The sequence below is a fragment of the Ovis canadensis genome, chromosome X (genome assembly GCF_042477335.2).
Source record: "Ovis canadensis isolate MfBH-ARS-UI-01 breed Bighorn chromosome X, ARS-UI_OviCan_v2, whole genome shotgun sequence".
Taxonomy (NCBI): domain Eukaryota; kingdom Metazoa; phylum Chordata; class Mammalia; order Artiodactyla; family Bovidae; genus Ovis; species Ovis canadensis.
Genome location: NC_091727.1, coordinates 126,158,706 through 126,447,063, shown reverse-complemented (window position 1 = coordinate 126,447,063; position 288,358 = coordinate 126,158,706). Strand labels below are relative to the sequence as shown.

General features: G+C 42.2%; 1 protein-coding gene, 1 long non-coding RNA gene and 1 other non-coding gene across 5 annotated transcripts; all 3 read right to left on the bottom strand.

Annotated features, from left to right (window-relative positions):
• Window positions 1-57,170: 57,170 nt before the first annotated feature.
• LOC138930542 (uncharacterized) lies at window positions 57,171-211,737 on the bottom strand. 3 transcript variants are annotated; one of them, XR_011446221.1, is made up of 3 exons: window positions 211,289-211,737; window positions 207,472-207,629; window positions 57,171-59,545 (listed from the first exon to the last, which is right to left on the bottom strand). It is a non-coding gene; the product is annotated as an uncharacterized lncRNA (long non-coding RNA). The 3 variants fall into 3 exon arrangements; XR_011446220.1 differs by lacking the exon at window positions 57,171-59,545 and adding an exon at window positions 103,391-105,139 and having other exon boundaries at window positions 211,289-211,731; XR_011446222.1 differs by lacking the exon at window positions 57,171-59,545 and adding an exon at window positions 205,888-206,729 and having other exon boundaries at window positions 211,289-211,724.
• TRNAW-CCA (transfer RNA tryptophan (anticodon CCA)) lies at window positions 60,619-60,690 on the bottom strand. The gene has a single exon. It is a non-coding gene; the product is annotated as a tRNA-Trp (tRNA).
• Window positions 211,738-264,347: 52,610 nt separating the features above from the next.
• Window positions 264,348-264,890, bottom strand: LOC138930850 (protein FAM209-like). Its single transcript, XM_070291241.1, has one exon. It carries the CDS (start codon window positions 264,888-264,890, stop codon window positions 264,348-264,350), a length of 543 nt encoding a protein of 180 aa, XP_070147342.1.
• Window positions 264,891-288,358: the final 23,468 nt, after the last annotated feature.

Here is a 288,358-nt window from a genome sequence, read left to right as displayed (position 1 = left end):
GCATCACTGACTCGATGGACGTGAGTCTGAGTGAACTCTGGGACTTGTTGATGGACAGGGAGGCCTGGCATGCTGCGATTCATGGGGTCGCAAAGAGTCGGCATGACTGAGTGAATGAACTGAACTGAACTGAGCCGTAATTATGGACCATCTGTGATAAGTTCATACATTTTTGTACTAAGAGGGTGAAGGCCAATATCCTGTGTTAAACCACTGGAAAAGAATATTTGAAAGAATATGCATTTATATGTGTGTATAACTGAGTCATTTTGCTGTACAGCAGAAATTAGCACAACATTGTAAATCAACTATACTTTAATAAAATTTTTTTAAACACAGGACACTTCCCTGGTGCTACAGTGGATAAAAATCTGCCTACCAATGCAGGGGACACACGTTCAATCCCTCATCCAGGAAGACTCCATATGCCACAGAGCCACTAAAGCCCATGTACCACAGCTACTGAGCTTGCATGTCACAACTGCTGAAGCCTGTGTGCCTAGAGCCTGTGCTCCACAATGGGAGAAGCCACCGCAATGAGAAGCCCACACACAGTAAAGAAGAGTGGTCCCTACTCACTGCAACTAGAGAAAACCTGTGTTGCAGCAATGATCCAGCAGAGCCCCAAATAATTTTTTTTTTTTTAAGGGAAAAGTCCATGAGTCAGGGCCTTTGTTGTTTTTTATGTTTTTTATTTTTTAGGGGCCTTTGGATAGAGTAAGTATTTCTAAAGACTCTGAGACATAGCCCCCTTCTGGTGAACAGTGAGCCGGTGACCAGGCTGAAGACATCAGGGTGCAGGGTGCAAGGGAAAATGTGTCTACTCTTTGTGTGGATGTCCATGATGACCACTGTTTTGTGGCCTGGGAATGGTGTTACTCTGTTAGAATGTCCAAGAGTGTAAATCTCAACTTATGAGCCATGGACCAGCTGTAGCAAAATCCCCTGGAGGGGGTTGTTGAACCCTACCCGGGACGCTCTGGATCTGAACGTCTGTGAGTCTGGCCCTGGGATCTGTATTTACAACTAGCACTCCAGGCCATTCAGAAGTGCAGTAAATCATGAAGCCCACTGATTTGAAGATTAAAAGCAGAAGTTCTTGCTTTAGATAGAGCTGAGCTCAACTCTGGTTCAATTCTGAGCTGTGTTGAAGCCCCCACCTCTAAAATGCATCATTGCCAACTTATTGCTTGGGCCCCTGGACTCCCCTGTTACATAGCCCTGTTCCAAATGCACATCCCCCCCCTCTTCCCAACTGTCTGGGTAGAGCAAAGCCTCCTCCTCATAAGAGCTGCCCCCTTCTCCTCCTTACTGCACATGGGCCATTAGCTCACGGGCAGCCATTTTGTCTCGTTTCCTCCCCAGGCCCCTGTCATGAAATGGCTACCAATCCCCCTCATCAAACACATTTGTTACAGTGGCTGGAATTCACTGCTGTGACCAATCAAGGGGCTGATAGTGTTTACTTGGCTATTGCTTTCTCCAGCTCATGCTCTGGTAGCAAGCTACTCAAGCACACATATACACCCAGGTGCAAAAACCTCTCTAGGTCTCAGGGTGTAAGGTGGATAACAGTAATGCTTAGTTAATGAGATTCTTGTGATTATTACATGAGATAATGTATATAAAATGCTTAGCACCATCCCTAGCTTCTATTAGTAGATCATGTCTGGGACCCCGTTTCTGGTAGGGGTGTGGTCTTTTATTATCCTCCTAGTTGATTTCCCTCTCTGGGCCTCAGTCTCCGCATCCCTAATGCCATGGCGGGAAGCCATGTGCATGATCTCTGAGGTTCCTCTTCATCCCGGCTCTTAGAATTGTCTTATGAGGGGTGATCCAAAAGACACCTAGGGATTGATTGACCCTAGGGAAGCCTCTGAGGTCAGTGTCAGGCAATAGATGCTTCAGAGTAGGGTCTTGAAAGATGAATAGGAATTGGCCTTGCTATACTGCTATCCGAGCAGTTCCTTGCCCAGCTGACTAAAAGTTGGCAGGACTTTCTTGGGCCTTGAAGCTACTTTACATCCTCCTCCCCACTACCTCTGCCTACACAGTGGCCCTTATTCTCAAGAGGAGTTATCTCAAAGGCCTTTTTCATGCAAACTATCACTACTAATGTGGACATCCCTTCTCTTTACATCTTCTGGTTGTGCCCCATCAGTGTGGTTAACTGGTGACAGGATAAACCGATGGCTTTCAACTTGACTGTGCATCAGAACTACTTGAGGACTTGTTCAATACATGGATCCTTGGGTCATACCATAGAACTTACTCAACCAGTATCTCAAGGAATAAGTTCTGAGATCACAAATACCAGGCATCACAAAGTGTAGTCGGTCCATAGAACACCTTCATTGGGACCATCTAGAGTGTTTACTTAAAACTGAGATTCCTCGTTGGGTCCCAGACCTATTGAATCCAGTTCTCAGGCTTAGGGATGATTATATGAAGGTTGGACTAGAGCAGCGGTTCTCAAAGTGTGTCCCTCGACTCCCCAGCCACAACATATCACCTGGGAACTTGTCAGAAATGCACATACTGAGGTCCTAGTCCAGACCTACTGAATCAGAAACTTTGGAGGTGGATATCAATAATGAGTGTTTTCACAAGAACTCCATGTGATTTGGATGCAGGCTCCAGGTTGAGAGCCACCATGCTGAGGTGTCACCACCTCCACGTCCCATCCCTTCAAGGCCACATCATAATGATTCTGAGCTCTCACCAGTGGCTACTGGGCTTGTGGTCTGTGTGTGCTCAGTGACCAATTCTTTGTGACCCCATGGACTGTAGCTTTCCAGTCTCTTCTGTCCATGGAATTCTCCAGGCAAGAATACTGGAGTGGCTTGCCATTTCCTCCTGCAGGGGATCTTCCTGACCTAGGGATTGAACCTACTTCTCCTATGTCTCCCACTACAGGGAGATTCTTTACCTACTGAGTTCTTGGGGCCTTCCTGGCCACTGAATGTAGTTGTCAGTTATTTCTACCTCCAGATGAAAGTCCAGCAAAGTTAGACTCAAAACATCTTCTGGGAGGATCCTTCTTAGAGATTCTCTTGAGAGAGAATGGTCAATATGGCAAAGAGTCATGGGTGAGCTGAGTCAAGATATGCAAGGAGTGCAAAGGTGAATAGCTTCAGACATAGCTGGAGTCAGAGGAAGACTCATTTCTTCTTCTAGAGATCATGTAGAGGGGTGTCTAAACTGAGAATATGGACAAGACTCCAAGTCCCCTATGAGATACCTTATAGCCCCAAAGAATCTGTTATTCCTTTGCTGATTCTGAGATCTTGCTATTTTTATATCTGAAGATGGCATGTCCAGCCTCAGCCAAACATGGCTGGAGAATTCATCTTCTTTATTTTCAAATATGCATTTTAGAAAGTATTTCATAAGTATTTATTTTATTTGTTAATTTTACTCTCTATATGGTAAGAACTATACTAAGGGCTTTGCATAGATTATCACATTGAAATTCTTACATCAGCCCTATGAGTCATGCAAGAAATTGAGGCTCAGGGCATATTAGCCAAGGTCGCACTGCTACTAAGTGGCAGAGCTGAGCTCTGAGAATGGGTTTGTCTTGTCTGTTGTTGACAGGATAGGTCCAGACTGAAGATACAAAGTTGAAGGTCAACAGTATAAGCACCGGAAGTAGAAACTACTATAATGGATCGTCTCCCCAAGAGGATGAGTGTAATTATGCCATATTGTCTTCCATGAGTTTGGTGGCCCTTCTGAAGTCACTGAGTTCAGTTCAGTTCAGTCACTCAGTCATGTCTGACTCTTTGCAACTCAAAAGACTGTAGCACACCAGGCCTCCCTGTCCATCACCAACTCCTGGAGTTTACTCAAATCTTGTCCATTGAGTCAGTGATGCCATCCAACCATCTCATCCTCTGTCATCGCTTTCTCCTTCCACCTTCAATCTTTCCCAGCATCAGGGTCTTTTCAAATGAGTCAGTTCTTCGCATCAAGTGGCCAAAGTGTTGGAGTTTCAGCTTCAACATCAGTCTTACCAATGAATATTCAGGACTGATCTCCTTTAGGATGTACTGGTTAGATCTCCTTGCAGTACAAGGGACTCTCAAGAGTCTTCTCTAACACCACAGTTGACAAAGCATCAAATCTTTGGTGCTCAGCTTTCTTTATAGTCCAACTCTCACATCCATTCATGAATACTGGAAAAACCATAGCTTTGACTAGAAGGACCTTTGTTGGAAAAGTAATGTCTCTGTTTTTAATATGCTGTCTAGGTTGGTCATAACTTTTCTTCCAAGGAGCAAGCATCTTTTAATTTCGTGGCTGCAGTCACCATCTGCAGTGATTTTGGAGCCCCCAAAATAAAGTTTGACACTGTTTCTACTGTTTCCCCATCTATTTGCTATGAAGTGATGTCACTGGATGCCATGATCTTAGTTTTCTGAATGTTGAGTTTTCGGGCCACATTTTCACTCTCCTCTTTCACTTTCATCAAGAGGCTCTTTAGTTCTTCTTTGCTTTCTGCCATAAGAGTGGTGTCATCTGCATATGTGAGGTTATTGATATTTCTCCTGGCAATCTTGATTCCAGCTTGTGCTTCTTCCAGCTCAGCGTTTCTCATGATGTACTCTGCATAGAAGTTAAATAAGCAGGGTGACAATATACAGCCTGGATGTACTCCTTTTCCTGTTTGGAACCAGTCTGTTGTTCCATGTCCAGTTCTAACTGTTGCATCCTGACCTGCATACAGGTTTCTCAAGAGGCAAGTCAGGTGGTCTGGTATTCTAATCTGTTGAAGAATTTTCCACAGTTTGTTGTGATCCACACAGTCAAAGACTTTGGCAAGGTCAATAAAACAGAAGTAGATGTTTTTCTGGAACTCTCTTGCTTTTTCGATGATCCAACAGATGTTGGCAATTTGATCTCTGGTTCCTCTGCCTTTTCTAAATCCAGCTTGAACATCTGGAAGTTCGCCATTCACGTACTGTTGAAGCCTGGCTTGGAGAATTTTGAGCATTACTCTACTAGCATGTGCGATGAGTGTAATTGTGCAGTAGTTTGACCATTCTTTGGCATTGCCTTTCTTTGGGATTGGAATGAAAACTGATCTTTTCTAGTCCTGTGACCACTGCTGAGTTTTCCAAATTTGCTGGCATATTGAGTGCAGTACTTTCACAGCATCATCTTTTAGGATTTGAAATAGCTCCACTGGAATTTCATCACATCCAGTAGCTTTGCTTGTAGTGATGCTTCCTAAGGCCCACTTGACTTCACCTTCCAGGATGTCTGGCTCTAGATGAGTGATCACACCATCGTGATTATCTGGGTCGTGAAGATCTTTTTTATATAGTTCTCAGTATTCTTGCCAATTCATCTTAATATCTTCTGCTTCTTTTAGGTCTCTACCACTTCTGTCCTTTACTGTGCCCATCTTTGCAGGAAATAGTCCCTTGGTATCTATAATTTTCTTGAAGAGTCTTTCCCATTCTATTGTTTTCCTCTATTTCTTTGCATTGATCACTGAGGAAGGCTTTGTTATCTCTCCTTGCTGTTCTTTGGAACTCTGCATTCAAATGGGTATATGTTTTCTTTTCTCCTTTGCCTTTCACTTCTCTTCTTTTCACAGCTATTTGTAAGGCCTCCTCAGACAACCATTTTGCCTTTCTTACTCTTGGGATGGTCTTGATATCTGCCTCCTGTACAATGTCACAAACCTCCGTCCATAGTTCTTCAAGCACTTTGTCTATCAGATTTAATCCCTTGAATCTATTTCTCACTTTCACTGTATAATCATAAGGGATGTGATTTAGATCATATCTTAATGGTCTAGTGGTTTCCCTTACTTTTTCAATTTAAGTCTGAATTTGGCAATAAGGAATTTATTATCTGAGCCACAGTCAGCTCCTGGTCTTGTTTTTGTAACTGTATAGAGCTTCTCCACCTTTGGCTGCAAAGAATATAATCAATCTGATTTCGATGTTGACCATCTGGTGATGTCCATGTGTAGAGTCTTCTCTTGTGTTGTTGGAAGAGGGTGTTTGCCATGACCAGTGCATTCTCTTGGCAGAACTCTATTAGCCTTTGCCCTGCTTCATTCTGTACTCCAAGGCCAAATTTGCCTGTTACTCCAGGTGTTTCTTGAATTCCTACTTTTGAATTCCAGCCCCCTAAAATGAAAAGGACATCTTTTTTGGGTGGTTAGTTCTAGAAGGTCTTGTAGGTCTTCATAGAACCATTCAACTTCAGCTTCTTCAGCATTACTGGTCTGGGCATAGACTTGGATTACTCTGATATTGGATGGTGTGCCTTGGAAACGAACAGAGATCATTCTGTCGTTTTTGAGACTGCATCCAATGCAGTCCAAAACTGCATTTCTGACTCTTTTGTTTGCTATGATGGCTACTCCATTTCTTCTAAGGGATTCTTGCCCACGGTAGTAGATATAATGGTCATCTGAGTTAAATCCATCCATTCCAGTCCATTTTAGTTCACTGATTCCTAAAATGTCGATGTCTACTCTTGCCATCTCCTGTTTGCTCACTTCCAATTTACCTTGATTCGTAGACCTAGCATTTCAATTTCCTATGCAATATTGCTCTTTACAGCATTGGACTTTGCTTCCATCACCAGTCACATCCACAAATGGGTGGTCTTGTTTCTTTGGCTTCATCTCTTCATTCTTTCTGGAGTTATTTCTCCACTGATCTCCAGTAGCGTTTGCGCACCTGGCAAGTTCACCATTCAGTGTCCTATCTTTTTGCCTTTTCATACTGTTCATGCGGTTCTCATGGCAAGAATACTGAAGTGGTTTGCCATTCCCTTCTCCAGTAGACCGTGTTTTATCAATATATTCCTGAAGAAACCGATCAATTTCAGTTTCATGGATGATGCCATTCATCAGGTGTGCATATGTCATTGGGATATTGCTTATTTCAAAGGGAATCACCAAATAATTTAATTACCTGTAAGAACGTCTGAAATTCTGCTTTAATTCATTTCCTCTTTCTTTTAGATGGTGTTGTGTGCTTCCCACTAGATTTAGGATTATGAATACTGAGTCCATTAAGTTAATCTGAAACTCTGATGTGCAGCAAAAATGGTTGTGATCCTCTGTTATCATTGTTTTGATAGTCTAAGCATTCTGACACATCCTCAGCTTTATTTTCTTCTTTTTCACAGAAGTACTAGGATCTGGGGAGGCTAGGTTAGAGAGCCACATTCAGAGGTTTACTTTAAATATTGAGAGACTTATGGTTTCTTGAATGCCATACTACCTTAGAAAGGCTGGGAAACTATAAATCAGAAAAGTACATACACCCCAATGTTCATAGAAGTACTATTTGCAATAGTCAAGACATGGAAGCAACCTAGATGTCCATCAACAGAGGAATGGATAAAGAAGCTGTGGTACATGTATATAATGTAATACTACTTAGTAATAAAAAAAAAGAAGAGAATTGTGCCATTTTCAGAGATGTGGATGGACCTAGAGACTGTCATACAAAGTGAAGTAAGTCAGAAAGAGAAAAACAAATGTATATTCACACATATATGTGAAATCTAGAAAAATGGTACAGATGAACTTATTTGCAAAGCAGAAACAGAGATACAGACATAAAATATGTACAGATACCAAGGGGAGAAAAGGGTGGAATGGATTGGGAAATTAGGACTGTTGTACATATACTACTATGTATAAAATAGGTAACTAATGAGAACCTACTGTATAACACAGAGAACTTTATTCAGTGCTCTGTAGCTACCTACATGGGAAGGAAATCCACAAAAGAGGGGATATATGTATATGCACAACTGATTCATTTTTCTGTAGAGTAGAAACTCACACAACATTGTAAAGCAACTCTACTCCAATAAAAATTAATTTAAAAACAAGTAAATGTGACTTCTGCAGGGAAAAAATGGCTGGGTATAGTATCTCATCTCCAGACAGAGGGAAGTGCTGTCATGACAAGCAGAGGACACTTCCATCCTCACCCTGAGACAGTCAGGAACATAAAAGGCCAAAGCAGACAATTCAGATGTATGGGGTGCAACGTAGGAGGTCAAGCTAAGGAAACCAAGTATGGATTTCAATCACAAAGGGTAAGAACAGAATCCAAATCAGGAAATAGTGTCCAAAGTCAGAATGGTACGACTTGAACCAAATATAATGTCCACCTCAAGTCCGCCAGGTATCACCATCTAGGTCTGTCACATTTTCTCTCCAGCCGTTAGCCATGTGGGAAAGAATACTAGACCCAATGGTAAATGTACAATATGGAAGAAAAAGTGTAAAAACTCACCATCCATTCCAGTAGTGTATGGGAACTCATTAAGTTCTTCCACTGGAGCACACACCAAGACTGTTGCTTTCAAGAGTCGTTTGTTAACAAGGTAATGAGGGTTGAAAAATGGAAATCACAACGAGGGTATCTAATGATGTCCAAGGATCACTGAATGTCTTCACTAGACAACAAAGAACCAAGAACTTTCCATTATTCAATGTATTTATACTCCCACCTTGTCAATCTCTTGAAACTATATAAGTAAACACAAATAATACATTTTGTTAAGGACTTTGATAAAGAATGCCAATATGAAGTTCTGAAGATTGGGATGAGGTGGACCCAGAGGAGGAAGTCATCACTTCTCCTTTGGGAAGACAACAGCTTCACTGAGTCTTCAACTGAGTTTTGAAAACCAAATGCGTCCTGCAGGTGAAAGCATTAGTTGCTCAGTCGTGTATGACTTTTTGTGACACTATGAACTGTAGCTTGCCAGGCTCCTCTGTCCATGGAATTGTCCAGGCAAGAATACTGGAGTGGGTTGCCATGCCCTCCTCCAAGGAAGGAGGGATCAAATCTTGTATCCAGGGATCAAACCCAGGTCTCCTTCATTGCAGGCAGATTCTTTACCATCTGAGCCACTAGGGAAGCAATGTGAGTAAAGATGAGATGGCATGGCATATGAGGGGAGCTGTGAGGAGCTTTGAAGGATTTGAGGGGCTGGAGATTGAGTTCAAACCTCATGGCATCATTTTTGACCTGCAGCTTATAACCCATTACTATTTTGTGAGGTTGATTTGGTGAGTCATGAACAACATCTTATTAAGTGATACGGACGATAGTAGAATAGAAAATATACTGTATTGCCTGCAGTAAAGATAAAAATTCTTTTGTGAAAAAATTTGTTATTTATACGCATATTTATAGCAGTGGGTATTAGGCTACAAGATAATATATATTTTGTACTGTGGGTCACAGTCAAAAAGGTTTGAAATCCACTGTCACAAAGGTACTTGTCAATCTTGGGGATATGTTTGGACACTTTTCCTGTAGGCCATGGCAACCTCTTGAAGGATTTTAAGCAAGGTAATGACATGATCCAATTTGTGTTTCATCAGAAAGTTTAACCACCTTAGATCAAATTCACCATGGAAAAGGTGTTAGAATCCAATTAAGTATGTATTGACAGCTGATCTTTTCAAAATTAAATGTTCAGGCTAATTTAATCTGCTAATTTAATCTTTAAGGAAGACACTTCAAATTTGTACACATTCCTTTATTTGAAAAATACGTTTGGAGGCATATCATGTGTCAGGCACTGTGCTAGACATGGAGGATGCAATATAATCATGAACAAATATCACAGGGAGCCCAGCCTGGCACTCTGTGATGACCTAGGGGGGGGTGGGATGGGGAGATGGGAAGGAGGAGGCTCAAGAATGAGGATGTATATATATATATATATATATATATATATATATATATATATATATATATAAAATTATGACTGACTCACATTGTTGTATGGCAGAAACCAATACAACATTGTAAAGCAATTTTCCTCCAATTAAAAGTAAAATTTTAAAAATCAGCACCATCACCTCCTTTGCAGAGTTCAGGCTAGTGAAAGAGACAGGAAATAAACAAAATCTGAATGAATGTGGTAAGCGCTGCACGGAGAAGTCCAGGATGCTATGAGAGAGAAGAGTAGAGTGGAGATATAGGAAAAGAATAGCGATTTAAGCTGTCCAGTCACAGATGGGCTCTCTGAGGAAGTCATCTTTAAGCTGAGCCCTTAAGGATGAGTAGGAGTGAGAAGCATGGGGGAAAAGAGGGTCTCAGGAAGAGGACACCCAGTGCAAAGGCCTGGAGGTAAGAAAAGAGCTGGGCATGTTCAAAAACAAAAAGGAGACCATTGTGGCTGGAGCACAATGATCAAAGAGAAAGAGTAGCGCTGGATGAGACAGGAGATACAAGGAGGGCCAGGGGAGGCCATTGTGTGAGGTTTGAAGCAGGGGAAAGGCCGGATAAAACCCAGAAGGACTGGCTTGCATTCAGACACTTGTCAGGGCCTTTGGCATAGGCATGCTGGGAGGAGTTAAAGGGATCGATGTGTAATGAGCACCACTTTTTCTCTACAGGCTTCTACTGCAGGTGGAATGAGCCATCGCTCCCTCAGAATTTGCCTAGTGGAAAGCTTTAAAGAGCTTGGGAGGATCCAGAGATTAGAATGTACCTCTGCAAACTGCAAAGGCATGCTGTGTACTGCACAATGCCAGGGGCACCATTTAGCACTTTCCTAGAGCTTTTCTTGAACCCAGCACCTTTTGCTTAATAAACACCTTTCTCAACTCAGATTGTTGGCCCTTTGTCCACTTGCTAGCAGCAGAGCAATACTCAGTGGATATGTATAGAGGAGGTTTGCTTGAACTAGAAGAACTTGGACTTGACCACCTCTGTCACCTCAGTCCCAAATGGTAATCCTCCAGATTGTAAAACAATTGAATAGAGAATAGGGTATGGTCCATTCAAATGTCCTTCCTTGTGTTTGGTACTATTTGGCATTCTTCTTCTACAAGTGTTTTATAAGGTGACAGCCGTTTTTTGCTTGTCTAAGTGAAGTTCCTAGCTCCTATAAGGATTATCTGCCTCCAGTGAAAGTGGAAAAGTAGCAGTGGAAACTGGTTACTAAGAAAGCATGTTTTGAGGGATGAGCTACAGTGATTTGAGTACATCTCTGTTGTGGTGATTTAAATAAACATTTCTCCAAAAAAGATAAACAATGGCCAAGAAACAGATGAAAAGATGCTCAGTAGCTTTAGTTATTAGGAAATTGCAAATCCCTATTGCAAATTGCAAAAGGTACTAATACAATAAAATATCATTTTACACCCACTCAGTTCAGTTCAGTTCAGTTCAGTTGCTCAGTCGTGTCCGACTCTTTTCGACCCCATGGACTACAGCACTCCAGGTCTCCCTGTCCATCACCAACTCCCAGAGTTTACTCAAACTCATGCCCATTGAGTTGGTGATGCCACCCAATCATCTCATCCTCTATCATCCCCTTCTCCTCCCACCTTCAACCTTTCCCAGCATCAGGGTCTTTTCTAATGAGTCAGCTCTTCGCATCAGGTGGCCAAAGTACAGGAGTTTCAGCTTCAATATCAGTCCTTCCAACAAATATTCAGGACTGATTTCTTTTAGGATGGACTGATTGGATCTCCTTGCAGTCCAAGGGACTATCAATAGTCTTCTCCAACACACCCACTAGGTGGTTATAATGAAAAAGTAGAAAACAAGAAGTGCTGATGAGTATGTGGAAAACTTGGAACCCTCATTCATTGCTGGTGGGAGTATAAAATGGTACAGCCACTGTGGAAACAGTTTGATTTCTTGAAATACTAAACATGGAATTATCATAAAGTAAGTAAGTGAACCGGAGAAGGCAATGGCACCCCGGTCCAGTACTCTTGCCTGGAAAATCCCATGGACAGAGGAGCCTGGTGGGCTGCAGTCCATGGGTTCGCTAAGAGTTGGACACGACTGAGTGACTTCATTTTCACTTTTCACTTTCATGCATTGGAGAAGGAAATGGCAACCCACTCCAGTGTTCTTGCCTGGAGAATCCCAGGGACGGGGGAGCCTGGTGGGCTGCTGTCTATGGGGTCGCACAGAGTCAGACACGACTGAAGTGACTTAGCAGCAGCAGCAGCAGCAGCAGCAGCAGCAAGTAAGTGAACGTGTTAGTTGCTCAATAGTGTCTGACGCTTTGCAGCTCCACAGACTGTAGTCTGCCAGTCTCCTCTGTCCATGGACTTCTCCAGGCAAGAATACTGGAGTGCGTAGCCATTCCCTTTTCCAAGGGATCTTCCCAACCCAGGGATTGAACCCAGGCCTCCTGCACTGCAGGTAGATTCTTTAGCACCTGAGCCACTAGGGAAGTCCAACAGTGGGGAAACAAGCTAAATGACTAGTAAGTGACTTATATGCATTGGTTCATATAATTTTCAGAACAACATTATGAAAGAGGTACAACTATTATCATCATTCCCATTTTACAGAGGGAAATTGAAGCAGAAACTGTCATGTAATTAATGAGAGGCAGAGTCAGGATTCAAACTCTGGTCTAATGGACCCCAAATTTCTGTGCTTAATCATCAAGGTGTATAATACCAGTTGCCTACATTCTTACAGAAAGCCTAGGTGTTTAGTTAAAAGAAGGATATAGGTACATAGGGACCTGGGTTCCAGAAGCAAATCTGTTTTCATATGGATAAATTGCTTCCCAGGTTTGTCAGCTGGGGAAAAAAACACACACAACCTAAAAGCTGAGAATTATGTTTTATTTGACAGGCTTTCTAAGGACAACAAGCCTCTCAGATCGCTCTGAAGCACTGCTCCAAACAGGTGAGTGAGGAGCCAGGATATTTAGGAGTTTTTGCAACAAAAACCGGATAGTCAGAACATCAAAAATTACCACTAATGAAAGAAAATCAGACATCTCAAGTTAATAAATTAATTGCTTTTCTATGTATGGGAAGACGCAAGAGTATGGGCTCACTGAAGTTGCTCCTTTGACGATGCCCCTCAACTATCTAGGGCCAGTATCCTGTTCTTTCGCATCCTGAGTGCCCTCTGGGTGAACCATTGGTAGTGGATGAGTGGTTTCCATCCGGAGTTCCCTCAGGCTCAATTCAGAGAGGAGGTAATGGCTGATGGCTTGATGGCCACATCCTTTGTTTGCTGAGAAAGCGGGCAACACTTCTCATCACAAGGTCTAGGAGAGACAGATACTATAGAGCCTAGGAGAAGGGTGGACCTCATACAGGGAAGAAAATGTGTTTCCAGAAAGTGCCCTAAATTTGTGGCCTTCTAGCACCAAAACCCTGAAAGACCAATGGGAAAGGTGGAAAGTGGGTAAAATGTAGTTTTTACTGTTGATCCTAAAATACATCTCAAAGTTACTATCATTCAGGGCAGGCTTCCCAGGTGGCACAGTGGTAAACCATCTGCCTGCCAATGCAGGAGATGTGGCTTTGATCCTTGGGTCAGGAAGATCCCCTGAAGGGAAATGGCAGCACTGCTCCAGTATTCTTGCCTGGAAAATGCCATAGACAGAGAGCCTGGCAGGCTCAGTATGCAAGAGCCCATACTCTTGCATCTTCCCATACATAGAAAAGCGATTAATTCATTAACTTGAGATGTCTGATTTTCTTTCATTAGTGGTAATAGGGTCACAAGGAGTTGAACATGACTGAGTGACTGAGCACACAACGTCATACAGGGACCTGGAAGTTGTATGAACTCATTTGGACATTACCACACAAGTAAGGGTGAGCTATTGAAACAGTTAAGCAGAGTTGTGTATCATCGAAAGATTAACTGTATTTGATAAAAATTGGCCATAAAGACTGTCTTGATTTGCTCCCTCACTTTCACTTTGATATGACCATCTTGTGGCTCACAGGCATTGCCATCAGGGTTGATCTATCATTGCTAGGCCTTCATAGGGTGGTTGGAGGAACAAGTCATTACTTTCAAGATAGGAGAAATAGCAGCCATGGTCTAGGTCCCTTCAGAAGATATAAACAGACAAACTGTACTATAAACACAGACACTAAACTTCAGTGGTTGCCAGCAGGAAGCCAAAGTCCCTAGTTCTAGTGGTTTCTGCAGGACAAAGTATGGTACCCACAGCCTAAGGCATGTGGTATGTGTTGTCTCATATGCCTAGGCTAGATGCTGAGGTAATAATGTTTCTCACCTATGTTTTTAGGAGGCTTTGCCTACAGCCAGTAACTGGAAGTGATAATATCTTTTTTTTTTTTTAATCTTTTGGCCACACTGCATGGCATGTGTGATCTTAGTTCTCTAACTGATGTAGGAGATAGATGGGCTCCAGGTTAGACATTTATAACTGGCTTCCTGTTTACATTTCATGTGGCACAAAGAAGTGGGCTTCAGGCTGGATACTTAAAACTGTTAGCATTTTCTGAGATAAGAGATAAGTAGGCTTCAGTTAAAACATTTACAGTCAGCCTCCTGTTTTCGCTCCAAAATGGAAGCAGCAACAGAAACAGGGTAAATAGCCAGTGTTTGTCTCTTATAAACACCTTAAGGTAAGTCATGGCAAGGACAAAGAGGGGCAAACCTTCCGTAAAGTTAAGGGTTCTCCACTCTCCCCTAAAGGAGATGCTACACATGCACAGAAAGGTTCCTTGTGGGTCAAAAGTCAGGGGATAATGCCAGACCATAATGAGTCTTGCTCTTCCCAGAAACCTTCCCTTTGATATCCATCTTGGCTGAGGGGTGCATGCACTCATAGGAGAGTGTACCAGGGTAGGTCAGGTGTGGAAAAATAAACCAGATAATTGGCCAAAGGTAAACAAAGACCCAGAAGAACTGTCCTATATAAATGACTTATATGCCTCTTTACTGCACTCCTCCTGACTAGGTGGGAAGCCCACACCCTTTCTCTCCAGCTGTGCATCTCTGCCTTGCTTCTATCTCATCTAAACAAACCGTTTCTCTTTGTGCTCTCCCACTTGTTGTGCTATGTCTTTAATAATAAACTTTGTACATGCATTTACAGTTTCTGCCTCTGTGATACCTGTATTTTTCACAGGGGACAAAGATCTAGGGAAAACTAGCTTCTAAACTCTAGCCCTTGCTGGTCTTGCGGCTAGGATTCCTAGTTTTCATCCAGGCTACCCAGGTTCAATTCTTGGACAGGGAATTAAGATCTTGTTTCTCACCACCCCTTGTTCCTGCCTCACCAAGGTCAATACCAGGGATTGAGCCCATACCCCTTGAACTGGCAGCATGGAGTCTTAACCACTGGACCACCAGGGAAGTCCCTGGAAGTGATAATATCTAGTGCTACAAGGTCACTAAACACAAATGGGTCTGGATGAAATCTAGAACCCAAGATACAAAGGGAGCCAGAAGAGGGGCCAAGACAGGTTTGCAGAGGTGGGAGAAAGGCAAACTTTGAAGCATTTTCCCTCATTCACTCAGTAGCATCCTTGTCTGCAGTGCCCATGACCTTGGGTATGATCACCCTGACTGCATTTAGAGGGAATGAAGTATTAAATGTGGCTGTAATGTCTGACTTCCCTTCTGCTGCAGACCTGGCTGGGCATGTAGCAATGACACAATATGGTTGAGAGTATAGGTTCTGAATTCAAATGCATCTGGGCTGGAACCCTAGCTTTTTGTGTCTCTGTCTACTAGTATGATTTTGACAAGTCATATAACTTTAGTGAGCCTCACATTTATCATCTATAAAATGAGAATAATGACAGTAAGTATTTCATAGGGATTTTAAAATATTAAACGAGAAAATGAACATGAAATGCTCAGCCCAATGCCTGATGCGTAGTAGTAGCTCAGTGAATGTTAACTCCCCTCTTCCTCCTTTTCTCCTTCCTCATTATGATTATTGTACTGAATGGAGTTCGGGAGAAGTTACTTGAAGAATTGTCCTAAGGAAATTCCAGGTCAGAGTCCTGAAGACAGTCCAAATTCAAGTTTCTAATCCACATAGTTTAGAGAAACAATCAAGGTATGAATTTGAGGGAGATGGGACTCGAAGGAGATCAGCGAGATAGGTTGTATACACAGAGATGGGGTGGGAAGGAAGCCTGGAGTAATGACTATGCCAGGATACAGATGACTTCTGTGGTTTTTCATCAGATGCCATGACCACCATCATAGTTCTTCTGAAAGCATCAAAATGGACAACAGTGTAGACACTATTTTCTTCCAAACTTTTTTTGGCAAGGGGTGGATACCAGGATTTTTGTGCATTGGTTTTACGAATTCCGGCCTGTTGCTGACCAGGTCGAATGCGAGGTAGAATCCTAAGACCAGGCCACTGTCTGTGACCCTCCCATCAGGCCAGGTATAGATCTAACCATACAATCAACATGAACCCTATACCTACTCTCTCTATGAAATAGTAATAATTTTATTCCTAGGTTATCTGGGAGAGCCACTGAATGCAAAATGGAAAATGAGATTTAATGGGTTAGTGTAGAGAGGAACATATCTGGAAAGCTGGTGTCAGAGAGCTACAGGGTTGATAATAGATATTCACTCTTTTTTTTTTCTTTTTTTGTTGAAGTGTAGTTGATTCACAACGTTGTGTTAATTTCTGCTGTACAGAAAAGTGGCAGTTATACACACACATATACGTATATATGTATATACATTCTTTTTATATTCTTTTTGATTGTGGTTTATCCCAGGATATTGAATATACTTCCCTATGCTATGCAGTGGGACCTTGTCATTTATCCATTGTAAATGTAGTAGCTTCATCTACTAATCCCAAACTCCAAGTCCATCCCTCCCCCACGCCCCTCCCCTTGGCAACCACAGGTCTGTTCTCTGTGTCTATGAGTCTGTTTCTGTCTTGCAGACAGGTTCATTTGTGCCATCTTTTTAGCTTCCTTGTATTAGTGATATCATATGGTATTTGTCTCTCCCCTTCTGACTTACTTCACTTAGTATGATATCTTTAGTGTTGATGATAGATATTCTTAAAAGTTTACAAGCAGGGATCCGTGAGCTTCCATGGTGCATACATGCCTAGAAATAACCCAAACATTGTGTTCCATATTGTTTCCCATCAATTCTCTACCCTCTCTTGCCCAGAACCAGTAGGTCTATCTTTGTACTGGTCTTTGGCCTGCCAGAAGGTGCCCTTTCTAGGCATCCTACAGCTCCCCAGGGTACAAACTGGCTGCAAGATGTCCCTGATACTAGAAATTAAAAAAAAATAGTGAAGGCCAGGACTCGAGTTATTATGAAAGGAGGTGCTTCCAAACCAGAAATACAGGGAGATGTTATAGGCAGCTTCTGCTGTGGTGAAGTAGGTGGATCATCTGGCTGGTAGGCGGAATAGCAGCAGAGAAATTCTTCTAGCACTGGACTGATTAAACTCTTTGACTCAGTCTGTAGGTGGATGGTATACAGATGGATGAAGCTGGGTCAGATGGCTCGAACATCCAGAGAGGAAAAGGATCTTGTAAGATAAACAAGGTGGTGGTATCCTCTGCCCACTTTTACATCTTCATTTTGTACCAGTCTCCCACTCACTCAGCATATTTCAGCATCTTCTTTCTGCTCCTGAAACCTAGGCCCTTTCTTGCCATTGGGCCTTTGCACCCACTCTTCCCTCTACTTGCATGTTCCCTGCATGGCTTGTTCATTTTCATCCTTCAGGTCTTACCTCCTCAAAAAAAAGTCTTTTTGATCACTTTGTCTAGAGCTGACTCCTGCCAATGATTTTTCCACGTCACTACATTAATTTTCTTGTTGAAATTTATCAGCCTCTACAGATTGATTGTGTATTTAACTATTTGTTTATATACTTCTTTTCTCCTCCTTTCCCTCCTTCACATATAACATCTATGTGATCAAGGACCTTACTATTCCATTTCAATACTGTTTCCACAGTACACAGAACACTTAATACACAGTTATTGAACAAATAAATGAATGCAGATGTGGATGGGAGTCAGAGTCATGATATAACATAATTATTTTTTTTTGTTAAGAAACCACTGCTATCATGAGGATGACTTTGTAGCTATGAAATATGCCAGTTTGGGAAGGAAATTGAATTTAATGGTGTCCCAGGAACATTTGGTGTCAGGAGTGGAAGAATTGGTCTTTGAGTTGCTTGGACCTATATTTGACTTTGGATATAGGTGTCAGAGTTCATGGTATTCTGGGGAGTGCCACATCAGTTGCAGAGTTTCCTGTCGGCCCTGTATTTAGGGTTGGGATGAGCCACAAACAACTGGAAGTTAGAGTAATGTCAGGAAGTGAGAACTCCTCACTTCCTAAGGCCAACTATGAGTGACCCTGAAACTCAGTGAGGTGTTTCTCCACATAGTCAACTCCTCGTGGCCCTGCTAAGCCACCTCTGCTAGTTGTGGTTGCATCTTGACAACTGCTAAATCTCTGTTACCTAAATATCCTTCGGTGAGGTTGCCTCCCATCTCATAGTACTCCAGATTCTAGGTTTGCCTAGAAAATTCTAGCTGTTTGGGATATAACAGATGAAAAACTCTAAGCACTTGAGTCATGTGGCACATAGGGGCTAGGTTAAAACCTTTAGAAGCCCTAAAGCACAACAATGTGTATGCCCTCCCTATTATGACTGAAAATACAAACAATAACAAACTATAAATAGGTGTTAGAGAAGTCCAAAAACGTGCAAACTTTTTTTGAGATACTAGTTTGGTGCTTTAAAAAATTATATAGCATTTCTTTTTCAAATAGTGCTCAGTCGTGTCCAACTCTTTGCAGCCCCATGGACAGTAGCCTGCCAGACTCCTCTGTCCATGGAATTTTCCAGGCAAGAATACTGGAGTTGGTTGCCATACCCTCCTCCAGGGGATCTTTCCCTTCCAGGGATCGAACTTGTGTCTCTGTGTCTCCTGCATTGGCAGGCAGATTCTTTATCACTAGCGCCACCTGGGGAGCCCTTTCACAGACATATTTCTTAGTTTATTGGAACCACTCCTTTACTAGTCTCTTTTTTTTTATTTTTTTATTTTTTTTTTAATTTTAAAATCTTCAATTCTTACATGCATTCCCAAACATGACCCCCCCTCCCACCTCCCTCCCCACAACAACCCTCCGGGTCATCCCCATGCAGCAGCCCCAAGCATGCTGCACCCTATGTCAGACGTGGACTGGCGATTCAATTCTTACATGATAGTTTACATGTTAGAATTCCCATTCTCCCAAATCATCCCACCCTCTCCCTCTCCCTCTGAGTCCAAAAGTCCGTTATACACATCTGTTTCTCCTTTCCTGTCTTGCATACAGGGTCGTCATTGCCATCTTCCTAAATTCCATATATATGTGTTAGTATACTGTATTGGTGTTTTTCTTTCTGGCTTACTTCACTCTGTATAATTGGCTCCAGTTTCATCCATCTCATCAGAACTGATTCAAATGAATTCTTTTCAACGGCTGAGTAATACTCCATTGTGTATATGTACCACTGCTTTCTTATCCATTCATCTGCTGATGGACATCTAGGTTGTTTCCATGTCCTGGCTATTATAAACAGTGCTGCGATGAACATTGGGGTACATGTGTCTCTTTCAATTCTGGTTTCCTCGGTGTGTATGCCCAGCAGTGGGATTGCTGGGTCATAAGGTAGTTCTATTTGCAATTTTTTAAGGAATCTCCACACTGTTCTCCATAGTGGCTGTACTAGTTTGCATTCCCACCAACAGTGTAGGAGGGTTCCCTTTTCTCCACACCCTCTCCAGCATTTATTGCTTGCAGATTTTTGGATCGCAGCCATTCTGACTGGTGTGAAGTGGTACCTCATTGTGGTTTTGATTTGCATTTCTCTAATAATGAGTGATGTTGAGCATCTTTTCATGTGTTTGTTAGCCATCCGTATGTCTTCTTTGGAGAAATGTCTATTTAGTTCTTTGGCCCATTTTTTGATTGGGTCGTTTATTTTTCTGGAATTGAGCTGCATAAGTTGCTTGTATATTTTTGAGATTAGTTGTTTGTCAGTTGCTTCATTTGCTATTACTTTCTCCCATTCAGAAGGCTGTCTTTTCACCTTGCTTATATTTTCCTTTGTTGTGCAGAAGCTTTTAATTTTAATTAGATCCCATTTGTTTATTTTTGCTTTTATTTCCAGAATTCTGGGAGGTGGATCATAGAGGATCCTGCTGTGATTTATTTCTGAGAGTGTTTTGCCTATGTTCTCCTCTAGGAGTTTTATAGTTTCTGATCTTACATTTAGATCTTTAATCCATTTTGAGTTTATTTTTGTGTACGGTGTTAGTCTCTTAAATAAATGCATTGGGTGGGCTTCCCTGGTGGCTCATAGGATAAAGAATCTGCCTGCAATGCAAGAGACCCAGGTTTGATCCCTTGGTGGGGAAGATCCCTGTGAGAACGGAATGGCAACCCACTCCAGTATTCTGCATGAAGAATTCCACGGACAGAGGAGCCTGGTGGGCTACAATCCATGGGGTCACAAAGAGTCAGACACTACTGAGCGACTAACACACAGTTTTAAGTAAATGCCTAATGTGTCTAGAGAGTCAAGCAGCAGTAAGCAGCCACTGTGTTTAAGATGCTCTGGACTTCAGTGATCTGAGTATTCTGTCACCAAACACCTGGATTCCACGAAGTAACAACATACCTCTAAGAGAGTGCTGATGGTCAGTAGCTTTCTTTTGCAAACAAAGACCTTGATGATGTTCACATAAATGTTGCAGGAGAATCAGACAGGAATGTGGGCACTAGTACTGGGATTCTGATAGAATGGCCCCATACCTTGATGCTATAAGAATCAGCTTCACCAAGTTATGGCCTAGTTTGATAGACCAGAGCCTGAACAGAGTTAGCAGAGACTTCATAGCCATAGCTATTGTCATAGATTAGAGGAACCCATTTCCCTTAGGTAAGAGGTCCCCCGTTATCCATGTCAAGGCAGAGAAGTGGGGGACCAATGCTCAGCAGTGTTTAGTGAACCTCAGACATTTATAGATATGCCTAATTGATCTAAGGGGTTATTACAGCTGAATGTTTGGCATCTAGGCTAGACAGGATTTGGTTCAAAAATTCCACCTCTGGAATCTAAAAAAGTAGAACATATAAACAAGAGAGTAGAACATTGGTTAATGGAGCTGGGGGTGTGAAAAATGCAGAGATGTTAGTCAAAGGTTACAAACTTTTAGTTATAAGAAGAATAAGTTCTGAGAATTTAATGAACAGCATGGTGACTATAGCTGATAGTACTGTACATGACCTTCCTGAAGTCCACACTGCTATATTGGAAATGGATAACCAACAGAAACCTACTGTATAGCACATGGAACTCCACTCAATGTTATGTGCCAGCCTGCATTGGAAGGGGGTTGGAGAGAGAATGGATATGTGTATATGTATGGCTGAGTCCCTTCCTTCACTACTCACCTGAAACTATCAAAACGTTGCTAATTGGCTATATTCCAATACAAAATGGTTTTGGTGTTTAAAAAAAATAGAAATTGAATTTAAAAATAGTACTGTATACTTGAAATTTTCTACTTTCTACTTCAAGTGCATAGATCTTGTGTTCCCACTACACCAAAAGAGAGGGAGAGAGAGAGAGAGAGAGATGACTATGTGAGATGATGGATGTGTGAATTAACTTGATTGTTGTAATCATCTCATAATGTATATATATATATATATTAAACCATAGTGTCATACATCTTAAATACATACAGTGTTTTTCAATTATACCTCAAAAAAACTGGAAAAAAGAATTCCACTTCTGGACTTTGACATCTGCAGTGTGAGTTCAAGGGTGATGCCACTACAGGCAGTACTGAGCCTGCCAGACGATATATTTGCTTTGTTTTATTTTGCTTTTTTCCTAAAAGCAGGTCAGTAAATAAAATGTGATGCTATCCAGATAGAGAACAGGCTGTATGTGTAGGTCATATAAGCTGTTGATCATTAAAATAATAGGTAACATTTATTGAGCACTTATTATGTCCATGTTTCTATTCTTATTCTATTCCTACTTTATAAATTATAAAACTAAGACACAGAAATCTTAGGTAACTTACTCCAAGGTGATATAGGTAGTGACTGGAAGAATTGGGATTTGAACCAAGGTAGTCTGATAATAAATGTCATAATCTGAAAAATATGGTACACCACTGTTCAATGTTGTACTCTCTTCTATTCCACTGTGTGTTAGAAGATACAGGATGCTGCTTTGGTTAAACCATATTATGGTCAATTTGCCTCAGCTAAGGTACAACTTTTATCTGTTACTTTCTAGGAAATAAAAACAACTGTAAGCCTCTAAAGGTCCAGTTTCATAATGATGACTCACGGAGCTGGTCCCAGAGATTGGCAGTCAGCATGTGCAAGTAGTGATGATCACCTCAAGGTCATTGTCATTCAGGCAAAGGTGAAACTCTTCAGTTTTCCAAATCAGAAAGAGAACTGGGGTCTCATTAAGGGAATCAAATGAATCCCTGCAGCAACTTGGTGTCTTATCCTTGGGCTCTAATGCGGAATATAAGCATTGAGCAGTGACCTAAGCCCTTGAGTCCAGGCTGAAAGGAATGGCTGTGCCCTCAGAGTAAGAGCAGTTTCTCTACCTGCTAACCCAGTCTCTCAGGGTGGACAATGTTCTGGGTGATCCAGGGCTGAGAGGACACATGAGGTGTTGGATAACTGTATTGTTTTGTTATAAATTGGAACAAAGTCTGACTTTTGAAGAAGTCTACTTCAAGGACTTCAAGCCATGAAAAGCTGAGGGCCCAGGGGGCGGGAATATCAGCCCCTGGGCACTTTCTCCCATTCACAACTTAGTGGAAGATCTCCATAGTTACTGATCCCTTCCACAGCAGTGGTGTCAATAATAACAATAATAAGATGAGAATGTAAACTGGTGTAGTGACTGGAAAACAATATGGTGATTCCTCAAAAAAAAAAAAAAAAAGAAAGAAAGAAAAAGAAAACTACCATTTATCCAGCAATTCCATACCTGGGTACATCCAAAGGAATTACTTTCAGGATCTCATAGACATACCTGCCCTCTCATGTTCATCGTAGCAATTACTGTGAGTAGTAGCCAAGTTATGGAAACAACCTGAATGTCTGTCAACAGAAGAATGGATAAACAAAGTGTGGTATGTTCACAAGGTAGAATAATATGTATCCTGAGAAAAGGACATTTTTGACATCATGGTTGGACCTGAAGGACATTATGCTAAATGAAATAAACCAGACAGAAAAACAAATACCACACAATCCTGCTTTCATAAGAAATCCAAAACAATAAAACTCAAAGAACCAGAGAGGAAACTAGTGGTTACCAGGAGCTAGAGGAGGGGAAAATAGAGAGGTGTAGGTCAAGAGTACAAAGTTTCATTTATACAAGATGAATAAGTTCTGGAGAGCTACCATACAACATGGGGTCTACAGGTAACAATATTGCAATTGCATACTTAAAATTCTGCTAAAAAGGTAGGTTGTATGTTAAATGCCCTTACTGCAAGAGAAAAGCATTTTTTTTAAATGTTAAGATAAATTTTAAAAAGTAAAGTGAGCAAAAGAAACTTGCAGGTGATGGAAATTTCATGGCCTTGATTACTGCGATGGCTTCATGAGCGTATACTTATTCCCAAGCTCATCAAGTTACACACATTACATATGTACAGCTTTCTGTGTGTTTATCTTACCTTAGTGAAGTAGCTTAAAAAATCAAATCTTAAGAAATATCAAATTTTAATAAAATAATGGTAGCAATAGGTGGCACTTATTTGTAACTTACTATGTTCCAGCCCTCTGCTAAACACTTTATATACATTATCTCACTTAAGCTTCATCATTACTTGTGATGCCAGTTCTACTTTTATCCCTAATTTATAGATAAGAAAACTTAAGCACAGAGAAATGAAATGATTTGCCAAGGGTCACAGAGCAGATGGCTGGGTCAGTACTGATTCCAAGTGGATTGAGTTCAGAAACTGCCCTCTTAACCACTACAATGGAAGCAAGCACCATTCATTCCTGAGTCAGAGTCTTCATATCTGTTATTCTTCCTGCTTGGAACAATTTCCCCTGGATTGTCCTATGGATCCCTCATCATCATCATTCAGTGTATATGCTGAGTTGCTTCAGTCATGTCTGACTCTGTGCAACCCCTTGGACTGTAGCCTGCCAGGCCCCTTGTATATGGGATTTCCCAGGCAAGAATACTGAAGTGGGAAGGTTGTCCTAAGATGGCAGAAGAATAGGACGGGGATACCACTTTCTCCCCAACAAATTCATCAAAAGAACATTTGAACGCTGAGTAAATTCCACAAAACAACTTTTGAATGCTGACAGAGGACATCAGACACCCAGAAAAGCAGCCCATTGTCTTCAAAAGTAGGTAGGAAAAAATATAAAAGAAAAAAAGAGAGGCAAAAGAGGTAGGGATGGAGCTCCTTCCTGTGAAGGGAGTCTTAAAAAAGAGAGAAGTTTCCAAACACCAGGAAACACTCTCACTGCCAACTCTGTGGCAAGCCTTGGAACCACAGAAGGTGACAAAACCAGGAGGAAAAAATAAATAAATAATTAAAACCCACAGATTACATGCCCAGTGGTAACTCCCCCAGTGGAGAAGCATAGACACCTGTATCCCCCACTAGCAAGCGGGGGCTGGGCAGTGAGGCGGGGGCTGGGCAGTGAGGTGCGGGCTGCATTGCTTAGAGTAAGGACCACACCTGAATGCCCCGAGGGCAATCTGAGGGAACTAACTTGGGCTAGCAAACCAGACTGTGGGATAGCTACCACGCGAAAAGCCCTAATCTAAGCCACCGCCAGACACGCTCACAGAACAAAGACCTGACTAGAGCTACATACACGAAAAGCCCTAACCTAAGACACCGTCAGGCCTGTTCACAGAACAAAGGACTGAGCAGAGCTAGCCAGCAGCAGACCATCCCCCTCTGCTGACAGGCAGCCAGAGCCGGAAGGGGGCAATCACAGCCCGAGAGAGGCAATATCTACCAAACTGCAAGCAGGCTTCATTGCTAACTAAGACTTCTTGGGATTCTGGATGGTCAACATCTGCCTGAGAAGGTGCGCCAGTCGTATACCCAGAAAACCGAACAGCAGGGATGGGGGAGGCGATAAGTCTCAGCGAATGCACTCACCAAACACCTGGTGACCTGAGCTGCTCAGACCTGGGAAGGGCACAAAACGCAGGCCCAACCGAGTCTTCGCCTCTGAGGACTAACCAATTATGTGAACCTAAGAGGCTTAGACCTAGGAAGTGCATACAACCCAGGGCCAATCTCAGACAGTTCCAGGCAGAGCAACCTAGAGCCTAAGCAGTGTAGACAGGGAAGGCACACACGCCGTGAGCGGGGCAAACCCAGTGTGGCCGAGTCACTTCAAGTACACACTAGTGTTATCTGTTCATAGTGTCCCTCCCTCCCCACAGCACGATGGAACAAGTGAGCCTAAAAAAGTATCCACCAACACCACTTTGTGTCAGGGCAGAAAGTAGACACTGAAGAGACCAGCAAACAGAAGAAGCTAAAACAGGGAACCTTCTTGGTCGTGACAGGTGCAATAGATTAAAACCCTGTAGTTAGTACTGAATACATAGGAAGGGGCCTATAGATCTTGAGAAATATAAGCCAGATCAAGGAACTATCCGAAACTGAAAGAACCCCACACTGCCCACAATAACACCAGAGAAAGTCCTAGATATATATTTACTATTTTTAATAAAATTCTTAATTTTTTTAGATTTTTTAAAAAATTTAAGTCCTCTATCACTCCTTTAATTTTTATTTTTATAACCTACTATTACTTTGCAAAAAAATAGAGAGACCCTATTTTTTTAAAAGCAAACTTCATATATATATATATATATTTTATAATTTTTGTGACTTTTTTTCTTTAATATTGTATTTTTGAAAATCCAACCTCTAACTCTAGATTTTTAATCTTTGCTTTTTGGTATTTGTTATCAATTTTGTACCTTTAAGAATCCAATCTTCAGTATCCATTTTTACTTGGGTGTGAGATCACTGGCCTGATTGCTCTCTCCCCCTTTGGACTCTCCTTTTTCTCCACCAGGTCGCCTCTATTTCCTCCCTCCCCCTTCTCTTCTCTACCCAACTCTGTGAATCTCTTTGTGTGTTCCAGACTGTGGAGAACACTTAGGGAACTGATTACTAGCTGGATCTGTCTCTCTCCTTTTAATTTCCCCCTTTATCCTCCTGGCCACCTCTGTCTCCTTCCTTCCTCTTCTCTTCTCTGTGTAACTCCGTGAACATCTCTGAGTGGTCCAGACTGTGGAGCACACATAAGGAAGTGATTACTAGCTAGCTTGCTCCCTCCTCATTTGATTCCACCTCATCTCATTCGAGTCACCTCTATCACCTTCCTCTCTCGTCTCTTCTCCATGTAACTCTGTGAACTTCTCTGGGTGTCCCTCACTGTGGAGAAACTTTTCATCATTAACGTAGATGTTTTGCCAATGGTGCTGTATAGATGGAGAAGACTTGAGGCTACTGTAAAAATAAGACTGAAAACCAGAAGCAGGAGGCTTAAGTCCAAATTCTGAGAACACTAGAGAACTCCTGAATCCAGGGAACATTAATCGACAGGAGCTCATCAAACACGTCCATGCCAACACTGAAACCAAGCACTACCCAAGGGCCAACAAGTTCCAGAGCAAGACATACCACACAAATTCTCCAGCAACACAGGAACACAGCCCTGAGCTTCAATATACAGGCTGCCCAAAGTCACTCCAAACCCATTGACATCTCATAACTCATTACTGGAGAAACATTGCACTCCCGAGAGAAGAAATCCAGCTCCACCCACCAGAACACCGACACAAGCTTCCCTAACCAGGAAACCTTGACAAGCCACCTGTACAACCCCACCCACAGTGAGGAAACTCCACAATAAAGAGAACTCCACAAACTGCCAGAATACAGAAAGGCCATCCCAAACACAGCAATATAAACAAGATGAAGAGACAGAGGAATACCCAGCACATAAAGGAACAGGATAAATGGCCACCAAACCAAACAAAAGAGGAAGAAATAGGGAATATACCTGCTAAAGAATTCCGAATAATGAAGGTGAAAACGACCCAAAATCTTGAAAACAATATGGAATCACATATAAACAGCCTGGAGACAAGGATTGAGAAGAAGCAAATAAAGATTAACAAGGACCTAGAAGAAATAAAATAGGGTCACTATATAATGAATAATGCAATAAATGATATCAAAAACACTCTTGAGGGAACCAACAGTAGAATAATGGAGGCAGAAGATAGGATTAGAGGGGTAGAAGATAGAATGGTAGAAATAAATGAATCAGAGAGGAAAAAAGAAAAACTAATTAAAAGAAATAAGGACAATCTCAGAGACCTCTGGGACAATGTTAAACGCCCCAACATTCGAATCATAGGAGTCCCAGAAGAACAAGAAAAAATAAAGACCATGAGAAAATACTTGAAGATATAATAATTGAAAACTTCCTTAAAATGGGGAAGGAAATAATCACCCAAATCCAAGAAACCAAGAGAATTCCAAACAGGGTAAACCCAAGGCAAAACACCCCAAGACACATATTAATGTCTTAACAAAGATCAAAGACAAAGAACAAATATTAAAGGCAGCAAGGGAAAAACAACAAATAACACACAAGGGGATTCCCATAAGGATAACAGCTGATCTTTCAATAGAAACTATTCAGGCCAGGAGGGAATGGCAGGACATACTTAAAGTGATGAAAGAAAATAACCTACAGCCCAGATTACTGTACCTAGCAAGGATCTCATTCAAAGATGAAGGAGAAATCAAAAGCTTTACAGACAAGCAAAAGCTGAGAGAATTCAGCACCACCAAACCAGCTCTCCAACAAATGCTAAAGGATCTTCTCTAGACAGGAAACACAGAAAGGGTGTATAAACTTGAACCCAAAACAATAAACTAAATGGCAATGGGATCATGCTTATCAATAATTACCTTAAATGTAAATGGGTTGAATGCCTCAACAAAAAGACAAAGAGTGGCTGAATGTACAAAAACAAGACCCCTATATATGTTGTCTACAAGAGACCAAGCTCAAAACAAGGGACACATGCAGACTGAAAGTGAAGGGCTGGAAAAAGATATTCCATGCAAATAGAGACCAAAAGAAAGGAGGAGTAGCAATACTCATATCAGATAGACTATAAAAGAAAGGCTGTGAAAAGAGACAAAGAAGGACACTACATAATGATCAAAGGATCAATCCAAGAAGAAGATATAACAATTATAAATATATATGCACCCAACATAGGAGCACCGCAATATGTAAGACAAATGCTAACAAGTATGAAAGGGGAAATTAACAGTAACACAATAATACTGGGAGACTTTAATACCCCATTCACACCTATGGATAGATCAACTAAACAGAAAATTAACAAGGAAACACAAACTTTAAATGATACAATAGACCACTTAGACTAATTGATACCTATAGGACATTTCACCCCAAAACAATGAATTTCACCTTTTTCTCAAGTGCACACAGAACTTTCTCCAGGGTAGATCACATCCTGGGCCATAAATCTAGCCTTGGCAAATTCATAAAAAATTGAAATCATTCCAAGCATCTTTTCTGACCACAATGCAGTAAGATTAGATCTCAATTACAGGAGAAAAACTCTTGAAAATGCCAACATATGAAGGCTGAACAACACGCTGCTGAATAACCAACAAATCACAGAAGAAATCAAAAAAGAAATCAAAATATGCATAGAAACCAATGAAAAGGAAAACACAACAACCCAAAACCTGTGGGACACTGTAAAAGCAGTGCTAAGGCGAAGGTTCATAGCAATACAGGCATACCTTAAGAAACGAGAAAAAAAGTCAAATAAATAACCTAACTCTACACCTAAAGCAAGTAGAAAAGGAAGAAATGAAGAATCCTAGGGTTACTAGAAGGAAAGAGATCTTAAAAAGTAGGGCAGAATTAAATGCAAAAGAAACAAAAGAGACCATAGCAAAAATTAACAAAGCCAAAAGATGGTTCTTTGAGAGGATAGAAAAAATTGACAAACCATTAGCCAGACTCATCAAGAAACAAAGGGTGAAAAATCAAATCAATAAAATTAGAAATGAAAATGGAGAGGTCACAACAGACAACACAGAAATACAAAGGATCATGAGACTACTATCAGCAATTATATGCCAATAAAATGGACAACTTGGAAGAAATGGACAAATTCTTAGAAAAGTACACCTTTCCAAAACTGAACCAGGGAGAAATAGAAAATCTTAACAGACCCATCACAAGCATGGAAATTGAAACTGTAATCAGAAATCTTTCAGCAAACAAAAGCCCAGGTCCAGACGGCTTCACAGCTGACTTCTACCAAAAATTGAGAGAAGAGCTAACAGCTATCCTACTCAAACTCTTCCAGAAAATTGCAGAGGTAGGTAAACTTCTACTTCTAGCAATCAGAATCCAACAGCACATTAAAAAGATCATACAGCATGACCAAGTGGGCTTTATCCCAGGAATGCAAGGATCCTTCAATATCCACAAATCAATCCATGTAATACACCACATTAACAAATTGAAAAATAAAAGCCATATGATTATCTCAATAGATGCAGAGAAAGCCTTTGACAAAATTCAACATCCATTTATGATACAAACTCTCCAGAAAGCAGGAATAGAAGCAACATACCTCAACATACTAAAAGCTATATATGACAAACCCACAGCAAACATTATCCTCAATGGTGAAAAGTTGAAAGCATTTCCCCTAAAGTCAGGAATAAGACAAGGGTGCCCACTTTCACCACTACTATTCAACTTAGTTTTGGAAGTTTTGGCCATAGCAATCAGACCAGAAAAATATATAAAAGGAATCCAAATTGGAAAAGAAGAAGTAAAACTCTCACTGTTTGCAGATGACATGATCCTCTACATAGAAAACCCCAAAGACTCCACTAGAAATTTACTAGAGCTAATCAATGAATATAGTAAAGTGACAGGATATAAAATCAACACACAGAAATACCTTGCATTCCTATACACTAATAATGAGAAAATAGAAAGAGAAATTAAAGAAACAATTCCATTCACCATTGCAAGGAAAAGAATAAAATACTTAGGAATATATCTACCTAAAGAAACTAAAGACCTATATATTGAAAACTATAAAACACTGGTGAAAGAAATCAAAGAGGACACTAATAGATGGAGAAATATACCGTGTTCATGGATTGGAAGAATCAATATAGTGAAAATGAGTACACTACCCAAAGCAATCTATAGATTCAATGCAATCCCTATCAAGCTACCAACGGTATTTTTCACAGAGCTAGAACAAATAATTTCACAATTTGTATGGAAATACAAAAAACCAGGAATAGCCAAAGCACTCTTGAGAAAGAAGAATAGAACTGGAGGACTCAACCTGCCTGACTTCAGGCTCTACTACAAAGCCACAGTCATCAAGACAGCATGGTACTGGCACAAAGACAGAAATATAGATCAATGGAACAAAATAGAAAGCCCAGAGATAAATCCATGCACCTATGGACACCTTATCTTTGACAAAGGAGGTGAGAATGTACAAAGGATTAAAGACAATCTCTTTAACAAATGGTGCTCGGAAAACTGGTCAACCACTTGTACAAGAATGAAACTAGAACACTTTCTAACACCATACACAGAAATAAACTCAAAATGGATTAAAGATATAAATGCAAGACCAGAAACTATAGAACTCCTAGAGGAGAACATAGGCAAAACACTCTCTGACATAAATCACAGCAGGATCCTCTATGACCCACCTCGTAGAATATTGGAAATAAAAGCAAAAATAAACAAATGGGACCTGATTAAAATTAAAACCTTCTGCACAATAAAGGAAACTATAAACAAGGTGAAAAGACAGCCTTCAGAATGGGAGAAAATAATAGCAAATGAAGCAACTGACAAGGAACTAATCTCAAAAATATACAAACAACTCCTGTAGCTCAATTCCAGAGAAATAAATGACCCAATAAAAAAAAGGGCCAAAGAACTATACAGACATTTCTCCAAAGAAGACATACAGATGGCTAACAAACACATGAAAAGATGCTCAACATCACTCATTATCAGAGAAATGCAAATGAAAACCACAATGAGGTACCATTTCACGCCAGTCAGAATGGCTGTGATCCAAAAGTCTACCAGCAATAAATACTGGAGAGGGTGTGGAGAAAAGGGAACCCTCTTACACTGTTGGTGGGAATGCAAACTAGTACAGCCACTATGGAGAACAGTGAGGAGATTCCATAAAAAACCTGGAAATAGATCTGCCATATGACCCAGCAATCCCACTGCTGGGCATACACCCCAAGGAAACCAGAATTGAAAGAGACACGTGTACCGCAATGTTCATCCAGTGCTGTTTATAATAGCCAGGACATGGAAGCAACCTAGATGTCCATCAGCAGATGAATGGATAAGACAGCTGTGGTACATATACACAATGGAGTATTACTCAGCCATTAAAAAGAATACATTTGAATCAGTCTAATAAGGTGGATGAAACTGGGGCCTATTATACAGAGTGAAGTAAGCCAGAAAGAAAAACACCAATACAGTATACTAACGCATATATATGGAATTTAGAGAGATGATAACGATAACCCTGTATTGTGAGACAGCAAAAGAGATACAGATGTATACAACAGTCTTTTGGACTCTGTGGGAGAGGGTGAGGGTGGGAAGCTTTGGGAGAATGGCATTGAAACATGTATAATATCATATGTGAAATGAATCACCAGACCAGGTTCTATTCATGATACAGGATGCTTGAGGCTGGTGCACTTGGATGACCCAGAGGGATGGTATGGAGAGGGAGGTGGGAGATGGGTTCAGGATGGGAAACACGTGTACACCTGTGGTGGATTCCATGTTGATGTATGGAAAACCAATACAATATTATAAGGCAATTAGCCTCCAATTAAAATAAATAAATTTATATTGAAAGAAGAATACTGGAGTGGGTTGCCATTTCCTTCTCCAGGGAATTTTCCTAACCCAGGGTTGGAACCTGGGTCTCCTTGACAAGTGGATTCTTTACCACTGAACCACCTGGGAAGCCCCACTATTTGACGGTTTGTTACCATTTCTGTGATCTGTCAATCAAGACTCCAGTTATGTAGTATGTCTACCATTCCCTGCAGTCTCAGAACAGTCTCATCCAAATAAAGCCAGACCACCACTAGCCATCACCAGCAATTTTCTACAGGACTTGGAGTTTTGGCAGCAAAGGCTTCCACGTGGATACTAAAATTTTCAGTTCCAATGCTGGGTTGTCACTTGGCAGAATGTCTACTACCTACACTACTGCCACAAGCCTCCTCTGGAAAATGCAAATAGAAGCCCCAAGGAGCCTAGTAGACTCTAACCCTTGTCTGGTACCTTGCCTTTGACTAGTTGCACCAGAGGGATTACTGTGGTTCTGATCAGAGGGATGTCCCTTATACTCAGGCCATGGCAGGGGAATTCCTCTTGCCCCTTGGTGTCATTGCTGCTGCTGCTAAGTTGCTTCAGTCTTGTCCGACTCTGTGCCACCCCATAGATGGCAGCCCACCAGGCTCCCCTGTCCCTGGAATTCTCCAGGCAAGAACACTGGAGTGGGTTGCCATTTCCTTCTCCAATGCACGAAACTGAAAAGTGAAAGTGAAAGTGAAGTTGTGTCTGACTCTGAGCGACCCCATGGACTGCAGCCTACCAGGCTCCTCTGTCCATGGGGTTTCCAGGCAAGAATACCGGAGTTGGGTGTCACTATGTGGAATCAAAAAGCAGTTGCCTAAAGCAACATCCTCAAAAATTGTAGGTTCAGAAAAAGGAAAGTATCTGTTCTGAAAAACAAATAGGACTTATCAAAGATGAGGTGGTAAGGTACAAGCAGGGGTTTGGTGGTCAGTGTGTAATAACTGGCTCTTTGGGTGGGAAGAAACTAGCTTGAAGTGTTTGACCATTTTTGTGGTGTAAATCCTCCTATAATGGATGATTTTACAATACTGATGTGACATCACTGAAGGCAGAGTGGGGAAGATATGTGTACACTTAGCTCTCAAGAGGCAGTGGCAAGGATTCCCCTGATGGTCCAGTGGTTAGGACTCTGTGCTTCCACTCCTGGGGCATGGGTTTGATCCCTGGTCAGGGATCTAGGATCCCACGTGCCATGTGGCCCAGCCAAAAAATAAAAATAATAAAATAAAATAAACAAGGTAGTGGTAGCTGCTTCTAGCCAATAAAAATGGGGTCTGAAAGCAGCCAAGGAGAAGAGGAGTTAGAAGTTGGTGGTGAGGTATGAAGTCTAAATTACTCATTCTCGGCCTCAAGATAGGTCACTGTGGTAACATGGACACACAAGAAGCTCTTACAGGACATGGCAACAGAACAGGCAATTACCTTCCCACAACATATACTATTTCCTGCCTTGGGTCATCAGCCCAGTTGAGGGCCAGAAGAAATAGAGTGGGGAAATATGCAGTGGAGAGACAGAGTAGACATGCTCTGTACGGTCAGTCCACTCAAGATGGCTGCTCTCTTGCTCTCTGTACATGCCCTGCTCCATCAGTGTGTTCTTCACCTACACCCACTCACAGGACTGACATTCCTACTCACTTGCTCCAGGACCCAGCTGGTGATGCTTATCAAAGGGGTGATGAGACACACGCCTCTCTGCTGTTTACTTTGAGCCCACCTTATGTCAATTCCCTCTGTAACTGGCAAACTCCCCTCGCCCCCAGGAGTGAAGACTGCCACCATGTCCTGCTCACTGTTGGCCTCACACAGTGGAGTGTCACTCCAGATCTTGCTTCGGACATGTAAGCTTCCCCTTCCATGAAACGGATGTCTCTGTCACTGACTCCAGGCTCTTTCTTAGTTTTGAAGCTGAGCAAGCATAGGGATCTAGGTCTGCAGGGTACAGGCCCACATGCTATCAAGAAGATCATGTCTTTTAGGGGCTTCAGGTAGCCACTCTTCAGCTGGGGGCAAAGGCAGGAGGACAAGCTCCCCCTGGACTAGCCAACATCCTTCTTGTTCTCATCCTAGACCCACCAGAAGGGGAGCCTAGAAGTTCTGTTGGTTGGCCTGTCTATCTTCTAAGTTCTGACCAGTCAGTGGAGTGACAGAAGTGCTAAAGAGAAAGCTGATTGCTCTGAAATGGGGCATTCCTTGTGGCAATTCAGTGACTTTCTCCATGTAACTCTTAAGTCCACTAGGTTAGGAAACATGTCCCTGCTGTGCATAGTAGGCATAGCACAGAGGGAGGCCTCCAAGAGCTCATTTAAAGGATGCATCTGACCACCCATCTGCCAATGGTGATAGGTAGATGCAAAAGTGGAGAACTTTGAATGGTACCCTCCAAAGTAGGAATACAAACATGGCTTTCTAGTGAGAGACTGGGTTGATGTCAAGTCCTTAGAGACAGAAAATTTCCTTGATGTTTTTGGTAGCAGTGGTTGGCACAGCTGGGGTACAATTGCAAAGGCAGTAATATGACACATGAATAATCGGATTCTTTACTCTTAGAATTTTTCCCTAATCCCAGTTTGATAGTGAAGTATCATGAGAAACATGGTTCCTACAGCAAAGAGGTATGAGTGGCAACTCAAGATTGGCTTGGGCTGTGTGGTCAGCTACATAAAGACTTCATTTGTAAAAGTGTCCATTAGTCAGAAGTCTACTGGGGCCCAGACATGAAGGCAGGTGCCATGGCTTGAAACTCTACAGCAGTAAAGCAGGGTGCAAGAATGGTTAAGGCTTAGGCCCAACCAATCCCAGAGGTTGATACCAGTCCTCTAGTCATTCCATATACTTGCCCATCTCTTGTCCACTGTTTTAGCAGGTGTTGTGGTACAGTAAAAAAAAGTTGGTGGGTGACAAAGTAACACCATGTAGATGTCTCTGAATTTCCAAAAGACTGAGAGTCTTGGACATAGCATCTATTCATTGTGGAGTCCACTGAGACCCTCTCGGATCTGGTCTTCTCTGAGCTATTTTTAGCCGCTTACATATGGGGCTGTTGAATGTACCTTATCTTTCACCATAGACTGAATCAGCAGATTATGGTGTTGAAAGTCTTGAGAGATGCAGAGCATTCATGTATCTCTCGGGGGTTTAGAGGAAATCCCTTTAATCCTTCCCTGAACCTTCCATTTCTAGATTGCAAGAGAGTGCAGTGACTCATTGCTTCACTTCCCCTGCAAGATGTGACTTTCTCAGGTGGTCACAAAAACCAGTAACTCCATGCACCCATCTTATATCCCCATCATCTCTAGGTGGGGATGCCATGTCAGGGAGCTTCAACTAGGCATGGGGTGGGGATGGGGTGGGTCAAACCTCACCCATGGTGAAGGGCAGTGTTTGAAATGTGAGTCATCCAACCCTTCCAAAGACTGAAACCAAAATGCTGGCACATCAGTGGTTCATCTAGGTTGTCAAGCCAGAGGAGAGCTCAGAGGGGGAGAATTCGGGTATGAAGGGAACCAGTCAAGAGTGATAGGATGCCAAGCAGATGGTGGGAGTCAGAACCTGAGAGAATTTTCCCGAGCCAAAGAAATGTGACCAGAGTAGAAAACCGATAGCTTCACATGTTGAAAAGGGGGAGCTTGTAAAGGCAACCACACTACACTGACCTCTCCCCTGCTCAGATCTCCTCTGCTGTGCAGGACATGGCAGGGTTGTGCTTCCCTATGTGCAACTGATAAAAGGCCTACCTCAATCCAGTACTTTTAGGAAACACGAGCTAGTTTCCCATGACCAGTTTTCAGTTTTCTTGGTGTTTCATTCACTCAACAGATACCTATTGAATACTTGCCACAATAAGGCACTGTAACTGGTCACAGTGTCTTTGGGATCTTTTTTTCAATCCATGACAGTAGTTTAGAAAAGGTAGCAGAGCAGGGCTTGGATGCCCCAGACCAGGCGAGGTACAGTGGAGGACAGGATGGAGGCATAGGGAAAAGAGAGGCTTAGTTGGAAAGACCATGAAGTTAATGTCAGTTACCTTAAAGATGTTCAGATAATGATCCTAAAGTTTCCAACAAAGGCACGGAATGGACATATGTTTGACAGAGATTCAGCCAGCAACTCCTACTTGGACACCTGCCTTTGGAACTTGGTACCCTTTGAAATACTCAGCCCTTTTTGTACAGCAGGACATCCTAATAGGTGATTTTAAGAGGCTCATGTTCTCACAGGTACTGCCTGGCTGCTGGGTCTCCATTGTTCTAGGAGAAGAAGACTGTACTGTTGGTAAATTGAAAAATAATGGCTGGCAGATCTTTTCAAGTACTAAGCATACTGGTCTTGTGCCTACATCACGTTTCAATGTATTCTTCGCTCATCTCCTGATGTGCTCTGTGTCACAGGTCGACCAAACTCTGCAGACTATATTTCCCAGACTTCCATATTAGTGGACTTCCAGCTAAATTCAGCTAAGGGCAAGAACTGATGTGAGATTGGAGGATGGGAAGTTAGTGCTGGGGGTGAAGACTGAGTGCATGCATGCATGATAAGTCACTTTAGTCATGTCCAACTCCTTGGGATCCCATGGATGGTAGCCCACCAGGCTCCTTTGTCCATGGGATTCTCCAGGCAAGAATACTGGAGTGGGTTGCCATTTCCTTCTGTAGTGGATCACATTTTGTCAGAACTCTTCACTGTGACTCATCCATCTTGGGTGGCCCTGAAGGGCATGGCTCATTGAGTTATGCAAGCCCCTTTGCTATAACAAAGCTGTGATCCATGATGGGGTTTTTATTGCTGTTCCATTGCAAAATATGACTTCAACACAGTGTTCAAAGCACTCCACAAACCATTCATGTTTCCCGACTTTCACTCTATGCTCCAAGGATGCTGGACTATTTGATGTTCTCTGCAAATGCTCTTTCTTCTCTATGTAGCTGCATAGGGGTTACTTTGTCTGCCTGCAGTGATCTAGTCACCTGTTCATTGGGCATATTTCTCCTTATTCTTCAGCACTTGACTGGAGTATCTGTTCTCTGAGGCCTGCTTTGCCTACTTTCCATACAGAGTGAATTATGCTTTCATTGTATCATCATTCTCAGATGTTGCATGAAATGGAGAAGACTAGATCCATAGGCCTTGATGACTGAGTGGATACTAGGATTGGTGGAGAGGTAAGAGATAAAATGGTCCTAAGTCTCTTGCTTGGGCAGTCAAGTGGATGGTATTGCCATTCTCTGACCTAGGGAACACAAATGGAAGAGCAGATTGTATCGGGGTGGGTGATGTGTTCAGCTTTGGACATGTCAGGTCTGAGGAACCTAGGATACATCCGAGTGTAGGTCCCCAGTAGTCAGCTGAACGTATTGGTGTAGAGCACAGGAGGGAGACCTAGGATACAGAATTCAGGTGGCTGTACCCATCAAGCTTATGGGTCAAATTGCTCAGAAGGACCTGTAGAGTGAGAAGAACAGAGGAACCAGGATAGAGGATGAAAAAATCAGTCACACTTAACGGGCAGAAGAAGAAGCCTTCCTACAGACCGAATCTATTAGGAGTTAAGGGATTTGCCAAAGGGAGTGTTTTGTGACTCAATCTGGGCATTATAATGAGAAATGTTTATAAGAAATGGACTCTATTATGTGTATAAAAGTCCCAAGGAAGTGATTCCACTTCTCTGAAGTTCCTAGAGTTGTCAAATTATAGACACAGAAAGAGTGGGTGACAAGGGCTGAATGGCAGGGGAAATGGGGGTACAAAGTTTCAGTTTTGTAAGATGAAAATCAATCCAGAGATTGATTGTACAATAATGGGGATCACTTAACCCAACAGAACTGAACACCTAAAAATGGTCAAGATGGTATATTTTATGTTGTGTGCATGTTACCCCAAGTTTTCAAAATCCCAAGGAAGAACGAATTTCAACCTAGATTAGGACTGGAAGAGTGTAGGGCTTTCTTCTCTTTTCCTTAATAGTTCTTTAAGCACCCGAGAATACTCTTTCCTTTCTCATCCCGCAGGACTCTATCCCACCATCCTCTAGCACTTGGGTACCTAATTCAGTGCTTAATAGAATGTATTGCTTGAAAATCCTTCCAGCTATTGACTCCAGTCTGACTCTGAAATAAAATGGCCTTCCATTTCAGTTGATTAATATAGATTTCCTCAGTGCCTGCAAATGTAGTTTCAAGATATGAACCTTGCCGTTCTCAGGAGTATTCATTTCCCTGAGGTATTCTCCTGTTTTATACACAGAGTCTGTGTTTCCTGCTACAGTGAGCACACACAGACGTGGTTGAGTTACCTGGGCCCTGATGGGCAGAGGTTCCTGTGGATGTTAGGAAAATGCCAATCACTCCAACATTCACCCCTGGGCTCAAAGAGAACAACAAAGACACTCAAATCCACTTGATCAGAGTTGGGCTGATCACAGTCTCTGTGGTTTCCAGGGAGAATTTGTGGTGAGGTGGAATGGATAAGACATAGGCAGATGTTGCTGAATGTTCATGTAGCATCATTTCTGGGGACAGACAATGTCCATTTTTGTGTGGCCCTTCCCCTACACAGACCACAATTCTGTCTCTTTCCATATTTATTAGTGACTGGTTCCTAGGCACCCAGGCCTGTGCTAGGTCTTATGAGAAGTATAGCAATAGATACCTGATCAGCCTTGCTCTCAATATATCTACTTGGGGAGTAATCCAGGGATGATTTCTTAGGGAACCATTTTCTAAAGCTCCAATACACAAGGAGTCCTTCAAAGTCAAAAGAGGAGGAGACCCTTGTAGGTTAGGGGTGGTGAGCTTGGAGCAAGGCTGCTCCAAGGCAGTAGAAGATTAAGTAGATGTCTCCTCCACTAGGGTTCTGGAGGGAAGGGAGTGGAACCTGAAATACACTCTGTAATCCCCATTTCCCAAGCTCTATGCTCTGGCTTGGGTTTGCATCAGCCCTGAGAAAGGCACACCTTTCCCTGAGTTTGTCCTAGCAGGGCTGCCTCTTTGTAATTCACCCAGTGATGGCATATGTGCTGGTGGAGACTCTGGCCTGGAGATAGATGACATTGCTCATGGCAGAAAAGTAAAAGAACAGAGCTGGGCAAATCAGGAAGCTACTCTCTGGAGGAGGGTTGGAGGCCACACATCTACATTAGCAAAGGTAACCCTTACACCACCAGCACTTCACTTTGACACAGTGAATATCAACATGTCAACAGGTTGCATTTGTTTTCCATTTAAGACAACCCAGAAAGAAGCTGAGGAATGTCCTTTTTTTTCTTCTGGGTTCAGGGGAGTACATTGTTAGCGCCAGATAGGAAGGGTACCACTGGGCTCTTTGAAAAGCATGGACGGGGGAGGGGGGGGAGAGAAAAGATGGCGGAGGAATAGGACGGGAAGACCACTTTCTCCCTCACAAATTCCTCAAAAGAACATTTCAACGCCGAGCAAACTCCACAAAACAACTTCTATAGGCTGGCAGAGGACATCAGGCAACCAGAAAAGCAGACCATTGTCTTCAAAAACAGGTAGGAAAAAATATAAAAGACGAAAAAGGAGACAAAGGAGGTGGGGAGGGAGCTCCGTCCCAGGAAGGGAAGCCCGTCCCGGGAAGGGAATTTTAAGAAGAGAGGTTTCCAAACACCAGGAAACACTCTCCCTGCCGAGTCTGTGGCGAGCCTAGGAAACACAGAGGGCAACATAACAGGAAGGAAAAATAGATAAATAATTAAAACCAACAGATTACAAGCCCAACAGTAACTCCCCCAGCGGAAAAGCAGCACAGACGCCTGCATCCGCCATTGGGAAGTGGGGGCAGGGCAGGGACGTGTGGGAGGCGTGGGCTGCAGAGCTTTGTAAGAATCGGGCAGGAACGCCCCACGCGCAACCAGAACAATCTAACTTGGGCTAGCAACCCAGACTGTGGGATAGCTACCACGTGAAAAGCTCAAACATAAGACACCGCCAGGACCGAGCACAGAACAAAGGATGGAATGGAAAAGCCGGCTGCAGACCATCCCCCGCCGGGGACAGGCAGCCAGAGCCGTAAGGACTGGAAAGGGGCAATTGCAGACCCGGAGAGACTTTACTTACCTAACTGCAAGCAGGCTCCTTTGCTAAGACTTCTGGGGGTGCTGGACAGTCACAGTCTGCCTCAGGGGTGCGCCAGCGGTCCACCCAGAGAGCTGAGCAGCAGCGGCAGAAAAGGTGACAAGCCGCGGCGATCGCGCTCGCCAAACTCCTGAGCTACTCGGACCTGGGAAGGGCACAAAGCACAGTCCCAGCCGAATTTGTGCCTCTGAGGGCTGCCTGAGCGGCAAACCTGAGCAGCTTGGACCGGGGAAGTGCACGCAGCCTAGGGCCGGCCCCAGATGGTTCCCGGCTGAGCATCCTAGAGCCGGAGCGGTTTGTGCACCGCGAGAAAGGGCAGGTCAAGCGGGGCAGAGATACTGTGTGCACACGACAGTGCTATTTGTTTGCAGCATCCCCCCTCCCCACAGCACGACTGAACTAGTGAGCCTAAAAAACCAGGAAACAGAAGAAGTTAAACAGAGGGAACCGCCTTGGAAGTGATCCCACACGGCCCATAACACCAGAGAAGGGCAAGATATATTTTTACTATTTTTAAAATCACTCCTTTTTTTTTTTTTTTTTTGCTTTTTTGTTTTTTGGTTTTTTTTCTTTTTTCTAACTTTTTTTAATTGTTAAGTCTTCTATTTCTCCTCTAATTTTTATTTCTATAACCTATTATTACTATTTAAAAAAAAAGACTTATTTTTTTTAATTAAGGCAAACACCATATATAGTCTTTGGATGGTTGTTGGTGGTTTTTTGTTTGTTTGTTTGTTTGTTTGTTTTTTAATAATTCTTTTTTTTCTTTCTTCCTTTTTCCTTCTGCTTTTCTTTAATATTGTATCTTTGAAAATCCAACCTCTACTCTAGATTTTTAATCTTTGCTCTTAGGTTTTTGTTGTCAATTTTGTACATTTAAAAACCCAAACTTCACTACCCAAGTTTACCTGAGAGCGAGATTACTGGCTTGACCACTCTCTCCTCCTCTGGACTCTCCTTTTTCTCCACCAGGTGGCCTCTGTCTCTTTTCTCCCCCATCTCTTCTCTATCCAACTCTGTGAATCTCTGTGTGTTCCAGACGGTGGAGAACACCTAAGGAACTGGTTACTGGCAGGATTTGTCTCTCTCCTACTCATTCCTCTCTCTTATCCTCCTGGTCAGCTCTGTCTACTTCCCCCCTCTCCTCTTCCCCGTATAACTCTGTAAATACCTCTGAGCGGTCCAGACTATAGAGCGCACATAAGGAAGTGACTACTGGCTAGCTTGCTCTCTCCTCTTTTGATCTCACCGCATCTCATTCCAGTTACCTCTAACTACCCCCTCCATCTACTCTTCTCCTTGTAACTCAGTGAACCTCTCTGAGTGTCCCTCAATGTGGAGAAACTTTTCATCTTTAACCTAGATGTTTTATCATCGGTGCTGTATAGATGGAGAAGTCTAGAGGCTACTGTAAAAATAAAACTGAAAACCAGAAGCAGGAGGCTTAAATCCAAAGCCTGAAAACATTGGAGAACTCTTGAATTCAGGGAACATTAAGCAATAGGAGCCATCAAATGCCTTCATACCTACACCGAAACCAAGCTCCACCCAAGGGCCAACAAGTTCCAAAACAAGACATACCACGCAAATTCTCCAGCAACACAGGAACACTCCCCTGAGCTTTAATATTCAGGCAGCTCAAAATTATCCCAAAACTTTGATGTCTCATAACCCATTACGGGTCACTCCACTGCACTCCAGAGAGAAGAAACCCAGCTCCACCCACCAAAACTCCAACACAAGCCTCCCTAACCAGGAAACCTTGACAAGCCACTGATAGAACCCCACCCAAAGTGAGGAAGCTCCATAATAAAGAGAACTCCACAAATTACCAGAATATAAAAAGGCCACCCCAAACGCAGCAATATAACCAAGATGAAGAGACAGAGGAATACTCAGCAGGTGAAGGAACAGGAGAGTTGCCCACCAAACCAAACAAAAGAGGAAGAAGTAGGGAATCTACCAGAGAAGGAATTCCGAATATTGATAGTGAAAATGATCCAAAATCTTGAAATCAAAATGGAATCACAGATAAATAGCCTAGAGACAAGGATTGAGAAGATGGAAGAAAGGTTTAACAAGGACCTAGAAGAAATAAAAAAGAGTCAAAATATAATGAATAACGCAATAAATGAAATCAGAAACACTCTGGAGGCAACAAATAGTAGAATAACGGAGGCAGAAGATAGGATTAATGAAATAGAAGATAGAATGGTAGAAATAAATGAATCAGAGAGGAAACAAGAAAAACGAATTAAAAGAAACGAGGACAATCTCAGAGACCTCCAGGACAATATGAAACGCTCCAACATTCGAATTATAGGAGTCCCAGAAGAAGAAGACAGAAAGAAAGATCATGAGAAAATCCTTGAGGAGATAATAGTTGAAAACTTCCCTAAAATGGGGAAGGAAATAATCACCCAAGTCCAAGAAACACAGAGAGTTCCAAATAGGATAAACCCAAGGCGAAACACCCCAAGACACATATTAATCAAATTAACAAAGATCAAACACAAAGAACAAATATTAAAAGCAGCAAGGGAAAAACAACAAATAACACACAAGGGGATTCCCATAAGGATAACAGCTGATCTTTCAATAGAAACTCTTCAGGCCAGGAGGGAATGGCAAGACATACTTAAAGTGATGAAAGACAATAACCTACAGCCCAGATTACTGTACCCAGCAAAGATCTCATTCAAATACGAAGGAGAAATCAAAAGCTTTACAGACAAGCAAAAGCTGAGAGAATTCAGCACCACCAAACCAGCTCTCAAACAAATTCTAAAGGATATTCTCTAGACAGGAAACACGAAAAGGGTGTATAAACCCGAACCCAAAACAATAAAGTAAATGGTAATGGGATTATACTTATCAATAATTACCTTAAACGTAAATGGGTTGAATGCCCCAACCAAAAGACAAAGACTGGCCGAATGGATACAAAAACAAGACCCCTCTATATGCTGCTTACAAGAGACCCACCTCAAAACAAGGGACACATACAGACTGAAAGTAAAGGGCAGGAAAAAGATATCCCACGCAAATAGAGACCAAAAGAAAGCAGGAGTGGCAATACTCATATCTGATAAAATAGACTTTAAAACAAAGGCTGTGAGAAGAGACAAAGAAGGCCACTACATAATGATCAAAGGAACAATCCAAGAAGAAGATATAACAATTATAAATATATATGTACCCAATATAGGAGCACTGCAATATGTAAGACAAATGCTAACAAGTATGAAAGGGGAAATCAACAATAACACAATAATAGTGGGAGACTTTAATACACCACTCACACCTATGGACAGATCAACTAAACAGAAAATTAACAAAGAAACACAAACTTTAAATGATACATTAGATCGGTTAGACCTAATTGATATCTATAGGACATTTCACCCCAAAACAATGAATTTCACCTTTTTTTCAAGTGCTCATGGAACCTTCTCCAGGATAGATCACATCCTGGGCCATAAGTCTAAACTTGATAAATTCAAAAAAATCAAAATCATTCCAAGCATCTTTTCTGACCATAATGCATTAAGATTAGATCTCAATTACAGGAGAAAAACTATTAAAAATTCCAACATATGGAGGTTGAACAACACACTTCTGAATAACCAACAAATCACAGAAGAAATCAAAAAAGAAATCAAAACATGCATAGAAACTAATGAAAATGAAAACACAACAACCCAAAACCTGTGGGACACTATAAAAGCAGTGCTAAGAGGAAAGTTCATAGCAATACAGGCATACCTCAAGAAACAAGAAAAAAGTCAAATAAATAACCTAACTCTACAACTAAAGCAACTAGAAAAGGAAGAATTGGAGAACCCCAGAGTTAGTAGAAGGAAAGAAATCTTAAAAATTAGGGCAGAAATAAATGCAAAAGAAACAAAAGAGACCATAGCAAAAATCAACAAAGCCAAAAGCTGGTTCTTTGAAAGGATAAATAAAATTGACAAACCATTAGCCAGACTCATCAATAAGCAAAGAGAGAAAAAATCAAATCCAAAAAATTAGAAATGAAAATGGAGAGATCACAACAGACAACACAGAAATACAAAGGATCATTAGAGACTACTATCAGCAGTTGTATGCCAATAAAATGGACAACGTGGAAGAAATGGACAAATTCTTAGAAAAGTACAATTTTCCAAAACTGAACCAGGAAGAAATAGAAAATCTTAACAGACCCATCACAAGCACGGAAATTGAAACTGTAATCAGAAATCTTCCAGCAAACAAAAGCCCAGGTCCAGACGGCTTCATAGCTGAATTCTACCAAAAATTTCGAGAAGAGCTAACACCTATCCTCCTCAAACTCTTCCAGAAAATTGCAGAGGAAGGTAAACTTCCAAACTCATTCTATGAGGCCACCATCACACTAATACCAAAACCTGACAAAGATGTCACAAAAAAAGAAAACTACAGGCCAATATCACTGATGAACATAGATGCAAAAATCCTTAACAAAATTCTAGCAATCAGAATCCAACACATTAAAAAGATCATACACCATGACCAAGTGGGCTTTATCCCAGGGATGCAAGGATTCTTCAATATCTGCAAATCAATCAATGTAATTCACCACATTAACAAACTGAAAAATAAAAACCATATGATTATCTCAATAGATGCAGAAAAGGCCTTTGACAAAATTCAACATCCATTTATGATAAAAACTCTCCAGAAAGCAGGAATAGAAGGAACATACCTCAACATAATAAAAGCTATATATGACAAACCCACAGCAAACATTATCCTCAACGGTGAAAAATTGAAAGCATTTCCCCTAAAGTCAGGAACAAGACAAGGGTGTCCACTTTCACCGCTACTATTCAACATAGTTCTGGACGTTTTGGCCACAGCAATCAGAGCAGAAAAAGAAATAAAAGGAATCCAAGTTGGAAAAGAAGAAGTAAAGCTCTCACTGTTTCTAGATGACATGATCCTCTACATGGAAAACCCTAAAGACTCCACCAGAAAATTACTAGAGCTAATCAATGAATATAGTAAAGTTGCAGGATATAAAATCAACACACAGAAATCCCTTGCATTCCTATACACTAATAATGAGAAAGTAGAAAAAGAAATTAAGGAAACAATTCCATTCACCATTGCAACGAAAAGAATAAAATACTTAGGAATATATCTACCTAAAGAAACTAAAGACATGTATATAGAAAACTATAAAACACTGATGAAAGAAATCAAAGAGGACACTAATAGATGGAGAAATATACCATGTTCATGGATTGGAAGAATCAATATAGTGAAAATGAGTATACTACCCAAAGCAATTTACAAATTCAATGCAATCCCTATCAAGCTACCAGCCACATTTTTCACAGAACTAGAACAAATAATTTCAAGATTTGTATGGAAATACAAAAAACCTCGAATAGCCAAAGCAATCTTGAGAAAGAAGAATGGAACTGGAGGAATCAACTTGCCTGACTTCAGGCTCTACTACAAAGCCACAGTCATCAAGACAGTATGGTACTGGCACAAAGACAGACATATAGATCAATGGAACAAAATAGAAAGCCCAGAGATAAATCCACACACATATGGACACCTTATCTTTGACAAAGGAGGCAAGAATATACAATGGAGTAAAGACAATCTCTTTGACAAGTGGTGCTGGGAAAACTGGTCAACCACTTGTAAAAGAATGAAACTAGATCACTTTCTAACACCGCACACAAAAATAAACTCAAAATGGATTAAAGATCTAAATGTAAGATCAGAAACTATAAAACTCCTAGAGGAGAACATAGGCAAAACACTCTCAGACATAAATCACAGCAGGATCCTCTATGATCCACCTCCCAGAATACTGGAAATAAAAGCAAAAATAAACAAGTGGGATCTAATTAAAATTAAAAGCTTCTGCACAACAAAGGAAACTATAAGCAAGGTGAAAAGACAGCCTTCTGAATGGGAGAAAATAATAGCAAATGAAGCAACTGACAAACAACTAATCTCAAAAATATACAAGCAACTTATGCAGCTCAATTCCAGAAAAATAAACGACCCAATCAAAAAATGGGCCAAAGAACTAAATAGACATTTCTCCAAAGAAGACATACAGATGGCTAACAAACACATGAAAAGATGCTCAACATCACTCATTATTAGAGAAATGCAAATCAAAACCACAATGAGGTACCACTTCACACCAGTCAGAATGGCTGCGATCCAAAAATCTGCAAGCAATAAATGCTGGAGAGGGTGTGGAGAAAAGGGAACCCTCCTACACTGTTGGTGGGAATGCAAACTAGTACAGCCACTATGGAGAACAGTGTGGAGATTCCTTAAAAAATTGCAAATAGAACTACCTTATGACCCAGCAATCCCACTGCTGGGCATACACACCAAGGAAACCAGAATTGAAAGAGACACATGTACCCCAATGTTCATCGCAGCACTGTTTATAATAGCTAGGACATGGAAGCAACCTAGATGTCCATCAGCAGATGAATGGATAAGAAAGCAGTGGTACATATACACAATGGAGTATTACTCAGCCGTTAAAAAGAATTCATTTGAATCAGTTCTGATGAGATGGACGAAACTGGAGCCAATTATACAGAGTGAAGTAAGCCAGAAAGAAAAACACCAATACAGTATACTAACACATATATATGGAATTTAGGAAGATGGCAATGACGACCCTGTATGCAAGACAGGAAAGGAGAAACAGATGTGTATAACGGACTTTTGGACTCAGAGGGAGAGGGAGAGGGTGGGATGATTTGGGAGAATGGGAATTCTAACATGTATACTATCATGTAAGAATTGAATCGCCAGTCTATGTCTGATGCAGGGTGCAGCATGCTTGGGGCTGGTGCATGGGGATGACCCAGAGAGATGTTGTGGGGAGGGAGGTGGGAGGGGGGTTCATGTTTGGGAACGCATGTAAGAATTAAAGATTTTAAAATTTTAAAAATAAAAAACTAAAATAAATAAATAAATAAATAAAAAGAAAAGCATGGACAAAAGAGGCCCCAGGGATTACATGATGGGGAAGGTCAGCACAGTAGTGATGTGCTAGACTCTAGGGTCAAACTGGCCAGTAGTCAAATTCCACAGCAAACAAACTTAGGTAGCTTTACCACCCTCCCTCTGCCAAGCCTCATTGTCCTCTTCTGTAAAATGGATATAGTATCTCCCAGGGTTGTTGTGAGGACTCAAGAAGACAATATATAAGGTATCTGGCATGTAATAAGCAATTGATAAATGTTGTAGAAGTGTTTTCTGCTCAGTCGTGTCTGATTCTTTGTGACCCCATGGACTATAGCCCATCAGGCTCCTCTATCCATGGAATTTCCCAGGCAAGAATACTGGAGTGGGTTACCATTTCCTTCTCCATGATAAATGTTAGGTATTGTTATTTCCTTGCAATTTCTTCTAACATTACACAATAAGGCACTGCCAATTTTACAATAAATTGTAAAATGTATCTTCATCCCAGGGGAACCCAGGAGCTGACAGGCAGAGGCTATGTTATGTCCAAGTCGCGAAACCTCCCAATGACCACAAGAGAGGTGATATCCGATGCAAAAGCAAGAAAGTTTTTATTACCAAGCTCGAGCAAGGCTCCCACTGATACCAACACAGCGGCTATAGGGAGGAGCCCCAGGTTTTGGATTACTTTGCTTATATAGGGAGTATACATGGAAAAAAAAGGATTTCTAGGTAGGGGAACGTCTGATTGGTCACTTTCTTTCAAAGCGTTGTGTGTTGGTTCTTGATTGGTCCCTATTGTCTAGGTAGACCACAAGTTCCTGAGTGTTAAGTCAGGAGATTTTGGTCTGGGGTCCAATTGGCTCGTGGGCGGTGGGGTGAGGTCAGGGGATTTCCAAAGGCTCTTTTCCCAGAAACTTACAAAATGGAGTTTTTCTGTTAACAAAATGGAATAGCTTAGATTCTTCAGCTACAGAGAACTCTCTGTGTCACCTTCTCAGATGGGACTGTCTCTCACTCCAGTGGTTTGATTGCAGCCTTCTTGCCCCCACAGGAATTGATGCACAACTCTTAGCCGGCTTGGCAGAAACGTCATTCTCCTTTCTAGTGGGGATCTCCTTGCTTGATAGGTATTTACTCTAGCAAAGAAAGGGTGACAAGCTGACTACCAGATGCTCTCATAGGTTGGATATGAATCACACGTGGATCTTATTTCAGCAGCACGGTCAGCTAACTCTGGAGAGTTGAGGATTTTTTTTTATTTTCACTCTTCAGAAAAGCATTTTTTGCTTAAATAAAATAAAAGAAAAGAAAAAAAGAGAAAGCTCTGTATTTGTATCAACAGGGCCAGCTTTCAACAAAGCTGAGAGTTGTTTGAGAAGTGTGTCATTGACGGGTTTTCATTCTCCCTTTCCATTTCTCTCCTCTCTCCCTCATTCCAGAATCCCATGGTTTATTCCCACACATCCTTCATCTTTGTTCACTTTTTTTTAAACCTAATATTCAGGCTTATACATTTTAATATGTGGTCCCTATAAGACATGCTTTCCCAAATAGCTTGGCAGCTGATGGGGGAAATCCGAGATAGGAATTGTGCCCACTATGGGAGCTCCTGGGGCTTCCCTGGTGACTCAGATGGTAAAGAATTCACCTCTAATTCGGGAGACCTGGATTCAGTCCCTGGGTTGCGAAGATCCCCTGGAAGAGTGCATGGCAATCCACTCCAGTATTCTTGTCTGGAGAATCCTCATGGACAGAGGAGCCTGGCAGGCTAAAGGCCATGTGGTCGCAAAAAAGAATTGGACACGACTGAGTGAATAAGCACAGAACAGCACAGCAGGGAGCCCCTGGGTCTGGGAGGTCCCTCATATAACCTCATGTGTTGCCCACTCAGCCAAAACAATGTGAGTTTTGGACTCCCAAAGCAAATCTCATCCTAAGCCCTCCAGCTTCAATCCCTGGCTCCACCTCACTTCTTTTCTTTTCAATCCAAGTGCAATGTGTAGAATGAAACCAGAAGAATAAAATAAATCACCTACTGTTAGGCCTGAGAGGAGAATAAAGAAGGGCAGGGTGGACATTGTTTGTTAATTAGCATTTCCTGAGAGAATACTATGAAACTGGAAATGCTCTTGGCACTTTCTCACTCCCTACCTTATTTAACCCTTCAGCATTCCTAGGAGGTGAGTACTTTCATCCTGATTTTCCTGATGGGGGAACTGAGGCTCAAAGCAGTTATGAAGTGGCAGAGCCAGTGTCTGCAGGCCAAATCCATACCCTGGGCCACCGGACATACCTGCTTCAGTGTATCTTACAAAATGCCTGCCAATCTTACAACTCATCTGTATCTCTTGAACAGTCCTCTATGCCAAATGCTGTGCTGGGACTGGGTCTATTACCAGAATAACTTGAATCAGCCCCAGGTAATCAAGCATCCCCGTTTTCTCAAGATGTAGGGTGTTGAGTGCTAAAACTTTCACTGCTAAGAACAGAGCTCTGCCTTCAAATCCTTTGCAGTAACATTCCTTCCCGACTCTGGTTCAATGCCATCATGTATTAATAGATAACTAAAATCGGCTATGGTCCAATGTCATCGTGTATTAATAGATAACTAAAATCAGCTATGGTCAGAGGATTTATTCCACAGAAATCACTAAGCTCTACAAATTAGGGCCTTGTTTTCTTTCCCAAGAGAACTCATTGTTAAGCGTTTATTGGCACACCATCACCTACAGTCTAGTAGGAAATACATCTGAGTGGATATGTGGAATCTATATCTAGCACAGTACCTGATGCACTGTAATAACAGGAGCTAATGTGTATTGAGAGTTTACAAAGCACTGTTCTGAGTGCTTTAGCTAGATTAACTTCTTTAATCCAGTTTTTACAACAACCATATGAAGTCAGAACTATTGTTATCCCTGTTTTACAGATGAGGAAACTGAGGCACAGAAAGCTTAATTAAGTTGCCCAGAGTCATACAGCTACTAGGGCTTCCCAGGTGGCGCTAGTGGAAAAGAATCCACCTGCCAATGCAGGAGACGCAGGTTCAATCCCTGGGTCAGGAAGATCCACTGGAGGAGGGCATGAAAACCCACTCTGGTATTCTTGCCCAGAGAATGCCATGGACAGAGGAGCCTGGCAGGCTACAGTCCATGTGGGCACAAAGAGTCAGACACAACTGTGCAACTGAACACATACAGCTACTAAATGAGCAAAGCCCCAACTCAAACACAAGTATGCCTGGTTGTAAATCTGTACTGAAGTTAGCCTGTGAAGACAGAAGATCCAGGATGAATAGAGTAAAGGTGTCGGATCCAGGTAGGCCCTTGAGACAGAGACAATGAGCCAGTTTTGTGAGATGGTGTTGAAAGACACACATATACACCCATTACTTAAAACAGTGCATGGGGCATTCTAAGTGCGATATCAAGTATTTGGGTTATTTATTATTGTTGTTGTGTCGGGGTCTGAAGAGGAAGGGAGCTCAGAGTTGAAGTCCATGGTAACAGTGACACAGGGCACGCGGATCTCTTCCTACTGGAGCATAGTTGTTGCTGCAAGAACATGTTGAAGACTGCTAGCTTGGAGTGAGGACAAAAAAAGGTCATGCAGGTTGTGTTTTGGGCATTGAATGAGCTACAGAGATCTACTGGAGTAGCTTCTTGGGCCTGAGTTTGTATCTCTTTGATACGACAATATTAAAATCTCTTGAACCCATTAAAACCCAAAGTCCTCTTTCATCCTAAGAACTCCACAGCCATTCCTCAAAGCTCTGGACCTGCTGGGTATACCATATTATTTCCAGTAACTAGCCTCAAATGTCTTAGGCCAGTAACTAGCCTCAAATGTCCTAGGCCAGAGGTTTTGACTCCCTGCTAATTCAGCTTCTCAGAGAGAACTCCCTTTGGCCCTTTACTTCTGCTGGCCGGAACACCATATTTCATCTCCTTTCATTATGAAAATGCATATTCTTCCCTTTACTTCTCTATTCTGCAGCCAGGGTTGTTTGTACCCCCTGGGACCTAACTCATTTGTCACCTAAATACTTGGGACCTGAGGTGTTTGGGAAGGATAAGTGCTGCCTTCTCATGAATGTGATGAGAGATCACCCCAGTACTCAGGACTCATTTGTCTGTCAGGCATGTAACTCTTAGAACCCAATACCCAGGCTGTGTGAATGTCTGCAGCAGCCAGTGTGTGGGAGGGTTTCACCCAGCCTCCTAATGCCTACAAAAGCTCTGCTGCTCCTTGTGAGAAAGGAAACAGGCTAAGTCATCTCTGCCAGGATTCCTGCTGCTGTAGTACACTTACTCCTCTGATTGTTGACCTCTCAGAGCGTGGACTGCCCTTACGGAGTCCTATGACTTGGACGGAAAGAGCAAGAGGTGGAGCCAGACTTTCCTTCACCAATCTAGAACCTTGACTAGTTTGAAAGTTTTGTTCAGCTCTTGCGCCTGTGTGATGCCTGATCCATTGTTTATATAGCCCAACAATTGACAGTTTGGGTTCCAGAGGTAGACTGTGGATTCAAATCCTGGCTCCACCACACCCTGGCTTTGCGTCTTTGGGTCGGTTATGTAACTTTTCTGTGGTTCCATTGTAACAGGGATAAAATGAACATAATCAGAATAATGGCAAATAGGAATACAGTGAGAAATAAATGTGATCATCCATGTAAACATCTTAGAGTGATGCCTGAGTATATAATAAGTACTCAATAAATATTAACTAGCATTGTTTATTATTGTTTTTATTATCTTACCCAGGGGATAGAAAACTTTTTCTTCTGTGAAGGGCCAGATAGGAAATACTTTAGACTTTGCAGGCCAAGAGAAAATGAAAGAATATTATTATCTAGCTTCATCATAAGCATCATAAGCACTTGTGATGTACTTTCATCATAAGAAAGTAAAATGATTCCCACAAATTTTTATTGAAAAAACTCTAAATACAATAATGATTGGGTGTGATTTTTGATAATATGTGCAAAGTCACTTCAGTTGTATCTGACTCTTTGCAACCTTATATACTGTAGCCCACCAGGCTCCTCTGTCCTTGGGATTTCCCAAGTAAGAACACTGGAATGGGTTGCCATTCCCTTCTCCAGGGGGTCTTCCTGACCCAGGGATTGAACCTGAGTCTTTTGTGTCTCCTTCATTGGCAAGTGGGTTCTTTACCACTAGCACCACCTGGGAAGCCCATTTTGATAATATAAACCAGCTAATGAGAAAAATGGAAAACTTTTTTAAAAATAACATTTCACTTAATTTGGTTTTGAGTTAGCATTCCTGCTGCTACTGCTAAGTCGCTTCAGTCGTGTCCAACTCTGTGCCACCCCATAGATGGCAGTCAACCAGGCTCTGTTATCCCTGGGATTCTCCAGACAAGAATACTGGAGCGGGCTGCCATTGCCTTCTCCAACCTGCCATTAAATCAATTGCAAATGCTTATCTGTAAAAACGAATTTTAGGGAATTCCCTGGCAGTCTAGTATTAGGACTGGGTGCTTTCATTGGAGTGGGCCCAGGCTCAATCCCTGATTGGGGAACTAAGATCCCACAAGCAACCCGGCATGGCCAAAGTGGGGGGGGGGCTATTCTTAGTTCATGGGCTAAAGAAAACCAAAGAGTGGCTTGATTTTGACTCATGAGTCTTAGTTTGCTTACTTTGGATATTATAAACCTCATCAACAGAATGTTTGTTATCTACCTGGAGGATATCCCTAATTTATTACCATGATCTGACCTTGAAAGAATCCAAAGTCTGGACAGTTCTGGGTCATCTAAAGTAGCACCACCTGAGAAGACCTTGAAAAACCCAGAGGTGACTTTCTTAAACGAAGGCCTAGACACCCCAGTCATTTACATAGTGCCTGACAAAGTGCCAGCCCCACCAGATTGGGACCCTCAGGTCATTCAAAGTGGTCTATTGATATCTGAAGTTGATGGAGAATTGCTATTGCCTCTACCCCATTTTACTACACTCACTGGCCTCCAGGTTAACTTTCTCAAAAGAGGAAAATGTTTATCTCGTTCTCATCATTGCCCTAGTTCTCTAGTAGTTGGAGCCACTTTTCATCTCTGACCTCATGCAGGCCTCCTAGACATAACTATTCCCACACTATCCCAACCAATATCATAAAAACAACAATCAATGCCTATCTAACTTAGAACCCTGGCTGCATCACTGTCATTGTGTGTGTGTGTGTGTCTGTGTGTGTGCACTCAGCTGCTCAGTTGTGTCTGACTCTGCTACCCCATGGACTGTAGCCCTCCAAGGCTCTTCTGTCCATGAGATTTCCCAGGCAAGAATACTGGAATAGGTTGCCATCTCCTCTAGGGGATCTTCCTGACCCAGGGATCGATTCCGTGTCTCTTACATCTCCTGCATTGGCAGATGGGTTCTTCACCATTAGTGCCATCTGGGAAGCCCGTTGTGGATATAGTGGTTCACATTTTGAACTGTTACTGACTGTCATTGTATATCAAGCCTTTAGGACAGCTTGGAGGACACCCCATCTAAGTCAATGTCCTTACTAACTCCTTCGGCTCATACTGTGGTCAAAGGCATCCTAGAAATCTTGTTTGTGTGTGTGAGCCACAGCTTGGGGAATTTTCCCAGGCTTTTATTCTGCACTCTGTTTAACAGCAACAACTAACATTCATTGCAAACTTACTGTGTGCCAAACACTATATATGACATGTACTTTGTAGAGACTGCCATTTTTAATTCTCACAAATATGGTATGACTTATGTATCCTTTTTAATCTCTATTTTCACAGATGAGGAAACTGTAGAACTGTAGAAAGGTAAGAAATTCATCCAAGGCCAACTGCTAAGGAAATGGCAAACTCAGAATATAAAGCAAGTTTGATTTAGATGCTCAAGGCCATTCAACTTGTCTGTGGTGAAACTGAGTAATAACCAAGCCCTCTCTGGCTTTTAGGTAATTTCTCCCCTCTCTACTCTGTTACCTACATCACAGCTTCTCCTACCCAGCCTATTTGGCCTGATATTTAGATTTGACTATTTGCCTGGCCTTCATTTCAATTTTTCTCCATAATGTTGCCGCTTGGATGAGCCAACTCTGTTCTATCTTCTGCAGACTGCATTCCAGCCCAGCACTATCCCTGTGGGCAATACAAGTTCCAGTGACAGCACATGCATGCTAAGTCACTCGCTCGTATCCAATTCTTTGTGATATGATGGACCATAGCCTGGCAGGCTCCTCTGTCCATGGAATTCTCCAGGTCAGAATACTGGAGTGGATTGCTATTTCATCGTCAAAGGGATTTTCCTGACCCAGAGATTGAACATGTGTCCCTTATGTCTCCTGCATTGGCAGGTGAGTTCTTTACCACTAGCACCACCTGGGAAGCCCAATGACAGCACACTCCGGTCTAAATCCAGTTGCTCCAGAGCTCTACTTATCTGGAAGGAGAAATCCAACATTACTTCAGAAAAAAATGGAGTAAGAGGGAGAAATGGAGGCAGCCTCACCCTGGTAGGTTCTTCCACAGACTTTGGTTATCCAGACCCAAGAAAAATAATAACTGATGGTAATCCCATCCTCCAAGCACTGGGATAAATGCTTTGCACAAATTATTTCATTTAAATCCTCATGGATGTTCACTGAATGTATTGTGGTAACCGTTTCATGGAGTAAGCAAGACACTATGCTGTACCCTTTAAACTTATACAGTGCTGCAGGTCAATTATATCTCTACAAAACTGGTAGAATATATAAAAGTCCTCATAACAGTCCTTTATGTTTTAGTACTATTGTCATTCACATCTTTAAAGATGTGGAGACTAATGTTTGAAGAAATTAAGTGACTTGTCTAATTTCAAAGAGCTAGGTTTGGGATTCAGGTCTCTTGGATTCCAAGCCCCACACCACCACACTCTACAATTAGCTTACATGATCCAGAGCAGGCTGTAGATGGATGCCTACTCATGGCTACACCTGGCTGAGATCCAACACTGATAGGCACAGAATATCGTAACTGCCTATTCTCTGAGAGGGAACAATTATATTTCCTAGCTGGAGAAGCTCACATACAAGTATTTCTCTTGTACCATGAACCAGCTCTGATGGCCACTGTGATCCATTCAAGTCAAGATCTTGAACATGATTTTTAGTAAGGCTCCATCACTGACAAGACATCTCCAACATGTCATCACTTGTGATAGCTGCTTCTAAGTCGAGGAGTAGACTAGGAGATCCAAAAGTCTTCTGCCTCCACTTCAGATCTCCAAACACCCCTAGGATCTCAAACATCTCACAGTCAGCTATTTCTAGCATATTCCCTTTTTGTAACTTCACAAAATCCTCAGAGTGGCAGATGCCCTAGGGAAAAAATCAATCATGTATTTAGCACCAGCTCCCTATCTATTTCAGCTGTGTTTATTTTGTTTATCAAAATAATCTTCTGGTTCCAAATTATCCAGCTATATGGTCTTTGGTTACTGCTGTCAATAATCATCCCAATTTTGGAGGACCCCATTCAAGGTCCTTCACGTTTGTATCTGTGAATTATTTACTGCTTGTAGATGTAGAAGTGAGGTTGAAAACATCAACCAAGTGCTATCTAAAGGAGTACCTCTGCTCTTACATCTTTTACTGGCAACATACTAGCTTCCCTCCTTACTATTCTCCAGTAACCTCAAAACTTATCACATTCATCCAGCCAGAAATACTTATTTTTGCAGTAATTATGACTTTTATATTCACTGCCTTCCTCACTCTCCCATACTATGTAGGACATAAGAAGCTGTAATTTACCAGCATTTTGAAGGTCAGGACATGAAGCATACTGGACAATTGTGGGTCCTTGAATAGAACGTCACCATGGGAGACAATCACACATACAAAAACACCACCATATGGGGGCACTCAAGGTAATGAACATTACTGACACAATAGGTTTCCAGCTAACCCCTTTATGTGAATCTATCTATCCCATTTACCCCCATTCCTTGCTATATCCCATCCACTGAAACTTCACCTCTATATCAGTGGCTGGGTCCTGAGATTCAAGGAAAGCAAAGTCAAGGACCAAGAGAGATAGGATAGTGGCCAATGGGCAGCAGTGCCCCGTGACACCCTCCTATATACTTACCTATGAGGTGATCTTGAGAGTCCTCAGAAAGATGCATTGGTGATAGTTGTTCACAGAGTGGTGACTATGGGTTAAATAGGCAACTGGGTTCATTGATCAGGGTTTGGTCTACCAAGCACTAACGGGTCCTGAGTATACCCTATCCTCAGTTAAGTGGCAGGGTACACTGGCTCCCTTTTGACAAGCTGGGCCACCATATTTCTCAGATTAGTTAGGAGGCCAAGTACTTTCTGAACTTGCAAGAAGTATAAACCTTACTCATCCACGTCTATAGGCATACAGGACATAATTTATTGTTGCTGTTCAGTTGCTCAGTCATGTCTGACTCTTTGTTACCTCATGGATGGCACCACACCAGGCTTCCCTGTCCTTCACTATCTCATGGAGCTTGCTCAAACTCATACCCATTGAGCTGGTGATGCCATCCAACCATCTCATCCTCTGTCATCCCATTCTCCTCCCACTTTCAATCTTTCCCAGCATCAGGGTCTTTTCCAATGAGTCAGCTCTTTGCATCAGGTGGCCAAAGGACTGGAGCTTCAACTTCAGGATCAGTCCTTCCAATGAATATTCAGGATTGATTTCCTTTAGGACTGACTGGTTTGATTTCCTTGCAGTCCAAGGGACTCTCAAGAGTCTTCTCAAACACCACAGTTTGAAAGCATCAATTCTTCAGTGCTCAACCTTCTTTATGGTCCAACTTTCACATCCACACATGACTACTGGAAAAACCATTAGTTCAGTTCAGTTCAGTCACTCAGTTGTGTCTGACTCTGAGACGCAAAGGACTGCAGCATGCCAGGCTTCCCTGTCCATCATCAACTCCCGGAGTTTACGCAAACTCATGTCCGTTGAGTCAGTGATGCCATCCAACCATCTCATCCTCTGTCGTCCCCTTCTCCTCCCACCTTCAATCTTTCCCAGCAGCAGGTTCTTTTCAAATGAGTCAATTCTTCGCATCAAGTGGCCAAAGTGTTGGAGTTTCAGCTTCAACATCAGTCCTTCCAATGAATATTCAGTTCTGATTCCCTTTAGAATTGACTGGTTAGATCTTCTCACAGTCCAAGGGAATAGCTTTGACTACATGGACCTTTGCAGCAAAATGATATCTCTGCTTTTTATTTAAAATTTTTTTTATTATTATCATTATTTTACTTTACAATACTGTATTGGTTTTGCCATATATCAACATGAATCCTCCACGGGTTCAGGAGTGGGAACTTACGTACATCTCTGCTTTTTAATATGCTGTCTAGGTTGGTCACAACTTTTCTTCCAAGGAGCAAGTGTCTTCTATGGCTGCAGTCACCAGCCACAGTGATTTTGGAGTGCAAAAAAATAAAGCTTGTCACTATTTTCATTGTTACACCAACTATTTGCTGTGAATGATGGGACAAGATGCCATGATCTTCATTTTTTGAAGGTTGAGTTTTAAGCCAGCTTTTTGACTCTCCTCTTTTACCTTCATCAAGAGGCTCTTTAGTTCCTCTTCACTTTCTGCCATAGGGTGATGTCATCTGCATATCTGATATGCAATATTATTGATATTTCTCCCAGCAATCTTGATTCTGTCTTGTGCTTCATCCAGCCTGGCATTTTGCATGATGTACTCTGCATAGAAGTTAAATAAGCAGGGTGACAATATACTGCCTTGACGTACTTCTTTCCCAATTTGGAACCAGTCTGTTGCTCCCTGTTTGGTTCTCACTGTTGCTACTTGACCAGCATACATGTTTCATGGGAGGCAGGTAAGGTGGTCTGGTATTCCCATCTCTTTAAGAAATTTCTACAGTTTATTGTGATCCACACAGTCAAAGGCTTTGGTGTAGTCAATGAAGCAGAAATACATGTTTTTCTGGAATTCTCTTGTTTTTTTTTTTGTTTTTTTTTTTTAAATGATCCAACAGATGTTGGTAATATGATCTCTGGTTCCTCTGCCTTGTCTAAATCCAGCTTGTATATCTGGAAGTTCTTGGTTCATATACTGTTGAAGCTTCACTTGGAGGATTTTGAACATTACCTTGCTAAATGAGAAATGAGTGCAATTGTATGGTAGTTAGAACATTCTTTGGCATTACCTTTCTTTGAGACTGGAATGAAAACTGAAACTTTTCCTATTCTGTGGCCACTGCTGAGTTTTCCAAATTTGCTGGCATATCGAGTGGAGCACTTTAACAGCATCATCTTTTAGGGTTTGCAATAGCTCAGCTGGAATTCCATCACCTCCACTAGCTTTGTTTATAGTGATGCTTCCTAAGGCCTACTTAGCTTCACAATCCAGGATGTCTGGCTCCAGGTGAGTGATCACACCATCATGGTCATCTGGATCATTAAGATCTTTTTTGTGGAGTTCTGTATATTCTTGCCACTTCTTAATCTCATCAGCTTCTGTTAGGTCCATACTATTTCTGTTCTTTATTGAAAACATGTTTGCATGAAACGGTGCATTGGTGTCTCTAATTTTCTTGAAGAGATCTCTAGTCTTTCCCATTCTATTGTTTTCCTCTAGTTCTTTACATTGATCACTTAGGAAGGCTTTCTTATCTCTCCTTGCTATTCTTTGAAACTCTATATTCAGATGGGTATATCTTTCCTTTTCTCCTTTGCCTCTGCTTCTCTTCTTTTCTCAGCTGTTTGTAAGGCTTCCTCAGACAATCATTTTGCCTTTTTGCATTTCTTTTTCTTGGGGATAGTTTTGACCACTGTGTCGCATACAATGTTATGAACCTCCATCCATAGTTCTTCAGGCACTCTATCAGATCTAATCCCTTGAATCTGTCTGTCACTTCCACTGTATATTATACAGTAAAGATTTGATTTAGGTAAAGGATTTGATTTAGGTCATACCTGAGTGACCTAAGGGCTTCCCTGATAGCTCAGTTGGTAAAGAATCCACCTGCAATGCAGGAGACCCCAGTTCAATTCCTAGGTCAGGAAGATCCACTGGAGAATGGATAGGCTACCCCACTCCAATATTCTTGGGCTTCCTTTGTGGCTCAGGTGGTAAAGAATTGTGCCTGCAATGTAGGAGACCTGGGAAGATCCCCTGGAGAAGTATTCTGGCCTGCAGAATTCCATGGACTGTATAGTCCATGGGGTCACAAAGAGTTGGACATGACTGAGTGACTTTCACTTTCATACCTGAATGGCCTGGTGGTTTTCCCTACTTTCTTCAATTCAAGAAAAGTAGCTTTCTTTGATTCTCCTGTGAAAGATGACTGAATATCTTCATATATACCAGCATTTGGAGCCCAAAGCTGGGGGCATGAATCTTTATCAAGCTAGGACATGTTCCAACACAGTGACCAAAGCTTTGTCCTAGTAGGTGGTAGGTAAGCATGCAGCCCTGTATCCGTGCCTAAAGAGAAAGTTGCCCTCTAAATACTTCCTGATGTTCTTCTCATAATGTGGAGGGTAGGAAGCAGAGCAACCTAATGAGTTCGCCCCACAAGTCATAGATGGGTAACAGGAGCTGCTTCTTCCTGAAGTTCTTGCTCATGGATCTGGAAGGAAGAAATAACAAAATTATATATAAACAAAAAAAAAACTATCTAAAATAAGTGGTGATGCAAGAGTCTTAGGAAAGCAGTGGAAGTTGAGAGGCAGTGTCAAATGGGAAGAACTAAGAAAGACAAGAGGAAAATCCTAAATTTGGCAGGTGTGGGAAAACCAAATGTGTGGTATCTGAATGACTATCAAAAGCAGGAACCAAGTAACAAAGGACACTGGGACTATACCTGTTCCAGATATCACTTGCATGAATGAGCCAGGTCCCTTTTAATGGGGTCAGATTGACTATCACATTAAAAATTTAAATAACCAACTAACTAAATAATTTTAAATGCACATACTCTCTAGTTCAGCAATTTGATTTCAGAAATTTTTCCTACCAACATATTTGCACAAAGACATAAGTATAAAGATTCCATTGTAGCATTAATTGTATTAGTAATAGACTGAAAGGAATAGAATATGCATCAATACTGCACTAGTTAAATAAATTATGGTACATTCATACAATGTTCATACAATGTAACATTACTTAACCACTAATGAGAATAATGAATCAATTAAAAACTAACCCAAAATTAACACAGACACTCAAATTAGCAAAGACATTAAAACAGTTACTTTAACTGTAGTCCATATGTGGCTCAGATGGTAAAGAATCTGCCTGCAATGCAGGAAACCCAGGTTTGACGCCCTGGGTCGGGAAGACTTCCCCTGGAGAAGGAAATTGTTCCTCACTCCAATATTCTTGCCTGGAGAATTCCATGGACAGAGGAGCCTGGTGGGCTACAATCCCTGGGGCTTCAAAGAGTTGGATATGACTGAGTGACTTACATATATTCACAGTGTCTCATAGAGACATGGAAAAAATTATAAATGACCCAAATAGAACTTTAGAGATGAAAACTATAATGTATAAGATTAAAAACATACTAAATTGGATTCCAGTAGTCATGTACGGATGTGAGAGGGTGAAGTCACTCAGGCGTGTCCAACTCTTTTTGACCCCATGGATTCTCCAGGCAAGAATACTGGAGTGGATTACCATTTCCTTCTCCAGGGGATCTTCCCGACCCAGGGATCGAACCTGGGTCTCCTGCATTGGAGGCAGATGCTTTAACCTCTGAGCCACCAGGGAAGCCCCCACAGATGTGAGAGTTGGGACCATAAAGAAGGCTGAGTGCCAAAGACTTGATGCTTTCAAATGGTGGTGCTGGCAAAGACGCTTGAGTGTCACTTGGATATCAAGGAGATCAAACTAGTCAGTCCTAAAGGAAATCAACCCTGAAAATTCACTGGAAGGACTGATGCTGAAGCTGAAGCTCCAGTCCTTTAGCCATCTGATGCAAAGAGCCAGCTACCTGGAAAAGACCCTGATGCTGAGAAAGATTAAGGACAGGAAGAAAAGGAAGCAACAGAGAATGAGATGGCTGGATGGCATCACTGACTTGATGGACATGTGTTTGAGCAAACTCTGGGGGATTAGTGAAGGACAGGGAAACCTGGTGTGCTACAGTCCATGGGGTCACAAAGACTTGGACATGACTTGGCGACTGAACAACTAAATGGGATTTATGGCAGATTAGACACTGCAGGAGAAAATATCAGTAAACTAAAAAATACAACAATTAAAAACTACCTTTGGAAAACACAGGACAGAAAGAATCAATATAATGAAAGGCACATCAGTGAGCTGTGAAACAAGTTTAGGCAGCCTAATATATGAGTAATTGGAGTCACTGAAGGAGAGCAAGAAAACGTTAGGGAAAATGCTTGAGGAAACAATAGTCAAAAATTTTCCAAACTTGATGAAAACTATAAACCCACAGATTCAGGTAGCTCAGAGACTCTCACAAGCGTGAAACCTGAAGAAAATTATATCAAATGACATCCTAATCAAATTTATCAAAGCCAATGATAAAGAGAACATCTTAAAAGCAGCCAGAGAAAAAAGACAAGTTTATGCACGGAAGATCAAAAATAAGAGTCACAGTAGCTTTTTCATGGAAAATGGTGCAAGTGAGAAGAGAATGAAAATAATATCTTTAAAGTTCTGAAAGGAAATGTGTTAACCTAGTGTTCTATACCCAGGGAAAATACCTTTTAAAAATGAAGATGACAGACAGACTTTCAGACACACAAAGCTTAAGATACTTCACACCATCAACCCCAAACTACAAGAAATATTAAAGGATGTCTTTCAAGTCGAGCAAAAATGATACTAGATGGAAATTTGTATCTATACAAAGGAATAAAAGTGCTGGAAATGATGACTACTTGGGTAAATATATATTTTTCCATAATGATTAAACCTCTTTATAGGATAGCTGATTCTTTAAACAGATAAAATAACAATGAATTGTGAGGTTTCTAAATAAGTAAATAAAGTCTTATAAATAAGACTTTCCTGGTGCCTCAGATGGTAAAGCATCTGCCTACAATGTGGGAGACCTGGGTTCAGTCCCTGGGTCGGGAAGATCTGCTGGAGGAGGAAATGGCAACCCACTTCAGTATACTTGCCTGGAAAATCCCATGGATGGAGGAGCCTGGTAGGCTACAGTCCACGGGGTTGCAAAGAGTCGGACACGACTGAGCGACTTCACTTTCACTTTAAATAAGTAAAAATACGATGTATGACAGTAGCGTAAAGTCTGGGAGGGAAGAAATGGATTTATACTGTTGTTAGGTTCTTATACTACTTGTGAATAAAGTGAAAGTGTTATTCACTCAGTCGTGTCTGACTCTTTGCGACCCCATGGACTGTAGCCTGCCAGGCTCCTCTGTGGTGAAGGGGCATAAATTCACTTGACAGTAGACTGTTAATCACTTACAAATGTTTCTGTAAATCTTGAATCAATCTGTAAAATAACAAAATCTATAGCTAATAAACCAACAAAGAGGATAAAATATGATAATTAAAAATGAAGAATAATCCCAAAAAAGGTAGAAAAAGAGGGAAAGGGAACAAAGAACAGATGAGGCAAAGAGAAAACAAATAGCAAGATGATAGAGTTAGCACCAATGGTCTAATGGTCTAATCTCCCTAATGAAAGGGCAAAGTTTGTCAGATTCAATAAAAATAGTAAGATTCAAATATTGCTGAATTTAATATACAGGTATACCTCAGAGATATTGCACACTTGACTTCATACCACTACAATAAAGCAAATATCACAATGAAGGGAATCACATTAATTTTATGGTTTCTCAGAGCATATAAAAGTTATGTTTAAACTATACTGTAGTCTATAAAGTGTGCAATAGCATTAGGTCTAAAAAAGTACTGTACATACCTTAATTTAAAAATTAAAAACAAAAATTGCAATACCAATATCGAAAATCACTGATCACAGACCACCATAACAAATATAATAATAATGAAAAAGTTTGAAATATCAGGAGAATTGTCAACATATGTTACAGAGATACAAAGTGATCAAATGCTGTTGAAAAAATGGTGCCAATGGATTTGCTCAATGCAGAGTTGCCACAAACATTCCATGTATTAAAAAATGCAATATCTGTGAAGGGCAATAAAACAAAGTACAGTAAAATGAAGTATGCTTTACATACTTTAAATATAAAGACACAAACAAGTGAAAAGTAAAAGGATGACATAAGACACACCATGCTAACCCTAGCCAAAAGAAAGTTGTCACGATTGCATTCATAACAAAGTGAATTTGAAAGAAAAAAAGTATTATCAGTGACAGAGAAGGTCATTTCATAATGATAAGGGGATCAATTCTTCACGAGGACACAACATCCCTAAATGCTTATGCTCCTAAAAAGTACATGAAGTAAAAAGTGGCAGAACAATAAGGAGACATCTGCAACTATAGTTGGTGATTTCAACAACATTCTGTCAATGATTAATAGAGTAAGTAGAGAGAGAATAAGCAATGGTATTGTAGGATTAAACAACAGTATCATCGCACTTGTTTGACACATATAGAACAGTCCACCCAACAACAGCAGATGTCACAAGTGCAGATGGAACATCTATCAAGATAGATCATACTGTTGAACAAAAGAATGTAGTATGTTAGGTGTTCAGTCATGTCCAACTCTGTGTGACCCCATGGACTGTAGCCCACCAGGCTCCTCTGTCCATGGGATTCTCCAGGCAAGAATACTGAAGTGGGTTGCCATTCCCTTCTCCAGGGGATCTTCCCAACCCAGGAATGGAACCCAGGTTGTCTGCATTGTAAGCAGATTCCTTACTGTCTGAGCTACCAGGGAAACCCCTGTTGAACAAAATATCTCAACAAATGTTAAGGTACTCGGGTGATACAATGTATATTCTTTCACCGCAATAGAATTAATTTAGAAATTAATAATAAAAGCATCTAAGAAGTGTTTAAATATATTTAAAAACTGAATAAGATGCTTTTAAATAATCCATAAGTCAAATAAGAGGTCAAAGGGAAATTAGAAAATATTTTGAACTCAGTGAAAATGAAAATATAATGTAGAGAACTTGTGGTATGTAACTAGAAGTAGTTTAGAAAGATCTCAAATCAATGATCTCAGCTTCCACCTTAAAAATTAGAAAAACAAATACAAAGTAATTAGAAGAAAATAAATAATGAAGACTAAGGTATAAATCAATAATATAGGAAATGGAAAGACAATAGAGAAAAGCAATGAAACCAAAGCCGGTTCTTTGAGAAGCAGCCAGTGCTCCTGCATAGGGGCATCTGCCTGTTGTCTGCTTCACTTGCCTCAGTTAGATGCAACTGACTATAATGGCAGTAAAATTCCTAGGTCAGAGGCTCTCTTGAGGTAGGGTCTTGGCTGCACCCAGACCAACTTGACTGGGCATGTACTCAATGGAACAGATTGGATGTGAAAAGTCTACCCCTTCTGGAATAGTGCCACTTCACCTGGCAAAACTGAGCATCCAGTTTTGCTTCGATGGTATCATAATGCATAGTCTGGTCTACATCATTATAGATGCAGAGACTCCATGCCTCAAAGGCAGCTCTAACTGCCAGCAGTTCCTGTTCCTACACCAAGTACTTAACCTAAGAGAGAGGCACATAGGTGGAAGTTCTTGGGCTGAGATCTTCTTGTTACAGGATCACTCTACCTCAATACTGAAGGTGTTAGTTTAAATTAAGTAACGCTAGGTTGGCTCAGGTTAGGCCAGGATCAAGGCAGACATTTTTTAAACTGCTTTATTGACATAATTGATATAAAATATACCACACAAAATTCAAATAATTACCATTTCTCCCCCCCCCACCACCTTTTTTTTTTTTTTTTTTTTCTCCTGTCTGACTGTACTTGCTGGAACCTCCACTGGCTGAACAAGGATTGTGCCAGGAGGCAACTTTGTCTGGTTTCTGATGTTAAAGGAAATACTTTCGAGATTTCCCTGGGATGATGTCTGCTATACTTATTGGCATAGGGCACTTTATCAGGTATAGGAAGAGCCCTTTTGTTCCTAATTAGCTAAGGGACTTTTAAAATCATGAATGAATGTTAAGTATTATTAAATGTGTTTTCCATATTGGTAAAATGATCATATGGGATTTTTTTCTTTTTAATCAGTTAATATGATGAGTTTTGTCATTTCTCCAAACTAACCTTGCATTTCTGGTGTAAACCCAACTTGGTAAATATTCATTATCTTTTTAATACATTGCTAAATTTAGTTTTTTAAGTTTTTTTTTTTTTTAGTTTTACCAGTTTATTGCTACCAACCCATTTCCCTATTACCCTCATGCATGCATGCTCAGTCACGCAACCCATGGACTGCAGCTCCTCTGTCCATGGATTTTTCCAGGCAAGAGTACTGGAGTGGGGTGCCATAAGTTTTAAAATAATTTTTACATCTCATAGCCATGAATAAGAGTGATTTGTATCATTCCTCTGTTAGGTTTAGGTACGAAAATAACTCTAGGAGTGTACTAATTTTCTTTTCTATGGAAACAATTGAGAAATATTGAATGATATTTTCCTTCAGTGGTTGGTAGAACCAACCAACCAAGCCTGTCAAGAACTGTGCGTCCAGTGTTTCCCCTCCACCCCCCTGGGTACAGTTTTATGTACTGACATTTTCTTTAGTGGTTAAAGGACTTTTTGGATTCTCTATTTCTAAATTCACTTTTAGTAAATGTATTTTTCAAAGAATAAGCTCATTTTTAAACTCAAGCTTTCAAATGTACTGATATGAAGTTCTTTGCATTATCTTATTGTTATGTTTCATCTCTGTAGCATCTGTATCTCCCACTTTTTAAATTCTAAAATGCATATATGCATCATCTGTCTTTTTCCCCATTGATTAATCTTTCTAGAGGTTTTGTATTTAATTAGTCTTTTCAAAGAAGTAATTCTTGGTTTTGTATACTTCTATCTATATATTTGCTTTATATTTCATTGACTCTTATATCTTTATTATTTCCTTCCTTCTGCTTTCATGAGGATTAGTCTGATATTCATTCTCTAATTTCTGAAATTAACATGTTTACTTTCATTTTTCACAATAAGTTCTGAGCCTTCCTTTTTCTCTAGTGAAAGCTTTTAAGTCTATTCATTTCCTTCTAAATATCATTTTAGATGATCTCACAAATTTTGATATGCAGTATTTTTCATTATGTTTCACAACTAAGTATTCAGTTCTAAATCTAATTTTCATTATAATTTTTCTTTCACCTATAAGTTATCTAATATTGTGTTTCAAGTTTCTAAACAAGTGAATTTTTCATAGTCATTTAAAAATACTGATTTATAACTTAGTTGCATTATAATTAGAGAAAGTGATCTACTACTACACCAAATCATGGAAATTTGTTGAAGCTTCTGCTGCTGCTGCTGCTGCTGCTAAGTCACTTCAGCCGTGTCTGACTCTGTGCGACCCCATAGACAGCAGCCTACCGGGCTCCCCTGTCCCTGGGATTCTCCAGGCAAGAACACTGGAGTGGGTTGCCATTTCCTTCTCCAATGCATGAAAGTGAAAAGTGAAAGTGAAGTCCCTCAGTCGTGTCCGACTCTAAGTGACCCCATGGACTGCAGCCTACCAGGCTCCTCCGTCCATGGATTTTCCAGGCAAGAGAACTGGAGTGGGGTGCCATTTCCTTCTCCATTGTTGAAGCTAGTATGTGGTTAATTTTTGAATGTGCTTCAAATATACTTGAAAGTAATGTATACTCTCTAATTGTTGAAAATTTTTACATATACATCTATTATATCCAGCTTACTAATTATGCTGTTCAAGTCTTTTACTATCTTTACTGTTTAGTTTTTGCTTGATCTATCAGTTACTATAAAAGATGTGTTAGAATCTCCCACTATGATAGTGGGTTTATCAATTTATCCTCATAGATCTGTCAATTGTTGTTTTGAAGAAAACATTGACTATGTTAACAGGGAATTACACATTTAGAAATATTATATCTTCTTAGTTGAATTGGCTTTTTCCATTATGAAGTGACTTCTTTCACCTCTAATAACACTTTGCCATACATTTAAAAGTGTTATATGAAAATAGCTACTTCATGTTTCTTTGGTGAGTTTTTGCCCAGTATATTTTTCTATCCTTTGATATATAGTTTTTCCATGTCCTTACATTGAAGTCTAAATGAAATTATTTCTCTTTTAAACAGTATATAACTGGGGTTTGTTCATTTATTTATCCTGACAATCCTTGACATTTTTATTGAGTACTTTAGCCTATTTATATTCAGAGTTACTACTGATAAATTTAGATTTATTCTTAGCTCATTATTATGTGATTTTTATTTGTCCTTTTTACTATTTCATTTTCCTCCTCCTCTTTTCTTGGCTTTATTTATTTATTTATTTATTTATTTATTTATTTATTTTTGGCCATGCCAAGCAGCTTGCAGGGTCTTAGTTCCTTGGTCAGGGATTGAACCCAAGCCCTGGAAGTGAAAGCATTGAATCCTAACCACTAGACGGCCAGGGAATTCCCTTCAGTTCAGTTCAGTTCAGTCACTCAGTTGTGTCCGACTCTTTGCGACCCCATGAATCGCAGCACGCCAGGCCTCCCTGTCCATCACCATCTCCCGGAGTTCACTCAGACTCACGTCCATCAAGTCCCTGATGCCATCCAGCCATCTCATCCTCGGTCGTCCCCTTCTCCACCTGCCCCCAATCCCTCCCAGCATCAGAGTCTTTTCCAATGAGTCAGCTCTTTGCATGAGGTGGCCAAAGTACTGGAGCTTCAGATCCAAAGAAAGCCCAGGGTTGATCTCCTTCAGAATGGACTGGTTGGATCTCTTTGCAGTCCAAGGGACTCTCAAGAGTCTTCTCCAACACCACAGTTCAAAAGCATCAATTCTTCGGCGCTCAGCCTTCTTCACAGTCCAACTCTCACATCCATACATGACCACAGGAAAAACCATAGCCTTGACTAGACGGACCTTAGTCGGCAAAGTAATGTCTCTGCTTTTGAATATACTATCTAGGTTAGTCATAACTTTTCTTCCAAGGAGTAAGCATCTTTTAATTTCATAGCTGCAGTCACCATCTGCAGTGGTTTTGGAGCCCAAGAAAATCAAGTCTGAAACTGTTTCCACTGTTTCCTCATCTATTTCCCATGAAGTGATGGGACCAGAGGCCATGATCTTCGTTTTCTGAATGTTGAGCTTTAAGCCAACTTTTTCACTCTCCTCTTTCACTTTCATCAAGAGGCTTTTTAGTTTCTCTTCACTTTCTTCCATAAGGGTGGTGTCATCTGCATATCTGAGGTTATTGATATTTCTCCTGGGAATCTTGATTCTGGCTTGTGCTTCCTCCAGCCCAGGCTTTCTCATGATGTACTCTGCATATAAGTTAAATAAACAGGGTGACAATATACAGCCTTGATGTACTCCTTTTCCTATTGGGAACCAGTCTGTTGTTCCATGTCCAGTTCTAACTGTTGCTTCCTGACCTGCGTACAGATTTCTCAAGAGGTAGGTCATGTGATCTCATATTCCCATTTCTTTCATAATTTTCCATAGTTTATTGGAAAAAAATCAGTCAACAGCTTAGATAGGAAATACTACAATAAAAAAAAAAAGAAAGTAAGACTTCATGGTGTTGGGCTTTATGGTCTATTTTTTTAAAGATGACGTTATTTTCAATCTTTTCTCTGTTTTGCGATTACAGTAATACTTTAATTAACAAGATCCTAGTAAACTGGAAACTTTCACTAACTAGATTCTTTCCTGGCACTCTATTTTAAGGAGAGTCTCATTATAATAGGGCTTCCCTCATAGGTCAGTTGGTATGGAATCTTCCTGCAATGCAGGAGCCCTGTTTCGATTCCTGGGTCAGGAAGATCTTCAGAAGAAGTGAAAGGCTACCCACTCCAGTATTCAGGCCTGGAGAATTCCATGGACTACAGCCCATGGGGTCGTAAAGAGTTGGACATGACTGAGCGATTTTCACTTTCACTTTCATTATAATATGCTCCTACCAAAGATTTATTCTAAAAATGCAAGTCTCATGGAATGACTCCTAAACAGCCAATGGACCAAAGAAGAAATCAATGGGAAATTAGAAAAAATCTTGAAACAAATGAAAAGGAAAATACAACATAGCAGAACTTATGAAATGCAGTAAATGCAGTATTAAGAGGAAAGTTTTAGCAGTAAATGCCTACATTAAAAAAAAAAACACCTCAATCAACCTAACTTTACACCTCAAGAAACTAAAAAAAGACAAAGTAAGCCCGAGTTAACAGAAGAAAATAGAAAGATCAGAGCAGAAATAGACAAACTAGAGAAAAGACACATAATAGAAAGATGAAAAAATTGACAAACTTTTAGCTAGAGTAAGAAAGAGGGAAAACTGAAATAAAGTCAGAAATAAAAGAGGAGACATAACAATTGATGTCACAAAAATAAAAAGAATTGGAACAGACTACTGAGAACAATTATATATCCATAAATTAGATAACCTAGAAGAAAAACACATATTTCTAGAAACATACAAACTACCAAGGCTGAATTAGAAAGAAACTGGAAACCTGAATAGATTTTTAACTATTAAGAAGATTGAATCAGTAATTGAAAAACTGCCAACAAAGGAAGGCCCAGGACCAGATGGCTTTACAGGTGTATTCTATGAAATAGTTAAAGGAAAATTAATGCCAATTCTTCTCAAACTATTCAAAAAATATGGAAGAGAAGGAAAAATTTCCAAACTCATTTTATGAGGCCAGCATTACCCTGATACCAAAGCCTGACAAACTAAAGAAAAGAAAGTGACAGGCCAATATCTATGATGAACATAGATGTGAAAATCCTCAACAAAATACTAGCAAACCAGAATCAAGAGCATACTAAGAGGATCACACACCATGACCAAGTGGGATTTATTCTTGAGATACAAGGATGGTTCAGCATATAAAATATCAATTCCTGTGAGGCATGAAAGATAAAAAATTACATGATCATCTCAATAAATGCAGAAAAAGCGTTTCACAAAATGCAACATCCTTTTGTAATAAAGGGCTTCCCTGGTGGCTCAGACAGTAAAGAATCTGCAATGCAAGAGACCTGGGTTTGATCCTTGGGTCGGGAAGACCCCCTGGAGAAGGGAATGGCAACCCACTGCAGTATTCTTGCCTGGAGAATCCTACTGACAGAGAAGCCTGGAGGGCTACAGTCCATGGGGTTGCAAAGAGTCAGACATGACTGAGTGACTAACACTTTCACTTCCATAATAAAATCTCTCAACACACCAGGAATAGAAGGAAATTATGTTGGTCAAAGTGCACAAAGTTTCACTTAGGCAGGATGAATAAATTCTGAGGATCTAATGTATAGCATGCTGCTGCTGCTGCTGCTGCTAAGTCGCTTCAGTCGTGTCCAACTCTGTGAGACCCCATAGACGGCAACCCACTAGGCTCCTCCATCCCTGGGATTCTCCAGGCAAGAACACTGGAGTAGGTTGCCATTTCCTTCTCCAATGCAGGAAAGTGAAAAATGAAAGTGAAGTCGTTCAGTCGAATGTACAGCATGGTGACCATAAATAATACTGTATTGTATACTTGAAATTTGCTAAAGTAGATCTTAACATTTTCTTGCCACACACACAAAGAAAGGTAAGTTTGTGAGGTGATGGATGTGTTAACTAGCTTGAATGTGGTAGTCATTTCACAGTGGACCCATAAATCAAAATATTGTACAACCTTAAATATATACAATATTAATTTGTTGATTATACCTTAATAAAGCTGGGGAAAAAAAGGAAATCACCTCAATAAAATAAAGACTATATATGAAATGCCCATAGCTAACATCATACTCAGTGGTGAAAAACTGAAGACTTTTCTTTTAAGATCAGGAACATGGCAAGGATGCCAACTCTTGCCACTTTTATACAACATAGTACTGGCAGTCCCAGTTAGAACAACTGGATGGAACAAAAAGGGATCCAAATGGGAAAGGAATCAGTAAATTTTTTTCTGTTTGCAGATAACATGATCCTCTTTGTAGAAAACCCTAAAGACTCCCCCTACATCCCTCCCAAAATTGTTAGAACTAATAAGTGAATTCAATGAAGTTACAGAATATAAAATCAACATACACAAACCAATTGCATTTCTATACACCAAGAATAAACTATTCAAAAGGGCATTTAAGGAAGCAATATCATTTACAGTAACATCAAAATAATAAATTGCTTTGGAATAAACTTAACCAAAGAGATCAAAAATTGGTACATTGACAACTACAAAACACTGGTGAGAGAAATGTGAAAAGACACAAGTAAATGGGAAGACATCTTGTATTCATAGATTTAAAGATTTAATATTGTTAAAATGTCCATATCATCCAAAGTGGCCTACAGATTCAATGCAATGCCTATCAGCACCCCAATGGGCACCAATATCCAGAGAATAGAATGGTGGTTGCCAGGTATTGGGAGGAGGGGGAATGGTTAGGGGCTATTCAATGGGTATAAAATTTCAGTGATGCAAGATGACTAAATCCCAGTGATCTTTTGTACATCGTGCCTATAGTTAACAATTTGGGGGCTTCCCAGGTGGTGCTTCCCTGGTGGCTCAGACGGTAAAGCGTCTGCCTGCAATGCAGGAGACCCGAGTTTGATTCCTGGGTCGGGAAGATCCCCTGAAGAAGGAAATGGCATTCCACTCTAGCACTCTTGCCTGGAAAATCCCATGAATGGAGGAGTCTGATAGGCTACAGTCCATGGGGTCCAAAGAGTTGGACACGATCGAGCGACTTCACTTTCAGGCAGTACTAGTGTTAAGGAGCCCGCCTGCCAATGCAGGTGACATAAGAGACTTGAGTTCAAACCTTAGGTTAGGAAAATCCCCTTGAGGAGGAAATGGCAGGTAACCCACTCCAGTAGTCTTGGCTGGAGAATCCCATGGACAGAGGAGCCTGGTGGAGTACAGTCCATGGGGTCACAAACAGTCAGACATGACTGAAGCGGCTTAGCACACACACATTGTATACTTAAACAATGTTTTTAAACGGGTAGGTCTCATATTAAACATTCTTGTCACAATAATAAATAAAAGATTCAGGGAATCACCAGGATTCTGTCCACCCTCAGTATAGTCTTATACCTCTAATATCATTTCCAGAGTTGGGTGCCTGGCATCACATAGACGATTCTACATGTCAGTGTTGTTTGAAATAGCAACTAAGAAAAATTACCTGTCAGGAGCAAGCTAAAGGAAGCAAGAAGCAAGATTGCACCTTCATTTTGGTCCTCTGTTCTTATTTTCACGTCATCCTTATGTACCCAGAGCAGTCTCAAATATCAGTCCTAAGCAATTGTTCCTGGTTTTCTTCCTGGTAGATGGAGTAAGACATTGTAGTGGAAATAGATCTGTGCCCGGAATTCAAGTCCTGACTCTCCTTCTTGGGAGCTCTGTGGTCATGGAAGAGTCACTTAACCTTTCTGAGCCTTGGTTTAATCAATACTTGTGAAACAAAGGAGTTGGGCTGGAAATAATAACTAATGCCTCTTCCTGTTCTGGGTTTCTGTTATGATGTGAATTTACATTTCCAAGGTCTTGTCTTATCCATGGAACGTCTCATACCTAAAAGGTGTGAGGGCACCCGGGGTATCTTCACCACCCTGAAAGCCTGACCTTCTTCCATTAGTGATCCATTTCATTGGGCTTAGCATTGTTTCCTCCTGCTAGTCTTCCTTTTGACAAGCATATAAAGGCACTTCATTCTACATCTAGGTCATTTTTCCTGGTTGGGAAAGTCAGGGATTTTGATGTCCAGAGATTTTAAGTGGGAAGATAAGGGTGTATGTAACACAGAGAGACCTTGAAGGGTGTCAGAGACAAATTTCACCTCCTTTACAATTTTTCTGCAGCTTGGCTCTGAGCATTGTTATGACTCAACCTCTCTGTGCTTGGCAAGGCTCGAACAAGAATAATCTCTGTTTGGTACCAAATCAGAACAGGGAGTCCCTAGCTAAATGTCAGATTCAGGTATTTCTGACAGATTCTGAACAGAGCTCTTTATTAAGTCTTTTGATAAAAGGAACTTGTTCAGAAAAGCCAAAACACCCCTCTGAGTAAACCATGTACATTGTTACAAAACTGTGAACTGGCCTACAGGCCCAATCTTAGACACCCTCTTTATCATTGTCTTCTAATCCTATTCTCTTCCATGCTGGTCCTCAGTAGTTGCTGGAAATCCCTCATCTCTCTTTGCTTATCTTGCCTATCGCCTGTCACCAGCACTTGATCTCTCCTATCCTGGAGAAAAGCAATCTCTTCTGCATGCTCTCAGTATTGAGGTACCACTAGTGATAAAGAGTTTCTGCTTTTAATGGAGAAAGACTCATTAATGTAGTTGTTGCTTTTCTCTCTCTAACAATAATACCTATCATTTATTGAGTCTTGCTATGTCTCAAGCAAGTTTGTGTGCCCAAGGCACTGAGAGACCAAACAAATATAAATATGGAATGGTCAGAGTTTGGAGCACACAGAGGTTTATTGCACAGGGAAGCAAGAAGAACCAGGGGGAGTGGTTCATGTCCCCCCAAACCTTGAATTCCCAAAGGATTTTGTGCATGCATGCTAAGTCGCTTCAGTCGTGTCCGACTCTCTGTGACCTTATGGATAGTAGCCCACCAGGCTCTTCTGTCCACAGGATTTCCCAGGCAAGAACATTGGAGTGGATTGCCACGCCCTCCTCCTGGGGATCTTCCAGACTCAGGGATCAAACCCGAGTCTCCTGTGTCTCCTGCATTGGCAGGCAGATTCTTTACCACCACACCACCGGGGAGCATTCTTTTCTTGGCCATGCCACATGGCATGCAGGATCTTAGTTCCCCAATCAGGGATTGAACCCAGGCCTGAGCAGTGAAAATGCTGAATTTCAACCACTGGAAGTTCTAACCAGGGAAGTCCCCAAGCAAAACATTTTTGAAAGCAAGATGGGGGATGAGGGTCTCAAAGAATGTGATGATCTCTGGCACAACTCTCTGGTTGATGTTGAGGCTACAGGGCAGTTAACATCCTTAGGCGCCAGTAGGTCGGTGGGGTGGCGGGGTGGTACATCCTCCTGATCATCAAGTAGTTAATTTCTTCCATTAGGTGGTGGTTTTAGCATCTGAAAAACTCAGGACATATGAATGAGATACTATTATCTGGATACTTTAGAGAGAGGCACTACAACAGAGGATATGGGGGAGAGGCCCTGTCCTGAGAAGGCCCCAGAGCATCCTGCTCAGTTACAGTATCACTCCATTTGGTTTTCACATCTCTCCACCTATTTTACAATTGGATGGCAACCCACTCCAGTATGCTTGCCTGGAGAGTCCCATGGACAGAGGAGCCTGGTGGGCTACAGTCCATGGGCTCGCAAAGAGTCGGACATGACTGAAGTGACTCAGCACGCACGCATCCATACTGAGTCATTCTCCAAGATTTTTCAGCTAGAGCTGTATGGCCCCAGAGCGCAGCTTTTGCCTCCAGCACTGCCAGCCTCTTCTGCCTGATAGCCATCTGCATACTCTTGGGACTGCCCGGGCTGCTGTGTGGGAGACAGGGTACCTCCCCTGATGACAAATGATGGTTTCTTCTCATGACTTAGAAGACAAAGACCTAGCTCATGGGCGAAATATTCAAAAGGTTATCACCCCCAGGAAATTAAAATAGATCCTGTTTCTACTGTCCTTTCTGTACCAAATTATTCTTACAGGAGATGTTGGTAGCAGAATCAAAAGAATCATTTTTGTATGCTGGTTGGGGACTGAGACCTAAAAGTTATTACCTCTTTTCTGCTTCCTAACTTGTGAGTTGCACCTGAATGCATCCACATAACTGAAATACTTTTTCAAAATCTCATTTTATTTAATTTCTATTTAGACAATGCACTAAACCATTACCTTCTAACATGGAGATCAATAGATGAATTTGAAATTTCTTTGCAAGGTGTCATTTAAAATAGGAGCTTTGGGAATTGCCTGGTGGTTCAGTGATTAGGACTCAGCGCTTTCACTCACTGCTAGGGCCAGTGTTTGATCCTTGGTCACTGGGGAACTAAGATCCCACAAGTCCCACGGTGCAGGGGGGAAAAAAAAGACAAAGGGGAAAAAATGAGCTTTGCCCTAAAAATCTGAAGACTTGAGTCCCAATTCTGGATCTGCCACTTATTAGCCTGTGTGTATGTGCTAAGTCATTTCAGCCATGTCTGACTCTTTGCCATCCTACGGACCGTAGCCCACCAGACTCCTCTGTCCATGGGATTCTCCAGGCAAGAATACTGGAGTGGGTTGACATGCCCTCCTCCAGGGAATCTTCCCAACCCAGGGATTGAACAAACATCTCTTAGTCTCTTGCATTGGCAGGCAGGTTCTTTAATACTAGCGACCCTTGAGAAGCCCTTATTAGCCTGTAATGTGTTGTGGTCCATGCGTGGGTTGGAAAAGAATTTCCAGAGATGTGGGAGAATGAAAGGAGAGTAAAGTTTATTAGAGGGGGAGATGCTGTTAGAACAGGGAGCTGGCTCAAGGAAGAGCCAACCCCTTTAAGCAGGCTAGCATTCAATCTTTATAGCCTTAAGATAGAGAAAATTCCTACTGGAATGCTGGTATTAAGTGATTGGTTAGGATGCTATGCGGTGGGTATTTTACCTAAGATGGGGTCAGGGGAACTGGCCAGTTTAGATCTGGAGGCTCATGACAACAGTTGCTATGGGGCTTGGTCAATTCCAAAGAATTTTATCCTGTGACCTTGGTACAGAGTTCCTCATAATGTTTGGGAAATACACTTAATTTTGTTAAATCTGTTTCCTTATCTGTAAAATACAAACAATTATATTTTCCTTGCTTAATTCACAGAGGTGACATGGTAGGGATACCACTATTAAGAAGTGCTTTGTTAATCTACAAGCAGAAGCCACTAGGCAAGATGAATTGGAATGCTCAAAGGTCATGAGTGGGAAGGAGACCTTCAGCAGGGCTCGAAGAAAGGGGTTCATCAAGGATTCAGTCATGGAGAAAAATTATGCATCTTTCAATTGGTTTCACTTTATCTTAGCTTGAGGAGTGCAGATCCAAATAGTCTCCAGCTGGATGCCTGATCTTCTTCAACCCTCTGACTTCCAGGAAACAGGTCTTGGTTCTCATCTAAACTGAGTGCCCCACTTCTAGAGGGAGAGTGGCATGAGGACTAAGCGACTGCTTGACACCAGTGAAACCAGGCATCTGGATAATACTGGCTGGATGAGCAGACTAAAAAGTAGAGAATTGACTGCATGCCACCTTGGTTACAGGGCTTCCCAGGTGGCGCTGGCAGTAAGGACCCCACCTGCCTAATGCAGGAGACGTAAGAGATGTGGGTTCGATCCCTGGGTTGGGAAGATCCCTTGGAGGAGGGCATGGCAACCCACTCCAGTATTCTTCCCTGGAGAATCCCACGGGCAGAGGAGTCTGGTGGGCTACGGTCCATAGGGTGGCAAAGGTTCAGACAGGGCTGAAGCGACTTAGTACCCACCTACCCTCACACCTTGGTACAAGCACAGAGATTTGGCAATGGAGTGAGAGACAGGAGAAAAGGCGGAACTCAGATCCTGTATGAAGTTATGGTGCCTCAACTCCCGAAAGTTAATCCCAAGATAGAACAGAAATTGCCTTCTGGGTAGTCCAGACAGCGCTGACATAGCCAGCAGCTCATTCAACACCATGTGATGGTGACTGTCTATTCTCCTTAGCTATAGGTTTTCCAAAGATACGTGTTAAAGGATGCAATTTATTAGTGCCCAGAAAGAAGACTGAAGGTAACGACCTGTTCATTAATGGCAGGCCTGGCACCCTAGTGCTGAGCGTCTTCTCCCCCATCTCGCTCATTTCACCTCCAAGCCCGATCTCCAGACCAGCATAATCTGGTTTGGGAGACTGAAAGGGCTTCAGTTCCGCCTGGCTGCAGGAACCATAAATTCCAGACTAGGTCGGAATTGGAATAATCGCAGTCAAAATACACCCAGATGCTCTTACACACCCAGGCGCGCGCGCATCCCCAGGCCATGGGGCGCACGTGAGCCCACGCCCCGCGCGCCCAGCCCTGCCCCTCGCCAGAGCATCCTCCGCAGCTGCCACAGAAGCCGCCGCCTCCTCCTCCTCCTCCTCGTCCACCCCCTCCTCTTCCTCCTTCTACGGCCACCGCCGCGGCTGCTGTGACTCCCATCCCCTCTTGTCCTCATTCCTCTCCTAGTACTTGCTCCTCCTCCCATCCCCGGCGCCTGCTGCCCGGAGCCAAAGGCAGAACCCTCTGCAACGGCTGCCCTCCGCTCGGGCCACGAAGAGGCTGGAACAGGTCTGTGTCGGGGGCGCTTTGTTGCAGGCTGTTGGAGCGCCAGTGGCTCCAAGAGCCGTTGGGGCGGGTGAGGGGCACGGGGCAGACGGGAGTGTAGATTATTTCTCAGGTTTTGGCCTTTTACTATGAATAGATGGGATGCGATGCGGTGGGAGGGCAGTCCCGGTCCCTTTGCCAGTTCGCCGTCGCTGTCGCTTCATGGAGAGAGAGCTCGGTAGCTGCCTGGACTCGTGACCCTGCCCACCTCTAAAGCTCTCTTTCTTTGGGCCCCCAATCCCCACATCCACTTCCCAGAGCTGAGCTTTCTCTTGTTGGGGGTTCTCATGGGTGGGGGCGGGGAGAGATGGATGGAGTGGATCCAGCGGGACGCCTGGGTGCATGAGGCTTTGTTGCCTACCACAAAACCAGTCCCCACCAGGTTCCAGTTCCAGGCTAGGCTACAGTGTGCCGGTAGAGTGGGGTGTGGATGGGGCAGTCTGGAGAAGTGAGGGAAAGTGAGGGGCACTCCCTGTGTGTGACTGGCACACAGGAAAGCAAATTTGGGAGGAAGATAGTGCAGGTTTTGCGTGGGGTTTTTGAGTGTGAATTGGAGTGGGGTGTGTATGTGTGTGTGTGTGTGTGTGTGTGTGTGTGTGTGTGTGTGTGTGTCTGCACCATGGGGCTAGGCTACTCTTGGCATTACATGTCCTTGGGTATCATCCCATGCCAAGCCAGATTGCAGCAACACACAGGCAGATCAGGTCCAACCTGTTCTGCCCACATCAGAAGGGTAATGATGGTTTCAAAGTCATGGAAATCCCCCAGCTGGGGCTGTTGCTTAGGACATTCTGGATGTGGAATCTCTAGCCAGGTTGGCCAAGTCCCACTGGACATCATTATGGTTCCCCCAAAGATGCCCAACTTTCTTAGCAGGCTTCTCTTCTCAGCCAATGAGGATACAAAGCTCTTACAGTGATCCCTGCAGTAACTCCCCCCACCCCTCTTCCTCATCCCACCCCTTTAATTAGTGAATCCTCATGTCTTTACTGCAGTGATGTTAGCGGTGGGTTAGGAGGTAGCTGTATTATGTTTGGAGAAAACGGACATGCTAAAAGCATTATGTATTAGTTGTGGATTTGGTTTAGAGGGTTTTTTGTTGGTTGATCCATAAGGTGTGAATTGGCATGGCAATTTTTTTTTTTTTACCAAAGAAAGAAGAGATCAGTAAAAATGAACAAAACTAGTAAGCCTTCTCTTGACATTTTAATTTATGATTTTAATAAAGTGTTGTTTTTCAGGGTCAAAAAATGTACAATTAAGAACAGTGATCATTTAGTCAAACAACCGACATTTATTAAACACCTGCTATGCGCCAGAGGTGTTAGGTATTGGAAGTATAGAAATGAATAAATGAATGAAACATCACCTCAGCTCTCAGGGAGTGCACAGTCTGGTAGGCAAGAGAGAAAGTGTAAACAGATAATTACCATAGAGTTTGACAAGGCCTGGGCAGGGTACTGTAAGACCATGGAAGAGGGAAGCCTGCCTGGAGGAGTGGGGAGAAGATCAAGAAAGGTTTCATGGGCGAAGTGACATTTGAATGAGTCTTGAAGAATTAATTCACCAGGTGGTTAAATTGAAGTGACAGCAAATATAAAGACAGAGGAATCCTTGGACGGGTCACTGTTACATTCTCAACAAAGTTAGGATGAATCTCCTTGGACTGGGATGGTGATTAATAGTGGATTCAAAAGGAGCCAGCATTGCAGACTGATACAGATCAGAATACACCCCCGTCTTAAGAAATGTCTAGCTCATTTATTAATATTAGTGTGTTTTGCTTTAAGCAAATCTGATATGTGTAATTATGGATTAACAAGGCAAACCAACTAGATGGGGACAGTATTCACATTGCAGAATTTGTTGTTTTACAAAAGGATTCATAATCAGATCATCTTAAATAACAGTGCCCCTGTGACCTTTACAGTGAATATTTTTACCAAAAATCGATTTATACAGAAATGTTCCCATAAACAACGGATGGATACAGAAAGGTATATTTGTATTACATTTACTTTTTGCATACAAATTTACCAATTTCAGTGGAAGCCTTTTCCCTCATGGTGTGGATGTTTAATAAACACTAAAAGAAAATGTGAAAATGGCAGGAATAAATATGAAATCCTTTGTGATCTTCTGTTATTTGAATTGTATATGCGTGCATGCTAAGTCACTTCAGTTGTGTCTGATTCTTTGAGATCCTATCGACCATAGCCCACCAGGCTCCTCTGTCCATGGGATTCTCCAGCCAACAATATTAGAGTGAGTTACCATGCCCTCCTCCAGGGGATCTTTCTGACCCGTGTCAACCATGTCAAACCCGTGTCTCTTATGTCTCCTGTATTGGCAAGTGGATTCTTTACCACTAGCGCCACCTGGGAAGCCCCGAATTGTATATAAAATACAAATTAATCAGGACAGAGTCTTCAGGGAGTTTTACATTTTAGGTACTCTTAGTAGTGTCACTGGTAATTAATAATAGCACAGTATTTCTGTGCCGTATGTTAGCTCTGAAATGGATATATGATGACCACTCTAATACTCATGCAATGAAGCCACAGCAGGGGCAGATTCTGAGTCTTCTGTTTTGTTGTGTGGGCACTGATTGCATGGACTGATGAATGGCACTAGGAATGAACCTAAGAGATGGATGATTTCTACTGTAAGTGCCTGGTGAGCACAAACTTCTGCTAGTTAAGAGTGTGGACCCTGAACGTTTGGACCAGCATCCCAGGCATTTACTCCCTTCAATGAAGACCCCAAATAGCTCTGGCTTCTATTTGAAAGGTGTGCCAGCAGAAGTAGGCAAGCTTGGATCGGCTTCCTCTCATCCGGCCAGTGCCCTGCTGCAGAGGAAATGATGCCCTAAGGTCCTTTGGGTGCATCAAGGTCCTTTGGTCACTGGCTGTCAGTATCATAAGGTATGGGGCGTTATCTCTAAGAAACATCCTCTACAGCTTGGGCTAGAATGGAATGGATCTGTTACTGTGGTGATACTCAGATTAGTCTAATGGCTAGGACAATGCTTCCTAATGCGGGTTCCAAAAAGACTAGTTCCATAGGATGGTAGTAGGTGTTACACACACACTCACACCCCCCCACACACACACCCACTCACCCACCCCCCCCCCCCACACACACACCCACTGAGTTCTGTGGTTAAATTTGAGAAAGTCTTGCTTAAACAGAAACAGTTTTGTTTATTGCAGGGCTTCTAAAAGCCGTCACTAGGCCAGTGTATATATCTTTGCCCACAGAACCTGGTGTTCCAGCAAGCATTTGGCTGAGCTGGTGTGGGGAAGAACATTCTTTGGGCAATGCCAGGCAAGAGCATTTTTGCACTGAGTTTGGAGGCTGTCATTGTCTTGCTGAGTAAACTTGGATGACTTGCTTCAGCCCTCTAGGCTTTCCTTCCCCCATGTGTAAAATGAAGTTGATAATGATCATTGCTCTCACTGACTCTGATGGTGTGATGACAACTAAGATAATATCTCTGCAAGTATTTTGAGCTCCTTAGAAGAAAGGCTCTATATAAACTCAAGGTTATTATGAAAGGGAAGTGAAGAATTAAAGCAATTATCTCGATAGTTTGGGCCCTAGTCCTGTTTTTCTGCTGCCTTATTGGGCAGTCTATCTCAGTTCTCTGCTCTGCTTTGACTGCAGAAAACCTATATCCTCATCCAACCTTGGGTGAATCAGTTCTCTGGGGTTACTTCCTTTCACATCCTGACACTTTCAGCATGGCCTTTAATTTCCTGGTCCAGAGGTATCATCAGTGCAGCCTCAAGGAAATCCCATCAATCTGAACACACCCTGCTGACCAGAGAGCCCTGGAGGTGGGAATTAAATGTAGCTGGAAAATTGCTTTTATCCTTCAGACTCATCCTCCTACAGAAGCAGTTCTAAAGGACCATCTTGGAAGCTGACTGCTACGGGCTCCTCTCCAGTGGCCCCAGTGCCCCATCTGGACCAGAGTCCTATTTGCAGGAGAGGTTTCTTGACCAGTTTCCAGGGTCCCTTTTGCCAGTAGGAAGTCATGGCCATCTTTAAGGAAATTTAAAGCAAAAAAAAAAAAAAAAAAAACCCACTCTCATGACCATTGACCCTTCCTGATTCCCTTGACTCTTTGTTAATTCCTTCCTTTCCTTACAAGTTACCTTGAAAGGATAGAGTTCTTGAGGATTAACCACTAAATAATCATTGCAGACTGGGTTTGAGGTAGAGACTGAGGTGAGGGCATTAGAGTTAGCAGTCTATGGTGCTCTGTACACAGACCAGCAATTTCCCACATGCAAGCAGCAAGCTTCCATCGCAGTAGGAGGGATTTAGGTTTAACCACAAGAGGAAACTGTGTGACTTTAAGATGTGATGCTGGAAAGTGAGAGTGAAGTCATTCTCTGTCCTGGAGAGCTTAGTGGAAATGCCTATCCGGGAGGGGAGAGTCATAGCACGGTAGAGCTGCAAGTGCCTCATGACGTTCATCTGATTCAAACGTGCTCTTTGGATGAGGCAAATGAGGTCCAGAGAAGTGCAGTAAGCCACCTAAGGTCACACAGCTACCATATGTCAGAACGGAAGTCCTCCTAAAAGCTAAAACTCAGATCTGCTGCCTCCTTACGCTCTTTACACAGCTTTATACCCAGCTGTGTTCTTGTATGGCGCCTCCTTGGTGACTAGACAGTAAAGAATCTACTTGCAATGCAGCAAACCTGGGTTTGATACCTGGGTTGGGAAGATCCCCTGGAGAAGAGACTGGCTACCCACTCCAGTATTCTTGCCTGGAGAATTCCATGTACAAAAGAGCCTGCCTGGCTCCTTGTATATTTCAGGGGAGTGTGGATTGGCTCATTCAGTGGGACTTGGAGGTCGTGTCCAAGGCTGAGTTGTGTGGGCTGTAGCAGAGGAACAGGTTTATCTGGGAGGCCTCAAAGGCCTGCTTCCTTGTATCTCCGGATCTCCATTCCTTTTGAGCGAATGGTTGTCTGATTCACCAAGCCATGCAGCTATCTGGAAACGTAAGGTCTGGGTGTCCTGCCAAGATACCCAGTGGGTGATTAAATCATCCCAGTCCCTCTACCTTGGTCATTATTAACATTGCATGGACCAAGGACCTCCTTGAAAGTCTGATGAAAACTACTGATGCACTCCCCAGAGAAGGGCCCACATCCGCTACCACAGGCATGTAATGTCAGGGTCATCTAGGTTTGTAGCTCCTGGTCTGCTGGCTGTTGGTGTTGGTACACAGCCTAGGATCACTTGTAGATGCTCGCTAAACTCTGAAGACTCCCAGAGCTGGAATTGTCAGTCTTATCTAAGAGGAAATTGGAAGTACTGGGATGAGCCTTGTGCCAAATGGACTGGGGTGGTGTAGAGGTTAGAGTGAAATTTCTTTAGGATGAAAGAATGGGATTGAATCTTGGAGTTGAAGGAAAAACAAAAAAGGAACTGAAGTGAGCTAGTCATTTCCCTTTCTCCCAACATTATGAAAGAGATCAACCCTGGGATTTCTTTGGAAGGAATGATGCTAAAGCTGAAGCTCCAGTACTTTGGCCACCTCATGCGAAGAGTTGACTCATTGGAAAAGACTCTGATGCTCAGAGGGATTGGGGGCAGGAGAAGGGGACGACCGAGGATGAGATGGCTGGATGGCATCACGGACTCGATGGACGTGAGTCTGTGTGAACTCCAGGAGATGGTGATGGACAGGGAGGCATGGTGTGCTGCGATTCATGGGATCACAAAGAGTCGGACACAACTGAGCAACTGAACTGAACTGAACTGAAGGAGAAAAGGAGGCATGGCAGAAAGAAAGGTGGGAGACTTGGAAGGATGGGAGAGGGAGATTGTTCTAGAAAGGGTGTCCATAATGACACCACTACATGAAACAAGCTCTTCTGATAAAATGCCACAACCCTTCTACCTCTTTCCAGACTTTCTCATCCTAGTTCAACTTCTAAACAGCAAAAGCTCATGTCTTTGGGAATTAGAAATTGTCTTAGATCCTGGAACACCATGTCCTTGAAGGGGACATTTTTAGAGGTTTAGAGTGGGAGCTGGAATTGTGGGGGAGTGGTACAGCTTGCCTCACTTCTTGTTTAAAAAATGCATTTTTATGATCAAAATAATACATGCTTATGGCTTGTAAAAATAGGAATATGAAGTAGAATGTTCCTGGCCTCTCCACCACTGATTACCCACTATGTTCACAGTTTGGTATGTATAGTTATGTGTGTGTTCCTGTGAATATTCATATATGTATTCATGTGCCTAAAATAGTCATAAAAGATGTGACCAAGACACCATATACTGCTCTATAGTGTGCACTTCACTGGACACTGTGTCTGGAGGTCTTTGCCTGCCAGTATACATCTAGCTAGTTCATTCTTTTTAACAGTTGCATAGTATTCTGCCATCCAGTTGTGACCTAATTTTTTAAATCCAAGCTTTATTGGTGAATTTTTACATTGTTTCAAATTTTACAAATTATTAAATACTGGTGCAGCCTACTTCCTTCTGCACGTGTCTCTCCATACTGTGGCCAGCATTTTTGCAGTGTAAATTCACAGTGGACTTTCCAGGTGGCTCAGTGATAAAGAATCTGCCCACCAATGCAGGAGACTTAGGAGACACAGGTTCAATCCCTGGGTTGGGAAGATTCCACCAAAGGAGGAAATGGCAACCCATTCCAGTATTCTTGCCTGGAAAGTTCCATGGACAGAGGAGCCCAGCAGGATACAGTCTGTTGGATCACAAAAAAGTGGGACTTGACTGAGCATCTGAATACACACACAGATTCACAGTAGTGACCTTATTGGTTCAAAGAGTTTAGTTTTCACATCTCTCTTTTCTTTTTTAGAGAGCCTGCTCATTTGCCCTCCAGGAAGTCGATGGTGACTTACCTTCTCCCCCCAAAATGGCCATTTCTCCATGCTATTCCTCACCCATTTCAGTTAGGTTGGTGGATCCTTTCAATCTCTGACAATGTGATTGCTGAAAAAGTCTCCTTTTCCTTTGGGTATTTTTTTTTTTTTTTTGAGTGCTAGTGAGGCTGAAGTATGTGTCTGGCACATCTGCATTTCTTCTTCTGCGTTGCCATTTCATATCCTTTGCTATTTTTCTACTGGGTTGTTCTTGCTCATTGTGATAACCAGAATCTCTCTATATATTTTGGGTAGTAATAATTTAGCCATGATCTATATTGCAAATACAGTAACTAGTCTATTATTTCTCTTTTGACTTTGATTTTAGTGTCTTTCATTGCACAGAAATGTTTACGATTTCAAAAAATAATCATCACCACTCTGTTCCTTTATGAGCACTTCAACAATGCCACCATGAACGTCTGTGGACTCGATTATATGCGTTTGGCTCACTATTTCCTTAAGATAAATTCCTGGGATTGGGTTTGTTCAGTTTTATATATATATATATGTTGCTAAAGTGCCTTCTAAAGTGATTTTTTTAAACCAATTTGCACTCCAACTGCAGTATATCAAAGTATACTTTGTTCCTCCTTTTGAGATCTTCTGCTAATTCAGATTTGGCACCTTAAATCAAGTGCTAGGTAGGAACTCGTGTTTGGCATCACGATGGCTGGGGCAGAAATCCCTAACTGCACGTGAAACATATATAATACACATTTCACCTTCAATTATTTAAGCAAACACGTTTTTTAATTCATCTCCAACTAGTACTGTGTCAAAAGCATTTTCCAACATCAAGTCCCTCTAAATTCACTGTGAAGTGAATGGCTATTTAGGGTCATTTCTGCTGGTGGCCGCTGCAGCTGCAGACAATGACAAATGAACTTTAGAGATGTATGTTGTAAGACACTTGGAACAAAGCTACTGCTGCATCGTCACTGAACTCAGAGGTCAGCTAGATTGGTTCCAGAATTTTCCAGAGGCTGAGGGCTGAGTGAGTCAGCTTCTCTCCAACTTGCCTTCCTGCAAAGAGGACAAGTTTGAGGCCCTCCCATGAGGAGTTATTCTAATAGAAATAAACAGTGATGTCACCCTCTGCAAAGGGAATAGTGACAAACAGGTACAGATGTAGCTTTTCTTGTCACTTTGCCTGGCTTGCTTCATCTTCTTGCATCTCTTTGCTGCCGACATCCAGGTATGGTCATGGAATTTCGGTGTTTGCTTTAGGCCACATGTAGGATTAGGAGAAGGTGGGTATCAGAGCAGTCATTTCTGTGGCTTAGGAACTGTCTTTCGCCTGAAGAGTGAGAGCAGCAGTAGCAACCTTTTAATCCTTTGGGGGTGATTGAGCATGCTGTGGGGTATGAAAGAGCAGCGATAGTTGGTACCCATTTTACAGATGGAGAAGACACATCTGGAAAGGAGAAATGCTCTGAGAGTTGGAAAAGTCTCCTGACATACCTCCAACACATGCTAGTTAAAAATCTGGCCACTTTTCTCCTCTAGGGATGGATATGTGTGTGCTAAGTAATTTGCTTCAATCGTGTCCAACTCTGCAACCCCATGGCCTGTAACCCACCAGGCTCCTCTGTCCATGGGATTCTCCAGGCAAGAATACTGGAGTGGGTTGCCATGCCCTCCTCCAAGGGATCTTCCTGACCCAGGGATCAAACCCTGGTCTCCTGCATTGTAGGCAGATGCTTTTAACTTCTGAACCACTAGGGAAGTCTGCATTTGAACTATAGCCAGTTATTATTTGTGGTTTCCCATTTCCCTCAAAATCTTGGTATTTGGAAAATGACTTTAGATCCTATCTAATATATGTGGGTTTTTTCTTTTAAAGACTTGGATCTGATGGCCAGTAATTATTGCTCTTTGCTGCTTTGAAAAAAAAATGGCTTTGGCTGCTAAGTTAATGAATGTACTGGAGCTTCCCTGGTGGCTCAACTGGTAAAGAACCCGCCAGCCAATGTAGGAGACGCAAGAGATGCAGGTTCAATCCCTGAGTCAGGAAGATCCCCTGGAGTAGGAAATGGCAACCCACTCCATTATTCTTGCCTGCAAAATCCCATGGACAGAGGAGCCTGGCCAACTACAGTCCATGGGGTCACAAAAGAGTTGGACATGACTGAACACACTCACACACACACACACACACACACACACACACACACGCTCATCTTAAAGCTAGGGTGTCCCTTCTTTGATGCTGAATTATTTGTCTGTTTATTTATTTATTTTGGCTGTGCTACATGGCTTACACAATCTTAGTTCCCTGACTAGGGACTGAACTGAGGGCCACAGCAGTGAAAGCACCTAGGCCTAACCACTGGACCACCAAGGAACTCTCCAATGCTGAATAATTTATAACTGAAACATTATAGCCACAAATATGGTCTCTACACATAAATCATGTAATGAATTTCTCCTTATGGGTGGTCATAAGGGAAAGGGCTATATTTTCCTTTCTTTTTAAAACTCTGCTTGATGCTTTTTATAGAACTGGGGATTGTCATGTTTTCTTTTCTAAGGATTATTCCCCAAAGGTAGCATTGCTGTTTAACTCATTAGAATCAGGAGGGGATATCTATTGTTCCCATACTTAAACTTGAAAGGACAATCTTATTAAGAAGCAGTCAGTCAGTTAGTGGAGCTTACAGGAAATTGGGAGGCAGAGACCTGAATCCCAGTTCTGGTTTTGTTCTAATTAGCAAGTGCTTCAATGTCTCTGAGCCTCAGATTCCTCACTCTTTGTTAGGAATAGATTATATTGTAGTGCCTTTCATCTAAGCAAAGCATATTTGTCTCCAGTCAAAACTTGCTTAGTAACAAAATCGTGTGAAAGTGAATTTGCTCAGTTGTGTCGGACTCTTTGCGACCCCATGGCCTGTAGCCTACCAGGCTTCTCGGTCCATGGGATTTTCCAGGCAAAAATACTGGAGTGGGTTACCATTTGCTTCTCCAGGAGATCTTCCTGACCCAAGGATTGAACCCAGGTTTCCCACATTGGAGGCAGACGCTTTACCATCTGAGCCACCAGGGAAGTCCAAAATCATTTGGAGGCACATTAAAAAAATATGTTGGAGTCCCCACCTCAACCAGTTGAATCAGAAACTCCAAGAGTGAACCCAGCTACACTATTTGTTATCCAGCTCCTTCGACGATTCAGAGATGGCTATAACCCCTTCCTGTGGTAACTTTCTGGAGGCAAGAACTGAGTTTTCCAGCCCGAGGGAATGAAACCCATTTTCCAAAGTGGGAAAGTCCAGGTGTCTCTATGTCTCTGGTTTAGAAACCTGTGATATGAAACCTCATTTGGGGAGGCTGGTTTGCGACCTTGTTCCCTGGGGCTAGTTTCTGCAGAAGTGAGTGGAGAGCAGACTGTTCCTTTTAATAAGAGCAAGTCTGAATGAACAAACTGACCATTTATTCAATAATGAGCATATTTCAGGCCCTTTGGCCCAAAATCTTCTGTCAAAACATTTCTGAGAAAGGCCAAAGCAGTTTCCAGAATTCAGACCTGTCTGCCCAAGCTCTCCTGTGAATCCCTTTTGAAGCTTCCTTCTATCCCTTCTTTGACTTTGTAAACTTTTCTTTCTCTTTCTTTCATTCAGCTCATGGTGTTGCTGTGGGTTCTCTTGTTTCATGGGATTTCAACCTCTGAGCTTTTTAGGCCCTCATCTCCCACCACCCCACCCCTCTTTAAACACCTTCTCCCCACCCATCACCCCTCACTTCATCACATTACTGATTTCATTTTCTTCAACCGTAGGCCCTCTCTCAATATTGTCCTGTTCTCTAGGTGCCTAAAGGAAAGGGGTCAGCATCAAGATACATGCCTTTGGGGATTTCCCAGGCAGTCCAACAGTTAGGACTCAGCACTCTCACTGCCAGACTGGGTTCAATCTCTGGTCAGGGACCTAAGATTCCACCAACTGCACTGTGGGACCAAAAAATAAAAATGTACACACCCCTTTGCTCCATTTCTTTCCTAGGGTCTCAGCCTTCAGCCCTTCACTTCATAACAGGGGAAATTGGAGCTAGAGAAATACTTCTTCAAGGCAAAGTTTCAGAGACAGCAAGTCTTCCTCTTTATCTATAGCCATCATTTACTAAGCCCAGTGCCAGGTACCATGCCACTGTCCTGGCATGCGTTATCTCACTGAATCTCTTCCACAGCTCCATCAGATAGGCATTCTTAGTATTCCCATATCCCAGAGGAGGAAACAGGCTCAGAGCCACTAAGGCACTTGTACAAGTTCAGTCAGCTGGTGAGTAGCACAGTGGATCTATCTGTCTGGTCCTAGGGCCTGCATGATTACACAGAGTATTCTGCTATTAAGGATTCCCCATGGTATATATCAGGCTTCCATGATGGCTAAAACAGTAACAAATCCGCCTGCAATGCAGGAGACACAGGAGATGCGGGTTCAATCCCTGGGTCTGGAAGATCCCCTGGAAGAGGAAATTGCAACCCACTCCAGTATTCTTGCCTGGGAAATCTCATGGACAGAGGATCCTGGCCGGCTACAGTCCATGGGGTAACAAAGAGTTGGATACAACTTAACATGCACGCGTGCATACAGTATCTACCTCCTACCTTGTGGTGTGTATCAGGCTGGGTTGTACTGGAGGCCAATCTATGCAGCAACAGATTTTCTTGGGTGTGAAGAGTCTGAGCCTGGAAGAGCCTCAGTAACTTTAAACACCAAGAAAGAAGGGGGAGTTGGTTTTAATGGCAGAATAATGTTGCCAGGGTTATTAAGTGTCATTGTAGGGGTGGGCCTGGGAACTTGGTTTTGATTCTTGAGAACTGAAACCTGAGTAAAACTGCAACTATTGGCATTGAGAAGTACATTCCTGAGACCCCTGTGACTATTGCTAGTTTCATAGACCCTGGGGATGTGAAATATACTTGGTATTTTCTTCCTCCCACTCCCTTCCAGAAGCCAGTGCCAAGAGCAGAGGTAGGGAATGACTTCCTGGATGCTCTCAGCTTAAAGGGGACTGGAAAAGGAGAGAGAGCCAGGAAAGGGGCCCAGAATAGGCTAAACAGCATTCTTGTTGGCTTGGATTCCTGGGTTTCCAGCTCACCCAAGTCCTTCTTGTCTGATTCTCATTATCAAACTTGCAACATGAGGCAAGGAATATTTGGCATCCACCAATACAGACTCATTGAATTCGTGTTGATGTGACTCAAACTCATGAGTACAACAAATCCATGCCCAGAGATTTCAAGAATATTCCCGTGGGAGCAAGTCTGTCTTGGCGCCATAACCTAAGACCCCATTTGAAGGAGCCCAAGTTTTCACTTTGACTGGAGTGCATGGATCGATTTAACATTGCTACAGAAAAACAATTCTTTTTTCTTTTTCTTAGCTCCTTCCTGGAAAGATCTTACATTGGCTATAATTTCTCTAAAATCTCTTTTGAGTTGGAGATGCCAGACAAAGACTCCCACCTCTTTTCTGGAGGGTTTGTTCTTATTATTGTCATTCAGTCATGGGAGTCAATGGGCCTAAGGGTCTCTTAAGGCCTCAGTCACTTGATCCATGTCTAATGCCTGACAAGTCATTTGGTCTCCTAGGCCTCAGTTCTCCCATCTGTAATGATCCCGACTCTCCAGTTTCCATGGGGATATTGAAGCAAGCAGATCATTGAAAACAAATGGTCCAAGATAGATGATTGTAGTTGTTTTCAGGTTTTCCCTGGTTAAAGAGCTGTTTTGGAAAAAAAGAGAGAGAGAGAAGTAGTAGAAGGTTCAAGGGCTGAGAGTTGGAATCATTTGCTTAAGTTCAAATTCCTGTTCTGTCTCCTACTAACTATGCTATCTTGGAAAGTTTCTTAACCATCTAATTGCCTTAACTCTGTACAATGGAAAGAGTAAGAATTACACCTATGTTGTAGAGCAATAGTAAGGAATCAAAGAGATAATACATAGCAAGGGTCTGCCCCATAGTTAGTGCTCAGTAAAGAGCAGCCATTTCTTTTATGATGATGAGCGCCTGAATCCAAGTCCAGCAACTTTGGGTAAGTCGCACAGCCTCCTTAAACTTAAGTTCCTTCACCTGTATAATGGGAACAATCACAGTAGTCACCTCATAGGGTTTTCTTGAGGAATAAACAAGCTCATTCTTGCAAGGTTCTCAGCATACTGCTGGGCCCGTAGAAGTGCTCAAGAAAGTATTGTCAGTTGCCAACTTAGTGGCCCTGTAGGCTCTTTGGCCCCTGGCTTCTCCATGTCTGGGCCACTTCTGAACCTAACTCCCACCCCAGCAGAGGTTTCTGATGCCTGTTGTTGAGGGTGAGCGGAGGAGACAGCCTTTCTGCCTGGAGACCTCCTGAGAGCTTCCTGCAAAAACCCTGCACCCCGGCTGTGTCACCTGAGCTGCTTCTGGACAGCAGCTGATTGATTCCTAGGACCCCAAATAGTTCACAAAGTGACAAAAATGAGGACAAGGCAGACCTTGCTTATCAGCTCCCATAGGAACCTGGCTCCAGGCAGCACCAAGTTTTGTTAGCTGCCCCTCCCTTTCCTCCCTTGGCAGCCCCACCAGGCACGTATTCCCTTCTGGCCTTCCTCCAAGACAACAGGCCAGAGGGCCCTGCGTCTCCTCCCACGTCAAGGAAGGCAAGCAGATGCTGCCATAGTGACAGTTCCTACCTGATCAATAGAGCTGGGAATTGAACCCTGGTGACAGGGCCTGCCTTGAGGGCGGCTACCTCCCAGGGCATCACCTACCTCAGCCTAGTGACCAAGCAACCTGCCCTGCCCACCACTGGCTGGGCACCAGCCTTGAAGCCTTTCTCGATACATTTATCTACACCTCTGGGGCCCCACAGTGACTGCTCATTTCAGGCATATGCTGTCTTCATTGGATTCCTCAGTGACCTTTGCCTTAGTTCACCCCTTATTATTTCTTTCCTGAACTGGTCAATATTATTGTTGCTGCTGTTGAAGCTGTTAATAACAGTAGGAATAGCTAACATTACTGAGTGCTTCCCATGTGTGAGGCACTATGCTAAGTACTTCATATGTATTTTCGTATTCCATCCTTCTAATAACCATTTCAGGTAGGAGGCAGTATTATTACTCCTAGAGATATCGGTCATCCTGGAGTGTTAAGGGTCCAGATGGGATCTTGGACACCTATAAAATATTCAGAAGGGGTTACATGACCCAAGGGTACTTTTTGATGTGTTGCTGCTGCTGCTGCTACGTCACTTCAGTCGTATCCGACTCTGTGTGACCCCAGAGACGGCAGCCCACCAGGCTCCCCTGTCCCTGGGATTCTCCAGGCAAGAACACTGGAGTGGGTTACCATTTTGTTTTCCAGTGAGTGAAAGTGAAAAGTGAAAGTGAAGTTGCTCAGTCATGTCCGACTCTTAGCGACCAAATGGACTGCAGCCTCCCAGGCTCCTCCATCCATGGGATTTTCCAGGCAAGAGTACTGGAGTGGGGTGCCATTGCCTTCTCCGTTTGATGTGTTAGGGTTAGCCAAAAAGTTCTTTCAGGCTTTTCCATAACATCTTATGGAAAAATCCAGCAAACTTTTTGGCCAACCCAATACTTGGCCAAGAAGCCCTTTTATGCCACCCCTTCCACTTTTCCACTGGTACAGCAGACATTGGTACAGTTCAGTTCAGTTCAGTCACTCAGTCGTGTCCGACTCTTTGCGACCCCATGAATCACAGCACGCCAGGCCTCCCTGTTCACCATCTCCTGGAGTTCACTCAGACTCACGTCCATCGAGTCCGTGATGCCATCCAGCCATCTCATCCTCTGTCGTCCCCTTCTCCTCCTGCCCCCAATCCCTCCCAGCATCAGAGTCTTTTCCAGTGAGTCAACTCTTCTCATGAGGTGGCCAAAGTACTTGAGTTTCAGCTTTAGCATCGTTCCTTCCAAAGAAATCCCAGGGTTGACCTCCTTCAGAATGGACTGGTTGGATCTCCTTGCAGTCCAAGGGACTCTCAAGAGTCTTCTCCAACACCACAGTTCAAAAGCATCAATTCTTCAGTGCTCAGCCTTCTTCGCATTCCAATTCTCACATCCATACATGACCACAGGAAAAACCATTGCCTTGACTAGATGGACCTTAGTTGGCAAAGTAATGTCTCTGCTTTTGAATATGCTATCTAGGTTGGTCATAACTTTTCTTCCAAGGAGTAAGTGTCTTTTAATTTCATGGCTGCCGTCACCATCTGCAGTGATTCTGGACCCCAAAAAATAAAGTCTGACACTGTTTCCACTTTTTCCCCATCTATTTCCCATGTGTACAATTGATTGACTTGGACACAGCAGATGTTGCTCATTCTGAATCCTGCTGGGCCCTTGGCCATGGCTGGAGATATGGAGCCATACCACCTCTAACTGCTTGCAGCACAGGAGGATTTTTGCATCTGACCCACCCTGGGGTTTCTTGGATACTAGCTGGGATCAGGCTAGGGTAGCCCCTTGGTAGACATGACCAAGTAAAGATTTCACTTCTTTTTTTTTTAATTTTTATTTATTTTTATTTTTATTTTTTTTTTAGTTTTTTATTTTTTAAATTTTAAATTCTTTAATTCTTACATGCATTCCCAAACATGAACCCCCCTCCCACCTCCCTCCCCATAACATCTTTCTGGGTCATCCCCATGCACCAGCCCCAAGCATGCTGCATCCTGCGTCAGACATAGACTGGCGATTAAATTCACATGATAGTATACATGTTAGAATGTCATTCTCCCAAATCATCCCACCCTCTCCCTCTCCCTCTGAGTCCAAAAGTCCGTTATACACATCTGTGTCTCTTTCCCTGTCTTGCATACAGGGTCGTCATTGCCATCTTCCTAAATTCCATATATATGTGTTAGTATACTGTATTGGTGTTTTTCTTTCTGGCTTACTTCACTCTGTATAATCGGCTCCAGTTTCATCCATCTCATCAGAACTGATTCAAATGAATTCTTTTTAACGGCTGAGTAATACTCCATTGTGTATATGTACCACAGCTTTCTTATCCATTCATCTGCTGATGGACATCTAGGTTGTTTCCATGTCCTGGCTATTATAAACAGTGCTGTGATGAACATTGGGGTACATGTGTCTCTTTCAATTCTGGTTTCCTCGGTGTGTATGCCCAGAAGTGGGATTGCTGGGTCATAAGGTAGTTCTATTTGCAATTTTTTAAGGAATCTCCACACTGTTCTCCATAGTGGCTGTACTAGTTTGCATTCCCACCAACAGTGTAGGAGGGTTCCCTTTTCTCCACACCCTCTCCAGCATTTATTGCTTGCAGATTTTTGGATCGCAGCCATTCTGACTGGTGTGAAGTGGTACCTCATTGTGGTTTTGATTTGCATTTCTCTAATAATGAGTGATGTTGAGCATCTTTTCATGTGTTTGTTAGCCATCCGTATGTCTTCTTTGGAGAAATGTCTATTTAGTTCTTTGGCCCATTTTTTGATTGGGTCGTTTATTTTTCTGGAGTTGAGCTGCATAAGTTGCTTGTATATTTTTGAGATTAGTTGTTTGTCAGTTGCTTCATTTTCTATTATTTTCTCCCATTCAGAAGGCTGTCTTTTCACCTTGCTTATATTTTCCTTTGTTGTGCAGAAGCTTTTAATTTTAATTAGATCCCATTTGTTTATTTTTGCTTTTATTTCCAGAATTCTGGGAGGTGGATCATAGTGGATCCTGCTGTGATTTATGTCTGAGAGTGTTTTGCCTATGTTCTCCTCTAGGAGTTTTATAGTTTCTGATCTTACATTTAGATCTTTAATCCATTTTGAGTTTATTTTTGTGTGTGGTGTTAGAAAGTGATCTAGTTTCATTCTTTTACAAGTGGTTGACCAGTTTTCCCAGCACCACTTGTTAAAGAGATTGTCTTTACTCCATTGTATATTCTTGCCTCCTTTGTCAAAGATAAGGTGTCCATATGTGTGTGGATTTATCTCTGGGCTTTCTATTTTGTTCCATTGATCTATATGTCTGTCTTTGTGCCAGTACCATACTGTCTTGACAGCAAACATTATCCTCAATGGTGAAAAATTGAAAGCATTTCCCCTAAAGTCAGGAACAAGACAAGGGTGCCCACTTTCACTGCTACTATTCAACATAGTTCTGGAAGTTTTGGCCACAGCAATCAGAGCAGAAAAAGAAATAAAAGGAATCCAAATTGGAAAAGAAGAAGTAAAACTCTCACTGTTTGCAGATGACATGATCCTCTACATGGAAAACCCTAAAGACTCCACCAGAAAATTACTAGAGCTAATCAATGAATATAGTAAAGTTGCAGGATATAAAATCAACACACAGAAATCCCTTGCATTCCTATACACTAATAATGAGAAAGTAGAAAAAGAAATTAAGGAAACAATTCCATTCACCATTGCAACGAAAAGAATAAAATACTTAGGAATATATCTACCTAAAGAAACTAAAGACCTATATATAGAAAACTATAAAACACTGATGAAAGAAATCAAAGAGGACACTAATAGATGGAGAAATATACCATGTTCATGGATTGGAAGAATCAATATAGTGAAAATGAGTATACTACCCAAAGCAATTTACAAATTCAATGCAATCCCTATCAAGCTACCAGCCACATTTTTCACAGAACTAGAACAAATAATTTCAAGATTTGTATGGAAATACAAAACACCTCGAATAGCCAAAGCAATCTTGAGAAAGAAGAATGGATCTGGAGGAATCAACTTGCCTGACTTCAGGCTCTACTACAAAGATTTCACTTCTTAGCCCGAAGTTTCAGACTTTCTATTATATGGGCTTCCCAGGTGGCTCAGTGGTTAAGAATCTGCCTGTAATGCAGGAGACACAGGAGGCGTGGGTTTGATCCCTGGGTAGGGAAGATCCCCTGAAGGAGGAAATGGCTACCCACTCCCATATTCTTGCCTGGAGATTCCCATGAACAGAGGATCCTGGTGGGCTACAGTTCATGGGGTCGTAAAGAGTCAGACATGACAGCACACACACACTGTATTAGTATAAATGACTATGACACACATTTCCAATAGTATTTACTTAACACAGACCCCATACTCCAGCTACACCAGGATACCCTCATCCCCAGAATACATCTTGCACATAAATACCCATATCCATGCCTCTGTTCATGGTGCTCTCCTACTGGTTCTTCTCAAGAAATCCTTCTGAGAACATCTCACTTCTTTCTTTTTTCATCTCAAGGACCCATTGAGCATCTGTTATATACTAGGTGCTGTGCTTGGCACTTAGAATGTGATTATTAACTTGCCTTCATCAGGCTCACAATTTAGTGCAGGAAACAGACATTAGGCAAACCAACAGAGACATACATAATTAGAGTTGAACCTCGAACAATATGAGGTTTGGTGCACCAACCTCTGTGTCACTGAAAAAAATGTATATAACTTATAATCAGCCCTCCATATATGTGATCCCAACCTATCTGCAATTCCCACCCATGGATTCAACCACTGATCATGTCGTAGTGTGGTATCTGTGCTCAGTCACTCCGTCATATCTGACTCTTTGCGACCCCATGGACTGTAGCCTGCCAGGCTCCTCTGGCCACAGAATTTTCCAGGCAAGAATACTGGGGTGGGTTGTCATTTGCTTCTCCAGGGAATCTTCCTGACTCAAGGATTGAACCCTTGTCTCTTGCATTACCGCTGAGCCACCTGGGAAGTCCCCCTACATCAGAAAATATCCACATGTAAGTGAACCCACACCACTCTGACCCATGTTATTCAAGGGTCAAATGTATAAGTTGTCATAAGTGCTGTAAGGGAGAAGAAAGGGTGGTTATGAGAGATGGTTACAAGGGAGACAATTTAGATGGGAGGGAATGAAGAAAGGTCTTTCTGGGGGAAGTGACATCTAAGCTGAGATTGGAAAGATGAATAAATAATAGCAAAGAATATTCCAGACTGAGGGACCAATGTGGGCAGACACTTGAGGTGGGTGCTGGCCGTATTCAGCTGACTCAAAGAGTTAGTGAACCATGGAAAAGGGGTGCTCAGTGAGACTGGAGACCACGTGGGGGCTTGCAGGCCATGGTAATGAGTTCCCTCTTTATGCTGAGTGCATTGGGAAGCCATGGATGTGTTTTCATCAGGGATCAAAATGATTAATTCATATGTTTAAAATAGTCCTCTGGCTGCTACACAAACTTGGCCTGTAGAGAGTAATGAAGGGAAAGAAGGCCAAGATTAGGTGCCTGGGATACCAGTTCAGGGAGAGATTCTGGTGGCTTGGACTAAGGGGTGGCAGTGGCCATGGAGAGAAGTGAGCAGATTTAAGATACATATTACAGCTAGAGCCAAAGGGACTTGCTGGTGGACGGGATATGCTGGCAAGGGGAGGGAGCAATCAAGGAGGACTTCCATGTGTCTGACTTGAGTGAGGAAGATGGCAGTACCACTAAGGGACATGGGGATGTAGCCTGAAGCCAGTTCAGGGTTTAGCTCTCCTGTGCCGCATTCGGTCTCTAATGGTTATGGGGCATATATACTATACTACTTTGTTTTGACGATAACTAACATGAGAGTATTTGTTGTCTCTCTGTCCCTGCATGATCAGTTGCTTCAGTCATTTCCAACTCTTTGTGACCCCGTGGACTGTAACCCACCAGGCTTCTTTGTTCATGGGATTCTCTGAAGAATAATGCAGTGAGTTGCCATGCCCTCCTCCAGAGGATCTTCCTGATCCAGGGATCAAACGCGAATCTCTTGCATTCCAGGCAGATTCCTTACCACTGAGCCACTGGGAAGCCCCGTGGTCTCCCTGCTGCTGCTGTTAAGTCACTTCAGTCATGTCTAATTCTGTGCAACCCCATAGACGGCAGCCCACCAGGCTCCCCTGTCCCTGGGATTCTCCAAGAAAGAACACAGGAGTGGGTTGCCATTTCCTTCTCCAATGCATGAAAGTGAAAAGTGAAAGTGAAGTTGCTCAGTCATGTCCAACTCTTAGTGACCCCATGGACTGCAGCCCATCAGGCTCCTCCATCCATGGGATTTTCCAGGTAGGAGTACTGGAGTGGATTGCCATTGCCTTAGGTTTTAGACCCTTTGAGGACATGGACTATGTCTTCCTCTTGTCTGTACTCCCCAAAGCACCCAAGACATCATGTATTGAAGACTGATCAATTAAGGGAAGGAACTTGTTTATTTTTTCAATTTTACTCTTCTCACTAAGGCATCAGACATGAATGGATCAAGCTTTTCTTTAAAAAAGAAAAAGATATGTTCCTGGATAGACTTTGAACTGCATTTAATCATCAATCCCCTTTTGAACAGTTGCTGCTGTGTCAGCATGATGCACAGGGCACACCTAACCTTGGTCTTCAGAACATCCTTCATCCATGCAGTAAAGCCTCTGTGTTCACAGAAGCGTGACTTCATGGGAATGTACAGGCTAGCTCAGGATGGGCAGAGCAGAAGACGAGAAGTGACCTGAGGGCCTCAGTTGCTCAGGCAGGTGTGGGTTTTCATGGCCATGGGTAAGCACATACTATGGATAGCATGCTGTGGACCTTAGAGTCCATCACAGAATAGACAAAATTTAGCGGGGTTACAGCGTCTAGACAAGATAAAATAAGGAGGTGCCCTATTGCAGTGTTTATGTGATTCTTGCAGTTCTCCAGGGAGTTGTCTGATCCTATAGTTCTGAGGTAGGAGCTCAGGAATCTGCATTTTTACAAACATCCCAGGGAATGGTGGTGCAGGTAAGCCCTGGATCACACGTTGAGATGTCCTGGCTTCAGAGATCAGCCCTGGAACTGAAAGTGTGTACAGCTTGCTCCTTGGGGACAGCCTGGCTCATCCCTGCTCCCTTCGTGGAGGAGGTCCAGAGTCATCCTCAGGAGCCCCAGGAGCTACACACACAGTTGTAGACATGCATGGGCACCCAGATGAGTGACAGAAAAAGAGACGTAACAGTCCTGATCACCAGAATGGGAAGGATCAGGAGGTCAGAATCCATAACTTTAGTAAAGAATCTGCCTGCCAGTGCACGAGACAAGGGTTTGATCCCTGGGTTGTGAAGATCCCCTGGAGAAGGGAATGACAACCCACTCCAGTATTCTTGCCTGGAAAATCCCATGGACAGAAGAGCCTGGCAGGCTATGGTTCCTGGGGTTGCAAAGAGTCAGACTCCACTGAGAAGCATGCGCACACATAGGTCCATTTTAGCGAAGGCCTTAAGGGGGTGCTAGGTGGTGGGTTAGTCTGCAGAGGCAGCACCCCTGGTTCCCACAGACTGCCAAGGTTGGTTTCCAATGAGGAACTGAACCAGGCCTTGCCCTGTATGCTAATGGGCTTCCCTCATGACTCAGATGGTAAAAAAAAAAAAAAAAAAAAAAATCTGCCTACAATGCAGAAGACCCGGGTTTGATCCCTGGGTTGTGAAGATCCCCTGGAGAATGGAAAGGCTACCTACTCTGGTACCTATTACTCTGGTAATACCCAACCAAGGGCATTGGAGGGGGATGGGTATGAATTTATCATCTCAGTGGGATTAAGGGTACCCAGCAGCTCCCTGCCTCCAGAGACCTGATCCTGGTCTAGCCAGCCCAGCTTCCTACCTAACCAAAACCTGCTTTGCATTCACCCCCTGTAGTCCAGACAGAATGGAAACCGCCTTCCTCCAACTGTCCACGGGGTTAACTCTAAGCAGCTCTGTCATCACTGCTCCCACTTGCCTTGCCTTCAACCTCTCCTGATGGAGACCCAAGACTGACCTGGTCATCATTCCCAGAACACACAGCCTATAGCAATGAACATCTAGGGGTCCACTTCACTTCCTGTTTTCCAAAGCCACCAAGAGAAACTTGCAAGCTATCATCACATCCCCACCTTTTACCCACCTTGGACCTGACTGTACCATCTGAATTCCCCAAATCTGGAACTGGCCTAGGTGGTAATCAACACCTCCCCAGCTTGTTTCAACTCTGGGACAGCTTCAGTTCAGTTCAGTTCAGTCGCTCAGGTGTGTTTGACTCTTTGTGACCCCATGAATCACAGCACGCCAGGCCTCCCTGTCCATCACCATCTCCTGGAGTTCACTCAGACTCATGTCCATCGAGTCTGTGATGCTATCCAGCCATCTCATCCTCGGTCGTCCCCTTCTCCTCCTGCCCCCAATCCCTCCCAGCATCAGGCTTCTCCAATGAGTCAACTCTTCTCATGAGGTGGCCAAAGTACTGGAATTTCAGCTTTAGCATCATTCCTTCCACAGAAATCCCAGGGCTGATCTCCTTCAGAATGGACTGGTTGGAACTCCTTGCAGTCCAAGGGACTCTCAGAGTCTTCTCCACACCACACTTCAAAAGCATCAATTCTTCGGCGCTCAGCCTTCTTCACAGTCCAACTCTCACATCCATATATCACTACTGGAAAAACCATAGTCTTGACTAGACAGACCTTAGTCGGCAAAGTAATGTCTCTGCTTTTGAATATGCTATCTAGGTTGCTCATAAATTTTCTTCCAAGTTGTAAGCGTCTTTTAATTTCATGGCTGCAATCACCATCTGCAGTGATTTTGGATCCCCCCAAAATAAAGTTTGACACTGTTTCCACTGTTTCCCCATCTATTTTCCATGAAGTGATGGGACCGGATGCCATGATCTTCGTTTTCTGAATGTTGAGCTTTAAGCCAACTTTTTCACTCTCCTCTTTCACTTTCATCAAGAGGCTTTTTAGCTCCTCTTCACTTTCTGCCATAAGGGTGGTGTCATCTGCATATCTGAGGTTATTGATATTTCTCCTGGCAATCTTGATTCTAGCTTGTGTTTCTTCCAGCCCATCGTTTCTCTTGATGTACTCTGAATATAAGTTAAATAAGCAGGGTGACAATATACAGCCTTGATGTACTCCTTTTCCTATTTGGAACCAGTCTGTTGTTCCATGTCCAGTTCTAACTGTTGCTTCCTGGCCTGCATACAGATTTCTCAAGAGGCAGGTCAGGTGGTCTGGTATTCCCATCTCTTTCAGAATTTTCCACAGCTTATTGTGATCCACTCAGTCAAAGGCTTTGGCATAGTCAATAAAGCAGAAATAGATGTTTTTCTGGACCTCTCTTGCTTTTTTCATGATCCAGTGGATGTTGGCAATTTGATCTCTGGTTCCTCTGCCTTTTCTTAAACCAGCTTGAACATCAGGAAGTTCACGGTTCATGTATTGCTGAAGTCTGGCTTGGAGAATTTTGAGCATTACTTTACTAGCGTGTGAGATGAATGCAATTGTGTGGTAGTTTGAGCATTCTTTGGCATTGCCATTCTTTCGGATTGGAATGAACAGCTTCACCCCGTGATTTTCTTCCAAAGGGAGTCAGCCCCGAATTTTGAGACCTCTTAAAGCCTCTCCATTCATGTGATCCCCTGCCACTGTCATAAATGTAAGCCCCTTTCTGCTCTTCTGGGGCTTTTCACCCCCATACATGTTTGAACTCTCTTTTCATCACCCCATCATATCTCCCATGATTTTGTCTGTGCCCTTTGAGACTCAGGTTGCACATCAACTAAGTCCCCTGACCCTTCCCTCTTGCTGTGTCATCCACCTCTGAGCATCACAGCACTGGCTACACATTAGAGTCTCCTGGGAAGCTTTTTAACAAGGACTGAAGCCTGGACTCCCTCCCTGTGAGATTCTGATTCAACTGGCCTGAAGTGGGGCCTGGGCACTTTTATTTTTTAAAGAGCCACACCCCAGGTGATGCTGATGTGCAGCCTGATTTACAAACTCCAGACACCTTCTTGCCTTAGAAAACATATCCATTCTCTTGCAGGTGCTTACTCTCTGGGGCTGCACACACCCACGTTACTGAGGAATGATGTCCACATGCTCTTATTCTCTGACACTATTTTCAGGTCTTTTGGTCCATCTTAAAAAAAAAAAGAAAACAAGCCAACAGATAATAGAATTCAATAACAACTAAAGTATTGTTCATTGTTTTAAAAAGATTGTTTATTATTATTTTTTATTTTTAATTGGAGGATAATTGCTTTACAATGTTGTGTTGGTTTTTGCTATACAACAATGTGAGCCAACTATGCCTGCATGTGTGCTCAGTTGCTCAGTCATGTCCAACTCTTTGGACTCCATGGACTGTAGCCTACCAGGCTCCTCTGTCCATGGGATTTCCTAGACAAGAATACTGGCATGGGTTCCCATTTCCTTCTCCAGAGGATCTTCCTAACCCAGGGATCGAACCCGTGCCTCTTGTGTCCCCTGCATTGGCAGGCAGATGCTTTACCCCTGAGCCACCCAGGAAGCCCCAAATCAGCTATAAATATATATTTATCCACTCCCACCACATTTTCACATCTGTCCCACCCCCCCCCATCCCAGCTCTGTAGGTCATCACAGTCTAAAAGATCAGTTGGGTTCAGTTCAGTCGCTCAGTCATGTTCGACTCTTTGGGACCCCATGAATTGCAGCATGCCAGGCCTCCCTGTCCATCACGAACTCCTGGAGTTCACTCAGACTCGCGTCCATCGAGTCAGTGATGCCATCCAGCCATCTCATCCTCAGTCGTCCTCTTCTCCACCTGCCCCCAATCCCTCCCAGCATCAAAGTCTTCTCCAGTGAGTTAACTCTTCACATGAGGTGGCCAAAGTATTGGAGTTTCAGCTTCACCATCATTCCTTCCAAAGAAATCCCAGGGCTGATCTCCTTCAGAATGGACTGGTTGGATCTCCGTGCAGTCCAAGGGACTCTCAAGAGTCTTTTCCAAAACCACAGTTCAAAAGCATGAATTCTTTGGCACTCAGCTTTCTTCACAGTCCAACTCTCACATCCATACATGACCACAGGAAAAACCATAGCCTTGACTAGGCAGGCCTTTGTTGGCAAAGTAATGTCTGTGGTTTTGAATATGGTATCTAAGTTGGTCATAACTTTTCTCCCAAGGAGTAAGCATTTTTTAATTTCATGGCTGCAATCATCATCTGCAGTGATTTTGGAGCCCCGAAAAGTAAATTTGACAGTTTCCACTGTTTCCCCTTCTATTTCCCATGGAGTGATGGGACCAGATGCCATGATCTTTGTTTTCTGAATGTTGAGCTTTAAGCCAATTTTTTCACTCTCTACTTTCACTTTCATCAAGAGGCTTTTGAGTTCCTCTTCACTTTCTGCCATAAGGGTGGTGTCATCTGCATATCTGAGGTTATTGATATTTCCCCCAGCAATCTTGATTCCAGCTTGTGTTTCTTCCAGTCCATCGATTCTCATGATGTACTCTGCATATAAGTTAAATAAGCAGGGTGACAATATACAGCCTTGATATACTCCTTTTCCTATTTGGAACCAGTCTGTTGTTCCATGTCCAGTTCTAACTGTTGCTTCCTGACCTGCATATAGGTTTCTCAAGGGGCAGGTCAGGTGGTCTGGTATTCTCATCTCTTTCAGAATTTTTCACAGTTTATTGTGAACCACACAGTCAAAGGCTTTGGCATAGTCAATAAAGCAGAAATAGCTGTTTTTCTGGACCTCTCTTGCTTTTTCCATGATCCAGCTGATGTTGGCAATTTGATCTCTGGTTCCTCTGCCTTTTCTAAAACTAGCTTGAACATCTGGGAGTTCACGGTTCATGTATTGCTAACGCCTAGCTTGGAGAATTTTACTAGCGTGTGAGATGAGTGCAATTGTGCAGTAGTTTGAGCACTCTTTGGCATTGCCTTTCCTTGGGATTGGAATGAAAACTGAGCTTTTCCAGTCCTGTGCCCACTGATGAGTTTTCCAAATTTTCTGGCATATTGAGTGCAGCACTTTCACAGCATCATCTTTCAGGCTTTGAAATAGCTCAACTGGAATTCCATCACCTCCACTAGCTTTGTTCCTAGTGATGCTTTCTAAGGCCCCCTTGACTTCACATTCCAGGATGTCTGGCTCTAGGTGAGTGATCACACCATCGTGATTATCTGGGTCATGAAGATCTGTTTTGTATAGTTCTTCCGTGTATTCTTGCCACCTCTTCTTAACATCTTCTGCTTCTGTTAGGTCCATACCATTTCTGTCCTTTATCAAGCCCATCTTTGCATGGAATGTTCCCTTGGTGTCTCTAATTTTCTTGAAGAGATCTCTAGTCTTTCCCATTCTGTTGTTTTCCTCTATTTATTTGCATTGATCTCTGTGGAAGTCTTTCTTATGTCTCCTTGCTCTTCTTTGGAACTCTGCATTCAGATGCTTATCTCTTTCCTTTTCTCCTTTGCTTTTCGCTTCTCTTCTTTTCACAGCTATTTGTAAGGCCTCCTCAGGCAGCCATTTTGTTTTTTGGATTTCTTTTCCATGGGGATGGTCTTGATCCCTGTCTCCTGTACAGGTCACGAACCTCCGTCCATAGTTCATCAGGCACTCCATCTATCAGATCTAGTCCCTTAAATCTATTTCTCACTTCCACTGTATAATCATAAGGGATTTGATTTAGGTCATACATGAATGGTCTAGTGATTTTCCCTACTTTCTTCAATTTAAGTCTGGATTTGGCAATAAAGAGTTCACGATCTTAGCCACAGTCAGCTTGTTTTTGTTGACTGTATAGAGCTTCTCCATCTTTGGTTGCAAAGAATTTAATCAATCTGATTTTGGTGTTGACCATCTGGTGATGTCCATGTGTAGAGTCTTCTCTTATGTTTTTGGAAGAGGGTGTTTGCTATGCCCAGTCCATTTTCTTGGCAAAACTCTATTAGTCTTTGCCCTGCTTCATTCTGCATTCCAAGGCCAAATTTGCCTGTTACTCCAGGTGTTTCTTGACTTCCTACTTTTGCATTCCAGTCCTCTATAATGAAAAGGACATCTTTTTTGGGTGTTAGTTCTAAAAGGTCTTGTAGCTCTTCATAGAACCGTTCAACTTCAGCTTCTTCAGCGTTACTGGTTGGGGCATAGACTTGCATTACTATGATACTGAATGTTTTGCTTTGGAAATGAACAGAGATCATTCTGTCATTTTTGAGATTGCATCCAAGTACTGCATTTCAGACTCTTTTGTTGACCATGATGGCTACTCCATTTCTTCTGAGGGATTCCTGCCCGCAGTAGTAGATATAATGGTCATCTGAGTTAAATTCACCCATTCCAGCCCATTTTAGTTTGCTGATTCCTAGAATGTCGACGTTCACCCTTGCCATCTCTTGTTTGACCACTTCCAATTTGCCTTGATTCATGGACCTGACATTCCAGGTTCCTATGCAATATTGCTCTTTACAGCATCAGACCTTGCTTCACCAGTCACATCCACAACTGGGTATTGTTTTTGCTTTGGCTCCATCCCTTCATTCTTTCTGGAGTTATTTTTCCACTGATCTCCAGTAGCATATTGGGCACCTACTGACCAGGTGAGTTCCTTTCAGTATCCTATCATTTTGCCTTTTCATACTGTTCATGGGGTTCTCAAGGCAAGAATACTGAAGTGGTTTGCCATTCCCTTTTCCAGTGGACCACATTGTGTCAGACCTCTCCACCATGCCTACCCGTCTTGTGTGGCCCCACATGGCATGGCTTAGTTTCATTGAGTTAGACAAGGCTGTGGTCCTAGTGTGATTAGAGTGACTAGTTTTCTGTGATTATAGTTTCAGTGTGTCTGCCCTCTTGCAACACCTACTGTCTTACTTGGGTTTCTCTTACCTTTGACGTGGGGAATCTCTTCACGGCTGCTTCAGCAAAGCACAGCTGCTGCTCCTTACCTGGGATGAGGGGTATCACCTCACCACTGCCCCTCCTGGCCTAGAATGTGGAATAGCTCCTCAAGGCCCTCTGGCGCCCGCGCAGCCACCGCTCCTTGGACGTGGGGTCTCTCCTCCCGGCTGCCACCCCTGGCCTTGGGCAGGGGTAGCTCCTCTAGGCTGCTCCTGCGCTGTCACAGTCTAAAAGATAGATTGTTTTAAAAATGTAATAAAGTTAAATAAATGCTCCTTTGAGGCATGTGCTGCTTATACTGTCCACTCTTCTTTTTGTCAACTCTTCCTCCTCTTTCACCCACACTTTTCCTGGACTTTTAATGCCTGGTTTATTACTTTCCTCTCAAACATGAGCCCTGCTTTTATCCTGGAAGACTTTAGTGCCCCAGTGTACAATCCATCCAGCACCTTGGATTCATGGCTTGTGCCTTTGATGAATATTTTGGAGTGTTGTGATATACTGGGCACTATCAGAGGTGTGGTGTGAAGGCTGTAGCAATGAACAAATGGACAAAAGTTCCTGTCCACAAGAACATTACCATCAGGAGGACAGGAGTAGGGGAGAGAGTTAACCCATCAGTAAACAAATAATCATGCATAGAATGTCCGTTGGTGATAAACAGATGGAAGAGAATGAAGCAGGGAAACAAGGTAGGCAATGATGAGAGAGAAGAATCACTTTTATATGTGAGAGAAGGAATTTCAACAAGGGTAGCCTTCATTGAGGAGATGATATTTGGGAAAAGACCTGGAGGAAGTTTGGGAGCTACCATGTAAATATCTTGCAGGAGAGCATTACAGGCAGAGAGAACCAAGAGTGCAGCTGTCTTAAGGCAGGAGCGTACCTGGCTGGGAAGGGGCCGATATGGCTGAAGCTGAGTTCATGAAGGGAGAGTAGAAGACAAGGTCAGGGAGCCGTAAGAGCCCAGGTCTTCTTAGGCCTTGCATGAAATTGTACGGACTATGGCTTTTACTCTGAATTGAGACGGTGAGCCTTTAGAAGGGAGGCTTCTGGCTGGAGAATGGGATAGAGTCTGACTTACATTTGAAGCTTACTTGATTTCACTTGTCTCCACTCACTTTTATCTCTACTCAACTTTGATCATGTGTCACTCTTGCCAGCTCATGTATTTTTTCATTGCCCTGAACTACTACACCTCTGAAATCTTAAACTCAAGTAGTATGATAGCAAAGCTTCTTTGCTCAGTCCTGTCTGACTCTTTCTGAGGCCATGGACTATATAGTCCTTGGAATTCTCCAGCCCAGAATACTGGAGTGGGTAGCCTTTTCCTTCTCCAGGGGATCTTCCCGACCCAAGGATCGAACCCAGGCTTCCCACATTGCAGGTGGATTCTTTACCAGCTGAGCCACAAGGGAAGCCCAGGAATACTGGAGTGGGTAGCCTATCCCTTCTCCAGCGGATCTTCCTGACCCAGGAATCGAACTGGGGTCTCATGCTTTGCAGATAGGTTCTTCACCAACTGACCTCTCAGGTAAGTTAAAGATTCTACACCCACCCCTTCATTCTAATTACGCTTTCTCTTTCACCTTAGCTAAATCTCTCATCTCTTGACTCTACTGAGTTCTTCCTAGTTATTAGTCCTTCTGGCTTCTCTTCTTTTCCTCTCCCTCCTAAACCCCATAGTGCAACTTTTTTAGCAATTGTAATATGTTAACGTTCTGGTCTGGTTAGTAGTTCAGCAAAGCCCAAACCATAGATCATTCCAGTGGATCTTGGTCCTGGCTGCACATGAGAATCACCTGGTATGCTTTAAAAGGTGCTGATGCCTGATTTCATTGGCCTAGAATGGGGCCCCTAAGTTGGTCTTTTCAAGCTCTGTCAGTGACTCTAATGAACCACCAGATTAATCAAGTGACAGGCTCTTATCCTATACTTCTGCACCTGGGCAGGAAACCAATCTCAGTTGTTCCCTAAAACTACTGGGAAATCTGACAAAGTGTGACCCTAGTAAGCTACATCTCACATTCCTCTTGATGGGCAAATTACCCTCCCCCAGCCTCCAACCCCACACCTGTCCATGTCTCTCTTAGAAGCTGGCTTCATTTTCCATTTCATAGAGAAAATAAGAGGCTTCCTTGGCCTCAAATTCCTGTCTTGCCGCCTAGATGCATCTCTTATTGTTGTTCAGCCACCCAGTTGTGTCCGACTCTTTGCCACCCCATGGACTGCAGCATGCCAGGCTTCCCGGTCCTTCACTATCTCTTGGAGTTTGCTGTAACTCATGTCCACTGAGTCAGTGACACCATCCAACCATCTCATCCTCTGTTTCCCCCTTCTTCTTCTCCACTTTTATTCAGTTGTTTCATTCACCCCTACAAAAACTTTCCTCTATCTTGAGGATCTTCAACATGTTTCTTACCATGGGCTCCCTTCAGAATATTTACAGTGTTTTATCTTTCAAGACTTTCTTTTCAATCCCATATCCTTCTTCTCTAGCTACTGCCCTATGTCTCTTCTCCCCTTCATTGCCAAGCTTCTTGAACAGTGAATCTCCTCAGCCTGTGCCATCCCCTCTGCTTCCATTTATTTCCACAGTGGAATCTGGTTTCTGTCCTCATCACTCCCCTGAAACATCTTTTGCTGTGGACACCAGTGATTTCCCAACTGACAAATCTAATGAGCATTTCTCAGTCTTTTGACTTACTTGGTGTTTCTGAATCATTAATTTTTACTGCCTGCCTTCCTGAAAATTTGTTCTCCAGTGGGTTCCATGACACTGCTCTTTCTTGATTCACCTCCCTCTTCTGTGGCTGCTCTTTGAGCTTCGCTTTCTTTTCCCAAACCCAAAATATCAGTGTTCCCAGGAAGCGCTTTCTGTTTTCCTACTGTGTGCTTGCATGCTAAGTCACTTCAGTCGTGTCTGACTCTTTGTGACTCTATGGACTCTAGCCCACCAGGTTCCTCTGTCCATGGGATTCTCCAGGCAAGAATACTGAAGTGGGTTACCATGCTCTCCCTGGGGGATCTTTCCGACCCAGGGATTGAATCCACGTCTCTTATGTCTTCTTCATCTTAGGAGGATCGTTTACCACTAGCGCCACATGGGAAGCCCTTCTTTTCCTACTCCTTTACACTTTTTCTTGGAAATTTTATCCATGTCTGCGAGTTCAGCTATCACCTACATTTTATTTTTTTAAAAATTTATTTATTTATTTATTTTTGATTTTAAAATCTTTAATTCTTACATGCGTTCCCAACCATGAACCCCCCTCCCACCTCCCTCCCCATAACATCTCTCTGGGTCATCCCCATGCACCAGCCCCAAGCATGCTGTATCCTGCGTCAGACATAGACTGGCAATTCAATTCTTACATGATAGTATACATGTTAGAATGCCATTCTCCCAAATCATCCCACCCTCTCCCTCTCCCTCTGAGTCCAAAAGTCCGTTATACACATCTGTGTCTTTTTTCCTGTCTTGCATACAGGGTCGTCATTGCCATCTTCCTAAATTCCATATATATGTGTTAGTATACTGTATTGGTGTTTTTCTTTCTGGCTTACTTCATTCTGTATAATCGGCTCCAATTTCATCCATCTCATCAGAACTGATTCAAATGAATTCTTTTTCACGGCTGAGTAATACTCCATTGTGTATATGTACCACAGCTTTCTTATCCATTCATCTGCTGATGGGCATCTAGGTTGTTTCCATGTCCTGGCTATTATAAACAGTGCTGTGATGAACATTGGGGTACATGTGTCTCTTTCAATTCTGGTTTCCTCGGTGTGTATGCCCAGCAGTGGGATTGCTGGGTCATAAGGTAGTTCTATTTGCAATTTTTTAAGGAATCTCCACACTGTTCTCCATAGTGGCTGTACTAGTTTGCATTCCCACCAACAGTGCAGGAGGGTTCCCTTTTCTCCACACTCTCTCCAGCATTTATTGCTTGCAGATTTTTGGATTGCAGCCATTCTGACTGGTGTGAAGTGGTACCTCATTGTGGTTTTGATATTTGCATTTCTCTGATAATGAGTGATGTTGAGCATCTTTTCATGTGTTTGTTAGCCATCCGTATGTCTTCTTTGGAGAAATGTCTATTTAGTTCTTTGGCCCATTTTTGGATTGGGTCGTTTATTTTTCTGGAATTGAGCTGCATAAGTTGCTTGTATATTTTTGAGATTAGTTGTTTGTCAGTTGCTTCATTTGCTATTATTTTCTCCCATTCAGAAGGCTGTCTTTTCACCTTGCTTATATTTTCCTTTGTTGTGCAGAAGCTTTTAATTTTGATTAGATCCCATTTGTTTATTTTTGCTTTTATTTCCAGAATGCTGGGAGGTGGATCATAGAGGATCCTGCTGTGATTTATGTCTGAGAGTGTTTTGCCTATGTTCTCCTCTAGGAGTTTTATAGTTTCTGATCTTACATTTAGATCTTTAATCCATTTTGAGTTTATTTTTGTGTAGGGTGTTAGAAAGTGATCTAGTTTCATTCTTTTACAAGTGGTTGACCAGTTTTCCCAGCACCACTTGTTAAAGAGATTGTCTTTACTCTATTGTATATTCTTGCCTCCTTTGTCAAAGATAAGGTGTCCATATGTGTGTGGATTTATCTCTGGGCTTTCTATTTTGTTCCATTGATCTATATGTCTGTCTTTGTGCCAGTACCATACTGTCTTGATGACTGTGGCTTTGTAGTAGAGCCTGAAGTCAGGCAAGTTGATTCCTCCAGTTCCATTCTTCTTTCTCAAGATTGCTTTGGCTATTCGAGGTGTTTTGTATTTCCATACAAATCTTGAAATTATTTGTTCTAGTTCTGTGAAAAATATGGCTGGTAGCTTGATAGGGATTGCATTGAATTTGTAAATTGCTTTGGGTAGTATACTCATTTTCACTATATTGATTCTTCTGATCCATGAACATGGTATATTTCTCCATTAGTGTCCTCTTTGATTTCTTTCATCAGTGTTTTATAGTTTTCTATATATAGGTCTTTAGTTTCTTTAGGTAGATATATTCCTAAGTATTTTATTCTTTTCATTGCAATGGTGAATGGAATTGTTTCCTTAATTTCTTTTTCTACTTTCTCATTATTAGTGTATAGGAATGCAAGGGATTTCTGTGTGTTGATTTTATATCCTGCAACTTTACTATATTCATTGATGAGCTCTAGTAATTTTCTGGTGGAGTCTTTAGGGTTTTCCATGTAGAGGATCATGTCATCTGCAAACAGTGAGAGCTTTACTTCTTCTTTTCCAACTTGGATTCCTTTTATTTGTTTTTCTGCTCTGATTGCTGTGGCCAAAACTTCCAGAACTATGTTGAATAGTAGCGGTGAAAGTGGGCACCCTTGTCTTGTTCCTGACTTTAGGGGAAATGCTTTCAGTTTTTCACCATTTAGGATAATGTTTGCTGTGGGTTTGTCATATATAGCTTTTATTATGTTGAGGTATGTTCCTTCTATTCCTGCTTTCTGGAGAGTTTTTATCATAAATGGATGTTGAATTTTGTCGAAGGCCTTCTCTGCATCTATTGAGATAATCATATTGTTTTTATTTTTCAATTTGTTAATGTGGTGAATTACATTGATTGATTTGCGGATGTTGAAGAATCCTTGCATCCCTTGGATAAAGCCCACTTGGTCATGGTGTATGATCTTTTTAATGTGTTGTTGGATTCTGATTGCCAGAATTTTGTTGAGGATTTTTGCATCTATGTTCATCAGTGATATTGGCCTGTAGTTTTCTTTTTTTGTGACATCTTTGTCAGGTTTTGGTATTAGGGTGATGGTGGCCACATAGAATGAGTTTGGAAGTTTACCTTCCTCTGCAATTTTCTGGAAGAGTTTGAGTAGGATAGGTATTAGCTCTTCTCTCAATTTTTGGTAGAATTCAGCTGTGAAGCCGTCTGGACCTGGGCTTTTGTTTGCTGGAAGATTTCTGATTACAGTTTCAATTTCCTTGCTTGTGGTGGGTCTGTTAAGATTTTCTATTTCTTCCTGGTTCAGTTTTGGAAAATTGTAGTTTTCTAAGAATTTGTCCATTTCTTCCACGTTGTCCATTTTATTGGCATACAACTGCTGATAGTAGTCTCTTATGATCCTTTGTATTTCTGTGTTGTCTGTTGTGATCTCTCCATTTTCATTTCTAATTTTATGGATTTGATTTTTCTCTCTTTTCCTTCTTGATGAGTCTGGCTAATGGTTTGTCAATTTTATTTATCCTTTCAAAGAACCAGCTTTTGGCTTTGTTGATTTTTGCTATGGTCTCTTTTGTTTCTTTTGCATTTATTTCTGCCCTAATTTTTAAGATTTCTTTCCTTCTACTCACTCTGGGGTTCTCCAATTCTTCCTTTTCTAGTTGCTTTAGTTGTAGTGTTAGGTTATTTATTTGACTTTTTCCTTGTTTCTTGAGGTATGCCTGTATTGCTATGAACTTTCCTCTTAGCACTGCTTTTATAGTGTCCCACAGGTTTTGGGTTGTTGTGTTTTCATTTTCATTAGTTTCTATGCATATTTTGATTTCTTTTTTGATTTCTTCTGTGATTGGTTGGTTATTCAGAAGTGTGTTGTTCAACCTCCATATGTTGGAATTTTTAATAGTTTTTCTCCTGTAATAGAGATCTAATCTTAATGCATTATGGTCAGAAAAGATGCTTGGAATGATTTCGATTTTTTTGAATTTATCAAATTTAGATTTATGGCCCAGGATGTGATCTATCCTGGAGAAGGTTCCATGAGCACTTGAAAAAAAGGTGAAATTCATTGTTTTGGGGTGAAATGTCCTATAGATATCAATTAGGTCTAACTGATCTAACGTATTATTTAAAGTTTGCGTTTCTTTGTTAATTTTCTGTTTAGTTGATCTGTCCATAGGTGTGAGTGGGGTATTAAAGTCTCCCACTATTATTGTGTTATTGTTGATTTCCCCTTTCATACTTGTTAGCATTTGTCTTACATATTGCGGTGCTCCTATATTGGGTGCATATATATTTATAATTGTTATATCTTCTTCTTGGATTGATCCTTTGATCATTATGTAGTGGCCTTCTTTTCTCTTTTCACAGCCTTTGTTTTAAAGTCTATTTTATCGGATATGAGTATTGCCACTCCTGCTTTCTTTTGGTCTCTATTTGCATGGTATATCTTTTTCCAGCCCTTCACTTTCAGTCTGTATGTGTCCCTTGTTTTGAGGTGGGTCTCTTGTAAGCAGCATATAGAGGGGTCTTGTTTTTGTATCCATTCGGCCAGTCTTTGCCTTTTGGTTGGGGCGTTCAACCCATTTACGTTTAAGGTAATTATTGATAAGTATGATCCCGTTACCATTTATTTTATTGTTTTGGGTTCGGGTTTATACACCCTTTTCATGTTTCCTGTCTAGAGAATATCCTTTAGAATTTGTTGGAGATCTGGTTTGGTGGTGCTGAATTCTCTCAGCTTTTGCTTGTCTGTAAAGCTTTTGATTTCTCCTTCGTATGTGAATGAGATCCTTGCTGGGTACAGTAATCTGGGCTGTAGGTTATTGTCTTTCATCACTTTAAGTATGTCTTGCCATGCCCTCCTGGCCTGAAGAGTTTCTAATGAAAGATCAGCTGTTATCCTTATGGGAATCCCCTTGTGTGTTATTTGTTGTTTTTCCCTTGCTGCTTTTAATATTTGTTCTTTGTGTTTGATCTTTGTTAATTTGATTAATATGTGTCTTGGGGTATTTCGCCTTGGGTTTATCCTATTTGGAACTCTCTGTGTTTCTTGGACTTGGGTGATTATTTCCTTCCCCATTTTAGGGAAGTTTTCAACTATTATCTAGGATTTTCTCATGATCTTTCTTTCTGGCTTCTTCTTCTGGGACTCCTATAATTCGAATGTTGGAGCGTTTCATATTGTCCTGGAGGTCTCTGAGATTGTCCTCGTTTCTTTTAATTCATTTTTCTTGTTTCCTCTCTGATTCATTTATTTCTACCATTCTATCTTCTATTTCACTAATCCTATCTTCTGCCTCCGTTATTCTACTATTTGTTGCCTCCAGAGTGTTTCTGATCTCATTTATTGCATTATTCATTATATATTGACTCTTTTTTATTTCTTCTAGGTCCTTGTTAAACCTTTCTTGCATCTTCTCAATCCTTGTCTCTAGGCTATTTATCTGTGATTCCATTTTGATTTCAAGATTTTGGATCATTTTCCTTATCAATATTCGGAATTCCTTCTCAGGTAGATTCCCTACTTCTTCCTCTTTTGTTTGGTTTGGTGGGCAACTCTCCTGTTCCTTTACCTGCTGAGTATTCCTCTGTCTCTTCATCTTGGTTATATTGCTGTGTTTGGGGTGGCCTTTTTATATTCTGGTAATTTGTGGAGTTCTCTTTATTATGGAGCTTCCTCACTGTGGGTGGGGTTCTATCAGTGGCTTGTCAAGGTTTCCTGGTTAGGGAGGCTTGTGTTGGAGTTCTGGTGGGTGGAGCTGGGTTTCTTCTCTCTGGGGTGCAGTGGAGTGACCCGTAATGGGTTATGAGACATCAGAGGTTTTGAGATAATTTTCAGCTGCCTGTATATTGAAGCTCAGGGGAGTGTTCCTGTGTTGCTGGAGAATTTGCGTGGTATGTCTTGTTTTGGAACTTGTTGGCCCTTGGGTGGAGCTTGGTTTCATCACCTACATTTTATAACTCGCAGATGTGTACCTTCATCACAGATCTCTCTCCGAGCCCTAGATCTGTTTATGAAAGTGGCTATGGGCTGTCTCTGCCTAGAAATTCCACTCAATATTCAAAACTGAATGTGACCTTTTATATACTCTGGCTCCACTAAATGAGAAATCTGAGTCGTCCAAAATTCTTTCATCTTCCTCACTTTCTACAATGACCAGTTCCTCCCAAGTCTATCTCGCAACCATCTCTCATATGTTTGTTCTTGGAATCTTGACTGCCCCTTCTTTGAATTCCCATCATCTGTCACCTGTACCATTGTAGTATCTTCCTAACTGGAGCACCTGGCTCTATAGCAACCTCCTTAAAGCTGTCTTTGGAACCCAAAGAATCCTTCTCCCACAGAAAACTTGTGTTTCTGCTCTGGTCATATGTCATCAGCGACTCCCAGAGACTCATAGCAGTGGTTTTCAAGTTTATGTTACAGGGATCCCTGTGCATGTTCTGGAGTGAAGGTGAGGGGCAGTGGGCTAAGTGGACCACTTGCCAGGGTGAAACTCTTCAATCAGGGCAACTGTGCTTTGTGTGTATTATTCTGGGCAACTGAGGACATTCTCCATTAGAGTGAAAATTCTGGAGCCAGAAGAAAAAAATTGAATGCCATTGACCTTGATCTTTACAACAGACCTTAACAAGTTCACTGTTTATCATGAATAGAAGAGTATCTCTTATATCAAAAGTATGAAAGCTTCATAGATCTTGTATTCAGGAACTTTGACCCTTCCAGATCTGTGTAGTTGGTTGCCAAGGTCCAGACCAGACTGAGGGCTCTCACAGCTTGATGTGACTTTTGGTGATTGTTCTAAGGCCCTTCCTCCTCTCTTTGAGGTGCCTGGTGCCTGTCATGGACATGAACATTGAACTCTGCCTGAAGAACACCCAGGGCCTTGATGCAGGCACCATCCCTAGTCAGTCTCAGATTTTAAATTACACCCTGTTTCATAACTTGCATTTTTTCTCCTTGGCATTATCTCTCATATCCTTCCAAATGATTAAAGAGTCTTTTTAAAACCTGTAGAAGAGCCCACTGAATCAAAGCTTGTTCCATGTTTACTTTCTCAGAACTAGGAGAACGTAAGACACCCTGTCCAGCCTCATGCTGTGATCTTAGTGAAAACTGATTCTCCATAAGCTTAGCTCTCAGGCCAGCTCATAGACCATGGCCCTGATTACACTCTTCCAAACTGGGACTGAGTTCAGGCTGGAGGCTTTTCATCTGCCTTCAGGAAAGGGGAACACGCACATCATCACTTATAAAAAGGAAATCTTGGCATTGACAAATCCGGTGGTTCCCAGTTCCATGTTGTAAAATAGTCTTAATCTGTCTAGTTCAGAGAATGTTCAGGGATGAGTCAGCTGTAGCCACACCCTGGCTTGACCTGAGCCTCTAGTGTCATTTCTCCCTAAGCCAAGTTAAAACTGCTTGATAGTATAAGCACAAAAGCAGCAACCAGATTCTAATGCTACTCACTGGACAATCAATCATTCCTTGAACAAGGAGGATGTTGGGTGAGGTCATCTCTAGGCACCCCTTCAGTTCCAATACCCCGAGTCTTCAATGCTAGGAGGCAATGAGTGTGAAAGATGCTTTGAAAAGTTCAAAATGCTATATAGTGGTGGGGTGTTCTTAATTAAACTTACTGCTTTAAGTTCCCATAACAGCAGCAGAAGAAATAAAGGGCCCTTCCTGATGAATAGACAACTGGGCAGGTCAGCATCTGACTCATCTGCAGTTGGCAGAATAGTGTTGTTTATCAGGGAGCAAAATAAGAAGAACAGCTATTATTTATTGAGACAGGATCATATGCCAGCAGTATGCTAGTGACCTTCATAAACATTTTTGTTATTTATTCTCACAATAACCCTGTCATTATTATCATTGTTGCCCTTTTACAGATGAGGAAACTGAGGCTCTGGGAAGTTAAGTGACTCAGCTGAGGTCACACACCTAGTAAGTGATGGAGCTAAGATTGGAACCATGATTTTTCTCATTTGAAAAGCTCAACCACTTTCAAATATGTGAAAAGTGGAAACTTATTTTCTACCCTAGTGCTTCTCAAATGTTGATGAGCAGCTGAATCACCACATCTTGCTAAAACCAGATTGCTGATTCAGGTTAGGGTCTGAGCTTCCACATTTCTGACAGGATCCCAGATACTATTGATAGAGCGGATCCATGAACCCCATTGAGTAGCAAGAGGCTAGAGGCCTTTCTAGAGGAAGCCCTGGGCTCCATGTGCTCCCAGGGCCGGGCCACAAAGGCTGTGCCCTGCAAAACTCCAGGGGGCACCATTTGCATTCTACTCTGTGCAGTGTGCCTCCTGGAGTCCCATGCTGGGGTAACCTCCAGTCTGGAGTGAGACCCCAAGGAACAGTGAGCAGATCAACAGACTCTTCAGCCCCTGGGATCCAGTCTGAAGAAAGGAAAGTGCTTTCCTTTTCCCCACAAATGAAAAATTGATCATCCCAGTTGAGAAAAGAAAGGCGAAGCGGGTCTGCTCACAATGAGGGTGGCCCATTTGGTGTCCAAGGATGAGTTGGGAAGGAGGGAAAAAAGGAAGCTGGAAGGCTGGCTGGTTAGCAGGCTGGCTGATGTGGCTGGCTCCATTCTTATGCTAACAAAGCTGTGATTCCAGGCTGCAGCTGCTGCTCAGAGGGGGCTTGGGCAATTCATAGCAGCTTTCTTTCTGAGTGCCAGACCCCCAGAACAGGTGCGGCCCCACTTGTTATTTTGTGCAGCCCTGACTGTCCAGACAGGGAGCTGATTATCACTGTGAATCGGGGATTACTGCTGATTTACCAGCTTCTGTCGAACAAAGGGGCCGGCCTCCAGACAGCTGTCTCTTCTAGCCAGCATGAGGCTAACTGCCCCAAAAGCCATGTGGGCCACGAGGAGGTGAGATTGAAGTGGAAACGGGACAGAGGAAAATAAAAAATCCAGGTAGCATTTTTTCTGGGACAGGTCAAAATGTCGGAGAGTCAGAGGGTTGGGAGCTTAAGCCCACAGTCTCCCAGCAGGAGATCTAAACCTAGGGATCTAGGCCCAAGAACCCCTTCTCTGACTGGGGGTTGCTGCTTTGAGCCCCATGGCCTGAGCTCTGCTGAAGTGGCCAAGGTTGTGGGAAGGCCCTCATTGTCTCACTGTCCCCTTCCTCTGCCTCACCCTCAGCGCCAGGCTTTGAGAACAAGACAGTCAGCTGCCATTCAGAGAAAGAGGAGAGACCTATTAGCCCTGCGGTTTACAAGCCCAGTTCTAAAGCAAGGCAGCTTGGAGCCGGATCTTGACTCCTTAGCAGCCTCATGAGCTTAGGCCATCGTTTGATTTCTCCAAACCCAAGTTTCTCCTAGAAAGATAACAACAGTACCTCTATCATGGAGCTACTGTGAAGATTTATTACCACTAACAATGACAGCTAACACTGGGAAGCACCTGGTATGGACCAGGGCCTCTTCTAAGCACTTCACATGTTCGCCATAACCCTGTGAAATAGGTAATCTGATTATTGCTGTTTTATAGATGCAAAACCCAAGGATAAAAAAAGTGTTAACTTGCCCAAGGTCACACAGGTAGTAAGTGGCAGCTCTCACTGTTTGCAGATGACATGATCCTCTACATAGAAAACCCTAAAGTCTCCACCAGAAAATTACTAGAGCTAATCAATGAATATAGTAAAGTGGCAGGATATAAAATCAACACACAGATATCCCTTGCATCCCTATACACTAATAATGAGAAAATAGAAAAAGAAATTAAGGAAACAATTCCATTCACCATTGCAACAAAAAGAATAAAATACTTAGGAATATATCTACCTAAAGAAACTAAAGACCTATATTTAGAAAACTATAAAACACTGGTGAAAGAAATCAAAGAGGACACTAACAGATGGAGAAATATACCATGTTCATGGATCAGAACAATCAATATAGTGAAAATGAGTACACTACCCAAAGCAATCTATAGATTCAATGCAATCCCTATCAAGCTACCAGCGGTATTTTTCACAGAGCTAGAACAAATAATTTCACAATTTGTATGGAAATACAAAAACCCTCAAATAGCCAAAGCAATCTTGAGAAAGAAGAATGGAACTGGAGGAATCAACCTGCCTGACTTCAGGCTCTACTACAAAGCCATAGTCATCAAGACAGTATGGGACTGGCACAAAGACAGAAATATAGATCAATGGAACAAAATAGAAAGCCCAGAGATAAATCCACACACGTATGGACACCTTATTTTCGAAAAAGGAGGCGAGAATATACAATGGATTAAAGACAATCTCTTTAACAAGTGGTGCTGGGAAAACTGGTCAACCACTTGTACAAGAATGGAACTAGATCACTTTCTAACACCATACACAAAAGTAAACTCAAAATGGATTAAAGATCTAAATGTAAGACCAGAAACTATAAAACTCCTAGAGGAGAATATAGGCAAAACACACTCCGACGGAAATCACAGCAGGATCCTTTATGACCCACCTCCCAGAATACTGGAAATAAAAGCAAAAATATACAAATGTGACCTAATTAAAATTAAAACCTTCTGCACAATAAAGGAAACTATAAGCAAGGTGAAAAGATAGCCTTTGGAATGGGAGAAAATAATAGCAAATGAAGCAACTGACAAGGACCTAATCTCAAAAATATACAAGCAACTTATGCAGCTCAATTCCAGAAAAATAAACGACCCAATCCAAAAATGGGCCAAAGAACTAAATAGACATTTCTCCAAAGAAGACATACAGATGGCTAACAAACACATGAAAAGATGCTCAACATCACTCATTATCAGAGAAATGCAAATCAAAACCACAATGAGGTACCATTTCATGCCAGTCCGTATGGCTGCTATCCAAAAGTCTACAAGCAATAAATTCTGGAGAACGTGTGGAGAAAAGGGAACCCTCTTACACTGTTGGTGGGAATACAAACTAGTACAGCCAATATGGAGAAGTGTGGAGAATCCTTAAAAACCTGGAAATAGAACTGCCTTATGACCCAGCAATCCCACTGCTGGGCAGACACACCAAGGAAACCAGAATTCAAAGCGAAACGTGTACCCCAATGTTCATTACAGCACTGTTTATAATAGCCAGGACATGGAAGCAACCTAGATGTCCATCAGCAGATGAATGGTTAAGAAAGCAGTGGTACATATACACAATGGAGTATTACTCAGCCATCAAAAAGAATACATTTGAATCAGTTCTAATGAGGTGGATGAAACTGGAGCCGATTATACAGAATGAAGGAAGCCAGAAAGAAAAACACCATTACAGTATACTAATGCATACATATGGAATTTAGAAAGATGGTAACAATAACCCTGTATGCAAGACAGCAAAAGAGACACAGATGTATAGAAAAGTATTTTGGACTCTGTGTGAGAGGGCGAGTGTGGGTTGATTGGGAGAATGGCATTGAAACATGTATAATATCATATAAGAAACGATTCGCTAGTCTAGGTTCAATGCACGTTGCAGGATGCTTGGGACTGGTATACTAGGATGACCCGGAGGGATGGTGCGTGGGGGGGAGGTGGGGGGGGGCTCGGGATTGGGAACACGTGTACACCCATGGCAGATTCATGTTGATGTGTGGCAAAACCAATACAATATTGGAAAGTAAATAATAAATAAATTTTAAAAAAAGAGCTGAGAATCAAACTTGGGCAGCCTGTTCCAGAGGCCACCTCTTAAGCACTATGCTTTCCTCTGCTACACATACTCATGTAGAGTGATGAGCACAGTGCCCAGCACATGTAAATATCTGGTAGATGGGGTGGTTATAATTCATTCAGGTGATGTAGCCAATGAACGACTAAATATGTGTCACCTAGAAAAGGAATATATTTTTCTTATATGAAAAATGGGTTTCCACAACTGGAGTCTCCATAATGGAAAGAACGGTGGTCTTTGTTGGCCCCAGTGCTCCAGCTCCATTCACTCACACACAAAGCGGGTGGAGGGGGGGGGGGATCAATTCATCTTTCTGCTTGGCTTAGCAGACCAGTTTTGATGTCCAGAGCAGCTTTTCACCTCTACTCACCAAACTGTCTCCTCTTCAATCTACACCTTCCATAGGCCCGCTGCTCCCCCACCCAAACCTTTATCCCTGTAAATATGATTCACTTAGTATGTCAAAGAAAGTGAGAGTAGGAAAGAGAGAGGGAAGGAAAAAAGGAGATAGAGAAGGAGTGGGGGAGAGAGAGGGAGTGAGACCCCCTCTTAGAAAAATGAGAAGGGAAGATAGTACCAACAGTCCCATTCAAATGTAAATGTTTTGTAAGAATTTTTATTGACAAAGAAATACGCTCACAGTATCTGATTGAGAAAGGCAGGCTACAAAATATATTGAGTGTGACGCTCTTTTGGAGTGTCTCAGTAAACACAGAAAAAAGACTGGAAGGAGATTCATCAATATGTTAATAGTAATTATCTGGAGGTAGTGAGGTTGCAGATTATTTTGCTCCTTTAATTTTTCTCTATAATGTCACCAGAATTCCATATGAGTATGTGTGATTTTTTAATTTAAACAAATTTTAAGGAAGAGAAAAAACTAGGGGCAAGATATGTCTTATAGTCTGTGTCAGGCATGGATTCCGCCCCCCGTCTTTGAGAGGAAGGCTTTCAAATGTCCTTTGCATGCATGCTCAGTCACTCAATCATATCCGATTATTTGTGAACCTATGAACTGTAGCCCATCAGACCCCTCTGTCCATGGGATTCTCCAGGCAAGAATACTGGAGTGGGTTGCCTTTTCCTACTTCAGGGGATCTTCCCGGCCCAGCAATTGAACCCATGTTTCCCACGTCTCCTGCATTGCACGTGGGTTCTTTTTCATGAAGCCACTGGGGAAGCCCTTTATGTCCTGCCAAAGAGCATTCCTTGTGTGCAAGGGAACGCTAAACCACTCAACAGAGCCTCAGAGAGCTTTCAGACATATGCTCAACTCTCACTTCAAGAGTATATAGTCTTCCTTCCCAGTCAGGCAGGTAGGGAAGGAGAGCCCTGACCTTAAAACACCCTGTGTCCCTGACTGTGGTTCAGGAAACCAGCAGTACAGTTAACATCCTAAAGCTTTGCCGTATTCGGCAAGAACCTGAACAGGGCTGAGGGAGTGGGGCCAAAGCAAATAAATTAGGAATTAGTGAGTGAGAGGGCTCAGAACTGATAACAGAAAGGTAAGGACTAGAGGTATCTTTCCTGAACTGGAGGCTTCTCATGCAGAGTTCCTATTTGGGGCATGGCCTTGTTAGAAATGGGTGAAAGTTCAGGCAGGCAGAGGGTTGGGGACAAAGGCATGACCAGAGGCCACAAGCTCAAATGCCTTTGGGAGGGGCAGGCCATAGCATAAACAACTACCAGGACCTCGGTGAGGACTCTGATGGCTAGAGAGAGCAATTCCCACATAAAAAAAGCCTGGCAATGTGGGCCAGGGTTTCCATGTCTTAGGACTTTTCAAGAGAAAATAGAAATACAGAAGTTTATACAAAATCTCTCAGCCTTTTTTTTAAAAGTTGAAACAAAATGCATATACAGTCCACAGTTTTTTAGACTTTTTTGAAAAAAAATTATTTTTATTACTTTTTGGCCGCACTGCAAAGCATGCTGGATCCTCGTTCCCCAGCCAGGGATCAAACCCATGCCCCTTGCAGTTGAAGTGCAGCGTCTCAAAAGTCTCAAACACTGGACCACCAAGGAAGTCCCTAGACTTTTACTTTTTAAATAATTATAGATTTACAGGAAGTTGTAAAGATGTTACAGAGGGGTCCTGTGTGCCCTCCACTTAGTTTCCTTGTGGCCTCAGGGTTATATCTTACATAACCATTGTACAGTATTAAGCCAGGAAATGAACTTTGATACAATGTGTGTGTATATATAGTTCTAGGTCAGTTTATCTCCTGTATGGTTTTATGTATCCAACACCACAGTTAAGGTACAAAATTAGTCCATTACAGCAAAGATCTCCCTCCTGCTACCTCTAATTAGTTATACCCACTTTTTTCTTCCCACCATCGCTAACCCTTGGCAACTACTAATCTATTCTCTATCTCTGTAGTTTTGTCATTTCAAATATGTTATATAATTGGAATAATATGCAGCCTTTTGAGATTGACTTTTTTACTTGGCTTGATGCCCCAGAGACCCATCCAAGTTGTTGCACATATTAATAATTCATTCCTTTTTAATGCAGACTAGTATTTCATGATATGGACAGATCAGGGTTTGTTTAATTATTCTGTTGAAGGACATTTTTGCTGTTTTCAGTTTCTGGCTATCATAAATAAAACTGCTATGAACAATTGTGTACAGGTTTTTATGTAGACAGAAGTTTTCATCTCTTGGATTAAGGTCCAGGAGGGTAATTACTGGGTCAGGTGGTGCTAGTGGTAAAGAATCTACCTGCCAATGCAGTAGACGCAAGAGATGTGGGTTTGATCCCTGAGTCTGGAAGATCCCCTGGAGAAGGGAATGGCAATCCACTCCAATATTCATACCTGTGAAATCCCATGGACAGAGGAGCCTGCCTGGTGGTCTACAGTCCATGGAGTCACAAAAAGTCAGATGCGACTTAGTGATCAAACAACAGAGGTAAATGCATGTTTAGTTTTACAATATAAGAATCTGCCAAACTGTTTTCCAGAGGGGCTGTACCATTTTACATTCTCATGAGTAATACGTGAGTAATCCAGTTTCTCTGCATCCTTGCCGACATTTGATGTTTCCACTAATTTTTAGCCCACCAGTCTCAGGTGTGTAGTGGTATCTTTTAAATTTGCATTTTTCATAGTGGCTAAAAATGTTGAACAACTTTTTAATGTGCTTATTTGCTATCTAAACATCCTCCTCAGTGAAATGCCTTTTACTGTCTTGTGCCCACTTTCGAATATAGTTCTGTGTTTTTTGCTGTTGAAGTATTGAGAATTCTTTATATATTCTAGATACTGGTCTTTTGCCAGATACATGGTTTGACAATATTTTCTCTCAGTATTTGATTTATCTTTTCACTCTTTTAACTAAGTCTTTCACAGAGCAAAGTTTTAATTTTTATGGGGTCCAATTTATTGATTTTCTTTTATAGGTTATGCTTCTGGTGTCATGTCTAAGAACTCCTCACCAGGCCTTGGGTCCCTGAGATTTTTTTCTATTTTTCTATCAGAAGTCTTCTATAAAAAATATTCTGCATTAAAACATAAACTTTTTCACAGAGATGAAAAAAAGTCTTCTGTAAACTGAACACAGTTTGTAAAAACTGTACAGAATCTGATCTACTTTGAGTCAATTTTTATATAAGATGTGAAGTTTAAGTCAAGTCTTTTTTTTTTTTTTTTTTGCCTAATGGATGTCAAATTACTCCATTATCATTTGTTGACAAGGCTATTTTTCTTCCATTGAATTGTTTTTGCATCTTTGTCAAAAATCAGTTGGGCATATTGGTGTGGGTCTATTTCTGGGTTTTCTATTCTGTTCCATTGATATCTGTGTCTATCCTCTGCCAATAACGATGCTCTCTTGATTACTGAAATGATATCGTAAGCCTTAATATTGGGTGAAGCAACTACCCTTGCTTTATTATTCTTTTTCAAAATTATTTACCTATTTTGTTTTTTGTATTTCCAAATGTATCATTGAATAATATTGCCTAAATCCACTAAAATCTTGATGGGATTTTGATAAGAATTACATTAAATGTGTGCATCAATTTTGAGAGAATTGACACTGTCACTATATGGAGTTTCCAAAACTATGAATGTGGTGTGTGTGAGTGCTAAGTCACTTCAGTCATCTGACTCTTTGCTACCCTATGGACTATAGCCCACCAGGCTCCTCTATCCATGGGATTCTCCAGGCAAGGATACTGAAGTGGGCTGTCATTTCCCTCTCCAGTATTGCTGAATAGTATGTTGCTGTTTACACATATCACGTTTTGTTTATTCATTCATTAGTTGATGGACATTTGTGCTGTTTCAACTTCTTGACTGTCATGGTTGTTTTTTATTATGGTGTAACAGTTCTTTAAATATTTTAGAGAAGTCTCTTATGATATATATGATTTGCAAATATTTTCTCCCATTCTGTGAATTGCCTTTTCACTATCTGTATTGTATTCTTTTAATTTCAATGATGTCCAGTTGCTTGTGCTTTTAGTGTTATATCTAAGAAACCATTACCTGATTCAAGACTAGAGTTTTATAGTTTTAGCTCTTACATTAGGCCTTCCCTGGTGGCTCAGTCAGTAAAGAGTCTGCCTGCAATGCGGGAGACCTAAGTTCATTCCCTGGGTCATCTTTGATCCATTTGAGTTAATTTTTTCATATGAAATGAAGAGTCCAACTTCATTCTTTTGCACATGGATATACAGTTGTCCCAGCACCATTTATTGAGGAAAATTTTTTTCCCCATTGAAATTTCATGGTATGCATGTCAAAAATCAATTATTTATAAATGTGAGGATTTATTTTTGGACTCTAAACTCTATTCCATTCTTCTATAAGTATATATGTACATATGTGTGTGTGTGTGTATCTTCCAATCCATGAACATGGGATGTGTTTCTATAAATGTAGGGTTAGGTCCCAATCTTTTAGGTCTTTGATTTCCTTCAACCATGTTTTGTATGGTAGAGATGATAAGTTTTATATTTATTTTGCTAAATTCATTTCTAGGTATTTTATTATCTTTGATGCTATTGTAAATGAAGGTAAATTATTAATTATAATTTTAGCTTGCCTATTGCTCCTATGTGGAAATGAAATTTTTTTATATTTTGTATCTTGCAATCTTGCTTTCTTTAACGTTTTATTTCATATTGGAATACAGTTGATTAACAATGTTGTGATAGCTTCAGGTGTACAGCAAAGTGATTCAGTTATACATATACATGTACCTATTTTTTTCAAATTCTTTTCCCATTTAGATTGCTACATAATATTGAACAAATAAACTTACTAGTTTTAATTTGGTTTCAGTGGATTCCTTAGAATTTTCTCGATATAGATCATGTCATCTGTGATTATTTCCTTTCCATTCAGGAGGTCTTTTATTTTCTTGCCTAATTGTTTCACCTAGAACCTCCAGTAAAATGTTGAATGGAGATGGCAACGGTTGACATCCTTGAATTCTTCCTAATTTCAGGGGGAAAGCTTTTATTCTTTCACCATTAAATATAGTATTAGCTGTGGGTTTTTCATAGATGCTGCTTACCAGATTGAGGACATTCCTTTCTATTTGTAGTTTGTTGAGTGTTTTATGATGAAGAGGTGCTGAATTGTGCCAAGTGCATTTTCTGTATCTATTGAGATAAACATGTTTTTTTTTTTGTCCTTTATTGAAGTATAATTCTATTAAATTACATTAATTGGTTTTTGGATGTTAAGCCAACTCTGCACTCCTGGAATAAATATCAATTGGTCATGGTATATAATCCTTTTTAGCTATTTCTTGATTCAGTTTGCTAGTTGTGGCAGTCTTACCTGTTTGTATTTGTATTTTTTACTTTTTTTGCAGATGTTCTTTATCATGTTAAGAAGTTCCCCTCTATTCTTGGCTTTCTGAGAGTTTCTTTTTTTTAAAATCATGGATGGGTGTTGGATTTTGTCAAATATTTTCTTGCATCAATTTTCATGGTCATACCATTTTTCTTGCATAGCCTGTTGATAGTTTGGATTTTCAGTGTAGCTTGTATTTTCATCTTCATTCCATTCTGTAGGTCAGAAGTTCTGGTAGACTTGACAGGGTTTTCTGTTCAAGATGTAAAGTGGGCTAGGCTGTTACCTAGAAGTCCTGTGGATTAATCTGCTTCCAAGTTCATTCAGATATTTTTCAGAATTCAGTTCCTTGGGGGTATATGTGTGAAGTCCCCATTTCTTGGCAGGTTGTCAGCCAGGTGTCACCCTGTGCTCCTAGATGCCACCAGCAGTTCCTTCTAACATGGCCCCCTCCATCTTCAAAGCCAGTGACCTGGCACCTTGGTCTGTCAAATCTTTCTCATACTTCAAATATCTCTGACTTCCTCTTCTGCCTACTTGCCAGAGAGAACTTCCTGCTATTCAAAGCTTCATGTGGTTTGATTAGGCCCATCCAGATAATCTCCATTTTGCCATATGTATGCTTAGTTGCTCAGCCTTGTCTGACTCTTTGTGACCCCATGGACTGTAGCCACTAGGCTCCTCTGTCCAGGCAAGAATACTGGAGTGGGTTGCCATGCCCTCCTCCAGGTGATCATCCCAACCCAGGAACTGAACCCAGGTCTCCCGCACTGCAGGCAGATTCTTTACAATCTGAGTCACCAGGGAAGCCCATATAATGTAGTATAATCACTGGAGTATTTCTCATCAAATTGATAGCTCCACCCACACTCAGGATAGGGGATTATATAAGAGCAAGGATCATTAGGGATCATATTTAGAATTTTGTCTTCCACAGAAATACAGTTTAAAAGTGAATTAATTTAAAGAAAAATGTTGGGTAAATGATATGGCCACAATTGTCAGGTGTGTATGAAAGCAGCTTGGGACCTAGATAAACAAGTAGTTCATTTTCAGATTTCTTCTATATTCTATGATTCTTTAGTTAGGAAGTTTTAGAATATTCTAATCTTCTGTCCACTGTGAGGTAAAATGTATGAATATCAGAGTCCAGTGTGTTCTTCATATATGTCATGGTCATGAATGACAAGAAAGACTGAGGAACTATTTCCAGTTAAAGGATACTAAAGAGATATGATACCTAAATTGAAGTATTCTTCCCTATTTGAGTCCTATCAGATCAGTTCAGTCACTCAGTTATGTCCGACTCTTTGCGATACCATGGACTGCAGCACACCAGGCTTCCCTGTCCATCACCAACTCCCAGAGTTTGCCCAAGTTCACCATTGAATTGGTGATGCCATCCAACCATCTCACCCTCTGTTGTCCCCTTCTCCTCTCGCCTTCAATCTTTCCCAGCATCAGGGTCTTTTCTAATAAGTCAGTTCTTTGCATCAGGTGGCCAAAAGATTGGAACTTGAGCTTCAGCATCAGTCCTTCCAATGAATATTCAGGACTGATTTCCTTTAGGATTGACTGATTGGATCTCCTTGCAGTCCAAGGGACTCTCAAGAGTCTTCTCAACACCACAGTTCAAAGCATCAATACTTCAGCATTTAGCTTTCTTTATAGTCCAACTGTCACATCCAAATTTGCTGGTACATTGAGTGCAGCACTTTCAAAGCATCATCTTTCAGGATTTGAAATAGCTCAACTGGAGTTCCACCACCTCCACTAGCTTTTTTCATAGTGATGCCTTCAAAGGCCCATTTGACTTCACATTCCATGAAGTCAGGCTCTAGGTGAGTGATTACACCATCGTGGTTATCTGGGTCATGAAGGTCTTTTTTGTATGTTTCTTCTGTGTATTGTTGCAACTTCTTAATATCTTCTGCTTCTGTTAGGTTCCTACCATTTCTGTCCTTTATTGAGCCCATGTTTGCATGAAATGTTCCCTTGGTATCTCTAATTTTCTTGAAGAGATCTCTAGTCTTTCCCATTCTATTGTTTTCCTCCATTTCTTTGCATTGATCACTGAGGAAGTCTTTCTTATCTTTCCTTGCTATTCTTTGGAACTCTGCATTTAAATGGGTATATCTTTCCCTTTCTCCTTTGCCTTTTGCTTCTCTTCTTTTCTTAGCTATTTGTAATGCCTCATCAGACAACCATTTTGCCTTTTTGCATTTCTTTTTCTTGGGGATGATCTTGTTCATGGCCTCCTGTACAATGTCATGAACCTCCATTCATAGTTCTTCAGGCACTCTGTGTATCAGATCTAATCCCTTGAATCTATTTGTCACTTCCACTGTATAATCGTAAAGGATTTGATTTAGGTCATACCTGAATGGTATAGTGGTTTTCCCCACTGTCTTCAATTTAAGTCTGAATTTGGCAATAAGGAATTCATGATCTGAGCCATAGTCAGCTACCAGTCTTATTTTTGCTGACTGTATAGAGCTTCTCCATCTTTGGCTACAAAGAATATAATCAATCTGATTTGAATAAATGTGATTTGATTTATACAGTCAGACCAGGAACTAACTGTGGCTCAGATCATGAACTCCTTATTGCCAAGTTCAGACTGAAATTGAAGAAAGTGGAGAAAACCACTAGACCATTCAGGTATGACCTAAATCAAACCCCTTATGACTATACAATGGAAGTGAGAAATAGATTTAAGGAACTAGATCTGATAGACAGAGTGCCTGAAGAACTATGGATGGAACTATAGGTTCCTGACATTGTACAGGAGACAGGGATCAAGACCATCCCCATGGAAAAGTAATGCAAAAAACAAAATGGCTGTCCGGGGAGGCCTTACAAATAGCTGTGAAAAGAAGAGAAGTGAAAAGCAAAGGAGAAAAGGAAAGAGATAAGCATCTGAATGCAGAGTTCCAAAGAATATCAAGGAGAGATAAGAAAGCATTCCTCAGTGATGAATGCAAAGAAATAGAGGAAAACAATAGAATGGGAAAGACTAGAGATCTCTTCAAGAAAATTAGAGATACCAAGGGAACATTTCATGCAAACATGGGCTCGATAAAGGACAGAAATGGTAGGGACCTAACAGAAGCAGAAGATATTAAGAAGAGGTGGCAAGAATACACTGAAGAACTGTATAAAAAAGACCTTCATGACCCAGATGATCACGATGGTGTGATGACTCACTTAAAGCCAGACATCCTGGAATGTGAAGCCAAGTGGACCTTAGGAAGCATCACTACGAACAAAGCTAGTGGAGGTGACGGAATTCCAGTTGAGCTATTTCAAATCCTGAAAGATGATGCTGTGAAAGTGTTGCACTCAATATGCCAGCAAATTTGGAAAACTCAGCAGTGGCCACAGGACTGGAAAAGCTCAGTCTTCATGCCAATCCCAAAGAAAGGCAATGCCAAAGAATGCTGAAACTAGCTCACATTTGCACTCATCTCACAGGCTAGTAAAGTAATGCTCAAAATTCTCCAAGCCAGGCTTCAGTAATAAGTGAACTGTGAACTTCCTGATGTTCGAGCTGGTTTTAGAAAAGGCAGCGGAACCAGAGATCAAATTGTCAACATCAGCTGGATCATCAAAAAAGCAAGAGAGTTCCAGAAAAACATCTATTTCTGCTTTATTGACTATGCCAAAGCCTTTGACTGTGTGGATCACAATCAACAGTGGAAAAATCTGAAAGAGATGGGAATACCAGACTACCTGACCTGCCTCTTGAGAAATCTGTATGCAGGTCAGGAACCAACAGTCAGAACTGGACATGGAAGAACAGACTGGTTCCAAATAGGAACAGGAGTACATCAAGGCTGTATATTGTCATCCTGGTTATTTAACTTATATGCAGAGTACATCATAAGAAAGGCTGGGCTGGATGAAGCACAAGCTGGAATCAAGATTGCCAGGAGAAATATCAATAACCTCAGATATGCAGATGACACCACCCTTATGGCAGAAAGTGAAGAAGAACTAAAGAGCCTCTTGATGAAAGTAAAGGGGAAGAGAGAAAAAGTTGGCTTAAAGCTCAACATTCAGAAAATAAAGATCATGGCATCTGGTCCCATCACTTCATGGCAAATAGATAGGGAAATAGTGGAAACAGTGGCTGACTATTTTTATGGGTTCCAGAATCACTGCAGATGGTGATTGCAGCCATGAAATTAAATGATGCTTGCCCCTTGGAAGGAAAATTATGACCAACCTAGACAGCACATTCGAAAGCAGAGACATTACTTTGTCAACAAAAGTCCATCTAGTCAAGGCCACAGTTTTTCCCTTAGTCATGTATGGATGTGAGAGTTGGACTATAAAGAAAGCTGAGCGCCAAAGAATTGATGCTTTTGAACTGTGGTGTTGGGGAAGACTCTTGAAAGTCCTTTGGACTGCAAGGTGATCCAACCAGTCCATCCTAAAGGAGTTCTGTCCTGGGTGTTCATTGGAAGGACTGATGTTAAAGCTGAAATTCCAATCCTTTGGCCACCTGATGCGAAGAGCTGACTCATTTGAAAAGACCCTGATGCTGGGAAAGATTGAAAGTGGGAGGAGAAGGGAACGACAGAGGACAAGATGGTTGGATGGCATCACCGACTCAATGGACATGATTTTGGGTGGACTCCGGGAGTTGGTGATGAATAGGGAGTCCTGGCGTGCTGTGGTTCATGGGGTCGCAAAGACTCGGACACGACTGAGAGACTGAACTGAACTGATCTGTTGTGTAAATTTATATTATAAATTGAGTCCTATAGCAGAAAAATTTTGGGTTTTTTTTTTAAAGGATCCTATTGGGATAATTGATGAAATTTTAAAGAAGGCTTTTGATTAGATGATAATGTTATATCAATATTAATTTCCTGATTTTAATAATTTTACTGTGGCTACATAATAGAATTAACCTTCTATTGTTTAGAAAATATACACTGAATTACTTAAGGATAAAGGGACATGATTCCTGCCACTTACTCTCAAATGCTTCAGAAAAAAATAATTGTGTATGTGAGTATAAATATTCATTAAAAGAGAAAAGAATGAAGCAAATGTTAGAAAATGTTAACATTTGAGGAATCTGAGTGAAAAGTGTATGAAAATTCTTTATATTGCGCTTTTACACTTTATATTAGTAGAACTTCAGATGAGAATTACAACCCTGCTGACACCTTTTCAGCCCAGAGCGACCCTGAGCAGAAGATCCAGGTGTACCGTGTCTGGACCTCAGACTCGTGCATGGGAACTGTGAGATTATAAATTGTGTGTCTGTGTGTGTTTTCAATTCAACCAACAGGAGGTTTCCCAGGTGGCTCAGTGGTAAAGAATCCATCTGCCAATGCCAGAGACACAGGAGATGTGGGTTTGATCCCTGGGTCAGGAAGATCCCCTGGAGAAGGGAATGGCAACCCGCTCCAGTATTCTTGCTGGAGGATCCGATGGACAGAGGAGCCTGGCAGCTTACAGTCCATGGGAGTTGCAAAGAGTTGGACATGACTGAGTAACTCAACATGCACACGTGTGTAACAAGCATTTGAAATGGAAGAAGGGGTAGACTCAAGAGTCATTATAGATAGGAGATCACCACAATTTGGTGCCTGACCACATGAGGTCAGAGAGAGTAGTTGGAGAGGATCCTGAAGGTAGGAGCCCGGGAATGGGGATTAACTGACAGAAAGAGGCAAATTGAGATGCAGAGCTGGTTGGAAGAAAAAATAAGCTTTTGGCATGTTAAGTTTGAGTAACTAGGTGACATGAGTGGAAAGGAACTATCCAGTAGAAAGGAGTTGATTAAGACTGACACCAAATAGGTCAAGGCTAGAGCCAGAGATGTGGGAGTCATCACAATGATTCTGGATACATCTCATGTGAAGGGAAGAAAGGCTGAAACAGAGGGGTGTTCCCATGTCCAGCATGGCACACTCAACTGATTATGAGTACTTGCTCTGATATCAGACAGGTATGGGTTTAAAACCCCAGCTTTGCTCACTGCTAGCTGTGGGCCCTCAAACCAGGTCCTTCATGTCTCTGAGCCTCATTTTGTTGCAACTACGAAATGGTGATATGCACCACACCTGCCTTCCTATGAGAGTTAATCTGTTTAGAGCTCTTAGCCCTGTGCTTGGCACATGGCTGGAGCTGGAGAAACCAGAGCTACAATTGTTATTGATTGATATTTCCTTTCATGTGCTTGTCCTCATTAAGTAACCCTTCTCCTCAAAAGCCTATACAGGTCAGTTCAGGTCGCTGTGGTTTGCTGACTAGAAAGAGGCAAGGGTACACCAGCCTGGTGTCTTCTGCTTATGGGAGCCAGGTCTACAACCTGTCACTGCAGAAGGCGGACTGCTTTTCTCTTCTGGTGCCGGGAGCCAGTGTGAAGAATCCCACCCATGACAAGGTCATGCAGCAGAGGCCTGATGGGCAAGGCGAGTCAAGTCTCAGGTTTTCCCCTTGGTATTTCCCAAGCATGTACCCCAAAAATAAGAATCTGCCTGACTTATTGTATTGTACTTTTCCACTCTTCTGACACTCTCTGGAAAAAGTTAATTCAGGGCTTCAGTCTCCTGCAAAAGAATGTCTCGGCTTAAAACCCCCTCTGATAGCTCTCTAACTTGCCTAACAGGTTCCCCCAGACCTCTTACAGCTTGTGAATTGCTTACAGCCCCCCAACCAGGAGAGGCACAAAGCTTAAAGCATCTTAAAGATACAGAGCCTTTTCTAAAGAGCTAAAAATCATATTGGTGAGGGATTTCACTGTTGACTCAATGGTTGCTGCCAGGCCTCCATATTCTTTATCTTTTAGGCACCTGGGAGAATGTTAATAAACATAAACGGAATATGGAAAAGGATATATAATAGTTTTGATGTTAGCAACACTAGACTTTTGAGTTAATTACTTTTCTTTTGTTATAAATCACTGTACTCCTTTTACTTGTTATAAATTGCTCTATCTTTGCCATGTAAGAATGTAACTTTACTTAGTGCTTTCTGAGAGTGGCATCAGACTTTGGGAAGGTCAACACAAATAAGTCTTCTGGTTGACAAACCCTTATCAGAAAAAAGGCTGTAAAATGTTAATTGGCCCTTTTGGCTGGAAGATGATGTAAATCACCTAAGACTTGTGTACACAACTAGGTATGCAGAGAGAGAAGCCTGGTTTTGATGAGTCTGGGCTGCTAACGCTGCATAATCTTGTATTACCCATTGATCTCTATGTACAATCTAAAAGGTATAAAAGCCCTTTCTAGACAATAGAGGCTGGGCCAGTCATTGGAAGGACTGGTTTCCCCTGTGTTTCCTCTTTACTCTGATTTCAGGCTGAATTCCCATCTGGGGCGTGGAGGCTCGCCATGTCTACTTACTTGCCCCGGCTTCTAAGATCCACGAGAGGGGGAGCCCAAGGTGGGGCACCCCCCACTATTCAGGAGGATGCCAGTGGCCTAACGTAGATGGTGCAAGTTCCTTGTCTGGAACTTTATTGGCTTTCCATGCAAACCAAGTTATTCAGCATCTTTTCTCGACTAAATTTTCCTACTACACTATTTCTTCCTAATTTAATCTTATATTAATAAATAAATAAGTTTTGTTCCTCGCCTACACTGTGCCCGCTTCGAATCACCCTGGATCCACTGGGGCTGGACCCCGGAATTCTGGAAATATGGACAAATTAAGAAAAAGGTGCAAGGGACTCTAGGAAGTAAGTGTCTGAGCTGATGGAGCAAGGACAGGCCCTGAAGACTTATCCATCAAGATGTTATGGAAAAGCACAAACGAACCTTTTGGCCAACCCAGTACTTGACTCACCATGAGTGATTTGTTCTTCAAAAGTCTTCCCTAAGCCATCTGGAGAAAGGGATATTTGGAGGAAAAGGATAGTCTGATCAAATGTGAAGGATGGGCACAGTGTGCAAGGGGGCAATTTAATGAAAGATATTTGGTGCCTACTGGTAAAGAACACACCTGTCAGTGCAGGACTTGTAAAAGATGTGGGTTTGATCCCTGGGTTGGGAAGATCCCCTGGAGGAGGGCATGGCAACCCACTCCAAGCTTCTTGCCTGGAGAACATTTTTCCCTATGGACAGAGGAGCCTGGTGATCTCCATGGAGCCAGAGGAGTCCATGGGGTGGCAAAGATTCGGACATGACTGAAATGACTTAGCAGGGAGCATAGATGACCTGATACACATCTAGGGAGGAAGTGGGTTCTAATGGAGTGTGACTGGCTCAGGAATGAAGAGATCTGCCTTCATCTACTGGCATTAATTCTCTCTATGGAAGATGTGTGGCTTTGTGACCCCATGGACTGTAGCTCGCCAGGCTCCTCTGTCCATGGGGTTTCCCAGGCAAGAATATTGGAATGGGTTGCCATTTCCTTCTCCAGGGGATCTTCCCAACCCAGGGATCAAACTCGCATCTCCTGCGTCTCCTGCACTGACAGGTGGATTCTTTATCAGCTGAGCCACTGGCTTGAAGGCTATGGAAGCTGGAACTCGGGGCATTAGACTTCTAGGTTCATTCCCCCTCCCTGCTGCTGTAACACTGATCAATCTGTACTCTTCTGCTACTAGATGTTAATGCAATCAAAGAGATCACAGTGACCTTAAGATTTCCTGATTAATCCCCCTGCCCCAGTCAACATTACTTTCTTTAATTTCTCAGTGCTCAACTCGTTTTCTCACTTGGCTCTGCTCCAAGCACCTTTCTCCTGTCACAGGGAGAGGGTTTGGGTGAAGCTGTGAAACTCTGGGTGATTTCTTGGTGGCAGCAGATGGAGAATCCTTGTCCTTGAATGAAGGTGTTTGCCCCAAAGTGGAAGGTTTTCAGGTCATGACAAAGAGTGATCAGATAAAAAGGGACATTGGGAAATGATAAGTGTGTGTGTGTGTCTGTGTGTGAGAGCATGCACGTGAGCACGTGCATGTATGTGAGAGAAAGAGAGATTAATTGAGAGGTACCAGGAGCCTGTAAATGAAGAATCTTGAAAAAACTGGTAGGAACAAACTGAAATCATTATTTCATCTTCAGCCAAAGGAGGCACAAAAAGAAACCTGCTGAGCCAAAGATGAGCAGGGATTACCAATTTTCCAAAGGCCCCTCATGCTTTGAGATCCTCAGTGGGAAGGAACTTAAGATACAGAAACTGATAGATCAGCTGCTTAGCTGGGCAGCCAGAGTCAATGCACACTGTCCAAAGCATGTCTTATAATTTTTCACCTACAATGTTCCTCTTCCTCTCAGCCACACGTAGTGTATTGATCCTTGAAACCTTCCATTTATTTCCCAGCGTTCTTAGGATGAAGATAAAACTCCTCACCTGGCCTGAAAGGCTCTGATGATCTGGACCCTGCCTTCCCCTGCAGTTTCATCTCACACCACCCTTTCCCATGCCCCAACCCTGACCCCAGCCTTACTGACTTTAGATCTCTGGATCATGAGAGCTCATCCCCGTCTCAGTCATTGTATTTCTTGTCTACATACTGTGTACCCTCTCCGACCCTTCTAGAGTGTTTACACTATGAAGCAAGGATTTTATCTTGTTCACTAGTATGTCATCACCTAGTACCATGCCCGCCATGTAATAGGTGGTCAGTATTTGCTGAATGAGTAAATAGCAGGGCAGAAACTAGAAAATGGGCAGCTTCAACCCACCTGAATGGCTCCAAGATGCACTTTAGCTCAACCTCATCGCTAGTGTGCTTTTAGATCCTCTGGTGAAATGAGAGGGCTTCCCTGGTGGATCAACTGGTAAAGAATCTGCATGCAGCGTGGGGGACCTGGGTTCAATCCCTGGGTTGGGAAGATCCCCTGGAGAAAGGAACAGCTACCCACTCCAGTATTCTGTCCTAGAGAATTCCATGGGCTATTCCATGGGGTCGCAAAGAGTCAGACACGACTGAGTGACTTTCACTCAGGTGAAATGAGATGACCAGAAAATGCTGGTTAGAGACTGGTTTGGCCAAGATAAATAATAATAGTCAGCATAACTGCAGTTATTGAGACATTAGCATGTGGTGGGGCATTGCTTTAGGCACTTTACCCATTTTACTCTCCACAATAACCTTCGGAGGTATTATTAATATTATTCCCACTTGACAATGAGCAACCTGAGACCCAGGAGATTCTGTAACTTGATTCAAATGGTGGTGGTTTGACTGAAGTGCATCTGAAGGATGAGAATATTTTTATTTCCTGTTTTTTTTAAATGCCCTGGAAGTGTTTCCCTTATGCAATCTCATCATCTTGAACCCAGCCCCAGGAAGCAGGTGGGAGAGGTGCCCATGCTGTGTTGGCAAAACCGCAGCAAGTGCAGATCTAGTTAGCATCCCCTTGGGGAAGGAGCCACCTCGGTGATTGACAATGTAAATGAAAAAGCTGAGATACTTTCTACTTTCTTGATTCTGCAATCTATAAAACCATCAAATCCTAAGCCAGCCTCCCCCAACTAAAAGGGAGTTGCAATCACAAAGCAAATTTAACACCTCTTCCAATTTTTCTGACATCAAGTGGAGTGCTTCCGTGGAGGTGAGACTGGCATTAACTTGAAGCTCTGCGTGGCTGTAACCTCAGCTATTACGGGGCCAGACTGCTCCCTGCACCTTCACCTGGGATGTGAAACTGACATGCAGGGAAGAGGCAACTGACTAGGCAGGCTTTGCAACCCTGGCCACGTGTAGAGAGAAGAAAAAGTAAAGCAAGAGACAGAAAAAAGGAGAGTGACCTTCGTTGTTAGGATGATAGCCCGATCATGGGCATGATAGAAATGTTTCTTTTTTCTTTTATCCCACCTTTTGGACCCCCTTTAACAAAAGACAACTGTTTAAGACACAATTTGAAATCAGTTTGCCCCTCCCTGCTCAGATCCTGAGTCACATTTGTGGGCTATACGTAGGGCTTTACCTACATATTTTATCCAAATCCTGGAACTAGAGAAAGGACCTAACAGACCATTTGGTTTAACTCATTGATTTTATGTGGGTTTCCCAGGTGGTGCATGGTAAAGACCCTGCCTGCCAATGCAGGCGACACAGGAAACTCAGGTTCGATCCCTGGGTCGGGAAGACTTCCTAGAGATATTCTTGTCTGGAGAATCCCATGGACAGAGGAACCTGGTGGGTTATAGTCCAGCCTGGCAGGTTACAGAGTCGAACATGACTTAGCTGCTAAACAACAACAATTGCCTTTACAGATGGGGAGACAGAGGCCAAGAGAAGGATGGCTTGCTTTTATTTTCACTAAATAGAGTGTGTATTAGATGATCCTTGGGATCTGTTAAGGGGAAAGAGGGAACAGCCTGCATTGTGAAGGGGAAGGGATGAAGAAAAATGTTAGAATCAATAAGAGCATTTGATAAAGAGCTAGTCATGGGTCACATAAATGTATACACATTGCAAACACCACCCCTTTCTGTGGCAGAAACAGAAGGGATGTTCTCAACAGAGGAAGGGTCTCAGCCAAGGAAGCTAAATGGGGGTCATTCATCCCTCCAGCCCCCTTTTGCCATCAGAGAGATTGATCCAGTCCACTGCCTTGGCTTTCCATGGGTTCACAACATTTTGCTTAGCAGTGACTTCCAAACACCGCCTCACTCTTGGCTGGTGGCATTTACCTTGTGTGGGAGGGATAATGCCTTTTCCTTTCATCCTTGAATCCATTAGTTTTCTTTGAAGCATGGTGCAGAGTTTTCTGTTTCTAAATTACATGACTAAAACAGAAATACTGCCAGTTTTCAGTACAGCCTTGTGTAGGAGGTTTGGGGCAACCTGTCCGTCAGGCAGTGTGTATACAGAGTGTGCTCATTTCAGACGTTGATAGTAAATCCTGTAAAGAGGGAGGCAGAAAGTATCAGCTCTTCTTCCTTTTCTACCTTAAAGGGAGATAGACTTGAAGTGGCATGGATCTAGAAACTCTGGAGGAAGCCAGCCCAAGAGCAGTAGTAGACCCTGCCTGGGGAAGTCAGTAGTAGACCCCGCCTGGGGAAGTCGGTAGTAGACCTTGCCTGGGATAGCTTTTCTTTGATTTGCTGTCAGACCTTGGGTAAGTCACCTTCCCTCTTTGTGTCTCTGTATTATTATTATTTTCTCCTGCTTCTTCTGCCATCCTTCCTGGTGGCTCAGATGGTAAAGAATCTGTCTGAAATGCAGGAGACCTGGTTTTGATACCTGGGGTGTGAAGATCCTCTGGAGAAGGGAATGGCTACCCACTCCAGTATTCTTACCTGGAGAATTCCATGGACAGAGGAGCCTGGCAGGCTACAGTCCATGGGGTTGCAAAGAGTCAGACACAACTGAGCAGCTAACACTTTGACTAACACTTTATGCCTCACAGGATACCTGAAAGGAATAAATGTGGAGGAAATAGACACACATATGCTTTGGAGAGTTAAAATTCAATATAAGTGCAACTCTTATTGTTTTGTTTTACACCTTCTCCTTGCCTTTGTTGGTTGGACCCCTTGGGGTATGGCCTTGAACTTGAATTGGTATAGAACATCTAGCATGGATCCAAGGTCTCTGGAACTACAGAGGGGAGACGGAGGGATCAGCAAGGGTGGGAACAGAGCCCCCATGAGTCATCGCCCCACCACGTCCTTAACCTCTCTATGTCTCTGAGCTCAGTTCCTCATCTATAAAGTGGAGGCTCTCTGAGCCTCAGTTTCCTCATCTATAAAGTGGAGTTGCTGTGAGGATATAAGTGAGTCAATGAATGGAAAGTTCTTATGCCGGCAGCACTGGCATGAAGTTTGATAGTAAGTTTTGATAGTAATGACTGTTATTGCTGTTATATGCTTCTACGTCTTGAGGAGAACTGTGATGTCTTAATGCCAGTGTATCACTGGTTCTTGGTAAAAGAAAATATAGATTCTTAGGTCTCACGCTGAAGAAATTCTGATTCTGTAGGTTTGAAAGGGAGCACAAGTATATGTATTTAACAAGGACTCCAAGGGATTCTGATGTGGCACCAGATTTGGGAAACGTTGGTCTGAAGCAGTGTTTTTCAAGCTGCCAATTATTACTCACTGCTAAGAAAATCAATTTAGTGAGTAGTGATCAAGATTTTGAAAAAAAAAAAAAGGTGGGGGGGGATGAACTGGGAAATAATGATGCACAATACACACAGTAAGGGTAAGGATTGCTTCATGATATGTTTATTGTCTATCTGCATATATATATATATATATATATATATATATATATAGTAATGTGTCCTTTATGAATGACAAACTTTTTACTGTAGATCATGATCCAAAATGCTGGGGTGTACTAATGGATACTATGTTCCATTTGGAGACACTGGTATCCAGAGAAATCACCTGTCAGGTCCCAGCCCAGACAATAAATGGCCAACAAGAGAGTGGAGTAGGATCCATTTCTCCTCTTCACGTCTCTGCCATCCTGTGCTTGGGTTGACAGAGTTGGTTGTTTTCTAATTAGAATGAGTTCTGATACCTTGTAATGGCCCTGGCCTGAGATGTAAGGGCAAGGCAGGATATTGCTACAGGTATCAGGCTAATTGTTTTGACCCCCATTAGACAGAAAATGCATCTGGGTGAATGACAGTGTTTAGTTGCTCTTGATTAGCCTACGCTTTGTAAATACAGTTCTCTCCTCTCCTTCTCTCAGACTTTGATACTTATTTTACCATTTGAAACTCTTTTGTTGCCTTTGTGAAATCAAAGAATAAGCTTAAAACTGTGTTTCAATTCACATCAGCCAAGGTCAGTGTCTTCTTACTCCACACTTGGTATGTAAAGGGTATTAGCTACATGCCCCATCTAAAGGGAGCCGAAACACCTGGACTCCAGCCCACTGGGGTCCTGGGAATAGCTTCCTTTGGCAGTAAGGCTTTCTCAGAGCAGCTTCTGTTAGCTGTAGGCCTTGCAGGATTCCCCTCCCCTACTACTTCAGAACTCCCCTATCTCCTTTATATTTTCTCTGTGCTACTTATCAAAACCTATCATATTATATTGTAAAGAATAAACAATTAACAAAAAAATCGTGTATATCCAGATATTGTTTTCTAGAAAGACTGGAAATCAAATTTTGTGTGAAGTCTTCCACTTTTTTAATGTTGCCAGGTCTTGCTATTTTTTTCTAGAAATCTGAATATTTCTACTGATCCAGTCTTTTAAGTGTTGCTTAAATCTTCTGATTTTTAAGTGTTGCTTACCATATCAAAACAATTTTAAACAGTATTTGGGCCCAAGAAAATATGTTCCTGGCCCAAATTTGGTTTGTGGATCATCAGTTCATGAAACATAGGGTCTATGAGAGGCCTTGTCATTGGACATTGACTAGTGAGGAAGGAAGTACAGCCTCAGAGAGGCTGGTTACCCTCCCTGTGGTCACACAGCTAGACTGGAGCAGAACTGGATCTTGAACCCACCTTTCTTGCTTCTTAGTGCTCTCTCTCATTCACCCCGTGCCTGCTGGACTGCCCCACTTCTGCTGAGGATTGAGTCACGCTGGCTTTGGTGGAGGACAACATTTTGTTCAGTCCCAAGTGTCCCACTCACAGGGGATATAACACAGTCATCACCGCCCATCTGATAAGCACCAGGCACTTCTTGGCAGAGTGTATGAATTTACCTGCCTTCCCAATCTCAACTGTGGATATGGCCTCTTGTCACTCTATAGCTTTTGCTCCAGTGATAGGATTAAGACAAGGTCTTTATAGGAATGTTATTAGCATTACTCCCAGCCAGCGGTACCTTCCAGTAGAATCAGTGTGTTCTAGGATAAAGAATCTGGGGCTTCGAGTCCAGAGGGCTGGGCTGAATTCTGAGATGTGTGACCTGAGACAGCTTACTTAGCCTCTCTGGCCTTCAACTTCCTTTAATGTGAAAATGAGAAAAGTAAAATCTTGTCTGTCTGCTATGAAGCAAAAGTGAGATAATATGTATGAGATAATATCTATTAGAAAAGACAATGTTTTACAGCTGTGAGGTTAGATTATCATTATGAAATCAGCAAAATAATTATTGAGCACCTACTAAGGGAAAGCTAAGAGACCATTTATTCAGGGCTTGCCAAGAAACTCAAGAGCTAGCTGCCTCTGTGAGCCCTAGTCTAACTGAGAAAAAGGGACATATGTGAGTTGAAGGAGAGCCAGCACTACAAAGCCAGAGATGACCAGGCTGAATGAAATGTACAGACCGTATAGTAAGAGAGATTGTGGTGGAAAGGGCTGATCACTGAAGGATTCCTGGAGGGAGTTGCATTTGAGCTGTGTTTGGAAAAAAAAAATTAGTAGGATTGTGGTGAAAGAGGAAAGAAGGACATTCTAGAAAGGGGCAACAGCACAGGGAAGGGCTGAAGTTATCTATGTTGGAGACCTAATCTCCATAGAGTGGAGGGTTCAAGTAGTGACTGGCAAATAATCACTTCTTCACTTGGCTGAAATGCAGAAGAGAAAGTCAAGAAAAGTATGATTCTCATGAAATCAAAGTATAGTCCAGGTGGGGCAGTGGACATGGTTGATTACATTACAGAAGGGGCTAATACTGTACAATGGTCATAATAATCGTTCCCACCTTAAGGGGCTGTTCTGAGCATTGAAGGAGGTAATGTTTTGGAAACAGTACAGAACCTTATACAAATAGATGGTAAGGAATCTGTCTGCAGTGTGAGAGACCCCGGTTCAGTCCCTGGGGTAAGAAGATCCCCTGGAGAAGGGAATGGCAAGCCACTCCATTATTGTTGCTTGGAGAATCCCATGGACAGAGGAGCCTGGAGAGCTATAGTCCATGGGGTCACAAAGAGTCAGACATGACTGAGTGACTAACACATATTATACATGATTAGGACTAAAGACATGTTACTTGTCATTACCATCGTAATCAGTTTTCATCTTACATTGATGTCAGGGGGTAATAACATGGCCTTTGAATTCTGCCTGATGTTAGTTGCATCACCTTGGGCAAGTCATATCACCTCCCTGTTTCTCAGTTTCCTGGTCTTTAAAATGGGAATAATACTAGTGCCAACTGAAAAGGCTATTGTGAGCTTAAATGAATTAATCCAAGTAAAGTGCTTATCCCCACGCCTGGCACATGGAAAGCACTCAGTAGATGTTAGCTATTATGATGATGATGGCCAGGTAATGCAATATGATTGCATAACAAAACATTGGGGAAATTGAGAAAGTGAAACAAAATCACCTGGAATCTTACTACTAAGATACAACTGCTTGTTATTATTTTGAGATCTGGTTCTTAAATCTGAAATATCTTTTATTGAGAAAATTAAACCTTCTGAAAATGATGTCAGTTTGGGATGCACTAGTCATTTTGTTCAGAGAAGGCAATGGCACCCCACTCCAGTACTCTTGCCTGGAAAATCCCATAGACAGAGGAGCCTGGTGGGCTGCAGTCCATGGGGCGGCTAAGAGTCATACACGACTGAGTGACTTCACTTTCACTTTTCACTTTCATGCATAGGAGATGGAAATGGCAACCCACTCCAGTGTTCTTGCCTGGAGAATCCCAGGGACGGGGGAGCCTAGTGGGCTGCCGTCTATGGGGTCGCACAGAGTCGGACATAACTGAAGCGACTTAGCAGCAGCAGCAGCAGCAGCAGCAGTCATTTTGTTAAATATTTACTGAGCACCTACCATCTGCTACTGATATTCCAGGGGTTGAGATTTAGCCCAAAACAGGACATACAGGATCCCTGCTTATACTTATAGCCCATTAGAGGAGGATAGGAAACAAAAATAAGTAAGTCAAATAAAAATATAAGATAAGCAGTGAGTTTTGCTCACCCAGACCTTGGATAACAATAAGCAAGAGGGGACAGCCTCAGTAGTTCCTGTCCAGCTGTCCTTACCACTATGTAGACCACAGAGAGAGGCTCATTGATCCTGGGAGGACATGGAGATCTCATAGGAGAAAGATGTAATCTTTTAGAGAGGAAAGGGCCCTGGTTACTGTGATTCTACCACTGGGTATTTGTTCACCCATCCTTGTCTTAAAATGACACTGTCTTACCAGGCTACTCAACCTCCTGCAGGGCCCTCTCAAGGTCAGGAAGCTTTTTGACAGGTTTACTGAAAAATCTGCCTCCTTGCTATCACTAGGTGGCAGTAGTTCTAGTTCTGTCACCTGAGCAACCCAGGTAGGCATGTATCTGGGAATGCTTCTGAGATTTGAAAGCAGGTGGGTTTAGGGGCTTCCCTGGTGGCTCAGACGGTAAAGCGTCTGCCTGCATTGCAGGAGACCCGGGTTGCAGAAGAAATGGCAACAGTGGGACAGGACTGAGCACCCTCTTTCACTTTCACTTCCATCCTATATGGGATGTTTCTCTTTTTTAGACCCTGTGTCTCTGGTCCCTTCAAGAGCCACTCCTGTTATGGGATGGTTTCCAGCTCCTTTGTCAATTTCATGACCATCCTCTGGAGGTGTTTCCCTTTGTTAATGATCCTCGTGCAATGTGGGGCATAGATTGGAACAGGAGACTCCGGGAGAGAACAGCAGAGACTGCAGTGTGACAATTATATTCTGGGGTCTAGAAACCATACTTGAATTAATACAACCTAAAATGTGCTCTGTTTTTAGTAGATTTACATAATTTAGTTACATTACGCTATGGGTCAACTTGAACTGCTAGATCTTTTTTGAATTGTCTGTTTTTATGTGACCTGCTGCCAAGCCATGCTTCCCTTATTCTGGCCTCACAAAATAGACGTTTACATTTTTGAGAATTTTTTTCTTTATCTTATAATTTTCACCTTATTATTTCTTTTAAATTTACCCAGTACTCCAGCCATTCTGAGCTCATTTTGAATCTCAGCTTTGTTCTTCAATAAATTTGATATCCCTGCCAGTTTTGGGTCATCTTCAGACGTGGTAAGTACGTTTTCTGTGTCATCTAAGTCAGGGGTCCCCAACCTCTGGGCCAGGGACTGGTACCTCCTGTCAGATCAGCAGCACCATTACATTAGAAATAAAGTGCACGATAAATGTTATGTGCGTGATTCATCCCGAAACTATTCACCCTGCGCCCCCCACTCCCTAGTCAATGGAAGAATGGTCTTCTGGGAAATCAGTCCCTGGTGCCAAAAAGGTTGGGGATCACTGATCTAAGCTACTAGTAAAAGTGGAAAAGCCCTGTGGCCTTTCTCTGTTGACTCTTTTCCTGTTTGCTACCTATGCTTTGTGTAAAATTTTTTGATCAATTGCCAGTCTATTTCACCTGTGTTATAACCTGCTTAATATATCACTGCCTTGTCTTAACTCATTTGTGGGAAAGTTGTAGGATATAATTTCAGATGCACTGCTGAACCTAAGATATGTTGTAGTTACAAAAGACAGGATGGATGGAAGGTGATCCAAGAAGGCTTCTTTTGTTTTGTAAAATGGAAACTATTGTACTTTTTTTCCAACGATAAAAGTAATATAAGCATGTAAAGGTCAGCAGCATTCAAAAGTATATGAATTAGAAAGTCCTTCTGTAATTCTTTGTGCTGACCAACTTCCGGATAACTGTGGTTCATGGTTTTGTGTATTCATAAACACAGATCTGTGATACAAATCAAATCATGCTGCAGAGAATGTTGTGTGACCTACTTTTTTAACTTATAAGCTTTTGGAAATGTCTTTCCTTGTCAGAATATATAGTTTCACTTCATCCTTTATAACAACACAGTGTTCTTTTCTGCGGATGCATCCTAACTTAACTCATCAATCCCGTATTGATGGAGGTTTACATCACTGGCGAATTTTTGCTGTCCTGTAAGCAGTGATGCATGATGAACTTTCTTTGCTGGCTTGAGATGTAGTGTGGGTTGCTGGGTTTTGCCTCCCCTGGATTACCTGTCCATCCGGGATCTTGTTTTCAATGTTATAAATGTCAAAGGCTGCTTCTACCGAAGAAATGAACTAAAGAAGGGTCTGCCAACTCCTTGCTCATCATGTTTTGAGTTTTAAAATCTAAACCTTATCCTTCTTTGAAGGGCAGTTAAAGATGTTTGAACTCTCTGGGGCCTTAGGAGAAGCAAGAACCAAGGTACCCCAAGATCAAGTCTGGAGTGATAGGTTCTCCCCAGCACATACCGCCAGCTCTGCCAAGTGAGGCCAGTTGCCAGTTTCTTTCCTCCTCATCTTCACACTTTCTCTCTTCCATGGAGTCTTCCTCCCTGTACACATGTACCTCCCAGACCAAGTTAGAAGCCACCTGCTCTGAACTTCCAGAACATGTTAAGAGTGTGGGCTTGAGAGTCAGACCTGTGTTGGAATAGCACAGCTGTACCTTCCCAGTTCTGTGATCTTATATAAGTCACCTATCCTTTCAGGGCCTGACTATCCTCATCTGTAGAATGGAAATACAACTACATAAGATATTTCAAAACACCTAACCCAATGCCTGGGTGATATAAAGCACTTAATAAATGATAGCTGCTATTATAGCATCATGGGTGATCATATTACCTAGTCCATCGACTTATGAATATTAAAGGAGAATGTACGTAAAACTTAACACAGTGCTTCACATAAATCGAGTGTTAAATAAATGACAATTATTTATTGTATTTCCATCTCCCTTTGGAAACTTAACCTTGATATATTTTGTGTGATTTCTGTTTGTGTTCATGTCTTGATCTCTTCCTCTAATGTATAAGCTCCCTTGTGAGCTGAGTTCTCTCTCTCCCATTCTCTCTTTCTTCTCCTCCCTACCACGTCTACCAACTAGAAAGCATAAAAGACCCAGTGCTCGGGATTAGTGGGGCTCTTTAAATTTTTGATGAATGAATGCTGCTATCACATCTTAAAATCTCTTTATCACTGTATTGTGTTCTTGTTAGAAAGCATCTTTCCCATTAACTGGTCAAGGGGGCCTTACTGATCAAGGGGGCCTTGTCTGTAGGGCAGGACATGGCATACATATTCCAACCACTGAGCCACTGGTCACAGAATTAGCAATCTATAGAATCATAGCTTTGGGAAGGTTTCCAGAAAACAATGGCCTTGAGTCTGTGTTTATCTGAGCAGAATGTATTTGTATGCTGCTCTCAGGCTTCTGTCTAAATGGAAAGGGACATCAGGCACCAGCTTAGTTTAGGTCGCCCTGAGGTTGCTTCTCTACTTTCACTCATGCCCTCCACACAGCAGCAAGAGCTATATTAGGCAACAGTAAATCAGATCACCTTGGAAGAAAAGCTATGACGAACCTAGACAGCGTATTCAAAAGCAGAGACATCACTTTGCCAACAAAGGTCCATATAGGCAAAGCTATGGTTTTTCCAATAGTCATTATGGATGTGAGAGTTGGACCATAAAGAAGACTGAGCACCGAAGAACTGATGCTTTCAAACTGTGGTGCTGGAGGATACTTTTGAGAGTCCATTGGATAGCCAGGAGATCAAACCATTCAATCTTAAAGGAAATCAACCCTGCATATTCGTTGGATAGACAGAAGCTGAAGCTGCAGCACCAATACTTTGGCCACCTGATGTAAAGAACTGACTCACTTTCAGTTAGGTGTTTTGAAATATCTTATATAGTTTTATTTCCATTCTACAGATAAGGATAATCAGGCCCTGAAAAGATAGATGACTTATATAAGATCACAGAACTGGGAAGGTACAGCTGTGATATTCCAACACAGGTCTGACTCTCAAGCCCACACTCTTAACATGTTCTGGAAGTTCAGAGCAGGTGGCTTCTAACTTAATCTGGGAGGTACATGTGTACAGGGAGGAAGATTCCATGGAAGAGGGAAAAGAGCCTGATGCTGGGAAATATTCAGGGCAGGAGGAGCAGGGGGCGACACAGGATGAGATGATTGAATGGCATCATCAACTTAATAGACATGAGTTTGAGCACACTCCAGGAGATAATGAAGGACAGGGAAGCCTGGCATGCTGCAGTCTATCATGCTGGAAAGAGTTGGGCATGACTGAGCAACTGAACAAGGAGGGGAAGGAGAGGACTTGGAGACAATGAGTATAAGCAGTTGCTTCAAGGTTTTACTATAAGGAGGAGGGCAGCAGTGGGGCAGTAGTAGTATCTGGAGGTGGGGTTAGAGTTTAAAGAGTATTTTATTAACTTTTTGGATGGGAGAAATAAATAATATGAATGATCTAGTCTCTTCAGAATGTAAGTTCCTTAAGGGCAGGGATTTTGTCTCATGTGTCTGCGCCACCTCCCACAGTGCCTAGCACAGAGTTGGCATTCCATAAATGTTGTTGAAACATAGAGACAGGCTTGTAGTTGCTGAAGGGGAGGGAGTGAGGAAGAGACACATTAGGAGTTTGGAATTAGCAGATATAAGCTCTTATATATAGGATGGGTCAACAACAAGGTCCTACTGTATAGCACAGGGAACTATATCCAATATCCTGTAATAAGTCATAATGGAAAGGAAGATGAAAAAGAACATATATATCTATATATAACTGAATCACTTTGCTGTACACCAGATACTAACACAATATTGTAAATCAACTACATACTTCAATGACAATAAAATTTTTAAATCTTATTGATTTAGTGATCAAATGTTTGAAAGAAGTAATGGAACTAGGGACTTCCCTGGTGATCCAGTGACTAAGACTCTTTGCTCCCAAATGCAGGGATCTAGGTTCGATCCCTGTTTAGGGAAATAGATCCTGCATGCCTCAGCTAAGATCCCACATGATGCAACAAAGACCCAATGCAGCCAAACAAATAGTTAAAAAAAAAAAAAGAATCAATGGAAGTAAATGTTAAAGCATTGAATAAGAAGTAACAGCAGGATAAAGTGGCAGGTGAATTGCATGGAACTTTGGCTTGAGTCTCAGTCATTCCTGCCACACTCCTGGCACACCAAGCTTATCTAAGAGGCAGACAGCCTAGGCATGGGTTGGCATGGCACAACTCCCTTTGTCAAGAGGGCATGCTGTATCTCTGCAATCCTCAATTCCATGAAGCAGACAGGCTTTGGGACTGTAAGAACTGGGTGCAGCCAGATGAGACAGCAAAGCTCAGGAGCGTGCCAGAAGAGAAACCCCTGTGCTTCATCTCCATTCTCTGGGCGTGGTCTATCTGTGGCACAGGGCACATTTGAGACATGGGCCGCAGTGCTATCCCAGTCTGCCCCTCCTGGCTGGAGGGTGATTCATAACCTCATGTTTCACAGGCCAAGGAATAGCGAAACCAGAGTCCAAGGAGGAGAAGCCGATGGCCATGCAGCCACCAGAAGCCTTGGACCTGGCTCCTCCCAGTTGCCACATTGCATAATCCTCACAGTGTATGGTGATGGTCAGCCCACTGGGGCTTCCCCCAGGGTTCTTGTGACTCAGCCATTGCTGGAAAGATGGCATGGCCCAGCATCGGACTAGCACACAGGGGGCACTTTTGAATGAATGGACCCTTTGGGACTCTGGGAACTAATACGAATGGTGAGGAATGAATGCTTCTTTATCCATGCCTTCTCTGTCATCTCACTCAGTGCCCAGACATAGTCCTGTGCAGGGATACAGCCACAGACAAGAGCATGTCCTGGGCTGGGAAGAAAGGATGTAGTTAGTTGGCAGTACCCCCAGACAGACCTTTTCCATCTCCTCACCTGGCACCTGAAGAGTCCACCATTGTGTCAGGTCTCAGGAGTCCAAAAAGTTTATTTCAACCCGCATTGACCTAACGCTTAATCTGAATCCCATCCTATGTATTCTCTCAAAGTTGTTACTATAATAATAAAACAACAACAACTAATAATAATAATAATTGCAGCTGACATACACTGAACACCTACTATGGACCAGCCACCGGACTAAGCACTTTATATACATTATCTGTTGTACTCCTTACTGCACACCCGTGAGGTGAAGGCTATTTTTAAAAATTGAACTGTAAATTGATTTACAACATTGTATTAGTTTCAAGTATACAGTAAAGTTAATCAGTTATAGAGATATATAATATATAGTCACTCTTTTCTAGATTGTTTTCTCATATAGGTTATTACAGATTATTGGGTATAGTTCCCTGTGCTATACAGGAAGTCCTTATTGGTTACTGAATTTATATACAACAGTGTGTGCATGTCAATCCCATCCTCCTAATACTATTATTATCTCTGTTACACAGGAAAAGTTCAATCTATGAAGGGAAAGAGTTGAAATTCAAGTCCAGGTCTGACTCACGACAGAATCAGCTCTGCATGGTTCTCTACTATAGCATCAAAGTGCTCTTTCAAAAGTAAATCAGATAAAATAATTCCTTGGCTTGACAGCCTCCAGTGGTTTCCCAGCACATGTAGAACCAAAGCCAACTTTCTTCCTGGGCCATCAAGGCCTGGCAGAACCCAGGCTGTATCTTCCTCCCCAGCCTCTGCCTCCTTTCCCCACCCCTGTAAGAAACTGTGCCCTAGGAACTGCATCAGTAGCTGGGCTCTGTATCAGTAGCCGTGATCTGCTATGAGTATGTTTGGTAGGCTGGCTTGGGTGCCTACTCTTGCTCACAGTGTTACCTCCCTTGGAAAATACCTCCCGTGGTTCAAACAACCATCTCAGAAGCCCTGTCGGTATAAGGTGGAAGCTGCCTGTGGTTGTCAGTATGACCACTGTTCCGTGGAGAGTTGCTGGGCTATCTGAGAATGCTTGCTCTCTCTTTCTCACTTGTGCTGGAAGGTCCTAGAAGGTTGAGAGTATCCCAGATCCTCTCCAGTACCAAGAAGAGTGTGATGCTAAGAGATAAATCTAAACAGCACTGGACTAGGAAAGGTATGACCTATATCTTACTCCAGCTTTCTCGCTCAGTAGCTTAGGAGGCCTGAGGTAAATCTTTTCAGTTTTCTAAGCCTCAATTTCTTTCTTCTTCTTTTTTTTTCCCTCTGTTGTTTTTTGTTTTTTTTTGGCCATGCCATGCAGCTCGTGGGATTGTAGTTCCCTGACCAGGGATTGAACCCTGGGTCACAGCAGTGAAAGCACTGAATTCTAACCACTGGACCCCAGGGAACTCCCTAATGCTCACTTTCTTTATTGGTCAATGAAAGTCATAATATCTGCTCTTGAGGGATTGCTTTGAATATCTAATAAGATGACTTATTGGATAGTGTTCTGGAAAGTTAAGTGCTTACTTGTTTCAGATACGGCTCTAAGCTTCTTGCTCCAAGTATCCAACCTTAATTTAACCACGAGATAACATCGGACAGGGCTTTGCAGGTGGCGCTGTGCTGTGTAGTGCTGTGTTGTGCTTAGTCGCTCAGTCGTATCCGACTCTTTGCAACCCCATGAACTGTAGCCCGCCAGGCTCCTTTGTCCACAGGGATTTTCCAGGCAAGAATACCGGAGTGGGTCAGGTGGTGCTAGTAGTAAACAACCTGCCTGTCAAGGCAAGAGACACAAGAGACATGGGTTTGATCCCTTGGTTGGGAAGATCCCCTGGAGTAGGAAAAGGCCACCCACTCCAGTATTCTTGCCTGAAAAACACCATAGACCAGAGCCTGGAGGGCTTCAGTTCATGGGGTCACAAAACATTGGACATGACTGAAGCACCTGAACACATTAAACTGCTCACCTGTATTACCTCCAGCACTCCCCAGAAAAACACTACTATGTTACTATTAATAGCAGCTCTACTTTGCAGATGAGGAAAATGAGGCACAGAGAGGTTAAGAGGTTTGTTCATCATTACCTAGCTAGTAAGTGTCAGAGCCAGGTTGTGAATCCACCAATCTGACTTCAGAACCTGTGGACTGAGCCACTTACTTTCACATGTAAGGTAATGTGTTTTGTTTGGGTGAATGTTTTATCTGTTCTGGTGGCTCTACAGAATACTGTAGAGCGAGTGGCTTATAAACAACAGAAATTTATTTTTTTGCAGTACAAAGATCAAGGTACCAGCAAATTTAGTGAGGCCACTCCTTGGTTGTGGATGACCATCTTCTCGCTATAATCTCACATGGCAGAGGGAGATGAAGGAGCTCTGTGGGCCTTTTCTTATAAGGGCACTATCCCATTTATCAGGTTTCCATCCTCATTACCTGATCACCTCCCAAAGACCCACATTCAAATACTACCACATTGGGGATTAAATTTCAACATCAATTTTGAGGGGATTCAGTCTATAGTAGGTGGGAGATTATTATTTTTTTAAAGTAACAGTACTTTTTCTATCATTTTCTCTAAGTGTTATACCATTTCTCTCTCACTGGGCCACATGCTACTTGGGTTCCTTCACCTGTTATTGTTTAGCTTTGTGGTAGGGAACCTTCTCCCTACCCAGTTTGCTTACTTTCTTCTTCCTCAAAGGTATAAGAGGTTCCCAATGAATGTGATGTTCCAAGAACATAATCGTCCCATGGTCACAAAGGAGTGCGAGTGCCTGGGGGTCTGATTCCTTTGTGGCTTCACGAGTACTGAGCACCTCCCATATGTCAGGGCCTGACCTAGTCAACTGGGGCTACCACAAGGAACAAACAATCAAAAAACCCCACCCTGCACAACTTCACTTCAGTGGTATTCTTGCTTCAAATACCCAACCTTAATTTAACCATGGAATAACATCAGTCAGGGCTTCCCAGGTGACTCTGTGGTAAAGAATCCACCTTCTAGTGCAGGGGGTGTAAGATATGCAGGTTCGATCCCTGGGTTGGGAAGATGCCCTGGAGGAGGGCATGGCAACCCACTCCAGTATTCTTGCCTGGAGAACCCCCAAGGACAGAGGACCCTGGAGGGCTACGGTCCATAGGGTCACAAAATTTTGGCGACCCTATGGGCTGTAGCCTGCCAGGCTCCACTGTCCATGGGGGTTCTCCAGGCAAGAACACTGGAGTGAGTTGCCATGCCCTCCGCCAGGGGATCTTCCCAAACCAGGGATCGAACCCAGGTCTCCCATGTTGCAGACGGATTGTTTACCATCTGAGCCACCAGGGAAGACCATGAATACTGGAGTGGATAGCCTATCCCATTTCCTGGGGATTGTCTCTACCCAGGAATCTAACTGAGGTCTCTTGCATTAAAGGTGGATTTTTTACCAGCTGAGCTACCAGGGAAGCCCACGCTCATGAAACATGACAATAAATACAATATGAGATCCCTGAATTGGATCTTGGAATTAAAAAACAGACATGAGTGGGAAAACTGGAGAAATTTGAATAAGGTCTATAGATTAGTTAACAGTGTTGTATCAATATTAATTTCCTGGTTTCGATACTATTACCATTATTATGTAAGCAGTTTAATGTGAGCGGAAGCTAGGTGAATGGTGTACAGCCACTCTGTGCTATGTTTACTATTTTCCTGTAAAGTCAAACATTATTTTAGACAGTTTGAAAGCAGGCTGGCAGGCACAGAAATGATAAATGACAAAGGATATGGGAAGGACATTGACAGTATCTGCTGTACCTCCTGAGTCACAGTGTCCTCTTCCGTGAATTAGACCCAATAATAATGTATCTCAAGGAATTTGTATGGGAACCTACTTTTGAAGTATTATAAAAATGCAAGCTACGAGTATTCACTTTTGTGATAGAAGCTCCCAAAGAAGTAAAAATATCAATACTCCATCCCCTTGAAACACTGCTTTTTACTAAAATTATTTCAAAATAAAAAGTTAAATATATTCTTGCCTTTCTGGGTCTTGCCTTTTAGTAGAGTGAATGTAGAGGAGGGAATAACTAAAGCAATTGGGAAATTAGTAATTTTTTTTGGTTTAGAAATATTATTTTATTCATTAATCAATCATCTAAAATTAATCATTCTGTTTTAAAATATTTATTACATTAAAATAAAATGAAATATGCTTAGCCTGAAGTCTCTGGACAACCCTGGCCAGGCAAGGTCCCCTGTGTTCAAACTCTTTGGCCTAAAAGGGCTTCAGTTAGAATCCTCTTGTCTTATCCTTTCTCCCTACATATGCCTTCTTGGCTGATTTGTATTATCAGGTAGAAACTGGACTCTGAAGGCTTTCACAGGGTAAGGAGAAAAACGCAGGGGATGTGAGGTAAAGTAAATATGTTGTTTATTTTGCTTTTCTTTGTTGGATGGACCACTTCTCTCCAAATCCGTTGGCCTGGTAAAGCTGTGAGTACTATCCTGACCTCTGGCATCCCAACAGAGAGGTAGACAGTACCTCTCATCTGGACAGCCAGAGCCCTTCACCAGATAGGGAAATTAGCGTTTTAGAAGGAAACAGATACTATGGATAAAGCAAGAAATGCAGATGAGGAGCAAGAGAGGGTCAGTTTTAAAATATGTTGGTTATGTCAGGCCTCCCTGAGAAGGTGACATTTGAATAAAGACTTTAAAGAAGAGAGGGAACAAGAGCCCCACAAAGTCAGTCACAGTGAATAGCAAGTGCAAAGGACCAGTTTAAGGAACAGCAGGAAGCCTAGTGTGACTAGAATAGAGCTGAACAAGGTAAGGTTGCCTCTTGCTGGGATCTTAAAGATAATGGACAGAAGGTGGCCACCGGGGAAGGCTCAGGGAAGTCAAACAATAGGCACCAAATAGGGGACCCACCAGGCTTCCCAGGTGGCACTAGTGGTAAAGAACCTGCCTGCCACTGCAGGGGACATAAGAGATGTGGATTTGACCCCTGAATCAGGAAGATCCCCTGGAGGAGGGTCTGGCAACCCACTCCAGTATTCTTGCCTAGAGAATCCCATGGACAGAGGAGCCTGGCGGGCTACAGTCCCTGGGGTTGCAAAGAGTCAGACATGACTAAAGCGACATAGCACGTATACAGAGGACCTGCCATTGACCTCTGTTTCCGCTGAGTCAGTGATGACAGAAGCATGAAGGGAAAGAAAAGAGCAGGGAAGTAAAATCACTGAAATCTAGAATCCTTATCCAGTTTCTGCTGAGGAAACAAATTAAGCACCATAATGAGTTTCTGAATCTCCTGTGCATGATTCCTCACCAATCAGCGAACTCTAATTAATGCCGTGTGGTTGTAACACCACAGCCAGAGCCATCTTCATGATTTCACGTCAATAAGTGTCACTGGCAGCATAGAAGGGTGGTCTGATTTTTCTTGGCCTGATAAGTGCAACTGAAAAAGTCCAGAGCATTGTTGTGGTTTCATTTACGTCTAGTATCAGAAGACCCGAATCATCCAATTAGCATCATTTGGATATTTGGGGCCTAGTAATGCATGCAGTATGGAGAAGGTGATGGCACCCCACTCCAGTACTCTTGCCTGGAAAATCCCATGGACTGAGGGGCCTGGTAGGCTGCAGATCATGGGGACGCGAAGAGTCGAGCATGACTGAGCGACTTCCCTTTCACTTTTCACTTTCATACAATGGAGAAGGAAATGGCAACCCGCTCCAGTGTTCTTGCCTGGAGAATCCCAGGGACAGGGGAGCCTCGTGGGCTGCCGTCTCTGGGGTCACACAGACTCGGACATGACTGAAGCGACTTAGCAGCAGCAGCGGCAGCAATGCATGCAGTAAACAGAATGCAAGCAATAATGCCACATGGGAAGCAGCCTCTAGGCCTGATGTGTACCTGAGAGAAATGGGCTGAGTACCAGATGGGGTCCCTGGAGCCTCCCCAGCTGGCAGCCATGGCCCAGGATGCTCTCTCACCCGTGCAGGAGCAGAAATCCACATAGGGAAAAGCAGCCTACTGATGGGAGGCTTGTAGACAGCAGTGTTTTCAGAACATTGCAGCTCATCCTGAGATCCACACAAATGTGGTGGCCTTGTCCTTATAGTGTGATAAAGATGGAATGAGAGGATTTAGTGGATAGTGTTCTCAAAAATGTGAAATATACATTTCTATAAGGTATTACTATGCATGCATGCTAAGTTACTTCAGTCGTGTTTGACTCTTTGCAGCCCTATGGATGGTAGCCCGCCAGGATCCTCTGTCCATGAGATTTTCCAGGCAAGAATACTGGAGTGGGTTGCCATTCCCTTCTCCAGAGGATCTTCTCAACCCAGGGATTGAACCCTGAGGGGTCGAATTCCAGCCTCTTACATGTCCTGCATTGGCAGGTGGGTTCGTTAGCACTAGCACCGCCTGGGAAGCCCTAGTGTCAGTATATATGTATTCCTATTGTTGTTATTATATACCATGGGAGGTATTAAGAAAGTAGAACACCTGCAACCATAGTGTTTTCAGCTTTCCTGCATCTCTAATGGTATAGAGGAGGCCATTATCCTCTTTTTGAGAAACAACATCTACCATGTTAAGTACTTACTATGTGCCAGGCACTATGGTAAAGGCCTTGCATACATGATCTCATTTAGTCCTCACAGCAATCCCATGAAGTAGGTACTGTTTCTCCATTTTAAAGTCAGGTACATGAGGCTCAGAGATGGTAACTAACTTACCCAAGGTAACACAGTAAGTCTTTAGCATCAGAATTTTACCATCAGGAGACTAGCTCTAGGATTCTGTATCCTTATCTCTGTGCTAAAGGGCGTTTCAAGAAGCACATGCAAGACACACATACCCCCAAGTGGTAGATGTGAATCTCTAAGAGGCAGACACCAGTTTCACCCTTTGGGCTCCATACACAGGGCTGGCTGTAGAAGGAGACCCCCAAGTAAGTGGACCACTCCAGCTGGGGGTGATTATGGACAGAAGTGGGCACTTGGATGCTTGGGGGTGGCGTGCTGTGGGGTTATCTGGCTTCCCAATTGGGAAGACTAGGCTGGGGACAAGAGTGACAGACCAAATCTGAATTTCAGAAACACCCAGAGTAGCAGTCACCAACTTCATCGCGCCCTTGTGCCTGCGAGGCAGCTACGGGCGCAGAGAGGTGCTGAGGCTTGCCTAAGGTCACACAGCTCGCTAGAGCGCAGGTGCAGTGCAGAACCTTGGTCTTCAGGCTCCAGTTCAGTGCTCTTGCTGCCACTCCACTCCCACTGGGCCCTCAGGTTCAGTGCACAGCAGTCAGAGGCAAGCCACGTCTTTGTGAGTGAAGCCATTGTCTGCAGGGTGGTTCTCAGTGTTGCCCAGAGACGTGCAGAAGTGCCAGTCTTCAAGTCTCACCCAGGCCTGACTGAGGACTGAGATCCAGCAAAATGGGACTTTGCAAGCCCTCTAGGTGACCCTGATACACACTTGAGTGTGAAAACCACCGGCCCAGACAGAAAGGCAAAGTGCCGAGTGCTGCAGCCATACACATTCATTCAGGTCATCAACTCGCACAGCACAAAGAAGGGTCGTCTTCCTAGAGAAGAAAGGAACACAGCTCTCAAGCCACACCTGCAGAGCAAGGTCACCTTCAAACACATGTAGCGGTTAAACATGCACAGATGGGGAGGAGGAGTGCAGCCAGCACTTGCTCATCCACAGGGGCATCAGAGCTAGTGTAGTTTTGCCAACTCAGCAATTCCCCAGAGATGTGCCAGTTCTGCTGCTTGTTGCCTGGGAGGTGCATCCCTGCCCTCTGGGAAATTGCCATGCAGGATCATAGAACCTCTGATCTGGGAGGGACCTTAGAGAGTACCTACCTCATTGCCCACCCCTACTGCATCACTGGTGATACCCCTGACTTTCCTTCTCCAGAGGAACCTGGCAGGCTACAGTCCATGGGGTGGCAAAGAGTCAGACAGGACTTAGCTCTGGGCACAATCATTTTTAGGAACAGTGGCAGGCCGCACAGAACACCAGTGGCTCCTAGTTTGTGGCCTCTGGCTTAATATCTTTCTTTCCCACTTGGCTCTCTGCTCCACAGGGGCACATGCCCCTGGGTCTGCTCTGCTCACCACAGTGTCTGGATTCCACAAATGGAAAAATAAAAATAGAAGATGGACCCACCCTCCCAGGAGAACACCAGGTTCAGAAAGAATACACTGGCATGGAGATGGCACTCTGTCACTCCTCGCCTCTTTTTAAGCTGCCCACTGGAAATGTCCCCATGTCCCTTTAAGCCCCACTCCCAGTTGACCCCTGCAGGCCTCCTTACCCTCTGCTCTGAAGTCATCCCATGGCCACATGGGTTCTGGTGGGGGCGGGGCCCTCTGTGACGTCACCAAGGGCCCAGCCCTGCCTGGTCCTCGGTCTCCAGGTGCCAGCGCAGACCAGCGCACCAGGAGCCACTTCGTCTCAGCTCACGATGCGGTCGCTAATATGGTTATTTTTTTGGTCTACGTTTATCTCGTTTGTCTTTGCCTATATGTTTTATGCCCTGAGAGATGAAGCCGAAGAACCCCCATGGATGGTGCCCACCGGAAGGCACTTCCGAATTCGGCAGAGTCAACCAGAGCATGCCCCAGGCTGGTTTGGGAGCAATTCGCACTGGCTGTTAATCTTCCTCATGTTTTTGGTGATCCTGAAGTTTCCCGGAGGCGATGACGAAAGTAACGTGTGCACTCCTCCTGGCCGTCAGGGCTGTTCATCTGGCCCTCCAGGAAGAAAGAAGATAAAAGCTTCCCCCTACAAAGACTCTATGTGCGGTGCCTTAACCCAGGTCAAGAAGAAACTTGTGAACCTTGTGTCCAGGATGCGGAATCTGAAACTCATTGCGGCAACCGGTGATAGACGCCAATGTCCCAATATCGAGGTTCTTGGTGATGCACAGAATAACTACGGTATATGAGTTATGGGTCACCGGAGACCCCGATGGAGTGGATTTTCACATCAAGGAAGAAGAGTAGTTGAGTGTTGGCCAACTGTATCCAAACCAATAAAAGTATTTTGAAGCAAAAGGAAAAAAAGCCTCGGCTATTTTTTATTGGCGCTCCAGTTTTACCTTTTCCAGAATGTGGTATAATTGGTATCATGCAGTGTATAACCTTTTCCAGACTGAGAGACCTGCGTTCGATCCCTGGCTTGGGAAGATCCCCTGGAGAAGGGAAAGGCTACCCACTCCAGTATTCTGGCCTGGAGAATTCCATGGACTTTCAGTCCACGGAGTCACAAAGAGTCGGACATGACTGAGCAACTTTCACAGTGTATAACCTTTCCCAGACTAGCTTATTATACTTAATAACATCATTAAGTTTCATCCATTTCTTTTTGTGATTTGATAGCCCATTTCTTTATTCTTGAATAATATTCTGTTATATTGATGTTCTGTAGTTAAACATTCAGGTAGTAAAGGACATTTTGGTTGCCTCCAATTTGTGTGTGTGTGTGTGTGTGTGTGTGAGAGAGAGAGAGAGAGAGACATAGAGTATGAGTTAAGCTTTATACAATTCGGGTGCATGTTTCTGTGTGAGCATTAGCTTTCAAATCACTTGGTGCACTATCTAGGAGCAAAATTGTGAGATCATACCATATGACAAGGTTTAGCTATGTAAGACATTGCTTCCAAAGTGACTGTACCATTTTGCATTCCCACTAACAACAAATGAGAGTTCCTGTTGTTCCTCATCTTTGCCAGTAACTGGTTTTGTCAGATTTTTGTATTTGGCCAGTCCAAAGAGACTAGATCTGATAGAGATAGTGCCTGATGAACTATGGATGGAGGTTTGTGACGTTGTCCAGCAGACAGGGATCCAGACCATCCCCATGGAAAGGAAATGCAAAAAAGGAAAATGGCTGTCTGGGGAGGCCTTTGCTTCCCAGGACAGCTGTGAAAAGAAGAGAAGCAAACAGCAAAGGAGAAAAGGAAAGATATAAGCATCTGAATGCAGAGTTCCAAAGAATATCAAGGAGAGATAAGAAAGCCTTCCACAGAGATCAATGCAAAGACATAGAGGAAAACAATAGAATGGGAAAGACTAGAGATCTCTTCAAGAAAATTAGAGACACCAAGGGAACATTTCATGTGAAGATGGACTCGATAAAGTACAGAAATGGTAGGGATCTAACAGAAGCAGAAGATACTAAGAAGAGGTGGCAAGAATACACGGAAGAACTGTACAAAAAAGATCTTCACGACCCAGATAATCACGAAGGTGTGATCACTCATCTAGAGCCAGAAATCCTGGAATGTGAAGTCAAGTGGGCCTTAGAAAGCATCGCTACAAACGAAGCTAGTGGAGGTGATGAAATTCCAGTTGAGCTATTTCAAATCCTGAAAGATGATGCTGTGAAAGTGCTGAACTCAATATGCCAGCAAATTTGGAAAACTCAGCAGTGGCCACAGGACTGGAAAAGCTGTTTTCATTCCAATCCCAAAGAAAGACAATGCCAAAGAATGCTCAAACCAGCACACAACTGCACTCATCTCACACGCTAGTAAAGTAATGCTCAAAATTCTCCAAGCCAGGCTTCAGCAATACGTGAACTGTGAAATTCTAGATGTTCAAGCTGGTTTTAGAAAAGGCAGAGGAACCAGAGATCAAATTGCCAACATCTGCGGGATCATGGAAAAAGCAAGAGAGTTCCAGAAAAACATCTATTTCTGCTTTATTGACTATGCCAAAGCCTTTGACTGTGTGGATCACAATAAACTGTGGAAAATTCTGAAAGAGATGGGAATACCAGACCACCTGACCTGCCCCTTGAGAAACCTGTATGCAGGTCAGGAAGCAACAGTCAGAACTGGTCAGACTGGTCAGAACAGTCAGAACAACAGACTGGTTCCAAACAGGAAAAGGAGGACGTCAAGGCTGTATATTGTCACCCTGCTTATTTAACTTATATGGAGAGTACATCATGAGAAATGCTGGGCTGGAAGAAGCACAGGCTGGAATCAACATTGCCGGAAGAAATATCAATAACCTCAGACATGCAGATGACACCATCCTTATGGCAGAAAGTGAAGAGGCACTAAAGAGCCTCTTGATGCAAGTGAAAGAGGAGAGTGAAAATTTTGGCTTAAAGCTCAACATTCAGAAAACAATGATTATGGCATCTGGTCCCATCACTTCATGGGAAATAGATGGGGAAACAATAGAAACAGTGTCAGACTGTATTTTGGGGGCTCCAGAATCATTGTCGATGGTGACTGCAGCCATGAAATGAAAAGACGCTTACTCCTTGGAAGGAAAGTTATGACCAACCTAGATAGCATATTCAAAAGCAGAGACGTGACTTTGCCAACAAGGGTCCATCGAATCAAGGATATGGTTTTTCCAGTGGTCATGTATGGATGTGAGAGTTGGACTATAAAGAAAGCTGAGTGCTGAAGAATTGATGCTTTTGAACTGTGGTGTTGTTGAAGACTCTTGAGAGTCCCTTGGACTGGAAGGAGATCCAACCAGTCTATTCTAAAGGAGATCAGTCCTGGGTGTTCTTTGGAAGGACTGATGCTAAAGCTGAGACTCCAGTACTTTGGCCACCTCATGCAAAGATTTGACTCATTGGAAAAGACTCTGATGCTGGGAGGGATTGGGGGCAGGAGGAGAAGGGGACAACAGAGGACGAGATGGCTGGATGGTATCACCGACTTAACGGACATGAGTTTGAGTGAACTCCGGGAGTTGGTGATGGACAGGGAGGCCTGGCGTGCTGTGATTCATGGTGACGCCAAGAGTCAGACACGACTGAGCGACTTCCCTTTCACTTTTCACTTTCATGCATTGAAGAAGGAAATGGCAAGCCACTCCAGTGTTCTTGTCTGGAGAATCCCAGGGACGGGGGAACCCTGTGGGCTGCTATCTATGGGGTCACACAGAGTCGGACACAACTGAAGTTACTTAGCAGCAGCAGCAGTGGCAGCAATGCATGCAGTAAACAGAATGCAAGCAATAATGCCACATGGGAAGCAGCCTCTAGGCCTGATGTGTACCTGAGAGAAATGGGCTGAGTACCAGATGCTGTCTATGGGTTCACACAGAGTCGGACACGACTGAAGTTACTTAGCAGCAGCAGCAGGTATCTCATTATTTTATTTTCACCAGTCTACTCTAAAAAGTTATCTTATTTCCATATTTCCATTGTAGCATTTCCATTGTGTTTTATTACCATAAATTCTTCATACATTTTATCTTTAATCTGAGGTTTAAATAGATCATCTTCTCAGGGAAGCTTCTGCTGCTGTTTACACCATCATTTATTACATTGCTAAATTAGTCCTCTAATAATTTTTTCATGAGTGTCTCATAACTTTAAATCATGTATATTGAAAAATACTTATTTTTAATTGACAATATTGACCACATTTTCTTTTCTTGAGTATTGCTTTGTCCACTAATGTTTAGTGGCTCCACACAAAAGTTTAAGTTCAGCATGAACTTCTTCCTTTGCTTTTTTTTTGAGGGGCGGTTGTTTTGATTTTCTTATATACTTGCTAGATGTTAACCAAAGTTATATTAGTACCAGTTGCAGTTACAGTACGTTTACCCTGAAGTTTTACTTACAAGCATATATGTATTTTATCAGAATATTGACTTTATCTTAGTTCTTCTTTATATGGTTTTGAAAGCTATGAGCTCATTATTCAAGTATTTTTATAGTCCGTGCCTTTTCTCCACTGAGATTCAAATGAATCCATTTATATAATGTTAGAAAGAGGAAACAATTGTGAAATATGTTGATATACTTACTAAGGGAGATATATTTTTAAAAGAACAGTAACTAAACTATTTGCTATTTGCTAGCAAGAATAATTTTCTCTCAGTGTGTTCTGTAATTATGAAAGTCCATATAGTCTATGTAATCAGAGAAGATATATTAGCAAGCACCTCAATCGAACATAGATTTATAGAAATTCTAATGTTTGGTTTTAATTAGTCTAATTCAGAGTCTTGTTATAGTTCAGTTATCAACATTCTTGTTTTTCTGTCTGTAAAGAGAATGTGCTAGTTTTCTTGGGGGGAAGACTATTTTAATCAATATTCTCCTATGCTTTTGATTTTCAAGAAAACAGACATCTTAAATAAAACACTTGTTTTCAAGGGTCTGGTACCGTGTCTAATGAATATTTCTCTAATTAATATGTTATCATTAGTAAAACGTACATTCTGTTTACTTCCAACACTGATTTAAAGTGACTTATGATAAAAGATGTATTAAATGTTTGGGATTGACATGTACACACTGCTATATTTAAAATGGATGACCATCAAAGACCTACTGTATAGCTCAGAGAACTCTGCTGAATACTCTGTAAAACTTAAATGGGAAAATAATTTGAAAAAGAATAGATATATATGTAACTGAATCACTTTTCTGGACACCTGAAGCTAATGCAAGATTGTTAACTAATTATACTCCAATATAAAATAAAAAAATTTAAAAAAGAAAATACTCCTTCATAGAAGACAAAGATAGCAATATAAACTAAAGAACATTGAGAATGAGGCAAAATATTATTTACTTCATGGTATACTAACTTTATCAATATAAATATAGTCATTATTTGAAATGGAAGGAAATTAACTCAGCACTGCTCTTTCACATAAAGGCATATAAATGCATATTCAGATATAGATACAAACAATAATGGCATTTTTATCAATCATTCATCTCCTTTTTTGTTGTTCCATTATAATAGAATCTGTGTTTGTTATCTCTCAATATAGTGGCATCCTCTTTCATACATCAGATGTTTGTTAAGCACCTACTATGTGTCAGAGTGTTTCAGGCACTGGAGATACAGTGGTAAAAAATTCTTTGTCCTCGTGGAATATATATTTTATTCTCAATTTAGATAGAGATAAGCAAGAAGCCAAATATATCATGTAATCACTAAGGGCTATGGAGATAAAACAGGCAGAGGGAAAAAGAACTCAATTAACTAAACGTACATGGAATCAGAAAGAACACTAACTTGTTCTATAGTTTTCATTTTTGTCACTAATATAAGAACTCGGAGACTCTGTGGAACTGACATTGAGAAAATCATGCCCAGAATTATATCTTTTTATTAGTCAATGCAGTGTATAAGGTGGACATGGTGAGTTTTTAGCCACATCCTCAAAATATACATTCTTTATGTATTTTACATGCAATCTTTTTTAAATTTGAAATACAGTCCATGGGGTCGGAAAGAGTTGGACATGACTGAGGGACTAAGCACAGCACATAGTTGATTTACAATGTTGTTGTTTTAACTGTTTATATGCAATCTTAACCCTGTTATAGGGCTTCCCTGGTGGCTCAGAGGATAAAGCATCTGCCTGAAATGCACGAGACCCGGGTTCGATCCCTGGGTTGGGAAGATCCCCTGGAGAAGGAAATGGCAACCCACTCCAGTATTCTTGCCTGGAGAATCCCATGGACAGAGGAGCCTGGTGGGCTACAGTCCATGGGGTTGCAAGTGTTGGACATGACTGAGCGACTTCACACACAACGCTGTTATTGATGATGGATTTGTTTTGCCCTGATGGCTATCTCTTTGTAGAATCTTAATAAGTTTGAGATTAGAAACAAAGACTTTCCTCAGATGCATGTGGTCTTAGTTCTTTTAGACATTTCTTAGTGGATGTTTTAAGTTATAGAAAAATAGCACATTAAGTTTTTGAAAATGACAACATCTTATTCAGGAATAACTCTGGAACTTCACGAAAGAAGCTTATTTTCCCACTGTGAATTTTGCATGCCAAAATGCTCATATCACTAGTCATTTCTCTGAAATATTTCCTTGTAATTTTTACCTGAACTGAGCCTATGAATTTAGTAATTTTCTAGTAGCAAATAAGATCCTATGGAAATGAGACACCAAGAAAAAGGTGGGGAGGGGGGGTTGGAGATAGTTTTGAGTATAAGTATAGGCCTAGGATTCAGGATGTTCCATGGTTCTTTACCAGCTAGCCACAAAGGAAGCCCTTGCTCATTATTCAGTTCAGTTCAGTTCAGTTCAGTCACTCAGTCGTGTCTGACTCTTTGAGACCTCACAAATCACAGCACACCAGGCCTCCCTGTCCATCACCAACTCCCGGAATTCACTCAGGCTCATGTCCATTGAGTCGGTGATACCATCCAGCCATCTCATCCTCTGTCGTCCCCTTCTCCTCCTGCCCCCAAGCCCTCCCAGCATCAGGGTCTTTTCCAGTGAGTCAGCTCTTCGCATGAGGTGGCCAAAACATTGGAGTTTCAGCTTCAGCATCAGTCCTTCCAGTGAACACCCAGGACTGATCTCCTTTAGGATGGACTGGTTGGATCTGCTTGCAGTCCAGGGGACTCTCAAGAGTCTTCTCATTATTAGAGAAATACAAATCAAACTACAGTGAGATATCACCTCACACTAGGCAGAATGACAATCATCAAAATTCTACAAACAATAAATGCTGGACAGGGTGTGGTGAAAAAGGAATGCTATTGCACTGTTGTGGGAATGTAAATTGATATAGCCACTATGGAAGATGGTATGGAAATTCCTTACAAAACTAGGAATAAAACCACCATATGACCCAGCAATTCCACTCCTAGGCATATACCCCTGCTGCTGCTACTGCTGCTAAGTTGCTTCAGTCGTGTCCAACTCTGTGTGACCCTCATAGACGGGAGGCCACTGTCTCTGGGATTCTCCAGGCAAGAACACTAGAGTGGGTTGCCATTTCCTTCTCCAATGCATGAAAGTGAAAAGTGAAAGTGAAGTCGCTCAGTCATGCCCGACTTTTAGCGACCCCATGGACTGCAGCCTACCAGGCTCCTCCATTCATGGGATTTTCCAGGCAAGAGTACTGGAGTGGGGTGCCTTTGCCTTCGGAAACCAAAATTGAAAAAGACACATGCATCCCATTGTTCACTGAAGCACTTTTTACAATAGCTAGAACATGGAAGCAATCTAGATGTCCACCGACAGATGAATGGATAAAGAAGTAGTGGTACATACACACAATGGAATATTACTCAGCCATAAAAAGGGATGTATTTGAGCCAGTTCTAATGAGGTGGATGAATGTAGAACCTATTATACAGAGTGAAGTGAGTCAGAAAGAGAAAGATAAATATCGTATTCTAATGCATACATATATATGGAATCTAGAAAAATGGTACTGAATAATTTATTTACAGGGCAGCAATGGAGAAACAGAGATAGAGAATAGATTTATGGACATAGTGAGGGGAGAGGAGAGGGTGAGATGTACGGAAAGAGTAACATGGAAACTTACATTACCATATGTAAAATAGATAGCCAACGGGAATTTGCTGTATGACTCGGGCTCAGTATCAATCTAGAGGAATGGGATGGGACAGAAGTTGGGAAGGAGGTTCAAAAAGGAGAGGATATATATATGCCTATGGCTGATTCATGTTGAAGTTTGATAGGAAACAACAAAATTCTATAAAGCAATTATCCTTCAATAAAAAATTTAAAAAAATACGTGGGAGAGAACTGTTTTGGAAGCACAAGCCTTGTGCACTTTTAAAGTTTGTTTAGTGTTGGCTCGTTTCTGGCTATGTAGTGAAAGTAAAAGTATTAGTCACTCAGTCATGTCCAACTCTTTGTGACCCCATGGACTACAGCCCACCAGGATCCTCTGTCCATGGAATTCTCCAGGCAAGGATACTGGTTGGGTTTGCCATTTACTTCTCCAGGGGATGCATACAATGTATATATTTAATATACATATTAAGTAACCAGAAAATGAAAATTCATGGTTAGAGAGAATATTAACCAAGTTTTAATAGTTCTAATGTGAAAGATAATCCCTTTGCTAGTTTGAATTAAGCTATGTGAAATATACTCTATGAAAACATTTCCCGAAGCTGGCCTTTTTGTACAAAAATTTGAGATATGTGCAATTCACACATCTTTGATCAATTTAAGCACATTCTGTCTTACTGGCAGGGACCAAAACCTGTAATCAGACAAGGAGTCCTCTGATGAGGGAGATGTTAGAAATGGCAATGACAGTGTACACGGGGTCCTAATTGAGGAATTTTCTAACAGTTATCTAGTAATACAGGGTGCCCTCCATTTGGACTCTGGCAATAAGTTGAGTATTCTTTAGTTCCCAATCAGTGAAGTGAAAATCACTCAGTTGTGTTTGACTCTTTGTGACCCCATGGACTGTACAGTCCATGGAATTCTCCAGGCCAGAATAATAGAGTGGGTAACCATTCTCCAGGGAATCTTCCAACCCAGGGATCAAACCCCGCTCTCCCTCATTGCAGGCAGATTCTTTACCAGCTGAGCCACCAGGGATTCCCAGGCAGGATGAGCACAATTCAAAATGTTCTCAAGTCCTGGGCCAGGGGGAATGATCTCATTTGGCACATTATTAAGTTCTTGTGAAAAGGAAAGACATTAACCGCTCACAAATATTTTGTCATTGACTAACTGCAAAGATGTTATCTTTAAAGCCATCCATCTGAGTAGACTAGTTCTCTCGAATAGTAAAGAATGTCAATACATCCTAAAAGCGAGTCGATTTGTCAGGCATCGACAAAACTGCTTTGAAGCCAAATGATCTGCTTTGTGCCTTCACCTTTCTTCCAGAATATACTCACCAACACATGCAAATCTGGACTCGGCCTCCTCTGATGGAGCCTTTTCAAAGAAAACTGAGTTTCTTTGGCTGCAGTGACACAGATGTTTGGGTGGGAGGAGAGGTAGAGGTGATGGTGGCCATGCTATTTCAAGGCTGGGGAAATGGGTGACCCAGCTAAGTAAATAACATGAGCTCCCTCACAGACATGCCAGGCTTCCCCTTCATCTGCTCATGGCTGGAAACAGAAGAGCTCCATTGAATCAATTAAACCAACCAGTTAGATTGACCCAAATTCTTTCAGGAAATGCAAAAGTCTGCTGGCTCCTGGGATTAGCTGGAGTTTCTCAATTGCTCCCCATCTGTACATCACCTTTGTGTCCATTCTAGCTGCAGATTGCTACATCTGCTCACCTCAGTGGCTTGTTTTCCAAACCAAGGTAATTTGAGAACCGCCTAGTTCTAATCAAGCAGTCTTTGAACTCTGGAGAAACTTTGTGGCCAGCCCAGAGAGAAATTTGGCCCTCTTCTTAATTGATTTGCTGCATCTCTGGCATTCTTTTCCACCACCTGCCCTTGCTCTTCTGTAATTCCAGGTGTTGTAGCCAACTTGTTAGATGCAGCTTTGTGGAGAACACAGCCCAGAGCAGATACCATTTGAGGCTTCATTTCTTATAAAGAAAGAAGGATGGGGCCAAGTGGCTGTAGGGGAAATAGGAGCATGGAAAAATAACTGTTTTGTTCCCATCCGGGTGGTGGCATCAGAAGAAGTGAAGAAAGGCCCAAGAACCTTATAGGCAATGACTAATGGCAGAACTCAGATTAAAAGAGACATGGGGCTTAGACAAATTATACTCAGGGCTCACTCTTTCAGCAAGGGTTCCTACCCCTGTGATCTCTAGGGACCACAGAAAATGCCTTGGCACACAGGTTCTTAAACTTGGCTGCACATCAGAATCTCCTGGAAAGCCTAAAATTGTATAACACGGGGAGCTCAGCTCAGTGCTGGGATGACCTAGATGGGTGGGATGTGGGGAGGTGGGAAGGAGGTTCTAGAGGGAGGGAATACGTATATATATATATAGCTGCTTCACATTGTTGTACAGCAGAAACTAACACAATATTATAAAGCAATTATACTCCAATGAAAATTTATTATAGGCACAAGCCCCTCCCTCAGAGAATCGTCCTTAATCGGTGTGGGGAAAGGATCATGGTATCGGCACTTTAAAAGCCCTCCAGATGAAAACCAGAATTGCCATAAAGGACATCATTGAGCTGACTGACCACATTTGAGTACGGACTGTATATTAGATCATATTGCTGCGTCAATGTTAAAACTTCTGAACTTGATAACCAGATTGTGGTTACCTAAGAGGATGTTCTTGTTCTTAGGAAATACATGCTGAAATATTTAGGAGTGAATAACATGATGTCTGCAATTTAGGTGAATGGATTAAAGGGGGAAATACCATGTAGAAACATAACAAGGGATGAATACAGCAAATATGGCAAAATGCTAACATTTGGCAAATCTGGGTGAGGGCTTACCCTGCTGGCAAGGGTTCCTTGTACTATTCTTAGAACCCTTCTGTTAGTTTAAAATGATTTCAAAAAAAAAAAATTCTTAAAAGTACCCCAGATGAAATAATGTACAACAACATTTAGAAACTACTGGATTCAGAAAAAAACAGAGAATGAGTACCTACTAAACAGAGGTTACAGTGCAAGCCTTTCTGAGTCACTGTCCTACACCAGTTCATCTCTCTCTTTAATGGTCATGTAAATCTCCTGGGAGTCTGGTTCAAAACTCTTTCTGATTCAGAAAGTCTGAGCTGAGGCCTGAGATTCTACATTTTTAATAGACTCTCTGGTGATGCCAGTATCTCTGATCCATGGGCCACACCTGGAATAGCAAAGCTCTATGACTGAATCACCCTGCCATCCACCTGTCAATCAATCAACCGTTTTTTGGAAGCATGTCCTCTGGGCTCAGCCGTGTAGGAGAATCCCAAGCTCTGGGATCTAACCCATGATGATCTGAAATGGAGCTGATGTAATAATAATAATATAAATAAACTGTATCACTAATGTAATATGTAATGTACTTGAATCATCCAGAAACTGTTCCCCCCAACCCCCAGTCCATGGAAAAAATTGTCTTCCATGAAACAGGTCCCTGGTGCCAAAAAGGTTGGGCACTGCTGCTCTAAGTGAAGTAGGGTGGGCCCGCAGAGCTCTCTGGATAGGTAGTCCATCCATCTTGACCCCTGGACTGTGGCATCACCGTGTGAGCCATGTGGCTTGGCCCTGTGAGAGTCACTCTGATCCCCAGAACAGAACGGAGCGCCCAAAGGAAGAAGCTGAAACAAAGGCTGGCAGCACATGGAAGGGGGGTATGAAACAAAACAGCCCATGGTACAGGTCACAGGGGAAATTCAGCCCCTCCTGGTGGGTGGCAGTTGGGGCTGAGCTGAGGCTCCCACAGAGAGCAGCATAATTCTGATGAGGTGTCAGGGTACAGGCTGCCTGAACCTGGCTGCCTCCTCCAGCTTGGAGACTCATTTCTTAGAATCAGATGTCCAAGGAAGATTCTCGTTTCATGCTGACTGTGGCATGCTTCCGGTTTGTTGCTTTTGCTGTAAGAGGAGCCAAAATGTCTCTCCCCTGGTTGGAGCAGATGGGGCATAGCCCCTGCCTCCATCAGAATTTTCCAGGCCTTGCCTCCCTCCTTTCCCCCATGGCAGCACCCTTCTCTGCCTGCCTGCTGTGATCATGTTTTCCATGCATTGAATTAGAGGCCAGTCTCTTATTTGTATCTCCCCTGTTTACATCCAAATCAAGGCCAACTTACATGGGTGCACAGAAGGACCCAGCTGGGCTTTACTGAGCAGGCAGCCCCAGAGAAGTTTCTGGAAGACAGTTGAGAAAGATCTAGCTGACAGGTCTGAGTTTGGATCAGAGAGTTGCCATCAAAGAGCTGTATAAACTTAAGCAACTTATTTAACATCTCTGAGCTTTAAGTTCCTCACCTGTAAAGTGGGGCTGATGATAGCATTAAATTCATAGGGCTCTGAACATCAAATGAGTTAGAGAGCTGAGCAGGAGCTTAATAGATGGAAGTGAGGCATTCCTTTGATGGGGATTTATTGAGTTTCTTCTATATATAGATATATGTGTGTGTTAGTCACTCAGTCATGTCTGACTCTTTGCGACTCCATGGACTGTAACCTACCAGGCTCCTCTGTCCATGGGATTCTCTAGGCAAGAATACTGGAGTGGGTGGCCATTTCTTTCTCCAGAAGATCTTCCTGACCCAGGCATCAAACCCAGGTCTCCTGCATTGCAGGCAGATTCTTTACTGTCTGTCCCAGGGAAGACCCATATGTATAAACATACTGTCCTGAACCTGAAAGAGTGCAGGTGTTCGGTGCAGGAAGTAGAGAGCTTCAGTGCCTGGCTTTGGGTTTGAGCCTGTACACTTCACTTAATAGGTGACTTTGTAGCAACTCCTGAACCTTTCTGGGGCTCCATTCTCTCATCTGTAAAGTGGGTATGATAATAGTCCCTACCTATGGGGATTGCTGTGAGGATTAAAGATGGGCTTAGAATGCGAGTTTAACAAGGATTAAGTGTTATTTGCGAAAATCCCTGCAGTCAAGAGTCAAGCACTCAAGTGTGTGCTTTGAGAAACCACACACACACTCAGACACACGCATACACTATCACCACATGAGTGGGCAGCCCAGAGAGGACAGGTTACAGGAGAGACACAAATAGGCATTCGTTGCCTGTTCAAGGCTCTTTGAATCCCAGGCCAGGGCCCATTTCTGCAAAAAATTCTCTCTGGGACTGTGGTGTCATGAGTCCCTGGATTCTTTTTTATATGGAAGTAAAATCCAAATAACATGTAATTAACCTTTTTTGTTTTGGCCATGCTGTGCGACCTGTGGGATCTTAGTTCCCTGACCAGGGATCGAACCCGTGCCCTCTGCATTGGGAGTGCCGTCTTAACCACCAGCACAGTTCCTGCAAGTGACCATTCGAAAGTGAACAGTTTAGTGGCATTTAGTACTGTCACAGTGTTGGCTGCCCCCTGCCCCCTGAGTTCTTTAGAGCTGGTTTCCCCTTTCAACTGGCTGTATCCAGAGGAGGCAGCATTCTTTTGTTTTTGTCAGTCTTCCTGTCACTGTACCATACCTGTCCCCATTCCCACCTGGTTCCTCCCCCTCCATTTTTCCAATGGGCCTGTCTCTCTGCACCCTTCTACCTTTTGGGGAGACAGGAGTAGGTGTCTCTGGCTGACATCTACATTTAGGGAGAGGGAGGGAGTATGTTGACCCATTGGAAAGGTGCCAGCTCTGAAGGGTGGCACCGACAGAGTTCAGGTTGGAGATGGTAAAGCCACTTTTTGATACGGATGAAAACAGGTGCAACCCATTGTCGCTTTGCCCTCCAGTGGCCCCAGGGACAGCAGACAATGCAAAAGGGATTACTACAAACTATTCAGTCCTGAATATTCATTGGGAGGACCGATGCTGAAGCTGAAATTCCAATACTTTGGCCACCTGATGTGAAGCACTGACTCCTTGGAAAAGATCCTGATGCTGGGAAAGATTGAAGGCAGGAAGAGAAGGGGACGACAGAGGATGAGATGGTTGGATGGCATCACCGACTCAATGGACATGAGTCTGAGCAAGCTCCGGGAGTTGGTGATGGACAGGGAAGCCTGGGGTGCTGCAGACCATGGCGTCTTGAAGATTCAGACACAACTGAGTGACTGAACTGAACTGAATAGCCTCTCAGATCACCTTTTGTGATCGTGTCTTCCATCTTTGGGCTCCTCTTCCTTATGAATAAATTTGCTCTGTATCAAAGCATCTATTACAAAATAACCTTGGCAGGCTCCACAGCCTCACAAAGATCTACTTTGTATTTGTACTTGTGGACAAGAGCCACATCTTGAGTATTTTAAAACAGATAAAGAATAGTTGATAGGTATGGAATTCTCCCAGGATGCAAAGCATTGTGCTAAATGCCATGAACTTTTAACTGCTCTATATGAGGCATCTCATAGGAGAGTTCTTACAATGACTCTAGGAAGTAGGCACTTTTGTTATGTATCTACATTTTATAGATGAAGAAATTCAGGCACAGAGCTGGTCAGTGACTCATCCAGGGCCACCTGGTGAATAAATATCAAAATCCATGTTTTACGCCACTGAGTAATACTGTGCCCCCATAATCCCAGCATAGATGCTACTTAGTTGGCTGAACAGAACAAAAATGTGTAGCAACCACATACAGTAGCTCCCTTCCTTCACTGCCTCCTATATTTTAGTTCTGGATCATGAATTTCCTGGCTTTATAACTTTGGCTGAGTCATGTAACCCCTCTGAAAATGTTTCCTCATCTATATAATTGGGGTAATTTTCTTGTCTGATCTCCATCAGATTTGTGACTATAAGATATACAATGATACAGGGAACGTTTTTGCAAAATGTTAAGTGCTATGTCAATGTCAGGAATTACTATCATGAATAAATGGCTTCCTGGGATTGTGTAAGAGCCGCACAGTTGCAAGTTGGGAACTAGAGCTCCTGAGGTGCTCTGCGATAACCCTGGGAAGTAGTAGCAAGTTTCTCAGGCTTAATCTAATCCCAGACAAGCCAATCCTATTTCTGCTCTTCAAGGCTGTGTGATCTTTTAAGCACTAGCCAGCTTCTCTGTATGCAGGTCAAGAAGCAACAGTTAGAACTGGACATGGAACAACAGACTGTTTCCAAATCGGGTAAGGAGTATGTCAAGGATGTATATTGTCACCCTGCTTATTTAACTTATATGCAGAGTACATCATGAGAAATGCCGGGCTGGATGAAGCACAAGCTGGAATCAAGATTGCCGGGAGAAATATCAATAAGCTCAGACATGCAGATGACACCACCCTATGGCAGAAAACAAACAAGAACTAAAGTGCCTCTTGAAAGTGAGTGAAAGAGGAGAGTGAAAAAGTTGGCTTAAAGCTCAACATTCAGAAAACTAAGATTATGGCATCTGGTCCCATCACTTCATGGCAAATAGATGGGGAAACAATGGAAACAGTGACAGACTTTATTTTGGGGGGCTCCAAAATGCTGCAGATGGTGACTGCAGCCATGAAATGAAAAGACGCTTGCTCCTTGGAAGAAAAGCTAGGACCAACTTAGACAGCATATTAATAACCAGAGACATTCCTTTACCAACAAAGGCCCATCTAGTCAAAGCTATGTTTTTTCCACTAGTCATGTATGGATGTGAGAGTTGGACTATAAAGCAAGCTGAGCCCCGAAGAATTGATGCGTTTGAACTGTGGTGTTGGAGAAGACTCTTGAGAATCCCTTGGATTGCAAGGAGATCCAGCCAGTCAATCCTAAAGGAAATCAGTCCTGAAAATTCATTGGAAGGACTGATGCTGAAACTGAAACTCCAATACACTGGCCATCTGATGCGAAGAACTGAGTCATTGGAAAAGACCCTGATCCTGGGAAAGATTGAAGGCAGGAGGAGAAGGGGACGACAGAGGATGAGATGGTTGGACGGCATCACCAACATAATAGACATGAGTTTGAGCAGGCTTCAGGAGTTGGTGATGGACAGGAAAGCCTGGGGTGCTGCAGTCCATGGCATCACAAAGAGTCAGACATGACTGAGCGACTGAACTGAGCTGAACTGAACTGAACTTCTCTGAACTCCCTTCTGTGTCTTTCATCAAGTATAGCTGGGAGAGCACTAGGGGACTCCTCAGGGTTTGGTACAGCAAAGGATTAAATAACGCCAGTTAAAGCCTTCTAAAGATGGCTCTGGCCTAGTCCATTTTCCCAAAATCACAGCCTGTCTATCACAGGGGTTGTCAAGCACATTAACTTGACATGATATGGCTGACAGTGCCTTGCATGGCGTCAGTGCTGGCCTCACAGCACATGCTCAAGGGGTGATGACTCTTTTTGTGACTTGTTTCTCTTGGAGGGAAGGCAGAATGCAAAAGGGAGAGGGAGGTAGCAGCCAGGGGCAGGCAGTTTTGGCTCTTGGGCCTCCTGGACCACAAGGTTTGCCAATTCCCCCCTTTCCTTGAAATGAAGCCGTGACTTTGAAACTCAGCTGCTTCCTTTTTAAAGAATTAATTAATTTATTGTAATTGCAGGATAATTACTTTACAATATTGTGATGCTTTTTGCCATACGTAGATATGAATCACCCATGGGTGCACATGTGTCTCCCCATCCTGAACCCCCCTCCCACATCCCTCCCCATCCCATCCCTGTGGGTTGTCCTGGAGCACCAGCTCTGAGTGCCCTATTTCAGGCATCAAACTTGCACTGGTCATCTGTTTTACATATGGTAATATACATGTTTCACTGCTATTCTCTCAAATCATCCCACCCTTGCCTTTTCCCACATAGTCCAAAAGTCTGTTCTTTACATCTGTGTCTCCTTTGCTGTCCTGCCTGAAGGATCATTGTTACCTTCTTTCTAAATTCCATATATTTGGGTTAATATACACTGTTTGGGAGAAGGCAATGGCACCCCACTCCAGTACTCTTGCCTGGAAAATCCCATGGACGGAGGAGCCTGGTGGGCTGCACTCCATGGGGCCGCTAAGAGTCGGACACGACTGAGCGACTTCACTTTCACTTTTCACTTTCATGCATTGGAGGAGGAAATGGCAACCCACTCCAGTGTTCTTGCCTGGAGAATCCCAGGGACAGGGGAGCCTGGTGGGCTGCCGTCTATGGGGTCGCACACAGTCCTACACGACAGAAGCGACTTAGCAGCAGCAGCAGCATACAGTATTTGTCTTTTTCTTTCTAACTTAATTCACTCTGTATGATAGGCTCCAGTTTCATCCACCTCGTTAGATCAGTTGCTTCCTTTTAAAATTTGTTTATTTATTTCAGTGCTTCAGGTCTTAGTTGCTGCACATAGGATCTTCTATCTTCGCTGTGGCATTTGAGCTCTTTAGATGCAGCATTTGAACTCTTAGTCACAGCATGTGGGATCTAGTTCCCGGACCCCCTGGCCCTCTGCATTGGGAGTGTGGGAGTCTTAGCTGCTGGACCACCAGGGTAGTCCCCCCAAACACAATTGATTCTTATTCACTCCAAAACTGTTTATGCACCAGGCTCTGTCTGACTTTCCGTGTAGCTTATTTCTCTTTCCCAGGAATGTTGGCAAGGGGCAAGGGGATGAGGCCTAGATAAAGCTCTCTCCATTCCCTCACCCTTCACCTTTCACCTCTCCTGGTATACAAATGCTCCAGCAGCAAAGGAGGCAAGAGTCTCCGAGCAAGAAATAACTTCTCTTGTCGAGAAACCGGGGATGCAGTGGAGGGGAGAGGAGTCCTCTAAGGCCCATGGAAAGTTTTCTTTTTTCTGAATAGGGATTGAATTCAACTTTTTCAGAAATTATAAACGTTCCACATCTTCAGGGCAACCAGTGAAACAATACACAGGCATAGGAAGCAAAATAAGCAATGTGCTCCCCTCTCCTTTTCCTCTCTACAGAATAAGTGATAGCAACAGCCTGAGTCTGAATCCTCCCACTGCCTTCCTGTGCACATGCAAAGGCATGCAGGCACAGAACCTGTGACTGGAGATTTTGGTGTTTGTACTAGAATGAGATCATGAGATATACATTGCTCTGCAGCCTGGTTTATGCACTTAGGTACATCACATATATGTGTTAGTGTGTGATATTTTTCTCTTTCTGACTTACTTCACTCTGTATGACGGGCTCTGGTTTCACTCATGTCTCCACAGTTCAGTTCAGTCGCTCAGTGGTGTCCGACTCTTTGCGACCCCATGAATCGCAGCACACCAGGCCTCCCTGTCCATCACCATCTCCCAGAGTTCACTCAGACTGACGTCCATCAAGTCAGTGATGCCATCCAGTCATCTCATCCTCTGTCGTCCTCTTCTCCTCCTGCCCCCAATCCCTCCGAGCATCAGAGTCTTTTCCAATGAGTCAACTCTTCTCATGAGGTGGCCAAAGGACTGCAGTTTCAGCTTTAGCATCATTCCTTCCAAAGAAATCCCAGGGTTGATCTCCTTCAGAATGGACTGATTGGATCTCCTCGCAGTCCAAGGGACCCTCAAGAGTCTTCTCCACACCACAGTTTAAACGCATCAATTCTTCGGCGCTCAGCCTTCTTCACAGTCCAACTCTCACATCCATACATGACCACTGGAAAAACCATAGACTTGACCAGGCGGACCTTAGTCGGCAAAGTAATGTCTCTGCTTTTGATTATACTATCTAGGTTGGTGATAACTTTTCTTCCAAGGAGTAAGCGTCTTTTAATTTCATGGCTTCAGTTACCATCTGCAGTGATTTTGGAGCCCCAAAAAATAAAGTCTGACACTGTTTCTACTGTTTCCCCATCTATTTCCCATGAAGTGATGGGACCAGATGCCATGATCTTAGTTTTCTGAATGTTGACCTTTAAGCCAACCTTTTCACTCTCCTCTTTCACTTTCATCAAGAGGATTTTTAGCTCCTCTTCACTTTCTGCCATCAGGGTGGTGTCATCTGCATATCTGAGGTTATTGATATTTCTCCTGGCAATCTTGATTCCTGCTTGTGTTTCTTCCAGTCCAGCGTTTCTCATGATGTACTCTGCATAGAAGTTAAATAAGCAGGGTGACAGTATACAGCCTTGACGTACTCCTTTTCCTGTTTGGAACCAGTCTGTTGTTCCATGTCCAGTTCTAACTGCTGCTTCCTGACTTGCATCCAGATTTCTCAAGAGGCAGGTTAGGTGGTCTGGGATTCCTATCTCTTTCAGAATTTTCCACAGTTGATTGTGATCCACACAGTCAAAGGCTTTGGCATAATCAATAAAGCAGGAATAGATGTTTTTCTGGAACTCTCTTGCTTTGTCCATGATCCAGTGGATGTTGGCAATTTGATCTCTGGTTCCTCTGCCTTTTCTAAAACCAGCTTGAACATCAGGGAGTTCACGGTTCAAGTATTGCTGAAGTCTGGCTTGGAGAATCTTGAGCATTACTTTACTAGCATGTGAGATGAGTGCAACTGTGCAGTAGTTTGACCATTCTCTGGCATTGCCTTTCTTTGGGATTGGAATGAAAACTGAGCTTTTCCAGTCCTGTGGCCACTGATGAGTTTTCCAAATTTGCTGGCATATTGAGTGCAGCACTTTCACAGCACCATCTTTCAGAATTTGAAATAGCTCAACTGGAATTCCATCATCTCCACTAGCTTTGTTCGTAGTGATGCTTTCTAAGGCCCACTTGACTTCACATTCCAAGATGTCTGGCTCTAGATTAGTGATCACATCATCATGATTATCTGGGTTGTGAAGATCTTTTTTGTACAGCTCTTCCGTGTATTCTTGCCACCTCTTCTTCATATCTTCTGCTTCTGTTAGGTCCAGACCATTTCTGTCCTTTATCATGACCATCTTTGCATGAAATGTTCCCTTGGTATCTCTAATTTTCTTGAAGAAATCTCTAGTCTTTCCCATTCTGTTGTTTTCCTCTATGTCTTTGCATCGATCGCTGAAGAAGGCTTTCTTATCTCTTCTTGTTATTCTTTGGAACTCTGCATTCAAATGCTTATACCTTTCCTTTTCTCCTTTGCTTTTTGCCTCTCTTCTTTGCACAGCTATTACTAAGGCCATCCCAGATAGCCATTTTGCTTTTTTGCATTTCTTTTCCATGGGGATGGTCTTGATCCCTGTCTCCTGTACAATGTCACGAACCTCATTCCATAGTTCATCAGGCACTCTATCTCCACAAATGACCTAATTTCATTCCTCTTTATGGTTGGGTAATATTCCATTGCACCACATCTTTATCCATTCCTATGTTGATTGATGGACATTTAGGTTGCTTCTATGTCCTGGCTGTTGTAAATAGTGCTGCAGTGAATATCTGGGTGTATGTGTCTTTTAGAATCAGAGTTGTCTCGGGGTATATATGCCTAGTAGTGGGATTGCCGGGTCATATGGTAGTTCTGTTTTTAGTGGAATCCAGGAAAATGGTACAGATGAACCTATTTGCAGGGCAGGAATAGAGATGCGGATGTAGAGAATGGATGTGTGTACATGGGGGAGGAGGGGAGGGTGGAACAAATTGGGAGAGTAGGATTGACACATATGCACACACATATACACTACCAATTGTGAAACAGGCGGCTAGTGGGGACCTCCTATATAGTTCAGGGGCTCAGCTCAGTGCTCTGTGATGACTTTAATGGGTAGGATGGGGGCTGGACGGAGGTCCAAGAGGGAGGGGATATATGTATGCATATAGCTGGTGCACTTTGTTGTACATCAGAAACTAATACAACGTTGTAAAGCAACTAGACCCTAACAAAAACAAACAACAATGACAAAAAAAAACAAACAAACAAACAAAGAAAATGAGTACATCACAGACCTCCCAGTACCCCAGTAGTCATTGATCTGGCTCATCTCTTCAAATAGCTACATAATAGTCCATAACATGATTCTACTAGGATTTATTCAGCCATTCGTCTACTGAGAAGTGCTCAAGTTGTCTAGAACTTGGTGGTCATTCCTGTGAAAAAGGTCACAATCTCTATTCATCTCAGCATATTTACCTAGGCTGGTTAAGAAGATTACTGGGTTTCATAGGGCTTTAATTTACCTATGGCGAGATTGCTTGGCTGGTTTTCATAAATAGAATTCTGATTCTCTCCTTTTATTATCAAAAATTTTATTATTCATCTGTTAAGCGGATCTCACTTGCCTTCTCAGTAATCCATGGATTGCCCCATAGTAGAGGGTGTGAATTGAAAAGGACTTTTGTAAGGAATGGGCATCCAAAGATACCATCTTCTTTTCTGTGTGATCCCAGAAAGAGGTGGATTACAATTTATCCAACTGGACCACATCTTCCTGATGCCTTCCTTCACTGATCTCGTCCAATTTTTCTCCTGCCTTTTCTAGCCATGAGCATTCTAGGCACAACCTTGATAAGCAAAGAGAAACTACACTTTGTTGGGGGCAAACACATTCTGGCTTCTCCCCCAGGTAAAGATTCCTTTGCAAGACAATGCAAAAGGGCTAGAGAGGCCACACTAGGAAGATGAGCACAAATTACAGAAAATGATGAATATCAATCTGCTTAGCTGGTTTCTTTTGCAAAACTATTGTTGGACAGTGCCTTTAAAAATCAAGGACATGGTGGGGACATGGGTGTCCACCATAAAGTTCTTTCAAACTCATGTAACAAAGTGTTAAAATATTAATATGAGGTTTGATTTATAAAAATTCTGGTCACATACCATTATCTGGGCATATAAGATCCATATCAAAATACTTTACTGTGTATATACTTGATGCTTTTTAAAGCACTTTAAAACTCAAATTCCACTTTTATAGCAGCCTTGTGTGTCAGAAATCACTCTCCTCACCGGACAACAGAGAGAATGAGGCCTGGAGAACTAACTGATTTGTTCAAAGTCTCATACATAATTGGCTTCCCTGGTGGCTCAGTTGGTAAAGAATCTGCCTGTAACGCAAGAGACCTGGGTTCGATCCCCAGGTCAGGAAGATCCCCTGGAGAAGGAAATGGCAACCCACTCCAGTATTCTTGCCTGGAGAATTCCATGGACAGAGGAACCAGGCAGGTTATAGTTCATGGGGTCGCAAAGAGTCAGACATGACTGTGTGACTTTAACTTTCATAGATACTGTTTCTTTCCTTTAGGGACTTCCCTATAGCTCAGACAGTAAAGAATCTGCCTGCAATGCAGGAGACCCAGGTTTGATCCCTGGGTCAGGAAGACCCTCTGGAGAAGGAAACCACAATCCACTCCAGTATTTTTGACTGGAAAATCCTATGGAGAGAGGAGCCTGGTGGGCTACAGCCCATGGGGTCACAAAGAGTGGGACACGACTGAACGACTAACGCTGCTACTACTCCTCCTTTCTGACTCTCACATCCTGTTAGTTAGCATACTATACTAACCATGCTCTATGAATATCCTTTGCAATGTTCTGGACATCTGTCCCTTTTCTTATCATTCCCACTGCCCCTGGCCTGATCAACTTCAACAGTTACCACAAGGTCCCAACAAGTCCCCCTACTTATTATCGATATCCTATGGTTCCCCCTGCATTCTATCAGCAGGATTCTATTTCTAAAACACCATTCTGGTTATGTCATACCCCTGGTCAAAAACCGTAGCTGGCTTTCCATTGCCTGGAGTTGCAGTTTTCAAAGTCTATTTGTTCATTTGTTCATTCTTTGGTTTCCGGTTACCAGGGGACGCTTTCTACAAGCAAAATACTAGGTAATTGAAACCCCCAAGTGAAAAGCAGATAAAAGTGACATGCTCCAAAAAATGTAGCTGTGCTTTAGTTGAAGCGAGGAGGGAGGACACAGAGCCTCCTTTTTTCCCTTGGCCTCGGGGAACACAGTGTGGAGACCACTGACTTACTCCTGAGATTCAAAGGGCTTAACTTGGTATTCAAAAATGCACTACCCTGGCCCTAACATGCATCTCCTGTTGGGGTTCCAACTTTCTCCCAAAGGAATTTACTTCAGCAGTTTGGTCTCCACACAACTGGAGCATTCTCCACATTTTTTTTTTTAACCAAAACTTTCCCTTTTTTTTTTTTTTTTAAGCCACCCTTTAAAAAATATTTATTTAGTTTTGGCTGGGCTGAATCTTCGTTGCTGTGTGTGGGCTTTCTATAGCTGTAGTGAGTAGGGCCTACTCTCCAATGGCAGTGCTCGGAATTCTCACTGTGATAGCTTCTTGTGTTGCAGAGCAGGGACTCTGGGCACCTAGGCTTCAGTAGTTGTGGCACATGGGCTCAGTAGTGGCAGCTTGTGGGCTTAGTTGCCAGGAGGCATGTAGAATCTTTCCAGACCAGGGATGAAACTGGTGTCCCTTGCATTGAAAAGTGGATTCTTTACTACTAGACCACCAGGGAAGTCCAGCATTCCCCACTTTTTACCTTTTCCTGAAATATGCATTGCTGTTCTCTCTTCCTTCATTGTATTCACCCTTCAAGAACAAGCTATTTCAAGAAAGCTTCTCTGACTACCTTGCTTCACAGACTACTCGATTCTCAGGGCTATGATGACTTTATCTTCCAAATAACAACAAAAATGGAGACAGAAGCTGTTCAGCAAAGAGATTGCCACAGAGACTGTTTTTATGTTCTCCTTCTAGCTAAAGAAGTCTTATGGTGTGAACTGTGAGGCCAAGGTTCCATGAGTTTGTGTCCCAGCTCTGCTACTTGTTAGCCATGTGACTCTACTGTGCTTCAGGTCTCTTATCTGTAAAATGAGGACAATATTAGTACTCATCTCAAAGGGTTATGTGAAGATTAATTGTGTCAAGCTCTTAGAACACTGTTTGGCACTTAGTAAACAGCTGATTGGAGAAGGAAATGGAACCCACTCCAATGTTCTTGCTTGGAAAATCCCATGGACAGAGGAGCCTGGTGGGCTACAGTCCATGGGGTCGCAAAGAGTCGGACACGGCTTAGCCACTAAACCACCACCACATGCAGCTGATAAAAGTTAACTGTTATTAGGATAGCTCAGACATGAGGTCATGAAAGTCTGAGCTAAGGCAGAGGCTGTGGGGTGTCTATCAAGGGCAGAATTGTTGGGAGATCTAAAGGTAGGGGGTTGTGGAGAGAGTAAGATAAAGAGAGGGCTTCCCCAGTGGCTCAGTGGTAAAGAATTCGCCTGCAATGAAGGAGTTGAAGGAGACGCAGGTTTGATCCCTGGGTTGTGAAGATCCCCTGGAGGAGGGTACGGCAACCCACTCCAGTATTACTGCCTGAAAAATTCCATGGACAGAGGAGCCTGGTAGGCCACAGTCCACAGGGTGGCTAAGAGTCAGATGCTACTGAAGCAACTTATCATGCATGGCATGCAAGATAAAAAGACTAGTACACAATCAGTGAACAGTGAAACGGGTTGCTCTGTCATCAGAAGAAGGAAGTGCCCTGATAGGTGGTTCCTGCCCAGGCTGCTATCAGCAAGGCTGTATTCTCATGGAGCATGTGCTCAATAAGAGAAAGATAAATATCGTATTCTAATGCACATATATGGAATCTAGTAAAATGGTACTGAAGAATTCATTTACAGGGTAGCAATGGAGAAACAGACATACAAAATAGACTTATGGACATGGGGAGAGGGGAGGAGAGGGTGAGATGTATGGAAACAGTAACATGGAAACTTACATTACCATCTGTAAAATAGATAGCCAACGGGAATTTGCTGTATGGCTCAGGAAAGTCAAACAGGGCTCTGGATCAACCTAGAGGGGTGGGATGGGGAGAGAGTTGGGAGGGAGGTTCAAAAGGGAGGGGATATATGTATACCTGTGGCTGATTCATGTTGAGGTTTGAAAGAAAACAACAAAATTCTGTAAAGCAATTATTCTTCAATTAAAAAATAAATTAATTTAAAAAATAATGAAATTGATCAACCATAAGTACCTCAGCAAAATTCTATTTTTCAGTTAACTGGAAGCTAAGAGAATAGCCGTTTGGAATCGGGCCCTAAGACAGAAGGTGCTGCAAAGGTGAAAACAGAGCATAGGGCACTGTCAGGAAGAGGCGCCTACATGGGAGCAGGTGGCAGCATTGTGCCAGATAGCATAAACTCTCTAAAATGTTAGCTGGTAGGATTAAAAGTGCACTAGCTGCCTGGGGGCAGGAAGAGACAGTGCCAGAATAACTGAATGGAGACATGGGAAATCCAAAGAGAAATTTTGATAGCTTGCCTACTTAAAAACGTGTGTGTGTCCTAGAGTGCACAGGGAGAGATCACAAGGTCCAAATTGTTTTGTTCAAGTATAATTGGGTTAACAATATCATGTTAGTTTCAAGTGTACATCATAGTGATTGGATATTTTCATACATTGCAAAATGATCACCACAGTAAGTCTAGTTACCATCTGTCACCATACAAAGTTATTACAGCATTATTGACTATACTCCTTATGCTGCACATCCCTATGACTTATTTTAGAACTGGAAATTTGTACCTCTTAATCATGCTCACCAATTTGACTCACCCCACCCCCACCCACAACCCCTTCTCCTCTGGCAACCACCATTGTGTTCTTTCTATCTCTGACAGCATTTCTGTTTCTGTTATTTTTAAAATTTTTTAAAAAACAAGTTGTTTTAATTTATTTATTTATTTTGGCCACGCCTCTCAGCTTGCAGGATCTTAGTTTCCCAACCAGGGACTGAACCCCAGCCCTCGGCGGTGAAAGTGCAGAGTCCTAACCAGTGGACCACGAGGGAATTTTCTGTTTTTGTTATTTTCATTTGTTTTATTAGATTCCACAGGTAACGGAAATCAAACAGTATTTTTCTTTCTCTGTCTGACTTATTTCACTTAGCATAATACCCTATAGGTCCATCTATATTGTTGCAAGTGGCAAGATTTCATTCTTTTTATGGCTGAGTAAAATTCCATTGTATACATGTACATATTTATCCATTTATTTCTCATTGGCCACAAATTTCTGCCATATCTTGGCTGCTGTGAATGATGCAATGACCATAAGGGTGCATGTATCTTTTCAAATTAGTGTTTATGTTTTCTTTGGAAAAATATCCAGAGGTGGAATTGCCAGATTGTATGTTAGTTCTATTTTAATTATTTGAGGAATCACCACACTGTTTTCCATAGTGGCCACACCAGTTTATATTCCCACCAACAGCACATAAGGATTCCTTTTTCTCCACATTCTCTCCAACTTTTATTATTTCTTGTCTTTTTGCTGATAGCCATGTGACAGATGTGAGGTGATATCCCATTGTGGTTTTCATTTTCATCTTCATAATAATTAGCGATGTTGATCTTTTCTTTATGTGCCTGCTGGCCTTCTGTGTGTCTTCTTTGGAAAAATGTTTATTCAGATCCGTGCGCATCTTTAGATCTGAAGTAAGTGCCATATATTAATATATACAGCATACATATGGGTCTTGTGTTTTATATCCACTCAGCCACTCTGTGTCTTTTGATTAGAGCATATAGTCCACTTACATTTAAAGTAATTGTTGATAGGTATGTACTTATTGCCATTTTGTTCATTGTTTTCTTCTTTTGATCTCCTCAGTTGTGATTTGATGACTATCTTTAGTGTTATGTTTGGATGTCTTTCTCTTTTTGTGTGTGTACCTACTACAGATTTTTGGTTTGTGGTTTCATACACACACACACACACACACACACACATGCACACAAATTGTTTTAAGTTGATGACCTCTTAAGTTTGGATGAATTCTAACAACCCTGCATTTTCACTCCCTCCCATCTTCAATGTTTGTGACATCACATTTTACATATAATTGTTTTGTGTATCCCTTTAAATATTTATTGTGGATATAGGTGATTTTACTACTTTTCTTTTTCAGCCTTTCTACTAGCTTTATAGGGTCGCAAAGAGTCGGACACGACTGAGTGACTGAACTAACTAACTAACTAGCTTTATAAATGGTTAGTCTGCTATCTTTACTGAACATGTGCCTTTACCAATTAAATTTTTCCCTTTATAATTTTTATATTTATAGTTGTGGTCTTTTCTGCTTAGGGAAGTCCCTTTAACATTTCTTATAAAGCTGGTTTAGTGGTATTGAACTCTTTTAGCTTTTGTTTGTCTGTAAAACTTTTTATCTCTCCTTCAGATCTGAATGGATTCCCTGGTGGCTCAGACTGTAAAGAGCCTGTCTGCAATGTGGGAGACCCATGTATCCCTGGATCAGGAAGATCCCCTGGAGAAGGAAATAGCAGTCCACTCCAGTATTCTTGCCTGAGAAATCCCATGAACAGAGAAGCCTGGCAGGCTACAGTCCATGGGGTCTCAAAGAGTCGGACACGACTTTCTTTCACAGATCTGAATGATAGCCTTGCCATGTAAAGTATTCTTGGTTTTAGGTTTTTTCCTTTCATTACTTGGAATATATCATACCACTCTTTGTGGCCTGCAAAATTTTCCTTAAATGTCAGCTGAATTCCTTATGGGAATTCCCTTGTGCTTGCTTTTCTCTTGTCGCTTTTGAGACTCTCTTTATCATTCATTTTTGCCAATTTAATTACAATGTGTCTAGGTGGGGACCTCTTTGGGGTTCATCTTGTTTGGGACTCTCTGCGCTTCCTATACCTCAATATCTGTTTCCTTCTCTAGGTTAGGGAAGTTTTCAGCCACTATTTCTTCAAATATGTTCTCTGCCCCTTTGTCTGTTCCTTCTGGTACCCCTATAATCCCAATGTTGGTATGCCTGGTGTAATTCTAGAGAGCTCTTCAACTACCCTCATTTGCTTAATTCATTTTTTTCTGTTCAACTTGGGTGATTTCCACTACTTTCTCTTACAGTGTGCTGATTCATTCCACTGTATCTTCTAATCTACTGTTGATTCCTTCCAATGTACTTTCAATTTCAGTTATTGTATTTTTCAGGCCCTGTTTGGTTCTTCTTTGTATTTTCTAGCTGTTAAACTTCACTGTGTTCTTCAATTCTTCTCCTGAGTTTGTTGAGCATTTTTATGATCATTACCATGAGTCTTTGTCAGGCAGATTGCCTAGCTCCACTTCATTTTGTTCTTCTCCTGAGGTTTTTTCTTGTTCCTGCCTTTGGAACATATTTCTCTATCTCCTCATTTTGCCTAATTTTTTTATTTATTTCTAAGGATGAGGTAGGTTGGTTCCACTTCCTGTTCTTGGAGAAGTGGGCTTATGCAGGAGACATTCAATAGGGCCCAGCAGCAAACTCCTCTCTGGTCACCAGAGGTATATTCTCTAGGACTGTCCCCTTTGTAGGCTACATGGGCCCTTCTCTTGTGGCAGAGCTGATGACTGTGGGCACACTTGTGGGTAGGATTGGCCCCCAATCTGGTTGGCTGCTGCCTGCTGGTGGCCTGGGTCACAGCTTGACTGGTTGCATGGTTCCAAATGTCCCAGGGCTGGTGCCAGCTGGCTGGTGGGCAGGTTGGGTCCTGGTTTGGCTGGCCGTTGTGTCAGGGGGCATCCAGAAGCTGGTGCTGACCTACTAGTGGGTGGGGTCAGGTCCCAAGTTGGCTGATTTGGGGAGCCAGCAGGGCCTGGGTCTTCTTCCAGCCTGATGTTGGGCAGGGCTAGGTCCTGGGATCCCTGGCTATGGGGCAGGATGGTGGTCTAGGACTGATGCCAGCCCGCTGGTGGGCAGATAAGACCCTGGCACTAATAGGCTAGAAGGAGGACGCGAAAATGGCACTTGCCTGTGTCCTTATGGTAAACAAGCTCCAAAAAGTGGCTGCTATCAGTATCTGTGTCCCTGGGGAGAGTCCCAGTTGCTTTCTGCCTCTCCAGGTCATTCTCTAAGATCAGCAAGCGAATCTGACCCGGGCTCCTTTCAGATTACTGCCTCTGCACTGGGACTTGAACATGTGAGGTCTTGTGCAAACTGTTAAAGAGCAGAGTCTCTGTTTTCTACGGCCCTCAGTCTCTCCTGTATGCAAGCTCTGCTGACCTTCAAAGCTGGATGTTCTGGGCACTTGTCCTGCTTGGTTAGAACCCCCAGGCTGGGGTGCCGACTGTGGGGCTTGGACCCTTCACTCCTTGGAGAGAACCTCTGCAATTTTGATTATTCTCTTGTTTGTGAGTCAGCTACCCAGGGATATGGGTCTTGACAATACTGTGTCCCAATTTTTCTTACCCATCTTATTGTGGTTTCTTTATAGCTTTAGCTGTGGAAGATAATTTTTGCTAATCTTCAGGTTCTGGTGGTAGTGATGGCCTTTTTTTCATTTCTGAAATTAGTAATTTGTGCTTTCTTTTTTAGTTAATCTGACTAGAGGTTTATCTATTTTATTGATCTTTTCAAAGCACCAGACTTTGGTTTCATTGGTTTTTCTCTTTTGTTTTCCTGGTATAACTTTCATTGACTTCTACTTAATTTTTTAAAATTTCTTTTCTTCTGCTTACTTTGGGTTTGATTTGCTCTTTTTTTTTTCTAGTTTCCTAAGGTGGAAGCTGAGACTATTGATATCAGGTCTTTTTTTCTAATACGTTAATTCTATGCTATAAATTTCCCTACAAACACTGCTTAAATTTTTTATAAATTATATTTTTATTTCATATAATCCAAAATGTGTTTAAACTTCACTTGAGACTTCTTTGGCTTATGTGCTATTTAGAAGTATATTATTTAATCTCTACATATTTTCATATTTTTACAGGTATCTTTCTGCTATTGTTATTTTGGTCTAATTCTACTATGTTCTGAGAGCATACTGATATAATTTATATTCTTATAAGTTTCGTTAAGATCTGTTTTATGACCCATGAATGTGGTCCATCTTGGTGAATGTTCCATTGAGCTGGAGAAGAATGTGTATTCTTCTGTTGTTGGATGAAATACTCTGCAGATGACAATTAGATCCCATTGACTGATGGTGCAGTTCAGCTCAACTATACCATTATTAATTTTCTGCCTGATGGATCTGTTGATTACTAATAGAGGGGTTTTAAACTTGGAAGAAAAGTTATGACCAACCTAGATAGCATATTCAAAAGCAGAGATATTACTTTGCCAACAAAGGTCCGTCTAGTCAAGGCTATGGTTTTTCCAGTGGTCATGTATGGATGTGAGAGTTGGACTGTGAAGAAAGCTGAGCACCGAAGAACTGATGCGTTTGAACTGTGGTGCTAGAGAAGACTCTTGAGAATAGACTCCCTTGGACTGCAAGGAGATCCAACCAGTCCATTCTGAAGGAGATCAGCCCTGGGATTTCTTTGGAGGGAATGATGCTGAAGCTGAAACTCCAGTACTTTGGTCACCTCATGCGAAGAGTTGACTCATTGGAAAAGACTCTGATGCTGGGAGGGATTGGGGGCAGGAGGAGAAGGGGACGACAGAGGATGAGATGGCTGGATGGCATCACCCACTCGATGGACGTGAGTCTGAGTGAACTCCGGGAGTTGGTGATAGACAGGGAGGCCTGGTGTGCTGCGATTCATGGGGTCACAAAGAGTCGGACACAACTGAGTGACTGAACTGAACTGAACTGAACTGAACTGAACTGAAACTCTCTAATTAAAATAGTGGACTTGCCTGTATCTTCTTGCAGAACTATCCATTTTTACATCATGTATTTTGATGCTCTCTTAGGTGTACATATAATTTTCCTTGCTCTGACATCTGCTTTGTCTAAAACTAAAATACTTACTCCCACTTTCATCTGATTAGTGTGTTAGCATGTTATATTTTTCTCCATCCCTTTACTTTTAAAAATTTGTTTATTTTTAATTGGAGGATATTTTTTAGCATCCTTTTACTTTTAATCTATATGTATCTTTACATTTCAAGTGTGTAGATAACATATAGTTGGGCCTTATATATATATATATATATATATATATATATATATAAAATTCACTTGGATAGTCTGTCTTTTAATTGGTGTATATAGACCGTTCACATTTAAAGTGATTATTGATACAGCTGGGTTAATACTGACAATATCTATAATTATTTTCTATTCATTTTCCTTGATTTTTTTATGTGTATGTATTCCACTCTTCCTCTGCTTTCTATGGCTTTGAGTATTTCTTATTATATTTTCTCTCTTTCTTAGTATATCAATTATACTCATCTTTTTAATTAGTAGTAGTCATAGAGTTTACAATACACATATACACAAATCTAAATCAACTTTCAAATGACACTATACTGCTTCACAGGCACTGCAAGTACTTTGTAGTAGGGTACATCCTTTATAAAATCACTGTCATTCATTTCACTTTTCCATAAACTATAATTATTCAGTACACTGTTGCTATTATTATTTTGAACAAACTTTATTCTGTTAGGTTAATAATAAAAATAAAAGATTTCACTTTATCTTCATTTAGTCCTTCTTTAATACTCTTCCCTTCTTTATATAGATCTGAGTTTCTGACATTATTTTCATTTTTCTTAAAGAATTTATTTTAACATTTCTTGTGAGGCAAGTCAATTGGTGAAAAATTCCTTCAATTTCTGTTTGTCTGAGAAAATAGTTCTCATTCACTTTTGAAGCATAGTTTTGCTGAATACAGAATTGTAGGTTGATGGATTTTTTCTTTCAACAATTTAAGTGCTTCATTCCACTCTCTTACTGCTTGCATGGTTTCTGAAGAGAAATCATATGCAATTCTTATCCTCATTCCTCTATAGGTAATGTATTTTTCCTCTTTCAAGATCTCTTTGCCTTTGGTTTTCTGCAGTTTAAATATGATATGTCTAGGTATAAATTTTCTCACATGTATCCTGCTTTGTGTTCTCTGGGCTTCTTGGATTTGTGCTTTGGTGTTTGCCATTGCTTTTGGAAAATTCTCAGCCATTATTATTTCACTCTATTTCTTTTTCCTTTCTCTCATCTCCTTCTGTCATTCCTATTACATACATGTGACACTTTTTGTAATTTTCCCACAGTTCTTGAATATTCTATTGAATTTAATCACATTTTCAGTTTGGGACATTTCTCTTGGCATATTATATTTATTTATTTATTTATTTATTTATTCATTTATTTATGGCTGTGCTAGGTCTTCGTTGCTGCCTGGGCTTTTTTCTAGTTGTGACAAGCAGGGAGCTACTCTTTGTTGCAATACGTGGTCTTATTGCTGCGGCTTCTCTCACTGCAGAGCATGGGCCCTAGGGCATGTGGGCTTCAGTAGCTGTGGCATATGAGCTCAGTAGCTGCGGTTTCCAGGCTCTGAACAGAGGCCCAATAGTTGTGACACATGGGCTTAGTTGCTTGCTCTACAGCATTTTCCCAGATGCTGGGAAAAAAATCTGTGGGATTTTCCCAGATCAGGGATTAAACCTATGTCTCCTGGATCAGCAGGCAGATTCTTTACCACTGAGCCACCAGGGAAGGCTCTTGCCATATCTTTAGATGACTTATTCTTTCTTCAATCATGTCCAGTGTGCTGATGAGTTCATCAAAAGCATTCTTCATTTTTGTTACAGTGTTTTTGATTTCTCACATTTCCTTTTGATTTTTATTTTTAATCTCTCTTTACATTGCCCATATATGCTTACATCTTGCCTCCTTTTTTCATTAGAGTTCTCAACACATTAATCTTATTTATTTTAAATTCCAAGTCTGATAATTTCAAAATATCTGCCATATCTGAGCCTGGTTCTGATGCGTGATTTGTCTCTTCAAATTGATTTTTTTTTTTTTTGCCTTTCATGCCCAGTAATTTTTTGTTGAAACTCAGACATGATGTACTGAGTAAAAGTAACTGAGGTAAATGGAGCGTTAGTGTGAGGTCTTATGTTAATCTGTCTAGGAGTTAGGCTAGTTTTACTGTTTTTTGTAGCCATGGTGTCAGAGGCTAAAATCTGCCTAGTGTCTTTGTTTATCCTCTCCATTGTTATCGAGTTTCCCTAGATTCTTCTTTTTGAACAGTGTCTAAGGCTTGCAGGTCTTTCAATCTCCTGTTATTATACAGGATCTCAATTGATGTGTAGCAAATTGTAGGGGAAGGAGAAATGTTCTATAATCATATAATTAGCTCTCAGTTTTTAGTGATCCATGTCCCTGAGTTGTGACCTTCAAAAGCACTAATTAACTACGCTACTGCCCACCAGTGTAGGTGAGACAGGAAAGCTAGTAGAGTTGGGCATATATTCCTTCTTCCAGGGTGGTTCCATTCCACTGTAGCCCACCAGGCTCCTCTGTCCATGGAATTCTCCAGGAAAGAATACTGGAGTCGGTTGCCATTTCCTTCTCCAGTAGATCTTCCTGACCCAGGGATTGAATCCACATCTCTGGCATTGCAGGCAGACTCAAACTGACTGAGCCACCAGTGAAGACATTCCAGGGTGGTTAGACCCTGATAAAACCCAAATTAGTTAGTCTAAGATAAAACCATTTCCCTTGGTTTTTTCAGTAGTCATGTATGGATGTGAGAGTTGGACTATAAAGAAAGCTGAGTGCCGAAGAATTGATGCTTTTGAACTGTGGTGTTGGAGAAGACTCTTGACTTGAACCTTGGACTGCAAGGAGATCCAACCAGTCCATCCTAAAGGAGATCGGTCGTGGGTGTTCATTGGAAGGGTTGATGTTGAAGCTGAAACTGCAATCCTTTGGCCACCTGATGTGAAGAGCTGACTCATTTGAAAAGACCCTGATGCTGGGAAAGATTGAGGGCAGGAGGAGAGAGGGTTGAGAGAGGATGAGATGGTTGGATGGCATCACCGACTCAATGGACATGAGCTTGAGTAAACTCTGGGAGTTGGTGATGGACAGGGAGGCCTGGTGTGCTGTGGTTCATGGGGTCACAGAGTCGGACATGACTGAGCAACTCAGCTGAACTGAACTGAACTGAGGCCAGGCTTTAGTTAATGAGAATAAAGAACTCTAGGCTTACTTAAAATGGTTACTTTCCCCCTCCTCTACCTATAACAATTATAAAATTTTCACCAAACCTGAGAACCTGGTGGGGGTCCTAGAGGTAAAAACTCACAAAAAGGAGTTTTTCTCTCTCAAGCTAGAGCATGCTCCTTCTCCAGCAATTAGTCGATTACCCGTTAAGTGCTCCAACCAGGATCCAGCAGTGGTGATTGTATTCGCCTGCTTTTCCAGTTTTCAAAGTAAAAACCACAAGGCAGTTTGCCCTGTGACCTCAATTTTCTGTGATTTTAAGAGGACTTGCTGATTTTCATTTCCTTAAGCCTTTGTTCTTGTGACAATAGGAGTGACAACTTCTAAGCTCTTTACATGTCAAGAAATTAGAAGCTCTTTCTAGTCTCTCTTCTGTGCATAAAGGTGTATAATGTTTTCTATTTATATAATTAACAACATATAACAAGATACATTTTATAAACTACCTCTAAAGTTAACACATTGTGCACATTTTTGTGCCATTAAATATTCTCCCTATACTACATGCCTAGTGACAGGATTTTTCATTAACACAGTTGAAACATAATTTCTTCTTTTTTTAAAATTATATAACTTAAAAAAAAATTTACTTTATTTTACTTTATAATACTCTACTAGTTTTGCCATACATCAATGTGAATCTCTCTTTTGCTGTCTCACATACAGGGTTCTTGTTACCATCTTTCTAAATTCCATATATATGCGTTAGTATACTGTATTGGTGTTTTTCTTTCTGGCTTACTTCACTCTGTATAATAGGCTCCAGTTCCATCCACCTCATTAGAACCGATTCAAATATATTCTTTTTAATGGCTGAGTAATACTCCATTGTGTATATGTACCACTGCTTTCTTATCCATTCATCTGCTGATGGACATCTAGGTTGCTTCCATGTCCTGGCTATTATAAACAGTGATGCAGTGAACATTGGGGTACACGTGTCTCTTTCAATTCTGGTTTCCTCGGGGTGTATGCCCAGCGGTGGGATTGCCGGGTCATAAGGCAGTTCTGTTTCCAGTTTTTTAAGGAATCTCCACACTGTTCTCCAAAGTGGATGTACTAGTTTGTATTCCCACCAACAGTGTAAGAGGGTTCCCTTTTCTCCACAGCCCTCCAGCATTTAATGCTTGTAGACTTTTGGATCGCAGCCATTCTGACTGGTGTGAAATGGTACCTCATTGTGGTTTTGATTTGCATTTCTCTGATAATGAGTGATGTTGGGCATCTTTTCATGTGTTTGTTAGCCATCTGTATGTCTTCTTTGGAGAAATGTCTATTTAGTTCTTTGGCCCATTTTTGGATTGGGTCATTTATTTTTCTGGAATTGACCTGCAGGAGTTGCTCGTATATTTTTGAGATAAGTTCCTTGTCAGTTGCTTCATTTGCTATTATTTTCTCCCATTCCAAAGGCTGTCTTTTCATCTTGCTTATAGTTTCCTTTGTTGTGCAGAAGCTTTTAATTTTAATTAGGTCCCATTTGTTTATTTTTGCTTTTATTTCCAGTATTCTGGGATGTGGATCATAGAGGATCCTGCTGTGATTTATGTTGGAGAGTGTTTTGCCTATGTTCTCCTCTAGGAGTTTTATAGTTTCTGGTCTTACGCTTAGATCTTTAATCCATTTTGAGTTTATTTTTGTGTATGGTGTTAGAAAGTGTTCTAGTTTCATTCTTTTACGAGTGGCTGACCAGTTTTCCCAGCACCATTTGTTAAAGAGATTGTCTTTAATCCATTGTATATTCTTGCCTCCTTTGTCAAAGATAAGGTGTCCATAGGTGTGTGGATTTATCTCTGGGCTTTCTATTTTGTTCCATTGATCTATATTTCTGTCTTTGTGCCAGTCCCATACTGTCTTGATGACTGTGGCTTTGTAGTAGAGCCTGAAGTCAGGCAGGTTGATTCCTCCAGTTCCATTCTTCTTTCTCAAGATTCCTTTGGCTATTCCAGGTTTTTTGTATTTCCATACAAATTGCGGAATTATTTGTTCTAGCTCTGTGAAAAATACCGTTGGTAGCTTGATAGGGATTGCATTGAATCTGTAGATTGCTTTACACTCATGTTGACTATATTGATTCTTCTGATTCATGAACATAGTATATTTCTCCATCTATTAGTGTCCTCTTTGATTTCTTTCACCAGTGTTTTATAGTTTTCTATGTATAGGTCTTTAGTTTCTTTAGGTAGATGTATTCCTAAGTATTTTATTCTTTTCCTTGCAATGGTGAATGGAATTGTTTCCTTAATTTCTTTTTCTACTTTCTCATTATTAGTGTATAGGAATGCAAGGGATTTCTGTGTGTTGATTTTACATCCGTCCACTTTACTATATTCATTGATTAGCACTAGTAATTTTCTGGTGGAATCTTTAGGGTTTTCTATGTAAAGGATCATGTCATCTGCAAACAGTGAGAGTTTTACTTCTTCCTTTCCAATTTGGATTCCTTTTATTTCTTTTTCTGCTCTGACTGCTGTGGCCAAAACTTCCAGAACTATGTTGAATAGTAGTGGTAAAAGTGGGCAGTCTTGTCTTGTTCTTGACTTTAGGGGAAATGCTTTCAATTTTTCACCATTGAGGATAATGTTTGCTGTGGGTTTGTCATATATAGCTTTTATTATGTTGACGTATGTTCATTCTATTCCTGCTTTCTGGAGAGTTTTTATCATAAATGCATGTTGAATTTTGTCAAAGGCTTTCTCTGCATCTATTGAGATAATCATATGGCTTTTATTTTTCAGTTTGTTAATGTGGTGAATTACATTGATTGATTTGCAGATATTGAAGAACCTTTGCATCCCTGGGATAAAGCACACTTGGTTGTGGTGTATGATCTTTTTAATGTGTTGTTAGACTCTGATTGCTAGAATTTTGTTAAGGATTTTTGCATCAATGATATTGGCCTGTAGTCTTCTTTTTTTGTGGCATCTTTGTCAGGGTTTGGTATTAGGATGATGGTGGCCTCATAGCATGAGTTTGGAAGTTTACCTTCCTCTGCAATTTTCTGGAAGAGTTAGCTCTGCTCTAAATTTTTGGTAGAATTCAGCTGTGAAGCCTTCTGGACCAAGCAAAAGACAAAGACTGGCTGAATGGATACAAAAACAAGACCCCTATATATGTTGTCTACAACAAGAGACCCAGCTCAAAACAAGGGACACATACAGACTGAAAGTCAAGGGCTGGAAAAAGATATTCCATGCAAATAGAGACCAAAAAAAGCAGGAGTAGCAATACTCATATCAGATGAAATAGACTTTAAAACAAAGGCTGTGAAAAGAGACAAAGAAGGACACTACATCATGATCAAAGGATCAATCCAAGATGAATATATTACAATTATAAATATATAGGCACCCAACTAGGAGCACCACAATATGGAAGACAAATGCTAACAAGTATGAAAGGGGAAATTAACAATAACACAATAATAGTGGGAGACTTTAATACCCCACTCACACCTATGGATCGATCAACTAAACAGAAAATTAACAAAGAAATACAAACTTTAAATGATACAATAGACCAGTTAAACTTAAATGATATCTATAGGACATTTCACCCCAAAACAATGAATTTCACATTTTTCTCAAGTGCTCACGGAACCTTCTCCAGGATAGATCACATCCTGGGCCATGAAACATTATTTCTTAACCAATCCCTTATTTGAGGGTTCAAACTGTATCCTTTTCTTTGTTTTGAAAATTTCCTTGATAAATATCCCTGTATATAGGGGCTTCTCTGGCTGTCCAGTAGTTAAGACTCCGTGCTTCTACTGCAGGAGGCAGTAGAAGATTCACGGTCGAGGAACTAATATCCCATATGCCTCTAGGTGTGGCCAAAAAATAAACAAAAAATAAATATCCTTGCATATACACTAATGTATGTAATACTGGTTATTGTCTAAATATAAATTCTTAGAGGTAGATTTATTGAGTCAAAGGTAATGAACGCTTTTAAATTTCCAATCTATATTGTCAAGCTGCCTTCCAGAAAAGCTGCAGTAATTTACTTTCCAATTGCAGTGTGTGAAAATGTCCAACACTGGATATTTTAATTGCTTAAAACTTCACAAATTTGGTGAGGGAAAATGGAAACAATATATATTTTTTTCTTTATCAGTAACTTTTAATTATTCCTTTTATGATATTACCATTATTATTGTTAATATTATTATATTAAGCTACATTCATTCTGGACTAAATGTAAGTGCTCAAGGCCATTTATTGATTAAAAGAACTCAGAAAAATAAAAATTACTTTGTAGGCAAAAGTTGTATACTTTTCACCCATGTCTCAGGAATACAATTTTATTGGTAAATACACAAATTCGACCTCTGCTCCACAGTGTTATAGAATGAAGTAGGAAATCTTTTTAACAATCCCTGCATGTTTAATTGAAGAGAGACAAATCATGAATTTCCCAAAATAAACATAAATGAAGCACCTTTTGCAAACTTCCACATACTGGTGAGAAGAGAATGTTTCTCTAAAATAAATTTGATAAATTCATAATCTTTAAAACACCTAAGTTATTTGCATTTCATATAAACAACTTCCCTAAACATTTCAGAAAAATCTGAGTATACGCTTAGAAGCAAATCCATGAAGGAGGCTATTTAGGTGGTATTATTAGGCTGGCATAAATTGCCTTCCTTGTATGGTTCTTCAATTGCTAATCCTTGGGTGGAGGTAAGCTGGAAATTACTTTGTTCATTTAAATTCACATTGCAAAGTAAGATGGAACCTGTGTACTACGTATTTGATTCGGGATTATTTTGCCAGAAATAATCAGCTCACTCAGAGGCTGACATGAGCTCTACCTACTTAAAATATGAAACTGGATGAACTTTCATTAGCAATGTAATCGGCATGGTTGGGTGATTTATTCCTTTCTGGATGATAAAGAAATGGGATAATAAAAGATAAGGACCCACCCCTGAAAGACTAGGCAAGCACCAAAATAAGGCAAGCTATCAAAATGTGGGATTCATGTGCATTTACATATTTTTAACTCATTTCCAAATTGCTAAGATTCTAACTTACAGGCAAGTCAATTTCCAAAGGAATGGTATGCACCAATGCCACACGGAGGGTATTCTTTATCTACAGCTGTGAAGCAAGTTGCTATCACCTTTCTAAAATATCTTTAAGATAGATTTCTTCACAGAAACTCTTCAGTGGATCCTTTCAATATATCTGAGCTCACCACTATTCATGACAACCACAGATGATCCAAATAACTTGTTTCAGCCAACAGATTCTGTTTGCCCCAAATTCAGCCTCTAGACAGAGTATTGTTAGACAATGTGTGAAACTGATTGATCTGAATTTGGCTGCTCCAAATTTGGCTCAAGGCTAAGGAGGTAGAAGATAAAGGTAAAAAGAGGCCAAGAAACCAGGTCCTGAAGAACACTGAGCCAGATGAGCATGATGATAACAGCATTAAGAAAAATAACAACAAAATTTGTTGAACATGTCTTATAAGCTAAAGGTTTTAAATCCATGAATTCAATAAATTCTTACCACAACCCTACAAGCTAGATCCCATTATTAGCCCCATTTTAGAGAGGAGGAATCTGAGGCACAGGGAGGTTTGGTAACTTGCCTAAGTTGACATGAGTAGTCAAGGTATGGAGCTGGGATTCAAATCTAAGAAGGCTGGCCTCAGAACCAAGAACTGAAACCACTGTAGCATTTTGCCTGTCCTGCTAAATGAGTGTAAAGTGCATGTCACCCACTTTTAGAACTTAAAAAATAAAGGGCTTCCACACATTCTTGCCTAACTTTTTCTCAAACCACCCTTCCCACCCTACCTGGAAACACAGCTTTGCTCACCTTTTAAGGAATCAGGTGTTGTCTGTAGTGAAGCCAAGTCATACTCAAATGACTATAGGAAAGGATACAACTGGAAGACTTCATTTTGCATTTTTGGTATTTATCTCAAGGACAAATTATAGAGTATGAAATAGTGCCTATGCTTCCAAGAGCTATGAAATAGAGTTGGGAAGAGAAGAGTAACCCAGCTAAAAGTTCTTTTTCATTCTCTTTATACCCATCAGCATTTTTCTCACAATACATGGCATCTACTTCACATTACAATACTACGTCAAGTTCTAAGTTGCTTCAGTCGTGTCCGACTCTGTGCGACCCTGTGGACTGTATCCCTCCAGGCTCCACTGTCCATGGGATTCTCCAGGCAAGAATACTGGAGTGGGTTGCCATGCTCTCCTCCAGGGGATCTCGCTGACCCAGGGATTGAACCTACGTCTCTTATGTCTCCTGCACTGGCAGGCAAGTTCTTTACCACTAGCGCCATACTAGTGTCTTACAAACTATGCATCTTGAGGATGAAAACATCTTACTCAAAAACTAACTATGCATCAAAACCTGACCATAAATGTAAACATAGTGGTCTTCATCAAGTACTCTGGTCCTATTACCTCAGCAACATGGGATTTGACTCATTATGCTCCAAAGAGAAATCCACAAATTCCTGGAAGGAGCAAATTCAGGAACTGAAGGCAGAGAAAAGGAGCTAAACAGTAATATCACTCGTGCTATAAAACAACACTTCTGCAATTACTGACACTGATTTCAACTACATAGCAAAAGTAAACACCATAATCTTTAAAAAAAAAAACAACTATAATCTTTAAGACATGTTTTACCATGGTTGTCCAAGATTGGGCGCTTAGCCAAATTACAGCTGATTTTTCCTTGAGTAGATGAAACAATGCTCAATTTTCAGAAACTATGACAAAGTTCATTTCAGCACATTCTTGTAAGTCTAAACTTAAAAAAAAAACTTTCATGAGTGACACAGCAACATTGACCACACCTCAAGTTCCAGTATATCATCTTGGACAAGAAGCACAAGTGAGTTCATTTTATTGCAACAGTGAAACCTCACCGACTTGAAGGAGATGCAGGCAAGCAAAGTAAACTTATCACTTGCCAGTACCTGAGTGATACCATCTGGAGACTTCAACTGCTCAGTCTCTCAGTCATGTCCAACTCTTTGTGACTCCATGGACTGTAGCCTGCTGAGTTCCTTTATCCATGGGATTTCCCAGGCAAGAATACTGGAGTGGGTTGCCATATTCCATCTCCAAGGAATCTTCCCAACCCAGGGATTGAATCCTTGTCTCCTGTGGCTCCTGCACTAGCAGATTCTTTACCACTGAGCCACCTGGGAAGTCTAGAGACTCCATGACTTCCCATTGACTCATGATTTCTGTTGAGTAGAACTTGGTCCCAAGGGAATTTCAATGAACATTTGAGATGGACCTCAACCTGTATCATCATAGCTATTTTTCAAATGGGTTCATGTGGCCCTAATTAAAAGTGGTAATCCCTGCTACTTTAAGGGCCCCTGTTAACAGAAACGATGACAAAAAGTAAACAACAAAGATGTGCTTCTATGCCATCAATGTTTTCCCCAAAAATTACTGTCTAGCACCCGGCACCAGGTCAAAAGTTTAAGAACTTCATCACCAGTCTAAAGGCAAGAAAACATTCCCATGAACAGTTTTCTATAAGATCTATTACTGTAGACACATCAGCATGTTAAGTACTACAATAATATTTATTTATAGTAAAATAAATACATACAGTCAGTGGAAAGGGAGAGATGAATCTTTGCTGTTTATTATATGAGAGGACAAATCAAGTAAACAAATTCCTTTTTGAGTATTTTTTTAAAGGCTACTATAATAGTCAAGAAAAAAATTAAAAGCATAAGTACTTCTCTTCTAACATCTATCTAACTTGAAGCAGGACGAAGGGCATGATGTAGCAGTCACTACAGAAAAAAAAATGTCCTATTTCTCTGGAAACTGGGTTTCTAGAACTGAAGTCTCACTCAGAATTCCTCAGGGCTTTAAGACTTCATTTTCAGGCTATTGAAGCCAGTGAAAGTGGAAAGCCAAGAAAAACCCAAGTCCTTCACTTTTGAGTATATAGCTTATTTCTCTTTACCTGGTAGTTAATTATCTTATTCCTACTTGTTGGATCATTTGTCCAAAATTAACTCAACTTAATATATATTGAGTGGCCTATGCACAGCCTGGGCTTGCTGCTACCTGCCTTTTCTACTAGCTTTTCTACTAGCAGGTGGGCAAACTCAATGAGAAGAAAAGGTCCATATTTTGAAGAGGTTTGAGAGTTGAGCAAGGCGACATCATTGGCTAAGTTGAGAAATGAAGATTTTCCAGGAAATTTCAATTCATTGTGCCCTTCTATCTCCCATTAACATGGATAACTGAGACTTGATGGTACTCTCAAGGCCATGGGAGATACTTTCACAGAAAGGCTGCTCAACTGGTGAAACCTGATCTGAATAATTTTTCTGGCTAAAATCATCTCTTACTTGTCATCTGGCATAGGACTTTGGGCAAAAAACTCAAAGCTCTTGTCTGAGAAAAACAAACTGTTCTTTCTATCAGCACCTCAGCTGCACAAATCTCTGCTAAAGGAGGTTTACTATTTGGTCAAGAATTTAAGTTGTGCTCTTGAACTTTTCACAATAGAATCAACTTTGTGTGCCCTACAACTGGTATCTCACATATCCAGTTTTCACTTCAGACAACATAGGCTAAATCCCCACTGCAGGTGCACTTTAGAGAATCCATGATAAATCAGTGCTTCATTTAAAAAAATTTTAATAGGAGGATAATTGCTTTACAATGCTGTGTTGATTTCTGCCATTCACCAATGTGAATCACCAATAAATATACATACATCCCCTCCTCTTGAGCCTCCCTCACAACCCTCTAAGTTGTCACAGAGCACTGGGTTGAGCTCCACATGTTATACAGCAACTTCCAACTAGCTAGCTTATTTTATGTATGGTAATGTATATATTCAACAGTATTTTATCAATGCATTCCACCCTCTCCTTCCCCTGCTGTGTCCACAAGTATGTTCTGTAAGTCTGCGTCTCTATTCCTGCCCTACAAATAGGTTCATCAGAACTATATAGTAGATTTTATACATATGCATTAATATGTGATATTTCTTTTTCTATTTCTGACTTACTTCACTCTGTGTAACAGGCTCTAGGTTCATCCACCTCACTAGAACTGAATCAAGCTTGCTCCTTTTTATGTCTGAGTAATAGTCCATTGTACATATGTACCACAACTTCTTTATCCATTCATCTAGGAATGTACATCTGTCAATGTACATCTAGGTTGATTCCATGTCCTGGCAATTGCCATTGTAAATAGTGCTGCAATGAACATTGGGGTACATGTGTCTTTTTGAATCATGGCTTATGCAGCTCAATATCAGAAAAACAAACAACCCAATCAAAAAGTGGGCAGAAGACTTAAACACATACTTCTCCAAAGAAGACACCCAGACAGCCAATAAACACACGGAAAAATGCTTAACACTGTTCATTATTAGAGAAATGCAAATCAAAACTACAGTGATGTATCATCTCACTCCAATCAGAATGGCCATCATAAAAAAAAAATCTATAAACAATAAATGCTACAGAGGATGTGGAGGAAAGGGAGCCCTCCTGTACTGTTAGTGGTAATGTAAACTGGCATAGCCACTATGGAGAACAGTATAGAGATTCTTCTCAAAACATTAGGAATAAACTACCATGTGACCCAGTAATCCCACTACGGGGCACATACCCTGCCTGAGTGCTTCATTTTTATAAAATAATATATATGTGTTGTTGTTGTCATTTAGCTGCTAAGTCACGTCCAACTCTTTTGTGATCCCCATAGACTGTAGACTGCCAGGCTCCTCTATCCATGGGATTTCCCAGGCAAGAATACTGGAGTGGGTTGCTATTTCAATTTCCAGGGGATCTTCCCAACCCAGGGATCGAACCTGGGTCTCCGGTATTGCAGGCAGATTCTTTACCATCTGAGCCACCATGGAGGCCCACATATATATGTGTGTGTGTGTGTGTGTGTGTGTGTGTGTGTGTGTGTGTGTGTGTGTGTGTGTAGTTGCATAGAAAAAAAGACTCTAAGTCTATATACCAATTAACCATGATTAACATAAATGTTGAGATTACCAATGGCTTTTGTTTCTCTAATACTTTTATTTTCCTCTGAATGTTGAAAAATGACATCTATTTTTTTTGACATCTATTTTTAAATAGAAAAAAAATCACTTTGATGTAAACTTTGCTTAGGGCATCTGATAATTGACAATGCAGTCTACTAGACATATTAAACAACCATATGTATAAAATTTCCATGTTCTAGCCTTTGATTAGCTTATATCATTCAAAGTTAAACTATCTGGACTACATTAACTTAGCACTTATAAAAAAACTTACATTGAGATATAATTTAATGTTTGCCCTATTCCTTTACAGAGGGTTAATAGAGAAATGCCAAATATGATTCTTTCTTCTATGAAACCAAGATTACAATTGGTGTCTTTGTACCACCCAAAATGTACTTTATGCAAACATCCCATCATTAATACCATTTGACTAAGTAGGAGGTAGATGAAATTGTCCATTTCTCTTGCCAACCAATGGAAAGCTTCTCTTTTTTCTTTTCAGGAAGCATACATCAACTTAGAAATGTGAATACTGTAATGTACCAACCTTTGTGCATGCTCAGTCACTCAATTGTATCTGACTCTCTGAGACAAGATGAACTGTAGCCCACCAGGACCCTCTGTCCATGGAATTTTCCAGGCAAGAACACTGGAGTGGGTTGCCATTTCCTTCTCTAAGGGATCTTCCTGACCCAGGGATGGAACCCGCATCTCTTGCACAGCCTGCATTGACAGGTGGATTCTTTACTACTGAGCCACCTGGGAAGCCCCATGATACCAAATCAGGCGTTAAAAATATCTGCCCATTCTACTTTGGTCAGATGGCCTCCATTTTTTGTTTCAGCTTTTAAAAAGTTATCTTGCAACTATTCTTTCCTATATGCTGTGATGTGCTGGGTTTAGTCACTCAGCGGTGTCCGACTCTTTGTGACCCCATGGACTGTTGCCTGCCAGGTGCCTTTGTCCATGGGGATTCTCCGGGCAAGAATATTGGAGTAGGTTCCCATGCCCTCCTCCAGGGGATCTTCCCAACCCAGGGATTGAACCCAGGTCTCTCACACTGCAGGTGGATTCTTTCCCATCTGAGTCAACAGGGAAGCCCAAGAATACTGGAGTTTGTAGCCTATCATTTCCCCAGGGGATCTTCCTGACCCAGGAATCAAACCAGGGTCTCCTGTATTGCAGGTGGGTTCCTTACCAGCTGATCTACCAGGGAATCCCATTCTTTCATATAGAACCTATATCTAATCTTTTTAGAAGTAGCAGGCTATAAATCTTAAATGAGTAAAACACTTTTTGCAAAGACCTTGTGACAACGATAAAAGTCCAGGTGTGCTCCAAATATCTAAAGACAGAGCCTTGGTTTCCCTGATGGCTCAGACACTAACGAATGTGCCTGCAATTCAGGAGACAGGTTCAATCCCTGGGTCAGAAGATTCCCCCGGAGGAGGAAATGGCAACCCACTCCAGTATTCTTGCCTGGAGAATCCCATGGACAGAAGAGCCTGGTAGACTACAGTCTATGGGGTAGCAAAGAGTTGGACATGACTGAGCGACTAACACATTCACCTTCATTTTTCTGGTTTCCCTTGCCCTCCCCCCCTGCACAACCCCTTTTTCTCCCATCCTTTAGTTTGCTGTCCAGAAGGGAAGAATTCCTCTCAGAGAGTAGAGAATCTTTAGTTCAGAGAGAGCATGAATAACTCAACCAACACCACACAGTGAGCAACAGAACTGACCAGAAGCTAGGTCTCCTGACTTAGAGCACAGTTCACTCTCCATTAGACTATGAAGGCATTCCAATCCTCCTGATAAGTCAGGGAAATCTAAGAATCACAGACATAAAGGCACATATTTTTAACCTTCCTCACAAATTTCCTCTGGCTTAGCTTATTTAGGTTCCAGAATAACTTTAGTCCTAGACTCTACCTTTTAACTCCCAAATAGTATACTGCCTGTCTTTGGAATTCTGAGTACAAAGTTCTTTATTCATTTACTCAGATCATCTCACATGTTGAGTGGCTGCCATGTGCAAAGCTGTGCATGCCATGCTAAGTCACTTCAGTTGTGTTCAACTCTTTGGGACCCCATGGACTGTATTCCATCAGGACCCTCTGTCCATGGGATTCGCCAGGGAAGAATACAGGAGTAGGTTGCTATTTCCTTCTCCACATGTGCAAAGCACTGGGCTTCTATTCAAGAGAAGGCACTGGCTTCCTCAAAGAACTGCTAGACACAAACTGGTGTTGTGAACAGAACAGCGGATCTGGAGACCTGGGTTTTCATTCTGGTGCTGCCCTGGATTTGCTGTCCAGCTTTGTACAAAGTCACTTGACCCCACTCAGTTTCAAGTTTCGCATCTGAAAATTAAGGTGATAATATCATTTGGCCTGTAGGAGAGTTACTCTAATTGCTCTGTGTGCATATGTTAGTCACTCAGTCGTGTCTGACTCTGCAACCCCATGGACTGTAGCCTGCCAGGTTCCCCTGTCCATGGAATTCTCCAAGCAAGAATACTGCAGTGGGTTGACATTCCCTTCTCCGGGGAATCTTCCTTACCCGAGGATCAAACCCGGGTCTCCTGCCCTAGAGGCAGATTCTTTACTCTCTGAGCCACCAGGGAAGCTACCACTCATTAAAAACCATGTGCCAGCCACTGTCACAAAGCCCTCTGTGTGCACGATATCATCAAGTCTTTAGATGACCATGTTTACGATCAATACACTATTACTTCCCCTACTGTACTGATAAGAGCACTAAAGCTGGAGAGATTAAGCAATATTCCCAAAGTAAGTAAGAAAGCCATGGATCTGGGGTTTGGATCAAAGTGGACTCCAGAGTTTCCATAGCCAACACCACTGGTCCCCCCCAACATAAAAAATAATTAAGAATATACCTTGAAAGGCATTAAGCTAATTTTAAAGCATTCTCATTTACTCTACTTCTACCTATCTGAACTTCTAAGATGTGAATAGGTCTATTCTTCTGCTCATTTCTTTGCCTTGTCAAATAATCAGCTCAAATGTCCAAGTGATAACCTGGAGGTAGAGGACTCAAGCCCTTCTGGTTGACTTTCACAATAAAGAGGCTCTGGGTAGGCTCCATAAGACCATGCTTCCTGTGTCTCAAAATTTCACTATCTTCTTCCTTGTCTTTAATCTTTTGGGGACTCATCCTTCCTGGGAAATTCAGAGGCCCATTTTCAGCCAGATACAAATGTTAGAAGCTTTTCTCCAAAGCAGAAAAATGAGTGAGAATCTAGTCCCTTGGAAGATCCAGCTAACCCACCTTATAAAGCAGGCACAGAAGCCATGAAATGCACCAACCATTTCTCTCCCAAGGACTTTTGCCAGCCTTGGCACAGGCTGGTTCATTTGAAATATATAATTAAATATTCTTAACAACTTAATTCTTCCATCTCACTTTGATCAATAGTTCATAACCTAAGTCAGATGTGCCAAAAGAAGCAAACTCTTCAGCTTATTTTGTCCTATATTTGCGTGAATATTATGCACTGAATGTTACGCTTCTTTGAACTTCAAAAGAACTTCCTGGCCTCTTTTGACTACAACTTTAACAATTGAGCATAATGCAGTTACAGAAAGATATTTTCCCAGCTAAAGATCTCCAACCTCGCTGCTTTTGGACAGTAACAAACTTTTACATAAGCCATAAATGGCTCATTCATCCACTGTGATGGCACTGTCCATAGTTCCTGGGTTCCTGAGCTGGTTTTCCCTCCTGTGAGAGCAAGGTAACTCTGGCTAATTAGCTACTAGCAAGTGGCAGCACCCACTTCTACTTTTCCTTGTGCAAATAGCTTTCTGCTATGAAAGCATTTCCTCCAGACCTCCTCAGATTCTACACCAGTTGAGTGAGTGTCTTTGACCATAATAGCATCGCCCTTCGTTCCATCCTGATGCCTAAAATGGGAGAGCAAACAGGCTACAGAGCATCTGCCTTGACCAACATGCTTATACTCAAACCAGCCCATGAATGAGAAAAAACCTTGGCTTCCTTGGGTAAAACAGTACCAGGCAGCAAGCAGCGGACATGAAACTCTATGATCCTTACACATTTCTTGAAGTTTTTTTGTTATTTTTTCCCCTCATTTTGCTTCTTCCAGTCCCATACCTACTCTTCTCTAGAACTCAACAGCACAATATGGGAAACCTGATTTCCTTTTACTTCAAAGGACTTTTTCCTGTTGTCAAAGTAATATTTGCCAATTGTGAAATCTTTGGAATAAATAGAAGTATAAAAATGAACAAAAATAACAGTCATGAAACTACTACCCAGAGATAAAAAATCAGTTCCCTCTTGCACACCATGTGTGTGCCTGCATGCTCAGTTGCGTCTGACTCTTTGCGACCCCATCGACTGCAGTCTGCCAGGCTGGCTCCTCTGTCCATGGGATTTTCCAGGCAAGAATACTGGAATGGGGTTGCCATGCCCTTCTCCAGGGGATATTCCCGACCCAGGGATCAAACCTTTTTCTCCTTCATTGGCAGGTGGATTCTTTACCATTGAGCCACCTGGGAAGCCCCACTGCACACCAAGCATGAATATAAATTTCAGATAGAAGAGAGAACTGTGGGTAAAACCCCAAATTATGGAAGCAGTAGATAAAAGTATAAGCATATGGAGTAGGAAAGATCTTCCTAGGAATAAGAAGAAATCCACAAGCCATAAAGGAAATAAATGACAGATCTGACTATACAAAATTTTAAAACTTCTATATGGGAAAATATGGCTTATACAAAGTTTGAATGAAATGGCAGACTGGGAAAACAATATGTGAAATACAAAAGGTCAATAACAACATTTGAAATAACAAAATGTTAATAAATAAGCTTTTGCAAATCAATAAGACAAGCAATCCAACTGAAAAAGAGCCAATTCACTGGAGAAATACAATTCAATTAGAAGTAATTGAAAGTATACTCCAGTAACAGGAAAATCTCACAGCACAACTGAAACATGATTTCCTCTAGTAAACTAGCCCATGAATACAGTGATTAATAATACTTTTAGTGAAGGAATTAGAAATGGACATGCATACATATATGGTGGAAATATAAACTGATACTTTTTTTGGAAGGACAATTTGACAGTTTTTGCCAAGATTAAAACTGAACATACACTTTGACCTGACAATTACTCACAAATACTTGCTTAAGTGCTTTCAGGGATTCATTAATGGCTTACTTATAGTAATAACAAAAACTGGAAACAATCTATCTACAAATAGGGACTATCTAAACAAACCATAGCACACTCATATACCTGGGTACTATGTAGGCATTAGAGTGAATATGGTACTGTTACACCAAAATGTTCTGACATGGAAGGATGTCCTGGACACACTGCTGAATAAAGCAAGTTATAAGGAAAAATATATATATAATATCCAATTTTCATAAAAGAAAAAATCCCTATAGATATGTATATTTTGATAACACAGAGAGAAAACAGCATGGAAGAAACAGAAAACTATTATTAAGAGAATAATAGAAAACTATTATTAATAGTATAATAGAAAACTATTATTAATAGTAACAGTCATCCCTGAGGTGTGGGAATGGGAGAGAAACAGGTTCTTTATGAAGTTCAGATACTTTCACATCATTTTGTATAGTGAGTAGTATTCATTTCATAATTTAAAAATTTCAAAATAAGCTAATATATGCATTTTCCAGGGCTATCACTTTCAATAAGGAGTGTTTGGTAGCATGAGAGTACATTACAAGGATCATTTATGCAACCATTTCCTACTGCTTCTAATGTCTTGTAGAGCTGCAATATAAATCTCTGTGCATGCAGTGTGTGTATGTGTGTGTGAGTGTGTTTGTGTGCCAAGGCAACACACCTAAGGCACAGACTTGTAGAGTTTCTTTTTGGAAGAGATAACTTGGCACATATCTTTGAGACAGTTAGCTTGGGTCAGGCCCCAAAGAATGATGCTGAGGGCTCATTTAGGGAATGACGATGACCTAAGCCTCATTATCTGACTATAAGCTGGAAACACTAGCCCAGAACTGGTCCCTTAGGCCATCTGTTACATAATCATTTTGACACCAGTTGAATATCCAAAGGGCTTGGGACAGACTCACAGGCAGTAGGAAATGTTAGAGAGTGATAGTCTGGGGTCTGTCAATCATTTTTCAATCACATTTTTTCTTTGGTTTGTCAGTTAAGCTCTAATTGTCTATTTCTATGGACAATACCACTCAGTTCTTCATTAATATGGAAGGCTTCCCAGAGAAGATGGTCTCCTAAGAGTTGCAAGCTTCCCCATGCTGCCACAAGGCCATAAGGGAAGTTTCTCCCTAAGAAACAAAGGAGTTTCAAGTCCAGCTGCTTGTGAGCTTAGCTGAGAATGGACTGGACTTTTCTCTCACATCCACTGAAACCAAGGCAAACTTCTGGAAGCCGAGGGTTCTGAGGTAGATTACGTATTCAAGCAGGAGAAGAAGGTCGGTTGAAGACTACAAGAGAAGAGGCTGATTTAAGCTCTCTTGCTCCTACTGTGTCCTGCTCAAACTTCTGTTTTTGTGTCTCGATCATATGAGAGATCACCATGGATCACTCATGTTTAAAAGCCTAATCAAAAGCCCCATTTCTCTCAGGAAGGAGACTCATTTTACTATGAAAACCACAGTGAAGCAGAACGACAGGTAAAAGATTCAGCACTGTTCTCCCTAACAGAGAGCCTCATGCCCAATATATTTAACTTAAGCTGATAAAGGAGATACGTGTTGAAGTGATGGGCTTCAGATGCTGTTTCAGCTCCTACCAGGCATATTTGCACAGTTCCTTCTCATGAATAAGTTCAGTGGAGCAGAGAATGCCATCTTGGACCAGTTCCACTTTGTGCTTCTTTTGATGCAGCCATAAAGGGGAACTAGAGAGAGGGCTTTTCCTTCAAATGCAGAGCCAGGGTCCACCTTGGAGGTGGCTGCAAATGGCCCAAAGAAGGCGAGGCTCACAGTGGGCGAAGGCAGGCAGACAGCTCCTAACAAGAGCAAAGATGTCAATGGATTTATTAAAGAGCAAAGATTTATGAGTATAAATCTCCCAAATGTGGCTGCAAGGAGGGTTAATTACCCCCCTTTTCCTGCCACTCAGCTTTCTCCAATGTGTCAGCCCATGACACGGATTGCTGACTTTCTAGAAATACTCCCTGGATTTGCAGGAATGTTCCGTTCAACAAATGGCATCCAATTTGCTCACGGTCCCTGGAATCTCAATTTCCTCAAAGGATTTTTCATCTCAATCCAGTTCGTGTGAAGGTTTTTTCCCTTCTTCATTTTTTGGCAGAAGGGAATAGACAGAGCCTGCTTAACTTTTTTTTTTTCTTTTTCTTTTCTGTGCTATTCTTTATCATAAAGTGAAAACCTTTCCAGAGGAGTCTGAAATTTGGGAAAAAATCCAGCTCATCTGTCAGATATTTCTAGAATTACGTAAAATGGAATGAGATTTGTACAGTTTAGAATAGGAAATGGAAAATAACTAATGTGTCATGTGTTCTATGAGATGAAAACTATATGATAATCAGAAAAACAGCCCCAAATTCATCGGCCTGATTCAAAGCTCTCCTTCTTTTATCAACGCACACATAAAGCAGTAACATTCACTTTCTTAGATTCGTGGCAGGGCCACATTTGGGCTAACTCGCAATCTCTTCAGATTATAAGCATATTCTCAAAGAAATGACAAGAAAGTATCTTGTTTTTTTTAAAACTCAAGACACTTACATTTTACTTGCTCTGTTCTGCTTCCTTCTAGGAAAAGAAAGAACAGCAACAAGGAGAAGATGTATCTCATGCCTCCCATGCCGCCCATCTTTCACTTTTTTCTCATTCCGGCCAGTGCAAAAGGCAGCTTGAAACTTTCAGGGCCCAGTGTACTCAAGCTGGTGGGAAGCAAGCAGACAAAAAGACTTAGAACAGATCTACTGGAACTGATGGACAGGGAGGCCTGGCGTGCTGTGATTCGTGGGGTCGCAAGGAGTTGGACACGACTGAGCGACTGAACTGAACTGAACTGGAACTGATAGAGACCTCTTATCTCAGGCTTCTAACCTACTGGAGGGTGGGAAGGGCTGGGGGAATTTACATAAGTGTAATAAGCACTGTTTTCCTGCAAAGAAAGAGAACTTTCCTCTCCTGCCTCGCAAAGACTGTGGGGGAAAATTTAAGTGGACAAACATACATTCCTATCCAACGCTAAGGCTAAATCCTTACAGGCAAGTCATAGGAAAGAAAAAATAAATTTTGAAATCCTCATTTCTAAGGGAATTAAAGTTGATTTCTCAAGAGAGTTTCTTTGGGAGAAAAGGGAAACTGGGGTTTTAAAACCGGCCATTTTGGCAAACAAGATAAAAATAATAGGCAGTGACCCAAACAATTTCTGAAACGAAAGTCAACTGATCTTAGCTTCAAGAATACCATTATTTTTAATCCTTCAAGGATGGGGCAAGCGTTGATCAGTGTTTTGTGTCTCTTATGAGATCTATAAGGATTTTCAGTGTGGCTACTTATGTTGGAAAAGAGATGTGACTAGCAAATGGATGTGATGTAAGCACCTGAATGGTTCAGACATACTCCTCTCACATGAAGTCCCTTGTGAAATGGAAATTTTAAATGGACCATTTAAGGAATATTGGGCAAACTTAAGTAGAGAATATGTTCACATTGCATCACCATGCAGAAGACCACCCCCAAAGCACCTACCATTCTTAAAAATAGGAGAACTGCATTTCCAGTCTCAGGAGTGGAAAGCTTTCTGAGGCTTAGAACACAGAAGGTTTGCTATAGATTATATCCAGCCACAGGTCATTTCCATCGACTTTAGAGCTGGCAAAACTCTTCCAATGGGGGATTTGAAAATATTTAAATAATTCAAGAAACACCATATTTCAGTCTGGGATTAACATTGGATGGGAAGTGAGTTCAACAATCTTTTCAGCAGGTCCAACCTAAATATTGAGTATAGAGAGTGGGATGGAATACAAGATGATCATTTGGGAGAACTGAATTGTCTTTGGGCCATGATGTGAATGCCACCACTCTTACTTTAAATATTATGAAGTTGGCCAGATAATTTAAAATCCATGGTTTCAAATTAAGAGTATGTAACCAAAGCAGAACTGGTCATAGAGAATAATTTATGCTATCAGCCAGGATTTGCAGCACTGGTTTGCCTCTCTACCTCCTTCCTGTTCCTTAGACGACGACTAAATTTTCCTGGGACATGTTCATAGTCTTCAAAAGACCTGGGTTCTGATGATGAGATCCCTTCTGGGAGCTTCTGGCCCTCCTTCAATCACTCAGAATGTCCAGCTCTGTCCTCTGAGAGTTACCAGGTTCCCTCAAAGCAAATCATTTCCATGAACAGCTTTAACACAGCAACTCACCCCAGTGAGGTTCTTCCCGAGCCTTCTTTAATAAGCTTATCCCCCAAGCCTCCAAAGGAGAAAGATATTTTTAAAACCACTGAAATCCAGTTTATCATAATCACATATGGCTCTCAGGGGGGATTTTTGAAGCCGTGGTTTTTGGGTCTCCCCATGCAAGAACCAACTGGATTGTTTTTCTTGTACAATGGTTGGGTGATTTGGTGAACAGTAGCATTTCCTCATAACTCAAGCTGGCAAGAAAACGGCTCTTAGGTTTTGGTTTTTGTTTGTTTGTGTTTGTTTGTTTGTTTTGCTTTTCTTGGGTCTCAACTAATGGTATGAGCAAAGAGAAAAGTTGGTGACTAGAGAGCAATTAATCTCTTTTGGCGTTCCTGTCATCTGTGTGGCCTCCCTGGCTGGGATGAAGAACATCAGAAAATGAATCTCTTTATAAATAATCACTTTTGATTTACAAGATCCTGAAGTCCTGCCTTCATGTTCTGTATGGAGCTATAAACCTAGAAGAGTTCCCTCCCCAGGTCTCTGTTCAATTTCTCTGTATCCCTTTAACTTTTTCCTTTTGGGGGAGGAGAACGGTTCAAGACATTTGTTGGGGCTGCAGCAATAAACACGAGTGAGCATTGCTCAGCAAACATGCCGACTCTTACACTTGCAAAGAGCCAAACTGTCCTTAATTTTTCAAATTATACTTTGACCCAGTTAACTGGAGTTATTTCGGCATTAACTCTCTGTCTGCTTCACACAGGCCATTGTGCCATTGAACTTGCACTGGCTCTTTTACAGGTTACTTAGAAATGTAGCCATTGACATATTTGGGGGAAAGCCAGGCCCCAACAAGAAAACAACAAAGAAAACAAAAATTCTGAGACCAACGCTGCCGAGCTGGGGAGGCTGAGTGGGCTTTACAGGAGTCTAAGACACATGTAAGACCCTAAAGAAATGTACCCATTAAGGTGCCTTTGTGAAACAAGCTTTCCCCAAGTTCATTTGCAATGAGCGAGGGGACCAAGGGCTCCTTGCCTGGCTGTGACTGCAAGGGATCTGGGCGGCCAAGTGTCAAGGCTCTGTCCGTTCTCAGAAGAGGTCTCCTGGGTAGAATAGAATCAGAGACATTCCCAAAGGAGGGCTAAAGGATGGGCAACTCAGCCAGCTCTTCATGCCCCACAGTGTTCCTTTAATCCTTCCTAGAGGCTTCACTACCCTTGTAATCTTACATTCACTATTGTCTGTGGGACAGCCCCCAGGGTAACAATTCTCTTTTGGACAAACAGTAAGAAGACACTGGAGTCGCAGGCCAGAGTCCATCAGCTAAAATCCTCTCCCCAGTCTACCACCCAACAAGAAAACTCTCCATTCACTGGCAGTGGGCTGGCCCTGAAAAATGGCAGCTTCAGGCCAGGGTGTCTCTGGTCTGAGTTGAGATGCCTCCATCTCTGCTCTGAGGGGCAAACAATGCCTGGAGTTTGGTTTGCAAAACACCGTGCTATCTATCATTTCCTTTTGATTTCCCACAACAACTCCACCTTCAAAATGGGCATCCTGGAGCCCAGAGAACTCAACTGCCCATTCTCATAAAGTTAGTGGCAGGGCCGGCAGGAACTAGAAGGCAGGCTTTCCAGGCCCTGAGTTCTGGCAATACCGCGTTGCACCCCGAGCTTAGTGGCTCCAACTCTGACCCCAGTGGTCCGGGCCAGAAAATGTGGCAGATGTCCACAAGGAGGACAGAGGAGCCTCCAGCCCCTTCTGCTCTGTTTCGTTAACTTGAGTATGTCTGAAGCACCTACTGGTCCAGGGCACTTGGGCAAGCAAGCAAAAAAGACTCAGGCGATCACTAAGGGGACCGCAGAACCTGTTAGATGGCTACCCAAGGGGCCTCCCCGCAGCTCCAGAGCCTGGAACTACTCAGGCCAAGTGGGAGTACCGAGTTCGAATCCGGAGGGAGCCGACACCCCCCCCCCCCAACCCACCCACCCACCTACCTTGGTGCAGCGCCCTGGGCCTCACCTCCAGCCCGAACAAGGGCAGCTGGAGCAGGGAGTCGGCCGGGGTGGCAGGTTCAGGGAAGTTTGGGATGCCCTGGGGGAAGACGGCCCACCTGTGCAAAGGCTGGAAAGGAAGAGAGGGAAAGCAGGCGCCCGGCACCGCTCACTGACCTGGCCACCGGCCTCCTCCGTGGTCCACGCGTGCAGCCGCTCCGAGCTCCCCGGGGCGCTCCTCCGAGGTCTGGGATTCGCAGGTTGTGGCGAGAGCTAGAGTGCGTGCGAGGGGGGAGGGGGGACTCGAAAGTGGGTGGGAGGAAAAACATCACCGCCCTCACACCACGAGGGAGCAGCGGTTCTCTCGGCTCCAGGCGGCAGAGCCAAGGCGCGGGTGCGGCGGCCCGGGGCCACCTGCCCGCCCGCCGCCCGCTCCCCACTTGGCCCGCGAGGCCGGCGCCTCGGCGCGGGCGGGAAGTCCGCGACCACGCAAGCCGCTGCAAGCCCGCACCCCCTCGCCTCCGCGACACCGCCGCTTTCTCCCCTATCCCCCGACCCGAAAGTTAAGAAATCGGGAGAAAGTGTAAGGCTCAGCCGGCGACTTTCCCGTCACGCAGCGCCCCCACGCCCCGCCCCGCTCCGCTCCTCTGGCTAAGCCAGCGTTGGGGTCTTAAAGGGACCGCACATCCCCTCTGGCCCCTCCTCCCGCTCCGCGCTGGAGACGCCTAGGAGCTCCCCGCCGCTTGCTCACGGCCTGATGACACTGGCTACCCCTCCGACTTCCCTGCTGGAAGCCCTCAGCCCCTCTCTTCTGACACCACGGCCAGACCACGGGACGCGGGATGAATTGGCCTCGAAAACGATGCCCTATAGCAGGCTGCTGATCGTTTCGGGGTGTATCCCAAATCCACATCGCGGCTCATAAAGTGACAAAACGTTGGTGCCCTTCAAGGCAGGGTGGCGATGAGTGTGTGTCTGTGGGGGGACAGGATACGACTTAGAAATCTGCTTTTGTCCACCAAGAGAGTTCCTAAGACCCAGGGAAAGGGTCTCCAGTAATCGTTAGGTGTCTTGAAGAAAACTTGGGAGTGGCTCACCAAGAACCCATCCGTGAAATCGCAATATCACTGCTGACCTTTTGGTGAACCCGAGATGGATTAGTCCAAATTTGAGTTTATTCCATGAGCAAGAGTTACAAATTATCAGAATTCTCTTAGGGCCCGAAAGTGGTGTCTTGACAGACAGTACCCATTTATATTTTGAGCTCCTAAATTTAAAGGAGAGCTGCAGGATTTTTTCAAGGTGGAACTGCCTTACATTGATACTCTTAACATCAACATGCCACTTTATGGCTAACAGAGTACTTTCCTATGCATCATCATTACTTTTTAAATTCTCACAACAAACGGAATGGTCTGTCCATGCCCTCAAGTGTTGGAGTTGGCCAGGAACTTCTGGACCATTCATCTCAACCTCTTCCTGCCACAGAAGAAACTGATGGTGGAGGGAGCCGGAGACATGATGTATGGAAGGCTGCTCTAGATAGATTTGACCTTCCAGTTAAGATTTCCTGCCTTTCAACCCACTGCTCTCTGGCTGTTATGGCCAGTCTATAGATGAGGAAGCTGATGCTCAGAGCAATTGTGCTTGCCAAAACCATATCATATATCACGAAGAGAGAACAAAGGAGAATGAAAACAAAAATAATTGTCCCTGGAAGTTAACTTTTTTTTTTTTCTTTCTTCACAAGTGTTAATATCATCCAACTAGCCCTGAATTGCTGGGGATATTTATTTCAGTGCTAACAAAGAAAACTTGGCTCTTTCTGAAATGTTGCCTTCAGGGCCCAAAATGTCTAGCTCCATCCTGCCACCTAGGTAGCCATACATTACCACATGCATTCAATTTGTGCTGTACTATATTAGTTTGAACTTGCTGATTTGTTGCCTCATAACCATTCTCATGCCATTTAAGGCACTGATGTTTTGTCTCACTGCACTGAGTTCCTCAAGGCCAAGGACTGGTTGCTTAATTTGCTTTGTATCTGCATCCCCCAACCCCCATCATCACTCCCAATGTGCTTAGAGAGTATTCAGGAAAATGGGTGTCAGGGAACAGACAGAGACAACCATAGATCCCAGTATTAAAAATCAGTAGACTCACTGAGATTTAAAAACTCATCTATTTGGCTACAACCACTGGCTCCCCTTGCTTGATGTAGTATTCTGATTACTCCATAACAAACCATCCCCAAACCTAGTGGTTTAAAAGCTTCCAATGATTTATTATGATCAAATGGTTCTTTTCAACTGGGCAGTTTTTGCTCAGGATATCTTGTACACTTGGCAACTGTATAAGGGGGTGCTGGAATGCTCTGAAGCTTCTTCATTAGTGTAAATGCTGGTGGTCCTTATATTCATTCCAGTCTTGATTTCTGAATTGGGAACTCCAATGTGGGTCTTAACCTAGACTTCATACCAGGTCTTTTTCAAGATAAACTGATGATTATCTCTATGCTTTATTTTTCTCTACTTATTAAATGGGGAATCAAGCATAGATCATCTCATAGTCATTCTTAAGAAGTTCTACTTTGAGATAATCATAGATTTATATGCAATTGTAAGAAATAATTCGCAGGGATCTCAAATTCCTTTCACTCCCAATGATAACATCATGTATATCTATAGTTGTTGTTTAGTCACTGTCGTGTCCTACTCTTTTGTTACCCCATGGACTGTATGTAGCTCAGCAGGTTCCTCTGTCAATGAGATTTCCCAGGCAAGAATACTGGAGTGGGTTGCCATTTCCTCCTCCAGGGGATCTTCCCCACCCAGGAATCGAATCCATGTCTCCTGCATTGGCAGGTGGATTCTTTACCACAGGGCCACCTGGCAGAACATATCTATAGTACAATATTACAAACAGGAAATTGACATCAATACCATCTATCCACCTTATTCCAATTTCAACAGTTCTATATGCACCCATCTGCCTGTGTGTCTAGCTCTATGAAATGTTATCACATGTAGGTTGATGTGATCACCACCATAGTCAAGATACTAAACAGTGCCAACCCCACAAGGGTCTCCACTGTTACTCATCTTGTCTCCCTCTCTTCCTGACAACCACTAAACTGTTCTCCATCTCTGTAATTTTGTCATTTAAGAATATTACATGGAATCGTACACAGGTTACCTTTGGAAGTTGGCTTTTTCCACTCAACATAATTCTCCGGAGATCTATTAAAGTTGTTCCAATATCAAGCGTTTGTTCTTTTTACTGCTGAGTAGTATTCCATGGTATGGAGGTATCACAGCTTGTTTGACCATTCATATATTGCAGGATATCTGGATTGATTCCAAATTTTGGCAATTACAAATAAAGGGGCTATGAACATTTGTCTACAGATTTTGCATAACCTAAATTTTCATTTCCCCTGAATAAATGCCCAATAGTGCAGTTCCTGGATTGTATGGCAAATGCATGTTTACTTTTGTAAGGACTGCCATATGCTTTTATAGAGTGCCTACACTATTCACATTCCCACCAGAAGTGAATGGGAGATCCAGTTTCTCTACATCCTTGTCGGCATTTGTTGTTGTCATTATTTTTCATTTTAGCCATTCTGATGGGAGTACAGGGATATATCATTGTGGTTTTAAATTGCATTTCCCTAATGCCTAATGATAGCTACTGTCTTTTCATGTGCATATTTAACATCTGTATATCCTTTTCAGTGAAATGTTTCTTCATATATCTTGGCATCTTCTAATTGAATAGTTTCTTACAGTCAAATTTTAAGAGTTTTTTATTTAGGTACTGATCCTTTGTTGCATACATGGTTTGCAAATATTTTCACCCAGATTGCATCCTCTTCCCCTAAGCGTTTATAGAACAAACACTTTTAATTTTGATGAGGTCCAATTAGTCAGTTTTTCCACTTATGGACTGTGTTTTGACAATAAGTCTAAGAATGCTTTGTTTCAGTTCAATTCAATTCAGTTGCTCAGTCCTGACTCTTTTTGTGACTCCATGGACTGCAGCACACTAGGCCTCCCTGTCCATCACCAGATCCCGGAGTTTACTCAAACTCATGTCCACTGAGTCGGTGATGTCATCCAACCATCTCACCCTATGTTGTCCCCTTCTCTTCGAGCCTTCAATCTTTCCCAGTATCAGGGTCTTTTCCAATGAGTCAGCTCTTTGCATCAGGTGGCCAAAGTATTGGAGTTTCAGCTTCAGCATCAGTCCCTCCAATGCATATTCTGGACTGATTTCCTTTAGGATGGACTGGTTGGATCTCCTTGCAGTCCACGGGACTCTCAAGAGTCTTCTTCCACACCACAGTTCAAAAGCATCAATTCTTCGGCACTCAGCTTTCTTTATAGTCCAACTCTCACATCCATACATGACCACTGGAAAAACCATAGCCTTGACTAGGCAGACCTATGTTGGCAAAGTAATGTCTCTGCTTTTTAATATGCTGTCTAGGTTCGTCATAACTTTTCTTCCAAGGAGCAAGTGTCTTTTAATTGCATGTCTATAGTCACCATCTGCAGTAATTTTGGAGCCAAAAAAATAAAGTCTGTCACTGTTTCCACTGTTTCCCCATCTATTTGCCATGAAGTGATGGGACCAGATGCCGTGATCTTAATTTTCTGAATGTTGAGTTTTAAGCCAACTTTTTCACTCTCCTCTTTCACTTTCATCAAGAGGCTCTTTAGTTCTTCTTCGCTTTCTGCCATAAGGATGGTGTCATCTGCATATCTGAGGTTATTGATATTTCTCCCAGAGATCTTGATTCCAGCTTGTGCTTCATCCAGCCCAGCATTTCTCATGATATACTCTGCATATAAGTTATGCTTTGTTTATCCCTAGATCAATTTTTCCCCTGTATTTTATAGTATTATAGTTTTAAGTTTTACATTTAAATCTGTGATTCATTGAGTTAATTTTTATATAAGGTATGAGATTTAGATTGAGGTTCACTTTTTGCCTGTGGATGTCCAGTTGCTCCAGCATCATTTTTAAAATAACTATCTTTCTTCCATTGAACTGCCTTTACACCTTGGTCAAACATCAGTTGGGTATTGTATGGGTCCGTTTCTAGTTTGTCTCTTTCCTTATATCAATTTCTATGTCTATTCCTCTATCAACAGCATTCAGTTTTTATTGTTATAGACATAGAGTAGGATTAATATCAAGTAGAGTGGTTCCCCTACTTTATTCTTCCTTTTCAAGATTGTTTTAATTATTCTGGGTCCCATACCTTTCTGTATAAATTTTAGAATAAGCTCATTTATGTCTACAAAAAACCTTTCTCAGATTTGGCTAGGAATTGCATTAAACCTGTAGATCAGTTTAGGAAGAACTGACAGCTTTCATGTGTCTTACCTTCCAATCCGTGAATACAATATGTTTCTCCATTTCTGTAGGTCTTTCTCGATTTCATATATCAATGCTTTTTATATTTCAGCATATAGATCTTGTACACATTTTGTTAGATTCATACCTACATATTTTATTTTCTTTGGAGCAATTGCAAATGTTATTGTGGCTTTAATTTTGATTTCCAGTGTTCACTGCTAGTGTATATAAATGCAATTGATTGTTGTGTGCTAATCTAGTATAAAGTGTGCTGTAGAACACATAGTCATTTTATTTTTTCCCAGCTTTATCGCAATTTAATTGACCTAGAACATTGTGTAAGTCTAAGATGTACAACATGATGATCGGACATATGTATATATTGTGAAATGATCGCCACAATAATGTTCGTTAACATGTTCATCACCTCACGTTGCCTCACATAATTACATTTTTTGGGTCTATGGTGAGAACATTTTTAAGATCTACACTCTTAGCAACTTTTAAGTATATAACAGGGTTATATTATATATTTAATTATATGCTAACTGTAGTCACCATGCTGTGCCTTAGAGTCTCAGAACTTATTTATTTTATAACTAGAAGCTTGTACCCTGTGACCAACATCTCCCCATTTCCCTCATCCTGCAGCTCTTGGCAGTCACCATTTTACTGTTTCAAAGTTTGGCTTTAAAAAAATTTATTTGGCTGCACTATATCTCAGCTGTGGTACTGGAGATCTTCATTGCCTCATGTACGATCTTTGTTGTAGCATGTGGGATCTAGTTCCCTGACCAGAGATCGAACCTTGGCCCCCTGCATTGGGAGCCAAGAATCTTAGCCACTGGACCACCAGGGAAGTCCCAAAGTTTGGCTTTTTTTTTTTCTTTTAAAGATACCACAGATAAATGAGGTCATACAGTATATGTCTTTTTCTGTCTGATTTATTTCACTTAGCATAATGCCTTCAAGGTCAATGTTGTCAAAAGTGGAAGAAGTGAATGTAAAAATGGAAGCATTATGGAATGATTAATATTGATCAATGTTCTGAGACTATAGATTTTAGCATTTTAAATCCTTCTTATCCTATCTGAACCTGAAAAATCTGGTTATTTGATTAACTTTCAAAAACTAGCAGGACACATAGAGATTAAGGAGAAGTGTATTATTGCATGGGGCTTCCCAGGTGGCACAGTGAAGAATCAGCCTTCTGATGTAGGAGACACAAGAGATGCAGGTTAGATCCCTGGGTTGGGAAGATGCCCTGAAGAAGGAAATGGCAACCCTCTTCAGTATTCTTGCCTGGAAAATTACAGGGGAGCCTGACAGGCTATAATCCAAGGGATCACAAAGGGTCGGACATGGCTGAGTGACTGAGCACAGCATACAGCAAATTATGGCATATGTTTACTTCTTTATACAGAAAATCAGACCAACCTAAAGGTTGTACTAATCAAATACTTGATTCAGTATCTAGAAGTTGGCCTTTGAGAACCCTTAAGCTGCATTTAATGTAACCCCATTTATCACTTGAATGTATTCATGTTTGTTACTGAATTTTTGTCTTTGTTATATTTTCTTCTTGCTAGTCATTTCTAAAAAGTGCTAGAACACAGAATTGGCTGTCAATAGTGTGGTTCACCTAATATTTCCATCTTTCTTTCTTTAAGGTTCATGTAGAACTTTACTCTCACCTCCTACTATGAGCACCACCATCTGATTTGTTTTGTTGTTCAGTCACTAGGTTGTGTCCAACTCTTTGTGACCTCATGGACTGTAACATGCCAAGCTTCCCTGTCCTTCACTATCTCCTAGAATTTGCTCAAACTCATGCCATTGAGTTGGTAATGCTATCTAACCATCTTATCCTCTGCTGCCCCCTTCTACTTTTGCCTTCAATCTTTCCCAGCATCAGGGTCTCTTCCAATAAGTTGGCTCTTCACATCAGGTGGCCAAAGGACTAGAGCTTCAGCATCGGTCCTTCCAATGAATATTCAGGGTTGATTTCCTTTAGGATTGACTGGTTTGATCTCTTAGCAGTCCAAGGGACTCTCAAGAGTCTTCTCGAGCACAATTTAAAAGCATCAGTTATTCAACACTCAACCTTCCTTATGTTCCAACTCTCACATCCATACATGACTACTGGGAAAACCATAGCTTGCTTTGGTCATTGAAATCTTAGGAGAAGTGATGCGTGGGAATAAAGAGTTAGTGCATGACTTGTCCCATTCCCTTCCCACTACCACAGGAATCATGAATGCATATTTGGAAATGAAGCCTGAGTTTCAGAGTGACTAAGATGAGCAAAAAAAAGATGTCCTTTTCATTATAGGGGACTGGAATGCAAAAGTAGGAAGTCAAGAAACACCTGGAGTAACAGGCAAACTTGGCCTTGGAAGGCGGAATGAAGCAGGGCAAAGACTAATAGAGTTTTGCCAAGAAAATGCACTGGTCATAGCAAACACCCTCTTCCAACAACACAAGAGAAGACTCTACACATGGACATCACCAGATGGCCAACACCAAAATCAGATTGATTATATTCTTTGCAGCCAAAGATGGAGAAGCTCTATAGAGTCAATAAAAACAAGACCAGGAGCTGACTATGGCTCAGATCATGAACTCCTTATGATCAAATTCAGACTCAAATTGAAGAAAGTAGGGAAAACTGCTAGACCATTCAGGTATGACCTAAATCAAATCCCTTATGATTATACAGTGGAAGTGAGAAATAGATTTAACAGCCTAGATCTGATAGATGGAGTGCCTGATGAACTACGGAATGAGGTTCGTGACATTGTACAGAAGACAAGGATCAAGACCATCCCCATGGAAAAGAAATGCAAAAAAGCAAAATGGCTGTCTGGGGAGGCCTTACAAATAGCTGTGAAAAGAAGAGAGGCGAAAAGCAAAGGAGAAAAGGAAAGATATAAGCATCTGAATGCAGATTTCCAGAGAATAGCAAGAAGAGATAAGAAAGCCTTCTTCAGGGATCAATGCAAATAAATAGAGGAAAAGAACAAAATAAGACTAGAGATCTCTTCATGAAAATTAGAGATACCAAGGGAACATTTCATGCAAAGATGGGCTGGATAAAGGACAGAAATGGTATGGACCTAACAGAAGCAGAAGATATTAAGAAGAGGTGGCAAGAACACACAGAAGAACTATACAAAAAAGATCTTCATGACCCAGATATTCATGACAGTGTAATCACTCATCTAGAGCCAGACATCCTGGAATGTGAAGTCAAGTGGGCCTTAGGAAGCATCACTACAAACGAAGCTAGTGGAGGTGATGGAATTCCAGTGGAGCTATTCCAAATCCTGAAAGATGATGCTGTGAAAGTGCTGCACTCAATATGCCAGCAAATTTGGAAAACTGAACAGTGGCCACAGGACTGGAAAAGTTGTTTTCATTCCAATCTCAAAGAAAGGCAATGCCAAAGAATGCTCAAACTACCACACAATTGCACTCATTTCACATGCTAGTAAAGTAATGCTCAAGATTCTCCAAGCCAGGCTTCAGCAATACATGAACCGTGAACTCCCTGATGTTCAAGTTGGTTTTAGAAAAGGCAGAGGAACCAGAGATCAGATTGCCAACATCCGCTGGATCATGGAAAAAGCAAGAGAGTTCCAGAAAAACATCTATTTCTGCTTTATTGACTATGCCAAAGCCTTTGACTGTGTGGATCACAATCAACTGTGGAAAATTCCGAAAGAGATGGGAGTACCAGACCACCTGACCTGCCTCTTGAGAAATCTGTATGCAGGTCAGGAAGCAACAGTTAGAACTGGACATGGAAGAATAGAGTGCTTTTAAATAGGAAAAGGAGTACATCAAGGCTGTATATTGTCATCCTGCTTATTTAACTTATATCCAGAACACATCATGAGAAATGCTGGACTGGAAGAAACACAAGCTGTAATCAAGATTGCTGGGAGAAATATCAATAACTTCAGACATGCAGATGACACCACCCTTATGGCAGAAAGTGAAGAGGAACTAAAAAGGCTCTTGATGAAAGTGAAAGTGGAGCATGAAAAGGTTGGCTTAAAGCTCAACATTCAGAAAACGAAGATCATGGCATCTCGTCCCATCACCTCATGGGAAATACATGTGGAAACAGTGTCAGACTTTATTTTTTGGGCTCCAAAATCACTGCAGATGGTGACTGCAGCCATGAAATTAAAAGACACTTACTCCTTGGAAGAAAAGTTATGAGCAACCTAGATAGTATATTCAAAAGCAGAGACATTACTTTGCCGACTAAGGTCCGTCTAGTCAAGGCTATGGTTTTTCCTGTGGTCATGGATGAATGTGAGAGTTGGACTGTGAAGAAAGCTGAGCGCCAAAGAATTGATGCTTTTAAAGTGTGGTGTTGGAGAAGACTCTTGAGAGTCCCTTGGACTGCAAGGAGTTCCAACCAGTCATTCTGAAGGAGATCAGCTCTGGGATTTCTTTGGAAGGAATGATGCTAAAGCTGAAACTCCAATACTTTGGCCACCTCACGCGAAGAGTTGACTCATTGGAAAAGAGTGTGATGCTGGGAGGGATTGGGGGCAGGAGGAGAAGAGGACGACAGAGGATGAGATGGCTGGATGGCATCACTGACTCAGTGGATGTGAGTCTGAGTGAACTCTGGGAGTTGGTGATGGACAGGGAGGCCTGGCATGCCGCGATTCATGGGGTCGCAAAGTGTCGGACATGACTGAGCAACTGAACTGAACTGAACTGAAGATGAGCAAAGATCCCAGCAGAATTATTTTGGAAATCAAAAGTGTGATACATGGAACTTTGTGCAGCACAGCTTCTGAGATTTGGAGGATGCTTCTTTTTACAGTGTAATCTGCCCAATTCTGACTGATACCACCAGTAAAACAATTTTGTTTCCTAGAAGTAAACAGAGCAGTTTATAGAATCCTGGAAACAGAGTTAATAGAAGTCATTACTTTTTGGTTCCATGTGTTCTTTTTAGCTAAGCTGTCATTTTCCGTTTAGCAATCCTTTCAGTTACTGTATCAAACAAACATTACCCAAGGAATTTTTTGATTTGTGCTTTGAGTTATACCTGAATAGTATTTTATAGAAATGATTTTCCTTTTAACTGACTTTAAGAGAATTTTGGGAGAAGTTTACATCATTCTCTGCCCAAAGAAGCACATCTCCAGATTTATCATAAAGCCACTGAAAAAGCACGATTTTGTTTATAGGGAATTTCAGGAACATATGTATTTTTTTAAATTTTTAAATTTTTTTAATTTTAAAATCTTTAATTCTTACATGTGTTCCCAAACATGAACCCCCCTCCCACCTCCCTCCCCATAACATCTCTGTGGGTCATCCCCATGCACCAGCCCCAAGCATGCTGAATCCTGCGTCTGACATAGACTGGCAATTCAATTCTTACATGATAGTGTACTTGTTAGAATGCCATCCTCCCAAATCATCCCACCCTCTCCCTCTCCCTCTGAGTCCAAAAGTCCGTTATACACAGCTGTGTCTTTTTTCCTGTCTTGCATACAGGGTCGTCATTGCCATCTTTCTAAATTCCATATATATGTGTTAGTATACTGTGTATTTTAAACTCATCACACCATGCAGAATTATAGTAAATATGTAAAAGATGAGAGGGAGTTTATTCCTTGATTCAAAATTATAGCATGCCCACAATCACCATGAGTGAGTCAAATGGGTAGAACATAAAATATATTCCCTTCTGGTTGAGGATTCTTCACATAGTTTAATTACATTTTCAAGCAGTCTCACCAAGATATCTAAACTTTGTTCACTAGGGATGTCATAAAAACTGAAGATCTAGTATGTCCAAGTGTTACACTGTGTATAGAAAAATGCAATCTGGTGGAATAAAAATTGCCTCCCTAGTAGCTTTATTGCTATAAAGCATTTAGTCACTTTAAATTGTCTTTGCTTAAATAGCTCACGATAGGATCTCAAGGTATCCACAGTTCTTTAGAACTGCCATGAACTGCTCACAGTATTTGTGTTTATTACAAAGCTAGGGAGCAGAAAGTCAAGTCGCTCAGTCGTGTCCAACTCTTTGTGACCCCATGGACTGTAGCCTACGAGGTTCCTCCAACCATGGAATTTTCCAGGAAAGAATAGAATGATCCACTATTATTCTTCAGTAGAACCCACAGAAGTGACTGTTTCATTGTCTTTGGTGCTCTGCGTGTTAAGTCACTTCAGTCATGTCCAACTCTTTGTGACACTGTGGACTGTGTAGCCCACCAGGATCCTCTGTCCATGGAATTCTCCAGGCAAGAATACTGGAGTGGGTTGCCATCCCCTTCTCCAGGAGATCTTTGCATGGTTTTAGAATCAAGCATTTCTGAGTTTAAGTCCCAACAAGTCATATAACATTTCTGAGTCTGTTTCCTTTTATGTAAAAAGAAGATGATAATATTGCTGCTATGGAGGTATGAGGAGGGCCTGGCACAATGCCTTACATAATGCCTGTTAGTTCTTTCCATCCCCACTTTTCCTCCCTGCCCCCATTCCTTAGGCCAAATGTGAGAGCTATTCCACACTAAGTAAAGTCCTTTATTAGCTACTTAAGATTTAGTTCCCTGTCTGTAGAAGAGAGTGGGGATAACAGCAGGAAGAATATACCAGTAATTAGTCCAATTTCCCACCTTCTTCTTATAGGCAGGGAGTGAGTTGGGGAGTAGAATGCCAACATGCCTTCAAAGTGGAATAGTCAAGAGACATGCCAAAATGGAAGTCACTCTGTCCTCACACACAGGTGCATCAGCACTGGTTATTGTCCTGGTGCTGGGAGAACATCATGAAATATTCGATGCAGATTGGGGCCTAACATCCTTTTCTCCAGCTTCATGGCACATGGACTAGAAAACAAGACACAAACTAGAGTAGAATCATGAGAAGCCACCTGGATATCCTCACATCCAAATACCCTGTTCTTCCAGTTCTCAGGGAAAGAAAGTTTGTTTCTCATTAGGAAATGATGCTGACAACTCAGCATCAGTTATCACCCAGGGAATAAGAGCAGGAAACAGAGGATCTAGAGAGCAAAGACGGCAAAATGCTGACCCAAGGGCTGATGAGAGCCTGCACACATGTTTTGTTTGGACTGAACAGGGTTTTTTTTTTTTGTTTTTGTTTTTTCAAAATTTGAATTGGTTCCAAATAATCTTTAGTGTTTATTATTAGGATATTTCACATAAAACCTTGATCTCAACTTCCTCTTGAAAATTAGAATTGCTGGCAACCATGGGACGATATCTCTGCCTAGGTACATGCTCTGGAACAGGGGAGTGGCTGCTACTTTCACATAGCGTATGTGCTCATCAACTGCCACAGTCTCTAACTATCTCTATTGTGTCCCTTTTGTTACCTTCAGGCCTGCTTTATCCATTCAGATTACGTTTCTAGTCTCTAGAGCCGTTTGGGTTTTTTAAATTTTATTTATTTATTTTTGGCTGCTTTGGGTCTTTATTGTTGCATGGGCTTTCTCTAGTTGCAGTGAGTGGGGGCTACTCTCCTTTGCAGTCTGCAGGCTTCTCATTGCAGTGGCTTCTGTCTTGATGTGGAGCACGGGCTCTAGGGCACGTGGGCTTCAGTATTTGTGGCACATGGGCCTAGTTGCTCTGCAGCATGTGGCCTCTTCCCAGACCAGGGATCAAACCTGTGTCTCCTGCATTGGCAGGCGGATTCTTAACCAATGGGCCATCAAGGAAGGCCAACAGTCATTCAAACTTGAACCATGGTGTACAGTGATAACTGTTTAACAAGTGACTCTCTAGGGAGAAAAACTGACAATTTCTGATTTCTGTTATATAAATATCCCCAATATGGCCAATTTCAAACTACCAATGTGTTGTCATTTAACACAGAGTGGTTAAGAGGTGCACACAATTTCCCCTCCCAAGCTGATAGGAGCTGGCATCAGAACACCACTGGCTCGAACTCACTCAAAAAAACTTCAGCAAAATAAGTGGGATGAGCAGGGTGTGAGCTAGGAATTCTTATTCACAGGCTAAGAGTCAGAAATCAACCATAAAAAGTCAGATTCAACACCTGACATGGAACGCATCATTAAGTCAACACTACTTCCTTGTTCCCTACCTCTTTGTAAATATCTCACAGGCAAATTATCCAGTTTGGGAGCATGGGTGATATGCAAGGGAGGTGTAGACTGTGAAGGGTTGGCACTAGCTTGATGAGGTCAGATGACAAAATACAGGCCCCCCTGACAGTGCCGCTGAGTTGTTCTTTTCAGCTGAATATTACACTGCTTTTCTCCTTATGAGAAGGAGACTAAGGGAGGGGCCAGGGAGGGCAGTGAGCTACCCATTTAGAAGCCAAGTTGGCAGTGAAATGGAAATAGGCTGTGAATTACATCCAGAAACCTCTTCTCACACCAGAACTGAAGGGCTGCTGACCTCAAATGCAGAGGTCAAAAACCACAAGTAGGGACATCCTCTTCTCACACCCCATGCTGGAAAATGACTGAGTGTGCATAGAACAGTATTCTAGAAGGTGAAAACTCTACACACCTTTGAGACAACTTAATCCAAATCTGATTAACCTACACGTGGAGAAATTGAGGCCCGGGGAAGGAGGCAGAGAGTGGGTAGGTGGCTCAGCTGGGTCTGGAAGCCTGGTTTTCTGACAACCAGGCTCAGACCTTTTTTTTTCTACCAAACACTGTCTCTCAAGGAGTTAAAAAGTGAAAGATTCAGTCCACAAATGGGTGGTGTTGCCAAACCAGCAACATGAATAATATTTTTTGACTGAATCGACTGTCTCTTTAGGCATCATGTAGACACAGTCAAACACTCATCTCCAGTTTTCCCTGTGTTTGGATGGTTTTAAAATTTAGCAGAGAAGCTGCACGTCCAGGGAGTTTTGCCAAGAAAATCTGAAAATCTAAACAGCCACTCTCACATTGGCCGTATAACCAAGTGTCCAAGTCTTTTTTTTTTTTTTTCTTTCCTTTTTCATGTTAGAGAAAATATGTTCTTGCTACAAGAGAAGAAGCATCAGAACCTGGATGGATCCTTGAACTGAGACCAGGATTCTGGGCTCCAGTCGTGATTTTGCTTTGGATGGGTCATATTCTGACCTTCCTGTGGACCTCAGTTTCCCCATCTGTTTCTTCAAGCTCTTTGATTGTAAAATCATATTCTGGGTGCCCAGTCACTTAGCCTGTTGGCCTCTTCCAACCTGTGTTTCTTGGCCACAGCGCATTCTGGAAGCCAAGTGCCAAAGATATGGCTGAGTCTCTGAAATTTTGCATGTTGGGCTTATTCTCCACAGCAGCCAATTTATACAGATCGGCCCCAAATGTCTGTACTCATGACAGACCTCTCCTCTCACTGCTTTTGAATTTTCCTGGTAACCTCTCAGTCATAAAAGCTGCCTGTAATTGAAAATACAATTCTCCAAGAATCATAGCTTTAAAAATAAAAAAGCCTAAACCCAAATGAACCTTTTACTAGATTGTGGGCTCCAGTGCTTATTCCTCAGGGGAGTCTTGTGAAATCAGAGATGAAAACTTGAGAACAATCAGACCAAGAGAAATGTCAAGCGAAGGTTTGGGTTTATTTAATTTTAGTGTTTTCAAATCCACCCTGAGTTGGGAGGGAGGGTGGAAAAAACACAGAGAAACCCCCCCTTCCAGCTGCAAAGCCCACGTGCTCAGCCATGCTTTTCTGTCATTTAGATTTCAGCTTTCCCCAATATTAATGGAACTTAAGCCAAACAAGAGTTCCTTTTATTCCTTCTTCCCCTCTGCTCCGTGCTTGCTAAGTCCTGTGCAAACTTGCCACAGTTCCTAAGCACATGGCTGTGAAATTATCAAGGCTGGACGAATGCCAGTACAAACCAACTTATTGGGGTCCTGAAATTAACTAAAACCTAGAAAGCCTGATTAATTGTGGCACAGCACAGCGAGGAGCATTCAGGGCGGGGGAAGGGAGCAGCAGGCCAGAGCACACACAGGGCCTCCATCCTGCCCCTTGATTTACAGGACACATAAAGAAGAGCTCCTTCTGTGCACAGGGTTGTGCTGCTCTTACTACTTATTCATCCCTAACCAAAATGTCACTGAGTGCAGCAGGGAAAATGGTAGTCAGTGTGTCTTAGCTACCTATGGAATCAGCCAATCCCATAATGGTAGTGCTTGGGATTAATTTAATTTAATTTGGGCTTCAGGCCCCCCATTTGGAGAGTCATCTTGGAGAGCCAGCGCTACTGTGGTTTCTTGGGACACCTTACCACATAAGAGGAGGAATAGAGTGACTCTAGGGTAAATTGTTGGGGTCAAAAAAGATATTGGGGATTTCTCTGGTGGTCCAGTGGCTAAGACTCCCACTCACAACGTGAGGAGGGGCTGTTTCGATCCCTGGTCAGGGAACTAGACCCTTCATGCCACAACTAAGAGTTTCCATGGTGCAACTAGAGACCCTGCATGCCACAGCTAGGGATCCCTCATGTCACAACTAAGACCCAGTGCAGCCAAATAAATATTAAAAATAAGAAGATATTGGTGTCCCCCACAGACCAGTACCTTCTCAGTTCCTATTCAAAACCATGCCAGACCAATGCACTGCGAAAAACAACACTCCTCATCTCCTGGGGCGGGGACAGGGATGAATTAAAAGTTAGGCATTAGCAGATACAAACTACTATATATCAAATAGATAAACAACAATGTCCTACTGTATAGCATAGTGAACTATATTCACTATCTTGTAATAAAGTACAATGGGAAAGAATCTGAATATATATACATGTGTAATAAATGTATATGTAACTGAATCACTTTGCTATACACCAGAAACTAACACAGTATTGTAAATCAACTATATTACATAAAAAATAAAACTAAAAAGACTCCTTGTCTATGGTGGGAATGTAAATTGATACAGCCACTACCGAGAACAGTATGGAGATTACTTAAAAAATTAAGAGTAAACTACCATATGACCCAGCAATCCCACTACTGGGCATATACCCTCAGAAAACCATAATTGAAAAAGCACATGTACTCCAATGTTCACTGCAGCACTATTTACAATAGTCAGAACACGAAAGCCACCTAGATGTCCATCAATAGATCAAAGAAGTTATGGTGCATATACACAATGGAATATTACTCAGGCACAAAAAGAAATGAATTTGAGTCAGTTGTAGTGAGGTGGATGTACCTAGAGCCTGTTATACAGAGTGAATTCAGCAAGAGAAAAACAAATATCATATATTAACACACACATGTATATATGTGCTGGCGACGGAATGAAACACCAACACTGCAGAGTGGTTTGAATCTTTATATTTTAACACTCGCTTCTTACAGCTGCTTTATTTTATATCCCTTGCACAACAACCTACAGGGCAAGCTGCCAAGCACTATGATTCAGAGACTATACAGTGCACAGGCGCAGGGCGAGATAACCTTTACCTTGACTTATTTACTGCAACTAAGACTTTGTTTTGGGGAACTTCCTTATCAACTTAGAATCCGTTTTGTCCCAGGGTCTGTTCCTTTTGAGGAATCAGAGAAACATCCTTGTGTGCAAGAAATGTTCTTTTCCCATGGGAACAAACAGGATTCTTAGCTGAACATCTCGTTTGCAAGAATGTTCAGCCCTGGTTGAGAGTCTCGTTTGCAAGCACTTCTCAACCTTCTTTATACCTAGTTCCCTACATATATGGAATCTAGAAAAATGGTACTGATGAACCTATCTGCAGGGAAAGAATGGAGACACAGATGTAGAAAACAGACTTGTAGACACAGCGGGGAAAGGAGAGGGTGGGATGAATTGAGAAAGTAGTATTGCCATACATACATCACCAAATGTCATATAGATAGCTAGTTGGAAGCTGCTATATATTAATAGCACAGGGAGCCCAGCCCGGTGCTCTGTGACAACCTAGTGTGGGGGTGGGATAGGGGAGTAGGAGGGAGGTTCAAGAAGGAGGGAATGTATCTATCTATCATCTATCTATCTATATAGTTATGACTGACTCGTGTGGTAGTATAGCAGAAACCAACACAACACTGTAAAGCAATTATCCTCCAGTTAAAAAAAAAGACTCCTTGTTTAAAAGTATTAAGTACAATGTCTGAAGACTCCCAAAGTGTTTCCCAGTCAACACCCTTGAAGGCAGAGACAGTGGCAGCAAGGAGACTTCTCAAGCTTGGGAACGAGGCATGGCTATAAAACGCTCAGTTGTCAGCAGGTAGGGGGTTTCCACTTCTGCTCAGCTGTCTTAGAGCCCCGGCATGGGCATAGTTGTCTAATATGGACGCTTCCAGAGTGCCAGACCCACTCTCACTGGTTTTCTTTGTCAGCTCCACATCCAGGCTGACTAAGCAGTATGTTCCTATGTAGCTGTACCATTGTTATAGCACTTCCTAGACGCTGGGTAAAGTGCAGCTATCTCAGGCTTCCCCAAGTGTCCCCTGCAGACTCCACTGCTTCTGCCCCCTCTCTGGGACTCATGAGCATTCTCTTTGATCCATAGCTAAAGGGTAAATGGCTGGCACAGCAGAAGGCCTTTAGTATCCTGTACCCATGGTTCTCTAGCATCTTTTCTGGTTGGCTGTTGCCCAAGCTGGACCAGAAGGTAAGTATTTTGGAAATCACTTGGTCCCATCACTTCATGGAAAATAGATGGTGAAACAATGGAAACAGTGACAGACTTTATTTTCTTGGGCTCCAAAATCACTGTGGATGGTGACTGCAACCATGAAATTAAAAGATGCTTGCTCCTTGGAAGAAAAGCCATGACAAACCTAGACAGCGTATTAAAAAGCAGAGACATTACTTTGCTGACAAAGGTCCATATAGTCAAAGCTATGGTTTTTCCAGTAGTCATATATGGATGTGAGAGTTGGACCATGAAGAAGGCTGAACGAGAAGAATTAATGCTTTTGAACTGTGGTGTTGGAGAAGACTCTTGAGAGTCCCTTGGACTGCAAGGAGATCCAACCAGTCCATCCTAAAGGAAATCAGTCCTGAACATTCATTAGAAGGGCTGATGCTGAAGCTGAAGCTCCAATCCCTTTGCCACCCTGATGCAAAGAACTGACTCACTGGAAAAGACCCTGATGCCGGGAAAGATTGAAGGCAGGGGGAGAAGGGGACGACAGAGGACAAGATGGTTGGATGGCATCAATGACTCAATGGGCATAAATTTAAACAAACTCCGGGAGATGGTAAACGACAGGGAAGCCTGGTGTGCTGCAGTCCATGGGGTTGCAAAGAGTCAGACACGACTTTAGCGAATGAACAACAACTAAGCATATCACAAAGTGATACCTTCATTGCTGGTGGTGATGAGGAGAAACATACTGAGGAAAGCCCCTCAGGATCTTCATGAGAAAAACAGCAAGAATCTGTTTCATTCCTCAGGGCAGCCCTGAAGCCATGAGCACTGGCATTGCTGCCAGCTCCCTGGGTAGAGAGCATGGCATCTAGTACAAGTGAGTATGCAGGAAGTGTGTATGGTAGCAGGGAATTCCAGCTGCTGAGGAAGCTGCTCTTGCCACTCTCCTCAGCCATGATTTTCCTTAAGTGTAGGCCAGCTTTGAGGGGACTGAAATATATCCCAGACAGGAATCACCTGGGCTTTTGATTGAGACCAGAATGGGGAAAGGTTGGGTGGAAGGACATAAAGGACCAAAGTGACCTAGTCATGATGCTGTCAAATTATGTATGTGCCTTGGGGTAAAATGTCTTACAGACCCACATCAGAAGACCAGAACTAGTCCTGGTGCTGTCATCAGCTGTCTGCTTCAGACATGTCCCTTCATCTCTCTGGGTCTTGGCTTCTTCATCTATATCATCAAAAGACTGAGTTAAGTGATCTCTGGGGTTCCTTCTGGCTTAGAAATTCTATGGATTAATCATCATAATTAATAATTAGGACACTCAGTCATGTCCAACTCTTTGTGACCCCATGGACTATAGCCTGCCAAGCTCCTTTATCCATGGACAAGAATACTGGAGTGGGTTGCCATTCCCTTCTCCAGGGGATCTTCCAAACCCAGGGATAGAACTCAGGTGTCCCACATTGCAGTCAGACTCTTTACCATCTGAGCCACCAGGGAAGCCTGATCAGAAGCCTACCTTCCATTTATCAGGTACTCACTGTGTGTTGGGTGTGATGCTAAGCATTGGTTGGCCAAATCTTATGGAAAAACCCAAATGAACATTTTGGCCAACTCAATACTTTTCCATGTGTTCTTTTGAATATATTCAAAATGCATTTTGAATGACTTACATGGATTCATGGGCTTCCCAGGTGGTACTAGTGGTAAAGAACTCGCCTGCAAGTGCAGGAGACATGAGACATGGGTTCAATCCCTAGGCTGGGAAGATCTCCTAGAGGAGGGCACGGCAACCCACACCAGTATTCTTGCCTGGAGAATCCCTATGGACAGAGGAGCCTGGCAGGCTACAGTCCATGCAGTCACAAAGACTCGGACATGACTGAAGCGACTTAGCCTCTGCTGCACATGGATTCATGTGCGTGTATTCTAAACGGCCTCAAAACAACCCTATGAGGTAAGTATTACTGTTGTCATCTGATTTTTTACAAATCTGGAAGGTCACCTAGGTATAGCAGGGAGTATAACCAGGACTCAAACTCACGGCTGCTGAATCTAAGACCCATGCTCTAACCTCACTTTCCCTCAGCTGTGGCTCCATGTGTCCAAGACTGCAGGCTATGTGTCTACACACGTCTTGGTTTGCACCACTGCCTCTATTTTTCTTTTCCCTACACATCCTGATAGTGAATTCTCTGGTTCTCCTATCCCAAGATTCCTCACTCACCACCTCCCCATCTTCCTGGTGTTTCACAGGCAAATAAATAGAATAGGCAGGAAACCAAAAATCATACATTGGCTCCTAAAAAATAAATAGACCCACCTTCTTTCTTTTTTAAAAAATATAGATTTACTTATTTTAATTGGAGGTTAATTACTTTACAATATTGTATTGGTTTTGCCATCCATCAAGATGAATCCACCCACGGGTATACACGTGTTCCCCATCCTGAACCCACCTCCCCTCTCCCTCCCTGTACCATCCCTCTGGGTCATCCCAGTGCACCAGCCCCAAGCATCCAGTATCATGCATCAAACCTGGACTGGCGATTCGTTTCATATATGATATTATACATGTTTCAATGCCATTCTCCCAAATCATCCCACCTTCTCCCTCTCCCACAGAGTCCAAAAGACTGTTTTATACATCTATGTCTCTTTTGCTGTCTTGCATACAGAGTTATAATTACCATTTTTCTAAATTCCATATATATGCATTAGTGTACTGTATTGGTGTTTTTCTTTCTGGCTTACTTCACTCTGTATAATCGGCTCCAGTTTCATCCACCTCATTACAACTGATTCAAATGTATTCTTTTTAATGGCTGAGTAATACTCCATTGTGTATATGTACCACTGCTTTCTTATCCATTCATCTGCTGATGGACATCTAGGTTGCTTCCATGTCCTGGCTATTATAAAAAGTGCTGCAATGAACATTGGGGTACACCTGTCTCTTTCAATTCTGGTTTCCTCAGTGTGTATGCCCAGGGGTGGGATTGCTGGGTCATAAGGCAATTCTATTTCCAGTTTTTTTAAGGGATCTCCACACTGTTCTCCATAGGGGCTATCTAGTTTGCATTCTCACCAACAGTGTAAGAGGGTTCCCTTTTCTCCACAGCCTCTCCAGTATTTATTGCTTGTAGACTATTAGATCACAGCCATTCTGACTGGCCTGAAATGGTACCTCATTGTGGTTTTGATTTGCATTTCTCTGATAATGAGTGATGTTGAGCATCTTTTCATGCGTTTGTTAGCCATCTGTATGTCTTCTTTGGAGAAATGTCTGTTTAGTTCTTTGGCCCATTTTTAGACTGGGTCGTTTATTTTTCTGGAATTGAGCTGCACAAGTTGCTTGCATATTTTTGAGATTAGTTCTTTGTCTATTGCTTCATTTGCTATTATTTTCTCCCATTCTGAAAGCTGTCTTTTCACCTTGCTTATAGTTCCCTTTGTTGTGCATAAGCTTTTAATTTTAGATTCCATTTGTTTATTTTTACTTTTATTTCCAATACCCTGGGAGATGTTCCATAGAGGATCCTGCTGTGATTTATGTCGGAGAGTGTTTTGCCTATGATCTCCTCTAGGAGTTTTACAGTTTCTGGTCTTACATTTATATCTTGAATCCATTTTGAGTTTATTTTTGTGTATGGTGTTGGAAAGTGTTCTAGTTTCATTCTTGTACAAGTGGTTGACCAGTTTTCCCAGCACCACTTGTTAAGGAGATTGTCTTTTCTCCATTGTATATTCTTCCCTCCTTTGTCAAAGATAGGTGTCCATAGGTGCATGGATTTATCTCTGGGCTTTTTATTTTGTTCCATTGATCTATATTTCTGTCTTTGTGCCAGTACCATACTGTCTTGATGACTGTGGCTTTGTTGTAGAGCCTAAAGTCAAGCAGATTGATTCCTCCAGTGCAATCCTTCTTTCTCAAAATTGCTTTGGCTATTCGAGATTTTTTGTATTTCCATACAAATTGTGAAATTATTTGCTCTAGCCCCGTGAAAAATGCCGTTAGTAGCTTGATAAGGATTGCATTGAATCTATAGATTGCTTTGGGTAGTATACTCATTTTCACTATATTGATTCTTCTGATCCATGAACATGGTATATTTCTCCACCTATTAGTGTCCTCTTTGATTTCTTTCACCAGTATTTTATAGCTTTCTATATATAGGTCTTTAGTTTCTTTAGGTAGATGTATTCCTAAATATTTTATTCTTTTTGTTGCAATGGTGAATGGGATTGTTTCCTTAATTTCACTTTCTGCTTTCTCATTATTAGTGTATAGGAGTGCAAGGGATTTCTGTGTCTTGATTTTATATCCTGCCACTTTACTATATTCATTGATTAGCTCTAGTAATTTTCTGGTGGAGTCTTTAGGGTTTTCTGTGTAGAGAATCATGTCATCTGCAAATAGTGAGTTTTACTTCTTTTCCAATTTGGATTCTTTGTATTTCTTTTTCTGCTCTGACTGCTGTGGCCAAAACTTCTAAAACTATGTTGAATAGTAGTGGTGAGACTGGGCACCCTTGTCTTGTTCCTGACTTTAGGGGAAATGCTTTCAGTTTTTCACCATTGAGGATAATGTTTGCTGTGGGTTTGTCATATACAGCTCTTATTATGTTGAGGAATGTTCCTTTTATTCCTGCTTTCTGGAGAGTTTTTTTTTTTTTTTCTCATAAATGGGTGTTGAATTTTGTCAAAGGCTTTCTCTGCATCTATTGAGATAATCATATGGCTTTTATTTTTCAATTTGTTAATGTTGTGTATTACATTGATTGATTTGCAGATATTGAAGAATATTTGCATCCCTGGGATAAAGCCCACTTGGTCATGATGTATGATCTTTTTAATGTGTTGTTGGATTCTGATTGCTAGAATTTTGTTAAAGATTTTTGCATCTATGTTCATCAGTGATATTGGCTTGTAGGTTTTTTTTGTGTGTGTGTGTGGCATCTTTGTCAGGTTTTGGTATTAGGGTGGCCTCATAGAATGAGTTTGGAAGTTTGCCTCCCTCTGCAATTTTCTAGAAGAGTTTGAGTAGGATAGGTGTTAGCTCTTCTCTAAAGTTTTGGTAGAATTCAGCTGTGAAGCCATCTGGACCTGGGCTTTTGTTTGCTGGAAGATTTCTGATTACAGTTTCAATTTCTGTGCTTGTGATGTGTCTGTTAAGATTTTCTATTTCTTCCTGGTTCAGTTTTGGAAAGTTGTACTTTTCTAAGAATTTGTCCATTTCTTCCAAGTTGTCCAATTTATTGATATATAATTGCTGATAGTAGTCTCTTATGATCCTTTGTATTTCTGTGTTGTCTGTTGTGATCTCTCCATTTTCGTTTCTAACTTTATTGATTTGATTTTTCTCTCTGTTTCTTGGTGAGTTTGGCTAATGGTTTGTCAGTTTTGTTTATCCTCTCAAAGAACCAGGTTTTGGCTTTGTTGATTTTTGCTATGATCTCTTTTGTTTCTTTTGCATTTAATTCTGCCCTACTTTTTAAGATTTCTTTCCTTCTACTAACCCTGGGCTTCTTCATTTCTTCCTTTTCTAGTTGCTTTAGGAATAGAGTTAGGTTATTTATTTGACTTTTTTTCTTGTTTGTTGAGGTATGCCTGTATTGCTATGAACCTTCTCCTTAGCACTGCTTTTACAGTGTCCCACAGGTTTTGGGTTGTTGTGTTTTCCTTTTCATTGGTTTCTATGCATATTTTGATTTCTTTTTTGATTTCTTCTATGATTTGTTGGTTATTCAGCAGCGTGTTGTTCAGCCTTCATATGGTGGCATTTTCAAGAGTTTTTCTCCTATAATTGAGATCTAATCTTACTGCATTGTGGTCAGAAAAGATGCTTTGAATGATTTCAATATTTTATGAATTTACCAAGGCTAGATTTATGGCCCAGGATGTGACCTATCCTGGAGAAGGTTCCGTGTGCGTTGGATAAAAAGGTGAAATTCATTGTTTTGGGGTGAAATGTCCTATAGATATCAATTAGGTCTAACTGGTCTATTGTATCATTTAAAGTCTGTGTTTTCTTGTTAATTTTCTGTTTAGTTGATCTATCCATAGGTGTGAGTGGGGTATTAAAGTCTCCCACTACTATTGTGTTACTGTTAATTTCCCCTTTCATACTTGTTAGCATTTGTCTTACATTTTGTGGTGCTCCTATGTTGGGTCTATATATATTTTAATTGTTATATCTTCTTCTAGAATTGATCCTTTGATCATGATATAGTGTCCTTCTTTGTCTCTTTTCACAGCCTTTGTTTTAAAGTCTATTTTATCTGATATGAGTATTGCTACTCCTGCCTTCTTTTGGTCTCTATTTGCATGGAATATCTTTTTCCAGCCCTTCAATTTCATTCTGTATGTGTCCCCTATTTTGAGGTGGGTCTCTTGTAGACAACATATATGGGGTCTTGTCTTTGTATCCATTCAGGCAGTCTTTGTCTTTTGGTTGGGGCATTCAACCCATTTATTTTTAAGGTAATTACTGATAAGTATGATCCCATTACCATTTACTTTATTGTTTTGGGTTCGAGTTTATACACCCTTTCTGTGTTTCCTGTCTAGAGAAGATCCTTTAGCATTTGTTGGAGAGCTGGTTTGGTGGTGCTGAATTCTCTCAGCTTTTGCTTGTCTGTAAAGCTTTTGATTTCTCCTTCATCTTTGAATGAGATCCTTGCTGGGTACAGTAGTCTGGGCTGTAGGTTATTTGCTTTCATCACTTTAAGTATGTCCTGCCATTCCCTCCTGGCCTGAAGAGTTTCTATTGAAAGATCAGCTGTTATCCTTATGGGAATCCCCTGTGTGTTATTTGTTGTTTTTCCCTTGCTACTTTTTAATATTTGTTCTTTGAGTTTGATCTTTGTTAATTTGATTAATATGTGTTTCGGGGTGTTTCACCTTGGGTGTATCCTGTTTGGGACTCCCTGGATTTCTTGGACTTGAGTGATTATTTCCTTCCCCATTTTAGGGAAGTTTTCAACTATTATCTCCTCAAGTATTTTCTCATGGTCTTTCTTTTTGTCTTCTTCTTCTGGGACTCCTATGATTCGAATGTCTGGGTGTTTAACATTTTCCTAAAGGTCTCTGAGATTGTCCTCATTTCTTTTAATTCGTTTTTCTTTTTTCCTCTCTGATTCATTTATTCCTAACATTCTATCTTCTATCCCTCTAATCCTATCTTCTGAGTCCATTATTCTACTATTTGTTCCCTCCAGAGTGTTTTTGATCTCATTTATTGCATTATTCATTATATATTGACTCTTTTTTAATTTCTTCTAGGTCCTTGTTAAACCTTTCTTGCATCATCTCAATCCTTGTCGCCAGGCTGTTTATCTGTGATTCCATTTTGATTTCAAGATTTTGGATCATTTTCACTATCATTATTTGGAATTCTTTATCAGGTAGAATCCCTATCTCTTCCTCTTTTGTTTGTTTTGGTGGGCATTTATCCTGTTCCTTTACCTGCTGGTATTCCTCTGTCTCTTCATCTTGTTTATATTGCTGTGTTTGGAATGGCCTTTCTGTATTCTGGCAGTTTTTGGAGTTCTTCTTATTGTGGAGTTTCCTCGGTGTAGGTGGGGTTGTATGGGTGGCTTGTCAAGGTTTCCTGGTTAGGGAAGCTTGTGTCGGTGTTCTGGTGGGTGGAGCTAGATTTCTTCTCTCTGGAGTGCAATGAAGTGTCCACTAATGGGTTATGAGATGTCACTGAGTTTGGAGTGACTTTGGGCAGCCTGTATATTGAAGCTCAGGGCTGTGTTCCTGTGTTGCTGGACAATTTGTGTGGTATGTCTTGCTCTGGAACTTGTTGGCCCTTGGGTGGTGCTTGGTTTCAGTGTAGGTATGGAGGCGTTTGATGAGCTCCTGTCGATTAATGTTCCCTGGAGTCAGGAGTTCTCTGCTGTTCTCAGGATTTGGACTTAAGCCTCCTGCTTCTGGTTTTCAGTCTTATTTTTACAGTAGCCTCAAGACTTCTCCATCTATACAGCACCAGTGATAAAACATCTAGGTTAAAGATGAAAAGTTTTCCACAGTGAGTGACACCCAGAGACGTTCATGGAGTTACATGGAGAAGAGAAGAGGGAGCAGGGCATCAGAGGTGACCCGAATGAGATGAGGTGGAATCAAAAGAGGAGAGAGCAAACTAGCCAATAATCACTTCCTTATGTTCACTCCACAGTCTGGACCACTCAGAGATGTTCACGGAGTTATACAGAGAAGAGGGAGGAAGGAGACAGGGGTCGCCAGGAGGCTAAAGGGGGGAATCAAAAGAAGAGAGACAGATCCAGCCAGTAATCAGTTCCCTAAGTGTTCTCCACCGTCTGGAACACACAAAGAGATTCACAGAGTTGGGTAGCGAAGAGAAGGGGGAGGGAGGAGATAGAGGTGACCTGGTGGAGAAAAAGGAGAGTCCAAAGGGGAAGAGAGCAGTCAAGCCAGTGACCTCGCTCCCAAGTAAAAATGGGTATGGAAGATTGGGTTCTTAAAGGTACAAAATTGATAACAAATACCAAAAAGCAAAGATTAAAAATCTAGAGGTTGGATTTTCAAAAATACAATATTAAAGAAAAGAAGAAAAAAAAAAAGAACAAAGTCACAAAAATTATTAAAAAAAATATATACATATGAAGTTTGCTTTTAAAAAGTCTTTTTTTTTTCAAAGTAATAGCAGGCTATAAAAATGAAAATTAAAGGAGTAATAGAGGACTTGCTGCTGCTGCTGCTGCTAAGTTGCTTCAGTCGTGTCCGACTCTGTGTGACCCCATAAATGGCAGCCCACCAGGCTCCCCCATCCCTGGGATTCTCCAGACAAGAACACTGGAGTGGGTTGCCATTTCCTTCTCCAATGCAGGAAAGTGAAAACTGAAAGTGAAGTCACTCAGTCATGTCCGACTCTTAGCGACCTCATGGACTGCAACCCACCAGAATCCTCCATCCACAGGATTTTCCAGGCAAGAGTACTGGAGTGGGGTGCCATTGCCTTCTCCGAATAGGGGACTTACAAATTCCAAAAAAATGTAAAAAAAGAATGATAGTAAAAATAGTAAAAATATATCTAGGACTTTCTCTGGTGTTGTTGTGGGCAGTGTGGGGTCAGTTCATTTTCGGAGAGTTCCTTGGTCCGGCTTATATTTCTCAAGAACTATAGGCCCCTTCCTATGTAGTTGGTACTAACTACAGGGTTTTAATCTATTGCTCCTGTCACTTCCAAGGAGGTTCCCTCTGTTTTAGCTTCTTCTGTTTGCTGGTCTCTTCAGTGTCTGATTTCCACCGTGACACAGGGGGCGGTGGTGGACACTTTTTTAGGCTCCCTTGTTCATTTGCGATGTGGGGAGGGAGGGACGCTGCAAACAAATAACACTGGCATGTGTTCGCAGTGTCTCAGCCACACTGGGCCTGCCCCCGCTCACGGCATGTGCGCCCTCCCTGCCCACACAGCTCAGGCTCTAGGTTGCTCTGCTGGGAACCATCCGAGGCCAGCCCTGGGCTGCATGCACCTCCCGGGTCTAAGCTGCTCAGGTTCAGGCACTTGGGTAGTCCTCAGAGGCGCAGATTCGGTTGGGCCTGCATTTTGTGCCCTTCCCAGGTCCGAGTAGCTCAGGTGACCAGGTGTTTGGCGAGCATGATCGCTGTGACTCATTGCCTCCCCCATCCCTGCCGCTTGGTTTTCTGCGTGTACAACCAGCACACCTTCTCAGGAGGATGTTGACCGTCCAGAACCCCAAGAAGTCTTAGTTAGCAAAGAAGCCTGCTTGCAGTTTGGTAGATAATGCCTCTCTGGGGCTGCGATTGCCCCCTTCCGGCTTTGGCTGCCTGTCACCGGAGCGTGATGGTCTGCAGCCAGCTAGCTCTGTTCAGTCTTTTGTTCTGTGAGCAGGCCTGACGGTGTCTTAGGTTAGGGCTTTTCGCGTAGCTCTAGTCAGTCCTTTGTTCTGTGAGTGGGCCTGGTGGTGTCTTAGGTTAGGGCTTTTTGCGTGGTAGCTATCCCACAGTCTGGTTTGCTAGCTCAAGTTAGTTCCCTCAGATTGCCCTTGGGGCATTCAGGCCTGGTCCTTACTCTAGGCAATGCAGCCTACGCCTCCCTGCCCAGCTCCTGCTTACTACTGGTGGATGCAGGCATCTGTGCTGCTACTCCGCTGGGGGAGTTACCGTTGGGCACGTAATCTGTGGGTTTTAATTATTTATTTATTTTTCCTCCCAGTTACATTGCTCTCTGTGGTTCCAAGGCTAGCCACAGCCTCGGAAGTGAGAGTGTTTCCCGGTTTTTGGAAACTTCTCTCTTTTTAAGACTCCCTTCCCAGGCCGGAGCTCCATACCTACCTCTTTTGTCTCTCTTTTTGTCTTTTATATTTTTTCCTATCTCCTTTCGAAGACAATGGGCTGCTCTTCTGGGTGCCTGATGTCCTCTGCTGGCATTCAGAAGTTGTTTTGTGGAATTTACTCAGCGTTTTAATGTTCTTTTGATGAATTTGTGGGGGAGAAAGTGATCTCCCCATCCTGTTCCTCTGCCATTTTAGGATCACCACCAAAATGTCACTTTTAAAGAAACAATCCTTGGGACTTCCCTGGAGGCCCAGTGGTTAAGACTTCACTTTTCAGTGCTGGAGGTGAGTGTGGGTTTGATTCCTGGTCGGGGAACTAAGATCCCACATGCCTCACAACCAAAAAATCAAAACACAAGACAGAAGCAATATTGCAACAAATTCAAAAAAGACTTTAAAAACATGGTCCTCATAAAAACAAAATCTTTAAAGAAAGGAACCCAGTTCATTGAATTTCTTATTCCAGTATCTGAAGACTGCTAATTGGATAGTCCATGGAATTCTCCAGGCCAGAATACTGGAATGGGTAGTCTTTCTCTTCTCCAGGGGATCTCCCCAATCCAGGGATCAAAGCCAAGTCTCCAGCATTGCAGGCTGATTCTTTACTAGCTGAGCCACCAGGGAAGCCCAATACAGAATTTTACTTTACAATAATAACAATAGGGAGCATTTGGGGAGCTCCTGCTAGGTGCTAGCCATAGTAATTTTATATGGACTTCTCTCAGCAATCTTATCAAGCAGGTATCAAAATCATCCCCAACTGATGGACAGAAAAAGACACCAAGACTTAGAGAAGTAGGTTGGCCAACCACACAAAGTTAAGAGTTCTAGTCAATTCTACAAATATTTGTTGAGTATAGGTGGCGCAGTGGTAAAGAACTCATCTGCCAGTGGTAAAGAACCCACCCGCCACCTGCAGGAGATGTGGGCTTGATCTCTAGGTCATGAAGATCCCCTGGAGAAGGAAATGGAAATCCACTCCAGCACTCTTGCCTGGGAAATCCCATGGACAGGGAAGTCTGGTTGGTTACAGTCCATGGCATTGCAAAGAGTCAGACATGACTGAGCAACTGAGCACATCTACTATATACCAAGCCAGACATGGCCCCTTGTCTTATCCATATAACTTATAATCTAGTGCGAGTCAGGTCATAATAATAACAGAGATTATAGAAAGGACTATGAAAGAAATATATATAGCTAATGTCTTAAAGAAGTCAGGAAAACAGAGAACACAGTCAATATTTGAACTCAGCCAGCCTAATTCTAGAATCTACATGCTTTTGTACTATACAGATTCATATTTTTCTTTTCAATCTTGAGTTCATTTTATGTTTTATTTTTATTTTATTGTTTTTATTTTTTTGCCACACCCCACAACATGTGGGATCTAGTTTCCTGACAAGGGATTCAACCCACATCCCCTACATTGGAAGGCAGAGTCTTAACCACTGGACTGCTAGGGAAGTCCCCAATTTCATATTTTTGAGTTTGGTTTAGGATTGAAACTTAATAAATCTAGGTCTGTGGCACATGATATATTTTCCTCTTACCACTATCCTGTATGGCCTCCCCTTTGCCTTCATTTATTCTTCTTTCCAGCATTCATTGCTTCATGCTTATTTATTTTGCTTCTTGCCTTGGATTTTCTTGGTAGAACTCTCTTGGCGGTAGGCAATCTTGTCACAGAGAGGTTCTATAAAGCAGACATGTTCAGCCTATCTTTAATAAAATAAAGTGGCCTCCCCCACCACAATGAACAATGTTGAGCATATATTGAAACCTCAAATGTCCTCAAATCCGAATCCATCCATCCTGTGTCATAAAGGCATAAGGCTGCTTTTATCATGCTGTAAAATAATAGTTGAATGATTTTCTTGGCAACTCTAAAGGCTGGGAGGGGAAATCAAGTGGTTTGGGCCCTTTGGGGATATAATTAGATCTTCCAGGACTATTTGGCTAGGTTATGCTGCCCATGGCCATGGGAGGAAAAAAAAGGTTGATATTTTCACCCACGTTGAACTCAAGCATGTGACGCACAGGTCTATGAGATTCCCCACTATATGCCAGTCTGGGGCTGCACTTTAATTACAATCAGGTTTTGCCTTTCTCTGACAATTTAATTTTATGTCATCAAAATGGTAGGTCTTAATGAAAACATCAGACTTTTTTTACATTTAGAAATAATGACACAGGAAATGAGTTGGGTGCCCCTATGTGGCAAAACAAATTAGAACAAAATCCAGCTATGAAATTCTTTCTTTCCTGGTCTCAGTTCTGCACCTGCTCAGTGCCTGGTTTCCTGGGGCCTAATGAGAAAGAAAGGCCGAGGTCCTGACTTCTCTTTTTGGAATGACCAGGCTTATCTGATTTTGTTAACAGTTTTTTTAAAAAATGAGATATGATTCACATATCATAACATGGACCCCTTTTAAAGTATACAATTTAGTGGTTTTGAGTATATTCATGGACTTGTGATAACATCACCACTATCTAATTTCAGACCACTTTCACCACCCAGGAAGCAAGCCCCATACCCACCAGCAGTCACACTCCACTCTCACCTACCACCCACCCCTGGTGGCATACTTTCTGTTTCTGTAGATTGGCCCCTTATGGATGTTTCATATAATGAAACCAGATCTCTTTTGCATCTTTCCCTTTCTCTCTCTCTGACTCCCTGCAAAGTCAGGCTCCTGGATTGCTATGATGGTCTCTAGGGTGTGGCTGAATCTGTCTGAAACAGGTTTGCTTTTCTTGTTTCCTCCGCCAGTTAGCCCATCTGCCTTTTCTTATTCTCTCCTCCCTTCATTTAAACCTGCTTTACTTTTTATTTTTTTGGCCCACTGCTTACAGGACCTTAGTTCCCCAACGAAGGGATTGAATCTGAGACCTCACCACTGAAAGTGTGGACTCCTAACCGTTGGACCATGAGGGAATACCCCAAACCTACTCTCATTTAATCCATTCTCCAATATTGATTGGACACCAAGTACAACTGTAATATATAAAACTGAGTACTTAAGAGGAGTCAAGAAAACTGTCCTAACAGCTTTAATTGCATTAACTCTTTTGATTCAACAACCAAATGAAATCAATATTATTATTATCATTCTCATTAGTCCCATTTTATGGATGCTTAAACTGGGGTGTGGAAGTAATCAGGGACCTAGAGGCAGCGAGTCAGTGCCAGAGCTGGGATGTGCACAGCAGAAGGGGGCACGAGGTGGGGTGATCAGAAAAAGACCTGGCTCCTGACCTCACCGAGTTGGGAGAGGAAATACATCACACACACACACACACACACACACACACACACACACACACGTGCACACGCACAGGCACATTATTGAAGCAATAGTATAATATGGCAGTTTTCAAGTGTTAGTGTGCCTCGGAATCACCTGGAGGCTTGTGGAAACAGAAGTGGCCAGGCCCACTCTCTAGAGTTCCTGCTTCAGGTTTGATGCCGCTGGGCCGGGGCCCTCCCCGGAGGACCGCTGTCTGGGAGCAGAGCTGTCAGAGTTAGCATCAGGAAATGCAGCCGCTCTGAGTACAAGCAGGCACATTTAGAAAAAGCAGGAACTCTGACTGGATGTTTATGTGGCATCATGAGTTACCTGAACATGCTGGCAAAGGGAAGAAAGACTTCAGCTCAGGCAGATTAGATCTCTCCCCTCTTACAAGTCTCCTGTGTGTCCTGGCCTCCTGCTCCTCATATGTCAAGTTTAAGCTGCACCCAAGGTCCCTCACAATATGGCTCCCACTGGCCTCCCCAGCCTCACAGTCCTAAGCACTTCTCAGTCCCTTTACAGTCTAACAGTCCCAAGTGGCTCTGGGTTAGCAGCCTTCCATGGTGGTTCATGTCCTGCTGTTGTTTCCTTGGGCTGAAATATTGTCGCTCATATCTCCCTCTCACTCAGGGCCTCCTGGCTCTACCAGGACCTGGCATTAACTAACCAATGACCTTGAGCAACTTGGTTACCTTCTCTGTGCCTCAGTGTCCTCATATGTGAAAGGGGATGATAAGAGGGCTATTGTAAAGATGAAATAAGGTAATGCTTATAAAACATTCAGTACAGAGACTCAGTCAGTTCACCTCAGTCGCTCAGTTGTGTCCGACTCTTTGCTACCCCATGGATTGCAGCAGGACAGTCCTCCCTGTCCATCACCAACTCCCAGAGCTTACTCAAATTCATGTCCATTGATTCAGTGATGCCATCCAACCATCTCATCATCTGTCATCACCTTCTCCTCCCACCTTCAATCTTTCCCAGCATCAGGGTCTTTTCCAATGAATCAGCTCTTTGCATCAGGTGGCCAAAGTATTGGAGTTTCAGCTTCAATATCAGTCCTTCCAATGAATATTCAGGACTGATTTCCTTTAGGATGGACTGGTTGGATCTTCTTGCAGTCCATGGGATGCTCAAGAGTCTTCTCCAAAAGCATCAATTCTTCGGTGCTCAGCTTTCTTTAGAATCCAACTCTCACATCCATACATGACTACTGGGAAAACCGTAGCCTTGAATAGATGGACCTTTGCTGGCAAAGTAATGTCTCTGTTTTTTCATATGCGATCTTGGTTGGTCATAACTTCCCTTCCAAGGAGTAAGCATCTTTTAATTTCATGGCTGAAGTCACCATTTGCAGAGATTTTAGAGACCCCAAAAATAGTCTGTCACTGTTTCCACTGTTTCCCCATCTATTTGCCATGAAGTGATGGGACCAGATGCCATGATCTTAGTTTTCTGAATGTTGAACTAAATGAAAGCAGAACAACACCCAGTTGTGGATGTGACTGGTGATGGAAGCAAAGTCCAATGCTATAAAGAGCAATGTTGCATAGAAATCTGGAATGTTAGGTCCATGAATCAAGGCAAATTGTCAGTGATCAAACAGGAGATGACAAGAGTGAACATCAACATTTTAGGAATCAGCGAACTAAAATGGAGTGGAATGGGTGGATTTAACTCAGATGACCATTATATCTACTACTGTGGGCAAGAATCCCTTAGCAGAAATGGAGTAGCCACCATAGTCAACAAAAGAGTCTGAAATGCAGTACTTGGATGCAATCTCAAAAACGACAGAATGATCTCTGTTCGTTTCCAAGGCAAACCATCCAATATCACAGTAATCCAAGTCTATGCCCTGACCAGCAATGCTAAAGAAGCTGAAGTTGAATGGTTCTATGAAGACCTAAAGACTTTCTAGAACTAACACCTCAAAAACATGTGCTTTGCATTATAGGGGTCTGGAATGCAAAAGTAGGAAGTCAAGAAACACCTTGAGTAACAGGCAAACTTGGCCTTGGAGTACAGAATGAAGCAGGGCAAAGGCTAATAGAGTTTTGCCAAGAGAATGCACTGGTCATAGCAAACACCCTCTTCCAACAACACAAGAGATGATTCTTCAGATGGTCATCACCAGATGGTCAATACCAAAATCAGATTGATTATATTCTTTGCAGCCAAAGGTGGAGAAGCTCTATACAGTCAGCGAAAAAAAAGACCAGGAGCTGACTATGGATCAGATAATGAACTCCTTATTGCCAAATTCAGACTTAAATTGAAGAAAATAGGGAAAACCACTAGACCATTCAGGTATTACCTAAATCAAATCCCTTATGATTATACAGTGGAAGTGAGAAATAGATTTAAGGGACTAGATCTGATAGAGTGCCTGATGAACTATGGATGGAGGTTCATGACATTGTACAGGAGACAGGCATCAAGACCATCCCCAAGAAAAAGAAATGCAAAAAGGTTGTCTGAGGAGGCCTTAAAAATAGCTGTGAATATAAGAGAAGTGAAAGGGAAAGGGGAAAAGGAAAGATATACCCATTTGAATTCAGAGTTCCAAAGACTAGCAAGGAGAGATAAGAAAGCCTTCCTCTGCAATCAATGCAAAGAAATAGAGGAAAACAATAGAATGGGAAAGACTAGAGATCTCTTCAAGAAAATTAGAGATACCAAGGGAACATTTCCTGCAAAGATGGGCTCACTAAAGGACAGAAATGGTAGGGACTTAACAGAAGCAGAAGATATTAAGAAGAGGTGGCAAGAATACACAGAAGAGCTATTCAAAAAAGATCTTCACTACTCAGATAATCACGATGGTGTGATCACTCACCTAGAGCCAGGCATCCTGGAATGTGAAGTCAAGTGGACCTTAGGAAGCATCACTATGAACAAAGCTAGTGGAGGTGATGGAATTCCAGTGGAGCTATTTCAAATCCTAAGATGATTCTGTAAAAGTGCTGCACTCGATATGTTAGCAAATTTGGAAAACTCAGCAGTGGTCACAGGACTGGAAAAGGTCAGTTTTCATTCCAACCCCAAAGAAAGGCAATGCCAATGAATGCTGAGATTACCGCACTATTGCACTCATCTCACATGCTAGTAGAGTAATGCTCAAAACTCTCCAAGCCAGGCTTCAACAATATGTGAACCATGAACTTCCAGATGTTCAAGCTGGATTTATAAAAGTCAGAGGAACCAGAGATCAAATTGACAACATCCGTTGCACCATCGAAAAAGCAAGAGAGTTCCAGAAAAACATCTGCTTCTGCTTTATTGACTATGCCAAAGCCTTTGAGTGTGTGGACCACAACAAACTGTGGATAATTCTGAAAGAGATGGGAATACCAGACCACCTGACCTCCTGTTGGTATATCTGTATGCAGGTCAGGAAGCAACAGTTAGAACTTGACATGGAACAACAGACTGGTTCCAAATAGGAAAAGGAGTACGTCAAGGCTGTATATTGTCACCCTGCTTATTTAACTTGTATGCAGAGTACATCATGAGAAACGCTGAGCTGGATGAAGCACAAGCTGGAATCAAGATTGCCAGGAGAATTATCAATAACTTCAGATTCGCAGATGACACCACCCTTATGGGCCTCTTGAGCCTGTTGATGAAAGTGAGAGGAGGGTGAAAATATTGGCTTAAAGGTCAACATTCAGAATACTAAGATCCTTGCATCCAGTCCCATCACTTCATGGCAAATAGATGGGGAAACAGTGGAAACAGTACAGAGCCTATGCATATTTGAAAACATTATGTGTTTTCACTACTCTATTATTATTATCCATTTCACTTAACTCATCTTGGGCATTAGCTGTGTCAGAAAGTCCCCCTTGTCACTCTCAGCCCATGCCTACTGACATTATTTGTGATTCTCTCTCTTTCCTATACCTCCTCTGTACTTAGTTCATGCTTCGATTCAAACTCCTGCTCCATCACTTGTTGGCTGTGTGATCCTGAGCAAGTCACTTAACCTCTCTGAACCTAGGTTTCCTCATCTGTAAAATGAGAATAATAATAGCCTCAAAGTATCCATCACCTAGATTATTGCATATATGGAAGAAGGCAATGCACGAAGCAGCTCTTAGCATAGTGCTCACTACTTAGTACAGGTTGAATAAATGTTTGCCAAAGTTATTTTGAGTTGCACCATGGCATTGTGAGAAATGAAGAGATTGTGCCTTCTCAAGGTAAGATTGTGATGCTCTTATCTCCAGAGGTAGTTGGGAAGAGCACATGGTTTTATGTATCAGTTCCTGGTTGTGATATCATTATTGCATTCCTAAACTTCACTTCTACCTACCCTGCACCTCATTCCATATTCTCTTATTGTTTCCATTAGCTCCCACTTGCTTCCTCAGCACACATCATGCTGTCGCAAGCTTCCTGCTCAGTCTGTTTCCTCTGTCCCAAATCCCCTTCCCCACATTCTTCCCTGGCTATTAACCGCCCTTTCTTTGCAACTCAGTTTTCAGTGTCACCTGTTCCAGAAGGACTTCCCTGAGCCTCCAGATTGATGTGGGTACCACATCTCCGCTTACTCCATCACAGTGCTTACGATATTATCATAGAAATTTTATTTCAGGGATCAATGTCCCCAATGAGATGGTGACTTTCTTCCTTTTTCTCCCCCACTGCACCATGCAGCTTGTGGGATCATAGTTCCCCAACCAGGGATCGAACCCAGGCCCCTCGGTAGTGAAGGCACTTGCAACATAGTATGTGCTCAATGAGTATTTGTACTAAAACAGAGGAGACCCAGCTGTACCAGATTACTGTTCAAATGTCAACAAGTTGCCAAAAGCAAGTTACCTTTCCAGAAACTGCAGCATGGAAAACATGTGGGCATTCTTCTAGTGGCAGAAAAGATGGTTCATTTGACCTATGACTCATGAACTGGCATTAAACGAAGCTGGACTTTTCTGTCATTCAAAGTCTGGAGAACGCTGCCATCTAGTGGTGGACCTCAGAGCTGCCTGAACATGAGCTTTGTAGTTCTCAATGGGGGTGCGAAGGCTGCACCTACACGAAGCACGATGGATGGCCCGTTTCTCTGAATAAGGCAGATATGTAACATGCATTTTCACCTGAGATGGCTTATTAATTGAGAAAAATAAAGGAGTGAGTATCTCAGTAGTCACCAAGTCCTATAAAGGTGGCTGGCTGCTGATAGGGTAGGGATTTAGGAGTCCGGATGGAACCTCTTTGGTCCCATTGCCGTATTCTGTGTCAGATAATGTACGTTATTTTTTCAAATGGAAAGTATGGTTGGCACAGAGCTACTCTCGGGCCTTATACAATCTGATTGGATACAAGAAGCAATTAAGGAATAAGACACCATTCAACTTGACTCAGATCAGTTGACTGGATATGTGAGTGTCAGGCAAACATGTTCTGGTGGTTTAGTTGCTAAGTTGTGTCCAACTCTTTTGTGACGCCATGGACTGCAGCCCATCAGGCTCATCTGTCCATGGGATTTCCCAGGCAAGAATACTGACGTGGGTTGCCGTTTCCTTCTCCAGGGGATCTTCCCGACCCAGGGATGGAACCTGCGTCTCTTGCATCTCCTGCATTGGCAGGTGGATTCTTTATCATTGAGCCATGAGGGAAGCCTCCAAGCAAACATGCCCAGATGTATACAAGAGTATTTGCCATCCTCTGAGGCTCTCTGTACTTTTTCTAGGAACCCTCAAAGATTTTGGAATACATTGCCCTTAGAATCATTCTGAGTCCGTTCTAACACTGATAAGAAGCATGACAGATAATCTACCACATACCCAGCAACTGAATGCACACTGCATTTGAAGTCAAACAGATTTGGGTTCCGACTGCAGCTCCATCACTTGCCAGCTGTGTGACTTTGGCCAATTACTTTACGTCTCTGTGACTCCGTTTCTTCATTTGCAAAATAAAAGTGCAAATAAGCCTTACCTCATTTGGCTTTTGTGAGGATTAAGTGAGATATACATACAAAGAATTTGAAACAGCTTTGGGCACTTTAGTAAGTGCTTGCCTTTTTAACAAACAATTTGCTATCCTGAAAACAAAGAATCAAGGAAACAAGGAAAGACACGGACAATGTAATATATCTAATATATACGCAATTTTATGTATTTATGTGTGTGTGTCAGAGAGAGAGAGAGAGACAGAGGGAAACACATAGAGATAGACAGACAAAGGCCTAACTGCGGTGTTAAGGAGAAATAAAAGGAAAATATTTGTAATTAATCCATCTGTAAAGGTTCAGGCCGCACCACATTAGAAGATCGAAGGAAACAGGCAGAAACTTGCACCTTTGTGTAGAAACCCCATAGGTGCAAATTATGCTACAAATACAGACCTTTACAGGGCATTGCATTAGTGACTCCCTTACCATGAGCAGCATCACTGTCAGCAACTTGATCTTCAAAAATGGTAAACAACTCTTGGGAGAGTCCTGAACTAAACAAAATTCAATTTTTCTTTCCATTTACACAGTAGTTGTATTTCTGGAAATTACAAGCAAATACTCAAACCATGCAAAAAATCTTTAATGTGTAAAGCAGAGTTATGCTTTAGGCACAGATCATTATAAATAGATTTTTTTCATCTAAGTGAATAACTGGGTAGGGGAGGTGGCATTCAAAAGTTAGGCAGAATCCAGGGCATTCTTCACTATGTAGGACTGTCCAGCAATGTTGGGGACATCCAGCCTCTGTCCACGAAATTCTAGTATACGGAACCAATCTCTACATACTCACATGCACGCAGAGCATGGAATTCAAGCATCCCTTGACACAAAATTTCAAGATAGAAACTGAGTCACAGCCCTGCTATTCATTACAGGGTGAGACTAGAAGACAGGAATCTGGGCATGGAGACTCAGTGTTGGATGGGAAATGGAAAAGGGTCTCATACACTGTAGAGTCAATTGAGTCATGGTCTGGGTGAAGCATGCACGGGAAGAGGGTAGAGTGTGGCCTTGAGGGGGATGGGGTGGTGAGAAGGCAGTTATCTAAACACTGAAGATTAAAGAAAGGCTGAGAGTCATGGAATGGTTGGCAGCCAGGGTCAGAGCCCAAGCCAAAATTAAAGTTCTAGAAAGGCAGCAAATCAGGAGGCATGAAGACAGACAATAATCAGGGTTGAAATAGCAGGCAGAACGAGGGAAGGGGGTCTGAGCATAGGCTGATTGCCTTCCATCCAACCAGTTAAAAGCCCAGACATGCAGTCAGAAGGACCTGGGTTCAAATCCGACCCTGCTACTCACTCTGTGACTTTGGGAAAGTTTCTTCAGGTCTCAGAACCTCACATTCCCTCCTCAGTAAAGTGAGCACAGTGATCAGTGTCTGCCTGCTCCCCCCATGATGCATGTGCCATGGATGCCTGCTGTTATAACTACCTTCCCTGCCCACCTGCTCTTCCTTCTGTACCCACATCTCAGTGAGTGGCAACACCATTCACCTGCCCAGTCACTCAGGCCAGAAGATGATCCTTGAAGGAGCCTCTACTTCCTCATGCCTCACAATACTGCTGATTTTTCCTTGGAAATTCCTCTTGTATCTGCTGTCTCTCCTTCTTCCCCGTGCGTGCTAAGTCCCTTTAGTCCTATCCGACTCTTTTGTGACCCTATGGACTGTATCCTGCCAGGCTCCTCTGTCCACGGGGATTCTCCAGGCAAGAATACTGGAGTGGGTTGCCATTTCCTTCTCCAGGGGATCTTCCCAACCCAGGAATAGAACTTGTGTCTCCTGAGGCTCCTGTTTGCAGGTGGATTCTTTACCGCTGATCCGACTGTAAAGTGAAAATACCTCCTGCCATATTAATCAGCAAGAAATGTCACAGCCATCAGCGATTTCTGGCCTTCAAAGGTGAATGAGGGTTCCCAAAACTGCAATCCATCGGATGCTGCCGCCCCCCACCGTGATTGCTGAGGAGCTGGGGGAATGCAAGAAGCAAGGTGAACAAGAAAACAGGATGGCCCCAGAAGGCTGCGGTGCATATGAAAGGAGTGAATTCAGCGAGCCCAGAGGCTTGCATCTTCCCATACACAGAACCCTAAATTCCTTCACCTGATACCTGATCTTTGAAGATCAGACTGCCTGCTCCCCTTGTTGCAAACTTGTATATAGCCTGACTTCCCCTCCTGCAAACTCCTCTGAGCAGTTTTTCCTGGGATGCTGTCTCCCAGGCTCGGAGTCCTAAACATTCCCACCAAATAAAATAACTCTACTTTCAGGTTGTGACTGTGTTTTTTAGTCGACAGTTTTACTGCCAGGAAAATAATGGCCAGATATGATTGCCAGTTCAGCACATCACCACCACTCACCTGTATTTGGATCCCATTCTGGGAGCTTGGCTACACCTGGTGGAGGGGAGGGACTACCAGTTCTCCTGGACGAAGCGGGACTACCAGTTCTTCGCTTGGACGGAGTCTTGGTGGGGATAGGCAGGACAATTATTCAGAACGGTTGGGAATAAATAAAACACAAGGGGGCGCTGTGGACTAGAACATAAAAGGGAAGCCAACGGTATTGTCAGAAGAGTGGCACAGAATAGTGAATAAGCCCTCAGAATGTGGAGCCAGGCTTCTTGGGTCTGAATTCTGATTCTGTCTCTTCCTAGCTGTTGAACCTCAGGTGACTGATTTTACCTCTGTGTGCCTCAGTTTCCTCATCTCTGCTAAGTCGCTTCAGTCGTGTCTGACTCTGTGCAACCCCATAGACAGCAGCCCACCAGGCTCCCCTGTCCTTGAGATTCTCCAGGCAAGAACACTGGAGTGGGTTGCCATTTCCTTCTCCAATGCATGAAAGTGAAACATGAAAGTGAAGTCGCTCAGTCATGTCTGACTCTTTGCGACCCCATGGACTGTAGCCCACCAGGCTCCTCCACCCACGGGATTTGCCAAGCAAGAGTACCGGAGTGGGATGCCATTGCCTTCTCTGTCCTCATCTCTAAACTGGAAATTAAATCATTACTTCTGCCAGAGAGTTGTGGTAAAGATAAAATGATTATATGTAAAGGGCTAAGAAAGGTGCCTGGCACACAGTCATTGTGAAAAATATTTGTTAAAATATTTAAAACTTTTAGGGACTTCTCTGGTGGTCCAGTAGATAAGAATCCACCTGCCAAAGCAGGAGACATGGGTTCGATCCCTGGTCTGGGAAGATTCTGCTTGCCACAGAGCAAATAAGCTTGTGCACCACGACTACTGAGCCTGCACACCTAGAGCCTATGATCTGCAACAAGGGAGGAAACTATAATGAAAAGCACGTGCACCGCAATAAACAGTGGCCCCTGCTTGCTGCAACTAGAGAAAGCCCACATGTAGCAAAGAAGACCCAGCACTACCAACATTCGAATTATAGGGGTCCCAGAAGAAGAGAAAAAGAAAGGGGGTATGAGAAAATGTTTGAAGAGATTATAGCGATCTTTCTCTTCCTTCAGAATTTGAACATAAGATTCATGTGGGGTTTGTTTCATAACGCATGAAACTTTTTTTTTTCTTTGTGAAAATAGGTTTCAAAGAAGAATTGCCATGTGCCAAAATGTCAGACTTGATGTCTTTGGTGATTTCAAGGAAGATGGACTTTGCCTAGACTATCACAGAAGGAACTAGAGAGTGACGAGAGAATTGGCAAAATTATTTTGTTCATCATGGCAAAAAATGTCTAATTGTGGTTAGCCTTCAAATTAATTCAGTTCAGTTCAGTCCCTCAGTCATGTCCAACTCTTTGTTACCCCATGGACTGCAGCACACCAGGCCTCCCTGTCCATCACCAACTCCTGGAGTTTACTCAAACTCATGTCCATTGAGTCTGTGATGCCATCTAACCATTTCATCCTCTGTCGTCCCCTTCTCCTTTTCCAATGAGTCAGTTCTTCGCATCAGGTGACCAAAGGATTGGAGTTTCAGCTTCAGCATCAGTCCTTCCAATGAATATTCAGGACTGATTTCCTTTAGAATGGACTGGTTAGATCTCCTTGCAGTCCAAGGGACTCTCAAGTGTCTTCTTCAACACCACAGTTTAAAAGCATCAATTCTTCGGCACTCAGCTTTCTTTATAGTCCAACTCTCACATCCATACGTGACTACCATACATAGCCTTGACTAGACGGACCTTTGTTGGCAAAGTAATGTCTCTGATTTTTAATATGCTGTCTAGGTTGGTCATAACTTTCCTTCCAAGGAGTAAGCGTCTTTTAATTTCATGGCAGCAGTCACCATTTGTAGTGATTTTGGAGCCCCCCAAAATGAAGTCTGACACTGTTTCCACTGTTTCCCCATCTATTTGCCATGAAGTGATGGGAGTGGATACCATGATCTTAGTTTTCTGAATGTTGAGTTTTAAGCCAACTTTTTCACTCTCCTCTTACCATGGCACAGGGAATGTAGTCCAGATAGACTCAACTTGAGATTGTTCTTTATCATTTGACTATTTCCTTTTCCATGTTGGGGAAAATTTCAAAATGGTGCATTTAATATTGTCCCAGAGATCTCTGAGACTATCCTCAGTTATTTTTATTCTTTTTACTTTATTCTGTTCTTCAGCAGTTATCTCCACCATTTATCGTCCAGCTCACTGATCCATTCTTCTGCTTCAGATATTCTGCTATTGAATATCTGAATATCTAAAGTATTTTTAATTTCAGTGATGGTGTTGTTCTCTGTATGTTTGTTCTTTAATTCTTCTAGGTCTTTGTTAATTGATTCTTGCATTTTCTCCATCCTGTTTTCAAGGTTTTTGATCATCTTTACTATCATTATTCTGAATTCTTTTTCAGGTAGTTTGCCTATTTCTTCTTCATTTATTTGGACTTTAGTGTTTTCAGTTTGTTCCTTCATTTATGCCATATTTCTCTGCCTTTTCATTATTTTTTTTAAACTTATTGTGATTGAGGTCTCCTTTCCCAGTCTTCAGGGTTGAATTCTTTCTACCTTTTTGTTTCTGCCCTCCTAAGTTTGGTCCAGTGGTATCCGTAAGCTTCATATAGGGAGAGATTTGTGCTGAGTATTTTTTTTTTCTCAGATGGGCAAGGCTGAGTGAGGTGGTAATCATGTCTGCTGATGATTGGGTTTGTATTTTTGTCTTATTTGTTGTTTGGATGAGGTGTCCTGTGCAGAGTCCTACTTGGTATTTGGGGGATGCTGGGTCTTGTACTCAAGTGGTTTCATTTGTGGGAGTTCTCACTAGTTGATACTCCCTAGGGTTAGGAGTTCTCTGGTAGTCTAGGGTCTTGGAGTCAGTGCTCCCACTCCAAAGGTCAGGGCTTGATCTCCGGCCAGAAATGGAGAGTCCACGGGTAGTTTGTTATGGCATTAAAAGAGATTAAAACAAATACCCAAAAATGAGAAATGAAAGATGAACCCCAGACAAATGGCAGTTACAAAATCAGGCAAATAATCATTAAAATAATGAAATATATACATATACACCCATAAGCAAAATCAAAACAGTCCAACAAAAATAAAGTACAATAGATTGACCTGGTGAATGAAGGAAACCAAAAATGATATCCACCATTTAAGATCAAAGCTAACTAAAGCACAAACTGGAAAACAAAACTAAAGCAAGGTGCCAACTGGGGAATAAAGCAATGAAAACAAAACTAACGAATATGGTGAGAGAAAGAAAGGAAAGATAGAAATAGAAATGTGGGGGTGTTCCTAAGATGGCAGAGGAATAGGACGGGGAGACCACTTTCTCCTCCACAGATTCATCAAAAGGACATTTGGATGCTGAGTAAATTCCATAAAACAACTTCTGAATGCCAGCAGAGGACATGAAGCACCCAGAAAAGCAACCCATTGTCTTCAAAAGAAGGTAGGAAAAAATATAAAAGATAAAAAGAGAGACAAAGATATAGGGATGGAGCTCCGTCCCGGGAAGGGAGTCTTAAAAAAGAGAGAAGTTTCCAAATACCAGGAAACATTCTCACTGCCAAGTCTGTGGCAAGCCTTGGAACCAGAGAGGGCAACATAACCAGGAGGAAAAATAAGTAAATAATTAAAACCCACAGATTATATGCCCAACGGTAACTCCCCCAGCGGAGAAGCAGCGCAGACACCTGCATCCACCACTAGCAAGTGGGGGTTGGGCAAGGAGGCGCAGGCTCCATTGCTTAGAGTAAGGACCGGGCCTGAATGCCCCAAGGGCAATCTGAGGGAAATAACTTGGGATAGCAAACCAGAGTGTGGGATAGCTACCACACAAAAAGCCCTAACCTAAGACACTGACAGGCCCACTCACAGAACAAAGGACTGACAAGAGCTATGCAAAAAGCCCTAACCTAAGACACTGTCAAGCCCGCTCATAGAACAAAGGACTGAGCAGAGCTAGCCCGGCCCATCCCCCTGCCTGGTGAAAGGCAGGAGAGGGCAGCCAGAGCGGGAAGAGGGCAATCGAGGCCCTAGAGAGGCAGTATCTACCAAACTGTAAGCAGGCTTCATTGCTAACCAAGACTTCTTGGGATTCTGGATGGTCAACATCAGCCTGAGAAGAGGCACTGGTTGTACACCCAGAAAAACAAGTGGCAGGGACACAGGACATGATAAGTCGCACTGACCACGCTTGCCAAACACCTGGTCACCTGAGCTGCTTGGACCTGGGAAGGGCACAAAGCGCAGACCCAACCAAGTCTGCGCCTCTGAGGACTACCTGAGTACCTGAACCTAAGCAGTTTAGACCTGGGAAGTGCATATCACCCAAGGCGGGCCTCAGACATTGCTCCCTGCAGAGCAATGTAGAGCCTAAGCAGTGTAGACAGGGAAAGCACACACGCCATGAGCGGGGGAAACCCAGTGTGGCTGAGACACTGTGAGCATGTGCCAGTGTTATTCATTTGCAGCGTCCCTCCCTCCCCATAGCACAACGGAACAAGTGAGCCTAAAAAAGTGTCCACCACCACCCCCTTGTGTCAGGGTGGAAATCAGACACTGAAGAGACCAGCAAACAGAAGCTAAAAGAGAGGGAACCTCATGGAAATGACAGGTGCAAAAGATTAAAACCCTGTAGTTAGTAACAACTACATAGGAAGGGGCCTATAGCTCTTGAGAAATATAAGCCGGATCAAGGAACTATCTGAAAATGAACTGACCCACACTGCCCACAACACCACCAGAGAAAGATCTAGATATATTTGTACTATTTTTACTATCATTGTTTAATTTTAAAAAAATTAAAAAAATTAAAATTTAAAAAAAATTTTATTTGTAAGTCCTCTACTACTCCTTTAATTTTCATTTTTATAACCTACTATTACTTTGCAAAGGAAAGAGACCCTATTTTTTAAAGCAAACTTCTTATATATATATATATATATATATATATAATAATTTTCATGACTTTGTTTTCTTTTTCTTTAATATTATATTTTTGAAAATCCAACCTCTACTCTAGATTTTTAATCTTTGCTTATTGGTATTGGTTATCAATTTTGTACCTTTAAGAACCCAATCTTCATTACCCATGTTTACTTGGGAGCGAGATCACTGGCCTGATTGCTCTCTCTCCTTTTGGACTCTCCTTTTTCTCCACCAGGTCGCCTCTATCTCCTCCCTCCCCCTTCTCTTCTCTACCCAACTCTGTGAATCTCTTTGTGTGTTCAAGACTGTGGAGAACACTTAAGGAACTGATTACTGACTGGATCTGTCTCGCTCCTTTTGATTCCCCCCTTTTATCCTCCTGGCCACCTCTGTCTCTTTCCTCCCTCTTCTCTTCTCTGTGTAACTCCATGAAGATCTCTGAGGGATCCAGACTGTGGAGAGCACATAGGGAAGTGATTACTGGCTAGCTTGCTCTCTCCTCTTTTGATTCCACCTCATCTCATCTGGGATACCTCCATCTCCCTCCTCCCTCTTCTCTTCTCCATGTAACTCTGTGTACCTCACCAGGTGTACCTCAAAGTGGAGAAAATTTTCATCATTAACCTAGATGTTTTATCAACAGTGCTCTATAGATGGAGAAGTCTTGAGACTATTGTAAAAATAAGACTGAAAACCAGAAGATGGAGGCTTAAGTCCAAATCATGAGAACACCAGTGAACTCCTGACTCCAGGGAGCATTAATTGACAGGAGCTCATCAAACATCTCCATACCTACACTGAAAACTAGCACCACCCAAGGGCCAACAAGTTCTAGAGAAAGACATACCATGCAAATTGTCCAGCAACACAGGAACACAGCCCTGATCTTCAATATGCAGGCTGCCCAAAGTCACTCCAAACCCATTGACATCTCATAACCCATTAGTGGACACTTCATTGCACTCCAGAGAGAAGAAATCCAGCTCCATTAACCAGAACACCGACACAAGCTTCCCTAACCGGGAAACCTTGACAAGCCACCCGTACAACCCTACCCACAGCAAGGAAACTCCACAATAAGAAGAAATCCACAAAATGACAGAATACAGAAAGGCCATTCCAAACACAGCAATATAAACAAAATGAAGAGACAGAGGAATACCAGCAGGTAAAGGAACAGGATAAATGCCCACCAAACCAAACAAAAGAGGAAGGGATAGGGATTCTACCTGATAAAGAATTCCAAATAATGATAGTGAAAATAGTCCAAAATCTTGAAAACAAAATGGAATCACAGACAAACAGCCTGGAGGCAAGGATTGAGAAGATGCAAGAAAGGTTTAACAAGGACCTAGAAGAAATAAAAAAGAGTCAACATATAATGAATAATGCAATAAATGATATAAAAAACACTCTTGAGCGAACCAACAGTAGGATAAGAGAAGCAGAAGATAGGATTGGTGAGGTAGAAAATAAAATGGTAGAAATAAATGAATCAGAGAGGAAAAAAGAAAAACGAATAAAAAGAAATGAGGACAATCTCAGAGACGTCTAGGAAAATGTTAAACGCTCCAACATTCGAATCATAGGAGTCCCAGAAGAAGAAGACAGAAAGAAAGTCCATGAGAAAATACTTGAGGAGATAATAGCTGAAAACTTTCCTAAAGTGGGGAAGGAAATAATCACCCAAGTCCAAGAAACCCAGAGTCCCAAACAGGATAAACCCAAGGCAAAACACACCAAGACACATATTAATCAAATTAACAAAGTTCAAACACAAAGAACACATATTAAAAGCAGCAAGGGAAAAACAACAAATAACACACAGGGGATTCTCATAAGGATAACAGCTGATCTTTCAATAGAAACTCTTCAGGCCAGGAGGGAATGGCAGGGCATACTTAAAGTGATGAAAGCAAATAACCTACAGCCCAGACTACTGTACCCAGCAAGGATCTCATTCAAAGATGAAGGAGAAATCAAAAGCTTTACAGACAAGCAAAAGCTGAGAGAATTCAGCACCACCAAACCAGCTCTCCAACAAATGCTAAAGGATCTTCTCTAGACAGGAAACACAGAAAGGGTGTATAAACTTGAACCCAAAACAATAAACTAAATGGCAATGGGATCATACTTATCAATAATTACCTTAAATGTAAATGGGTTGAATGCCCCAACCAAAAGACAAAGACTGCCTGAATGGATACAAAAAGAAGACCCCTATATATGTTGTCTACAAGAGACCCAGCTCAAAACAAGGGACACATATTGACTGAAAGTGAAGGGCTGGAAAATGATATTCCACATAAATAGAGACCAAAAGAAGGCGGGAGTAGCAATACTCATATCAGATAAAATAGACTTTAAAACAAAGGCTGTAAAAAGAGACAAAGAAGGACACTACATAATGATCAAAGGATCAATTCTAGAAGAAGATATAACAATTATAAATATATATGCACCCAACATAGGAGCACCGCAATATGTAAGACAAATGCTGACAAGTATGAAAGGGGAAATTAACAGTAACACAATAATACTGGGAGACTTTAATACCCCACACACACCTATGGATAGATCAACTAAACAGAAAATTAACAAGAAAACACAGACTTTAAATGATACAATAGACCAGTTAGACCTAATTGATATCTATAGGACATTTCACCCCAAAACAATGAATTTCACGGGTTTCTCAAGTGCATACCAAACCTTCTCCAGGATAGATCACATCCTGGGCCATAAATCTAGCCTTGGTAAATTCATAAAAGATTGAAATCATTCCAAGCATCTTTTCTGACCACAATGCAGTAAGATTAGATCTCAATTACAGGAGAAAAACTCTTGAAAATGCCACCATATGAAGGCTGAACAACACGCTGCTGAATAACCAACAAATAACAGAAGAAATCAAAAAAGAAATCAAAATATGCATAGAAACCAATGAAAAGGAAAACACAACAACCCAAAACCTGTGGGACACTGTAAAAGCAGTGCTAAGGGGAAGGTTCATAGCAATACAGGCATACCTCAACAAACAAGAAAAAAGTCAAATAAATAACCTAGCTCTACACCTAAAGCAAGTAGAAAAGGAAGAAATGAAGAAGCCCAGGGTTAGTAGAAGGAAAGAAATCTTAAAAAGTAGGGCAGAATTAAATGCAAAAGAAACAAAAGAGATCATAGCAAAAATCAACAAAGCCAAAAGCTGGTTCTTTGAAAAGATAAATAAAATTGACAAACCATTAGCCAGACTCATCCAGAAACAAAGGGTGAAAAATCAAATCAATAAAATTAGAAATGAAAATGGAGAGATCACAGCAGACAACTCAGAAATACAAAGGATCATAAGAGACTACTATCAGCAATTATATATCAATAAAATGGACAACTTGGAAGAAATGGACAAATTCTTAGAAAAGTACAACTTTCCAAAACTGAACCAGGAAGAATTAGAAAATCTTAACAGACACATCACAAGCATGGAAATTGAAACTGTAATCAGAAATCTTCCAGCAAACAAAAGCCCAGGTCCAGATGGCTTCACAGCTGACTTCTACCAAAAATTGAGAGAAGAGCTAACAGCTATCCTACTTAAACTCTTCCAGAAAATTGCAGAGGAAAGTAAACTTCCAAACTCATTCTATGTGGCCACCATCACCCTAATACCAAAACCTGACAAAGATGTCACAAAAAAAAGAAAACTACAGGCCAATATCACTGATGAACATAAATGCAAAAATCCTTAACAAAATTCTAGCAATCAGAATCCAACAACACATTAAAAAGATCATACACCATGACCAAGTGGGCTTTATCCCAGGAATGAAAGGATTCTTCAATATCCAGAAATCAATCCATGTAATACACCACATTAACAAATTGAAAAATAAAAGCCATATGATTATCTCAATAGATGCAGAGAAAGCCTTCGACAAAATTCAACATCCATTTATGATAAAAACTCTCCAGAAAGGAGGAATAGAAGAAACATACCTCAACATAATAAAAGCTATATATGACAAACCCACAGCAAACATTATCCTCAATGGTGAAAAATTGAAAGCATTTCCCCTAAAGTCAGGAATAAGACAAGTGTGCCCACTTTCACCACTACTATTCAACATAGTTTTGAAAGTTTTGGCCACAGCAATCATAGCAGAGAAAGAAATAAAAGGAATCCAAATTGGAAAAGAATAAGTAAAACTCTCATTGTTTGCAACTCTCACTGTTGACATGATCCTCTACATAGAAAACCCTAAAGACTCCACCAGAAAATTACTAGAGCTAATCAATGAATATAGTAAAGTTGCAGGATATAAAATCAACACACAGAAATCCCTTGCATTCCTATACACTAATAATGAGAAAATTGAAATTAAGGAAACAATTCCATTCACCATTGCAACGAAAAGAATAAAATACTTAGGAATATATCTACCTAAAGAAACTAAAGACATGTATATAGAAAACTATAAAACACTGATGAAAGAAATCAAAGAGGACACTAATAGATGGAGAAATATACCATGTTCATGGATTGGAAGAATCAATATAGTGAAAATGAGTATACTACCCAAAGCAATTTACAAATTCAATGCAATCCCTATCAAGCTACCAGCCACATTTTTCACAGAACTAGAACAAATAATTTCAAGATTTGTATGGAAATACAAAAAACCTCGAATAGCCAAAGCAATCTTGAGAAAGAAGAATGGAACTGGAGGAATCAACCTGCCTGACTTCAGGCTCTACTACAAAGCCACAGTCATTAAGACAGTACGGTATTGGCACAAAGACAGAAATATAATCAATGGAACAAAATAGAAAGCCCAGAGATAAACCACACACCTACAGACCCCTTATCTTTGACAAAGCAGGCAAGAATAAACAGTGGAGAAAAGACAATCTCTTTAACAAATGGTGCTGGGAAAACTGGTCAACCACTTGTAAAAGAACGAAACTAGAACACGTTCTAACATCATACACAAAAATAAACTCAAAATGGATTAAAGGTCTAAAAGTAATACCAGAAACTATAAAATTCCTAGAAGAGAACATAGGCAAAACACTCTCTGACATAAATCACAGCAGGATCCTCTGTGACCCACCTCCCAGAATATTGGAAATAAAAGCAAAAATAAACAAATGGGACCTAATTAAAATTAAAAGATTCTCCACAACAAAGGAAACTATAAGCAAGGTGAAAAGACAGCCTTCAGAATGGGAGGAAATAATAGCAAATGAAGCAATAGACAAATGATTAAATATAGAAGCAACTCCTGCAGCTCAATTCCAGAGAAATAAATGACCCAATCAAAAAATTGGCCAAAGTACTAAACAGACATTTCTCCAAAGAAGACATACAGATGGCTAACAGACACATGAAAAGATGCTCAACATCACTCATTATCAGAGAAATGCAAATCAAAACCACAATGAGGTACCATTTCACACCAGTCAGAATGGCTACAATCCAAAAATCTACAAGCAATAAATGCTGGAGAGGCTGTGGAGAAAAGGGAACCCTCTTACACTGTTGGTGGGAATGCAAACTAGTATAGCCACTATGGAGAACAGTGTGGAGATTCCTTAAAAAACTGGAAAGAGAAATGCCTTATGACCCAGCAATCCCACTGCTGGGCATACACCCCAAGGAAACCAGAACTGAAAGAGACACGTGTACCCCAATGTTCATCCAGCACTGTTTATAATAGCCAGGACATGGAAGCAACCTAGATGTCCATCAGCAGATGAATGGATAAGAAAGCAGTGGTACATATACACAATGGAGTATTACTCAGCCATTAAAAAGAATACATTTGAGTCAGTTCTAATGAGGTGGATGAAACTGGAGCCGATTATACGGAGTGAAGTAAGCCAGAAAGAAAAACACCAATACAGTATACTAACGCATATATATGGAATTTAGAAAGATGGTAATGATAACCTTATGCGAGACAGCAAAAGAGACACCGATGTATGGAACAGTCTTTTGGACTCTGTGGGAGAGGGCGAAGGTGGGATGATTTGGGAGAATGACATTGAAACATGTATAGTATCATATGTGAAACGAATCTCCAGTCCAGGTTCGATTCATGATACCGGATGCTCGGGGCTGATGCACTGGGATGATCCAAATGGATGGTATGGGGAGGGAGGTGGGAGGCGGGTTCAGGATTGGGAACACTTGTACACCCGTGGCGGATTCATGTATGGCAAAACCAATATGATATTGTAAAGTAATTAACCTCCAATTAAAATAAATAAATTTATATTTTTAAACAAAGAATTGTCAAAGTCAAGAAAAAACAGTAAAGGTGTAAGACAGTGTCTCAGACCAGAGGATCCTGAGGAGTTATGAAAACTAATCCAATACAGTACCCCGGATTACATCTCAGAGGGAAAACAGTGTATTAGTGGGGGAAAAAAAAAAACAGATGAAATCCAAATAAAATTTAAATTTTAGTTATCAAAAAAAGAGAGAAAGTATAGAAATGCAAAGTTAAATAAAGGTAGATAAAGAAGATACATATATGTTAAAGATTAACAGCAAGGGGAAAAGAACAGTAGGAAAAGCAAAGGAATAAATGTAGGGAAAAATATAGGTTTTTAAAAATTAAAAAAAGAAGGAAAAAAAAGGAAAGGAAAACTCCGCAGAACTACAAAAGGCCAATGTAGACTAGGAGATTTATAACAGCAATAAAAAGTGTGATTGAAAAAAGAAAAAAAAACACTCAAAAGCTTAATTATATTTCACAGTGCTAATAAAACCAACAACTACAACAGAGTGGGGGAAAATGGAAAACAGAAATGTCAAAAAGAAAAGAAAAAATAAAAAAAACCTACAGAACAAGTCAAAATAGAAGAATAATAAGTTTTTCTTGAGTCACTGCTGTCAGTGTCCTTTCCCTTGCTGGGAGTCACAGTTCACCTCACCTCCGTAGGTTGCCCTCCAACACTGTGTTGGTCTCTGGGCCTGCTATGAGGGCAGCTTAGACTCTAATCTGGTCCTACTCCTGTGTCTGCTTGCTTCCAATGTCCACAGTGATCAGAACTACCACATTTTCTTATGTGGGAGCTCTCAGTGTCCTTTTATATATTCTGTAGACACAGAAGCTGCCTAGTTGATTGTGTGGATTTAATTTGCAGCTTGTACAGCTGGTGGGATGGTTTTGGGTCTTCCTTAGCCACACTACCCCTGGGTTTCAACTGTGGTTTTATTTCCACCTCTGCAGGTAGGTCGTCCACTGGGCTTTACTCCTGAGGCTGCCCTGGAGGACTTGGGTCTGCCCCATTGAGGGCCAGGTATGGTGGTGGTGCAGCTGCTTTCATGGGAGTTGGCAGCTAGGACAGCGGGAAATATAGTGCTGTAGAAGGCTATGGGGAACTAGTATTGGCCAATACACTCCTGTATTCTTGCCTGGAGAACCCTACTGACAGAGGAACCTGGCAAGCCACAGTCCACAGGGTCTCAAAGAGGTGGACACGACCAAAGTGACACCGTGTGCATAGATGCAGAGTCTGTGGAAGCTCTGCCCCAGTGAGGGTTGAGCATGACGGTGATGCAGCTGCTTGGGTCACAGGGACCCTGACAGCACCAAATGTGCAGGGACACAGACTGCCTCAGCCACAGGAGTTATGGCCCTATCAGAGTATGTTTTTGTTTGTTTGTTGTTTGTTGAGCCTCTGGTAGCTAGCAATCAGAAGGCCTCTTTGGCTAGTCTTTCTCCATAGCTCTGCCAGTTCAGGCATTTAGAGGGTTCCCTTGCTGGGGTCCTTCTCTATTGTTCGGTGTCAGGCACATAGAGGACCCCCTCCCGCCCCCACTGGGGTCCTACTCTGTGGATCGGCATGTCAGGGACTTAAAGGGGTACCCTGGGTGGGGTACTACTCTGTAGTTCAGTGGGTGATAGGACAGCCTGGCTATTGTTCAGCTGAACAAGAGGAGTTCTCATTCATTGTTAATGGGGATGCAAAATGGTACAGTCATTTTGGAAGCAATGTCTTACATAGCTAAACACTATTATACCTTATGATCTAGCAATTTTGCTCCTAGATAGTTCACCAAATGATTTGAAAGCTAATGCCCACACAAAAACATACACATGAATTCTCCAGGCCAGAATACTGGAGTGGGTAGCCTTTCCCTTCTCCAGGGGATCTTCCCAAGCCAGGGATCGAACGCAGGTCTCTCAGTCTGGAAAAGGTTATACACTGCATGATACCAATTATACCACATTCTGGAAAAGGTAAAACTGGAGCGCGAATAAAAAATAGCAGAGGCTTTTTTTCCTTTTGCTTCAAAATACTTTTATTGGTTTGGATACAGTTGGTCAACACTCAACTACGCTTCTTCCTTGATGTGAAAATCCACTCCACCGGGGTCTCCGGTGTCCCGTAACTCATATACCGTAATGTTATTCTGTGCATCACCAAGAACCTCGATATTGGGACATTGGCGTCTATCACCGGTTGCCGCAATGAGTTTCAGATTCCGCATCCTGGACACAAGGTTCACAAGTTTCGTCTTGACCTGGGTTAAGGCACCGCACATAGAGTCTTTGTAGGGGGAAGCCTTTATCTTCTTTCTTCCTGGAGGGCCAGATGAACAGCCCTGACAGCCAGGAGGAGTGCACACGTTACTTTCATCATCGCCTCCGGGAAACTTCAGGATCACCAAAAACATGAGGAAGATTAACAGCCAGTGCGAATTGCTCCCAAACCAGCCTGGGGCATGCTCTGGTTGACTCTGCCGAATTCGGAAGTGCCTTCCGGTGGGCACCATCCATGGGGGTTCTTTGGCTTCATCTCTCAGGACATAAAACATATAGGCAAAGACAAACGAGATAAACGTAGACCAAAAAAATAACCATATTAGCGACCGCATCGTGAGCTGAGACAAAGTGGCTCCTGGTGCGCTGGTCTGTGCTGGCACCTGGAGACTGAGAACCAGGCAGGGCTGGGCCCTTGGTGACGTCACAGAGGGCCCCGCCCCCACCAGAACCCATGTGGCCATGGGATGACTTCAGAGCAGAGGGTAAGGAGGCCTGCAGGGGTCAACCGGGAGTGGGGCTTAAAGGGACATGGGGACATTTCCAGTGGGCAGCTGAAAAAGAGGCGAGGAGTGACAGAGTGCCATCTCCATGCCAGTGTATTCTTTCTGAACCTGGTGTTCTCCTGGGAGAGTGGGTCCATCTTCTATTTTTATTTTTCCATTTGTGGAATCCAGACACTGTGGTGAGCAGAGCAGACCCAGGGGCATGTGCCCCTGTGGAGCAGAGAGCCAAGTGGGAAAGAAAGATATTAAACCAGAGGCCGCAAACTAGGAGCCACTGATGTTTTGTGCAGCCTACCACTGTTCCTAAAAATTTCTGTGCTCAGTGCTATGTCCTGTCTGACTCTTTGCCACCCCATGGACTGTAGCCTGCCAGGTTCCTCTGGAGACGGAAAGTCAGGGGCATCACCAGTGATGCGGTAGAGGTGGGCAATGGGGTAGATACACTCTAAGGTCCCTCCCATATCAGAGGTTCTATGATCCTGCATGGCAATTTCCCAGAGGGCAGGGATGGTACCTCCCAGGCAACAAGCAGTAGAACTGGCACATCTCTGGGGAACTGCTGAGTTGGCAAAACTACACTAGCTCTGATGCCCCTGTGGATGAGCAAGTGCTGGCTGCACTCTGCCTCCCCGTCTGTGCATGTCTAACTGCTACATGTGTTTGAAGGTGACCTTGCTCTGCAGGTGTGGCTTGAGAGCTGTGTTCCTTTCTTCTCTAGGAAGACAACCCTTCTGTGTGCTGTGCGAGTTGAAGACCCGCATGCATGTGTATGGCTGCAGCACTCGGCACTTTGCCTTTCTGTCTGGGCCGGTGGTTTTCACACTTGAGTGTGTATCAGGGTCACCTAGAGGGCTTGCAAAGTCCCATTTTGCTGGATCTCAGTCCTCAGTCAGTCCTGGGTGAGACTTGAAGACTGGTACTTCTGCACGTCTCTGGGCAACACTGAGAACCACCCTGCAGACAATGGCTTCACTCACAAAGACGTGGCTTGCCTCTGACTGCTGTGCACTGAACCTGAGGGCCCAGTGGGAGTGGAGTGGCAGCAAGAGCACCGAACTGGAGCCTGAAGACCAAGGTTCTATACTGCACCTGTGCTCTAGCGAGCTGTGTGATCTTAGGCAAGCCTCAGCACCTCTCTGCACCTGTAGCTGCCTCACAGGAAGAAGGGCGCGATGAAGTTGGTGACTGCTACTCTGGGTGTTTCTGAAATTCAGAGTTGGTCTCTCACTCTTGTACCTAGCCTAGTCTTCCCCACTGGGAAGCCAGATACCCCCATAGCACCCCACCCACAAGCATCCAAGTTCCCACTTCTGTCCACAATCACCCCCAGCTGGAGTGGTCCACTTGCTTGGGGGTCTCCTTCTACAGCCAGCCCTGTGTATGGAGCCCAAAGGGTGAAACCAGTGTCTCCCTCTTAGAGATTCACATCTACCACTTGGGGTTATGTGTGTCGTGCATGTGCTATTTCAAATGCCTTTTAGCACAGAGATAAGGATACAGAATCCTAGAGCTAGTCTCCTGCTGGTAAATTCTGATGCTAAAGACTTACTGTGTTACCTTGGGTAAGTTAGTAAACATCGCTGAGTCTCACATACCCGACTTTAAAATGGAGAAACAGTACCTACTTCATGGGATTGCTGTGAGGACTAAATGAGATCATGTATGCAAGGCCTTTACTCCTGGCACATAGCAAGTGCTTAACATCGTCGCTTTTGTTTCTCAAAAAGAAGGTATTGGCCCTCTTTATAACACTAGATATTAACATTATAATATTAAACAATGGAAACAATGACAGACTTTATTTTCTTGGGCTCCAAAATCACAGTAGATGGTGACTGAAACCTTGAAATTAAAAGATGCTTGCTCCTTGGAAGAAAAGTTATGACCAACCTAGACAGCATATTAGAAAGCAGAGACATTACTTTGCCAACAAAGGTCTGTCTAGTCAAAGCTATGGTTTTTTCAGTAGTCATGTATGGATGTGATAGTTGAACTATAAAGAAAGCTGAGCACCAAAGAATTCATGCTTTTGGACTGTGATGTTGGAGAAGGCTCTTGAGAATCCCTGGGACCGCAAGGAGATCCAACCAATCAATCTAGTCCTGAATATTCACTGGAAGGACTGATGTTGAAGCTGAAACCCCAATACTTTAGCCACGTAATGCAAGGAACTGACTCATTAGAAAACACCCTGATGCTGGGAAAGATTGAAGGTGGGAGGAGAAAGGGACGACAGAGGATGAGATGGTTGGATGGTATCACCAACTCGATGGACATGAGTTTGAGCAGGCTCTGGGATTTGATGATGAACAGGGACGCCTGATGTGCTGCAGTCCATGGGGTCACAAAGAATCAGACGTGACTGAGAAACTGAACTGAACTGATTGCATTAGACATGCAGGGAAGGTGAAAACACTATGTCTACAGGTGTCTGACTTTCTTAACACCTCCTGTGGTACATAATAATAATAATGATAACACATATAGTAACACTAGGGCTTCCCAGGTGGCCCTAGTGGTAAAGAATCCACTTGCCAATGCAGGACACATAAAAGACTGGGATTTGACCCCTCAGGATTCAATCCCCGCCTCAGGAAGATCTCCTGGAGACGGGAATGGCAACCTACTCCAGTATTCTTGCCTGAAGAATCCCCATGTATAGAGGAGCCTGGCGGGCTACAGTCCATGCGGTTGCAAAGAGTCGAACACAACTGAAGCGACTTCTCCACTGGAACACATGGATTCATGTACATGTATTCTCAGTTCAGTTCAGTCACTGATAGTGGCTGGCATGGGGCAGAAGGTGCCAGTTGGCTTGAAGGCTCCAGGTTGCAACAGACTAGATGCCATTCCTGTTACCCTTCTGACTTCCATGTCTCCTAAGGGCAGTCTTTTCCAGGTTCATGTGATAGTAGGCCATGGTCTTCTCCAGGGCACTCTTCATCCCAACTAAATTGCTTTCTGGTACTTGGTGGCAATAGGATAGTATGAGTAGAAAACTGAAATAGTACCCAGTGGCCGACGGGAATTGCCATTTTCCCTTAAGGGTTCAGGGGATCCCTTTCCAGATTAGTGGATTTCTTTCTTGCCAGACTCCACACAGATGCCCTAGACAGGCAGAAAGAGGCCAAGGAGCTCTCCATTTGTCAAACATTCATTTACCAGTGTGCGTGCTGCTGTGGCAGGTCCACGGCTGCCTGAGCCAAGGATTTGATGGTGTAGAGAAGTAGTAAAGATGAAGCCTGAATACAGGGGATCTCATGAGATCTGGTTCATCAGCTGTTTGAAAAGCTGTTGTGAAAGCTGCGGGCTGTCATCAGATGCAGGAACTGTCTGAAATAGTAGAGGGTTTTGGTCACCCTCCTAGATTTGATCAGGGGTGTCAGTGACCTGGAAGTCTAACTCTGCATAACCTTGGATCCCATGGGGTTTTGTCTGGGAAGCTGGGAATTAACAAAATTGAAAGTGTTTCCATATGGTTACAGAACTGACACTGCGGACAGAGTTCTGGCAGAATTAGGTGCTTAGTGCTGCAGTTGTATCCGACTCTTTGTGACCCCATGGACTGAGGCCCACCAGTCTCCTCTGTCCATGGAGTTCTCCAGGCAAGAATACTGGAGTGAGTTGCCGTTTCCTTCTCTAGGGGATCTTCCCAACCCAGGGATCGAACTCGAGTTTCCTGCATTGGCAGGCAGATTCTTTACCACTGAGCCACCAGAGTTAGAGTTGTCGATTTTTCTTTCTACAAAGACTATTGAGTCCCTTCTGGGGAGGTAGAGGATCTGGTGAAGCTTGGCAAAAACTCATGCTGGAATGTTTGTGGAGGCAAATGTGAGCACAACCCTGAGATGTACAGGATGCAGCTGCCCTGAGGATGGTAGAAGTTTGGCTTTATAGTCAGCGGAGGTTAGGGATGGAGAGGCAGGGTGGAGCTGAGAGAGGTTTGCAAGTGACATGATATCTAGCCAGAACACTTGCATAATGCCACATGTGGACTTTTTCCTATACCTCATGGGAGAAATGACGCTTCAGTCCACCAGGCTCCTCTGTTCATGGGATTCTCCAGTCAAGAATCCTGGAGTAGGTTACCATTTCCTCCTACAGAGGATCTTCCTAACCCAGGCAATGAACCCGCATCTCCTGCTGCTCCTGCATTGCAAGCAGATTCTTTACCACTGAGCCATCGGGCAAGCCTCTTGCTATACCTCAGTGATCCTTATTTTTCTGAATCATAGAGTGGGGTTCACGCACACTGGGGCTGGCTTAAGCCATGTGAATTGGTTGGGCAGGGTCCACAGAGTTTTCCAAAACCTTTTAGTCTATCAGAAATCTGGAAGTAGTTGCCATATGTCCTGGAATGTGCCAGTGTCTGACACATTGTGACTGAGGGCATAGGGATGCTAGGTCTCAGTTGGCACCCAGAGCCGGATTCGGCTTGGTTACCCCTTTGCCAGCAGGATGGGCTGATCTTCCTGATGGACAGACTTGCGACATCAAGGGCACAAGAAAGTTCAACGTCAAAGACTGGAATTTCACAATCAGGAAATCTAGAAACGTCACTGGAAGTTTAGCAGAATCATTTACAGTTTAGTTTTGCTTTTGTTTTAAATTGCATATGAGGTAGACATCATAGTCTTTTCCATGCTTTCAAGTCTCTGAGGGTCCTAACTGGGCCTGGACAACAAGCCCAACAACTTGGGAACAGTGACTGTATTAGACTGGATTAGGACTATGAAAGCCTTTGAAGCATGGCAGCCCCTCCCGGCCACAGGCACCTACAATGGCGCCATCTGGTGGCATATGCCGTGCCATGGGGAATGAGATTGAACCTGCCACAGAGCTGCTCCAGCCTCCTGGAGGAGGGAAGATGGGCTCCTGTGGCAACGGTGAGGAGGTGAGGCCTGGCCTTGTGGTGTAGTGGTCAGCTCCACACCTGAGTTTCTCCTCTGTTCTTCCTGCAGACTTGTTCCTTTCACAGCATCCCAGCACCCATCATGAGCCCTAAGCACAGATACATCCATCTAGTTCCTGGGCCAGAGTCACACAGAATTCCTAAGAGCTGGGAGTCTGACTTTGGGGTGCCATGGAACCCTTCAGTAGACCTATGAAACTGACAGAACCTCTGTTTAGAACCATTTTTTAAAGTTTAACTTTACGGAAGTATATTTGATTTACAATGTTGTGTTAGTTTCTACTTTACAGCAGTGATTCAGTTACACACACACACATATATATGTGTGTATATACATTTTTAATATTCTTTTCCATTATGGTTTATTACAAGATATGAAGTATAGTTCCCTGTGCTATTTTGTAGGACCTTGTTGTTGATACATTCTGTGTATAATAGTTTGCATCTGCTAATCCCAAACTCCCAGTCCATCCCTCCCCCTACCCCCACCCCACCCCCACCTCCAGCAATCAAAAGTCTGTGCGTCTGTTTCTGTTTCGTAGGTAGGTTCATTTCTGGCATATTTTAGATTCCAAATATAAGTGATATTATATGCTACTTTTCTTTGTCTGACTTACTTCACTTAGTGTGATAATCTCTAGGTCCTTGTTGCTGCAGATGGCGTTATTTCATTCTTTTCTATGGATGAGTAGTAGAGTACATCATGAGAAACGCTGGACTGGAAGAAACACAAGCTGGAATCCAGATTGCCAGAAGAAATATCAATAACCTCAGATATGCAGATGACACCACCCTTAGGGCAGAAAGTGAAGAGGAACTAAAAAGCCTCTTGATGAAAGTGAAAGAGGAGAGTGAAAAAGTTGGCTTAAAGCTCAACATTCAGAAAACAAAGATCATGGCATCTGGTCCCATCACTTCATGGGAAATAGATGGGGAAACAGTGGAAACAGTGTCAGACTTTATTTTTCTCGGCTCCAAAATCACTGCAGATGGTGACTGCAGCCATGAAATTAAAAGACGCTTACTCCTTGGAGGAAAAGTTATGACCAACCTAGATAGCATATTCAAAAGCAGAGACATTACTTTGCCAACAAAGGTCCATCTAGTCAAGGCTATGGTTTTTCCTGTGGTCATGTATGGATGTGAGAGTTGGACTGTGAAGAAGGCTGAGTGCAGAAGAACTGATGCCTTTGAACTGTGGTGTTGGAGAAGACTCTTGAGAGTCCCTTGGACTGCAAGGAGATTCAACCAGTCCATTCTGAAGGAAATCAGCCCTGGGATTTCTTTGGAAGGAATGATGCTAAAGCTGAAACTCCAATACTTTGGCCACCTCATGCGAAGAGTTGACTCATTGGAAAAGACTCTGATGCTGGGAGGGATTGGGGGCAGGAGGAGAAGGGGACGACAGAGGATGAGATGGCTGGATGGCATCACGGACTTGATGGACATGAGTCTGAGTGAACTCTGGGAGTTGGTGATGGACAGGGAGGCCTGGCGTGCTGCAATTCATGGGGTCGCAAAGAGTCGGACACGACTGAGTGACTGAACTGAACTGAACTGAACTGAAGTTAGAGATTAGTAATGACAAGGATGTATTTTCTGCATCCAAATTCTCATATCCTCTGTGTGGATGAACCCCATGTCTGGAGGCCAGGTTAAGAAGTCATGCACTGGGCTTCCCTGGTGGCTCAGTGGTAAAAAAAAAAAAAAATCCTTCTGCCAATGCAGAAGACACAGGTTCGATCCCTGATCCGGGAAGATCCCAAGTGCCATGAAGCAACTAAGCCCATGTGCCACACTATTGGGCCTCTGCTCTAGAGCCAGGGAGCGGCAACTACTGAGACTAGGTGCCACAACTACTGAAGCCCATGCATCCTAGAGCAGGTGCTCTGCAACAAGAGAAGCCATCGTGATGATAAATCTGCACACAGCAACTAGAGTGTAGCCCTTGCACACCACAACTAGAGAAAAAGCCTGCACAGCAATGAAGACCCAGACAGCCCAAAATAAATAAATAAAATAAAATGATTAAAAAAAAAAAAACAAACCGAAGTTCTGTATTAGAACATCCTGGAGCCAGGAGTTGTAGATTGCAGCTCTGGCTAACCCCTCTCAGGCAAGCTCCTAGAAGAGGAGGATCTACAAATCCACAGAATGCCTTGAAAGGGAGCCAGCTGATTACTAAAGCAACACCCACCCTCTGCTTCTTATTCCCCTGTGTCCAGGCCCCTGCACAGTGGGAAAGCTGGGGCAGGGGTCCAGACGTTCCTCCAGCGTTAGATTCTCCATTTTTTTTTTTCCTGAGATCACTTCCTCTTTTCTCCAGAGGGTGGCGTAAGGGCAAGGCTGAGGTCCCTTGGTGGCTGCTCTCTGAGGCATCACCACCCACAGAGGAGAAGCTCTGGCCAATCTGTGGCCAGCTGAGCTGTCAGGAGGAAGCACCATCAAGAGAAATCGGCCTTTTTTTTTTTTTCTCTCCCCAGACAGCAGGTGACAGCTCTGCAAAGCAGCCCAGAGTTGAAGGCAACTTGTTCAAGTCCCCGTTCTATGGGACTTAGAGTCTGAGACCAGCCCACCCAGGAAGAGAGGAAAGCAGCCTAGGATTGAGGTTTGGCCCTGCGGCCCTGGACAGAGAGTGGCCATTCCTGCTAAGAAAAGCTGGACCACAAAACTTGGAGAACCACCCGGGAGGGGTTCCTTCAGAGAACAATAAAGGTGGGATACTAGAAAGACTCCATACCCAACCCAAGTTTAAGGTCCAGAGGTTGCACAAGAAGCCAATACAGGAATTGAAATGCCAGAAGGCTGTAGCAAGGCAGGGCTGGAGGAGAGCAGTCTGCAGAGCAATTCCCGTGATGCAATCTGGGTCATGCAGCTGGCCACTGAGGATCAGCAGGCATGTCAGCTGGCCTCAGAGGTTTAGCATGAGGGATTTGGGGGACACAGGAAAGCATTTGGGGGTGTCAAAGTTGCTCTGACAGAGGAGGTTCTAGCCAGGACACACCAGCAGTGGTTCTGTGTGAATTCAGCATTTATGAGGTTCAAAGCTTTAAGAGTCTTATTTATGTGCTTCATTGGTGCTAGTGGTAAAGAGCTCGCCTGTGATGCAGGAGATATAAGAGATGTAGGTTCAATCCCTGGGCTGGGAAAATCCCCTGGAGGAGGGTATGGCAACTCACTCCAGTATTCTTGCCTGGAGGATCTTGTAGACAGAGGAGCCTGGTGGCTATGGTCCATAGGGTTGCAAACAGTCATACATGGCTGAAGTGATTTAATATGACAGCATACCTTCTTAAGGAGGCCACATGCACTGTGTGTAAGCATGCCAACCCTGAAGCCACTCTGCCCAGCTTTAAATCCCAGCTTTGCTTGTTACCAGCTGTGTGATCTTGGGCAAGTTGCTTAACCTCTCTGTGCCTCTGCTTCTTTATCTACAAATGGAGATTAAAATATTAATAATACCCATCTCCACAGATTATGGGCTTCCGTGGTGGCTCAGACAGTAAAAGAATCCACCTGCAATGCAGGAGACCTGGGTTTAATCCATCGGTTGGGAAGATCCCCTGGAAGAGGGCATGGCAACCCACTCCAGTATTCTTGCCTGGAGAATCCCCATGGACAGAGGAGCCTGGCGGGCTACAGTCCATGGGGAAGCAAAGGGTCAGACACAACTGAGCAACTAAGCACAGCTCACCACAGGTTACAGTCAGTTAAAATCAGGCAAAGCATGTAACATGATTAAGATAGTGCCTGGCACATAGTGTAAGGGCTGCCCTGGTGGCTCAGTCCATAAAGAGTTTTCCTGCAATACAGGAGAGCTGTGTTTGATCCCTGGGTTGGGAAAATCCCCTGGAGAAGGAAATGGGAACCCACTCCAGTATTCTTGCCTGGAGAATTCCATGAACAGAGGAGGCCAGTGGGCTACACTCCATCGGGTCACAAAGAGTCAGACATGGCTGAGTGACTAACACTGGTACATAGTGTAAATCTGATATATATTAGCTATCATGATTTCAGCAAATCAAATTATTTATTCTCTCTTAGCCTCAGTTTACTTATCTGTAACATGGAAATAATAGTATTACCTAACCTCACAGAAAAAAGATCTTCACAACCCAGATAATCATAATGGTGTGATCACTCACCTAGAGCCAGATCCTGGAATGTGAAGTCAAGTGGGCCTTAGGAAGCATCACTACAAGCAAAGCTACTGGATGTGATGAAATTCCAGTGGAGCTATTTCAAATCATAAAGGATGATGCTGTTAAAGTGCTGCACTCAATATGTCAGCAAATTTGGAAAACTCAGCAATGGCCACAGGATTGCAAAAGGTCAGTTTTCATTCCAATCCCAAAGAAAGGCAATGCCAAAGAATGCTCAGACTACTGCACAATTGCACTCATCTCACAGGCCAGTAAAGTAATGCTCAAAATTCTCCAAGCCAGACTTCAGCAATACATGAATGGTGAAATTCCAGATGTTCAAGCTGGTCTTAGAAAAGGCAGAAGAACCAGAGATCAAATTGCTAACATGTGCTGGATCATCAAAAAACCAAGAGAGTTCTAGAAAAACATCTATTTCTCCTTTATTGACTCTGCCAAAGCCTTTGACTGTGTGGATGACAGTAAACTGTGGAAAATTCTGAAAGAGATGGGAATACCAGACCACCTGACTTGCCTCTTGAGAAACCTGTATGCAGGTCAGGAAGCAACAGTTAGAACTGGACATGGAACAACAGACTGGTTCCAAACAGGAAAAGGAGTACATCAAGGCTGTATATTGTCACCCTGCTTATTTAACTTACATGCAGAATACATCATGAGAAACGCTGGGCTGGACAAAGCACAAGCTGGAATCAAGATTGCCAGGAGAAATATCAATAACCTCACATATGCAGATGACACCACCCTTATGGCAGAAACTGAAGAATTAAAGAGCCTCTTGAAAGTGAAAGAGGGGAGTGAAAAAGTTGAATTGAAGCTCAACATTCAGAAAACTAAGATTATGGCATCTGGTCCCATCACTTCATGGGAAATAGATGGGGAAACAGTGGAAAGTAAAGTTGGCGGTGGGCTTTTTTCGGGGGGGCTCCAAACTCACTGCCGATGGTGATTGAAGCCATGAAATTAAAAGATGCTTACTCCTTGGAAGGAAAGTTATGACCAACCTAGACAGAATATTAAAAAGCAGAGACATTACTTTGTCAACAAAGGTCTGTCTAGTCAAAGCTATGGTTTTTCCAGTAGTCATGTATGGGTATGAGAGTTGGACTATAAAGAAGGCTGAGCACAGAAGAATTGATCCTTTTGAACTGTGGTGTTGGAGAAGATTCTTGAGAGTCCCTTGGACTGCAAGGAGATCCAACCAGTCCATCCTAAAGGAGATCAGTCCTGAGTGTTCATTGGAAGGACTGTTGTTGGAACTGAAACTCCAATACTTTGGCCACCTCATGCGAAGAACTGGCTCATTGGAGAAGACTGTGATGCTGGCAAAGACTGAGGGCAGGAGGAGAAGTGGATGACAGAGGATGAGATGATGGATGGCCTCACTGACTCAATGGACATGAGTTTGGGAGTTGGTGATGGACAGGGAGGCCTAGTGTACTGCAGTTCATGGGGTCGCAAAGAGTCAGACATGACTGAGTGACTGAACTGAACCTCACAGAGTTGTTCTGAGAATTAAATGAGATAATATGTATAAAGTGATTGGTGCATATGTAAAGCTCAATCGGTGTTAATTCTAATTACTGACCTATGGACATCAAACAGGTAGATCTGAAGAGTGCCCTCCAAAATCAGTACTTGATAAGGAAAAAAATATGGAAAGGCTGCATGAGATTTTATTAATGGTGGTGTCCTTTAGAGAGAATGAGTAGAAATCAAGGTGGGAGGTAAGAAAGAAGTCCAAACAATTAATTTTCTGCTCTTTTGAACTTCTTGTATTTTATTTTACGGTCTGAAATTTCAACATTCAAGAAATATTAATGGGTTATCTGGGGAGGCCTTACAAATAGATGTGAAAAGAAGAGAGGTGAAAAGCAAAGGAGAAAAGGAAAGATATAACCATCTGAATGCAGAGTTCCAAAGAATAGCAAGAAGAGATAAGAAAGCCTTCTTCAGTGACCAATGCAAAGAAATAGAAGGAAAGAACAGAATGGGAAACTAGAGATCTCTTCAAGAAAATTAGAGATACCAAAGGAACATTTCATGCAAAGATGGGTTCAATAAAGGATAGAAATGGTATGGATCTAACAGAAACAGAAGATATTAAGAAGAGGTGGCAAGAATACATGGAAGAACTGTACAAAAAAAGATCTTCACGACCCAGATAATCACGATGGTGTGATCACTCATCTAGAGCCAGACATCCTGGAATGTGAAGTCAAGTGGGCCTTAGAAAGCAACACTACAAACAAAGCTAGTGGAGGTGATGGAATGCCTATTGAGCTATTCCAAATCCTGAAAGATGATGCTATGAAAGTGCTGCACTCAATATGCCAGCAAATTTGGAAAACTCAGCAGTGGCCACAGGACTGGAAAAGATCAGTTTTCATTCCAATCCCAAAGAAAGGCAATGCCAAAGAATGCTCAAACTACCACACAATTGCACTCATCTCACACGCTAGTAAAGTAATGCTCAAAATTCTCCAAGCCAGGCTTCAGCAATATGTGAACCGTGAACTTCCTGATGTTTAAGCTCGTTTTCGAAAAGGAAGAGGAATCAAAGATCAAATTGCCAACATCTGCTGGATCATGGAGAAAGCAAGAGGGTTCCAGAAAAACATCTACTTCTGCTTTATTGACTATGCCAAAGCCTTTGACTGTGTGGATCACAAGAAACTGTGGAAAATTCTGAAAGAGATGGGAATACCAGACCACCTGACCTGCCTCTTGAGAAATCTGTGTGCAGGTCAGGAAGCAACAGTTAGAACTGGACATGGAACAACAGACTGGTTCCAAATAGGAAAAGGAGTGCATCAAGGCTGTATATTGTCACCCTGCTTATTTAACTTACATGCAGAGTACATCATGAGAAACGCTGGACTGGAAGAAACACAAGCTGGAATCAAGATTGCTGGAAGAAATATCAATAACCTCAGATATACCGATGACACCACCTTTATGACAAAAAGTGAAGAGGAACTAAAAAGCCTCTTGATGAAAGTGAAAGAAGAGAGTGAAAATTTGGCTTAAAGCTCAACATTCAGAAAAAGAAGATCATGGCATCCGGTCCCATCTCTTCATGGGAAATAGATGGGGAAACAGTGTCAGACTTTATTTTTCGGGGCTCCAAAATCACTGCAGATGGTGACTGCAGCCATGAAATTAAAAGACGCTTACTCCTTGGAAGAAAAGTTATGACCAACCTAGAGAGAATATTGAAAAGCAGAGACATTACTTTGCCAACAAAGGCCCGTCTAGTCAAGGCTATGGTTTTTCCTGTGGTCATGTATGGATGTGAGAGTTGGACTGTGAGGAATCCTGAGCGCCAAAAAATTGATGCTTCTGAACTATGGTGTTGGAGAAGACTCTTGAGAGTCCCTTGGACTGCAAGGAGATCCAACCAGTCCATTCTGAAGGAGATCAGCCCTGGGATTTCTTTGGAAGGAATGATGCTAAAGCTGAAACTCCAATACTTTGGCCACCTCATGCAAAGAGTTGACTCATTGGAAAAGACTCTGATGCTGGGAGGGATTGGGGGCAGGAGGAGAAGGGGACGACAGAGGATGAGATGGCTGGATGGCATCACTGACTCGATGGACGTGAGTCTGAGTGAACTCTGGGACTTGTTGATGGACAGGGAGGCCTGGCATGCTGCGATTCATGGGGTCGCAAAGAGTCGGCATGACTGAGTGAATGAACTGAACTGAACTGAGCCGTAATTATGGACCATCTGTGATAAGTTCATACATTTTTGTACTAAGAGGGTGAAGGCCAATATCCTGTGTTAAACCACTGGAAAAGAATATTTGAAAGAATATGCATTTATATGTGTGTATAACTGAGTCATTTTGCTGTACAGCAGAAATTAGCACAACATTGTAAATCAACTATACTTCAATAAAATTTTTTTAAACACAGGACACTTCCCTGGTGCTACAGTGGATAAAAATCTGCCTACCAATGCAGGGGACACACGTTCAATCCCTCATCCAGGAAGACTCCATATGCCACAGAGCCACAAGCCCATGTACCACAGCTACTGAGCTTGCATGTCACAACTGCTGAAGCCTGTGTGCCTAGAGCCTGTGCTCCACAATGGGAGAAGCCACCGCAATGAGAAGCCCACACACAGTAAAGAAGAGTGGTCCCTACTCACTGCAACTAGAGAAAACCTGTGTTGCAGCAATGATCTAGCAGAGCCCCAAATAATTTTTTTTTTTTAAGGGAAAAGTCCATGAGTCAGGGCCTTTGTTGTTTTTTATGTTTTTTATTTTTTAGGGGCCTTTGGATAGAGTAAGTATTTCTAAAGACTCTGAGACATAGCCCCCTTCTGGTGAACAGTGAGCCGGTGACCAGGCTGAAGACATCAGGGTGCAGGGTGCAAGGGAAAATGTGTCTACTCTTTGTGTGGATGTCCATGATGACCACTGTTTTGTGGCCTGGGAATGGTGTTACTCTGTTAGAATGTCCAAGAGTGTAAATCTCAACTTATGAGCCATGGACCAGCTGTAGCAAAATCCCCTGGAGGGGGTTGTTGAACCCTACCTGGGACGCTCTGGATCTGAACGTCTGTGAGTCTGGCCCTGGGATCTGTATTTACAACTAGCACTCCAGGCCATTCAGAAGTGCAGTAAATCATGAAGCCCACTGATTTGAAGATTAAAAGCAGAAGTTCTTGCTTTAGATAGAGCTGAGCTCAACTCTGGTTCAATTCTGAGCTGTGTTGAAGCCCCCACCTCTAAAATGCATCATTGCCAACTTATTGCTTGGGCCCCTGGACTCCCCTGTTACATAGCCCTGTTCCAAATGCACATCCCCCCCCTCTTCCCAACTGTCTGGGTAGAGCAAAGCCTCCTCCTCATAAGAGCTGCCCCCTTCTCCTCCTTACTGCACATGGGCCATTAGCTCACGGGCAGCCATTTTGTCTCGTTTCCTCCCCAGGCCCCTGTCATGAAATGGCTACCAATCCCCCTCATCAAACACATTTGTTACAGTGGCTGGAATTCACTGCTGTGACCAATCAAGGGGCTGATAGTGTTTACTTGGCTATTGCTTTCTCCAGCTCATGCTCTGGTAGCAAGCTACTCAAGCACACATATACACCCAGGTGCAAAAACCTCTCTAGGTCTCAGGGTGTAAGGTGGATAACAGTAATGCTTAGTTAATGAGATTCTTGTGATTATTACATGAGATAATGTATATAAAATGCTTAGCACCATCCCTAGCTTCTATTAGTAGATCATGTCTGGGACCCCGTTTCTGGTAGGGGTGTGGTCTTTTATTATCCTCCTAGTTGATTTCCCTCTCTGGGCCTCAGTCTCCGCATCCCTAATGCCATGGCGGGAAGCCATGTGCATGATCTCTGAGGTTCCTCTTCATCCCGGCTCTTAGAATTGTCTTATGAGGGGTGATCCAAAAGACACCTAGGGATTGATTGACCCTAGGGAAGCCTCTGAGGTCAGTGTCAGGCAATAGATGCTTCAGAGTAGGGTCTTGAAAGATGAATAGGAATTGGCCTTGCTATACTGCTATCCGAGCAGTTCCTTGCCCAGCTGACTAAAAGTTGGCAGGACTTTCTTGGGCCTTGAAGCTACTTTACATCCTCCTCCCCACTACCTCTGCCTACACAGTGGCCCTTATTCTCAAGAGGAGTTATCTCAAAGGCCTTTTTCATGCAAACTATCACTACTAATGTGGACATCCCTTCTCTTTACATCTTCTGGTTGTGCCCCATCAGTGTGGTTAACTGGTGACAGGATAAACCGATGGCTTTCAACTTGACTGTGCATCAGAACTACTTGAGGACTTGTTCAATACATGGATCCTTGGGTCATACCATAGAACTTACTCAACCAGTATCTCAAGGAATAAGTTCTGAGATCACAAATACCAGGCATCACAAAGTGTAGTCGGTCCATAGAACACCTTCATTGGGACCATCTAGAGTGTTTACTTAAAACTGAGATTCCTCGTTGGGTCCCAGACCTATTGAATCCAGTTCTCAGGCTTAGGGATGATTATATGAAGGTTGGACTAGAGCAGCGGTTCTCAAAGTGTGTCCCTCGACTCCCCAGCCACAACATATCACCTGGGAACTTGTCAGAAATGCACATACTGAGGTCCTAGTCCAGACCTACTGAATCAGAAACTTTGGAGGTGGATATCAATAATGAGTGTTTTCACAAGAACTCCATGTGATTTGGATGCAGGCTCCAGGTTGAGAGCCACCATGCTGAGGTGTCACCACCTCCACGTCCCATCCCTTCAAGGCCACATCATAATGATTCTGAGCTCTCACCAGTGGCTACTGGGCTTGTGGTCTGTGTGTGCTCAGTGACCAATTCTTTGTGACCCCATGGACTGTAACTTTCCAGTCTCTTCTGTCCATGGAATTCTCCAGGCAAGAATACTGGAGTGGCTTGCCATTTCCTCCTGCAGGGGATCTTCCTGACCTAGGGATTGAACCTACTTCTCCTATGTCTCCCACTACAGGGAGATTCTTTACCTACTGAGTTCTTGGGGCCTTCCTGGCCACTGAATGTAGTTGTCAGTTATTTCTACCTCCAGATGAAAGTCCAGCAAAGTTAGACTCAAAACATCTTCTGGGAGGATCCTTCTTAGAGATTCTCTTGAGAGAGAATGGTCAATATGGCAAAGAGTCATGGGTGAGCTGAGTCAAGATATGCAAGGAGTGCAAAGGTGAATAGCTTCAGACATAGCTGGAGTCAGAGGAAGACTCATTTCTTCTTCTAGAGATCATGTAGAGGGGTGTCTAAACTGAGAATATGGACAAGACTCCAAGTCCCCTATGAGATACCTTATAGCCCCAAAGAATCTGTTATTCCTTTGCTGATTCTGAGATCTTGCTATTTTTATATCTGAAGATGGCATGTCCAGCCTCAGCCAAACATGGCTGGAGAATTCATCTTCTTTATTTTCAAATATGCATTTTAGAAAGTATTTCATAAGTATTTATTTTATTTGTTAATTTTACTCTCTATATGGTAAGAACTATACTAAGGGCTTTGCATAGATTATCACATTGAAATTCTTACATCAGCCCTATGAGTCATGCAAGAAATTGAGGCTCAGGGCATATTAGCCAAGGTCGCACTGCTACTAAGTGGCAGAGCTGAGCTCTGAGAATGGGTTTGTCTTGTCTGTTGTTGACAGGATAGGTCCAGACTGAAGATACAAAGTTGAAGGTCAACAGTATAAGCACCGGAAGTAGAAACTACTATAATGGATCGTCTCCCCAAGAGGATGAGTGTAATTATGCCATATTGTCTTCCATGAGTTTGGTGGCCCTTCTGAAGTCACTGAGTTCAGTTCAGTTCAGTCACTCAGTCATGTCTGACTCTTTGCAACTCAAAAGACTGTAGCACACCAGGCCTCCCTGTCCATCACCAACTCCTGGAGTTTACTCAAATCTTGTCCATTGAGTCAGTGATGCCATCCAACCATCTCATCCTCTGTCATCGCTTTCTCCTTCCACCTTCAATCTTTCCCAGCATCAGGGTCTTTTCAAATGAGTCAGTTCTTCGCATCAAGTGGCCAAAGTGTTGGAGTTTCAGCTTCAACATCAGTCTTACCAATGAATATTCAGGACTGATCTCCTTTAGGATGTACTGGTTAGATCTCCTTGCAGTACAAGGGACTCTCAAGAGTCTTCTCCAACACCACAGTTGACAAAGCATCAAATCTTTGGTGCTCAGCTTTCTTTATAGTCCAACTCTCACATCCATTCATGAATACTGGAAAAACCATAGCTTTGACTAGAAGGACCTTTGTTGGAAAAGTAATGTCTCTGTTTTTAATATGCTGTCTAGGTTGGTCATAACTTTTCTTCCAAGGAGCAAGCATCTTTTAATTTCGTGGCTGCAGTCACCATCTGCAGTGATTTTGGAGCCCCCAAAATAAAGTTTGACACTGTTTCTACTGTTTCCCCATCTATTTGCTATGAAGTGATGTCACTGGATGCCATGATCTTAGTTTTCTGAATGTTGAGTTTTCGGGCCACATTTTCACTCTCCTCTTTCACTTTCATCAAGAGGCTCTTTAGTTCTTCTTTGCTTTCTGCCATAAGAGTGGTGTCATCTGCATATGTGAGGTTATTGATATTTCTCCTGGCAATCTTGATTCCAGCTTGTGCTTCTTCCAGCTCAGCGTTTCTCATGATGTACTCTGCATAGAAGTTAAATAAGCAGGGTGACAATATACAGCCTGGATGTACTCCTTTTCCTGTTTGGAACCAGTCTGTTGTTCCATGTCCAGTTCTAACTGTTGCATCCTGACCTGCATACAGGTTTCTCAAGAGGCAAGTCAGGTGGTCTGGTATTCTAATCTGTTGAAGAATTTTCCACAGTTTGTTGTGATCCACACAGTCAAAGACTTTGGCAAGGTCAATAAAACAGAAGTAGATGTTTTTCTGGAACTCTCTTGCTTTTTCGATGATCCAACAGATGTTGGCAATTTGATCTCTGGTTCCTCTGCCTTTTCTAAATCCAGCTTGAACATCTGGAAGTTCGCCATTCACGTACTGTTGAAGCCTGGCTTGGAGAATTTTGAGCATTACTCTACTAGCATGTGCGATGAGTGTAATTGTGCAGTAGTTTGACCATTCTTTGGCATTGCCTTTCTTTGGGATTGGAATGAAAACTGATCTTTTCTAGTCCTGTGACCACTGCTGAGTTTTCCAAATTTGCTGGCATATTGAGTGCAGTACTTTCACAGCATCATCTTTTAGGATTTGAAATAGCTCCACTGGAATTTCATCACATCCAGTAGCTTTGCTTGTAGTGATGCTTCCTAAGGCCCACTTGACTTCACCTTCCAGGATGTCTGGCTCTAGATGAGTGATCACACCATCGTGATTATCTGGGTCGTGAAGATCTTTTTTATATAGTTCTCAGTATTCTTGCCAATTCATCTTAATATCTTCTGCTTCTTTTAGGTCTCTACCACTTCTGTCCTTTACTGTGCCCATCTTTGCAGGAAATAGTCCCTTGGTATCTATAATTTTCTTGAAGAGTCTTTCCCATTCTATTGTTTTCCTCTATTTCTTTGCATTGATCACTGAGGAAGGCTTTGTTATCTCTCCTTGCTGTTCTTTGGAACTCTGCATTCAAATGGGTATATGTTTTCTTTTCTCCTTTGCCTTTCACTTCTCTTCTTTTCACAGCTATTTGTAAGGCCTCCTCAGACAACCATTTTGCCTTTCTTACTCTTGGGATGGTCTTGATATCTGCCTCCTGTACAATGTCACAAACCTCCGTCCATAGTTCTTCAAGCACTTTGTCTATCAGATTTAATCCCTTGAATCTATTTCTCACTTTCACTGTATAATCATAAGGGATGTGATTTAGATCATATCTTAATGGTCTAGTGGTTTCCCTTACTTTTTCAATTTAAGTCTGAATTTGGCAATAAGGAATTTATTATCTGAGCCACAGTCAGCTCCTGGTCTTGTTTTTGTAACTGTATAGAGCTTCTCCACCTTTGGCTGCAAAGAATATAATCAATCTGATTTCGATGTTGACCATCTGGTGATGTCCATGTGTAGAGTCTTCTCTTGTGTTGTTGGAAGAGGGTGTTTGCCATGACCAGTGCATTCTCTTGGCAGAACTCTATTAGCCTTTGCCCTGCTTCATTCTGTACTCCAAGGCCAAATTTGCCTGTTACTCCAGGTGTTTCTTGAATTCCTACTTTTGAATTCCAGCCCCCTAAAATGAAAAGGACATCTTTTTTGGGTGGTTAGTTCTAGAAGGTCTTGTAGGTCTTCATAGAACCATTCAACTTCAGCTTCTTCAGCATTACTGGTCTGGGCATAGACTTGGATTACTCTGATATTGGATGGTGTGCCTTGGAAACGAACAGAGATCATTCTGTCGTTTTTGAGACTGCATCCAATGCAGTCCAAAACTGCATTTCTGACTCTTTTGTTTGCTATGATGGCTACTCCATTTCTTCTAAGGGATTCTTGCCCACGGTAGTAGATATAATGGTCATCTGAGTTAAATCCATCCATTCCAGTCCATTTTAGTTCACTGATTCCTAAAATGTCGATGTCTACTCTTGCCATCTCCTGTTTGCTCACTTCCAATTTACCTTGATTCGTAGACCTAGCATTTCAATTTCCTATGCAATATTGCTCTTTACAGCATTGGACTTTGCTTCCATCACCAGTCACATCCACAAATGGGTGGTCTTGTTTCTTTGGCTTCATCTCTTCATTCTTTCTGGAGTTATTTCTCCACTGATCTCCAGTAGCGTTTGCGCACCTGGCAAGTTCACCATTCAGTGTCCTATCTTTTTGCCTTTTCATACTGTTCATGCGGTTCTCATGGCAAGAATACTGAAGTGGTTTGCCATTCCCTTCTCCAGTAGACCGTGTTTTATCAATATATTCCTGAAGAAACCGATCAATTTCAGTTTCATGGATGATGCCATTCATCAGGTGTGCATATGTCATTGGGATATTGCTTATTTCAAAGGGAATCACCAAATAATTTAATTACCTGTAAGAACGTCTGAAATTCTGCTTTAATTCATTTCCTCTTTCTTTTAGATGGTGTTGTGTGCTTCCCACTAGATTTAGGATTATGAATACTGAGTCCATTAAGTTAATCTGAAACTCTGATGTGCAGCAAAAATGGTTGTGATCCTCTGTTATCATTGTTTTGATAGTCTAAGCATTCTGACACATCCTCAGCTTTATTTTCTTCTTTTTCACAGAAGTACTAGGATCTGGGGAGGCTAGGTTAGAGAGCCACATTCAGAGGTTTACTTTAAATATTGAGAGACTTATGGTTTCTTGAATGCCATACTACCTTAGAAAGGCTGGGAAACTATAAATCAGAAAAGTACATACACCCCAATGTTCATAGAAGTACTATTTGCAATAGTCAAGACATGGAAGCAACCTAGATGTCCATCAACAGAGGAATGGATAAAGAAGCTGTGGTACATGTATATAATGTAATACTACTTAGTAATAAAAAAAAAGAAGAGAATTGTGCCATTTTCAGAGATGTGGATGGACCTAGAGACTGTCATACAAAGTGAAGTAAGTCAGAAAGAGAAAAACAAATGTATATTCACACATATATGTGAAATCTAGAAAAATGGTACAGATGAACTTATTTGCAAAGCAGAAACAGAGATACAGACATAAAATATGTACAGATACCAAGGGGAGAAAAGGGTGGAATGGATTGGGAAATTAGGACTGTTGTACATATACTACTATGTATAAAATAGGTAACTAATGAGAACCTACTGTATAACACAGAGAACTTTATTCAGTGCTCTGTAGCTACCTACATGGGAAGGAAATCCACAAAAGAGGGGATATATGTATATGCACAACTGATTCATTTTTCTGTAGAGTAGAAACTCACACAACATTGTAAAGCAACTCTACTCCAATAAAAATTAATTTAAAAACAAGTAAATGTGACTTCTGCAGGGAAAAAATGGCTGGGTATAGTATCTCATCTCCAGACAGAGGGAAGTGCTGTCATGACAAGCAGAGGACACTTCCATCCTCACCCTGAGACAGTCAGGAACATAAAAGGCCAAAGCAGACAATTCAGATGTATGGGGTGCAACGTAGGAGGTCAAGCTAAGGAAACCAAGTATGGATTTCAATCACAAAGGGTAAGAACAGAATCCAAATCAGGAAATAGTGTCCAAAGTCAGAATGGTACGACTTGAACCAAATATAATGTCCACCTCAAGTCCGCCAGGTATCACCATCTAGGTCTGTCACATTTTCTCTCCAGCCGTTAGCCATGTGGGAAAGAATACTAGACCCAATGGTAAATGTACAATATGGAAGAAAAAGTGTAAAAACTCACCATCCATTCCAGTAGTGTATGGGAACTCATTAAGTTCTTCCACTGGAGCACACACCAAGACTGTTGCTTTCAAGAGTCGTTTGTTAACAAGGTAATGAGGGTTGAAAAATGGAAATCACAACGAGGGTATCTAATGATGTCCAAGGATCACTGAATGTCTTCACTAGACAACAAAGAACCAAGAACTTTCCATTATTCAATGTATTTATACTCCCACCTTGTCAATCTCTTGAAACTATATAAGTAAACACAAATAATACATTTTGTTAAGGACTTTGATAAAGAATGCCAATATGAAGTTCTGAAGATTGGGATGAGGTGGACCCAGAGGAGGAAGTCATCACTTCTCCTTTGGGAAGACAACAGCTTCACTGAGTCTTCAACTGAGTTTTGAAAACCAAATGCGTCCTGCAGGTGAAAGCATTAGTTGCTCAGTCGTGTACGACTTTTTGTGACACTATGAACTGTAGCTTGCCAGGCTCCTCTGTCCATGGAATTGTCCAGGCAAGAATACTGGAGTGGGTTGCCATGCCCTCCTCCAAGGAAGGAGGGATCAAATCTTGTATCCAGGGATCAAACCCAGGTCTCCTTCATTGCAGGCAGATTCTTTACCATCTGAGCCACTAGGGAAGCAATGTGAGTAAAGATGAGATGGCATGGCATATGAGGGGAGCTGTGAGGAGCTTTGAAGGATTTGAGGGGCTGGAGATTGAGTTCAAACCTCATGGCATCATTTTTGACCTGCAGCTTATAACCCATTACTATTTTGTGAGGTTGATTTGGTGAGTCATGAACAACATCTTATTAAGTGATACGGACGATAGTAGAATAGAAAATATACTGTATTGCCTGCAGTAAAGATAAAAATTCTTTTGTGAAAAAATTTGTTATTTATACGCATATTTATAGCAGTGGGTATTAGGCTACAAGATAATATATATTTTGTACTGTGGGTCACAGTCAAAAAGGTTTGAAATCCACTGTCACAAAGGTACTTGTCAATCTTGGGGATATGTTTGGACACTTTTCCTGTAGGCCATGGCAACCTCTTGAAGGATTTTAAGCAAGGTAATGACATGATCCAATTTGTGTTTCATCAGAAAGTTTAACCACCTTAGATCAAATTCACCATGGAAAAGGTGTTAGAATCCAATTAAGTATGTATTGACAGCTGATCTTTTCAAAATTAAATGTTCAGGCTAATTTAATCTGCTAATTTAATCTTTAAGGAAGACACTTCAAATTTGTACACATTCCTTTATTTGAAAAATACGTTTGGAGGCATATCATGTGTCAGGCACTGTGCTAGACATGGAGGATGCAATATAATCATGAACAAATATCACAGGGAGCCCAGCCTGGCACTCTGTGATGACCTAGGGGGGGGTGGGATGGGGAGATGGGAAGGAGGAGGCTCAAGAATGAGGATGTATATATATATATATATATATATATATATATATATATATATATATATATATATATATATATATATATAATTATGACTGACTCACATTGTTGTATGGCAGAAACCAATACAACATTGTAAAGCAATTTTCCTCCAATTAAAAGTAAAATTTTAAAAATCAGCACCATCACCTCCTTTGCAGAGTTCAGGCTAGTGAAAGAGACAGGAAATAAACAAAATCTGAATGAATGTGGTAAGCGCTGCACGGAGAAGTCCAGGATGCTATGAGAGAGAAGAGTAGAGTGGAGATATAGGAAAAGAATAGCGATTTAAGCTGTCCAGTCACAGATGGGCTCTCTGAGGAAGTCATCTTTAAGCTGAGCCCTTAAGGATGAGTAGGAGTGAGAAGCATGGGGGAAAAGAGGGTCTCAGGAAGAGGACACCCAGTGCAAAGGCCTGGAGGTAAGAAAAGAGCTGGGCATGTTCAAAAACAAAAAGGAGACCATTGTGGCTGGAGCACAATGATCAAAGAGAAAGAGTAGCGCTGGATGAGACAGGAGATACAAGGAGGGCCAGGGGAGGCCATTGTGTGAGGTTTGAAGCAGGGGAAAGGCCGGATAAAACCCAGAAGGACTGGCTTGCATTCAGACACTTGTCAGGGCCTTTGGCATAGGCATGCTGGGAGGAGTTAAAGGGATCGATGTGTAATGAGCACCACTTTTTCTCTACAGGCTTCTACTGCAGGTGGAATGAGCCATCGCTCCCTCAGAATTTGCCTAGTGGAAAGCTTTAAAGAGCTTGGGAGGATCCAGAGATTAGAATGTACCTCTGCAAACTGCAAAGGCATGCTGTGTACTGCACAATGCCAGGGGCACCATTTAGCACTTTCCTAGAGCTTTTCTTGAACCCAGCACCTTTTGCTTAATAAACACCTTTCTCAACTCAGATTGTTGGCC

What these genes read in the sequence shown, in the direction of transcription:
- LOC138930850 (XM_070291241.1), bottom strand. Translation starts at nt 264,890, where the DNA reads ATGCGGTCGCTAATATGGTTATTTTTTTGGTCTACGTTTATCTCGTTT.